General features: G+C 43.1%; 17 protein-coding genes across 17 annotated transcripts; 7 read left to right on the forward strand and 10 right to left on the reverse strand.

The window, feature by feature from the left end:
* Window positions 1-7,402: 7,402 nt before the first annotated feature.
* LOC128708471 (microfibril-associated glycoprotein 4-like) lies at window positions 7,403-8,485 on the reverse strand. The gene has a single exon (XM_053803449.1). It carries the CDS (start codon window positions 8,483-8,485, stop codon window positions 7,403-7,405), a length of 1,083 nt encoding a protein of 360 aa, XP_053659424.1.
* Window positions 8,486-20,001: 11,516 nt separating this feature from the next.
* On the reverse strand, window positions 20,002-22,868 carry LOC128718569 (SET and MYND domain-containing protein DDB_G0273589-like; the record flags this gene model as incomplete). Its single annotated transcript, XM_053812191.1, is given in 6 exon segments — window positions 20,002-20,125; window positions 21,361-21,615; window positions 21,683-22,031; window positions 22,034-22,156; window positions 22,159-22,681; window positions 22,683-22,868. Coding segments are annotated over 6 exon segments (1,560 nt in total), but the record flags the coding sequence as incomplete, so codon positions are not given.
* A 7,147-nt stretch (window positions 22,869-30,015) lies between these two features.
* On the forward strand, window positions 30,016-36,020 carry LOC128708302 (serine/arginine repetitive matrix protein 2-like). Its single transcript, XM_053803277.1, has 4 exons — window positions 30,016-30,319; window positions 30,570-34,602; window positions 34,680-34,878; window positions 35,349-36,020. Exons 1-4 carry the CDS (start codon window positions 30,016-30,018, stop codon window positions 36,018-36,020), a joined length of 5,208 nt encoding a protein of 1,735 aa, XP_053659252.1.
* Window positions 36,021-40,945: 4,925 nt separating this feature from the next.
* LOC128719433 (E3 ubiquitin-protein ligase Smurf1) lies at window positions 40,946-76,124 on the reverse strand. The gene is made up of 12 exons (XM_053813058.1): window positions 76,070-76,124; window positions 73,070-73,108; window positions 48,062-48,298; window positions 44,845-45,718; window positions 44,145-44,767; window positions 43,189-43,619; window positions 42,904-43,121; window positions 42,626-42,822; window positions 42,363-42,552; window positions 42,092-42,291; window positions 41,302-41,465; window positions 40,946-41,230 (listed from the first exon to the last, which is right to left on the reverse strand). Exons 1-12 carry the CDS (start codon window positions 76,122-76,124, stop codon window positions 40,946-40,948), a joined length of 3,513 nt encoding a protein of 1,170 aa, XP_053669033.1.
* Window positions 76,125-80,082: 3,958 nt separating this feature from the next.
* Window positions 80,083-80,601, forward strand: LOC128708183 (ribonuclease H2 subunit C). Its single transcript, XM_053803143.1, has 2 exons — window positions 80,083-80,236; window positions 80,300-80,601. Exons 1-2 carry the CDS (start codon window positions 80,083-80,085, stop codon window positions 80,599-80,601), a joined length of 456 nt encoding a protein of 151 aa, XP_053659118.1.
* Window positions 80,602-80,863: 262 nt separating this feature from the next.
* Window positions 80,864-82,308, reverse strand: LOC128710444 (rRNA 2'-O-methyltransferase fibrillarin). The gene is made up of 3 exons (XM_053805497.1): window positions 82,296-82,308; window positions 81,708-82,060; window positions 80,864-81,454 (listed from the first exon to the last, which is right to left on the reverse strand). The coding sequence occupies exons 1-3, from the start codon at window positions 82,306-82,308 to the stop codon at window positions 80,864-80,866; spliced, it is 957 nt and encodes a 318-aa protein (XP_053661472.1).
* Window positions 82,309-82,999: 691 nt separating this feature from the next.
* Window positions 83,000-83,711, forward strand: LOC128708080 (methylosome subunit pICln). The gene is made up of 3 exons (XM_053803038.1): window positions 83,000-83,121; window positions 83,197-83,606; window positions 83,680-83,711. The coding sequence occupies exons 1-3, from the start codon at window positions 83,000-83,002 to the stop codon at window positions 83,709-83,711; spliced, it is 564 nt and encodes a 187-aa protein (XP_053659013.1).
* Window positions 83,712-84,381: 670 nt separating this feature from the next.
* Window positions 84,382-85,209, forward strand: LOC128708134 (origin recognition complex subunit 6). Its single transcript, XM_053803093.1, has 2 exons — window positions 84,382-84,458; window positions 84,519-85,209. The coding sequence occupies exons 1-2, from the start codon at window positions 84,382-84,384 to the stop codon at window positions 85,207-85,209; spliced, it is 768 nt and encodes a 255-aa protein (XP_053659068.1).
* Window positions 85,210-88,671: 3,462 nt separating this feature from the next.
* Window positions 88,672-89,210, reverse strand: LOC128719437 (longitudinals lacking protein-like). Its single transcript, XM_053813062.1, has 3 exons — window positions 89,112-89,210; window positions 88,950-89,036; window positions 88,672-88,866 (listed from the first exon to the last, which is right to left on the reverse strand). The coding sequence occupies exons 1-3, from the start codon at window positions 89,208-89,210 to the stop codon at window positions 88,672-88,674; spliced, it is 381 nt and encodes a 126-aa protein (XP_053669037.1).
* Window positions 89,211-94,597: 5,387 nt separating this feature from the next.
* Window positions 94,598-95,221, forward strand: LOC128710214 (ATP synthase lipid-binding protein, mitochondrial-like). The gene is made up of 3 exons (XM_053805258.1): window positions 94,598-94,645; window positions 94,778-94,982; window positions 95,058-95,221. The coding sequence occupies exons 1-3, from the start codon at window positions 94,598-94,600 to the stop codon at window positions 95,219-95,221; spliced, it is 417 nt and encodes a 138-aa protein (XP_053661233.1).
* Window positions 95,222-95,986: 765 nt separating this feature from the next.
* Window positions 95,987-98,019, forward strand: LOC128719243 (protein FAM98B). Its single transcript, XM_053812865.1, has 4 exons — window positions 95,987-96,033; window positions 96,106-97,093; window positions 97,335-97,590; window positions 97,656-98,019. The coding sequence occupies exons 1-4, from the start codon at window positions 95,987-95,989 to the stop codon at window positions 97,970-97,972; spliced, it is 1,608 nt and encodes a 535-aa protein (XP_053668840.1). The 3' UTR covers window positions 97,973-98,019.
* A 641-nt stretch (window positions 98,020-98,660) lies between these two features.
* On the forward strand, window positions 98,661-100,827 carry LOC128719242 (BUD13 homolog). The gene is made up of 3 exons (XM_053812864.1): window positions 98,661-98,770; window positions 98,849-100,387; window positions 100,464-100,827. Exons 1-3 carry the CDS (start codon window positions 98,661-98,663, stop codon window positions 100,825-100,827), a joined length of 2,013 nt encoding a protein of 670 aa, XP_053668839.1.
* Window positions 100,828-102,436: 1,609 nt separating this feature from the next.
* On the reverse strand, window positions 102,437-167,292 carry LOC128719004 (neuromodulin). Its single transcript, XM_053812625.1, has 4 exons — window positions 167,187-167,292; window positions 122,064-122,237; window positions 102,666-102,784; window positions 102,437-102,559 (listed from the first exon to the last, which is right to left on the reverse strand). Exons 1-4 carry the CDS (start codon window positions 167,290-167,292, stop codon window positions 102,437-102,439), a joined length of 522 nt encoding a protein of 173 aa, XP_053668600.1.
* Window positions 162,322-162,543, reverse strand: LOC128719005 (ubiquitin-like protein 5). The gene has a single exon (XM_053812626.1). It carries the CDS (start codon window positions 162,541-162,543, stop codon window positions 162,322-162,324), a length of 222 nt encoding a protein of 73 aa, XP_053668601.1.
* Window positions 167,293-169,909: 2,617 nt separating the features above from the next.
* LOC128708031 (Golgi pH regulator) lies at window positions 169,910-171,556 on the reverse strand. The gene is made up of 5 exons (XM_053802988.1): window positions 171,509-171,556; window positions 171,163-171,433; window positions 170,689-171,090; window positions 170,440-170,621; window positions 169,910-170,365 (listed from the first exon to the last, which is right to left on the reverse strand). The coding sequence occupies exons 1-5, from the start codon at window positions 171,554-171,556 to the stop codon at window positions 169,910-169,912; spliced, it is 1,359 nt and encodes a 452-aa protein (XP_053658963.1).
* A 697-nt stretch (window positions 171,557-172,253) lies between these two features.
* On the reverse strand, window positions 172,254-179,864 carry LOC128718570 (homeobox protein vnd-like). The gene is made up of 3 exons (XM_053812192.1): window positions 179,722-179,864; window positions 173,137-173,672; window positions 172,254-173,071 (listed from the first exon to the last, which is right to left on the reverse strand). The coding sequence occupies exons 1-3, from the start codon at window positions 179,862-179,864 to the stop codon at window positions 172,254-172,256; spliced, it is 1,497 nt and encodes a 498-aa protein (XP_053668167.1).
* Window positions 179,865-185,877: 6,013 nt separating this feature from the next.
* Window positions 185,878-192,744, reverse strand: LOC128706745 (ADP-ribosylation factor-like protein 5B). Its single transcript, XM_053801688.1, has 6 exons — window positions 192,699-192,744; window positions 187,600-187,715; window positions 187,221-187,313; window positions 186,855-186,980; window positions 186,007-186,116; window positions 185,878-185,926 (listed from the first exon to the last, which is right to left on the reverse strand). The coding sequence occupies exons 1-6, from the start codon at window positions 192,742-192,744 to the stop codon at window positions 185,878-185,880; spliced, it is 540 nt and encodes a 179-aa protein (XP_053657663.1).
* Window positions 192,745-288,358: the final 95,614 nt, after the last annotated feature.

Here is a 288,358-nt window from a genome sequence, read left to right on the forward strand (position 1 = left end):
ATGACGACTTATGACGACCGAAAGCCAACATTTCGCCGTCAACGGATGGTCGACAATAATATCCACGGTCCACGGTGCCAGAAGCTCCCAATATCCTGTCAGCGACACCATCCATCCTTCCCGTGTATAGCCTCCTGCAACATCTTCCCACTGCGCTCGGATACATCACGACTCAACGCAACGATCATCCTGTCAACGGGACAGGACGGAGCGTTCCCGGATAAGCGTAAATAAATAAACAGGGTGAAAATGAGTAAATGAGTCAATGATGGGGCACGATACAGGAAGGTAAAAGCGAGCGAAAGACGGGCAGCAATAACAACTACGAAAGCAGTATAATAAAGAAAAAAAGACGAACCAGTTTATCCCAGAATCCTGCACAAGCTATTGTTATTTTTAATTTATGCTCCCGCACACGTGAACACGCGGTACGGTGGTGGTGCACGTTTTTCATGCACGATGCTGCTCCTATGATGCTCATGTTTGCTGTGTTCAGTTGTTTGTAGCAAATGCGACACCAAAAGCTTGGATTATTACTTCACGGAAAGGGAATAGCGGGACCGGGCAGGGGATGCAGCAGTGCATCAGCTCCATGCACCACTACGACCACTTCCGCCCGTTATCCTTATTGAGCATTTTCCAACCCCATAGAAAAAAAAAACGGGTGGAGAGAAAATTACTGTCAGGATCGCCGATGGCTCATTTCACTATATCATTTTTGCGAGAAAATTGTTTTATGGCTTTTTATTACCTGCTTACGTGCTGTCATTCCGGAATAATTAGCACCGCAATTGGTGCGGGCTTTCCTGCACCACACACACACTCACACTGCACTTCCGGCTTTTGCCGGTGGAAAAATCCGATTCCGGCCCGGTTTTTGTTCCATACCCATTCATTTTTCTTTTGCGACTCAGTTTTTTTTTTGTCTAGCTATTCGATTCCATTTCATGCGCTCGTCTAAAATCGGTACAGTGAAATAATTAGTAGCTTTAAAATGAACTCCCACGCGCTACTTCCTGTACGGGGGAGCGATAAATTATTCTTCCGCTTTTCCACATCTGCTGCACGTGAAAAACCATGCCGCACACGTCGTGTATGCGCGAACAAAATGAGGCTAACGGCACAAATTAATTGTCATTTTATTATAAAAAAGAGCATTGTTTTGAATGAATTGAAAAAGAAAAAGTTAAATGCTCACTCATAAAAAAGGAGCAATATTGCATGAATGGGATACCGCAATACCGGAATGTCGATATAATAATTTTAATGTAATGCACGTTCACAGCTTCTGTTTATTGTTGTAGCCTTTCATGATTAATGACACACAGGTAATGAGCTGTTACATTCATATTATTTAATGTATGCTTAATGTGGTACACAAGACCAATGGTCGGCAAACTTCCCAAGGCAAAGGGTTAAAAATTATATAACTTACTCTATGAATTTTCATCAAAGCGCAAAATTCAGGTAATATAACAATAAAATAGAAGATTATACGAGCTCAAGAACTTCAAATAGCAAATATCACTACCCAGCATTGAAAATGAAATGCTGTCTATAAAATAATCCATGGACTTCAACATTTTTACACAACTGACTTTTTAAACTCAGGTAGTCCAATATTAATTTTCAATAACCAATAATTTCTAACCAAGTTTTAGTATGCTCTTAGCATAATTTCTAAAGCTTGAAGTTAAATTCTACATCTTGTCATTAGCGTGAAGTAACCAAGACGATCGTAATTTAAATAGAAGACACACAAATTATTTGGCACTACGATCGAATCACGCGCTACTTTGATCGGATCGCGTGCAACGTGATTGAATTGACGTGACTTGCCAAGATCCAGTTCCAATAAAAGACACTTCAAAAAATAAAAAAAAGACATACTAACAAACGAGTCATACTCAATCTTGCATTACTGAGATGGGGTCCACGAGGTACTTGCATTCGCAGTACACACATCTTTTAAGTCTTTGCATTAAGTCTTTGCAATGCACACGCATTAAGAAATCTAGTAAACGAACCACTTTGTATAGCATTTGTTCGTAACTAGTAGGAGATCTTTGGTTCGTAATCGTAATTAAGGAGCAATCTCTAATGTTAAAATTCATATAGTTTCCATCATGCATAAGTTAAAGCGACACAAATAATTTTGGCAGTCTATGAGGTCGAAAATTAGTAGGAGCAGAGAACTTCTTCTTCTTCATCGGCACAACAACCTCAAGAGGCCTGCCATTTTTGGCATTATTTACCCGTAGCGGGATAGTCAGTCAGGGTTTGGTCTAGATGGGATTTCGGACCGGTCCTGACGTGTGAAGACTAGCGCCACTTTCATCATGCCACCGAGCCGCCCGGATAAGAGAGTCGGAAGCAGAGAACAATGTATGTATACATTTGCAATCAGACAGTTGTCTTCGGCGAAGATTAGACAGTTATCAGCAGTGAAAGGAGGTTGAACTCATTTGTGCGAATTAATTTAAAAAAAAAACGTAGTGTTAATATTTTGAATGGGTCACCTTACGAGAAAGGAGTATCCCACCAATTTTGCTGGTAGCATAGATCATAAAGACCCCAAGATAGTAGTAAATGTATTTTAACTGTAAGAAAACTTATCAGTTGTGTAAGAACGTGTCACTATCTCGTTATTAAAGGTAAAATTAGAACGAATAAAAACTCTATTCCCTCAATAATTCACCTTTCAAAGTCATGCGGGCCCCCGTAATCCCACACCTATTGGAACCGTTTGTCAATTCCGGTGCAATTTCTCCTTAAGTTAATCACTTTCCCACACTCAACCGTCAACCATTGCCCGGGAATCTGGCCGGTGTCACAAAACCGCAAACATTATACGCAATTGATAAACTGTGCGCTTGCGACAAACCAACCACCAACAGCCATGTGCACGACCCTAGAGTGCAACCGGCGCGGACAGTCATTTAGTCGAAACATTTAGCTTCACTACATAAATCATGAAATGACGAGAAAATTCAATTATCCCTTCCTGCCACCTTCAACACCTCAGCAGCAGCCATCCCGAATTTTCACGGCTTGGGTGGTGGGGCGGTAAGCGAACATTTCGCTCAAACGCCTTCAACGCACCCTACCACATACACACAACACCATGGGATGATAAGACAGCGAGTCGTCCGGCAGGCATTAAAGAGGGAGGCTGGTGTGGTCGAAAACAAAACAACTCAATTTATCGTAAATAATTGATGATATATTCGTTCGCTCTTTGTCGTCCGAGCTGTCCGAGTCCGTGGCGTGTATTGGTCGTTTTGGAAGGGAACTGTTGGGCCAGTGTCTTCCGGTTGTCTTACTGTGGTTCTCCAAAATGGGTACCGCGGCCTACGGAAGGTTGGTCGACCTCTGCACATTTCCGAACGGAATTGGGAGTTCCGATCGAAACCGGCACCATGTCGTGGATGATTTAACAATAAATTGAAATTAATCTATCTTAATAAAGCCTACCCTGCTGTCCTGGACGGCGAGTGATGTTCACCTCGATGTGCTTCAACCCCATTGAGGATCCCCTGCTGTAGCAACCGCGAAGTGCAGTGTGCAATATTTTACTCTGTTCCTTCCCGTTTAGCAAAGGGTGTGTTACGGTGCCATTTGTTGACAATTTCTCATCTCCACTGCACAGCTGTCCGTGTCTTTCGTGTTAAAACTTCCTTCCACACAAACGGCCGGGAACGTGATGGAACAAGGTAGGTTGAAATGAACATACCACCATCGCCGCTGCCACCATCATCATCATAATCCTTATCGTCATCATCATCGTCGTAAGCATTTGTGTTCTGTTCCCTTTTTTTCGCTCCGAATGCCTTGTTTCAGTTGCAAATATTTTATGCAAACGCACCGACAAACAACCTTCAGCTCGACTTCAGGGCCAAGATGAAGGTGGAGTCGCTTACCGTAACCTTCTGCCTTAATTTCCCAGCTATAGCACACATACAAAGAGCTTCCAGTTGTGTACGGAAGCTTTGAATTTCTACCGAGAAGCTGTTTTTCTACCGATGAGCATTGGATTCAGACCCGTTCACCATTCACCAACAGCTCGTGTTCTGCTTGTACTCTTAAAGAGTACAAAAAAAAGGTGAATAACAACAACGTTTAGGTAACGGCACGCCAAGCAAGACGGAACAATTTGCCGCGTGATGAGAAAATGGGTTCATACCGCGCGCAAAGAAATGGGTTTTGGTAATTTTTGCTACAGGTTTCCCGACATTGCCTGCTCCCGAGCAAATAATGAGTGCCGTCGGTTACCATCCAATCACGTCCGCACGAGTTAGCGTGCGCCACACGAAGCGCTCCACTGTACCGCTCGAAAGCGTACCGAAAAGAAATCTATATGTAAATTTACTAATAATCGTAAAAAATTATTTTGCACAACAACAAAAAATGCACAACAACATTGGCAGTTGGCAGCAGCAGCCTGTTAAACGTGGGTACGCTTCTTTTCGATCTCTAACATTTCTAACTGATTCCGGAATTTCAACTGCACGAAAAACGGGCTTACGGGGAAATAAATTCCACGTAAATTGGGCTCAATAATGCTCAATTGAAGAGCGAGCACGTGGCTTCATCTAGGCGGCAAACTGCTAGGCAAACGAATTAAGCGAAGCGGTTGCTACGATTAGGAGTTTGAAGGAAGAAACGAAAAAAAACCGTCGATTTCAATCCACGCCTGGCCAAAAAAGGGCCCTTGCATAATTTAGACGAAGTGTTTTATTATTAACGACGGACGATAGACACGATCGTTTTACGTTTACGTTGCTACTTGCCGATGGCCAGTGCTCGTAAAAGGTAGCTTGTTATTTTTCCAAACATGAACCACACTCACCATTGTTCGGTGGATAGCTTCTAAACGGGCTCGTAATCATTGCGTCACTGATCGTCGCTCTGCAATATCTATTACCGGTTGAGTATTACAAGGGTCATTATAGTTTTTACTGCAAACATTGCTTCTTTTTCAAGGGGATTTCCTGGAATGATAGAAGTAGCAACAGAAAATTGTTAAATTAGTTCGACCATAGTACAGGCAACATGTTTGACGTGATGACAGGATATTTTAAGCTGTTATTACATTACATGACCAGCAATTCCAAGAATGCAATAAACATCATTAACGCTAAACGGACCGGTGTTAGGGAGCGTGCAGCTCTACTAAAAAGAATGATAATTTGTATTCTTCAAATAAAACATTGTTGAAAATAAACTAAATAGTCAAATATGCCGGATAATGTCATCAGAATTGAGAGATTCTTAACGGAGACCGAGGCAAATCAATGGACTTTCATCCGTGCACTTCAATGCCCTGAAATCGTGGATGACTTTGATATCATTGGACGAACTCTGACAGTTTGCGAAACATAGACCGTAGACCATTAACACGCGAAGTTTCAAGAATTGGATTGATTATCAAGGTCGAAAAAGCATTATCTGCTTACCGCAGGTACCGCAAATCCGGTATGATACCCTATTGTTATGGGGAATCGTGCGTAACTCCATCAACACCTGAGCTCTAGAAGACTCCGGTAAGAAATGTATATTTCTCACTTTAGGGCACACAGTACTCCACATTGTCCTTGATTTTTGGACGAAGGACACCCACGCTGTCGGAGATTACTGGCAATTAAGCCATCTTCAAGCTCTAGCAGGTGAGGACTATCTCTGCCGGTATTTGTGTGCAGGGTGTATGAAGTAAGATAGAGAATCAGTAGCTATTTGTGCTATTTAGTCTAGCAGATAATGCTTATGATAGTTGGGACTAGTGTTGGGTAATTCCACGTCTGACTCTCCGGTTCGACCAATCCATCTAGTTTTTGAACGTCTAAATCTTAGGTCTGCATTCGGGTTGGGTGTGGAAAAGAAGAATCCGGATGTTCAGATGTTCACTCCAATGAGTCGTGAAGAAAATCATTAAATAGGTGTCATTATTCAATTCTTGATATCGTTTACAGTTACAAAAAAAAACACATAAAACGTACGTAAAAATAGATTTAATTTCAACGCTGTTTAAATCTTTCATACATGCTACCCTCCATTCGCGTCGTTTTATCTTCTCTGTTCCCATTGCTGTAAACCTAGCTGCAAATCCATTCTCTACCCTCGTTGCGAACTCTGTTATTATCACTTGTAATACCACTATTACTCAGGACTTCACTGCCAACCATACCCGTGTGCCAACGAATAAATTTGCTCCAAATGAACAAACGAACATTTTCCCCCACACTTTCCCATTCCAACCGACAACAACCGCAGAAGAACCTCCAAACCGTTGCACTGAATGCTGTTGGCACGGACACGCCGAGTGAAACGAAGAAAAATAAAACGCGCTGGTAACGAACGAATGAAAGTAGATAAATTAAAATTGTACAACTCCCTCGGTTCGTGCCTGGTTTGGAGCAAGGGGCCCGGCTCAAGACGCACCAGACCAGATCCAGTAGTGCCCTGCTGGGCGCTGGACGCAGGGAAAACTTTTCCCAGATTAGCATCTTGATGTTCGTGCAGAGGGACTCCGCGCGCGATTGGACCGCAGAGTTCCCGGGGTTCACACTTCGATCCCGATGGCCGGTGCCAGTTTCTCCCTTTCGTGGCGCGGCGTGTTAAAACACTTTCACAGCTAAAATGCTACTTTTTAACTTCCTCACTTAAAAGAGCCACGATTCTACGTTTATCATCCAGCGGAAAGCTGAATTGTTTCTGTACAGTGCGTTCCACCGCTAGACCCGAGGGGTGTAAAGTGCCTCCCGAAGGAACTTCCCAGCTTCGATTTCCGGCAAGCGGGTGGGGCCGTAAGTATGGCGCGTAAATTTTATCTTCAACTAGAATTTATTCGCATAATTTTTCTTCTTCTTTATCGGCCATGTTTCCACCAAGATGGATGGAGCGTGAGCCATGCGGCTGAGTCGCTGGAAACCCCGAAAGAGATTCATCGGTTGTAGGAGAAAGGGACCAGGACACAAACCAGGAGTGCGTCGAGAAGTGAGAAAAATGTCCGATTTTACAACTGATCTGACTGGTGTAATCCCATTGGACGGGTAGCGCTTGTTAAGCAGCAAGTGATGAAATTTATTGCAGTGAAACGAGATTAAATGTACGCACGGTCGGTCGGTTGCGGAGACCAGAACCGTTTGCATGCTGATAATGAGGATTTATGCTAAGTTTTGCAACCATGCAAATGTCGGGTTTTAATTGATCAGGCAAGCAGCAGACAGGCAGATCTTAAAGCTGCTGCCAACTTGAAATATTTCACAATTTCGCCATGATTGCTCTCAAACGTTCATTCATTAAAGGAAAAAAAAACCATGAGCTGTATTGCCACATCATTAAAATAGTTTTTATTAGCACACACACAATCGCACACACAAGGAATCGTTTAGACTTCGACACTTTAAACCTCTCGTATCATCATCCTCGAATAAGCCATACCAACAAAGTTGTTTTTGTAATGGTACCAACACATCGACTTTTGGTCGTTCTTGTTCATACGCCGCCCGTTAAGATTCGAATAGTGGCAATTATTATACCACCAGGCACCTTCACTCAAGACGGCACAATTTTCACCCGGTCTGTGATCATTGTCCCGATCGACAGTCGAAAACTTCATTCCCTGGTGGGAAGACAGTGAGTCACCCGCCGAACCGGAGTAATTGCCCACCTTCTTCAATGCATAGTGTTCCGTCTCATTACCGATCTGAAACTCCTTATATTGTGCGTACAAATAGCTTCCGCCAAAATCTTCCAGCTCCACCACAAGCTCGTACATACGTGCCGTGGTCAACTGATGCAAACGTTCCAACCCGATCCAGAACTCTCGATCGATGTGTCCAAAACCATCACGATACTCGTCCCAGTTGCGATAGAAATTCAGTGAACCGTTCGTGTGACGCTGGATCACGAGCCAACCACCACCGAAACGAGTCTGCTCGCAATAGCCCATGAATGGTTCAGCATAGTCACTCGGCTGTAACAGATACTTTCCCGATTGCTGGCCAGGCACTTCCTTGCACGACCGGTAGCTTTGATACGGGCAACCTTTGCTTGGTACTTCAACAGTCGAACGACTTTTGGCTGGCAATTTGCCCTTTTTCAGTGTTATCATTTGGATCTCCTTTCTCATCTGGTCGTGATTGGCGCAAGCCACCTGCTGCGTGAGTATTTGGCTCGTTTGAGTCTGCAACACCGTAAGATTGTGGCCTAACGACTGGCTAAGTTGGTTTAATGCAAACAGCATTCCAGCGGAGAGGGTTGCCTGGTGTGCAATCTGCTGGCTGGTTGACTCTCGATCCTCCTTCATTGCGAACTCCAGCTCGATCAGCTTATACTGTAGATATTCCAACTTATCAGAGAGCGCATCGTAACCACAATCCGTTGTACACGATTCTGGAACGTTTTCTGTTACACCTTTAACCACCGATGCCGAAAGCAATACTAACGCAACTAATACGAAGCCTTTGCGAATTCGTTTAAACATGACTGAGCTGCTGGCTAATCTAAAACCAGACCTCAACCTGCCTTTCCCACACAGTGCTAGAACGATTCATCTTACCTCCCTTTTATAGCAAACCCGTGGTTGTCGTCTAAGCACAACAGCGACATAAGTTTTTAGAGCAACATACGTTTTGAGACAAAAAAATTGTACGAAAAAACTAATCAAATGTCAAGATTCTGCGGAACAGTACATCATTATGTGTTACACTTAATCGTTGCTGACCTCGTGACCTCTTAGACCACACATGTCGTCAAACAGGCTTGCTACCCTCGCGGTCTTTCAATCTGATAGGCGAAAGGAGCAGAATCCAGTTCAAATTGTGCGAAAATCTGGTTGTGATGCGGTCAGAAAGGCTTCTTCATACAAATCCAGACCAAAAAGCAATGGTTAATTAAACGCACACGACAAGAATCCTGGTCCGAAATACTAGTAACAAAATAGAGTTCCCTTACTTTACTCAATTTGGTGGATCTTCAGTCTTCAGACAATGTCGTTATTAGATGGGTGTCCTCCAAGATCTTGATATCCACGCGGCAATTCGATGAGTCCCTCTAACATTTAGTTTCTACTACTACTTATAATGCATTTATTCCACGACTTCCAGTTCAATCTAGCTTATCTAAAGTCTTCAGTTCTTCCAACAGGTAGATCATTTAAAGTCTCCATGACTCCTATACACTAACGATTACAATAAAATCCCTTGACAAGTTTAGTATACTTAAACCAAATCCCTGAGCTTTCAAGTTGTTAATACATCAGCTAACCAAAATATATCAATGATAGAGGCAAACAGATTGAATTTCTTCAAATTTAGCACGTAGAGCTCCCACATATATGTGCGTAGCTAGTCTATTTAGTATAGATTTCTTGTACATTAATTGGCCAGAGCACTCGCTTGTGTCTCACAATCCTAACTGCTAATTGTGAATTTAATTCTATTTTCATTTCTCGAACATCTAACGAATGAAGATTAGCAAACATGCGCATCAGCTACCGATGATAATCCAGCTGAATGTTTTGCACTAGCAGCAACCACAGGCACATCGGTAAGAAACTACGCTTACAAAAGCGTATCAATCTTGTGCATCACATGTTGGTTGACCGATTTGTCAACCAGGAAAAAAAATTCCCCCCGGAGACCATGTGGCCCCGTCGTAGACACCGGCCGGGCAGATTTGAGCAAGGATGCAATCTCTTTAAGCCGCCAACAGTCCGTGCCGAGTTTGTAAGCTTGTCAGCCGACTTGTTATCTCATATGCCCCGGAGCAACATGTTGTCGTGCTTCTTTTTTTTTGTTTTTGTTTGTGCCATCCATGAGCGCTCTATCGCATCAACAACGGAAGCGATCATCTCAGTTTGTCGCTTGGTGAAGGGTTCTTACGGTGTTCCCATTCACATTGCTCCACATGGTGGGCGCATCTTGATGCACCGAGCGAATGGTTACTTACACGCATCCGTGAAGGTGCCGTATTGGACTGGATGTATCGAATAGAAAGCGAACACAGAAACGCAAAGATACTCTTTCCGGGCATCAAAAGACAGCAATATGGTACGCACCTACGGGTAGCAACAACAATAACAGAAAAAAAGGACGTATCAACTGTTGTGAGGCTGGGCTTCCTGCTACGGAAAGCTACACAGGCGTGTGCAGAAAACGTGCTGCAAAACTTCAAAAGCTCAAGATAAGCGTCAGGCCGATATCGGACAGGCAGCATCAGTGTGCCCCACATCAACTCGATCTGGTTTGATGCGTGTGGGCCGCAATCGGTTCCACAACCAACTCGCTGTGTGTTTATGTTTCTGTGTGTGTGTGTGTGTGTGTGTGTGTGTGTGTGTGTGTGTGTGTGTGTGTGTGTGTGTGTGTGTGTACGGAAGAGACCAAAAAGAGAACATGGATTTTGTCTCTAATCCCGGCAGACAACCGTGCAACTTCAATATCGGCCATCAGCAAAAGGGTCTCCCATCCCAGGTTTGCCTTGTCACTGCCACTTGTCAACACATTTATCGGGCCCAAGCAATCTTTCGCTTCCCATTCATGGGAACTTCATGAAGAAATGCATCTTAATCCTTCCCCGTTTTTGTTTTCATTCTCCGTGTTGGATTGACAATCTTGGCATTGCTTATAACTGCAAGTATTGGATTTGGCTGTTACTTTTGTTTACGTAAGTCTTGGCGTATTATACCCCTTACAGATCTTCAAGCAACGTTTAAATTCTGGCTGAAAGTCTATTCGGAAGTTTTTATCAATTATGTTCCGAAATTTACTTAACGCAAGCCGCTTGTTTCATCATCTATCAATACACTAATTTTAGATCCCACAATATGCTTGCATTGCTGAACGAGATTTTGTGAAGAATAAATAGTCCTTTATTAGATTTCCCACTAAAGAAGATTTATGGTCCACCCTTCAAACCGCTCCTTAAAATTCTTTCAAGCCATTACATTCACAAGTTTGGCTTATCTCTCGCACGGCAAGGCTAATGCGTTTCTTTTGATGATGAAAAGGAAGATGATGCACATTTGCAAGACGAAACAAACAAACACACATGCATAACTTATTCATTCGTTGCCTGGCAAAAAGAGCATAATGTTGCGGATGCTGCGGAAGCTTGCTAATGCTACTTGGCCAACCGTACCAACACCGCTCCCCGCCGTAAAGGCTACACGAGCATCCGTTGTTGTGGTTTCGGTAGAAAATTAAATGATTGCTCCGTGCCCAACACCTTTGCAGACGCTCCTTTCGTGGCTTATGGTTGGCTTAAGACGCCACCTTTCTTGCAAGAACGGTTGGTCCGGAAAGGATTTCCCCTTTCCTTTCGGCATCACCTTCCAGCACACGTACGCCAAGCCGTCCGATTTTCGAGCGGCGAGAAGCAAACCCCTTTCATTAAGGATTTCCGTTTCCCATTTTCGGTGCTTGACTACTGATTACACCCTTCAGGTTGAGCCGAAAGGGTCAAGTGTGCCATTTGACGGTGCGAGAAAAACGGGCACGGGTTTTAATGCCAAAGCATGTATCCACTCTAAGTCAATCCCCGACCGGCCCGATCTCCCTGCAGCCGAAACCGTAATCCCACACAGCTACGATAGAATGTGCTAAAGAGTTCGGGATGAACTGGTGACCGGTAGGAAAGAAAACTCCCCCACCCGCAACCCTTATCCGTATCCCTTTCACTGCCATCCCGTGACCACAACGAAGACAACCATCCCCGGGTGGTTTCGACCGATTGGAAAAAGGGCTCTTAAAGGAAAGATAATTTTCTCTTAAGCATTTCTATTATTTTCCCCCAAAAACTCACTTAATCGACTCGGCAAGCCAAACACCGTAGCCGCTTCGCTCCCTCGTACATCGCCAAGCACGGGCCCCATTCAATGAAACCATATGGAGAGGATAGTGTAACAGCGTCATCAAACCCTCTCGGTTTTTGCGAACCGGGTTTTGGATACTGTGGACACGACAAGAATTTAATCCGATTTGCTCCGATTCCAATCGCACCAGCAGTATATACCGGGAAGGATGGGTGGGAATTTCCTCGGCACAGGACCATGAGTTCCCGGGCAACCGATGAAATGTGTACGATTTAATTTACTTCCTCTTCCATTGAACAGACTGGCAGCCACATTTGGTCTTCGGCACGACAGGGTGGCTGTGCTATACAAAACAAAAGATAATTATTTTGGTACTACAGTACACCCTCTACAAGATACATGGACAAATAGCTGAAATGCATTTGAGATTTTTGCTGAGGAAATGTAACAAAATAAGAAATTGACCTACTCGACAGAAAAATAAAATCACTGTAAGTATAATTGGCCTTGGTGAATCATGTACAATCCAAGCAAATATGCAAACCAACCCGAAAACCATAAGGTTTCTCTGATTGCAACTGATGCTTGACTGAAGTTGTTGCTTCTTTGCAAGTGAAAAATCGTTTACCGAATTTTAGAACAGAATGACGTCCATTATCGTTTGATATTCTAAAGGTTTGGCATAGGATTTGTGGATTCATCTACGCTTATCGGTAGAAAACTTTCAAAACTTCTTAATACTATGCTCATCAACTATATGAATAATCAACGGGCGATTGGTTCGGACGGGGTTTTGCATCGATCCTGTCGTATGGAGACCGGAGCCGTTACCAATACACCACCCGAACCAGCGCCAGCAGAAGAATCTTCTATGAATAAAGAGCATATCACATAATACGACAATAAATCTCAATGGAGTCGAAAGGCAAAATTTTACAAACATCTCATTAACTACAACCAACTCAAGAACAATATAAATCCCAAAGGAACCAATTAAATGTCTAGAATTTACAGAACTATTGCCAAATCTCATCTAACACAACAATTGACAGTCGATTGGCGAAGGAGTACTTTGAATGTACGCTAAAAATGAGCGAAATATGCTGCGTGGTATTATTTAAATTTTTTTTTTATTTGAAAACTGTAACTCATGAATCAGTTACCTAACATCTCACATAATTCGTAGTTCTACCAATCTTCTTTTGGTCAAATAATAGTACTCCAATTACTCATTTCTGAAACATGCAGTTAAATAAGTTATTTAAGAAATAGCATTTATACAAACACACATATTCAAAAACTCAAATTCAAATTCAAATTCAATTCAAAATATTTTCAGTTGTTCATTGATTCCGTCATCGTAAATGTTATGCGGTATGAGATAAACGGTCGCTCCGTAATGAAGTAACGCATGCAGTTTCGGCAAACAATACAAAAACAAAAACAAAACTCATCTTTTGGTTCATTTGGTATTCCTGGTGCATTGTCGTAACGGACCGCAATTATGGTTCCCTTGAGATTGAAAGAGATCGGGATATCCGGGATGGGACACAATTTTTCCCAATACTGTCACCATCGTTTGATACACTCCCAAGGGGTGCAAACGATGTGGATCGGACGCTGATCGTACTTAAAAATTCACTGCACACACAGTTCAATCAAACAATGCCGATTTTTGTTGGAAAGTGACCGTTCCTTTGATTGCGAAGGCTTTCGAAAGGTGACAATCTGTGTTTGCGAGGTACATTTTCATTTGACATTTGCATTACTGGACCAGATAGTGCCTGAAAACAATAGCATTAGTAGTGAGGGTATCTTAGCAAAGGAACTGTCCAAAATTTGACCAATGGCTGTATAGCCTAAGGTCAGGCAAGGTTTAACAAGCAAGAATGATGTCATGTCGCACCGGGGGACCGGTTTGTTTGCTTTGATTCTACTGCAACCAGTGAACCAAACGCATCAAACTCTCAATATATTGGCCAAAGCAAAACAAAGAAAAATAAAACCCATTTTCAGGAGGTGAGCGCAGACCAATCCCTCGGGTAGAAAGGCTGTGGGCAAATGTCCGAAGCCACCGAAAAGGAAAGATTTGGACAGCTTTTTCTAACTTCAGCCTGGTACAAACAGATAGTGGTGCGGTATCCAAAGAAGTGGTCAAGGAGGTTTACAAACAGCTGAATTCCACCACCCAGGGTAGTAGCGCAGGACACAGACACGTGGGGAAACTGCACGGAACGAGATGGTTTGGATCATTGCATACTCGCAGTTGGTAGAACGGCAACCCAAAAAAAAACGCAAGAAAATCTTTCAAATGGCTCAAGCAGTAGATTTGGACTGTACAAGAAAGAAGCTCGAATGTCAGATAGAAAGAAAAGAGTACAGAAGTGCAAACAGAACAATGCTAGAAACACCGGTAATGATCTAACGCCACCACCCACCACCATTTCGGAGGAGTTCTTGGAGCGGGACAATACTATTTGCACGGAAGGACACAAGCGGATTCCTTTTTCGCCAGTGCGACCTTTTGTGTGTTTGATACATCTTCACCGATGGGAGTATACACCACCTGTGTACCCCTTGGAGACATTTTTTTTTTTACTTTTTTTGACTTTTTTTGACATGTGCGAGAGCAGAAGCGCACGACAACCGCTGGATTGGGTTTGTATACCGTGCTTACGTTCCCGTACCCGTTTGATGGAGTACGTGTTTCCGTTAGATTGTTTGAGACTTTTAATATTTTTTTTTTGTATCCCCACCCCGCAGAAGGGAATCGTTTTATGTGACCCCGTTTCAGCATCTATTGACATTTATCGTCAATGTCACTGTTTGAGTTTACCGGTGGACCGACGGGTCAACGGGAGCTTATTTGTACATGCAGCATCCGATTTTGGATGGATTGATTCTAGCGCACTTGGAGAACAAAGAAACCTAGCGCATTTGTACGAGCAGTGAAACGACTCTAGTGACTTGTTTTAGACAATCTCTTTGAGCATAATGCATGAGTGTGTTTATCGCCTCGAGATGGATGATAAGCTTTAGCCGTGCAGTATACAATATAAAAATCCCAGTGGCTTGGTGAGAACGTACATTTAGTTCAGTTCCTCTCTCTCGTTCCCCATTACTCTGCGATTGTTATCTGTGACACTTTATCTCGTTTATGTTCTTTTTGTGTTTCTTTTCTGATTTGATGTAGACATCAAACATACGCTTCAGTTCTAGCGTGTGCTTGCACTATTCCTCAAGGAAAGTCTAATTTTTATGGCACTTTGAACTGCTGTTGTTGGGAAAAGTCCAATGCGATTCGCAAGTATGAGATGCATCTCTCAAATCTCTCGAATCTTCAATACTTGATGATTAGATATAGATTTACATCCTCCCAGCTTCGAATGCTTTCGATTGTAGTTTTGCAACTACTCTGATCAGCAAAACGCTTTAGAAGCTGTACGGCGAACTTCGTACAGCGAATTCGACTCACCAAACTCCTCTGGACTGGTCACGTCATGAGAATGACATCGGACAACCCAGCCCTTAGAGTCCTTTTAGGTCGTCCACATGGACAGCGGAGGCGTGGTAGCAACAACAATCCTAAGCAATTGAGCAATAAAGCTACCAGTAGTTGAGGTTTACTACCATGTGAGGCGTGTGAAATATCGGGAGATTCTGTAATATTAAGAATTTAATCAAAATGATTCCGAGTCATTCATTCGACTAAGGAATCCAATGTCTTGGCTCCTCCCTGGGCGTGTACATCAAATATTCAAACATCCTCTATTTACTAAAAGACCAGCTGATAGCAGCTAGTTGCCCAACACTACTTTTAACTTTCTTTAGCTCACCGACCACTATTGTTTGTATCCTATTACTATGTACCAGCATGTTATATGACTAAACTTTTCGCAAAGTCACACTCACACACAACATTGCCATAATTGAATCAGACCGCAGCACAGTTTGCGTTTGCAAAAGTTTGCAACAAATTTGATCTATCGTTGGCCGTGCTTTGCACGGTAACAAGACAATTGTTTGGTTTTGCCCGACACACGTATCACGTGACAACAACAGAAAACAAACCGGACCACACAGGCCCGATACTGACGAACATGTGTGCTCGCTTTGAGCTTCTTCTTCCTACTGGTACCATCAGCTTGATCGCACTTGGATGCACACTTAGATGAGATCACGATTCACCACCAGCAAGAAGTGGCTGAATAGCTAAGCAAGCCAGCATCTTTTCTTTACTGCGTCGGCAATGATTGCAATGGACGCAACGTGCTGGACGGTGCTGGAATTGCTAAAACTGCATAAGCTTTCCTTCAACCGTAAGCCACCGGCAACGACAAGGTTGATGGATGATGTCGTAGCAGTCTAGGACGCTCGGCGAAAAGGCGCTCCATCAAGGCTCCCCGTGTGGCAAGGTGAGTGTAATGCTGTTAGGATTCCTTTTTATTTCTACTTTTCGACCGATGGATGTTGCGGACGGTACAGGACGTGGTTGTGGCATCGGGAAGGGGTTTTTTGCGAAGTGCATTTGAAGCTGCAATGTTCGTTTGGATGAGCCGGATAGAAGCATCCCAACGATGCACCGAAAGTGCACAAGGATGGCGAAAGAAGGTGTGATGGAATCACTAAAAAGGAGAAGGCTGGAATAAAATCCGAGCTCCCCGTACGGAGGTGATCTTCCAGAGGCGCTTAGGATGTTGTGTGATACGTATGCGTCTTTCTTTGTTGGACGTGTGTGCCTTAGTACGCCGTTCAATGGGGTTATTGTTGGATAAGAAGATTGTAGACGGATGTGATGGTGTCTTTGTTCGGCTAAGCTGCTTTCTGCGATGCATTTCTTCATCGCAGTCATGTGCTGATACTTATCGATAAACTTGCTCCGCAATCAAACTTTACCGGACCCCTTTCGGTGAGGAAGCTGCAGGTTGGTGCCGCTTTAGAGCATGCTTTCAACTGTTTTGTTGAAGGATTATGTTAAGCACGAAATTGACACCAAACAGTTTAGTGTATCATCCAGATTGCTATTACAGTGGTGTACTATTATTAATTCCTTACTTACGATTGATGTTTTCCAAGCTGTTTGTTTTATTTATTGCACTGTTTTTCAATCAAGGTGGATCACAGCACCTCGTGTAAAAATAATGAGCAATTCAAATGTCTACTAAGATTAAAAAAACATAAAGGAAGAAAATGCTAAGAGTTACGTCTAAATCTGTGCAATTTTCTACAATTTTTGTCATAATATTTTAGCCATAAATATTACTATTAGCATACCTAACCAGAATGCACGTTGAATGTTGAAAAGTGTCTAAAAGAAGAGAATAAAACGCCAAAATTAGCTTCCAATCCAAAAATGAATACGATAGTGTTGAGAGTGATGCTGAGAGGCCTTTTGCGAGCTTTGGTAAATTGAACCAAGTCGTTTCTATTCCACCGAATTGGCTATACTGCACCAAAGCAACCATTTATCGTTTCGTCTGACTGTTGACTATCGTCGCATGGCGGTTGCATCGTAGCAGTCGCATAAACAATCCTAGAGAAATTCTTCCCGCCCTGCACAGCTTTCGCGACTGGTGAAACAATACAGAATGATGTACGCTTCCTTACGGACTTTTACGGTAGCGCTGTGCTCAAAGCATTGTAATGCCCCAACTTCAACGGCTACCGGTAGCACAACAAACGCCATGATTCGAATCGGATTTAGCTCCACGCCAAGAGCCACGCGACGCCGAATGATGTGAAGAAAATCACCTGGATCGAGTGATAGTTGTAAGTAGACAATAAGTACACGGGTGGGAAGCGTGTAATGATGGACCGCTTTGCATGGTACATTAGGTACATCACCAGTGTGCAAATATTTCCCCTTCAGTCAAACTTTTGCCAATGTTAATGTTCGGTACAGAAAAAAAACACTCCACTACAACGTACTCTGTGTGCGAGAATGGAAACAATTTCAGTCTGACATATGTTTTTATTCGAGGAATATAAGATATAAAGTGACATTTAGGATAGGTGAGCAACCAACCATTAACGAAATAAAGAGGAGTCGTTCTATCCACACACACGGCTGAACGAGCTTTAAACATCTTCATTGGATTACTTAAAACACAAACTACAACAAACGTCGAATAAGTTTAAAAAAAAGTTATAATAAAGATAGGACACAGCAAAATCACGACAAGAAGTTAAAATAGAAACGCAAACCCGAGAATATAAAGTTAAGACAAACATGCGGACAAACACAAACACTTGCAAACGAAACCAAACACTTGATAGAAGAGAAGTTAAATGATTTGCTTTTCCACGTAGGGTGACTTTCTTCCTTTGCTTAATTTGCATCTGTACAAACAGTCAGATACGACCCTTCTTCATCGTTCCATCAACGGCTATGGATAATGGGAACTTGAGGCAAGCAGTAGGTAGTGTTTGATGAGACAAATGTGTCCCTTCCATTGGGCCAAAACGATCCAACATTTACGCAAGATGAGTTACTTCTTTTTTGAGTACAAAATACAAAAAACGTGATCGTGTTTGAACAACGTTCTAGGCCAACTCCCAAACCTCCCCCAACAGTGTACTTAACGAGCGAAAGTAAAAGAAAATTTTGAACAAAACAAAAACGATTTCTTGATTGTTCTCAATTTTGAAAGTGAACCATTCGGAAGCGGAATATTGTTTCCGGCCCATTCCCACACCCATCATCGAACCGTGCACAGACTGCCAGGGCCTCGGGCCATCGAACGAAACACAGCTTCCATTTGCACTTCCCCGTTTCAGATACTCACGAATGAATTGCGGTTTTCCGTCCGCTGTCTGGAAAGTTTTGCGCTGCGTCAAATCAGCCTTATGACGTGAAATCAGTCGCTACAGCTGGAGTAATTATTCGGTGACTGGCATCCCAATCTTGTAGCCGCACTTTGTCGCACTCCTGCCGCGGAACATTTTGGGTAGCTTCGTACTGTACTGAATGTGTAAGGTAAGGTGACATTTGCTACCGCATCAGAATTTTACTAATTGTGCACGCTGTGTCGTCATTTCAATTAAAGCGTTATCCGAATGCTATTGAATTCTTGCGATTGAGTCGGGGCGAGATTTGCCAGACAAGACAACACAACGATGGCAAGCAGAGAATGTCACGTTACGTTGGTTGAAATGAACCCCCGAACCCCCTTTCTTTAACTTTGTTTACCCGAAGCTGAATAGTCACAATTCTGCGTACGAGGGATTGCGGTCCGAATGGGAGTTTGAACGCGTCATGCTGTATAAAGACTGGCGACGCTACCAACGCACCATCGGGCCGCCCCAAATAATTCACCAGCAGCAAGTGGTAAGATTTCACACTTCATCGAACGTTATAATCACCTTATACAGCTCCGGATGACACCGGGTGTTGTTTATCTCGGTTCAAAGTTGTTGCAAATCGATTTTACATTCTACTTCCGCAACAAAACACATGGACACGGGTGAAGATACTTCTACCTGGACACAATGATCACTTCACTGGATGCAACTCACAGCTAAAGTTTGCGGCCACATTGGACGAATTTTAACTACGATCACGGAGAGATCACTTGCGGAAACGATTGTCGAGGAAAGTGGGTGAGAAAGAAGTTGAAGAATCGGGCCTGGTAAGTATTCTTTAGGTTTTTGGTCTAATAGACAAACGGCACCATTGATGCGCCGGCCATACGGTAAAAAGAAACTTGATGTGACCTAGTAGATCGTCTCATTACGGAGAGTCCACGCTACGCACCAGTAGTTGTGCCGTCTATTCACTGCACCGTTTTGTGCGCATTCTTGTCAACCATTCATCAAAAACGGTGGCATAATTTACGATGCGGTTGAAAAATCCCTCCTCAAGGTAAACATAATTAGATGCGATGCGTTTTTTTTTTTAAGCGCTGTAAATTCTGTGTCCCGGTATCCCGGTATATAGCTACTTCCAGCCCGGGTAGTGGTCACACTGGCCGGTCAGTCAGGTCGGTGTCATCGTGGTTGGTGATAAGATTTTAATTTATGACCGTTCGACCCGTGCCCCGTGCGGAACCTTCTGTTGAGCGATTTGTGTGTGGGTGGGCCTTCCCTGTTGAATCTGCTGCTCGGTAGCCAAAGTCCAACAGACCGATGTGCCATGTACGTGTGAAAACAATGGCATGAACGATGACGGTTTGCCGGGGTCGGGATGGAGGCTAACAGGCGGTCCTAAGCTTCGAACGGAAACGGAAGAGATTTTGCACATTTGTCAAAAGGATGCAACGAATCGGAATGATGATGATGATGACGATGCAATGGCGCAAGAGAAGGCCGTGTATCGGTCACACAAATCGCAATCAGTAAGGTGGGCGAATGCGAATGGGCATGAGTGACGTAGGCGAGTTGATAAATTACTGCAGACCAAGTGAGACCGCAATTAATTATAGCCAACCGGCGTCAAGTTCCGTGGTCGAGGCGGGAACCCGAATGCTTCTTCCTTTCCCACTCGACAAAAAACGGCATGTGATATGAGCACGTTAAAGCATCCCGTTGAAAGGATACCAGCCTGAAACCCTCTTGGAGTGACTCCTAGAGACCAGTGATGGGTCAGAACCATACTTCCGGAGGCATTACTCATCGGAGGCGCTAAACGATAGCAACGTTTGAATGATCACAAAATGTGTTGTGGAAGGGTGTTGAAGAAGCTATGAAGTTTCTATTGAACCCATTCTGTATTGGGTTCGGATGTAAGCTTTCCCCTAGCTATCGTTTTTAAATGAACACCGTTTGCTGTGTGTTGTGCTTTCTGATGTCTTCTGCATTGAACAACGTAGATACTGGTAGTTATTAATTTAAACCTGCTTTTTTAATATGAACAAGAGTGTATATGCATTAAACATATGGTAAGACACTATTTTATTTCAGTTATTAATTTGATTGATATACTAATTGCTCAATATAAACGAGATACCTAGCTAGTAAAGTGGCTACTAAATACCTTGCTCAAACTAGTGGCTTTCATTGGTTAAGCGTGCTTTTCTGATCCAATCATAAATTAAATCCCTGGCCTCTGAATATTTTTGATGTCAAAAACAACCTTCTTAAGCGAATAAATGTTCGATTGTCACGGGAAAGAAGAAACCTGTTTGAACGCCTTGGCAAAATTCAAACCAGTTGGTTTGCCAGCCCTGTGCCGATCCTTATGGTTGGGCTGCGATACTTGTAACGTAGCGTTGCAAATTGCTTAGCCTGTTACATGACAACACCTAGCATTCTTTCCAATTGACAATATTCTGTCTATTTAAGAAAAAAAAAGAATGTGCAACTGTCGATTGAAGTTCATTATACAAATTCGTCCATTGATTGATTCAATAGACTAATGTCAAATTAATATAAATGAGATTAATGATCAAGTTGAAAATTGGCCCATATAGCTAACGTACGCTTCCTACTTATGTATGTATGTGCGTGCTACATATACTAATAAAGGTTTAATGAGTATTCAGTGTTTGTTTGTAAATGCTCAATAAGGTCGGAACGTTGATGGTCCGTGCAGAAATTGCAGATAAAAACCAAACGCAATCTGAGGTATGGATAATCGGTACGAAGGAAAATTTTGTCCAGCTGCATTAAAGTACAATTTCAGTAACCTTACTTTGATTGTGGTTCTTATATTCCTAGCAATAAATTACATCATTTGTATATCTTCATAGTCTTCATATTCACCATCATCCACTTCTAACTCACATGCGTCACATCGACAGGAAAATTGGCAGAATTTCTTCATCTGACAATGTCTATCAGCAGTACATAGATTGTATTCAAATATACTAGAAAAAAAAATAGAACATCAAATAGATGTCACGATATATCTATCTCTCTCATAAATAGACTTACCCGTAAGAATCAAAGAGCTGTTCTCCTGCAGTAATTAGTTTAAAAGCCACTATGGCACAGCTTCCATCACGAACAGTAACGCACGTCACATTTGGTACGCAAGAATGATTCAGCATACTAATCCACGAAAATATAGCTCTAGAAGGCTCTTGCCAGCGGTTCAAATTGTCCGTTTGTTTTCGTTCTGTATAGTGCATTGCAGTGCTATTCACTTGAGAAATTAGCCAATGGCGCAGAATTAAGTCGAGCAACAGATTGCTTTTCTCGGCGCTTGTTTCGCACATCGCTCCCAGCACGGACCGTTCCAGCATTAGCTGATGTATGATGGTGGCAAAGAAAATTTGCATAGTTCTTTACGTCTACGGAGTGCTTGGTTGGTCGACAGCACATGTACCGTGTTGTATATATCCTGTGGCGTAGCTGTTGTCCAGTCCATCTTAAATGCATTTACCTTCGATTCGTCCAGATCATTGCATCCAAATCGTGATCAAACAGGGCAATAGCCGTTGCAACAGTGCGTAATCCTGCTATTCCATAACGCAAATCACCCGAAGTTTGCCACAGATCACGAAGGATTGCACATTCGTACCGATGGTACTGTTGGTGCGCTTTACTCAAACATTCCTCCGAGCAGTACATGGCGACGGTACATCCCTCACACGGAATGAGAGTCAGTGGATTGCTATCGTGACAATTGGCACATCGCAAATAATGGAAATCATCATGCAGCAACGTTGCGAATGGTTTCTCGATGATCACGACATTTCCCGCCTTCAACTTCCGATTGATCACCACATGGCGTCCGAACTCTTCGTTACTACGCAGCTCCAAACATTCCACCATTTGGGGCACTTTCGCATGACAGTTGTAGCTTAGTTTAAGCTCTTCTACTTCATTCTGATCTTCATCCGATTCCGTGCCCGGTTTCAACAAACCTGCCTTCGCCATATCTTCGCGTCTGTTCAGCTTTTCCACAAGTCGCTTCGGGCAGTTGGACTCCCAATGCCATGCGAATATTCTCCAAACAATCCTTGTATCGTTGAAGCTGAAGACAGACCGCTGATCGATTAGCGTACGCTATCGCTCTCTCTGAACCTTTTTCGGCGTGACCAATGCTTTCGTTGTAATACGTAAGAGCTTCGCAGAGGAATTCCCTACGTGTCGGAATGAAGCATTCGTTTCCTTTCGTACGTTATTTTTCACATCGGGGCTCAAACACAGAATGGAGCGAAATGGCAATTTGTGCGAAAAGTTCTTAATTTTATCAATGATATACTCAACTAATTCATCGTTAGCTAACGGGAGTCCCGGTAATATACTTGGCTTTGTCTTAATCTCCCACAATTCATCGAACAGTTCAACCGCATTAGGCACGTTTGGGTTGTACATTCGAGACATTTCGATTGCTTATTTCCGCGTGAAAGGTCTAGAACAGAAGCTCATCATGTCAATTTGTTCTTGTTTATGATTTTTACGTAACTTACCGTCTTGGAAATGCTGTAAAATCGCAATACGCCACAAAGCCACATGCTGAACCTGAGATAGACAATAAGGCAATCGCCGTTCACTTCCAAGGAAATTGAACAAGAATGAACATGTACCCCGCCAATTCAAGATACATCAGGCTGGTACATGCTGATCGTTTTGACATCCAAATGTCACACAGAAAAGGCGGAAAAGTTTGACATTCGCATGGCGTTCTCGTTTCACTCACTTCGTTTGCTAAACAAATCGTTCGATTTTGTGTTAACATTTATTCGGTTTCGCAAAAGAAAAAGAAGAAGTGTTAACATTTAATGCACAGTTCATAGTAGTGCATGATATCATTCATTCATTATTCACCTGAATATAATTACAGATACGAACTGTTCCATAAGGCGAATCAAAACATTCCCAAGCAAAGTGCATGTGTCGTATGCAAACTTGAAAAGTATCGAACGTTCTCGTAAGTTGGGCATAATTTAAACACAATTTTACTAAAATTCACAAATGGCTTGCGACGAACCATGGTAAAAGCAGAGCGCTGGTAGACCGATAGTGCAATTCAACATCTTTATAAAGCGATTATCACGAATAGTGGGATGCTTTTTTGTGAACGTGTTCGTCCATAGACCCACCAACAAACTGTTGCAGTTAAGATATCGGTTCAACGGCCGAACTGCTCGGAAATCTCATGCCAAACCAGAAGGGACACTCGTTTGGCATTGCCCTGCGACTTGACTATGTGATAAAAGTAATGGTTGTAAGCGGAAGTAGCAATTTAGCGCATTCCAACTACGTTCTTTTCGGCGGAAGTTAAACTTTAGCCTTTGGTTACTAGATCAATAACGAATGATTAGTTAGCACATGCCCCTGGGATCCTTTATTGGGACAATCCCTTCATGTAACTGTTCCCATTGCTGTGGCAAGTAAATATTGGTGGACCGTAAGGACTAGTTCTACTGTTTGTTTTGTTAGAGAATTTTTTAATCTAACAAGAACGTGATCAAACGTTTATAAAATTAGAAAACCTGTTAACCACAGGCGCTAAACTAAAACAACGCTCTTTTATCACGATTGATTGAATTGCAATTGAATCCACAACATACTCGAACACCAACTTCTGTTACATCCCTCACATGTACCCACGGTGGCCCAAGAGCTACCGTAAGCATTACAGAACGATCCATTTTCATTTTCTCCTTCCAATCGATGACCGCGCAGCTTGTAAAAAAACTTTCCTTCCCGACCGAGACAAAACTATTCCAATCCGTCCGGAGTTCGGGGTTTTTAACGGAACCTTGATGAAAGGCTCGCTCGAACGAACGACGAACGGTTGACTATACACGGTATACAATATGTGTGTTGCTGCATATCTAATACAGACCCGTTCCGTGGTGTACCATGTTTCGCGTTTGCACTGTACACATAGAACCATTTTTCAATTTCAACCCAGATAAGTTCAATTTATCTTGGCATCGCAAGAATCTGAGAAGGAAGCAAGTAATGGTCACATGTGTTTCGACCAGTTCGTGCCATCAGGACAGGCATCTGAGGCGTCTAAGTTCGGTTTAAACTTAGCTTCATCTTCCAAGGTTCAACTGTCCCTAGTCATGGAAGGTGACGAGAGAGCAACTTGAACATGAACTTCGGGCTTAACAACAGAACATGGACAGTTGAGAATGTGGCACCCGGCGAATATCCCGCATGTATATTGGTGCATGGCTGCGGCACATTCTACAACGAAAGAATCTGAATAATCTCGTGTTACTTTCTCCTGTGCTTAATTATTCCCCACAGTGTATGTTTTCGATGCCTTGCAGCAGATGTCTTTTTACGTAAGACGAATATACATCTTGGCACACGCTGCTAGACGTAGCACCTTTCATCTGCATTAAGCTCATTGTAAGAGAGTTTCTGGTACAAACCATCTCGAAATGCCGAGTACGGTATTGGTTACGGGTGAATTAGGTACCTGCCGGTACCTCCAAGACTCAGTGGTGGTAAAGCTTGAAATATACTGATCAGCTCCGAAATACCCATGGTACTCACACATTGCCCACTGCTCTTTCATTTCCAGTTTTCTATATGGCCATTTAATTCACTTGCTGCACGTGGAAACGATGTCATTCACTAAACCCTACTCAGGTGAAGTCACAGCAAATCTCAAGATAGACCTCTGCAATCAATCGTTACGGCTCGACCCCTTTATACATTTCATAAGTGGATAGTTCTAGTGGTGAAGTTCTTCCCCAATATTCGGATAAGTTGTGACCTAACAATCCTGCTCCCAAGAGTAGTGATAGGTCTACTATTTCTATCTTTCAATGACTTTATTTGACAGTAGCAGTATAGTCCGTCCTGCATACTGTGGTGGATTGTTCCGTCTTGTCTTGTCTTGTCTTGTCCTCAATTGCCTATATTAGAGGTGATCAGTCACTTCTAAAACCATACTGCCCGTCCGAAAGATCTGTCCAGCCGACTTGAGGAATTCCATGCATTTTCATTGGATGGCTGCAAAAATATATTCTCTAAGTATCTGAGACAGAATCTAGGGCTTATAAGAAGGTTGCACCAATTTCATATCATGCGAACGACTCCATCATCTAAATCAGAATGGATCGAACTTGAAGTATTGCGAATATTGTGTTATGCAGACTTCACAAGTTTGTGGGTGTTTGCCGTTGGCTTGGTTAGCCTTAATTCCCTTGATGCGATAATTATTATCCGGGTTTGTGTTATGATAGAGTTTAATTTTCATAGTCTGAATTTGTTATTCAATGCAGAACGGCCTGCTCCTTCCTAATACAATGCATTTTTTCTACACGATAATTAATAATAAATCAATTGACCCCACATAATCGCAATATGATATAAAACAAAAAGAGTTTCTCCTTACTCTTTGGATGCCGATATGTTCCATTCACACAATTTCGAAGCTTTCACACTTTCCACCGGAAAACTTCTATATCCTGTGGTCCTGTAAACTTCTATATCTCTTCTTTTAAACTACTACTCCTTTGTATAGTTCCCCAAACGTGTTTCCTTATGTAGCCAGCGCAACGAACACCGAGCCCGAATTCGATTAGACGAACTCCAAGTATTGAAAAGTTAGATTTTCTTTCTGGTTTTTTAGTTCCCACCTGCTGTGGAATTGTCTTGGAGCGTCAGGACAAAAGAAATCCAGCAGGCGGATAGTAAGATCGTAAAGTCCCTGCATCCACCACGTCCCTGCAACCCACATAGCAACGCTTCCAAAATTGAGTGTCTAGCTTTTCCCACCTAATTTTCCAACCAATTTGCTCCACCCGTACACACCACAACAGAAACACCAAAACAACGGCAATGTCCACCTTTTTCCATCCTAAACAACCACATTTGTTTCTTCTGGACCGACCGCGTGACCGTGCACCCGATGAAGGCCGATTCAATTATCAAACCGCAATCGAAAATAAAGTATCTTAATTTACTGTTTCCAATCTTTTGTTTGTTGCCGTCATCGTCGGTCCTTCGTGACGGCCAGGATCGCAACTAGCTCACTGTGCAGCTTTCCTCAGATTCTTCAGATCCGTCCCACCGGAACAGCAATCGGAAATACTTCCAAATGGACTGCTGGAATAGCATTTCGAAGGGTTATTTTGTGTTCGTCTGCTTCCTAGGAAAGAATGGTCAACGGCACTGAATGGCCATTGCTGGCGTTCAAAATGAACAAACCAAATGAGCCGTCCACATGTCGTCGGGTGTTCTCATCTGTAGGTAATTGTGAGCAAAGCCCGCGTGGTTCGCCGAATGGTTCCACAAAAATTGGGAACACATTAGTTGCAAGCCACGGTATATCTTGTTTGCATCCAATAGGAAACCCTTTTGCGGTTTAAGGCTAAGTTACCATTAAGCTCTATTTGTAGAAACAAACAAACCATTGTAGGTAGGCAATCTTGATTGGGCCATTCTATCGGTGGAGTAATTCGTTGCACAGTTTGAAAAACCGTCATTTTACTAGAAAATTACTAGATAATAAATACAAAATCATGTAAAATATAACTTTTCCAGGCAAAAGATTCTTTCATATACGCCTATAAGTATGCAACCAGCTTACGAACGAGAGCTGTGCTTTTACGAGCTCAAGAAAATCTTCACTAAGCTAAATTAGATTCGGTTTGACTAATCAAACGAAAGCAGTAGGACACGACAGGACTTCGGAATTTGGGAATCGCAAAAAAATCTCAACTGGCAACAAGGCTTAAACGCAGTCTTACTTTACAAAGAGGAAGAAAACAAGTGGTAACATTACGAACAAAATCTCGTCTAATTGACTCCCTTCGTGGGCAACCCTCGCTCAACGGTGGCCATCCGTTCCGCTACCATTCACGGTCTAACTTTAACCGCCTCGGTGCAAAGTTATCATCGTCTTGCTGGCTTCCAAAACAAAAAAAAAGTCACATCACCATATTAATCATTGCAGGTAATTAGAGACTTTGCCACCGTCACCGCATTTCGCTACACCTTTCCGTTGGAAGGAAGACCCTTTCCCCGGGTTGTACCGGTATATAATTCCAATTTTTATTCCCTTTCTCGAAAGCTTACGCGTTTCTCCTTTCCGGCAATACGTTCGTACGTTTTAGCGCTATTGATGCCACCTGGTCCTCCTGGTGCACCGAATTCCTGTGTGCCCGAATTTCGAAAAACTCATTTCAATATTTTAATTAGTATTTCCACTCATCCAGTTGGGAAAAGCGAACACGACAGGGCCGACTAGTAAAAAAAAAAAACACACACTAAAAGATAAGATAATGAAGATTGTTTCCACTCTTTTTCGTTGTTTGAGGCCTGATTATTGAAGAGAGAAAAGTTACTCTGCTTTTCAATGAATACACATTCAATTTGTATGCATGAGTTGGATGGGTCGTAAAACTACGGATTATTATGTTCAATTATGAAATTAAACGCACCAGCAACACTGCGAGCTTTGTCTTGATAAATAAAACTAAGTCGTGATCATGTTCGATTCCACAACTTTTGCGTGATGCGCTAATGCAATCATTCAAGTTACGTACAGGGTTGTGATTCTATTCTTCTAGCCTTTTAGCCAGATACTCCGGACTAAGATCAGGATCCGTTAGCCAAGTGTACTGCAAAGTAAGTGCACATTATAACGTCTATGCTGATTGAACGCTATTGGTAATGATCCCCGAGAGAAACCCACTCTCAATTTACAGCAGGTGTTAGAAATTACCGAACCTAGTTCTACATAGAATCTTCTCTATGTAGAAAGTACCAAGGCAACCTATTACTTATGTCCATATCTCAGTGGTTCATGACGTGTAACACGAACGTTGACCGCACGTCTTAGGACAGACATCACCATAGAGGAACTGCATCACTCTATCGTGTGACTGCTTCTGGTGTATTTCACCTCCAAGATCTGTTTAGCTCTTTTCTTCCGATCGGATGGTCCAAGACTCGTGTCCATAGAGATATATCTCACATTTCATGCGGCCTCGAAGTCTTCTGGATCTAAGCAGAATATGAGGCCGCTTAGTATGAACGATTCCCCTGCACAGGACTTTTTTGCAAAACAGGATACAGGCAGTCCCGAGGTACGCTATTATAGCGGACCGCTATAACCAGGGGAAAATCCGCTTACAGGCAGTCCCCGAGCTACGCTATTATAGCGGACCGCTATAACCAGGGAAAAATCCGCGTATCTCGAATTACCACGTAAGACGAATCACGGAGTAAAATCGTTTATATTTCACAGTTAGATAGTTGACTTCCTTCTCTGCATTTAATGTATTCAGCAAAACAGGCTGTTTTTTGATAGAATACATTAAAATAAACTAAAAACAAATGTTTTATATGACAAAGAAAGCTATTTTAGACCAATTTGACACTTTTTTGCTTAGATATTGTGCTATAAACTACCTCAGCTGTCAAATTTCCAAAAACCGCGTATCTCCGAATCCGCGTATAAGAGGAACCGCGTATCTCGGGGACTGCCTGTATATCCTTCTATGTAGAGAACCCTTTGGTTTTCCCCACATAATCGAAGGATTACTGTTTCCTTTTTCCGGCTTTGAACTAGGTCTTGCGACTTCTCTTTCGTCATCTGCCTAATTCAAACGGTCAACACTCGAAAATGTCCCGAATTTAAAAAGAAAATCTGGTTTGGATCACGATGCTATCAATTTCAGTTGGGCGACGTTTTTGCGACGTTTTCGCAACTCTCCCAATTGACCCAAACGTCAACGGTGTTGTCAAATGGCATCTGACGTTTTGTTTTGTGTCGCGTGCGGGTGTATGTGTGCGCTGGTAGTCCATCTCGGTATTGTGTCAGTGTAGTTGCGATACAAAATTATAAACTTTTGGAAAAAGGCTAATCTTGTATGCCTTCAACCCGTTAAATTCGGCGGGTCTTCGCGACGTACGAAAGTTACACTCATCGGCAACAAGTTTGTGGCACGTTCTGTGTGAAAAAGAAGGTTATGTTACCTGTGATAAGTGCCAATCTTCTTCCTTAGCTGCACAGACTCCGCTGGATACCCTGCGACCGTCTTGCCGACCGATTGTTGAAAGCAGAAAAACGCGGTGTATCGAATCGCATCCTAACAAACCGATAACTTGACAGACTGTGGCCGTGTATCGATGAGATACAATTGCCTACCAGCAAGCGAACCGAGAAAGACTCTACCGACGCATACCGTATCCATGGAGTTGCAGCATTAATGACACGGGAGGTACAGCACTCGCTCTCCCCTGTGTGTGCCGCCTGCTAGATATTGGTTGCCCATTCGAGCGCCTGTATCGGACCCGTTTTAGATTGGTGTGTTTCAACCGGAGTGGACGAGTGTTTCGCTATGGACACGGATCGGGCAACATCTTGCACGCCACCATTACCGGCGATCGAACGTATACCAGTGCAATTGGCCAAATATCAGCAGAACTCACCGTCGATAAGCAGAAATGCGCACGATAGAAAGCAATCACCTCCAGCAGCCAAATCATCCGGCATCGATCGGCACGACGGTGACACAGAAACGCGCAGCAAAGAGACGACGGCAAGCGATTTCGCTGGAAGCAGCTTGCTAGATGAGAAGCATGTAATAAGCGCTAAGAAATCGAGTCGCGATTCAAGCGCATCGAAGGAGCCGCTGAAAGGCAGTGAGTATGCTTTGACAGGCCGCTCGGCCTGTTCCGGCGTAGCCATTTTACGCCATCTTAAAGATGACAAAATTTCGTGTAAAATTTTATATTTTTCGTAAGCAGCGTGTGTGATAACAAGAAGGGGGATGAAAATGGGTTTCACCATCCTGTACACTGTAATATGAAACAAAACTTACTCACCTTTTCTCTCCACCATGCGTAAAACGTTGAACTTATTGGAATATGTATGCTTATTTTCTTTTTACAGAGCACAGCACCGCTGATTCCGATTCTGCGATGCAAACGAAAAAGAAAATGAAAGAAAAACAAGACTCACACGAGCATGACAACGGTAAGGAACGTCACAGTCGCCATCATCATCGGCGGAAAACGGGCACCACCACCAACTACGGATCGGATGCACACAGCAGCGAAGAAACAAACGAGCTGCGTGACGATGAGCGAATGAAAAAGAAGCTCAAAAAGCGAAGGTCTCGCTCTGGGGATGAAAAAATTGCTCGCGAGCGCCAACAGAAACATTCCCGCTCGAGGTCACACAGCCGTCGCTCTAGCATGAGCCGCCAGCGGGAAGATGCTGGCAGCAAACGGGATCAGCGCAGTATTAGTCAACCGAGAGAGTCCGTACCGCGAAGGGATGAAACACGCGAACGGTTTAACCATCATGGACGTGATTTTGGATTTAACAATCGCCGAAACACGTTCCGCAAACGGCACTTCATGGATGGCAAGCGAAGAAATGGACCGTTCCGAGCCCGGATGACGGGTCCGGTACGAACGGGTGGGACACTGTCGGCCATTAAGTACACCAAGGTAAATCCGGTGATTAGCTGGCGGGAATGGTTAGTGCCGGTGGAAGAGCCAAAGGAAAAAAAGGTGAAATATTCACCCGTTACGAAGATACAACCGATAACGCCGGCGATAGCGGCCTTGCAGGAGTACGAAGAAAGTGAGGGCGAAGCATCGTCCTCCTCGCAAAGTGCACGAGGTCAGGGCAACGTGGACCGTGATAAGGATCGCAAAGCGATGGACATTGATACGCCAAAAAACATGAAAACGACCAATCGCGCTTCGTCCGAGACGGAAAAGGTAACACAAAATATCAAAAAGGAAAAGGTTTCAAATGACGAGCAGGAGGAAATGGGGCGAGACACGTTCAAGGTGGATTGCAGCATTGTGAAGCAAGAACCGCTGACGGAGGAAGACGATGAGCATGTTCCGGTTCGGAAGCCGACCGTGGAGCCTGAACCGGTCAACATCAAACCGAAGTTTAGCTGCTCTTTTCTGGACGATCTGTCCAGCGGGAATCTCATGCTGCTGCCGGACCTTTCTCCCGATATAGCCAAGGAGCAGGACACATTCACGCATGTCGATCGCAACCGTAGGGCGGAAAGTGAATCACCTGATACGGATGATTACGCATCGAACTGGGAAACAGAAGGGCTCGGCATGAGTCCACCGAGAAGAACACCCACTCCGCTACTGCGTCCGGCCGTGCCGTCTCCACGTACGCCAGAACGCATCGGTAAAGAATCCAAACCGACCGTCGAATCAGAGCTAGCGAATGGATCGCCTTCACTGGCTACCGAAGAAAAGCGTGCCCATCTTAAACCGCGCAGTATGCACGAGGAGATCATACCGTTGGACGATTTGCTAAACGTGCAAAATCAGCTGAAAACGTACCAATCGAAGCTGGAGGCAATGAATAAGTTAAAAGTAATGCGCAAGCGTACGGAAGATAAGCGGCGGAGCGATTCGCCGGATGTGAACGTACCGGGGCAAGCGAACGAAAAGCTGGCGGATGAGTACGACAGCTTCATGCAATCGCTCGGTCATACGGGGTCGGGTGGCGACGCGGGTAATGAAAAGGAAGGATCAAGCACGACCAGCTCGTCAAGCAGTTCGAGCAGTTCATCGTCTGATTCCAGCTCGGATTCTTCCAGTTCGTCCGATTCATCAAACTCATCAAGCTCCAGCTCGGAATCCGATACCGAGCATGATACCGACGATGAGAAGCGTTCGGGCCAAGAAACGGAATCGCAGAAACAAGCGATCGCAACGGGCAATGACGAACCGGACGAATCGAGCACACCTCCGCATCGACCGAACCTAATCATACCGGACTATCTGTTGCCGAATGTGACCGACCAGACGCAAGCATCCTGCACTAAAATTTACAGTATTCGGGATGATTCGGTGCCAACGGGTGCCAAACCGCTCGAGCTCGACCGCGACATGCCGATCAAATTGAAGCTGCCAGCAAAGAACAGGATTTTACCGTCGTCCGGTGCTTCGGCACTGCTCGGACACGAGGACGACGACGATGCGAATCAACCGAGTACGCCGGGGCCGGCAACAGAGCAACAATCAAGCAAACAAACAACTCCCAAGGAGCAACAGACGAGCAAGGAGCGGGACAAACGATCTTCGCGCGAACGTTCACACAACCGGAAGCGCAGTTCGTCTAGGAGGCGCTCGTCCCGTGATCGTGAGCCTAAGACGGAAACTGACAGCCCGCAGCGAAAATCACGCGACCTCGATAAACGTTCGTCGCGCAAGGACCGTTCGTTGCGACATTCGTCGCGTAGTCCGCACCGTCAGCGGACGCGCAGTCCACGCAACCGGAAGCGTTCGCCATCGCGCTCGCGGTCACGGTCGCGTTCGCGGTCACGGTATCGTAGCCTCAGCCCATCGCAACGTCGTCCACCGAGTCCGCGCGGTCGCAGTCCGCTAGAGTCACGAGCAGGCCGGAATATGGGCCGTTCACGGCGACGCTACTCCGTCGACCGGGAATGGCCGTCGTCGAGACGCTCCCGGTCGCCGTACAACGGCGGTCACCGGCGACCTCCATCACCCAAGGATGCTCCACCGATGATGGGACACGGTGAGAATCAGATCGACATCATCACCAGCACGGGCGTACCGTCGCCGAATGTTCATTCGCCGGTGACGGGTTACAAGAAGAGCCTAGCCGATTCGACCATTAGCGATGCGGAGTTGGAATGCCAAAAGCGAAAACATCTCATCACCGATCAGGCGTACGCTGGTGCAGCGTATTCAAAGTCAGGCTACGCTTATTACGCTGCTTCCGGTGAGATGCTACTAGACCCGGGAAATGGTGATCGATCTGTTGGTACTGGCTCTTCGTCCAAAACGGAGGGTGGCGATGAATCCTCGCCCAAGCGCATCTCACTGGATGACCGTATAAATAATATTGTTCTCGGAATGAACGGCACAATTGATGGGGCGCCGGGTGGAAAGCAACCTCCGCCCGGTAAGCACCACCCGCATCATCTTCCTCAGCATATGCACCATCAGCATCACCACGGCTATGGTGAATATCCTCCCACCCATGACATTTATCAACCGCCAGCATCCAGACATCATCTGCCACCGGCACACATGAACTACCCAGGTGGTTACGGAAATCAGGAGTACGGTGCGCCACCGTACGGCTATGGACCACCCCGTGGTCCACCCGCTTCAACGGTCGGCAGCCCGTACTATGCTGGAAGCCGTGGACCTCCACCGTCCTGGGCACCTCGGAGCCATCCATATCAGGGTTATCCGATGGCATTCGTTGGCCCACCGCTTAACGCCATCCGGCCGGGCATGATACCCGGTGACATGTATCGACCACCGTTCGGTACACCGACCATACCAACCGTCTCGGCAAGCGCAAGCTCCGATGCGAACAGTTCCAAATCTCAGGTGAAACAAGTGGGCAATGTGCTGGAAATAGTACCGTCCAGCACACCGCTTACATCCGCCTCAAAGTCATCCGATAGCAGCACCGTTCAGAGTGATCCATCCGCTACTACGGGTGCGCAGGGTGCACAGGAGGCGGCCCATCTAGCCCCGGTCGACAGCGAACAGCAGCAACAAACCGCCGCATCATCTGCGCTAGTAACACCGAAAATTTTTACTGCCGAAGAACTGCAACAGCGCAACGACCGTCGCCAGGAGCTGAAGAACAAAATACGCACCGAGCGGGAGAAGAAGCGCGTCGAGAAGAATCAACGAAAGGAACGGTTGCTGCAGGAAATTAAGCGTCTGCTCGGACCGAAGCTGAACGCTGGCACATCATCCTCGTCGACGGACGCATCCGCATCCGGTACGGGGGGTGATTCCGTTGGCGTGGGGGCGATTGCCGGTGGTACCGGTGGTAGCGCCTCGTCCGACGAAGAGTTCGAGACGATTCCGCAGGCCGATCTGATCGCATCGCTCAGTCGCTCGTACGATAAAAGTATTCTCAAAACGGCCAAACCGAACGTTACCGGAGGGTAAGTGTTTTCTGCTATTGCGATTGTTATTGCTGTGCGTTGCGGTGCATAATATTCTCCTACCTTTCCACAAACAGCGCTTCAATGTCGGCGAAAAAGACGGTTCTGTTTGCGGACGGTGTAGCGCCCGGTGACGAATCGTCCTCATCCGGCGAAGAAACGAAGGAACGGTCCCCGAACAAACTGTCGACCGCGAAGCAGCGGAAAAAGATGCGCCGTCTGCGTACGCTCAAGATCTCCGGCAAGAAGCGACTGATCGATAGACTGAAACAACCGGTAGGTGGATCGTTTGAGCGTTTAATCGAAAGATGTACACGTTATGTACAACTTATTTTTGTATTCCGAACGATTCTCAAGACTTTTGATAGCCAAATTAAATTACTGGGTTTAACAACAGATAGGATATTCCGAGCCCAACTTGCTGAATCGCGTAAGACAAAAAGCAATAGACAATAAACGGGATAGGGATGATAGTAAAACACAAAACACTTTACTGATTCGCGTGCATAATCTAGCGAATGTCAAATCGGACAACCAGTTTTCGCGATTCAAAAAAATGTTTTGTGTTTCACTATCAATCTCCCCGTTTAGCTTATCCGTTTTACGCGAATCAGTAAGTTGGGCTCGTCATAACCTATCTATTGAAAACCCTGGAATTTTAATGCCTGAAACTTAGAACTTGGATAAAGTATTGTAATCCTTTCCACAATTCGATCTTCCCTCACTGTGCTCTCATTTCGCTGCAGGAACTCGACGAGGAAGCGGAAGACATTGATCCCGAGCTGGAGAATCTGCCGATACCACCGGCACCGCCCGGTTCACCACCACCCGAGCTGCAGCAACCGCGCTGTCTCAATCCCCCGGTCGTACGTATGATCGATTTCCGCGAAGGTGGCTTTCACGGTATCGGTCTCACACTGCCGGGCATCGTTCCGCCGGCAATGCATCTGCCCGGTGCAAACGGTGCCGGGGGAATTGTGCCGGGAATGCCACCACTGCCAGTACCACCCGTTTCGATGCCAGTTTCGGGTCCTGTTCCGCCTCCCGCTATGTCCGCCGGCTATCGGCATACGAATCTACCGCCGCACCACCTGTTGCCTTCGCATCTGGGTGCGCAACGGCCGGCCTCACCGCACCTACACCATCACGCCCATCCACCGCCACCACCGCACCATCTCTATCATCATCCGCACGGACCGGTAATGGTGCCGCCACCGCACCTTGCCGTGTACCCACCGCAACCGCTGCCATCGTCCGCCCTCATCACGATCAACGCGAGCAAAAAGCGACCCACCAGCGGCACTGGTAATGGTGTGCATCCAATCGAATCGATCGTATCGACCACACCAACACCGATGGCGAGCGGCAGTACGTGCGGTGCTGGTAGTGCGATGTACGACGGAACACCGCCGGCGTGATCGTAACCACCACCCGCATAGTGTGCCGAAGTACGGTTGCTTTCGGTGCTGGCACGCATGTATTTTCTTTTACAACACACAAAATGCGTTTTTAACTTTAACTCCAACTCCACACACACACACACCCGTTTGTGGTTACACATCCCGTGTTTAGTCGTGTATGGGTTTCGTTTTAGATACGTTTTAATTATGTATATTGTACCCGTGTCACCTTTTAGTCAACCCCCATTGCGCGCCTAAAAACTGGGCGCGAATCGCTGAAACGGAAACCCCAGAACCCTGGAGTAAAAATATATAGTTTAATTAGTAGAATAATTTAGCGCAAGATGTTTACCGCGTAAGGAAGGGACGCTAGCAATGGGTAACGAACAACCGACAAGCCAGTAGTACACACCAGAAGGAAGCGTGAGTCTGGGAAGAAATGAAAACACATCATGAGTTGAGCGGGTTTTCTTTTCTTCTTTGCGTACTGCTAATACACGGCACCCGGTGGTTTGTCGTGTTTTTGCGTGTGCTGTAGGTGACGTCAAAGAATTAGTTAAACATCCGTTCGAATGTGGTAGATTCATTGCTAGCTCGATAAGAAATGCAGAATACTGTATATAAGTCAAAACGACTCTGGTGTAGACTTTCGGCGCATCCGAAAAAGCAAGAAGCGATTGAAATGTTCATTCATGTACAATTAGATAAGTCTGGGCGAGATGATACAGGTAAGTATTATTTTGCTATATTTATTCATCTAGTTCATTCAATTCACATCTCTAGTAAATGTCAACAGAAGTATAATATGTGAGTGTCGATAACACTGTGGGAATAATTCGAATATCATCAGCATCGGCTGAACCAAGGCCTCTGATAATTCCAACTTCAATGCTTTGCGGATTAAATAGACATTAAGTTCAACTAAAATGCTACTGTTCAATGATTTCAGCTTGAGTTAATGGGGCCACAACTATCATCATTGGTTCTCATAAGCTCTTTAGGCTTAATTAACGAGGATCTCAAGGCGTGAAGGATTTTAATATTTTGGCCCTAGCTTACGTACTATGGGTAATGATCTAGAAGAGTTCATCAATAGACGAAGTACAGTAGACCGCCATTAGTTACCCATGTCAACCGTTACTATGGATATAATCCATTGGATTGACAGGTTTTCTGATCGTTTTTAGGAGTCTATCTAACTATCACATCATTCTGATACAAAACAGGTGTACTTTCTTCTTGGTGTCCTTTCGTGGCGTTTGCATTGGGGATGGCTTAAAAGGCCTTTTCCTCCAACCGCCTGTCTCGTCGGAGGAACTGCTAAAGGCATTGAATTATTTGACCTGCGGCAGTGAGCAAAACTTACATCCGACTGAAGCGCAAGAACTTAAAGATTCGATTGGGGATCAATGCGATGAAGATAAAGAACATCTAGTTACTGGAGGCTCTAGGCGGAGCCTTCTTTCTTCGGTTGATGGCGAAGATCTCGAGTCAGTAGAGCAGTTCTGATATCTTGATATTATGATCTTATTAACACCAGACAACGGCTTAATCAACGAAATCGAGAGGAGCTTAAGTTAACATAACAGTTAGCACAACGATATTTCAGCATATTCCTACCGCACACGATCGCGTAATGCCTAGTCTTTTGTGGCCATGAACTTTGGACAATACGGGCAGTGGACGCTGTTTGGTGGAGCAGACATCCTGTGGGTGGTCAAGGCCGATTGGAATACGTGGTGAGGATGCCGGACTCATGTCCTACCAGGAAAGAGATTTGCAATCCATTCAAGCATAAGTCGCAAAAAACCTCAGTAATAACGTTGGATAGTCAGTCCTACGTACAAGCTACTAGGATTGTGAGGAATAAGACCCTGTCGACACGATGTTCTCAACTGTGAGGTAAAGATAAAATTCACATAACACATTATTTAACTAGTTTTCCCATGTTGTAAAAGAATTATTCCTTTATTATGTTTTCCATACATCACAAACGCAACTCTCGCAATTTTAACGGAAAATATCATATTTTCTTTATATTTTACAAAATAATACAAATTGCTCTCTAACTCTCTACTCACCGTACGCACACCCGAACTATTGTCATGCGTTGGAATTTAAAACGTATCCACGATTAGCTTTGCCATGCTGCCTCGCAGAGTACGCGGATAATCAATTAAAACAAACAAGTTTGGATCGGATTTGCACCAGTATTGACACATGAATTCCAAAAGTGATATGCTGTTTACACGGGGCCGAGTAATTCGTTTTCCCCTATGCGTGTAAAAGTCGATCCGAAAAAGAAAACACTTCTACATACGTTGACTTTTTCCCTTTCGATTCGATTTAAAAACCCCAAACAATTCGATGGTCGGTAACGCGCCATTTCCCTAGAACATCTTGTCCCTGAACGAACTGGAAAAACAAAAAAACCAAAACTGTCTATTTTAATCCTAGCTAACGATGTACGACGTAAAATGGCGGCTACTTTATTCCTCAAATCCCCCCCCCCCTCCTCCCAGCCCTCCCTTGAATTCGTACCCAATTAGTAGCTTATCTAAATTGGTTGTATCGTATTGTGTTTTTGTTAGTTTGTTTTTTTTTTACACATTTCATTAACTACACTTTTTCGTTACTGTTGCTCTATTTTTAAATCGATCGATCTTTTTGTTTTGTTTTACTTTCACTGCGCTAACTAAATGAGCTTCGGTTTGCTATAAGAAAATTATGTTTCTAATATTTGTTGGACATCGTTTTGCTTTTTGTTTCTCTAACTCTTACCAATAGTCTTTGCGCAATGTTTATAACGTTTTTTTTCATTAATTAGTGTTGCCTAGCGATACTGCGTACGAGATATTGTTCTTCTAAAGCCGATCATCTCCCCCTCCGTACTTTTGCAGTTTAATTTAATTTCCTATGTAAGTGTTACCGGGTTTTAAAATATTCTTCCCTTTATAGCTTTGTTTTTTTTTGTTTTGTTTCTCTAAAACGACGTATGAAAGTTGGAGGGTTCTAAACATGTTCTATACTATTTTTTGCTAAATTCTTTTGATTGTTGTTTTTTTATTAATTTCATTCGTTCATTTAGACATTAGTGTAAGTTTTGATTTGCGTTTTGCACATTTTTTTTTTTGGTACAAAGTTTTGAGCATGTTTTAACCATTGAAAGCCCATAACTTGCGAACTGGAAAATGGAATCTATTAGAGCAGAACTGTTTGATTGCTTTTAAAGTTGAAAAAGGAGTGAGAATAAAAACAGTGTGTGTCGATTAAATGCAAGCGCTTCTTCCAATAGGTGCAGTACTGTACGGAGTGCGTTAGTTTAACGAATTTTGATGGCTCTGTAGAGACGATAGCCTGCAAAAGGTTGTTTGCTGAGTGTGTCGTGGTGCAAAATTGTGGTAAAATAGGACTTGAATTACCACTTGCTGCTGGATAGATAAATAAGAAACTTCCTGTCGTATCCTGTGATGCGTGCTTAAAAGCTGTCCGTGTCTTGATCTACTGAATGCTGGCAAGAGTTAATTCCAAAACTGAACCTCAAAATTTAAACCCACCATTTACATATGACAACAATAAAGCACCTATCGTCCGTACAAAAACTATTTACAGTAAGGCAAAAAAAATAAACAAATTGCAATTTGGCAAGGAATTTTCTTTTCGCTAGGGAAGTGATGTATTGTTTTGCAGTTGTTCTATTGCAGTTGTCGAACGGGAAGAAGAAATGAAACAAGAATAAATAAACAATGTAATAAGCAACCCACGGTGGTGCTTACCATGACCCAAGGTGCGCACCCCGAACCGCTAGGGGCGATATGTGTATTCAAATCTTCCATGGCATACAATCATCATCATCATCATCATCGTCGTTGTGTTTTTCTGCTTACTAATCTCACGAAAATTCTGACATTAAAGCTTGCAGCACTTGCCAAAACAAGAGCTAATCCTATCGACCTACGATCGTTCGGACGTTCGGCTGCTTTTATTGATTCAAGAGCCAAACGTGAAGCTCTTGCTTTCTCGTGTCATCCATTCTGCGCCCTTTTCCATTCCCTCTCTCTTTTCTCTCTTTCACTCTCTTTCCCTCTTTTCTTACATACACACCTTCTATGGGGCGGTGTTTTGTGTTTTTGTTTATACCTGTTTTTTTTTTACAGATAACATCTATAGTTACATATTACATATACTATATATTTATATATATATTTACGTGTATAATTATATCACTCATTATTTGCTTCTCCGGACCCACATTCGAACTCCCTTCGGCACACTCTGTACACACTTTTCTGGCATTTGGACATGCCAACCCATCGTTCCTTCTCTACACAATTCCTTCTCTCGTGTCTCAAAAACATTTGCAACCTGCGCAATACGCACCGAAAGCTCTAACTGTTATTTGTTTCAATTTGTCAAACAGTCCTCTTCATTCTATCTAGCACGGTCTATCATTGTGTTACTAGGCTTGTTTTTTTTGTTATAGGTTTATTGTTTTTTTTTTTCTTTAATAACTCTCCAACAATTATAGCGATAGCTGTACGGCAACAGAAACGGTACGGTTAAAAGCATAAAAAGTTAAACACCAACGATTGTGTTTTCATCCACAAACCAACCGGCTCGTTCATTTGGGGGAGAGGTAACATCTTCCGACTGACTATCCCAACAGTTGTTCATGTGTGAACGCATGAATCGACACACGGATAAAGGTAAGCTTCCTACACCGGTATAATCAATTGACGGTAAATTAATTTTCCTTTCGTACGTACACCGTCCTCGATTACCCACATCGAAAGGAAAACAATTCATTCCGTTTCGTTTTGTTCCAGCAGCACGCTTTGCGTTCCGGTTTCTTTGTCGCTGTATGGGTCACTCACCGTCCCTCACTAGGCGCAACCATACCGCTTCGCTACCCCCGCTTACACGATACGATTCGAACACTTGCCCTACTCTACCGCGAATCCACACGTCTCTTCGACGGCCTGCGTCAATTTGTCGTACATTAGCTGGTACGAATCGTACATCGGTAGATCGAGCCGGTTAAAGCAGGTGTGCGCCTTCGGTAGGTTCTGGATCGGTACGTCTGCGGTCAGGTGGATGGTGAACAGCCGTGGACCGACGGCACCGGTCGAACCTTGCAGTGCGCGGAAACCTTGCAACGGTACACGGCACGAACCCGTCACGAACTGTAGCAGCTGGGCGCGCATCTCCGGTGAGTAAGATTCCACGATCTACAAATATGGATTATTTGCTTTGTAGTGTTTGTGGTGGATGCGAGGTTCGTGTCATTTTATACACATACCTGCCAGAACCACACGATCTGTGGTGTGTCGGTGGTGCATTGCTTTAGCCGCGTGTTGGCCTTCCAATCGTTCACATCGATCTGACTAATACCGCTGATCAGTAGCTCCAATTCCCTCTCGTCGAAGGGCCGAAGCAGATGGCTTAGAATCAGTTCACCGAATCCTGGAGTATTTGAAAGCAAACACACATTAATACATGTATAGTGCAAGACGATATCTTAACAAGTGTTGTGTCAATTCGCCGATCTGAGAGAGCGCAGCTCGCACACGAGCTATCGGCGGAATTCCACAAAAACTACTCGTTGTTTATCAAAGACTTTTCATTTTCCTCTCGTGAACTACCGCCTCTGTGGTACACGGCTTGCACGACAAAAAAATTGCGCGTGCTGTCTACTCAGTGGTACATAACTCGCACAAGTTACCTCTTCTGTGGTACATATAGCCAGCGCGCGCTACCTCGGTTATGGTACATAGAGCTAGCTCCACAATGGTAACTAGCTCGAGCTACCTCTTCTATGTCGCGCGAAACATAAGTCGCGCGAGTTACCTGCGAGCTAACTTTGCTATGGTATAGAGCTCGCGCAAGATTCTTATTCAATGATCGCGAGCTAACTGCTCCTTGCTACATAGCTCGTACGAGCTACCTCCTCTATAGTATAAAGCTGATGCGAGCATCCTAATTTGTGGTAAGTAGCTCTCGCGAGACTCCTCCTCTACGGTAATTTGTTCGTTCTCACTAGCTCAACAAGACATGACACAACACCCAACAACCCAACAAATACACAGTACCTTTTGAGAGAGCTAAAAATTGCTGTTCGATGCCACGCATAAACCGATAGTTCACGTACAGCTTCACGTACTCCCGCTTGTTGTCCTCGGTCACCGGGACGGAGGCCCCGTTCGGTTTCAGCTCGTGCACCTTCAGCACACCGAAGCTGTTGTTTTCCACGCTGAACGTCGAATCAATTACACCCGTCATATTGTTTTCACTGTAAATGCGAAAAGCGAAGGATTAATGCAATGGTCGAACCGACCGAACACAGTTCAATTTTCTGCTTACAGCATCCACGTTAAACTACGGTGCAGGTCCGGATCGACGTCCTCGATGTCGGAGAGTGTGATCGGTTTGTTGAGCAGCTGCTTGTAGAACGGCAGCGTAAAACCACCATCCAGCACGTGATTGTGAAACACGGCAATGCCCAGAATGCGCCCGACGAAGTGAAAGTAAGACAGATGCTCTGGATTAACGCCTAGAAGCAGTAAACAGTGTAAATTGAGCAATCTGGTCACGATGGATTTTTGAGGGGTTTCACACCACCATACCCGAGTCTGGATTGATTTGCAGTGAGTAGTGATCATCCCGGCTGTACTGGAACAATCCGTACTGTGGGTTGAGCATTTCACGCGACAGAAGGTGCAACCATTCACGGGCCACCCCGCCATAATCCAGCCCTTCCTCGCCCTTAAACTTCACCATCAACCGTTTGCGCATATCTTTGGGACGCATCTTCATGATCAGTCTTTAAGCGTACAGAAGCATAAGAAGAAACAATTAATTAATGTCCATCATGTCCACGGTCTGGCACGTTTTCCACTCTTACCTATAGCTCTCCTCAAAAATTTCATTTCGAGACACCTCTAACCGACAGTGACCAGATTGTGGCTGTAGCAGCTGCAACTCTTGCCGCAGTGCCCGTATCTTGCCGACCAGATCGCGCCGATACTTTGGCAGCAGGTCGGCACTGTCCATCAGGCCCTGCGGTAGGTCGGGAATGTTATTGCTTACGGTTGCACCCCTCGGCGAATGGTGATGCGCGTCCTATGAATAAGGGAGTTGAGTATGATAAAAAGATTCTAGCGACAGCTTCACACAAAATGGAACTTACTCCGTTGGTAATAGCGTTGACTGCTTCCGCCAGGGCTGCATGTCGGTTCGAACCGCCACTACCGTTCGGGACTTGTGGTCCCGCGCCGGACAGCGGTGATAGCGCAACCGACGAGCATCCGTTACTGCCGGTAGTAGTAGTGGTAGCCGGTGGTGGCGATGCTGTCGTACTGTTCTGCCGCCGTATCATCTGCAGGATGTGCATATTTATCCTTGGATCGGTGAACTGCGTCGTGCGGTTGTTGTGATCGACGAAATACACCCGCCCGGATGCCGTTTTCCGCTGTTCCCAGCCGTGCGGCAGTGGACCGAGCGTTTCCGTCGTTAGGTTTTGCGTGTCGAAATCGCGCGGTATTCGTGGATCGTGCCATGTAGACTGCTTCGTTGGTATGTGATAGAAGTACACCTGTCCCTGTTGGGTTGTTCGAATTTCTAAAACGATGGAAATACATGTGATTAGAACTGAACGATTGGATTTAACGTGAGAAATGCGTACACTCTAACCAAAATTAAATGATTTAACCTATTTATCAATTATTCAATAGTTTGTATTGACAGCTCCTCATCTGGGGGAAGATGTTAAAGACCTTGTAAAGGCGCTTTGAATCCGTCGAATAAATCCGAGATATCAATTGGATAGTTTCAAGTTCGAGTTTCCTATCAATTTAAAGTGGAATATGTATATGTAGAAGTAGAATCTTTCCATCTTTAAAAAGGTTTTGTACGATGAAATCAATTATATGTAAAGCTTTTTGATTTACCGCCGACTCGTAATATAACAGAACATCCGAAGACGCTTTTTACAGAATCGTTTTTATCTTACAAAAAAATCCAGTAAGTGGAAAGGATTCCAGTTGTAGCTTCGTATCTTCAAGTTCAACTTGGAAGTAATTCAAAGATGGCTCCAATTTTACCACATAAACTCGACAGTCCATTGTTTTTGTTAGCCATCCTTACCATAGCCATGGGGAAGATCTACTGCTGGTCGGATGAAGGGTGCGCCAGACCGGGCTTGGTGCCCACCCATAACACCCATCGATGGTCGGGGTGGCCTATCGCGTGAAGTACGCCGTCGATTAGGATCTTCCGCGTGCCTTCCGGAACGGGTCCGATTATATCGCGATGCCGACCCTTCCCGATGACAACTTTCCCCGGCAGGTGTTCCGTGATGGTGCTGATGTTGTGATCTTCCACCGCCACCACCACCCGTCCCACCACCACCGATGGTGTCGGGACCGGAAGAACTATTGCTATGATTGCTAACACCGTTGGATGTACTATTGTTGGTTCCTCCATTGGTGTTGTTGCTCGCATTCAGCGGCAAGTACGAAGGCACCGTGGGTTTTGCTGCTGGATGGGTTTGTCCACCTCCACCGGGTACACTCGAATCACCACCGCTGCGCGAATGTTGATGGTTGGGGCTGCTGAAGTTAGTAACACCACCACCACTACCGTTCACCACCACCACACACTGTCCACCGGTGGTTGCATTCGTGCCGGTAGGCGACCGAACCGCGCTCGGTGTGTCGATCGCAAGCGCTCCGATGGCGTTCGTTACTCCGGTGACTTGTTGCGGTTCCCTGGAGAAAAAGAGAGAGAAAAAAACGAAGAGAATGCGTTAAAATGCATTCAATAGGACGGAACATTCCGTTCTTACCTTCCACCGTTACCAGAACGGGGCGAAACGTCCTGCTGCTTCGGTGACGTTATCGGACTATTAATTTCACTCAGCGGGCTCGTATTGGAGGAGCTCGGCGTGATCAGAATCGACTCGTCCTGTATGCGAACCGGGCTTTTCGCATCATTTCGGTGCCTGTTGTGGGCGGGCGTACCACCACCGTTACCATTTACCAACCCCTCCCGCACACCGTTACCGTCCACATCTTTGCCTCCGTTGCGCTGCGAATGGTCCTTCCCATTATGCTGCTGCTGATGGTGTTGCTGGTTGATGCAGTTTTCCTTATTGTTCGAGCTGACCAGTATTTCGGCCGAATGCCGCCGGCTACCGGAATCGTTCGACTGAATACTATTGATGCTGTTGTTGGTGGCTGACTTGGACGGACCGGCCGGTATCGTGGGACAGCCCGGTTCCTCACCGACCCCATTAGCCGGCGTGTTGGTCGGACTGCCGAGAATGTGCTGCTGTTGCGCAGGTAGGCCGCCGCCCCCACCGTTCACGTTCCCATTGACGGCCAGGGGTGTGGCAGCATTGTTTGCCGTCTGACGGCCGAGCGGACCGGCCGGTTCGGTTGGCCGTGGCCATTGCGTGGTTTTGGTGTAATGGTTCACATAGTACGTGCGGCCATTCTGTGTCGAACGTTCTTCCCAGCCCTGGGGCAACTGCTGCTCGACGATGAGCGTGTCGTCCGTCGCATCATCATCGTCCGGCACCCGTACGTCCCCGGCCGGGCTAACGATTGCGAGCGGATTACCACCGGTGGCGCTGTCGCGCGACATTAGCGACACAATGATCTGCCCCTTGACCGGATCCGGATCATCCTGCGAACGTTTCACCAGCTCCAACCGTTGATCTACAATGAAACACGCGAAAAGACGAGAGATTAATTGGATGAACGTTAAAACCAGCGCAGCATCATTGTGGCTGCATAAATTCACGCTTCACGCTAAGGGAGACTCCCTGCTTTATTTCGACAGAAAGAGAAGACTGGATAAGAAAAAATGGGCAAATGTAAAAGCAAACATCTTCCGCCGTTGCTCTGGGTCCAATTAGTGATGTTTAAATGCTAGCCAGCCCGCTAATGAGTAGTAAATACAGTATTGTGCAAAATGTGCCCAAGGCAACTCTTGCGTACTGCGCACCTCATCAGCATCCTTCAGGTGCACAAAAGAGCTTTAAATTAGAAAACGCAGCTTCCAGCGTCTTGCACACCACTTTTTTGGGTAAAAATTCTTCAACTATTAAAGTTTACATCTTCCGTAATCTGGACTATTCAACTGTTCCTCATTAGCCCGTTGGCTTGGCAACATTCTTCTTGCCCTTTTAGTTTTATCGTGGAATCATTTCGACACCACTGTTGCTCCACCATTTAGCCTCGGTCTTTTATGACCGTGTGAGGGCGTCTATGGCCTGTTGGACAACAGCACTTTCACACCGAACCGCTAGAAGATTGTGCGCTGCTGATGCTGCTGCTGATGATGATGATGCTCATCATAATCTCAGCTGTCAGAAAAGCGGACCAGAATTAATTAATTTATAGCACCTTCTTTTTTTTTCCTTTTTGTTCACTACAACGCGACACACAAGGCATCGGGCCACTAGCTCGATTCGCCACTAGCAAATTGCTTCACAGGGTTATTGCGATCATTTCGTAGTAAATATATGCTGAACCTTCCCGGGGATTGCCCGTGGAGGTGATGGTGACGCTCCGTTCCGCCGTTGTGTGTACGTCGGCTTCGGCCAGCGGATGGGTTGACACATCGTCACGCTGGCGCTCAAAACACCCATTGGCAGTAGGATCGAATCCATTTTATCTGCTACTGGGAACATGAGCCATGGGAAATGCGGTGCAACCATTATTTGGGCATTGAATTTGGCCCACTTTCCCGGGGAACAAGACAGACAACAATCCCCTCCCCAACAGCTTCCACCATTCCAACTTCGTCGGTGTGATCGTTGCATTCAAGGCCGTTGGCAAACACGACACACAGCGCAGCCTGGAACGCACTGTTTCTAACAGTTTCCCATTCTTCTTGCAAAAAAAAAACCCTCCTTACGATGCACGACACATGCAAGACACCTTAACGATGTGCCTTCTTTCTCCTCAAGTGCACTTTGACTGAGCCCTGTTGGGCGCGTCTCTTTGCTTGCTCGCGCCACTGCACATTGCAATGTGGCAAGCGGGCAGGGTAAGGGGACACTTTACCGGCACTGGAGCAGCCCTCTCCTAAGTGCGCCACTTTCCATCGTAAGAGGATGCCCTTTTGTACGAATGGGAGAGCACCGAATCGCGCCCGGCGCGCATCGGTTTTGGTGGAATGTGCGATGCCTGGCGTCGTTGCTTTTACGTGCCCCGTATGCGTGGTTGCAATCATAATGCAACCGCGCGGGGTTTTGCGTTTTCACTCGATGCTTTTATCTGGCTGGGCCGTCTAAGCACCCATCAACGCCGCTAACCGGCACTTGCAAGTGCATCTAAATCGCGCTTTTCACTAACACATTTCAAGCGTTGCCATTTAATGCTATCTTGATGCAACAGAAGAAGAAAGAGGAAACGAAATGTTTAAGTAAACAAAAAGAAATTTAGAAAAGGATTTACAAAGGACAGAATGATAATATGCATTAAAGGAAATAAATTTAAAAGGAAATTTAATCCATAGGAAATTGTCGAAATATTGGAATCTGGTCTACTAATAAGAGATCAGCAGAAGATCCATCAAATAGCAGAAACGGTAAAGACAAAGCATCACGCCACTCCAGGGTTGGGTTCAAATCTCGACTGGAACAAAAGAAGCAACTTCCCTCATACAAGTGTGGAGCTTCAATTATTCATCGTGCTTGTAGAAGCAAATCCTTCAAGATTTTGGGGTCAAGTATAAAAATGTTACATTTCAGAAGTATATTCTTCTATCGGGGACGTCAGTCGTTTCACTACTAAACTGGTACTAATATAGAGAAAAAGGTCTGAAGAATCTTTCCACGCAAAACATATAGCTTTAGATAATTAAAGAATCTTGCAGAATGTTAATGATGCCTTTTTCATCGTCACATCACACTCCACCCCATCATTTTGATGACGATTATAGTTTACACCTTTGATCTTTGACATTGCCGTAAATTTCTTAACAACTTCCCTGACGCTGGTAAACTTTATATTCTTATCTACCATGACGATGTCAAGCATCGCAATACTTACATCCCGTATCACGCAGAAGCTGAATGCCGGAGGCCACAATCCGCACACAGCCGAGAAAGGCTTGCCGTTTGTGCAGCTTCCGATGGTTGTAGATCGAAATGATGATGTTATCGTTCTTCCCGAGGAACAGATCGTAGTGTGAGTTCCAGCGCGGATCAATCGATGCTTTGCAGATTTCTGTCGTGTACTCCTGGGTCGTACCTTCCACGAGAATTTTGGCGAACGGATCGGGCAGTCCTGTGTTTTGGGAAGAATACCAACAAAAAAAGTTAGTTAATTAATTCGTTCAGTTTGCGCTAAAGATACTAAAGCGGAGCTACGTTTGCATGAAAACAATAAATTTGCTGGAACCATTGGTAAACAAGTGCGAGCCTTGATGGTGCTCTTCCGTGTGGCGTGTAATAGCGGCGCCGGAATGCGTGACAGTTAGCAGCAATAAAACAATCAAAAACTGCCTCGTGTAGTTGCGCTCGGTTAATAGAATGCAATATGTTCCAACAAGATACGCCCATCAGACAACTGAGACTCGATAGCAGCCCCGTGCCGGGCCCAGCCATTCGCTTCCCGAAGCATCGCGCCCAAGAACAACCCAGGCAGAAAACACACCAACGGGTGAGGTGCGTTAGGCTACTTGAAGACGGTAACGGTTCGTTCGGCTCACTCGCACACACTCAGCCCGCAGCCCCCAGTCTGTATGACGATGGTTGGCGAGGCGCATCGTGTTGCTGTTGTGGCCCAAATTAACCGTGCAAGTCGATTGTCAATTGCCACTGTTAACTCGGCCGTCCAGAGCTGCCCCGTCCCGCCCGTGGAACGTGGGTCCGGAAGAGAAAACAAAACGGCAAATGTTGTCACTAAAGAGTGTCTCTACGCGCGACGTCACTAGCGTTCCGCTGGACAACTAAAGGCACGTACGCGGAAGCCGCACGAGCCGGGCACGATTCCCTCCGAACCGGGGCGGTCTGGTTGCTTCTGATGCGTCGTTTGATATGAGCCTAATTCGTTTCTATTAATGGACAATGATTGCTTCGGGCATTCAGTGGCTGCATCGAGGCATTACATTACATAATAATGCTTGTTACATTTCCTGCTGCACATGTTACAAAACAGGGACCGAATTGCCAGGGTACAAAAGGTTCGGGAGCGAAACGAATAGACGATCGGTCGTTTGATGGTGACACATTTTTTGTAACGTGTAACGAATTGTTTGAAGTTTTTGTTGTAGTGTTGGATGTATTTGACTCAAATTCATAAATCAGAATGAATTTGAATCTTAACTGAATTAATGACGCTAAATCTCTATTAGGAAGATTCATTAATCTCTTAATATTAATTAAATCAGGAACAATATTCCACTTGTTTGGCAACTTTTATTGATAAACGAATTATTAACTGGAAAGAAATAGAACGTTTCGGTCGATATAATCGTTACAAACGAATATAATTAAACAATATCAATCATGAGATGCATAACTCTTCAAAGATTAATGCATGATTAGTTTCATTAATCTACAAAGATAAATTTGTTTACTCATGTCTCAGTCGACTCACGATTTGAATTAACATTTGATTGAAGATTAATTTGAGTGATTCTTCTCAAAACATTCAATTGAGTACAGCACTACGATGCTGCATACTTCATCATGAGAGATGTGCCCACTGAATGAGAGTGAGTGAGTTGACACTTACGAGTGAGTCATTGAATATTACTCAGCACGAAGAATTTTGTATGCCCTCACTCACTCTCTGTGCCGACTAGTAACTCACTCATGAGTGAGTAAAAGTGTTTTATCACTTATTTTGAATATTACTCATCCTTATTCATTAAGCATTCAGTGCAGTGTAATATAATTTTAATGAAACTCAAAAGAGTGAGTCAAGGTTGCAAATCCTAAATCCATTTTTTTACTCAGATTCAAATCACAGAAAAGAGTGATTTCCCCATCCTTATCGGTACTTTATCGACAAATAGGTGGATAGCGCGGATAAAAGAAGCTTTTGCTTAAATTGTTACATATTATTGCATATTTTATGGTATATTTGATTAATCTTGTTCGTATCATTCATGGTTGAAGTCTTTGCTATTTGCCGTATTGATCAGTATTGAAGTTCGTACGTCAAATATGGAGTTTGATGCTGTCCTTTCGAACAACTTGGATACACCAACATCCAGTTCAGAGATAACGACGTTACGCTGTACAGTTGATTATTACATAAAGACTTAAGCATCTGATGCTCAACTTCGATACAATAATCATGCACATTATGGAAATATTGCGCTAAACATAATGCCTTGAGTGTAACATAAAACCAATGAACCCTATGAGGTAACAGCAGCATAAAGCATTATTCATTATCACTTTCATACATTCTTTCTCCCCCAAAACTTCCTTTCTCACGCGTTTTACGGCACATAGAACCACCCTACCGTGGGCGAAACAATTCAACGATAAAGAAACCACATAAAAATGAAGACCGAACCGGAATGTGATGGAAAATGTTGCAAGCAGCACTTGTAGGAATTCGGTTTTTCTCGCACAACTTCACACACGTACAAGTTCGCTCCACCGCTAGGGTGCAGAGACACCATGACAAAGGGCTATTAATTTGGCCAAAGCTCCCAAGTTTAGAGCAGCAAAAAGAAAGCGAAAGTTAATTAAGTGCCACCACACAAATCCCTCAAAGCTTCTCACCACCGGAGAGTGGAAAATGCCAAAAGTTCCCTCCCAAAGAAACGATCTTCTTTCAGTTCTGCTGAGCATACCCAGGGTGTGGATGAACAGCATCTCCTGCCACAATCGCTATTATAACCAGAGCATCGAAATTGAAAAGGAATCCCAAGAGGCACACACGTATGACAAACCGACTCTCACCCGGTCGGTTCTCCCAGAGACACTGCCCGCCATATATTATGCACCTTCCGTTTGCATTTGCTATGCGCTTTTGTGTGTACTTTTCTGTAAGGGAGCAGATAGAAAATGGGAGCAATGGTATCAATCGCCGAATGCTGCACAAAGAGTCGTCCGTGCAGAACGAGCGCGCACCCGAATGGCGGGATCCAGTCCTGTACGGAACGGTACAGTATCAGCCAACCGTTGCCGGCGCTGTGAAGCATAAGGGGACAATGTAAAGCCAGAAAGTCCTCCACCAACCGGCGCGTGTGTGTGTGTGTATGTGGACCATGAAGAGAGAGAGACATCTCTTCTGGAGGGTGCCACCATTCTTGGACAGTGCCGAAACCGATGTGCTGCAGTGCGTCAAGTGGGATGAGATGTCATGTTAAAGTGGTGTGCCCCCGGGATCCGCATTGAAGATGGTGGGGATGGGAGGTGTGTGCATACATTCATGCTCCACTACGGTTCGTTAAATATTCCTTCCCTTCGCGGTCTCTCCACCAGCTCTATCCCAGACATCCCAACAAAACTACCCCCCGAATAAAGCAGGGGTGTTTTTGCTGGAAAACTTTCAAACTCACCCATCTACTAAACGGCACGTCTGACCTACTGGCACCGGTGTCGGTGTGTATGTCTGGCGCTACCGAGCAGCAAGTGTAACGATTCCGAGCGATTTCAGGTGGATAATAATATATACATAAACCCATCCAAAGACCCGCACAAACACGCCCATCCCCTTCCATGCCCGGGGCACCTTTAAGCCCTCCACAGTGACCTAAAACAGATCCCCGGGATGGACTACTTATTTAGGGGCGATGTTTTTTTGCAAATTTAATCCGCCCCAACACCATATCTCGCTATCCGCACAATCGAATGCAGAATGCACGGTGGGTTGGGGGAGGGAAGGGGAGGGATCAGTTCAGTGCGAATTCGTTGTGGTTCTTCGGTGCGGTAAACCAATTTCACCCTTTGCGATGTACCAGAGGGTAGTGCGTTTGGCACTTTACTGCCTCTGGACGGGGATTTGTATATGAGTGGATGAGTGTACATACTGAACGTCTGTGTCCCGTCAATGCATGGAGTGTACGGTTTTGAACGATACGATATTTTGCAACATTTTATATTTTCCCAATACATTGTTATCAACTTTGGTTTGGTTTTCGTCAAGAAGTGTAAAACCTTCTTTCTCCTTTTGCTGACGATTTTAAGATTTATAACGGAGTATTTTGTACAAAGTGGGCAATTACATGTACTATAGCTAGGTTTTGGCAATAAAAGAAGTCAAAAAGATAGATAAAAATGCTGTCCTATGAAGTAATAAACGATAAGTTTCAACTCGCAATATTAAGATATCTCTTCTTCTTTTTGTTAGGATTCCTTCAAATATTTGCGAGCAACTCTAATTCTCCAAAATTGCAAAGTTTTGACTTTTTTTTGTGTTTCTAATTCAAAAAGTACCTAATTTGCTATTCAGATTACTATTTTGCATACTTGCTTTGAGACATGCTGGTATAAACTTTATGACAATCTTAACTATTGTATCATTTTTTTACAGTTGGTATTGATTTCCTAACATCGACTTCAATTTACATCATTTAAGAACAATTATTTGTTCTGAGATAAATTTGATCAATAATTTGTACCATGTACAATAAAATTTTACTTAATGAATCACCAAGATTTACCTGTTATAATTATAAAAAAGAAAAAAATGAATCACAAAGTTTCCAAATTTTTATACTTTTCTAAACATAAATTTCCATTACTACACTTAATCCTTTATCTTCATCCTTTTCTAACTAAACTAATCTGAATTTATGAAATATGTCAATCCGTATCAATCTTGTTTCAGATTTTAAAACCGATGTCGTTTTTACTTTTACCATCACTAGCCTCATCGTACTCTAAAAGGCTCAGTAGCATAAAGATAATGGCGGGGATTTTTCGCACGGCAAGTTCGGTATCAAATCCTATTTGAAGTGTTTCTGCATATACAGGATTATTTAGCCAGCTATTGGAAAATAAAGAAGAAAGTAAGTAAGAGTAGTAGCAGGAGAGACCCTACTATTTGGTCAATATACTTCACATCGGTCGGAACTCACTGCACCGGAGTGTTTTTCTTGAAGCAGAAGTTCTCATGTTAGCTGCATTCTTGGAGTTTCTACTTAAATTCACGGACTATTCACAGGGTTGATAACTAATGCTGTTAATTTTATTGCAATTTCCAGTCAAACATATGAAGAACTATCGACAAATAATGTCATCTCCAGTTCCTCAATGATATCTTTCACAATTTAATAAACAAAAACTCTTCTTTTTGGACAAAAAAAACAAATTTTGAACATTTCAACCACAGAGTCGAAAGCCTTCACGCGTGTCAAAAGGAAAGCGGGACCTGGTGTCAAAAACGAATGAACTTGCTGTTAAACGTTTGAGTGCGATGTAGATTTCCAAAATAATGATCTTTATTTTCATACCCATTCAACGATACGCTAACAATGAGAGTTCAACAATATTTACCGCATTCGCGCTAGATGATTACATGGCCGGACACAGCACCGGATAATCAAGAGCAAAGCCATCAAACCCGACAGTTACAGGCTGAATCGAGATTCTTTGGGGGTTGAACAAAAAAAAAACATAACGGTTCATGAAAAGGGTCAGGTATGTTTGCTAGCAAATGCTAATTCGAGGTGATGATGAATCTCGACAAACAACAAAACACGGCATTGAACTCGCCACATTAGGCGGAGCATTTTTACGTCACTACAGCCCTTAGGGAAGCCGCTATGTACGGCGCTGCCTTAATAGTCGAATCCATCGCCACATGCAATCCGCCAATTCATGTTGCGATTTTGATTTATTATGCGTGAATTGATGAGTGTACGGAATGGTCAGACATACGTTTGTGAGGCGGAAACTGGCAGCAAAGCAGATGCATTTAAATTAGCCACTAACCTGCGTAACAGTAATGGAACAGCACAGAGACAGAGACGCGGCAAACGTATCAATCATTCAGATAGATGAAAATCACATTCAATGCGTATGACCTTTTGTTGTTGTTTTAAAGCCTATTCGAGCACTCTTGCATCCCGTGCAACACCCACCGGGCAGTTCTGCATACTTATCAAATCGGAAAACCACTCGAGTGCATGCCCAATCAGACTTCCTCCTGATTTGCGTGGCCGATTCGATCAACGACCGCTTGGGGAGGAGGGGGTAGTTTGCCCAACCTTCACCCTGCATCTGCCTCCCTCTCGTTCCACAGCCAACAGCCGGCGCTAATGATAATTTTAATTTCATTTGGTGGCCCCCCGGTGTGCTTTCTCACGCGTACCCACCCAATGCTTGCCGTGTGGGTGGTGGTGGCCGGCGAGCGAGTGAAGGTTTTCGTTGTTTCATGGCTCCATTTCCGTACCGCTCGGCGATGCATCGGTGTACTAGGAAATGGCATGCCTATGAAAGTATTATCGGCCGCATATCAGATTTTAAAATGAAAATCAATTATAACAATCACTGCAAATTGTTTAGCATTGGCGTTACGATACGTCCCATCGTTATTTCCAATTAACTAAACAAAAGTATTGCCACATTGAATTTCATAATTTGATATTTAATTTTAATCAGTCGATCAACGGGTTGGGTGGTTTGAATTTGAATTGATTTGTAGTAATGCAATTGAGCATAAATGCCGCACTTCAGATGCTTCTTGTCCTTAAAAGAGCGTTGGGTGTGACTCAGTTCTCGTGGGTTATTCAACTGAGTTTTTTTTACATTTTTACGAATGGTGATTGGCAATTGGACCGTTTGAGCGAGATAAATATACAAACCATGAGCAAACCCCAGATATGAATGCCAAGTGGCTCTGCAGTTTATGTTAAATGGTCAACAAAACAAGTAAAAAGTGCGCGTAAATAAAGATTTTATCAATTAAAAAATATATTCTTAAGTAATGAAAATTAAACTTGTACTATTCTTATATCATTTGCTACCAATATTCAACAAAGTGCTCTTACTCTTTGCGGGTCATTTCCGTCTAACCATAGATTACTTCGAAACCCAATGTTACGTATAATCTGTTTCTCTTTTTTCCTGTCTTGTTGTTCAATATCCCACAAAACATTCGGGACAGAAGGGCTTCCTAAAATGGCCAGAAACAAAAAAAAATAAATACCGGCGCCGAGACATCCGTCCCAAAAGAAGACAAAAAAAAAACCACCTCGGCGGATGAAGTCGCAAAATGAACGAGACTGGTGTCGCGCCAATTCATTCGGCCGTCGTTGAAACACAGACACACGCTTGGGCCTTCACGTCCCGACCGGCATAAACGTTAAATAAACCACCGGTCAATAATGTGCCATTTATAAAGGGAGGGGGAGGAGGGGGGAGGGGGGGGCTTTATATTTACACCAAGAACCACATGGTACACACATCATGCGCTACGGGTAGCAGGAGAAGGTTTTGATAATCATGTGTCCATCCATAGCAGTGGTTCTAAAATGTCGGAACGATCGAGACAAAAAAAAATTGGGTGCATTGCAAAACAGTGCAACAATAAATCACGTTATCATGGAACAGATTCGCGACAACCATTTTTTACATGCAATATTTTTTTGTCTAACCTCAAAAGAAATCGTTGATAAAGGTCTATAAATCAATTTTCGCATAGCCAAACATTACAGGGTTTTATAGACATTTTTACCACAAAGCTATAGAAGTGTTGAAAGACATCCAAATGGTTAGAAGATGGCATGATCTGATGTTGTCTGATGAAATTTGTATATATTGTCAGACAACAGTGTGCATAACATTTAACTATCATGTCAACAATACCGTCGTATATATCAAGTATAAATTATGTACAAAATTATCGAATCATTTTTAATTTATGTGATTGCAAAGAGCGTATCAGTCGAATGGCTTTAAACTGAAGCGATTTCAACAAAAGTTGGCAGAGTTCCAGATAGTTCCGAGAAATTCCAGAATCTCCAAGGATCTCCAGACATATTCTAGTTGTCTCCAATAAAATCTTGATTTTCGAACTTTAAAAGCTTGTTATAACCTTTCTGAAAGAGTCGATTATAGGTAAATATCGGATCCATTTCATCTTCATCAACATCCATTTCGATATGGGCCTGTGTTTGACGGACAACTGAATTATCCGTTAACGAGTGGATTATCCCGTGGATTATAACGATAAGAAATTGAGCATAAGAAGTCGACTTGGACATCTTGGATATAACTTTATGAGAATACTTTTCTGTTTATAGCAATCGTCCCAGTACATTTCTTATCATGATGCTATATCGTAAGACTATAGTTTCGGGTATTTGTGCATGAGAACTAACCATCATTGGGCGGAATCATACTCAAAGCCAGTTTTTTTTATGTGCGTTTTGACGTTTCCATGCTTATCCGCCGTCGAATGACAAGCCAAATTAAGCCAAGAAAAAAGGATTAGACTGGTTTCGTAATGAAAGCAGCTAACCGATGCTCTACAAATGTACAAAAAAAAATAATTTTGCTAGCTGATCTGAATCAGATTTTCCATGTTTCCGGTGTGCGGAAAATGTAAACTAATTTTTTTTAATGAAAACAACTGAAAAAGGATTTTTTGATAATTTGATTAATACATTGTTTCAAATGAATCAAACTTTATTTTTTACACTTTAATCGATATTCCTCACATTTTAATTCCGCAAAAATGATTCACGGATCTTAACAATTATACAGCACGGTACCTCCATTATTGACAGGTACAGGGTAAAAGCTTAAGCTATGTAACTTTTAGTATGATCTGTCCCATTGTTACGGTCGTAGTTGCCTAAAAAATCAACGATCATGTCTAAAAGAATCGATGAAAACCCTGTAAAACCCGCCATTAAATGTGACATTAAGCGGGAGAGGTAGCGCCCCAATTCTGACACATGTCCTCAACCTCAAAAAAAAACACTGGAAATAACTCAAATTCTTTATAACAACATCAAACCAAAGCTTAAAATGTTGAAGCGCATTAATTCGTTTGATAGAAAAATAAACCCCAAAAACAATGATAATGACCAAGCCGTAAAGGGTCACACCCCGTCCCAAGCTGGGAACATGAGGGTAGCCAACAACAAAACAAAAAACAACAGCATGAAATCAAATGAATCAAATTGCTAATTGTATGTTTGCAATCATTTGACCAGAGTACCTCCCCCCCCCCCCCCCCCCCTCCACAGCACAAATGCATCTTTTTGGTGCCGTTTTTTTGCACCAATTTTCGCCTTTTTTTGTTGCTGCTTATGCATCGCTCTCGCGTCTCTAGGAGAGGAAGATGTAAAGGAACAAATAAAATCGAATCAAAAACAAAGCGGACCGAGATTATGCGCGTTGAGCTGGCCGCGGACAGTTAAGACATTATTTCGAACGGTCGTTTTTTTTTTTTTGGTGGCCATTGGACCATTTTCCTTTCGGGCTGTCTCGTTCCTTCCTCGCGGGACAATCTTACAAACGCGCACGGTGCACGGTGTGTGGTCTTGTGGAATAATTCATTTTTTTCTCATCTCTTCATCACATTTCTGTGTCACTCTTTTTTGTGTGGCTGAGAAACGTTCGTCAACTACTTCAAGGACTATCAGCGCTGTGGTTGACGTCTGCTATGAGATGGAACGGAACATCAAATTTGAAGGACAATGCAATTTGCCCTTTTCAATACGTTGCAGCTAGTCAGCCGGGGGGTGAAGGAATTTTTATGACGGGCAAACAATAGTGGCGCACTAATGAGAAATATTTTAGCAACTGTCTTCAAAGCTCAAAAGATAAAAACAACCACCAGTAGTGATGTTTCTAGCCTTAAAACGATATGGAAATTATCCCACAAGCTTCGAAAGCAAGATAAATAGAGCAATAAATCATATCGAGAATGACCGCGCTGTTACACTGGTGAAATGCCGATTATGCACACACTGCTGAAAGCTCCATTCTACGCATTCCAATACCGTTGCCTCAATAATGAATCATCTTCACCGTCAAAACCGAACCGAACCGAACACCAATGCGTCAAGACACACCGAATGCCGAAAAGCCCCTGGTGGTCATGGCGAGGGTAGTGGTGCAGGTGTAAAAGGTGTAAAAGGGATCTGGTACGGGAAATGAAGACAACCGAGACCTGACCGGCGTCCACAGTTGATCATGTGCGCCCTGCGCCATGCTGCCATATCTGAATCATGCCTCTCAAATGTTTCGCGCATAATCGAACGTTGGTTGTTTTTGGCTTCTTCCTTGAGGAACTTCGGTTTCGTTTTCCCACCCGAGGGAGTTGAAAGTTGGCATTCTACTTCCCAATGTGTATGTTTCACCCCCTCGCTCTTTGTATTTCTATATTTTTCACTTCACCTGCCCTTTCTCCGTCCATTTCTTCGGCGGGTGATTTATACATCGCATGGCTATCGCATGCCTCATTCGACCACACCACACACCGTTCGTTTGCTTTGCTGCGGACGATCGTTGCGGCCGCAAATCAAGATCGGATCGGCATTAGGCGGTGGCGCTGATTGGGCGATGGCCGTAAATTGTGCGAACGAGCGCAAAGGATCAAACCGAAACGGAAAACGGGGAAATAGAAACGAATCGCGCGCAAACAAAAATAATAATAACGCATGCAGCAAGCGTGCGGTACGGGGGCCCGATACTGGCGGTAACAACGGTGGAAAACGCGTTTAATCTCGCAAATCTCTTCACGCAACACAGCAGCAGCTTTACTAGTGCGAAGTGGATTTGTGTTTCGATCGTTAAAGAGAGGGTTTTTGTTTTTGTATCGTGTGCTTAGCCTTTTCTCACTAGGAATTCTTTCGCGAGAGTTGTTTTTTTTTTTATTTTTGCTTCGTTATGTTTATCTCTCAACGATCGCAAGTGGTCGAAACACATGTGCGACAGCGACACATCGCATGTGCGACAGCACATAATGGGATATAGGGTAATGGAGTAAATGAATGTTTTCAACGCGCTTATATGTCGCTCGTTTTATGATTTGATTTTCTAAGTAGATCATTAATGCAATCTACTGCTTAGCGCCACCACATTCCACCAAAAGGGAGATCAAATTTGTTTTTTGAAGGATCGGTGGCATTAATTAATATTTTTGTTAAGCATAATAAAACATACCCGGGTGCGTGATTGATTAAGCTGGTTGTATTGTTCAATCGTTCAAATAATTTGTATTAATTTTTAAGCAAAAACTTATAAACCCTTGAAAATACAGTGGTGGTCATTAAAATAAGTCCAGCTTTCAACTTAATACATTTTGACAAAAGCATTACATTATATTATTTTTTTGAACCTTTCTTTTACATATAAAAAAAAAGAAATCTAACATCCGCAATGTGAAAAAGTGTTGGTAAATATAGGGAAATAGTACTTCAGGTGAAAAGGTACTTCAGGTGGTTCAGGTACTTCAGGTTGAATATAAAAGGTAATAAGCAACTAAACATCACTGTTAACAATTAAGCGATATTTGAATTTTTATGTGTTTTTTTTAGTAAAATATTACTGATAAAGAGCAAATTAATAATTCAGAACAAAATGTTATTGTAGGTTAAGTTTTATCGATTATTTCAACAAGATCAACAGCATTTTATAAAAGACAAATTCATTCTACGAACAAAATAGAGCAAAAGTTATATCATGATCATTGAAGTCCATCATATATTTATAGTTACTTATATAAGATTAATAATTATCAATAAAATGTCAAATGTTAAAGCCCATACCACATAGCGTCTATTTATGGGGTAGATCATCCCAAAAGTTAGAAAGCTTAAGCTTTAAGCCTGTACCTGTCAAATAATCCAGATACCGGGCTGTATCATTCTGTACAGATTCGTAAAGGACATAGCATTTTGACATAAATAATGACACAAGGGATCATTTTTGTAAACTACAATTTGAGGAAAATCGATTTAAGTTTAGTAATTTAATTTTAATTTCAATGCAATGAAATAGTATACAAGTCTGATTATTAAAATAATCTTTTTTTAGTTGTTTTCGTTAAAAAAAAATTGTTTACCTTTTTTGCACACGGGAAACATGGCCTAACCTGGCTCAGACCAGCTAGCAACATTCTTTATTTTGACATTTGTCGAGTTTGGGTTTTGGGTACTTGGGTACTTTCATTGAGAAACCAATCTAATCCTTCTTTCCTAGGCTTAACTTGGCTTGCCATTTGTATGGCGAGCTGTAAGCGGATAAGCCTGGAAACGTCAAAACGCATACAAAAAAACTGGCTTAGACCGTGATCTACCCCTATATTAGGTGATCTTTAGTTTAACTCATTATGATCTTAAGTCCAGTTCATGGTAATTTGTATTCCTGTTCCAGCTTTAAGTTTGCGATAGGTTATAGTTTTAGTAATCATTGTTGAGCCAAGAAGGCAGACATTGGAATATGTGTTAGATGTAATAATAATGTTAATCAATAAATGTTAAACTGGCCACTGAGTACAAAACATAACCCAAAAAAAAAACCAAAAATATGGCGTATTATACGCTGACCATATTGCAGTGACCACCACTGTGTATTTTATTTGACTCATTAACATTAACCTACAATAAAATAACATTTTTTCGTTCAATTGCTATAACAGAACAACCTATTTTATTCCTGTCGATTATCAACAAAGCGAAACGGGCTCAATTAAATAAGCGAAACACTGCATTTCTTGTGAATGAAAATAAAATAATACTTAAAAAATAACCACCCACTTTAAGTGTAAATATAATACACTTATTGCCAAAACGGGCCTGACCCGAGACGTTAATTTTGTGCATCGTTGTAACGAAGCGATATGCATTAGTTTGCGCGGTTTCTAAGCGTATTGTTTCAACCATAGTGCTCCAACAACATCCCACTGCAAAGCTTGAGGAAGGAGTAAAAAGGCATGATGTTTAGCTTTCCTTCTGTGCTCACCCCGTCCACGGCCCCTCCCCCCAACCGGAGGTTTGAAGGAAACTATTTAACGGGTGTGCGTCTATTTTATTTTTTTTTTTGGCACGGCATTGCACACGCACATGTACCGGACAGCGGTCCAAGCATTTAGCAGACCGTCACACCGAAAGGGGGTTATTTTCCGTTAGCATTAACACCGAAACACACGCCGAAGAACGGGCCGATTTTGAGCGGTCGCCGAAAAAAAAATAATAAACCGTTCAACACAACTGATCACCCCAGCAATTCGCGGCCAACATACCGTCACGAACTTGGTCGCTCCGGAACGAACCTCCCCAACCGGTCACTGCTAACGATACTCACTCAACGAGAGGTAGTGGTAGTAGCAGAAAGGAGAAAAAAAAACATGTACGCAAAAATCCCAGCCGGACACACAGACAGGTTGAAGCGCTAGTGGCAGAGATCGGTGTGTGATACGCAAACAAAAAAGAAATATACGAAGACGCGGCCGGGTGGACGCAGACCCGGGAGCGGCACATATCATCATAATTCGGTAGAGCTGTGAGTGTCTGGCTGCCGTTCCATTCCAAGCCGGAAAGTGACTAGTGCTAGTGCGGAGGAAATTAAATAAACGAACCGAACCAGAGCGCGGGTAGAAGCACACCGGTGGTTCGGTGGGTGGTATGGGATAAACAAACCAAACCGTCTCCCATCCATTGAAGGATAAACCAAGGGTAGGAATTCCACACAAGCTCTAAAGGGAAAAAGGTGCAAAATTTACGAACAAAAAATAATTTCTAATGTTAGCCAGGTGAACGTGTGCAAGATCGTGGGGTGGAGATAGTATAAAGTTGTTTTATAGTCTTGCAGGAGATCCCTTTAACCCAATGGCAGTTTATTGGGTTTAAATTGCCTTTTACATAGTGAATTTTACCATCTAGTACAAGATTTAGATCTCATAAAAATATTTTTATTTTATGGCAAGTGTAAGTAACTCAATTATGGCTATAATATCATCAAATTGACGATTATACTTCAAGTGCTATTTTAGAAAGATGAAATTTATATATTTTAATAATAAAATGTACTTCTCGTGATACTATGCGTTCTGTAGAAGCTCTAAACTCATCTGATACTATCTGTAATTTCACCTCTGAAAAATATTCTCTGTTATTTTATCATTACAGCAGTGTATGGCGCATTTTTATAGCAAACATTTGATTCGAGGCGTAACGTTCACATGCATATGAATAAAGAAAATTCTGGTGTTTGATTATAAAAACCAAACCGAAAGTAAAAATAAATATCTTTTTAGAATGAATATAGATGAATTTTACTATGATCTCGTGAAATACAAAGTTATCTGCGTCCAAATGGTAGGTATCCGATAACATTATGACTTTTAGTATGAATATCACTAACAGGATGTATGTTAATAGTTGGTAAACGAATGACTAATTGGTATGGCATCAGATTTTACTACTTGAAATGCCAAAATAATCCCCGTTACAACCATAATTGACAGCCATACGGATGTAATACTGTTTATACTTTGCCGATAAAGAGCTCAGCCGCAACGCGTGTAACTACTCGAGTAATTGTAATTAGTATTTCGAGAGACATTTTGAAAGAAATAATTTATAAAAAATAATCAATACCAAATCCTAATTTGGTATGGGTTTCAAATATCTGGTTTAACCTTATGATAAGCTTATAAATATTTTTACCCATTTACTTAAATGATTAATACAACAGTGTATTCGCAATTGCGATAAACTGCAAAAAAAATAAATTGTGCCAAAACGCATCCAATCATTTAACGCTGCATTCGTGATTGCTTATAAACGTTTGTAACAATACTTTCCTTTCCACATTTCGTTCGTACTGCAAATTAATAATTAAACTCATACACTTATACACTTGAAACTACAAACCATGAGGCATGAAGAAATGAATTCTGTTTTCGGTAGTAAAATATTACATAAACGCACCCACCCACCCGATTTACTAATTAAACATCCATGCGTCAAATAAACAAAATGCCGGCCACGGGAAGATCACATTTCAAATTGCGGTATAAAACAAAAAAAAGAGAAAAAGCAAAAGAAAGCAACCCCCCGATCCGCTCATCTTATCCATAAACCGATCTGCAACGTGACGAACCGTTAAGATATTATTACCTCATCATACACAGAGTGATAGTGATGGAGAGCAGCAGAAACAACACCGCCGCCACGCCGACGATATTATATTCGTTCGGTTTTATTGCATTACTGTTGCTGCTGCTGCTGCCTCTTCCGTTTATCCTTTTCCGCTTGCGGTCTCAGTTTCATGCCCTCGTGATCCGGATCAGCGTAACGTACGAAAAACCCCATCACCATATCATCATCAACATCATCGAGTCTCGGGGCCGGTTGTACGATCGCCAATTTTCTACTAGCGAAATGTGTCTATAGCTAGGGTGACAAAACAAAAAGCAATCGAGAAAAAAAACAGAAGCATCCTTTAGCGCCAGCGGCATGATGCACGTTGGCGTTGAACGTGCCAAGGGTGGAACCGCCGTGCGGGGGTGGAAAATCTCGACTTTACCGAATTAACTAACAGCGAAAAAGAAAACAACACGTAACGAGAACGTCCTACCGTCGGGTTCGGTGTTGTGCATGCATACCACACACACTCACTCTACCCACCCCCGGTTTACAAGCATCGGACATCACTCAGAAGAATCTATGACGATGTTGGTGTCGAATACATTTGGTACCCTCGACAACGACGACGACGAACGAACGGCGGACAGCGATGGGGGGAGAGAGGGCGGCGACCAGTTTCGCAGGCACGACGTCGCGGCGACAAACGACCAGCCAGTGGCGCTTCACTGGCGCTTAGCAAAATTTATTTTTCATCCCCTTCGGCAACCCGCCACACATTACACCCGAATACCCCGGGGCGCGCCACTTCCGACACACCACCACACAAACTGGGGCGCGATCCGGGCGCGTCTTGACGTCGCCGCTACTACCGTCGCCTTGCAGCGTCACACCCGCGGCATAAGATCACTTTCTAACGCGCGCGAAAGGATGCCAAAAATACTAAGAAGCGAGCGGGAAAAAAAGGAACATCCAACAAATCCGGCCGCCCCTCGATGCACCCTCAATGTTCTTTTTCTAGTGGCTTACTCATCTGTCGGCAAACAAATGGCACGTACCGTACCGTAAGGTGGTATGCAGTGGTTTTAAGGCAGAAAGAACAGAATGATATTTATGAGAAAAGAAGAGAAATTTAAAAGCAATCTGACAATTTTTTTATAGTTGCTATAATTACGTTGTTAAATTGAAGAGGGATCAAATATTATAGCATGAAAATTATAGCACAGCTAAGAGTGCATACGAACCGCTGGAACGCACTGTATTCCAATTTAACATGGTGAAGTTAAGTGCATCCTCCTATTCTGACCACAGTACATCCGCAGCTCACCCGCAAACACTGGAAGACACTCGACATTCACGATCGTTTATGGAATGCTAACAATCCCAAAATTTATCCAAACCCAATCAATATTGTTATAGCACAATCTTATGTTATCCAGGCACTTGGCAAAAGGTTCTACTCGTATAGCGAATTTCTTGACGCCACCGAGTCGTCCTTCAAAGCCAAGGTCTTTCCTAGCTTTATCATAGTCCACCACAGCAATCTTACCCCAAAACTAAACAATCCCATCGGCGGTCCCATCGGCTGGACGAGGCATTTTAAATGAATTGGGGAGACAAAGATTGCCCACGCCCGGATTTGGTGTCCTTATTATTGTTATGGCCTGTTCCTCCCACACGCACCCACACACACGCTAGGACATTGACAATTTAACTCAGTGCGGCTGTGTTGTGTGCATTGTGTGCGACGACCCAAAACCCCACGATTGGTCGACACCCCCTCGGTCCCACATTCGTGTGACCCTTTTTCCCTTCCCACGTCCATCACACCATCCAGAATGTCTGCCCCCTAGCGTCAATGGGAGTTCTAATGTCTAGACGGCAGACACATATACGCGCACAGCTCGCACCAAAACGAGGACATTCAAAGGTTCCCCCTCGGGTTTCGCTTCCTTAATTTTGGAATGTTATTTTATTTTTTTAATTCCACTTTTCCGTGGATAAAGACATGCATATGCAACCCGAAAGCATCAAAGACGACGTAATTTGCCGAAAAGGGGGTGTCCGTATGAGTCAGTGCCCGTGCCGGGTGGGGTGCGAAACTCGTTCACTGTCCCGGACTTGAATTTGGAGCAGAGCGCACAAACCAAGCTGTGAATAGATTAATTTAGCGATGCTCCATCATCCCTCAGCGCAGGCTGCGGGACCACCGTTCCATTTGGCCATTTCATTTCAGAGAGCACCGGGTGGAACGGGTGGTGACTGAAAAGCAAAGCCAAAAAACCTTAAATATGCACACAGCGCACCGTGCAGCATCTTTTGCCACCAAACAACCACCGTTTTAGCTAAACAGAACTCGCAACAAAACACTCGCCTACTAAACATTTCCCCCGTTGTCGTGTCGACCTTGCGCGTTTATGTGTGTGTGTGTGTGTGTGTTTGGTTGCATACATCACCAGGCGCCCCACTCTTCTCGCGTGCCACCCCCCCCCCCCCCCCCCCCCCCCCCGATCCGTTTTGCGTAGCAATGAGAATTTATGGCAAGCGAATGGAATGCCATAACTCTAATTAATTGGACAGATCGGCATGGGATCCGTGCAACGGGCGAACAAATCGCAACCGTTTTGTGTGTGCTGCCTGGCTCGCCGGAGGACCTGATCGCACGATGAGTGGAGAAGCGCGGATGCACAATCAGCACAAAATGGGACCGAATAAAAAAAAAAGGATACCCCCGGGATAATGGATTCTTTTCTTCGGGAGGGGAGAGTTTTGAACCGATTGTGCGATGCGATGCAAAAATGATTTCCAACTAATTCTAACTGGGGATTTTTATGGAAAATGAAAAAGGGATGTGAACCCTTAACTGAAGACAAATTTTAGGAATTGATAGTTTCTGAGATATATTAGTGTAATGGAGCACGGAGATCCACGCATCTCCAATATCCGGATAAGTCAAATCTAGGAAAAGTTCGTTTATACTTAAAAGTTATAGAGTTATAGCAGAGCTATAAGAGCTATGCAAATTATAAAGCAAAGAGTGTTGAATTCAGTATTTTAGTCGGCATTGTGAGAAGAGGTTTTTAAAACGGAACAACATGGAAGATAACCTGCGATTTCGTGTACAGGAAGCCCCCGAAATGCACGGTTCCTTTTCTACGCGGATTAGGACATATGCGGTTTTCTTTGGAAATTTGGCAGTTAAGTTAGTTTATAGCGCACAATTTTAACAAAGAAGGTTAGGGTTCAAAATGTTTTTCATTTTGATGAAAAAATAAAACATTTGTTTTAAATCTGAATTAATGTTTTTTTTTTTCAAAGCGTTGCATAAATTGCAAAGTAACTAAAGAGCAAAGAAGGAAGTCAACTCTGTAACTATCAAGTATAAACGATATTGTTCCAGGTTTTGAAGTACACAGAAACGCGAGATGCGCGGATTATTCCCGGATTATAGCATTCTGCTATAATAATGTATCACGAGTCCTGTCTGTACACTATAATCTATGTCTGTACGACAACAAAGTAGCTATAATCCATCCCTTTTATAGCAAACAAATGTTCATACAAACTAAACACGTGCTAATGAATCATGGCGGTGGCTTCACTACTTAAAGCACACTCTCTACCTCTGTCACCGGCACTCTGCATTACGATGCACTGATGATGCATCAATTTCCAACCCACACACACACACGCAACACGAACAACAAAAATCAATGACACTTGGTGACGGTGACGGTGTCGGTAAAAAAAAAATGTTACGCAAAATTGCGTACTTTTAGTAACGGTGGTGCGGTCCTCGATAACCTTGGGGACGATAAGGGAAGAAGCGTGATACTCAACTATGAAACCCGACCGAAATAGAAGTAAAAAATCAATCATTACTGGAGCTACTGATAATACGCAAGCACACTAAAAAAAAAAGCACGAGATAAAGTAATAAACCGATAAAGACAGTACCGAAACCTCAGGTCGGATAATGGGCGAGACACTGGCAGTTTGATAAATACAGGGTCTCTTCTCTATCACCTTCAACAACAACAACAACAACAAAACCGCCACTCGCAACGTTCTTGTTGCCTGTTGCCAACAACACGATCGTGGCGTCTTTTAGCAAACAAACAAAACCCACCCCAGTTGCCAAACAATAATAATATCCTTTCGCTGCCACAGGTTTGCATCGTAATATGTGCATGGCGGCACACGGCATGTAACGGGCATGGTAATGGCAACGATGACGAATAACAACACCGGCGTATGTGCGCGAACTAAAATTAGCAAAGCACGGTTAAAAACAGCGGGCGAGAAAAAAATACAAGGTACGGGAACTGAATCCCACGAAACCGTGGCGCTCGGTTGGCGCCATGGGCGAAAGTTCATTTCCTCGTACCCAACCCACGTATCAACGCATCTCCCACAGCAGTTGGTTCTACCTAGCGCACGAGATATTCGAACAATTCGCGATCAAAGTCATTGATCTTACACACCGCAACGCCACCACAACGCGGCGACGATTGGGAATTGGGTTGGGTGGGACGATGTACTCATTTCAACCACCAAGCCCGCAAGTGCCACCGCTTTACGGCACCTCTGTCGCTCTGTCTCTCTCCTCCCCCGACACTGATCGACCTTCGTCCAACACGACAGGGCGCGAGGGACAGGAATAGTACGAAAGCAAAGAAATCTCACCCGATCAAAGGTGAGGTTGGTTTGAGGCAAAGATAAACCCATTCCGCTTGCCGCAGGACAGATGAATCATCCTTTGGGTGCGAATTAAACACAGGTACGTGAGAAGAATAATTTTATCGATGCTTTGTGGTACTTTGCAACTTAGTTCCATACTTAGTTAGTTACAGTGCTCCAAAAACCATGAATTCCTAATGGTTATAGACCGTCACAAGGAGTTCTAATCGAAAAAAAGATCTACGAGCTGAGTTGTTCGGTATCGTTCGCATTACGTGACCAACAGAACGGATGGCAAATTTAATGCACTGAAGACTTCTAATACTACTGATTTTGATCTGAAGATTGGATAAATCGTAGATATCACTTTCAAGTCACAAACAGGATCATTTCCTGATGGGCCTTATGATCCACATTGACTTCATCATTCATCTAGTCAGAAGTCGTAACTCCTCATTGCCGTGCGTTGTCGAGCTTTTGATTGTTTATCTCGGGAGTTCTGATGGAGAAATAAAAATGCCATTACAGGGTTATACAATAGATAGGATATGCCTGTACTCCATCTCAATTAGAGCCTTCCAGATCTTCTTTGGCCGTGTAGACTAGTGATATGCACAATGCTTCAGAAGGAATGATTGATTTAAATCTTCGTCAAGAGTGAGTTAACTCAAATCTCCAAGAAGAATAGTTATAACTCTCTGTGATTTAACTCATTCGCAAAGAATTAAATCATGCAAAATTATTAAGATTTAATTCTTCACGACAACCTTTGACTCACGATTTGAATCGTGAGTTGACTCTTGTTCAGACTCAGATTTGAATCCTCTCTCAGATTTAAATCCTTAAAAAGAATTAAAATTCCCATCTCTAGTGCAGTTCGCCAAAAACTATTTCACAATGCAAGTCGTCAGGTGTCGTTCTAGCGATAAGTTCATTAGAGGAAGGCGAGTTTGATCAAATCTACTATATTCAGGTTATCTTACAACCCATTTTGTAATTAAGTATCGCGAATTCAGCACGTGGTTTCGGAATTAACATATGATCCGACATAAGTTATGTTTTGGAAAACTTCAAACATATGATCACTTATCATCCCAGAGTCCCCCGAGATTATGTTGATCTCGTTTAGCTCCATTGTGATGATCTTCTTTGGCGAGTCCATCTCCCTGGACCAAACCCTTCGTAATGAAGGTCAAAAGTGTACGGCATGTAATGTTGATCAATGTCATTCTTACGAGAATAGGAGGTCCAAAAGGAGTATAAAGGAGCTCACTAACATCGTATAGTTTGACCATATATATTATGTTGTTCTTAAGATGGTACTACCTGGTGAGTGCCTTCCGCTATTCGTAACACCTATAGCTGGCTGATGTTGGTGTACAACAATCAAAACACTTTTATTATCCTCTATATTAAGGTCTATCTGCTTCTGGTAACACATCGAACAGGCTGTTACCATGTTGATCGATGGCTGTTCATTCACAAGCACAATCCTCGTTTATTTCCCCATGTTAAAACATTCCAAACTATTACAGCAACAGTGGAAAAAAACAACAACATACACATCAAACATTGCACCACCACACGCACCAACTCGGAAAAGCGAACCCACCTCTAACGCTTGTTCGGCCCCCGGTCGTTACACGGTTGGTTTGGCTTGAAACAGAAAATTTATCCGCAGATCGAAGCCGATAAACGTACATTCCTCCATTCAAAACCGCCACCGATGGTGTGTTTGGGTGCAGGCAATTAATCCGTCGCAAACGCTCGTGACCTTGGGTGGTTGCAAAAATTGCAAAAATTAAGCTCCCGCTTTAGCGTTGCAGCATAAAAAAAACCAGACGGTCTGATTGAAACGTTGCGGTTTTTTTTGCGCTTTTGTGCCGGCCACAGTAAAATGCACAAGGTGTGATCGATTGGTGTAACAACTGGAATGGATGGAAAGATATCATAAACGGTTCCCGCCCTTTAGGCCGCTTCGCTTAAAGCGTAAAACAATGACGAAATGGCCCCGAGATGGGGTTAGGTGAATATTAGATGATGGATACAGTTTGCCAAAAACCGCGTGCAGTCACAATTTGTTGTGGTTGCAAAAATTTTCCATTTGCATTCCCATTCACTCGAATTCGGTTTGGAAAGAGTTTACTGAAGCGTAAATTAAAAAGGCAATGAAATAGAAATATCTTTCCTCTAGGGATAGTTTGTGATTCAACAAAACTCTTAATGAATACCAACCCAAGAAGAAAGTTTTACCAAGGGATAGTAGATCACCGAAACAACTTAAGACCTAAGGTGGTCTGCTGTCGCAATAAGGATGGAGATCTGGTCAGTTACCAGCCAGAAATGCTCTCGCGATGGGTTCAGTATTTGGACGATTTACTAGTAGATAGTATAGTAAAGGGATAGTAGATCACCGAAACAACTTAAGACCTAAGGTGGTCTGCTGTCGCAATAAGGATGGAGATCTGGTCAGTTACCAGCCAGAAATCCTCTCGCGATGGGTTCAGTATTTTGACGAATTACTAACCGATCAGTTCGACGAGCAGCTAGAGGCTCCACTAGCAGATTCTATCATGCTACTGCCACCTAGCATTGAGGAAACCCGAAAGGCCATCCGTCGGTTCAAGAATAACAAGGCACCGACGGAACAGTAAGCCGAACTGATAAAAAATAGAGGAGATAGTGTTGGATAGTGAATCGATGCCTTGTGATTGGAATCTTGGTATCATCTACCCCATATGCAAAAAGAGAGATGAGGGATATTAAGATGTTGAATACCACCTACAAAATATTCTCCCTTATACTACGAGATCGGCTTGTCCCATTCGTGGAAAAGGTAGTTGGAAACTATCAGCGGGGATTCCGAAACGCAAAATCAACCACTGATCAGATCATCATCTTGCGGCAGATCTTGGAGAAGATGGCGGAGCAGCAGCTACACTCCTTCCATCTCTTCATCGATTTCAAGGCCGCATATCCAGGGTAAAACTTGACGACGCAATGAGCTCTTTTGGAATCCCGACCAAACTTACCAGACTAGTACGAATGACAATGACCAAACGTCATATGTCAGGTGATGGTGGATGGGTAAACTTTTAGGGCCAAAGTCTGTGCCAAGGAGATGGGTTAGCTTGTCTACTCTACAACCTAGCGCTAGAGAGGGCAACCTCCGACTCGGAGGTGGAAACTTCTGGGACCATCTTCTATAAGTCAATCAGACATCATTGGGTTACGGTTCTCTTACATAGTGGATGCTTATCAAAGTCAATCCTTTCAGGCTGTCAACTGGTCTTTCTACAGTCTGAGGAAACTTCACCACTCAAAACATCTGTAACGACGAACGAAGCTGAGACTATATACAACTTACATAGTTCCAGTACACACATACGCCTCTGAGACATGGACTTTGTCCAAAACTGACGATACTCTCTTAGCCGCGTTCGAGAGGGAGATGCTGAGAGGGATTTTTGCAAGCAACATCACGTCCGACGAATAAAGTCAAGAAATTGTCTAAAATAATAATGTCTTGTCTAGTCCACGTGAGTGATTTCATTCGACTTTGCTGCAACATCTTCAGGATGGAACCATTAATGGGGTAGATCACGCTCTACGCCAGTTTTTTGTATGCGTTTTGACGTTTCCAGGCTTATCCGCTTACAGCTCGCCATACAAATGGCAAGCCAAGTTAAGCCTAGGAAAGGAGGATTAGATTGGTTTCTCAATGAAAGTACCCAAGTACCTAAAACCCAAACTCGACAAATGTCAAAACAAAGAATTTTGCTAGCTGATCTGTGCCAGGTTAGGCCAAGTTTTCCGTGTGCGAAAAAGGTAAAAAATTTTTTTTTAACGAAAAGAACTGAAAAAGGATTATTTTTATAATCAGACTTGTATATTATTTCGTTGCATTGAAATTAAAATTAAATTACTAAACTTAAATCGATTTTCCTCAAATTGTAGTTTACAAAAATGATCCCTTGTGTCATTATTTATGTCAAAATGCTATGTCCTTTACGAATGTGTACAGAATGATACAGCCCGGTACCTGGATTATTTGGCAGATACAGGTTTAAAGCTTAAGCTTTCTAACTTTTGGGATGATCTACCCCAATCATGGATGGCAAGTTAAAACAGAACAACATGTTTCTCTTAGAGCATTTGAAGGGAAAAATTGGCCAATTTTGGACGCAGCCAAAACCAAAACTCTTTAAAATCCCACCCCCAAAAACGAAACCACCCCCAGGAGTTGACCACCAATTGGCGAATCGAACAGTTGCACGGCGTAACGGTTCGAAATAACATCCAAATCGCACCAAACCCCGGTTCGGTTCAGTGCAAATCGGGTTTTCCGTTCGCGCGCGACGCGGGTTGAATGATCGCTGCCTGCCGCTGGATGCACCGCTGCACCGGGTGCATTTGGTCATTCGGATTTTTTGCTCAGCGGACCGTTACGCTAACGGGGGGAAATTGAACGTAATGAATATGGATGCATCCGGTCATGTCCGATAATCAACGCCTGCGGATGGAAAAGCCCAATTTTTCGTTGCTTTGCCGGTGACAACTAATTTGCATCGGTGAAGCATTTTCCAAAACGATGGAAATCAGTCAAGGACTCTCACAAATCTCACAGCAATTTTTGATCCTTTCATCTTTAAAACGTTCCGGAACTGTGGAGAGTACAAACAACAATCTGCAGCGACATTCCTGCACCAGGAATTCTTACCTAGTACACCACTTCAAACTCCGAAAACGCAGGAAGGAAGAAAATGTTTGCCCGCTCAAGAATCCTGTGCGCCATTGTCATAACGCGGCAGGCGGCAAACGCTGCCGAAGATGAAGTTATCTTCATCTATGCGAAAAATGTCCCTATTTATCGTTTAACATAAAGGAAAACCACCTCAACCGTGGCGGCACGTGTTGGTGGCGCTTTCCCTTCCGAAATTGCGCAAACTGGAAGGATGGAAAGCTATTTCCCACCAGCTGCGCTCGATGGATACGGCGTTCTGCAGGAATGTTACCGTTGCGTGGTGGACAATGAAGATGAAAACGGAAGAAAATGAAAGCGGAAGCTGTATTCACACAGATAACATTCCATCGTGCGGCACCGGTTCGGTTCGGCACACCTTGTCACCTCCATAAGCTGACACAATTTCACGTACACACACACACACATTGCTTTGATGTGTGGTGGGGATGGTTGGGGGTGGTTTTTGAATTGGAAACTGGGAACAAAACCGAATACCACAGCACGACAATACACGACCACCCCACACACCATTGCGATGCTGGTTGAATGGTAATTTTTTCCCTGTTTATCACCAACGATAGCGAAACGTACGAAGAAACCATCTAAAACAACAACTTACGGAACAAGTCTTTCCGGGCCAGATTGCGGGCGCAGAGAACTGAAAGTAAAAGGCAGAAAAGGAGATGATATAAATAAGATGATGTAGAGAGAAAAAAAAAACATTTAAGCGTATACAAATGATTAGAATATTAGTATTTTGGACGAACATTTGAGGATTTTAACCGAGCATGCCCGTGATAAGGCCAAAGACAAGGAAGAAATACCTTGAGGAATTTGTACTCTCTGCAGTCATTATAGGAGTGATAATACGGCTTAAAGCCATTATAATTATATTAAATAAATAAACAAGATTTGAGGATTTTCTTTAAATAGCTCCAATAATTGAAATTCGTTTGATTTGGACGTCCAGGTGGTGTAAGAGGTGCACTATAATAGTGAACATCTTCTTCTTCTTCTTTCTCTTCTTCTTCTTTTTCTTTTTCTTCTTCTTCTTATAAGGCTTGATAGCTTTAGGCCTCCTCCTATACTCAAAGAGAACCTCAAAGAAATGCGAGTCTCCAATGTTTGCGTGTTTCAAAACCGAGTGCAATTTCGTTTATACTTGCAAGTTGTGGAGTTAAACTTCCTTATTTGCTCGTAACATTCATTCCACATTTTAGATCGTTACTCAGACTTCAGGTGATTTAAACAAAACTTCACCAGCAATTATACTATTGTATGTAAAATTACCGAAACACGCAAGCGAATAAGATAATCGATGTGATTGATAGTGAAACACAAAACACTTTAAGAAAATGCAAAAACTGGATGAGAATGCGAATGCCAATCCGATAACACTGTTTACGCACTTGCGGATTCAAGAGATATAATACACAAAACTCTACGAAGTTTTCAATAAATGATGTGCAGAATAGGAATTAAAAATTATGTTAAAGAATGATAAACATGTGTGTTTCTTTTTAATATAATTTAATCGTCAAACATTTCACTTTATAACTCAACTCTTGAATCCGCATGTACGTAAACAGCCTTTACGCGATTCAGTAACTTTGGCACGCCATATCCTATCTATTGTAAAACCATGGAAACTTTTGTCCCCTTTATTAGAGAAGGCATTTCAATCAAAATTAATGTTATTTGCTTGATATTTTGTGTAATAATCTCACTGAGTTGCGAATTTGTGTATATTATATGTATCTCGGGGACTGCCCTGAAGATTTTATTGAAATTAAGTCGAAATTAAGCTGACAGGTCGTTCAGTGGTATTGGTGCTGGATAAAAAAAAACATGACAGGACTAACTAAGCTTGTAGTACCCACAAGAACAAGCCGAAATGCTTTATTTTTAAACTGTTATAGCTTTTTCTACTTCTTACCGCAAAACCTCACACAAACAGACCCCTGACCTGATAAAAAAAATCCCCCAGACGATTTATACACCGGTGCATAAATATTAAAACTTCAAACGTAGCATATTTTCGACCAAAAACTCCACACGACAGCGAGGAATTCGAAAATTCCTTCCGTCTGGCAAACCCACAAATACCGTTCCCGGCAGGAGCCGGACACGGTCGAAAATAGGGACTGGGGAAACAAAAAAAAAGGCCTTCTACCCATCTCCGCTCGTTCGCTCCCGTTCGCACATGGCATCATGCCGACCGCTACGGAATTGGATGTGTGTTTTGTAAGTTAAAAGGACGAGATACATTTTTTTCCCTCGCTGCTGGCCCGACTGCCGATCGTTGTCCACAGTGTCTCGATACCTGACCGGCCGATATACCTGGAAACATGATCGCCTTCATCCGGCCCAATCGTCCGTAATTACAGCGTTCGACAGCATTTTGTCTTATGCTCGTGGCTGTATATGCGTGACCGGGTGTGTGTGTATGTGTGGTGCTGGTATCGTCCGATCCCCTGGCAATGCGAGGAACATGATCTTGTCTTGTCTTGAAGCGGTAAGTTGTCCTGTCCTAGACCGGTGGTCGACAGTCTGTTACACAATTAATGCACATGCTTCACGCTCATGCGGACTGTTTCCATGTGTTGTTTTGGTATATGAACACATGTTAAGTTTGTTTCATTAATTCTTGGGTTTTATCGAACAAAAGTTGCCATCCACTCCAAGGGTTGAGCTACAATTGAACTTAATGAGTAGAATAATCCTTAGAAGTTTGAAACTGTAGACCTCTGACCGGCCTCATTGCAGGTTCACTACCAAGACTAATCGATTATCCGTCTCTGGTCTCAAGCATTACTTCGCTATCAAACAGCGTCTAGACAACGACCAATTCTGAGATGATGAAGATCACACCAATACCTAATTAAAGCCTTTGTTCGACGATCCAATCACTATCGGTCGCAGTTTGATTTTACAACGTCACAATTTTAAAAATGTAACTTTGAAATTCGTTAAATATATTTACATTACAGTGGAGCGCCGTTTATCCGTGCTCATCGGGACTGGACGGTTCCCGGATAATCGGAAAACACGGATAATAGGCACATCCCCTTTCTATGATACTAGCGTATAATGTATTTTCTTGTGTATTTTATAGTTGAAAAAGAAGCTGTAGTTGTTTTACTTTAGAATTTGAGCTCATTTTATCTTATAATATAGTGTCTTTCATTTCTCCTGTCAACAAGGTTGCAAGGAATATTTCCTTTAAAACTGTCATTCCGGAACTGCACGGATAATCAGGCACCCGTTTAAATGGCACCCGGATAATCGGCACTTCACTGTAATTAATATTTTATATTCGCAAACATAGCTGTTCGTATAGTTTTGTTACGCACTGTAATAGCACAATGCATTATGCAGCACACGCACACAAGCGCGCGCACGTTGAATGCGTGTTTTATTGAATGAAACAGGTACGAACGGAGATGTGTGAATGCAAACATAAGTACGAATGTGACCTGATGACACAATGAAAGTGTGGTTTGTGTCATGTTTAAAATGCATTGCAAAATTGGAACTATTATCATAGCAAATATTACGACACTTTATACAATTGCACGTATATACGCAAAGCAACGTTTGCTATTATATTACTACTCACTTGTAATTCGGATCTTTTGCGTGCCATTGCGCCGCGAGTACTCCAGCTTGTTCATCGTGACGGTTCTGTCCGCGCAGACGACGGACTGATGTTTGGCCGTTCGTGCTCCGATCGTGATCGTGGAAAAGGATCCAAACCGGGATTTTCCGATTCCGGCTCTATACCGATCCTCCGTTCTTTCTCGTTCACTAAACAAACACGCACACTTACCGCGGTAGCGGTCTACGAAACGATCTCGCCCCAACGTCGTCGTCGGCGGCGAAACATTAGTGACACTGCCCGCTAAACTGTGGCCCGCAGCTTATCGATCGAATACGAAATATCACACTGGCGTCACAGGTTTACTTATCGAACTGAATGGATGCACTTTTTTTGTATTAATCACACGCACTTTGCTACGCACAAAAATCTCACTTTATCGCTGTTCTGTGTGTAGACGATCGAATTGCAAATTGCTAGAATCGCCCGGTTTCTGCTTCACTAGCTACACAATCATCTATTATTACTACTTTTCTTCCTTCTTCCCGTTGGAACGCTACGGCAAACAAAAACAACAACAACACAACATCAAAATCACGATCACAATTACACTGACTACAATGACTACAAACGAAACCAATTGTAGATGAGTCGACATGGGTCGGTTTCGACTCACCTCCAGTGGCAGATTTATTTCCCGTGGTTTGTGTGTATCTGGATGCCTCCCTCTTAGCAATGCACTTCCCGCATGCTGAAAGGTATATACATAATCATAATGATGATGATCGATGATGATCGTCATCATCAACACCGTTCGCGAATCGGCACAAAAACGTGTGCCTTTTCTCAACAAGCTCACCCGTCGTTTATAACCCTTGTTGTTTCTCCAGCAGAGGTGCAAACTACAACAACGCACCACCACTGTCTACCTTCACAGCGCGAACAGTTACCACTACACAGCAATGCAAGCACAGAGACTGTTTCGTGCTATGATTCCATGTCACCACTGTAGCTAGACATTCTTTTTTTTTTTTTGTTACGCCGTGTGCCTCACATTTGTTGTGCGCCGAACCAATAATGATGACGACGGTGATGGTGTACGATCATCAATGGAAGAAGAAATGGCGACGAGTTCTTCGCACATTCATTGATGTGTTCCCCCCCCCCTCCTTTGTCAATTCTGATGGTCGCGCCCCCTTTCTGAAGGTGATGCTACATGTTGTGCCCCGTTACCCAATTATCGCTTCAGATATTATCCTTTTTGCTGATCAGACTTTGAATGATCCAAACTAAATGGCCATCTCGAATAAAGCGGTAGAAATAGTTCCCTAGGAACACTGTTACCGCTCTGATTAGCGTGATCCTCGTATCTCAAATTTTCGCGGTTGCAATATCGTTTATACTTGAATGTTATAGAATCGTCTTTATTCTTTGCTCTTCAGGCGACTTTTAGAAGGAAAACATCCAGTGTTTTACTCGTTATACGAATAAATCTTTATGCGTCAGATGCTTTTTCCATACAATTTGTATGAAAAAAAGAATAATCCGTTCCACACCGAAGTAATGCTTATGGAAAGTGCATATAATTTGTTTTTGCATTTTATTAGGTTGTAAAGATATGGAAATTCTCCTTCATTAGTGGCATTACAACCTCAAGAGGTCTAGCTCAGACAAGTTTAACTTTCTTTGACTTCATTTAGCTGAATAGTCCTGTATGACAGTAGTAACTCCCCAAGATCTTCGGACTGTCCAAGGGATTCTTGTACATACTCCTTACGAAGCTTTTAGATGATACTGTTTCCAATAACTAAACATAACCCATTGGTTAGTTTCGCAATCTCGTTAATGACGGGTTCTCTGATGACATCGACCTGAGCTGCTTTTGATCATTCAATATCAGACCAAAACTGCTTCAATGTGGCCCCAGAAGCATTATGCGAGATTTTGTTAGCTAAAAGAGGTACTCGTTATGAGAGGGTTGACTGTATCTCGCATGTTGTTATAAACCAGCAATGTCCATTCTCTTCGCAGTACTTAGCAGCAGTGCACTGGTACCTTTGATCGCATAAGCATTGATGCGATAGCTTCAGCATCACCAGTGAAAACACAGGTAAACAAAAAATGCTCACCTATAGCTGTCAAAATGACATTAGGCAACAAATTACGCCTTGTCTGTGTTTTTTTTAATCGTTTGCCACTGTAAAATAAAAACCGGGGCAAAAATATTCTGCGATCGCCGCCACCGCCAGCTACCCATCGCAGGCGCGCCTTCTTCGTGGTTGCTTCGCTAATTTGCCTTGATCGTTGAGCGGCGCGGTCCGCTTTGTGTCGTATCCCTTTCTTCGCATTCTTCGTACCCGTCCGGGGCCTTTCGCCCCCAGGGCCCGTTGGTAGTGGTCGTCGTCGTCGTCGTGTGGTCGACGTCTTCATGCTGTTTGCGTGTAGGCGTGACGGCCGCCCAGCACACACAGCGTCGTCGTATCTCTTTCACGCCCTTTCACGCAGGGCACACAAAGGTACGTCTGCCTTTGGTCGCGCGACTGATCAAGCAAAAGAGCAAAGGCCCGTCTACTCGCGATCCCTGTTTCGGGTGTCCACTTTTATCTGTCCCACACACGCACACAGACATACCGCTGTTCCAGTCATCGATGATGATGAAGCGCATAACTTAAGGGTGTGGAAAAGGGTGGTGAGAGTGTCGGCAATCGGCGAGTGTATGCATGAAAGGAACGAAAAGACCCCCGACCTCCGGAGACCACGGGACTCGCTTCGATGTTGGTCCGCGAACTAGCGCACGCACACTCTGCCGATGCGTCGCCCTCGCCTGGTGTGCTGGTGCTATTGCTCTTGTTGTTCCCGTTTGCTGGCTTGTTGCTTCAGCGCTGCTACTTGCCCCGTGTGTCCGGTGGCAGTTGGCGGTTGTGTTTGTGTGTACCGTATTCGACGTGAAGAGTCCACTCGTTAAAAACAGGCGAAGAAACACAACGACAGCGACGATGAGTGGTCGGTTATGATTGAACAGACTACGTCAACGGCGACGGTACAGAATCGCAAGAATTGATCAAGATTGTTAAGAATCGAAGCAACGCATGCAATTGAAACTGCCCAACCCAACAACAACAACAACAACAACACCATCAAGCACCACGTAGACGATTCTTCCAAACAGCACACTGTTTGACGGCAACCACGTTAAAACTCTAGCACGGCGAGGAGAATATACTGCACCACTAGCCAAGTGAACGGATTCACACAATCGCACACACATCACGGCACTGAAACGCAACTATATCCCCTTTAGCGGGCGGATCTAAATGAGGTGGGCATTTTTGTTTCAAGTAACACACGCACTACCCCTGCATGGGGGGATGAAAGAACACATTCGTACGGGCCCATTTGCAAACATTCCCAAAGAAGAACTCACTCAAGAAGCGCACACGAATACGCTGCAGCACAATTAATGACCGACGGTGACCAACCTACTCTACGCACTTCTAACGATGGTATAAACACACACCTAACAAGTGCACTTCGAGGAAACGGTTTGGACTGCTGTTTTGCGATAATCTACAGCATGTGTTCTGCTCTCGTTCTCGCACGCGTTGCACGCTATATACGGTTATACGGTGGTTTCGGTGTTTACCTTCCGCTGTCACTGTCCAGCGCTGTGGTGCATTCTACTGTCAAACGATACGTTTTCATTCGGGAGTTGACTACCTGTGGGCATAGCTTTATCGTGAAAGTGTCTCGGAACAATAATTGCATTCTGTTTCCGGGTAAAACATTTCTTCAATAAGTTACTTATCTTTTATTTTATGCTCTTTTTTTTATTACAATAATGATTACTATTTCATTCACTGTATAATGTTACAAACCTTTTATGTTACAATTTAAAAAATCACATTCAGGCAGGAAGAAAGACACAACAGGAAAAAGAAGATCAACGCGCGAAACAAATCGCTTGTATTGTAACAATTTTGTTTTGGCTTACAAACACCTCTCTTATTAATCTAAACGTTTGCAAGGAGTAAAGTATGGCTATTAATTTGAAGTTGAGCTCGAAGGATGTTGCAAACAGTTTGAATAAACCGGCCAAGATACAGTACATCCCCGCTACGATCAACGGTGACGGACCGGCTAATCTGGAGCAGTTTTTTACACCATACACCGAAACACAACCTGATGGAAGTGTGTTTTATTTCCTGTATTGTTGTTGCTCACCTCCCTAATAAACGATTCGTTCCGTTTCAGCCCTGCACAACGCTCTTCGAGGATATCCGCTGCAGGGAAAAGTTACAACACTTCCGGAAGGTTACACGGGTGTAATGTTTCAAGAGACGAAGAAACCACTCTCGGCCGAAGATGATCGGACGCTTACATTTGCGGGAGCTTTTAGAGAATTCACCTACTGGAATTATGACCGTATTCCGTCGAGGAATGATCCATTAGCTAAAGCACTTGTCTGGCTGCAACTGTCGGAAGTTCTACATGGTGATGCGGATGAAGTTGAGGTAAAAAATGAACAGACAGGGAAAATTAAAAACGGCCACTGACGGACAGAGTTGTGTGTTGTAATATAGCTCTATTTATTTTCTTATCTGTCTTGCATCGGGTGTAAATCCAACAAAATAAAAGCTAAAATTAAACGACATTATTACCACCGATCGTTTCTGTATCTTTTATGTACTGATTATACATATAGCGACGTATTTGTTTGCTTTGTAATGTGGTATCATTTTGTAGTTGAAATGTAGAAGAAAATTAGTTCTTACAAGCTAAGAAAGAGTCCACTCAAATTGTGAAAACCGACCGTTACTACGCCGCATTCTTCGGAGGCGCTCGGTAAACACCCACAACCACAGCGTGGTCTCGCTCGTACGGTTCGAGTGTGATCTGTTCCTGGGGTTTAAGCTTTTCCGCCTGCAATTTCTTCACCTCGGCGGCAAACACCGCTTCTGGCACGGCGGTCGAATCGATGCATGATGCCTTAATTGATATGACGAAGTGTCCACCGTTTTTGAGGAAATTATGCGCATTCAGGGCTACGATACGGGCCTGATCCGGTTGGGCAACGTCCGCAAATACGGTATCGACCAATCCGACCAGCATGCGATACTTGTGTGGATGACGAGCGTCCTCGATAATTGGTATAATGTTGGTACGTTTCTTAGCCACGTTCAACAGATCACGACCAGATCGGTGAGAGAATTCGACCGCATAGACTAGCCCTTCCGGGCCGACCACATCTGACACGTGCGAGACCGTTGTGCCGGAAGCGGCACCAAGATACAGCACCTTGGAACCGGGTGGCATGTGAATTTTATCTACACCTCCCAGCACTGCGGCGGCCAACTTTGACCGGAATGGATTCCATACTCTGTACTCCTTCTTTTCCCCTACATCGGTCTGTGAAAAGAGGATAGCAAACAAGAATCAAGTTAATGATGGTAAACAAACAATCATAAAGGTATGTACAGCTAATGTGCATCAGTAAGCAGGTTCTACGAAGCGCGCACCAGCGGAAAGGTATGCCTCGGGCTCCACTTTCCACGAACGGTGCGACTCCGTTGGCTACATGCTGCCAATTCAATACCCCTGTGCGCGTCATCACACCAAAAGCTGTCACTATTCATCGAATAAATGCAGAACATTTACTTACATCGACCGAAATGCGCTTTTCACCGTAGACTTCGGATCCGGGTACCAGGTTCAGCGTAACCAGCGCGTCCTCCTTACCGCGAGCAATGAAAATACCCTCATGACGATGAGGCTCGATAACCACGGTTTTACCACCCTTGAAGCCACCCCTTCCGCCTCCACGTCCACCACCACGACCTCCGCGGCCTCCCGGTCCACCACGACCTCCACCACGACCGCCACCTCGTCCTCCGAAGCCACGGCCGCCACCGCCGCCACCTCCTCCACCTCCTCCACCACGGCCACCACCGAACCCACGACCCCCACCGAATCCGCCACGTCCGCCTCGTCCGCCACCTCCTCGGGGAGAGAATCCTATCAAACGCACAAGAAGAGAGGTTAGAAAAACGTTCCAGGACTCACTGCGTGCAAACACAAATCAAAACAAATGCTCATAAAGTTAAACATTTCCTCAATGAAATCTAATTTTCTATGGAAAATGCATGAACAAACAAGAAAAATGTACTTCTCTTCCTACGTTAATATTAAACAAATGTAGCTACAGACGCCGGCCACGAGAACTTTGAGGCACGCCGCTTGCATTACGTACCTGGCCTACCCATGTTGAAATGTAGCAGGAAACACTTTTTCCTAAACGTTAATACTTTCACTAGGAATTGGCTTCTATCTTTAGATCAAGATATAGCACAATCTAACGATTGGATTGGAAAAAAAAGGAATTTTAGCAAAGTATTCTGTGGTACAGCCGCACGCCGCACCAATCGAGAAAACACGTGCGTTCGCAGTTGGATGCCAATGCTACCCAAACGTCAAACTAGCCTATCAGCGAGAAACGATTTTGACAGACAAACGATCAGTACCCAAATAATTCGATCAAACGCTCGGATGACAAAAATGCACAACCACATTCAATGGAAAATAAGGTTTATTAGAAAGCTTTAGCTACTGTCTATCATTTTCTTCCATATTCCCTAAATAACCACCTTTGTAAAAAAGATTAAATGATTATAAAAAGCTCGCATCGCAAGAGTGACCAAACGACAAGTGTTTGTTTTCGGCATGCCGGTTGGGACAGAAAAACGAAATTGTTGATTTTGACAATCGGTGCATTTTGGTTTGGAACACCCTGTACCAACGCTGCTTCTGGCGTGTTGTTTTGAAAAACTGAGCAGCGAATACCCACTGTCGTGCACGGAACTCGATAACCAAAATTGGAAGGCCAATACCCGTATTACCAGTATTGTCAATAGTCTAAATCATCGTACACATTGTGAGCGCGATATCATAAAAAGTATGGTTACCATAGGAGAGGCATTCACGCCGACGGATGGGATAATTTACTCCGCGTCGGTTGTGAAGTTGAAGATGGGCGATAGTTTGATTCCATCCCCGGGATCGTTGCATTTGACGGAAAGGTAAATAGAATTTCGATTAACTATGAAAGTAATCCTGCACGGCTAAGGTGTAACGGTGCATTTCCTACCGATTAGTTCGTGCATTTGGAGCTGCGAGGAAAGGAATGCCAGTATCAGCATTCCATGGCCCCGTGTTGGAGTACATGCCATTTCGTCCGTACCGGGGGAAGGTCTGTTTATGATGCTGGACGTAAACATCGTCTGGCCCGGCTTTTACAGCGGACAGCCGGAGAACAATGGTGATGCGCATCCGGATGAACTGGGGGAAGATGACGAGGGGCACGATTCCGAAATATCCGAGGCGGCAATGACAGAGATATGGCTGCAACCGACTAGCCGAGAGATTTTGGATCAAATTTTCAGTGCCATGCGTGAGTGTCAGAGTTTAAACCCGGGCTCGGATGTTAGCGAGGACGAAGACTACATGGAGGCGGAAGAGGATGAGCTGGAGGAGGTTGGAGATATGCGAAACTTGCAGCTCGATGGTGAGTTCGAATGGTGTATGTCTTACCACCGGGGAAAACAGAAACTAACCTGCACCGAAACCGTTTGTTACAGATGAAGAAAAATTTGCCGACGCGGAAGAATAACCATGCACGATCGGAGGAGAAGATGCTACACATTAAATGAATCTTACTTGCGTTCGATGGATAGAGTGGGGATAGGCAGCGCCCGTTTTGCTGTGATGTACAACACTCTCATTTGGAGTCAGTCTAGGAAAGATGACCAAGACAGAAATCAGAAGCGGAAGGGAGGAAAAAAAAACAAAGAAAAACGCTCGCTTAACGCTGTTCGAGTTGCCATTTTGGATCATTGCGAGTCGTGTCTACATTATTATTACATTCAAATGCCAGAGATGCTCTGAGCGCACTAGAATACGGATTTGCTAAATCATGTTGGTCGTAAGTTGAATTAAAGATGGTAACTAAATCATATCCTTATTGGGTGGATAATTTCCAACGAACGCTTGGTTATGTTTTTCTCTTTGTGTTTGAACATCGTATTTATTGCGCTACTGTTGAGAGGTGAAGATTGCTATTTGATAACGAAAAGAAAACCTTCCTAAACAACGATCGATCACGTTTATACCGTGATATGGCAGCGCTGCTTTGTTTGTGTATTTTTTTTTTATTTCCGATCTGTCATTGTGCGTCTTCCGCAGAAATCGTTTGACATTTGAATTCGCGCCAAATAGGCGTGGAATGATCTTAAGCTTGTTGCCCAACGGTAAACAAAAAGTGAAACGATCCACCACAAACCATGGCCTCTGGTGATAACAAACTATTGGCTCAGCTTATTCAAAAATTTGGCCTAACGAACCATGAGTCCCTTGCACCGTAAGTTCAGTGATACCAACCGTATCCATGGTGTTGTTCTTAACAGTTTGTTTCTTGCAGCAAAGCAACCGAACTGCAGCGACTGTTGGCGATCCGTTCATCCAGCGGTGCGATGAGTAATCTCGGCGACTACGCAAAGGTTACGCTGTGCATCGATATCGCCTCCAGTTTGCTTGGTTTACCGTTCGACAACGACCTGGCACTGAAACTGTCCGGCATGAAGAAAACATCCTACGCCAACGGGCGCCGTACGTTGGAGAAAATTCTCGACATCAATAAAACGCTCGGTATAGGAGAGATCTGTGTGCAGGTGGGAATGAGCCAGGTGCAGAAGGTAGCGACCGCACTGCTGGAGGCGTACAAACGCTATGCCGGACAGGGTCAGGGTGAGAACGATTTCTCACATCCACAGTATGCGACAATGGCCGTGTATCAGGCCTGCAAGCGCGAAAAGGTGAAACCACCGAAGACGAAACTTGTCGCATTAAGCCATTTAAAGCCAGCGCAGTGGACTCTGCTGGAGAAAAACTGGGACAAGATTTTGGCCGCTGTGCCGGTTGGGAAACAATTGGGGAAAAATCAAAATCGAAGCGAAGAAGCCGTTGCAAAGGAAAAGGGGGAAGAATCGAGCGGTAGCGGTGTTGGACGGAAACACGCTAGCCCCGAAAAACTTGAACCGTATCATAACTGGAAGAAACGGATGCTTGAGAAGGCGTACCGGGAGTTGGAGCAGCTGCGTGGTAGTGGGTAAATACCATCGGTTTTTCTCGAACCACACATTCCGCGAGATCGAGCTAGACTTTAGTTAGTAGAACTGTTATTTCATATTATGTTTTAGTGTTACCGTGCCAATACACATACGGAAAGATATTATTTTTAAAGCCCTCTATTCAAGAGTGTGTGGTCGTGCCTGATCGCGCATTATTGAATTAATTATTAGAATAAAATAATTTGCGAATTTGAATTAAATTGTTATGAATTATTAAACGATCAGTTCGACGAGCCGCTAGAGGCTTCAGTAACCGATCGAGTAAGGCATAGTTGAAAAGTAACCAGATCTACCAACGACCAAGGAGATGAGCAAGCTTGTCTACCATACAACCTATCGCTAGAGAGGGCCATCCGCGACATGCAGGTAAAACTTTTGGGGACAATCTTCTATAAGTCAATCCAGATCTTGGCGTACACACTGATCACATAGACAATATTGGTTTATGACTCTCCTACGTAGCTGATGTTTGTCAGAGGATCGAGAAGGCGCGATAAACGTCATATTTGAGTATAACGAAGCTGGATTCTGCGGAATTAATGATGGCATATATATACATATATATAATGATGGTCCAACCTCGGTCATCAAAGGTCATCATCGCCAACAACTTTGTTGTTGAGATACGTTCATCATCTGCCAATCTGTCCTTTTACTTTGTGAGGAAACTACTCTACTCAAACCACCTGTTGCGATGGAGCTGGGTGTATATGCAACCTACCTAGTTCCGCTGCTTATGTCTGAGACATGTACAATGAAATTGACGATGCCTCTTGCGAGCTGAACCGAGTTCGAGAGAAAGCTGTTCATTCAGATGGATTTTTAGCCCTGTAAGTGTGGAATGGAGGCAACAACGGACAACCCAACCCATAAAATCCTCTCTTAGGTCATCCACATGGACAGGGCAGACGCAGTAGGTTCAAATTGAGATAGTGATGGCGTTGATGCGTTCGTTAAAATGGTCGGAATATCAGACTTTCTGAGGATGGCGATCGACTATAAGCGATTAAGAGGACTGCTGCATAAGGTCAAAACCAAGGATTCCAACAAGCACGTCTTGCTCGAATTTTCAAACTCTCGAAATCATTTCGGATCTACCACATTGCCACAATCGATACGAAATAACCGGAACAGAAAGATAAACGCGTGGGGCGTCGTCATGCGCGCAGTTATTTACTTCCTACAAAATGTATTCGCATCTCCACAGAATTAGTAATAGTGCTAACAACGAACGTAATAAGACCTTTGCAATATTATTTACCTCAATGTAACGGAAAGTGCGAGGAGCTAAACCTTTTCACATGTATCGAGAAGCTCGTCACGAAAATATCCCACCGTCGTCCAGTCAATTCAGTTCAATTTGTTTGCATAAACGGAAAATTCTAACGAAACTGTAACACGATAGGAAAACTGTGTTCTATTATCAAATGAACCGCAGTGAATCGCGTTTCCGCCTTCAGGTGCATTTTACTTACGCAACCCGAATGATGAGGGGCCTGATATTCCTGTGCGCACGCGGGAAGATTCCCTTCCACCTTTGCATCCCGTTGATCTTTCTTCTCTCATCGCCATTTTGGTGTATGTGAATTGATCGCTTTATCCTTCAACGTTTGTTTTTTTTTCGATTTGCTCCGTTTATCAAGCGACAAGCGAATGAATCTTTACTTCGCACTACCAACTCACGCTAATATGTACAGGTTTTTGTTACGCAAACGAAACGGAAACGGAGGAAAGAATGCACACAATGCTTCCTTTCCATCCCTGTTGTTGCGTTGCTGTGTGTTCATCTTCTGTGGCTTATAACGCGTAGCTCTTTATGCCTCGTTGTGGCAGAGTAATTAAAAATGGAACAATTGGGGGGAGTATAAATCATAAACCGAGCATTAACTCCACGGTTAGCAAGCAAAAAAGCAACAAACTATCAGTACAGAAAACAACTTTATATTGGAAAATGTAATTGATAGTTGGGAGATTTCAAACAATCCATCGCCGCACAATCGGTGCACAAGAAAACGAATTCAAAGCTGCATACGATACGAAATGTAAAAGAAGTTAAACGTTATTCTGAAACAATAGAAACGTTGATGGAACTACCAAAACGGCAACAGAGATACAAACTAAGATGAAATAAAAATCCTACGTTCGAGAGAAGTATTGTACAACTTTTCATTTGGAATAAATGGTAATTATGTGGTGCTCTTTTTATGCCTAAACCATATACACACACACCCATGCACATGCTCCTCGTCTATTCTGCTCTTGTTTGCATCCATCCCTCAATACGATCTATGCATTTTAAGGCCTTTAACCAGGGGATACACAAGCACGTGTGGCTTTTGTTGTATTTTGATGCAAATTTTTTGTCTGCGTGTATGGAAATATGATGAAATATGCGTTTGGCAATTACCAATTGTGTGAATTTCGAATTACTTATATTGGATAAACAAAACGGTTTTTGAACATGCCAACCGATAAGGTAAAAAAGATGTAAAAAGGCCTTTTGTAAGGTGTGTGGTTTCTGTGTGTACACAACGTGTCTACATAATTCTATCAGACATTTCCAATCCTCTTTCTAAACTGTCGATCTCACTTCCTGGTGTCCCTTCCTCACTTACTAACACATCCGTCCGTCTTCTTTGTTGTTGTTTTCGTTCCAGCCTATATAGTAGAATAGTTTGCATTACGTTTATCACTAATAATAATATGCGTCCGTCCGATCATTCGCTTGTTTTGCTGGTCAATTGTTGGTTCCTTCCGTTTTTTTTTCACTCACACTTCGCACTTAATCGTAGATCTAACAGTACCCCCCTTTTTCTCTCTAACAGTTTTGCTTGCCTCAACTTAACTTCCCGCGTTGCACCCTAACCAAATTCGAAGCCGCTGGCTGCGCGCCTTAAATGCCTTAAACCGGGCATCGGCATTTCCCACCTGGAACTGCTAAATTAGTTTTGTTTCGCTATCGTTCTAATAATTGCTCTCTTTCTTCCTTTTATCGTCCTCCTTATCAACTGACCATTACGCTTGCCTACACAGCTCTTCTTTGCTAGATTAATATGCTCCTGTATTGAGAGCGCTTTAGCAACATATGCACACGATTTAGTAACATCATTCTGCTCCTCGCAGTCCCCGCGTTTTACAACACTTGTGTGCATGTGTGTGTTTAGTAATAAAATGAGAAACAGAAAAAAGAAAACACATTGCCCTTCAACGTTTTTTTTTTGTTCTGCTTGTGTATCGTCCCACAAACACACACGCGCGGGTGTCAAACAATCTTCCGCCACTTGCTCCACTTGCTTTCGTTTCTTCACTACTAATAGCTATGTATCGGGTATCGGTGTAGGTGTATATATATATATGTGTGTTGTATATATAAAAGAGTTCTTTTTTGATAATAAAAAGGAAGAGACAAAAAAACTGAAGAAGGATGGCTTGCGGCCATCGAAATCAACCTTCCCGCTTGATATTTGTCGGCGTTTCCGCCAGGCCCTTCACTTTCAGTCGGTCGGCGGTTTTTAGAAACGTCGGTAGCTGCTCCTGCGACACATTTACCTCGCCGGCGTACATAAACTCGAGGATCGCCTGCAAATGGTTGTAGGATACGTCTTTTAAGATGATGATGGGATGTTTCGAGGGATTTTCCTGAGGAATATAGCAAAACAGAGCGATCAATATCGGTACATGATGAGGGAATGAAATCCGCAAACCACGAACTATGGCTTTACCTCCAGAAGGGATTTAAAATATGGACTACAAGCCGATAGGACCATCTTGTGCGCTTTGCATGTCTGTCCTTCGCAAGCGAGCGTTACCTACAAAAGGAGAAATGAAATGCAATTACTATATGTTGAAACGTTTGGACGCGAAATTTCGTTTGCTCTACTTACATCTGTAAAGCTTTTCTCGTTTCGTAGATGACGGAATGATGTCACCATGTTCGTCTGGAAGTCATTCCACTTTAGGAAGTACTGTTGTTGATCTGCCATTTTGGATGTTGTTGTTGTTGAAGATGAGTATTTTTGTTATTTCAATCAAAATAAAATTTCCGAACTAAAGTAAAACCGGGAACGGAAACCGAACGCAACGAACACAGCAGCGGATTTAATCTAAAAAAAGAAGAAATTTGAAACATTAAACATTTGAAATAACATTGCTGTTATCTTTTGCAAACACTAGAACTAGAATCAATCATTTTAACGAAAAGCTTCGCAACAAAGGAATGTCCATTTTTGAATGGGTCGTGTTAAATATTTATAACATAATAAACCAAGCTGGGAAAAATTACTCGCATTACTTTTACATATCTGTTCTACTGCTCGATCACAAAATACATATTAAAAAAAAAATTCAAACACTTCCGAAATGGTTTAATGAAGTAAACAACAATAAGAAAACGATTGATAGTTCTAGTGTAAACAAAAAAAAGTCTCTATAAGTATCAATATCAATGAAATATATGCAAAACTGTACTGTACAATTAAAATATCATTTATTCAGGTTCAGTTTCAGATTCCCACTCGACGAAACCTTCAAATCACAGAAAATAAACTCCCTCTCTACTTTGCTTAAGATTTTTGCACAACTTTATAATGTCGTTTCCATTCCAAAACAACACAGAGCCTGGGGGTTGGTTCTCCTCTTCCAATCGCTCTACGTGGTTTGTGACCTCATTTTTTGCACCCGATTTGGTGGAGGAGGGAGGACGCCAAATTAATGGAAGGGGTGCGCCACCACGAAAGAGCGCAAAAGGGTTGTATTTTTGCCATTTCCAGCAGCTAGCCGAAAGGGTGATGTGTATTGGTATGTTTGGGAGTATATTTCATATTAACTCGAACCCCACACTATTCCGAAACAGCAAAAACCCCATTTCCTTCAGAAAGATGTCTTGTAATGTGTGTAAATAAAGCCAATACTTATTGGTCACACATTGGTTTGTACTTCGACTAATCAGTTAGCCAAGAGTTCAGAGCACACCCTCATCCAAGAAAGAACCACCCGGATAGGCGACGTAATCAAATGTTGCATTTCATATCCAGTGGAGAAGAAAGAGGTGAAGAAGAATTAGAAAGGCTAGATTGCCGCTACCGCTTCCCACCTTTCCGGTTGTACCGAGTTTTGCGCCTTCTATAAACAAATTGGGCCACTATACGGGCCGGGCCAGTTACCATTATGGGCATCTCTCGCATCATATTGTCGTTTCTCCTCTCTACAGTAGATACTTTTTCCATTTTTGTTTTGCTTCGTTCCTTGCCGCACACGATAGCGCGTTGAGGAGTTTGTAGTTGGCCATTTTTTCTTCATTATTTTGCACCTTAAAATTAGAGAACCTGGTACATGGATACCGTTTTTTTTTTGTACAATCGGTTCCATGGCCCCATTTTCAGAAGATTAGATAAATCTGTTCACATCACGAAACACAGCCTGGAATTACCGGAATGTGAAAAATAAGACTAGTTTTAGCTGCGGAAATTAGTGCTGCCCACTGTTTTTAGGGTTTCTTGTCCACTTCAATACGCAATGTCGGTGTCTGGACATCAACCATTCATGTTTCTGCCACATCGGGTACCTCTCTAGTGCCAAAGGTGTTTTTTTACTTGCAGTTGCAATAACTTTTCTCTAGTTCGAAATACTAACCATTGGCTAAGATTGACCAAAATATTAAGTGTATTATTGTAATCACTCTCAATAAAAGAACCTTTGCTACCTACCCAGCAAAACAAAACTCAAAAATCTCTCCGCCAACTTCGATTCGCACAAAATCGATTTGCTTAGAAGACGACTGAAAACACCCCCCAAAACTAGGGAGGATTGCATTCGGTCGAAAATAATAAACCGCACAACAGCGTAAAGAAAAACATCCTCCTTCGTTCGGCTGCACGATAGTTGAAGAAGAAAAACCGGGCCCCCGCTGCACAAACAAAGCAAAAGGAGAAATGCTATTTCTCTCTAGCCACTGCTAACGAAGCCTTGGTTGTTCGTCTGCTGCAGTGCAAAATGTCTTCCATCTCTTACTTCAAATGTCTTCCTACTTCAAAGGAAAAACACACACACTCACACGGGCGGCGTGATATTTCGTGAAAGAGAGCTGTGTGTTTTTGTTCAAACGGCAACTACCCGTCTAGGCTGATTCGTTTTATTCCGGTGCTAATGCTAAACTAGATGCGTGTAATGGGAAGGGTATCCGCAATGTAGATCAAAGATTTCATTTCATATTTAAACTCTTGAACCCGCCGCCTGGCCACCGAATATGTAAAACGCCCGGCCGATTTGGCATTCAATAAACGGTACACGACACGCGATACCATATCCAGTTTTGCTTATTTAGTAAAGTTGTTTGTGTTTTACTATCAATCGCCTCGTTTATCTTATTCGTTTACGCGATTCAGTAAGCTGTGCACGGCCATATCCTATCTATTGCGGAACCCTGTAAATAGTGATGAAAGCAACAGCAGCAGCATAAAGAAGTGCAAGAGACAGTTGCACAAGCAGGCGGATGATGAAGACGAGACATCCGATGCACACATCATGACGGCGTGCTATGCTTGTTGTGTTTATGAACATGCGTGCGCGTGTGTGTTTGTTTCATGCGTTTGTACTTTTTTTCTGCATGAATGACATTGCCGAACGGATGCATCCACCGTTACGAACACCACGCGTTTTGTCTCTTTGTACCCCTCGTCGTACTTGTATGCGTATGCACCTACACAATGATGCAGAGGTCGGGAATGACTAGTATTGTGTAATTTCTTTGCATTCGTTTCCACAGGTTTTTTGCCGTTGGCTTGGTTGCAAGTTTTTTATGGTGGCTTTCGGTTCTACATTGGTTTCTTCGGGTCTAAAACTAACGCATAACCTCCAAGGAAAGAATGACGTAGAGGAAGAGAAAGGAAAGACCTCCGCTGTTGCTGACTTTAGGCCGCCCGCGTGTGTGTGGTGAATTGAAATCATCCATTCCAAGGTCCTTTTTTGTTTCGCTTTTCTTGTCTATTGCCGTGCCTTCAACGTGAAGGAGCACCTCCTGTCCGTTGTACACCGCGCGTACTACCACAATATTTTCACGCTTGCTGGATCTTCTCTTCTACTCGAACGTGCAGCATGGACAATGTTCGGGGAGGTGACTATGAATATCTCCGGTATGGTGAATTCGTGCGAAAAGGTCACAACATTGATACGAAACAATTGTCATTTTATCGCGCTTAGGCAAATGTGTCCACATAACTAATAAAAAAAACCCTCCAAGGTACATTTAGCATGTTGATACCTTTGTGTGGATACATTCACGCGTGTGATGGCGATAATTTAGCATTACTTGATTAGTGAGAAAACAGAGAAACACATATAGCATCGATGCACACTTTCTCTCTCTCGCATGCACACACACACACACACACACCGGCACAACATTGGACAGAGAAGCACTGTCAAGTGAGTGAGCGATGGCTGCCGTTGTTGCACAAAACCATAAAATAAACAGCGTTTTCGTCATTTCTGTTCATTTTGTTGCACATCTGCTGGAGAGTTTTCGAACAATTGAATAAAAGACCCTTCTACGACGTTTACAAAAGGGATGAACACATTTTTTTGTGATTTTTTTTTGCGGAAGGACAAATGACACAATAGCTAGGCGGTGTGATTAGAATAATACCGGCCGCCAAATAATGCTCCATGGGTCACATGAACAGGCGACTTTCCACTGTTTGTGAAACGTACCCTCAATTATTATTCTCACACAGTCCCAAACTGATTTGCTGGAATGATTTCTTACTTTCACGCGTTGCCGTTTTGACGCGTTGTACTTCACTGCACTTAAACAGGGTTGAATAGAAACTAACACCAATATCACCTGCGCTCGTTCGCTTCCCACCCGAATTTCACTAGAATCGCTTATCTTTCCGATGCGCTTCTCGCCTCTCTTTCTCTCTCTCTCTCTTTTGTCGTGTACGAATTATACAACCTAGACACACCACCAACACACGCAGCGAATTTCAAAAGCAGGCTCACAAAACTTCAAGGCTAATATGTGGGTAAATCAGGAAAACCCTTTTCTTCGACGCTACCAACAATCGAAGTAGTGAAGACATTCGCTCCACCACTCAACGCGTACACGTACAGTTTGACTCTACCACTATTTCGCTTCTCAATACGACGCGCTTTTTACCTTTCGTGTGTCTTTCTAATCCTTTTCTTGTCACACGACCTATGGGAATACAATGCCGCCGTCGTTACCGCAACTTCCCCCCCCTGCTAACTCTCTACAACCAAAACCAATGCGACGGAACTGATTTCTTTGCACTGCAAATGTTTACGCGCTGTCGGAACGTTCCATTAGCATTCAATGCGCCTTATTGGAAAACTAACCTTTGGGAAAGAATAATGAAACGATGCGTTGCTTTGCGCGGAACTACTTTTTGTCACACAGCGCTTTTTGTTTTGGCACAGAACCGAACAGGAACAGGAGAAGATCGAAAACACAGGGCTCGACGAAAGAGAAATGCAAAATGGAGTCGTTCCGCGGAGCGCATACTGTGCGCCGTTGTGGTCCTACGATTATGACTTTGAGAATACGTGAAAATAACCGAGCGATGCAATTTCGAACATTTTTATTTTTAAAATTCATAAAACTGATTCAGCTGTAGTTTATAAATTTTAATTGTGTTTTACTGGATGGTGTAAATAGTCCAAAACCACTATGCTCTGTCGGATACCACATGTCAAATGGTTCAGCAGCGTTCAGCAGTGCATTTAAAAAGCACGTTGCGATGAAACTAGTCACTTTTCAGGAAAAAACTTAACATTTTGTTTGTAGAGATAGGCTTCTGAAGCATCTGGAGCGAAACCGTGCATCTTTAAACGTTTTTCACACCTTACAAGTGTTATACAGTATTTAAAAAAAACTTTGTCACATAATTTGCAAGGCGATTCATTGGAATTCTTCGGCTGCTTTTATGCTGATTCGCGGTTGCTTCATTGCTAATGCGGAACAAATTCAGCACATTCAAGGAAATCAATTGTCATTCGAAGTGGAAGCTTGCCGGTTTGTGCACGCATAGATCTTTGCGAAGAAATTCATACGAACAGATTTTTCGACCACAGCAGGCAACGAAGCACTTGAAACAGGTACGATTTGTTTCATTGCTCGTACGTGGCACAACGAAGAAGCCGCTGATTTTATAAGCCAACAATCATAGTTAGCTCTGCTAATCAATTGTTGGGACTTGGTTTTGTACGGTAGAGTGTTAGTTTCCGCTTTGAAACAACAGTGTATACGCTGTTCCTTCCGCTGTTAGCTTCAGCTCAAGTAATCGGATCCTCTTTGTTGTCCATTTTGCAGATCTTTCTGGTACCAGCGGCAACAAACTTGAAAAGCGTCATCATGCTTGCATCATCAACAGCACGTATGGCCTTAACTTCTCGTAGCCTGGTAAGTAGCAACAAATGTTGACCAAAACGCAGTCAGGAAGTTGCCTTCTGCAGTTAAACTTAAAACAAAAGTCCTCGCAGTTTTATGGATTGTTAAAATACTGTTTCATGTACCATTGTTATCGTATTACAGATGCTCAATGCAGCCAGCGCACGTTTCCAGCCAATATGCAGCACCATTTACGCTCCGCACCAGCCACTTACTGACCGGAATATAGTTTCTGCGGTTATGGTGCCGCAGGTTCGCTCGTTCCAGTCCACAATGGCCCGGCGTGATATTGATTCTGCTGCCAAGTTCATCGGAGCAGGTGCTGCCACGGTAGGAGTTGCCGGATCGGGTAAGTTTGGACAAATAAAGTTACGTGACTCGATTACGGCATTAAATGACATTGTTTTTCTCACAAAACAATCAGGAGCTGGAATCGGAACCGTTTTCGGATCTCTGATTGTCGGATATGCTAGAAACCCATCGCTGAAGCAGCAACTGTTCTCCTACGCCATTCTTGGATTCGCCCTGTCCGAAGCCATGGGTCTGTTTTGTTTGATGATGGCTTTTCTTCTATTGTTTGCATTTTAAAACGCTTATCTATATGAAGTCAGAGAAAGTATAGCCGCAGCCATAGTAGAGATTTTCCCGTAGCAATGAAAATGGCTGCAAGGAGTTCTTCGTCTTTCCATATAGAGCGTGCTTTTTGATGGTATTATGCATAATAAATGATTCGCATGAAATGAAGGATTCAACAATTGTAAATGAAATTTGGAATAAAATGAGAAATCGGTTGCACATGAAACATCTTCAAAGGTTTGGTGATGTAAAAACAATAATCAAATGGAACCGGCTTCGTGCATTAGCGTCGCTTGCAGCTCCCAACCAGTGGCGTTTCAGTTTCTATAGAGAGTCTGAGAACTATTAGAACTCCACTTTTTTTAAGGTGGCAAGCTCTTGAAATAGTTTTTGGTGCTTGTTTCCAAGGCCAACATAATGATAATCGTAGTCGGATTTTAAATTTGCTTGAAATAGTATTGCTCACGATGTTTTTCTGTGAAATATAAACAAAAACAACAACACGTTTGACAACCATCATTTTCCCGTCCCAGCGGCAGCGAACGATAAAATATCCCCGAGAGATTTTCTTCTTCCGAGGTACAAGGAAAGCATCTGTTTATCCCCAAGGCTGGTGGATACTTTTACATCGACCACATTTCTCCTCAACAACGTACCATCTTTGCCACATTCTTTGAGTTCCAATCTTCACAGTTCGCGATAAAAGCATTCCCATCCGTACGGTTGCAAAAGCCGGCTTTTTGTTCCAGCTCTCTCAGTATCACGTCGGTGGTGGCCATGGAGGCGGATGAAGCACAACTAATCTACGAATTGCGAAATGTTGGGTGAGTATTTGAAGCATCGATGACTAATCCAGTGCATCGACAGTAATCCAATCATCCTATCCTTGTGGTTAGGTATGATGGGCCATTCCTCGATCAGAACTATGCGTCTACGGCAATTTTTGCGGGTCCCCAGAGTGGCGAGTTTCAGGACATTGTTATTTGGCTGACGGAGGAAATAAGAGTGCTTGGCAAGCTGGACGAAAGAGTCGGCAAAAGCGACGATGCGAATTCGTTTGTGTTGGAGCTGTCGGCGTTTTTGAAGGAGCTCACATGTCCGTACTCTAGTTTAACATCCGGCCATGTGTCCGATCGGTTGCAGACGCTGGAATCGAAGCTGCTGCTGTTGGATTATCTTATCAACGAGCTAATGGCATTTAAAATGCTAGAGTCACTGAAACCGAAGGAAAAATCCACTGTCATTACGCTTCACGAATCGCCTACCGCCGCAGCGCTGAAGGACATTTGCATAACGCTCGGTATGGGAAAACCGCCGAACAATGTACCACCGAAAGCACTGTTCGAACGGATCAATACCAGCTTGGATGAAACGATTCGTAAGGCCGGTGAGAATCGCCTCAGCAAACCACTGTTCTGTCCGAAGGAACGTTTGACCGCGGAGCAGTGGTCCAAGCTGGAGAAGCTTCAGAAAGATCTGGACAATGAGTATGATCTGCGAAGAAAGATGCTGCTCACACGGCTGGACGTAACGGTTCAAAGCTTCAAATGGTCGAACCGCGTAAAGGACAAGGAACAGATCATTGCTGAACGGTACGCTGAGAAACGAAAGGTGCTTGACACACTGGAGGCAGGTGGCCGAGATACAGACATTGCGGCGTTGCTAGCCGCTCGAGAAACCCTTGCCATCATCGAGAAGACGAGCAGTGCGTCCGTGCGGAAGAACACGAAAAGTAAAATCCAGCGTCACATTATTGGGCGTGTGCCGGATCGAGGTGGGCGTGCGTACGAACATAACCCACCACCGCTGGAAATGCCATCCTGGCAAACTCAACGCAATACGGGCGGTGGTGGAGGTGGCCGTGGTGGTTTCGGCGGAGGCAGGGTATGTAAAACAATCCATTGTGTTGAGAAACAATTGCATTTCTTTGCAGTATTGCCATGATCAAAATGAACTGTTAACCAATAACTTTTACGTAAGCTTATTGAAAGATAATTTCTTATTAAAATCGTTTACAATTTTGTTTTCAATCGTTTGTGCATCTATTAGGATATTGCTGTGAGTTGGAAAAGGTAAAAAATGCATAAGATACAAAATATTTCTAAACTTTTCCTTTTTTTCACAGGGTGGTGGCCGAGGTGGTGGTGGAGGATTTCAGCAACAGCAGGGAAACTATTCCAACAAGGGCTATAACCAGGGTGGTCAAAGCTATCATCAAGGCGGTCGAGGAGGTGGTGGCGGAGGAGGTTACAATCAGGGTGGTGGAAGTGTTGCCGGGAATGGTACTGGCAATGGTGGCGGTTTCCACCAGGGAGGTGGTGGAGGCCATAACCAGAATCGTGGAAGTCGGGTTCAAGGTGGCTGGTCACAACCTCAACAAGGTTTGTTGCATTGAAATCGAAAGTGTGTTGTTTGTGGTCTTATTCGATTGCATTAAATATTACAGATTACAATCATACCGGCTACGGATCGGGTTCGGGACGTAGTAGCTACAGTGGTAACAGCGATCAGTACAGTAACCATTCTGGGAGCAGTCGTACCAGTTACAATGACCATCGTGGCAGTTACAGCGATCGAGGTTTTGGAGGTGATCGTGGTTATGGTGGTGATCATCGTGGCGGAGGTTACGCTGGTGACCGGGGTGGTAGTGCTGGTGGCTATGGAGACAACCGCAACAACTACGACAATGAGTACAATAGCCGAGGTGGTGGCCGTGGTGGTGGTGGTCGTTCCAATTACAATCGAGGGGGTGGACGACGTTAAGCAGCTTTCATCACGTTCCACAAGCATTTTCAATTCGTTTCCTGGCCATATGTTGAAGCTTGGCGCATTATCCGCATGTTCCGATCATTACCATCAATAAATCAATCTTTTGTTGCCTGATCATCTAATACCTTTGCTTAATCAGGTATGTCTTACTGCTACCGTCATTACAATTATGATCTGTACTGAATTGTAAGTGATCCGTAGGTTTAAGTTCACAATATTAGATCTGTTCCGTGTTACTAGTAGGGTTCGTACAGAGAGAACGAATAAAATTACTGTTTAGAATGTAGGAACGATAGTTTCAAGGTTCGTATTTGGTTATTGAAGTATTTCTGTTACTTATCTTGGACCGTGCAACATGCAGGTCTTTTGCGTCACGACCGTATTATTGCAATATTGCATTTTTTGGTGAAATATATTTCTTAGCAGATTTTATAATAATCTGGATAGATTATTATAACCTAAAATAATTTTCTGCATTACAAATATTTATGAAAAAACACAGCAGGTATAGAGCAATAATTTGGTAGCGACTGTAATCAAGCGAAAATAACTCGCGAAGTTGTTGCTGAAGGGACGCTAAGCTGTCAACTGTCAAAGCAAAAAGCAAACGTAAACAAATATTGCGGCATTTTATTCTGTGCAGCGAATTTTTTAGTAGTAAATTAGCCTGTACTTCCTTGAAATGGCAACCAAAATCGACCAGAAAGAATACCTAAAACGTTACCTTTCCAATGATAAGGACAAGAAAAAGAAAAAGAAGAAAAAGGATAAAAAAGCTGGTAAACCGGGCAAGTAAGTATGGTATGTTTGGGTGGGTAAAGTGTGCCGGATCTTGTTAATGCTTATTTTTTATTGTTTGGGCTTCATCAGCGTCGTTATCGTCGATGATGATTTGGATTTAACGGAACTGCAAAGAAGGATGGATGCCGATGAAACGGATCTGTTCGGTCTCGATGAAGAGGCACCGTTGGTAGTTGGGATTATCGATGAACGACCGCCTGAATTGAGAGCGAAGGAGGATTTCAGCACCACCAAGTGGAAAGCTGTTGCTACAACGGATAGTTTTGATAGTATGTTACAGCAAACGAGCCGAGCGGACAAGTCGCATACGAAACGCAAAAGTGTAAGTCCACCGTCTAGAAGTGTGTCACGACGACAGAGAAAAGATTCGGATGAAAGTCCTCCTAGGAGAAGATCGAAGGAAAGGGAAAAAGGAAAATCAAGGAGAGCAGATTCGGATGAAAGTCCCCCGCGTAAGCTTTCCGTAAGTAAAAGCAATCGGCACAAACATGATTCGGATGAAAGTCCACCTCGGAAGCGAAGGTCTAAAGAAAGGCAAGCACGACGGGAAGATTCTGATACGAGCCCGCCACGCAAGCGTGGCCAAAGAGATGATTCTGACACTAGCCCACCTCGGAAACAGCGTCCAAACGATTCAGATGAGAGCCCTCCCAGGCGAAAAGAAGATAAAGCACCGGAGAGGCGCAAACATCGTCGCGTTTCCGATGAAAGCCCACCAAGACGGCACCGTCAAAAGGAACATTCTGGCAGAACTGAAAGAAGTGATGGGAAACGTGATCAACCATCTACATCCAAGTCACGGCATCGAGCGAATGGTTCTGATGAAAGCCCCCCGCGAAGAAAAGAGTCTTCAAATCGTCGGCGTAATTCCGACGAAAGTCCACCAAGGCGAAATCGTCCAAATGAATCGGAAGGCCGTTCACGAAGAGATGCGGAGAGAAGAGATCATTCAAGGAAAAGTCCCACTAATGGACGTCGTCGTAACGATTCAGATGAAAGTCCTCCCAGACGTAGAGGACATGATGCCAGAGAAAGCTCCTCGCATCGTAATTCTGGTGGCCGACCGCAATCCAAACCGAGTAGAACAACTTCACCTCCGGTGCGCATAAAACTAGAAAGGCACACTTCCGATTCCGACCTTTCCCCTCCGAGAAAGTCGGGAAAACCAACGCGCAAAGATTCGGATGAAAGTCCGCCGCGCAGAAAAGCATCCCAAAGACGCTTTTCAAGAAGCCCCGAGCGACACATAAAGCGGGAATCTTCACAAAGGAAAGATTATCGTGAAATGGAGCAAAGGATTAAGCAGGAACCACGGTCTCCTTCACCACGAAGAAATGAATCGACGAACCGGATGACTAAAACGCTCGATGGCAAGCGTGCCGGATTGCAGGATGCAGCATCACTCCGCGAAGAGAACGAAAAGCATCGAGCAAGAGAACGCGCAGCATTGATGCAAATGTCCGACGATGTTTCTGGTCGCTATGCGGACACGGTGGTACGGGACAAGTCCGGACGTCGACGTGACGTCGAGAAGGAATTACGTGAAGAGCTCACGAAGCGAAAGCACGAAGAAGAGAAAAAGAAAATTTATACCCGCTGGGGTAAAGGGTAATTATTGTAGAAGGGTTTTTTCCTGGATGGGTAATTTTTTATAGGTAATTTTCCTTTCCTTTTGTCATTGCAGCGTGAAACAGGAAGAAGATTATAATGCCAAACTTCAGGAAGCGGCCCGCGAAATGGAGAAACCATTGGCACGGTACGCGGACGATAAGGATCTGGACGAGTACCTTAAGCAGCAGGAACGGGACGGTGATCCAATGTTGGAGTATTTGCGTAACAAACAGAAGGAGGAAAACAGACGCGCCGGGATTCCGGAAAAGCCAATTTATCAGGGCACATTCCCAGACAATCGGTTCGGTTTGCGGCCTGGTTATCGATGGGATGGTGTGGATCGGTCGAACGGGTTTGAGAAGCGTTGGTTCGAGTCAACCAGCAAGAAGAAAGCGGTTGAGGAAGAGGCGTACAAGTACAGCGTGGAAGACATGTAGACGAGGACACGCTGCTGATAAATGGTTTCTCAACGAACGGAACATTTAGTGTAATTTTTTTATGATAGTAATGAAAAGCAAATAACGAACGCCCAATCACACAACGTTGTGGGATTTAAAGCTCAATGTAGTTATGCATTTATTTTGCCTATTGACAGTATTACATTCATGGCGGTGACATTTGTCCTCCACTAGCTTTCCTCACCACGTTTTCCCACGTGCGCGCGTACAAATCGGAGCAAATCGCCACCGTTTTTTTGGTCGCAGGTTTAGATTGGTTTAAAGAAGGGGAAACAACCGTTCAACGCTACGCTGTTTGGCTAGTATGTCCGGTAGCTATGCTTTGGTTTGCCGCCATTTTAACATACAAGCACAGGGCAGCAAGGATTGGAGCTTCGAATGATAAGCTAGCTCCGATGGTACGCTCGATGTACGCGGTAATTTCGTTTCGGTGCGATAATTATCATCTATCCAAACCGTCCGATGGAATGCCTACGAGGGGAGGGAGAAAAAACCGGCACGCTAAAAGTGGGATCCTTGCAAGTTTAAAACATGCTCGCCTTACCGTAGCGCTTTCTTTATTGCAGCTGATCCACTCTACTGGTCAGTGCGAACCATTACACAGCTTCCCAAATGTCCAATAGCCAATAGCTCGTGCCCTGCTTTGTTACGGTTTGCGGTTGTGTGGGGCTGTCTTCTATGAGACAAAATGAAACATCGGGCATTACCAACATGGTTTCGAGACTTGAGTTTTTTTTCGTAATTGTTTTTTTTTTGCTTTCTCTTTGTGTGGGTGTTTGTTTCTTTTTAAAGTGATTATTTAATAGAAATGTTTTTGCCGTGTTTTAGTAATCCATAGTTGTATTTATATCATCTTTCTAATGTTTTGCATTGTATTAGCTTAAAGAGTAAACTTTGTGTATTTTTGTAGTTTTTTTTGTTTGTTAAATGATCTTTCATACTCGTACGTTTCTCTATCGTGTGTGTAATTTATTTTGGGGTGTTTCTTTGCTTCGGTTTACCATTCTAATACGTTTTTCCTTTTCGTCTCTCTACCTGTGCTGTGCTAATCCCACTTTTTCGCCTTTTTGACCACTTTGATACCCTTTTCTGGACTTGTCTTGTTATACATTAGTTGCTAGAAATTCGCACAAACGTTCAGTAGAGGAGCTAGTGAATGTGTAGTGTTTTGTGTTTCTTTGTTTTTTTTACTGTTTGTTGGATCTATTCATTAGGATTGATTTTCTAGTTTTTAATATTCGATTCGATAAAATCGATAAAATTTATAAAATCATAACAAGTGCATTCATCCTCTTTATTTTAAGGTTTATCTGTTTTGTTTTCTTTCTTTTTTTTATTAGATTTATCATTAAATTTCCACAAATTGCGATATACTCGTGGTACGCTGTCTGCACACACATACACACACCAAATATATCCCCTCGCGATCGTTCCCTTCGCCCCGACCGACGTACAGGGAGGATGATAATGGGGGGAATGCCATCACCGCCGGCGATGGATGTGAGGGGACGATCTCGATTTACCAAAAGGGGTTCGTGGCCGACGCTTCGACGCGGGTAAAGTAAGATGTTTGGCGCGCGCCACCCGCTTAGTTTTCGTTCTCCTTCGGTACCTCCTTGCGCACCTTGTGCCCGCGGAAGGAGGCCTGAATTTTGCTGGCCGCTTTGTGCAGCTCCGGATCGTCCATGTCGATGTCCAGCTCTTCGGCGACCTGCGCGTTGGAGTTGTAAAGAGAAATTAATATTTGCAATGTACTACCAGTCAGAAGGTGACACAAGCGATTGCTTAAAGCAATTTACGCTTTGTCGCGTCCGTACCTTTTTGGTAATTTCATCAATGTCCACCTCCTTCTTCTCGTCCTCCTTCGTACCGGCCGTCTTTCTGGCCATGTGGCCACGGAAGCTGGCCTGTATACGTGTTGCGGCGTGGGTCAGCTCTGCGAATGAAACGTCAATCAAAAAAGTTAGCAAACGAAATGACAGCAAAAAAATTAAATTTACGATCAGTTTTTTTTTTTAAATGGATCAGCAATTCGGAATAACAAATGCAAAAGCACTGCTTGGGCACTTGCCCTGCGGTTGCTTCGGGCTGCTGAACAATTGGCCTACATTTTATGTACATGGCAAAGCGTGGGTGTACGTGCAGTGAAAAATCGTTAAATCAATTTCCATTTTCCATTTGATGGATCTCTCGGTCTCTGTTAAACGAAATTTTATTACACGCCACCCATTGCAGAGCCCTGCCCACCGTTAGAGGCTATTTTAAAAGCTTTGGGTGGCTTTGTTCCGCCTCGGTGGTCTGTTTCCTCTTTTCATAGTTTGTGTGGTAGTAAAAAGTGATTGAAAGTTTACTGCGGTAGACTTTTTTCCAGCGTACAAACTATTGTCATTCACTCAATCTTTTGTTTGATTTTTATGATACTTTCTGTGTGGTTTATGTGTTTTGTTACTTTTATGTGGTAATTTTGTTTATATCTTTAATTTTTTAGTTTTGAATCGTTTTTTTCATTTTTTAAGGGTTTTATTTGTGATTTTGCTTTGTTTAAGTTAATAGTTCAAAGTCTTGGTTGGTGTATTCAAATCGAATTATTGTTATCTTGGTTTATTTGTTTTCTTACGTATTTTGTATATATGTGTGTGTATGTGAAATATTTATATATATAGTATGTGTTTTTTACTTGTTTAATTACGTTTTATTAAAGCGTTCAAAGTTGCTTAACGTTGCGTCTTACTTTGTTTAATTTAATTTATCCCCTTCAACCCTTCGCTCTTGTTAATATGTTTGTTAATTAATATTTCTTAATTATTAACGAAACGAAATATTTTTGTAGTTGTTTATCCTTCTTTATTTATTTTTGAATATATTTTTGTTTGTTTCACTCAATAAATGCCCTCCAAAAAAAAAGGGCTTTTAGATTGCTCTGTTATGTTCCGCGAACAATTTATAGCCCAGTGCGTGTCAAAGGGAAAACATTTTGTTATTTTCTTCGTGTGTCGTCAAACGAGCAGCATCATTTTCGCTGCACACCGAAAACACTTGTTACATCACTTGGCCTCCCCTCCCCTCCCCCTTCCCGCATAACGATGGCTCGTTATTGCTGGGGTGGGGGTTTACCATCCGGTTCTCCAATTTCCACTTATCGATCACACAAAACAACCGTTTGCGAAAGCGCGATGAAAAACAACATCAAGAGCGTCCGGACTGGGGGATCTTAAGTGGAAGCAGCCATACTTAAAACCATCCTGGCTCCTTCCCGAACCTTCCAAATGCTCACTAATGCGTACGAGTTGTTTGTGTTTATGGGCGTGCATACGTCGGGATATGGTTGACTGTATTGTGTGTTGCGGCGACAGTTGCCTCGGTTCTTGCGAAGAAAAAGCAGGACGGTATTGGGAAGGTGAGCAGTTCCTTTGCACCATTAATATTACCAACCGAACGGTGGTATTGATTGGTGGGAAATAAATAAAATTCTAAATCCAGCATGCAATAAAAAGATTTACTAAATGGTTGGTCTTCCAAAGGAAACGCTCGTTAATGGTACATAATAGTTCGATAAATGGGTGAAAAATGGAAATAATAATTATTGATACGTTCTGATGGTGATGTTCAAGTATAAAAGAGAATGAAATGCTTATATTAAATGAGTAAGTAGACATTTAGCCCATACGGCTTTGTGCTCGTTTGCGGGACGTTTAGCGACACTCGTGCCATAAACTCAAAGCTGTTTCGTTATTCGAATACCCGCGGGCGACGAATAGGGTCTCGTATTGTGTGCTGCTCTGTTCCAGAAGGCTTCTTCTAACGCATTGCTGACAGACACCAGTCCACCGAAATTTTGTTCCCGTGTGTCCCTTTGCTTACGCGCTGGAACAACACTAAAAGGAACGTTTTGTGAGACGAAAAGCTTAAGGTTTTTTTTTTCACCTCACCTTTTCCCGTTGGTTGCATTAACGTCGAGCAACGATGAAAATGACATGGAAATTAGATTTCTCGGCGATTCTACCGAGACAAGAAAGGTACACCTTCTTATGGCAGTTCCAGAACAGATAAAACACAATCGCGTTGCTCGTTTTGGGCGGGGATGGCTGCATGGCCATTGCTGGCTTCGTTCCGCTTTAGAACTTATTTGTCGGCTAAATTGTGTTGGTACATTTTATTAAAAATTTAAAAATACATGCAAAGGAGTCCCTCCATCGACAATTGCTACGTTTTGCATCTGCCTGCCGGAATCAGACATAAATAAATAAATTTAAAGTTGTTATTTTTAACCAAAACGCCGTTAAGGAAACAACTTTACCCCCGTGAACGACAAGTTTAGCACTAATTTCACTTTAACTTTTGAAACTTTTCCTTTTTTTTCCAAACTTTTTCCTTTATAAACTCGGCGTGTTGATTAAAAGTTTACGTGGGCATGCGAAACGGAGCCAAATAGCTGATGGAGGTGAATTTTTCTTCTGCTAACTTTTGTAACATTGCCCTAATTGGTCCCATTGCGTTTATTTTTTGCTTCTTTCGTGCAAAAGATGATTCTTAATTTAGAGATGCAATTTATTTTTCTACCTCAATTAGAGAGGCAGAGTAAACGATTATTGCCGAGAAGAGGACAATATGTTGTAATTTTTATTTATTCCATTTGCAGGTGTTAAGCATTTTCTGCTAGATATATTGGTTTTTTAAACTTATATCAAATTGTTAGACTTATAATAATTAAACTTATATTAATTGAAGACCCACCACGTCGATGATAATTAAAGATTAGCATTTGGTTCAGCTTTTTGAACGAATTTGGCGATTGAATATCTCTCCATTTCTTCCTTCAAATAAATTGAAGAAGAGGTCCACCCCAAAGGACTGCTTTACGTTTATCGGACCCATCAGGACGTGATAAATGAAGGGCTTCCGGTGACAAACATCACCGTGAGCGATGCCATACTACTCATTCGGCGGAATGTTTCCCAATCATCGTGTCGTGAGTGTGATTTCCCCATTACCTTTTGCGCCGCGCATCGATGGAAATTGAACCACAGCAAATGATATTGTTTATGTCTGCACAATGCTATGGCGCTGCACGTGATGGATGAAATGATGTAAAAACGGTTCGAAAACATGACGGCACGCGAATGTACACGCGGGTGCAACGTAAAGGGGTTTTTTCCCCCCTATAAAGCAGCGCAAGGTACGTGGATCGAGAGATTGAACGTCATTTCCGCAGCTCTGCCTTGCTTTATGGGGATTAAATTTCCTTCATTCTTTAAAAAATGGTGAAACGAACGAGCTTTCATGTGCTGCAGTCGAACGTTGTAGCTGTGTGAGCTGGTGTGCGTGTGTCTGAACCTGCCAGCCAGTGTGGTTTGAGCGAACGAATCGAAATTAAATATTTACACAGAAGTGTAGCAGAAGACCGGTCCTACCAAAAAATATTCCGCCTATCGAACACCGACAGAAGGAACTGTTTTATTTACGAACCCGAAATGTTTACGCTGGGCGAGGAAGTCACCGTGAAGCGACGGAACGGAAGACCGTCGCAGGAATGATAGTTTGTTAAGGCAAAAGTCCTTACGATTCGTCGTGAGTGGCGCAACGGCACGGCCGTCGAGTGAATGTTTTAGTAAAATTACTCACTTCAAGCCGATGGCGGCTACCATATTATCAAGCTGATTGTGTTTGTTTTATCCCTCGCCAAGCAAGCGAAAGGGGTTTGCCATAAGCGATAAAGTCACGATTATGGGTAGAATGGAAATTTGGGTCAAGCAAAGTAGGATTGGCTGCTGGAATTGAGATATTAGGTAACGTACAGTGGAATGCCGTTTATTCGGGTGTCGGATTATCCGTGCTGCTCGACGAATGACAGTTCCAAAGACGATTTGACACGTAAACCGTAAAACTGGTGACGGCAAATAATAGAATCAGCAATAAGAATGATACAATTAGTATCATTCAAGTTAAAAAAATCAGCTTAAAGTTACTTTTGCAATCATAACTTACAAATTAAAGTAAAACTTTCAACAACAGCAACAAAATCTTATACGCGATACTAGCGTTGGGTGAATCTGATTCAGTTTCATGAATCTGAATTAATGTTTGAACTGAATCAATGAATCTGAATCTGTATTGCAAAGAATCATGAATCTTTTAAGATTGATGTTGATGATTGATGATAATGGTTGATTGATGAGTTTACAAAAAATGGGCCCAAAAACCATTTCTCTTTAGGGCTCCCAGGGACATGAACCGCTCTAAGGCTTCATGAATCTTTTGAGAGTCGATTCCTAATATAAAAGACTCCTCACTACTGATTCATATGAATGACTCTTCTCTAAAGATTCATACGAAAGATTTATCTCACAAGATTAATAAAACACAACACTACTCTATACACTAAAACGCGAATAAATATGACCAAAGACAGATGTGTGTATTATCCGTGCTTGTCCACTTATTCGGGGAAAGGTCAACTCCCGTTCAGCACGGATAAACGACAAACCCACTGTATATGTATCTGCACCTTGGTAATTTGTATTACGAATCAATAAAGCACGAAACATGTGCACGCGATAGCATAAAATTCCAAAACCACTGCCATGTGCAAAGCTTCCAGTACATTAACTTCCCTCGAAAGAATAGCGCAAATGCTCCATTATGGCGTATTTATTAGTAGGAGCTATTCTTTTTTAGCTCTCTTTACGCTTTACTCTATACTTCAATAAATGTCAATACTGCAAAACCAACATGGAAGCAACACTGTGCAGGCATCGAACCGGAATGGTTAGATAATGCAGCTCCAGGCTGGGTTGCTTTTTTTACAATCACAAAAGTAAAACAGTTAAGCCTTTTTTTCTTCTTCGCGCTGAACGTGCCTGGACAGGTTTTGCATTTTATGGCGGAAAGATAACAATACCGGTAACCGTTAGGGCCGGTTCATTCCGGGTGACGAAGGACCACCGGTAAAAGTGCGCGATGGAATATTACAAAATTCAAGGAACAGTGGAACCATTTCCAGGGCGGGTAAAAAGTTTTTTAATCTACCGGATCGGATGGGAGTGTTAGCTACGGTGAGATGGTCACAAACAAGTCGAGAAACATAGTACCGGTGATCGATTTTTCATCTTTATTTGCCAAGTTGTGCAGGACTGGTTGCTCACCGAGGTTGAATTATTTTTCGTTTTGTATACCGTAAGGCAAATAATCAAATAAATATTTGCACTCCGTATCAGGAATAATTGTAATATATTGATATTAAGCAGACTAAGCAGATTCACCGTCATCGTAAACCAATCATTCGGCCCACAGCGAATTAATCGATCCCCGGGGTTGATTTATTCCTTAAATCTACAAACCACCAGGCGCCTCCATCGATCAGCCGATCCGGAAGCAATTCGATGTCGAAGAAATCCGTACGGGTTTTGCGTATATAATTCACCATTCCAGCGTGGCCAGTAAGCCGCAAAATAACACCGAACCAGCCATGGTTTGTTTGCGATTGCGGAGAACATGGAATTGAATTACCGCTGAAGCAGAACATATCTTCCACCGGTTTTGTCAGCCCCCGGTTGTGCGACTAATGGTTGAAGGAAGTTTCGATTTCGGATTTCGGACGGTCGGAGCGCTCGCATCCCGGGTTCACTAGTGTAATTGTAAATTGAGGAAGAAATTGGACGACCATTTGTGGCCAGTGTGGATGTGAATTTTGTTTTTCCTCCGGCACTCTCCACAAGCGACGGAAATACCAGTACAAACCGACAATCCCAAATCCTTCCTGTCGAGCGATAGTCCTGGGCGGCCGGGATGTGGAATCAAGTGTGCCAAGGGTAAAACAAAACACAACCGAACAACAACAAACACAATCCAGAACGATGGGCTCGCGCACGAGGCTTAATTCCGGCTAAGCCTTCGGAAAAAAGTTCGGAAAATGCGTAGCGTGGTTTTATTTATTTATCGGTCTGTTATTCGTTTAGACGCAGCCTCCTCCGTGCACAGCAGGGGCCAGCTGGAAGAAAATTGAAAACACGCAGGAAAAAAATGGCCGTCCTGCCGGCGGAATGTGTTCGCACACCGGACGGAGTAGGGTAAATAAATAATTCTAAAATCCAAAATTTAATGATATCGTACTGTTCGACCGGAGATAAAACCGATCGTTCGAATGATAAAAGAAGGTAGTATCCCCTGTAGCAGGGCTTTCGGTTTCAGAACAAGCGGATTTTCCGGCTTCCGATCGTAAAGTTTGATTAGATGTATTTGGCATCGAACAGCTTTGCTGTGCACAACGCCCGAACTCCGATTCCATTAATGAGTTCGCGAACGGTTTCTGGCCTCCACGGTACGGCGGACGCTGCAGAATGGAAATTGATTTTCCAGCTTCCATGCTGATCGTATCGTTTTCTTTAAATTTTCATAATATCGCTTATTAATCCGTACCAGCGCGCCTCGCATCGGCGTGGCGTGTGCCTCGGGCGAGTGTTAATGAAAAGCCGCGCCCGCTCGGTTTCGGATTGGCGAAATTTGGCGGCATTATGCACCGGGAACGAACGGGCTGCTCTTCCGCTGAGAGTCACAAAAGATTATGCTCACGGTGGCGTGACGATGTAAACAGGCGTGGGGTAAATGTTTATCCGCGGCTGGGATTAGATATTGGGTAGTATCGAATGAAAACAACAAAATAAAATCGCTGCTCAACTCATCGTTATTGGGGATCGAAAGAAAAAAAAGATTCTGAACGGGGATTTGGGCTTTGTCATGCGATTAGAGCCCGTGGAAATGTCTTTGCGTGTTGTTTGCCGTTTCGAGAGCTAAACTTTAGCCATTATTAAATATTTGTTCTGAGTATTTTATTTTTGGTTTTTGTTCATCAGAAATCTATATAAAGGGTGCATTAGTAGGAATATTATTAAATTAACGGGTAATTTTCGCCATTTGTTTTTATTTACCTAGAATACCAAAACGAGTTCTTATTTTATAATTCTAAGTATTGTTCTCACTGCCCTACTAATATACGGATTCCATGCACAGACATTTGATGTGATTTGATCAAATTATCAAGCTAGGTTTTTTACCACTTCCGAAGAACGGAGGTATTTCAGGTTCTGATCCTAAATAAATAGCAAACCGAATGAACCAGTCCTAGGAAATATGACAGAAACGTGCGTCACAGCGATATTTGCGTTGTTGCATAAGCAGGAGCCATTTTTGTGACAACTTTTAATTTGTAATGCATCAACTGCGGTTCGGATTCTAGTATAGTTTCAACGATTTTAAAAAAACTTATGATAAATAAGCTCAAATTGCATTTCTTGGTGGGTGTCAACATCCCTTTTGCTTCAGGTTATCATAATGGATTAGTTCGTCATGCCCGGTGCCCAATGCAATCAAGAGACCAACATCTATTTGTATCGTTGGGTGTCCTTTTCGTTAGCAAATAATTTCCGCTTGTTGTCTCTTGGTCTCAGCACGCGCGAAACCCCTAAGTTATTATATTTGCGCTGAGTTCTAGGTAGGGCGATAGGTGGGCGAGACACAGAATGCTAAATGAGTAGGTATTTTTGACATTTGTCCACTTCTACGTCATGGTGCTATTTAAGTCAGTCGTTGATATATTTAACCAGACTTTAGCAATTATTTACATTTAGCCCACTGTCAGGGGTAGAAAATACTGTCCTAAATTCCTAGATTTTTATAAAAAATAGGGTATTAAATACATTGGACATAGAGAAAATGGGATCATTGGTTCTGAGAGATGTTTCACTAACTTATTCGCATATCATTGCAGTTTATTATTAGAACTATTGCAATACTATTCAATTGTAACAAGCTCTAAAATCAACTAACTGAAGGCTGAAGATGTTCTCCGTTTTAAGTTTTTAATGGTTCTGCCTTTATTTTCACGTCGTTCTTTGACAGTTCATATTGCTGTCAAAACTAACAGTTCTTAAGATATATACATATACACTTACACCTAAGGTTTCTAATTTTAAAACGTTTACACAATCTAAATTCTTGTAAAGCGCAGTTCATAGTATCATTTCAAAGCATAAAACATAATTAACGCTTGAACAATAATTCTACATTAATAATCTTTAGCTCCAATATTGGATTAGAGATCTTATCCCAATTGTTAAAATTGTGAAAATTGAAACTACATCCCAGGGTTTCAAAACCCTGCAGTTCCTTTATTTTAATTAGCGATCGCAAATCAACTCTGTAGTCAGAATTTCACAATGCGATTAAAATGAATTTGTTTGACTTGCCAACGATTACTGATCGAGTACACTAGCGCCCTCTATTGCAAAACGGAGAAAACATTTCGGCGGATTCGATATTTGTAGCCTTCATTGTAAATTATATAATGTGAAGTATTATTACGGGCGGTTCGGAGATGCATTAGCACTGGCGCCCGTCTTTTCACACGACAGGACCGGTCCAAAATCCCATCCGGACCATTCCTCCGTACGCAGGACTGACTATCCGGCTGCGGGTAGATAAAGTCAAAGAAAGCCAGAATTGACAGGCCCTAGACTTCATGAGGTTGTTGTGCCGTTAAAGAAAAAGAAAGTATTAGTAAGGTTAGGTTCAAAACTATAAACCATTGTCTATTCTCCAACAAAATCTTTCTTGAGAGAAGCCTCCTTAAAACACAATGACCCAAAGAGCAACTTTAATTGATAAGGCTTCTGCTGCGTTCGGATGGGAAACAATTTTAATGGCACACAAACCAAAAACTCTCAAGTTTTACGACCCCCGCTTGAAGCACTTCAAGCGGTACGAACAGTGGAAGCATCCGTCACGTGCAGCAAACGCACTGACCCATGCTGATAAATGGTCCCGTACAATACTTACTAAATCACTCACCGCAACGCTACAACTGTCATTCTTTTTCACCATTTCATAAACAGCACCGCGGGGACGGGGACACTTGGAGTTGAAATAAAAAACTCGGCAAAACTCAACCTCCTACCCCTCTTTGTCGGGTGATTACTGAGAAGTAAAGAAGCACCAGCCCATTGAACGGGAGGGAATTCACCCCGTGTACAACAAGGATTCTCTTGCGCCATGATTAAATGATTAAAATTTTAAGAACTCCCACCGCGGCCACCAGTGGTGGAGGAAAGACCGGGGAGAACTGCGGGTGAAACAAGATTTCATTTGATGCGACCCCGGTCGGGCCGGGTTCCACTTGAGTTCGCTCTGTTTGCGCACCGAAAGCACCGAAAGTTTCATGTTCCATGTCCATGGTTCGGATGGTCGGTTTACTGTTTGCTGTTGTAGTTACGATTACACATCACATTTAATTAAGCTCCAAAGCTCTCGTGAGACAACGCCGCCCTCCAAGGTGGTCATATTTCTTGCTCGTTTTTTTTTTGTTGTCGCTCTGTGCCCAACTTCTCCACTGTCGTTGTCGTGAGTTCAAATACTCGATCCACCCCTCCCCCAGATTTGGGTGCTTCTGGGAAGGATACGTCGGACAGATTATGGGCAGCAGTGTAAACATTTACCTGCTGATTTACCACGCTGTGTAGACCTCGCCTGGTAATGTGGGCTCTCGCTTTTCGAGCTTTATTTGCGTCTGTTTATCGTTTTTCTCGAGCCTATTCTGGTGAAGGTAGAATTGGCAGCATGGAACCGAATTTGGTGACATAAGCATACCATTGTGTCCTCGGGTTTTGGCATTGGTTGGAAAAGGTGCCCGGGCCCGGGTTGTGGGAAGTGTGCGGTACAAGTGTGTGCTTATGTATCGTTTCGAATGCGAAGAACATTTCCTTGAGTGGCGAAACGTGAAGATCGCGCACAACCGGTTTTTGTTTGATAACGAAAGTGCCATAAAATTAGAGTGGATCTGTTTTATGTTCGAAGAAAAAAAAACGACAGTGCTTAGCGGTGCAGGAAACCTTCCATCCACAACTAGACACGTTTCTTATTTAAATAGAATTTATCAAATCGCACTACGCATCCGGTGGCGTCGGATCTCATTTTTCATCTACTTTTTAATCAAAATCGTGATCGGTCGCATACAAAAGCGACGCTTTTGTTAGTTTTCTTCGTTCGCAGCTCAAACTTTTACGGTGCCGTACGTATTTCTTCGCTTCACAAAGCTTCAACGTGATAGGGAAAGGGGTTGGCCGAAAAACTTACCGCTCGGAAACAATCGCAGCCCGGGTAGTGTCAAACCCGAAGGACAAGTATCATATTTCATTTGGCGTTTGGCACGTTTGGCTGACACGGCCGGAAGGTAAAGGGGAAGAATTTTGCCGTACTGACACTGCCGCACTGTAAGGTAACCATCTTTGGAACTCTGATCGCTACACAGGAAAAAAAAACATGGACACCAAACACCCCCCATTGGTTTGGGGGCCCCTGCCCGGCCCTTCGATACTTCGAGCGATGGTAAAAGTTTTTAATTCACTTCATTCCAAAGGTTCCAAGCTGCGGACGCGAATAAGCAAGGCCGGGAGCGTTGGTGCTTGTGATGGTGATTATCTATTCTGCGCGCCGGGTTAGTCTGTTAATTGTTTTTCTTTTCGTTGGTACGATAATTTACTCCCCGGGGACGCCGATCCGATTGTTGTCCACCGGCGGAATGTTGAGGTTATTTTTTTATCGTTAGTTTTTCAACTCTTAATGCTGTATTTAATTCTTGGGCCCCAGCAATAACGAAGGAGAAGGATATTAATTGTTTGCGGATTGGTAGCTCATTTGCAAACTTTTCCACCTTATTAAAAAAAAATCCTTTTCGGACAAGGATATTCGCATTTGTTGATAATAAGTTTGTTAATGATAGTGAAGGGCTACGTTAATACACAGGAATGGGTAAGAGTTTTACTATCCCACTTAGCAGAGAATTAAATGATAAACATTTATACATTCGGGTGATAAAAAAAAGCGGAAGGGGCTGAATGGTAATGAATATTTTACGAGCAAATGTAGTACCACTCCGAAAAACCCCCCGAACGGATGTTGATATGATTAGCATGCATGGTCCCAAAAAACAGCTGTGTCGATATTTGATGGATCGGATTTTCGTTTCACAGACACACACACACTCGCATACACTCGAATAAGGATGTTTCGTGTGTGTGTGTGTGTGTGTGTGTGTGTGTGTGTGTGTGTGTGTATGTTGATTTAACCACCGGGTAGGTTGTGGGGTGGAAAATAAATTTGCTTAAATAAACGCTTCGCATTCGTGGTCCGTTCGCTGTCCTGGCGGTGTGTAGCCCATTAGCATGTTTTTGTCGCTTCCCGTCGGCAAGGAAAGGTACCGGAAGGTACGAAGGTCAAAGGTTGCAAAGGAGGCATAACATTACCGGAAGCATTACCTCGGCTGGTACTGTTCATCGCAAAGCAGGAAAAAAAGGTATGCGATTACGATGATTTAGTACGCATCACGTACACACAACAATCTGTGCGAATGGTACGACGTGCAGATACTTATGCCCCAGCAATATTAATAAGTGATCCTTTAACAATGTAAATTATTGAGGGGATGGTACACTCAGTGACGTTTAACACAATTACTTAATCATATTTAGGGAGCCTATCTTATCCTAAACTTCACCCGAGTTTCATGAGATATTCCGTTACAAAAGTTACAGGTCGACAAGCTTTTTTAATTATAATTTGGCGTCTGAAAATATGATATTTTCGTTTTTCACAGTAACCCTACGGACGATGACAGTTAAATAATCACAAAATACAAAATAGGTCTGTATAATGTCCGCCAATTTGGATGCTGCCTCCGGAGTTGGCACGATGCTCCTGATGTGGTTGCTTCAGGAGTTTCCCAATCAAATTGTAGCCGGAAAGTGGCATAATACACGTATGTATTTCATTTTTCGCCATAAATTTGAAGCTATCTTTAAAAAAATCTTAAAAAACCTCCTTTATTCCCCCCTTTACCTTAAAGTTTTCAACTGTTTTATGGATGGTAAGGCAGGGTATCTTCACAATTACCGACCCCCAAAGAAATTAAACCTTGAATCTGAGCACATAATTCACATGATGGGAAATGTACACACAATAAAGGTGATTTAGATTTGATCGCGTTTCAGTAACTTATCCATTTATCTCCGATATAAAACACCCACACTAAGCTATTCCATGCACGAAACCCAATCACGAATCGATTTGGTGATTTGGTGAGGTTGGTTTTTTCCGATACAAAAGTATAAAGCGTGAGCAACAGCTATCGTGTTTCGGTAAGGAATTGAATTAAAATTTAATTTAGAACGACTTAAGTTATGTTGAAAGTTCATGTACACGAATGTTCATGAAAATTGCAGATAATGAGATTGAATGTTTGGTTTATCCTCCGGGTGTTGCCGAAATTCGCTTGTGGTCGTTTTTCATCATTTAATCAAATGTGGAATCAAAATCACAAGCGTGGCTTTTTTTCCCCAGCAAGCATATATCAAAAAGCTTTCAAAAGACTGACACGCCCACATTGAACCGAGTGTCTGGGGGGAGATGTTTGTTTTTTTTTTGCTGCTGCTGCCACATTCAAATGCGGTACTCCACTGCCAGCTATTAATATCATTTACTAAGCTGCTTAGGATTATTTAAGAAGCTCAATCAAAACAATGGCCCATGCTACACAGAATGCCCTCCAGCAGACTGCGCTCTGCGCACGGGAAATGAGAAACGGAACAACTCATTCGCAGCAACCATACGTGTGTGGGCAGAAGGACATTGAGAAAATAAACATGAGCAGTCCACACTAGCAACGGCAACATAGCAACCGAGCGACGTGTGGAATGGATAAAAAAAAGTCGGGAAGTTTCGAGCCGCCGTATCCATATGTGTGTGGCCATATACAATTTTCTTATACCACCACCCCGAACGTGGGAGGAAGGAAAGTGCCACAAAAGTGCACAAATTCGTGGCGAATAATGAAATGAAAACATTGGCCGAAAATGTCTACCGGGTTGCGGTACCGGTGGTGGCTGTGCGGAGGTGAGCCGAAGGCAAGAATTCACTGGTCTGGTGGATTGCAGCGTGAGGAAAAGCGTGAGTGTGTGTTTTTTTTTGCCCCTTCGATGCGATGAAGGCAGAGTGCAGTTCTGACTTTTAAGTGGCTATTGTTGAAAGGAAAACAAAGAGCTCACAGTTGAAAGTTCCTTTAATACCAGCCCGGTACACTAGACGTTACTGTTTGTACTGCGTGCTGTTAGGCACGTTTGGTGGTACAATTTTCTCACTTGTACGTTCCAATTCTTACGGTTATATTGTATGCCAGTGGGAGCAAGTAAAAAAAAAACCGCAAACGAGACAAAATGTGTGCGACAATCAAATTTGTCTAATTTTTAAACAGGTAAGATAAACACACGCAGATGCAAAGTTGTCTCGAGGGGAAAGAGAAACAAATGAAACATTTGGCATATACAGTGGATCACACGTAAAGCCGGACAGTTGTTCGGACTTGTTTTTCTATTGAAACAAGTTTAAAATTCGTTTACCAAATGGTCACAGTAAGGTGCGGTGAAATATTTTTTCCGAATTACTGTGCTTTAATTGTGGATTCAAATTTCATCTTATGTGATTTTATGTGCTACAGGGTCGTCTTTTAATCATACACAAAAGTGTAAATTCGCATTTATTTCAGAGTTTTTATTTTAAAGATATACTTTTGGAACCTTTCCCATGTTCACCACACTTTCTTCTTTTGTTTGCTTCCCTGCCTTTTACATGTTACAAATCATTGCTCAATGGCGTCTATAGATCATATGTCATAACTGTACCCTGTCAGTCCCAATTCAATGTTCTTAGAAGTATTTTATTATTTGGTGGAATAAAATATAAGAATTCTGGGCAAAATCATTAACAGACGATGATAGTTTGACGCTATTTAAATATTAAAAGCAACGATATACGATAGAGTTCTGGATCTCTGTCACCGTTACAGCTAGTATCTTCCAAAGATGTGATTAATAACTAATCTAACAACAATTTAAGGCTTGAGGCTCACGAAAACCTTTGTAGACAAAGATGATGAATTATTGATTTTATTTCTAGAACTAGGTATCTTTATCGGAATATGGTTCAAAGCTGTTTAGGTGCGATAGACAGGTAGCAAGTTATTGAACCAGATATCATTATCCAGTCATTTGCAGCCATGTTGCTGAAGGTGGCATAGACAGAATATGTTAAAACAAGTCATGATAAGTGATGTAAAGGGTGAGATATATTCCAAGAATATCACAATTTTAAAGGGACGATACTTATTTGGTTGTTTCTATTTTATAACTGTCCTAAGATTACCGAACATTCTGCCGTATTCTCAACCCTCTGCAATAAATATATGGGGTCTGAGGTTAAAACAAAATACATTATTGGTAGTTGGTAGTGTATCGAAACAACAAATATTCGAATTTGCAAACGATAAGCAGAGAACAACATATTGAATTATTTATTTCGTATGGATGGGTAACGAAACTAATATCTGCCAAAAGGGCAATAAAGAGGTGTCCGAGTTCACGTTTGCAGATCTGTACATATGTTAACGTTAGATTATCTGTTTTACCGTGGTTATAAACTATTGATCATTTCGGGTTTACTGGACGTTAAGTAGTCATTTCATGATTGCAAGCCACAGCAAACATGCTCGGTGTTGTCGTGCCTATCCAGACCTGTGTATGCAAGACTTCACTACAAACAGGCAATTAAAGGCTCAAACAGTCAACCATTGTAAAGCCATACAAGAAAAATAAATTCAGGGATAAAAACCCTAACGAACGATTGCTCGGTTCGGTGTGATGAAGTACGTCAAATGTGTAGAAATCCTCGTTGGTTTAACCAAAGGATGCTCGACACCTGACACCCACATGTTGCCAAGCGACTGTTTTGCGGAAAATTAGAAGCATGTTATTCATTCATCCCTGTTATCTGTTTTGTTTCCCATCCGTATCACTCGGTGCATCGAGAAGTGCAGTGGCAGCCACATTCTGAGCGCACCATCGCATGCACAAACCGATCTCACGCATCGGTACGGTGTGTGTAGTTGGCGTGCGGTTATTTAGCCACTGAAACCGGCACTTTTCTTTGTTGCGAAAGCTCTTCCCGTCGTTTGCGCCTCGGTATCGGCACCGGTATCCCGCACACAATTGCTACAATTCGTTGCTAGTGCCGTTCGTTTTTGAAAGGCTACATGAGGGTATTGTGTTCCGATATTGCTACAGCGATATTGCCGTGCGAAGAAGAGCTTTCTTCACTGCTGACAATGAGCAGATAAGTATTGTGCGGCAGATAACGCCCAGTACTCGGGGAAGAAGTGTTTGCCCGAATGGCGCCCCCCCCGACAATACTTTTCACCTCGTTCGGTGCAGTTTGAGGTTCTGACGGGGTTTCTTGCTGTTCGGAAAGGATAAAGTTTCTTCCCTCGAGTCTCGAGCGAGAAAACGGTCCTGGAAGCTGATCTTATGGCAACCGGTACCATACCTTCACTCGCACTTCTTTCGTCTTGCCGCTGCTGCCAACCTGCGAACGAAAAGTGAGCTGCCGACAGTCGGAGAAACCAATTTATTAATGGTGGTTAGGGTTGCAATTTCGTGGACGTAGCGAATTGCTGCGTCGTGTTTTACGTTCGCAAGTGCATCTGTGACCGAGTGCAACGGGGGTTGTGAGGTGCGCGTCGTCTGCACTGCTTAAAGCGTCCAACGGCAACTTTGTGCAACAGCGAAACCACCGGCTGTGGACGGTTTGCGACTCGTTCCGGGTGAACATTTATCGTTATCCTGTTCTGGGTTTGTGTGGATTTTTCGGGGAGTTAGAGCTTACAGGTAGAAAGTTGGGTATGCTTTCTAAGACCAGCTCATTGAAATGGGAGGTGAATAAATTGTGCATTGTGAAAAGTATTATCAACGACTTGAAGCAACAATTGATTACGTTGTTGCACGGTAAGCAGAGTTCCATTGTGTACGCGATGCATCAGTTTAGCGTTAAACATTTGTAGAGCTTATAAATGTCAAATTGCCACATTTATAAGGTTCCGTTTTAAAATATTTTACTAATTTCGCTAAATTCAAAGGCATTTTAGAAGAATGGTAAATACATAAATCAAAACTACAGCACAGACAGGCTTCCACCATCAGATACTTCATTAAAAATTGATGTCTTCCATTTGGCAATTCGCTTTACGATGAAGTGGTTCTGTGTGAGCGGTTCAAGCAGCGGAATCAAAATTGCCAATTAGTGTGCAACTGATTGGCCATTTTAGGCTTCCGTTCTTTTATCTTCCCGGTCGGCGTTGGGAGCACGGATTATAAGCATGGTGGAGGGAAGAAAGTGCCTGCCAGAGTCTCAAATAACGCTGCATCGTTCCGTTTTCTTCGGGAAATTCGTGGGAGAGCATAACGAGGGCGCTATATTTAAGCTAACGATCTTCCCTTAAGTCATTATACTCATCGTGTATCTGTTATTGTGGATCGAATGTGAAGTCATGGTTTGGGATTTTTAGACATCTACCAACTACCCTGCGGTTGTGCTATGGCATTCAATACTTGGGTTTAGTTATGTGCGGATTAGGGAGGAATTCTTCATACCGACATTCAGCCCAAAATGGAGATCGTTTCGCTTGATACCTAAATAACATAAAAAACAGTACAAGAATAGTGAAAGGAAAAAGAAAGACTTCTTTTCGATACTTTTGACGCTTTTGCACCGCCGAAAGCATGAACGGTGGCACGCGTAATTGGTTGGGACAGGCACATTAAATCGTGTACCTTTCGGTTCATCCGCAAAAAAAGGGCAATTCCATCGGGTGAAAAAGTTGTGCCCGAAACGGGTTGAATAATCTTTCTTTTTTCACTTTTATTACTCCCTCCATCGAAGGGTTCCATGGCAAAAGAAGAAAAAAAAATCCTGCGGATCACCTGACCCATGGCGATCCGTTTGGGACGACGTACAAACACGAGAAAAAAAACCTCCCTCCCTGCTTTTGGTACTCCCATCATCACCGCCTACTCGGCCTGCCTTGCAATGTGTGCCCGCAGGCCAAAGGGAAACGTCGTTGGGCCATAGAATGTGGCGAAATATTGCGCTAAATTGGCATCGTGTGGGTGGAAAGAAACAATAAAACCCTCGCCATCCACCATCCACGGTGCAAGGCTCCATTCGACCGTGGCCGAAACTTCGCCACCATTCGGGTCAGTACAAACCCGTGAGCCCTTGGCTAGAAGGAGCGCCTTGTATTGTTGTTCTTCATTGCGTTCTTTGTTTCAAAACGACCGAAACGGGCATGCCGCTGGGGCCCCATTCGCAGCATCCCCAACAACTAATCCACCACCGGTACGGTCCGGCAAAGGTAGCAGATGCAGGTGGTTGTGCACAATCTCAGCACCAAACTTCGCGCAGGATGTGCGTCCGGATGTGCCGCGGGTGAAGTAAGTTTGAGCAGAAGTGATGCGCCCGATCGACCGGATGCCACAACACTTGGCAGTTTTCGTTCTTTTGCAACGCTGCAGAACGACCATTAGCGTTCATTTTTCGCAACGGCACGATGGCGGTTTGAGCTGGCTGTTTGGGTCGTTCTGGCCCGGCGATCTCGTCTTTCACCCAATTATCCTTAATGGAGGATATCAATTTTAATTAATATTCTACCGCGCGTGTGATACTGTGTACTCGCTGTCATAGCCGTATACAAACAGAGTTCCGGAGAAAACAAACACGGGTTTGGTCAATTTTTTCCGAGAGCCGTGGAGGACCGAGCGAGGGAAGAAGACACAGTGAGCAACCTCGTGCAAGTGAGCCGTACGGTGCTACATCGTAATTATGTGGTCAGGACAGTGGCAGGTTCTGCAATGGTTGCTGGGATGTGGTTGCATTTTTAATGCTGTAGAGGGCTGTATAATCACACGTACCAGGCGCGGGTGAATGACAAATTAACCTGTACAAATCGTGCTGGATGAATATGTTGTCCCTTTTTAATTGAACAGAGTACGTCTCACTATATACGGTGCGTCTCATAAGTATAAGAGTGTCTGTTTTTTTTTAAAGGAAATAAAAATCTTCAGAGTTAATTTAAAATGTTGTTCTAGTAAGTACAAAACAACGTATTTTTTATTCGTCTTTTCTTATTTTCATATGTATCTACAATATTTTATGATTGCACATACGGTCGCGAGCTCCTTTCTGTAATTTTATTATACGTACAGTTACAAAAAACCGTTTGCATATAGAAAAAAAAAAAACATATAGAATCATGATAGAATTTGTTCTAAATACAAGTGTTGAGGAATCTCGAGGTTTCTTAGATATTTTTTTAGATATCCTTGTATATGGCAACCTTCTTATAACATTCCTGTGAGGTTGATGTGGTTTTTTTTTCAATACAGGTATTTTACCAAGATAAACGTTCAAGGTAGACCGTGGAGATATCTCAAACTTATCCATTTTTATTATCAATTTTTCTGAATTACTAAATAAATACTTAACGTAAATCCGCAGATACGTGATTTTTGTAATCAACTCCTAGGTTTCTGAGCTTAATGTGCAAAATTTACACTATGAAAATGGAAGTTGCAATTTTTATGTAACTGTTCTTTTCTAATGTCTACCAAAACGAGTTAATAAGTGTGGCCGACTATTGCATTGAATCACCAGACTAGTTGATAGATTCGTCTATTTTGTGTCTTTATAAGTTACCGGAACATAATGTTTTTGTTGAATAAAAACCAGCTGTCAGCGTAAATTTATGGTACGCACTGTATAATTAATCATCATAATTCATTAATTGGTGTAAGCGAGTAATTAAAATCTCATTTTAAACACGACAAATTGAACGTTTCATATTTCACGAGCAGTTTTATGGGTTTCAAGCGAAGTTAATTTCCAACTTGAGGTGTATTTCTTGCTTTAAATAGCCTCGAATTTATCAATCCCCCCATTTTATTGATACTCCATTATTTCTATCACTCTGGCTAAAAATAAGCTGATTGTGTCGGAAATGCTTTGAGGTGATAAAATAGAATAAAATACTAGCGTTATCGTAATGAAATGGAAATGTAAGCAGTATCGATTCCTATCCCCAGCGATAAACGTTCGAGAGCGGTTGTTGCCCTTATAATTATTTAACCATTCAATTGAAGCTACCCGCCCGATCATTCCCCAGCTGGCCGTGCCCAAAAATAACGGACTGTGTATTTACGTGATAAAATTATCCACATTCTCTACCTTCCTTAACGATCGTAGGGAAGAACTACAGGGTCCCCCCTTCCCCCTCCCCATCCGTCCCTTACCTTGGTCGTTCGGGTCGAATTCGGCCTCCAGCTCTTCCTTGGTCGGTTCCCGTTCCGTCTGCTGGTCCTGCTTCTGCTGACCCTCGGCTCCAGTAACACCGTCTCCTTGCTTCATTTCTCTGCGCACTTGGTGACCACGGAACGCTGCCTGGATCTTTGTGGCTGCCGCCTCGACTGTAAAGATAGCGCGGGAAATCATGATTAAATATTGCATACACTCATCGTGCGTAGGCAGCCATTTTCGGTGGAAATGGGCAAGTAGGCGGGCAAGCAAAACAATTGAAACGTGGCGTTAAATAAAGTACGGACCGTTTAATGAGGCCCTGTTGTGCTAACAATGAGCGCTGGTACGCTTCTGCAGGGTTTATTGTTTGCTTTTACGCTTACTGCACAGAGAAAAAAGCACTTTGGCAACACTATTGTGTTAGGTATTTGCAATTTAAGCCAGATTTATTCCATACCATTGTAGATCATTCTTTTAAAACAATCATACCATTTGCTTTTATGTGAGGAATTTTTTATTATTGAATAGTTACAGGGTTTTCAAGTGGGAATGTTTGGGAACTGTGGAGTGAGTCACTCAGCTCATTTAAGTGAGCTATGAAAGTTTTTTTTTCACGTTGATGAGTTAAGTTATAAGTGTTCAGCGTGGTTGTGATCAGATTTTTGGTGAGTTAACTCGAGTTCCCAGGATGTCCGTCGCAAAGGTCTTGCTAGCTACGGTAATTTATCCTTTCTAGAGATTAGATCTTCTATTTCGAATTCGAATCGAATTCTATTCTCTAAAATTAGACTTCATTTATCTTAGAAAGCTTCTTGTAACTCTGACTGCATAAGAGAGCATGGAAGTAAGATTGGAAGAACAATACTGAGGAAGAATTGTGATAAGCCAATAAGTCAATTCGGATAAGCTTTATATCAAGAATTGGCAAAAGCTTGAAAAATAGCTACCTCACTGAGAACTCAACTACTTTCGCTCACTTAGGTGACTTGAACACTTGAATTTGCTCTGTAACTCATGGCATTACTCATGGCACTACCTATCAATAATCTCTAAATGTACTACTTAAACTGGAAAAGAATCCAAAAATGGTCTCAACTATCTTATTAGACCTCGAAATTCCTGCATGTAGTTTAAATTGATGTCAGTTGAGTGTCCCGCATGTATGGAATAAAGCGTTGTAAATTATTGAATAACCAACTGTAAATTTCTTAAGTAGCCCGATGGTGTATCGGTAGCGACGTCGGTCACACGACAGGACCGGTCCAAAATCCCATCCGTACCGTACGCAGGACTGACTACCCGTGTACGGGTAAATAAAGTCTAAGAAAGCCAGAATTGACAGGCCTCTAGACCTCTTGATGTTGTTGTGCCGATAAAGAAAAAAGAAGCTTCTTAAGCTTATTAATTTGCACAAAATGAACCTTTTTCCAATTTACTCCCTAGCTTCGAACACGCTCGTATTATTTCAGCAGTTGATGTGTGTTATCTTTAGCTTCACCTTTCGGCCTTTTGCCAATCGAACGTGGAAAGCTTTGCGGCAAACTTTTCAAATTAGAGCAAACTTCACTAAGGTTCGCAGGGGTATTGATATCGGCAAGGACTTTCACTCCCACAACTGGGGTGCGTATGGCATTTCGGTTTCGATAGCAATAAATCATGCAAGTTCCAAATTTTGCTTCCTACGGTTGTTGCGGTATCGGACCGATTTCTCGTACTGTTTGCTTTGCAAAGTCCCTTTTTCCAACGCATTGGACATGTAAACAAATAAATATTGAATGTGCATTCATGCTGCTCGGAGTTGGGTGCTGTGGGCTGTGTGCACCTACCTGACCTAACTCGGGGTTCGGGTGGACATTGCCGTGGTTTCGCTGTGTTTATGATAGCGCGTGGATTGATGACGCTTTTGCAGAAACCAGCAAACGAAAATGGCACCGTTTTGGAGGAGCTCAGCTTAAGGTGTATAAATTATGATTTGTGTATTGTACATCAACTGGCACCCTGGAACCATTCGTTTTAGGTCGTTACCAGTGTGCACCGTGCGTTTCGTTCTCCACACACGCAGAAGAGACACATTTAGGGTCGTTACTGTTCCGCCATTAGCGTCATCAACGCTCGACTGTTCATACGTGGGATGTGCCGGTGCCGAAACACGAACAATCACTTCCCGCCGGGAGCAACCGGTTTAAGGATAGCGCTTTGTTTTACTGCTCATCGTATGAGAAACATTTTTCAATAATGTTCGCACCGGTATTTTCAGTGTGTTAAAATAGCATTACAGGCACGTAAAATTTGCCAATAAAGTGAGCCGCGTGGCCGCATCCACCACCAACACCTGCAAAGAGTCGTCTTGCACCTTGGCAAAAGTGCCATTAGCTGCAAATGGTGTCTGATGCGTGAAGAGATGTGTCTCCCGGGAGCGGACACGCGGTACGGTGTGTGCAGAATTATTACGTGTTAGCACCCGAGCGTCTCGGATCGTGATCCCAGGTGAGCAAGTGACAAAAATTTCTGCTTGCTCTGCCGTGTCCCCACACGAGACGTAGACGGGGATGAGGATTTAGAATGTGTGATGAGTGTGTGTGTGCGTGTATGATTAAATTTTGAGCTGCAGAGAGAGCAGCAACTTTACTGCACAGGTTACCAATGCGACCGAAAGGGTGACAATTGGGCTGTTTGGTTGGCAGGAAATTTTCACATCACGTTGTCAAACCATAATGTTTTAATAGCTTTTAATATTGTAGGTACCCATAAAAATAATGACTTAATCTAAGCCGATTGAATCATAAGGTAAATTGTCGAAACAAAATTCATGGAAACCATTCTATCCAAACGGAAAGCATATCAGTTCTACGATTTTTTGTTAATGTGATCTCAGTTAAAAAGTAAAAAGATTTTTTTAAACTATTTTTGAAATATTATTTTACAAATACAGTCCTTTGATGTGTGCAAGTAATGCACATTTTTGACATTCGATTTTTATATCAAGCTTTCGAAGCGAATTGAAAGCTCTGCGGAGTGTCAAACGAAAAAACACCAACGGAACCATAATATAAAAGTACCAAACGTCTGATTTTTATAAGACGATTGGAAAACGTTTGACTAATGATAAGATCCCATGAAATTTCTGACAAGAATTTCAGACGGACCGAATATTCCTTGTTGTCTTTACGACCCATTTCAAACGTGAATTAAAACATCATATTCTGATTTCATCCCTCAACCAATTGGATGTAAAATTAAACACTTTTAGCGGGACTAAATAGTAAATTAGTGGTGTTTTTTTTAAGCTTGATACAAGTTCTTTTTGAGAGTTTTTTTCAGTCTAGTTAAAAAATGAATGACAATATCTAGCGCAGCATCACAGAGTTAGTGATAGGATTGCTCCCATGATTGGATCGATGAAAATAACAAAATTAAACGAAATGATTTTTTCAACTTTAATTTTTTTTGTTATATTTCATAGTTATCGCGCTTCAAATGTCTTAATAATTGTTAGACGCCTGAGAACTATAACAGGCCAGGTGATAGGGGGCTTATCACCAGAGATGCGAGTCTTCATAAGATCAGATCGATGAGAGTACCAAGATTAAACGAAATGCATTTCTCGAGTGGAAAGCTCTCACGCGCCTCAAACGTCTTTATATTTGTTAAACGCTAGAGAATCATAATAACCCGTAAAGAAAAATCAAAATCAGAAACAGCAGGTAAAGGGAAGTGAGTTGTCAATAATTTGAAGTTTATACGGTAATCACACGTCAAATCGAAAGCTCTCACGTTTATCAAAAACACAACGGCACTAGATTAAGCTTTTGTGAAACGTTTGACGCTCCATAATACCTCTGAATATTGATCTTGGTGAAAAAACGATGCAAATACTAGTCAGATGAATGAATATCCACAGATTTTCCCGCATTTTTTGCTCCATCGGCCTGTTGAGGTTAAGCTTTATGTGGACCTGTAGTTTTTAAATTATTTACTGCTACCTGCCAACAGTTCGCAACACTTTGTCGAAGTGATAATTTCCAGTCGATAATTAGTTTTGTACGGTGGCTTAATATGCTCCACATTCCCGATCCAATCATAACAAAAAAAAACTTCTCCAAAGTGTGCATTTAATGAATTCATCACTGATTCCAATTAAACTAGCTCCGTCCGCGTGCAGCTTTACTGTGCAGAGTGGAAACACACTAATTACATTCATGTATGCTAATGAACGAAAATGGTGCCTTGGTTATATATTTTTTTTTCGTTTTTGAGGAACTTTTTTTGTTCCTGTGATCCTTCATTTCGCTTTCACCAGCAGCTCGGGGTTGCAGCTACGGGAGCATCTGGCCTGGCACGGCATATTCCCCGATTAGGTTCCGGTGTGTTTTGCAATTTTGTACCGTGCCAGCAAAAGTGTTGCACTAAACACGTACTGCAACTACCCAGCACCGGAGGGCTTGATTTGCATTTCAAATACTTCCCTTCTCTGCCCCGCACCGTTGCTGATGCGCCCGTCTGTCGCCGTGGATGCGGGATAAAATCATCCGATCGAAATGCTAATCGACTGCCGTCTCCCATCGCCGCAATATATTAGCAACCGTGCAAGTTTGAATTGGTTGCAAAAATGTACCCACATTTCGTGGACACGTCGTCGGTAAAACGAACCTGATTTTTCGTTTCTTTTTCGGTTTCAATCGACAGATCACACATATACACACACCGGTACACAAACTTTTGTACCGAGTTTCATCAGGTTGTGACGCAACTGTGTGTTAATATTTTCACCAGGTTCGCCAGCCGGGCCCGGGTACCAGGCGGCGTAAAGAAACAAGTTTTGATGGAATGCAGAAGATTTGATCTTCCTGCTGTGACGATGCGGGGATGCGAAAACGGAGGGAAATTCAATAAAGAAAATTTCCGAATTTTGTTTACCCCAACCGGCAGGTACACGAGGATGATCGTTCCTGGTATGGCGCACAAATTCGTTGCTGTGTTGGGGTGTTTTTTTTTTGTTGCGGATTGAAGTTGTCTGCGTTACTTTGAAAATTTCGAAAATCATCCATGTTTCTTCGCGTTCCATTTTCGTTAAAGCGAAGGAAACATTTCGCTTCTTCGACCACTTTTGCAGCAGGGGGGGGATTTGGATGGTAAAAAAATTAGGGAACCAGCCTCAAAATATGTTTGACCGTACCTTACATACATCGGATAACACACACACACACACACACACACACACCACCCTTAAATGGATGTGGCAAAACTTGCGTACGAAACTTTGTCCCTTGTAGCTGTTGTTTTGTTACCTGTTTTCGTAGATTGTTATTTACTTTTTTGGTTTTGGTTGTGCTGCTACCGGTCGTTACGTTTCATGTACATGGTGGGTGGTGTCCCGCGTACATAAGGGGTCGCGCGAAAGAGCGCCCGGAAGCTGCACCGCTGTGGATGGATTTGTGAAAATTCATTCCACATGCGGGATTTTACGGTTCGTGTCTACTCTCCGGTGATCCATAAAATATGATGCGGATCGCCTGTTCCGTTGTTGATGTTGTTGTGGGTTTGTACGGGGCTTACACGGGCTCCTTTGTCCACCCCGCACGATACAGTCAATATCGTGGTCATTCGTTTCTTTTTTTTTCTCATCCTGTAACCTTTTTTTGCAGTTACAAGTTTCGGGCCTCAGTTTTCGGGTCACAGGTTGTTGATGGGTTTTTTTTCCGGGGATATTTTTAGCCACAGCATTATTTGACGAATTCGGGAGGGACTCGGGCGCGTTAAAGTGGAGGTTTCGTTCTGTTTGTGATATTTTCATGCTGTAATCCTGTAGGCTACCTTGATTTGAACCCTTTGTGTGCGCTAACGAGCGAGAGAGAGAGAGAAAGATGACCCAGATTGGGCCGTACTGAATCGATCGAAGCTTTGCCGCGGAAAGGATTTAATGGAAGGTTGGTTTTTTTTTCCTTCCTCCAGGAATCGATAATGGTTTATGGGTATCGCATACGTTTATAAATCCTATATTTTCCCGCGTGACACAAATCGTTCGCTCACGAAAATAATATAAATGATACTATTTTTTTTTCTTCCTTTCATAATGCTGCAATACTTCCGGTGAACAGATCGTGCACCAAAGCTTGCGTAATGTTTATTGTTTTTTTTTTCACCCTCTTTTTTTGCGGAGGTTAGGGAAAAATCAAGATTAATCACGGGGCTTTACCGGAATCAAGCAAATGTGCTACTCATCATGGTTGAAGGCCTCCATCAAGCATCATTTCGCTGACCCGTTTTTTTTTCTTGCTGGCGGCCGGAATCAGGAGTTTTCTTTCCATTCGCTTCACTCTGGCCACCTTTCCCATCGGAGAGGCATAATTTTTCATCTACAAATTTCCCACGCGCCACGTCATCGGTCTTTTCTTTTGCAACGCTCAGGAAAGATGAAAGCGTATCGTTGCGAATTGCGCCATGATGTATGTGTGTGTGTGTATGGATCTTCACGGTATGTGCATCTCGTCGAGATGTGAGCATAAATCATTTTTCCCCACGCATTAAAATGGATGGATTATGATGATTAAAATTATGCTTTTGATGGGAATTTTATCGAAGAGAATTTTCAAAAAGAGAATATTTAATTATTATTTTTATAAATAGTGTAAATACAAGCATAAATGATATAAAAATGATTCAATTATGTATAAATGGCAGCTTATTTAGTGTCATTTATATCGATGGTATCATCACGAATCCATACCGATCGGTTTGGCGCGATGGGAGAGAAAACACATACAAAAATAGCCTAATGGCGTCGGTTACGTGCACGCTTGTTATGCTGCCGGTTGGTATTAAATTATGTACCCTCCATTCACTACTCCCAGCCACCCAGATAGGCACACACCGAAGGACGCTGATTATGTGACGTTTGTTAACCAGGAAGCTTCACTACTTCCGACATTTGGCGGGCTGTATATTTAGGCCCAGCCATAACGCCCATTCGGTTCGGTTGGAGCAATGGTACGCGCTATGGCTGCCCGGTAGGTCGAAAGTTTCGTGCAGCTAACTACACGATCCCAGGGTCGCTTGATGGACGTAAATAATCGAAGCTGTCAAGTGAATCCCTGTCCATTTCTACAAACCCCGAAAGGTCACGGTTTACGGGTTCAGGTGTGTTTCGGAAAATTTGGGTTTCCCACACGTTTTTGGGAAGGTGGAGTGGGGGGGGGACATGTTTTGGTAGTCGATTGAGTTTGTTAAATTATTACATGTTTGATTGCTTCCAGCAGTCAATTGTAAAGGGGTAATTTTATAGCACAGTATTGTTCATTCAAAAATTTATTTGTTATCATTCTGATTTACTATTCATAAACTATCCAAAGTAAGTACAGGTAGTCCCAGAGATACGCGGTTTTGTAAAATTTGGTTAGTTTATAGCACAAAATCTAAGCAAAAAGGTGTAAAATTGGTCGAAAATATATTTTTTTCTCATATTAAAAACTTGATTTTAATTTATTTTAATGTATTCTTCAAAAAAGTCGCTTCCCGGATTCTACTTACGCGGATATTCGAGATACGCGCATTTGTTCCGGGTTATAGCAGTACGCTTTAATAGCGTATCACGAGTACTGCCTGTAATTTAATTATATTTTGGGTTTTTTTAATGTTGAGCTAAAGAATTCTTTATTTTAATTTAATAGGAAGCTTTATAGCGCTAAATTGATTCCTATGAATTGTTCATTCAAAATTTCATTTGCTTCGATTTTGTTCAGAAAAAGCAAGAAATTGAAATCAAATTTTCATTTCAAATCAAATTAATATTTAACGATTCTTTCATTTATTTATGGAGGTAGTTGAAGTGCTATAAAAGAGTTTGTATAAAAGAAGGGTGTATTTATAGCACAATAATGGTTCATTTGAATACAAATTCCATAAATTGCTAATTTTGATTCATTTGTACGTTCATTCAATAAATTATTTTTCTCTTATTTATAAATATTGTTTTCATAAAATAAGCTACGCTTATCGGTATTGTAAAGCAAGTAATTTAATTATATTTTATTATTTTCTTCTGCGCTACACTTAACGATGCTTTCGTTCCATAAAATCAATATCAGTGCCGACTGTCGTATCACCACGGGCACTAAATGGAATCGAAGGGCTTGGCCAGCAATAAACTTTGCGATCAACGATATAACGATGCATTGATTTTTCTGCCCAAGGTTACGCAGCAAAGGACCACTGCTGGGTAATGGGGAGCCGATGTTTTTTTTTTTTGACCAACCAAATGGGTTGTCGAATTCTTGTCAGATTATGTCGAGTGAAGCAAGAAACTGCGTTATACGTTGTATTGAACGCCGGATAGAAAATGATAGCAAACAGCTACACATTCATTTAAATTGAATTTAGATTTTAACAAAGTAAGCCTTGCCCAATCCATTGCATGACACCCGAGAGCCCGTTCGAACATATCCATCTGGGATCACTATCGTTATCGGTACGGATGGGTTTTTATTTTTGAAACATGTCTGTCTGCGGTGAAATGCTATCGTTCTCGCCAAAGCTGGCACAAGTGTCGGACGATAGCGAAATAAACAAAAAAAAAAATGGCGACAGATCCCAGCACCGATACGGGTCTTTAGCTTGGGATTTTTACCGTCGAGTTATAGTCGGTTTGCAGTTTTTGTTGGACTAGTGCTGCCAAGTAGCATTTTTTGGCCCACACCCAGCTGAACCTGCACGGAACGTGGGCCATCTGGGCGGGTTGCGAAGGTTCGACTCGTACAGATGGAACTTTTCGCAGCGAGTGCCTTGTTTGTGTGTGTGTGTGTGTGTGTGTTTGGCCTGTCTACGATTATCTTTCTTATTTACGATCGTATCGAAATCGTTCGCATTCGATCGAGCATTGCGGAACCGGTACGGTGAGTGGGGACAAGCAGATGAGCGACCGGGCGGAAATGCAGTGGAATTGAGAGGAAATAGTTTACTTTCTATTAGTGTTTTGTTCGCTTCTTTCTTTCGTTTTCTTCGAAACCGAGCGGTATGTACGCGTTTGCTTGGGTTGAGTTATGTGATTCGAAATGCTTCAGCTTCTTTTGGCCTCCCGTTCATTCGTTAGGTGCGCCGAGTTTATTTATTTTTTGTTTTTTTTTTTATTTTTATCAAACAAAACTCCCTATTGTTACCGAACTACCACCCCGTCGCTCTTTGCCGGGGTAACGAGCGAGGCAGCTTGTCCTTAAGTGCTATCTGTTTGAGGAACCAATAAACGAGTGTTTACTTTTGCGGAAGAAAACGACTGTGCCAAATAACCCTCGGCCGAGAGAGTTATGTGCTACCGTTGGTTTCGGGGTCCAAGGCTAACATAAATTCTGGACCGATTGTTGAGCGGATGAAAAGGATTTTACGAGCTGTTCCGAGTTGTTGCGAGGTTGTTAGATTGCCGATTGCGTACCAACGCGGACGAGGTTCATTTAATAGCTTATTCTGTGCGGATGTAAACTTTTGCTGCAAAGAATGCCAATTGCACGATGTTTTCCTGGATGGGAGAAGAATGCTTTTGGGAACGGCATTCTGAAAGTTTCGGCCGGACTAGCATTGGTTTACATTGTTTAGGGTGGAAAAAATATACAAATAATTGAGTGATGTTTTCGAACAAAGTTTGAAAGCTTCATTTTTTCTTCAGCTTGTTCATTTCCATGTCGTTTGTATTAATTCGCTTTTAGTATTTTGTTATTATTTTTCTTTACTTATTTTCTTAATTGCTTAATTTGTATGTGATAAAGCTATAATTGATTATTTTTTGGCAGTCCCTGAGATATGCTATTATATTATAGCACATCGCGGAGATTCGCGCATTTCGAAAATTTTCGCAAATGTTTAATTCGGATGCAATATCGTGTATACCTGATAGTTTAAGAATCAACATACTTATTTACTCATATTTTTTAGCATTTAAAGCGATATTTTCAAAACATTATCGAAAAACCAAAGTAATAGATCCAATATCCAATTATCAGACTATATGGACATTGCTGGTAAGATTTCATGGCGCCTAAATGGCTGCAATTATGTGTCGTAAGTGTAAGTTAGTAGTGTATTACTTAGCATAAAAATATTAGTATTCGGTGACATAACTCTCAGAAGATTTCCTCTTCTTCTTTGTTGTTTCTACAACTTCAAGGGGCTTACTTATTTACCCGTAACTGGATAGGCAATCCGTCGCACAGGACCACCGGGACGTTCATATGTCGATAAAATAAAAGGATTCGCAGCTACCAGACAGTCGTCCTGGCAACGTCTATTATAATCTTTTTCTTCTTATTCTTTGTATTTACAACGACCTCATTAGGTGTAGGGTCTACCAGTTTGGTATTTCTTTGACTTTATTTACCCGTAACCGGATAGACAGTCCTGCGTACGGAGGTTTGGTCCGGATGGGATTTTGGACTGGTCCTATCATGTGAAAACCCGGCGCTGCTAATTATAATCATAATATCATCAGCTATTCATGTGTTAGTGTTAGTATAATATGGTATAGTATCTATAAAATGTAGAAATGCATAAAACATTTAGAGAAAAATTGACCTATACGCGATGTGAAATGCATGTGAAAAAGTGCTGTGTATTTCGAAAACCAACTCTTACTTCAGCATTTTCATTTATCTCTCAAAAATAAATGGCCGTAAAGTGCTATGTGGCAAGTGGCCTGAAAGTTCGTAATATTCAATTCACACATGTTCATTCTGTTCCGTTCATATACGCTCCAGCATTCCATCACATGTATTCTACCAGCAACTTTCACTTGCATCTGTTGGAGAAAGTTACACGAAATCATTCGTCATGTGGTTTGAAATATTGTTGACCGGTGTGTTACCGGGACGAATAATGATACTTTGCCAAACAATTTACATCTCTGGCCCGGCGGTGGATTACGACACCCGGTAGGCACCCGTAGTATGGACATTCCGACAATGGTTTCCACCGTGTACGTGTCCCTAATTGAGAGCAATATTTTCACATTTACACAAGTTGCTCTTTTTCTGTTCGCTTATTCCCCATCGGTGTGGTACCCGATTTTGTGTGCGCGTCAGTGTGTGGTGAAGTTTTCTGAAGATATAACCTGACAAAAGTTTTCCAATTTTGTACGCCCTTGACCCCGAGCGATGGGAGTCCCCTTCATGGGGTGGATTGGACCCTAACCATCCCCGTGCAGTCTAACGTTACTGGAATAGAATTAGATTTTTATCTTTTCGTGAAAGCTCAACAGCCAGAGAGCACTCGTGTTCCGGGCTAATGAGAATGGGATAAGAAGGCCGAACATGACAATCCGGCACGGCTCGTTTGAACTTTTCGACATACTCAACACTAATCACGGTGCAAGTTAGAGGAAGGTGATGTCGTGAGCGCATAAATCAGACGGAGTAATGGAGTTGCCAAGGCACAGAGTGACAGAGTCACAGAGGGAGATGTGTTTTATCATGTCCTATCTGTCTCGGGAGGGTAGCACCAACCCGAGTGTGGTTAAGGCCGCTTTCCGTCAGCTGCACGTGTCGAAGGAACGTTGCCGGATTGATGAAACATCGTCATTCGTGGTCCGAGCGACATCGTTTGAACTGCTTGTGAATCAGGTCACAGGATAATACGATGCTACAATTTCCCAGGAGTTTTCCCAGCAGAACCAAAGCGTTCCCTCCCCCCTGCAATGGGGCGGTACGGCAACGATCAACGAGAGCATGTTATTTGTTCATGTGTATGCATCTAACCGACGGATAGCATCCTTCTAACCGGATGCGGAAAAATGGCACGTGCGTGCCACGAACGGTGGTTGTTGGTCATACACACCGAACGCCCTGTGTTTGCAATTCTGTTGGTTTTTCTTTGGCAGGAAACAGGTACACGGTTTGGCACGTGGTGTATTGAGTGAAATGCTGTTTGATATTTTCGATGTGTCAGTCGAATGCTGGTGCACTGTGCCATTTTTCCCGACAGTGGACGCTGGAGTTTTACCGAATAGAAATGTTCGTTTCGGTTCGATGCCGGCAAAGGTGCAGCGAGTGCGTCCGGTGCATGTGTTTACCCGGCGCAGTTCGCTTTGTTTTACGCATCACGAGATAAGGCAAACATTAACGTGCAGAAATGGACGTCACGTTTGAAAAAAAAACACACACACACTCACAAAAACATGATTCCATAAAGCAAAGAGACTTTTATTAAGACTTTAAAATGGGAGTAAAAGTATTACCTTTTTGTATGAAATTTCTGTAAATGTGTCACAGAAGTGAAAAATTTATTCAAAGGAAAAATTAAATTGATCATAAGAAAAATATAGTAATATAAAATACTTTTAGACGACAGCATTCATTTAGCCGTTCGTATCGCGTAAACATTTAATTGAAACTGAACTTAACAAGTTTTAGAAATGAAATTTAAAGTAATTTTTCCTAAGGCCTATGAAGACGAAGCTAAATGTCCTGAAAATTTCACCCAAAATTAGGTGAGGTAGAATATACAAGTGCTTCAGCAGAAGGGTTCTTGAAACTCTTGGAAAAACAATGGAAAATATCATGATTGTGAAGCGTCAGGTGCATATACACGATGTCCTGCTCGTGTATATGCACAGTACAGCATTCTTCAAAGAACATCTCACCAATACATAACCAAGAACACTTGATTGTTTTATTGGAATTCAAGGTATTCGTGCGAACCTTGGTTTTTACGAGATCGCATTACTCTATAGACGTTGGTCCACAAGCTGAAAGGTCAATTTTTTGTTGGAGAAATGAAACTTTAATTTACAAGACATTCTGTTCTTGATATGGGGGGAATCCTTGCTATGGCATGTTTAATAACTGATATCTGTGTTGCAGTTAGATACGCTATGTTCCTGGGATTTTTGTTGAAGTAACTAAAGCAAAAAAAGGGAACCCAACTAATACCCAACTTATCATCAAATTCTTACATTCTGTATTTGCGTAACAGCAGTTGATGTCAATTGCTTTCCACGATGTAAGGCGTCGTAAGTTTTGAGAACTGGATACAGTGAGTTCTGAATATCAACGATAGAAATTTGCTGTCGTTTGACGATGCCTTAAACACTTTAATGGGACAAGTTTCTTTTTTAATTCGAAATAATTATACATTTGTTATGAACAAACAAAACGTATATTTTATCATTTTCGTTCGCTCCTTTTTTCTTTCTCATGCTCCCTAGCATTATAGGGGTAGGTAATTGAAGATAAAGAAATAACCTCCAGCAAACTTTTTTGCCCGAATTTTTCGCCACTTTTTAGTCACTCCACTACCGTCATGAATTCATGCCCCGTAAATGAGATATTCATAAATAAAGACACAAAATGAAATATGCATCCCGTCGTACAATTCGCCATCCTGCCACTTAATTAACGGGAGCAATCGAATAATTCCCCATTCCCGGGGTAGTTATGCAGATCAAACAGATGTCCGCGTCCGGGGACATCGAGTGGACACTCGGTAAATGCTTGTGACTATCACCGTACACTGGGCCGGTCGCAACGGCGAGTAAATGGCAGGCATTTATTTCGTTTGTACAATCAATTGAGCGCAACGCCTGTTGGAGCAACGCAAATTAGGGATGGATCGTCCCTGTCGGCATTGAAATGGCAGCAATCGAGTGCACATGCATGCGTGCATGTCGATGCTTGTTCGTTGGGTTTAAATTATTTACATCCAATTAGCTTCCATACCGGAAGGTCGTCTCGAATAGGTTCAGGCCTAGGAATGGTGTGCAATCATTGGAACATGACGGAAGTATGGTTTTAGTAGTTGTTCGTTTACTTTTTTTTGTGTTTGATTTTATTGTCATTTCCTAAGGAAAAATGGGTAAGTCCTAATGTCCGCCACAAAATGGAGGTGGTGGAAGTTGTGGCCTAATTAATGCCATTATAGATTCGCTCGTCTGGTCAAAGGCACCGATGCTTGACTAGCTAAAAGGTTTTAACCACAGCGGCGGCCAACCACAAAATCAGTGAAAACCACAGAAAATCGGCTGTTCTTCGGCGGTTGGCACGAGTACATGAAGGGCTGTCGTGCAGCACACTATTCCGAAAGGGTAGCCCCAACTTCCCTTGCAGATAAAATTCTGTCCGCGAACGAAAAAAAAAAAAGGCGGACATTCATTTATTCTCATGGGCTTCACGTCCACTGCTGCACTAAAAATAGTAACCAAAGTGGCTGTGGCTGGGAACTAAAATTCCCGGTCCGCGCGGGATGTTGTCCAAGGGAGCGATAGAGAGAGAAAGAGAGAGACACATTAAAAGAATAGATGGAAAGCATATGCAAGTTGACGTAAACTGAATATGACGCGAAGGTTAAAAGAACAAGTTGTCAACGCGCTTTCATCGGAACGTTGCGACGTCCCAAGAAAGGCTCGCGTAGTGTCGCTGTACACAAACCACCGCATGGATGGGATTCGTCTTTCTTCCAACCCATTTATAGGCACCAGACAGCAGAAGGTCGTAAAAGGCGTGGAGTAAACAAAAGCAAAACAGACAACAACTGCCACGATAACGAAGTGCCGTCGAACAAAAAACACTGGACCCCACCTCCCCTCCTTCGGGTTTGGAACGGTTTTATGGCTTTTGTTGTTATCTTGCGCAAGGTAGCCAATGCAACCCTCGACCTTAACATTCTTGCATTCGGTTCGGTTCACAAAAGGTTGAACGCATTGAATAAAACATAAGCAAAAGCGAATAGGTGCCGACCATTAGCCGATGGCTGGTGATGAAGAAATCCATCCGATTCCGACTGGGCCGGGCCGGGGATAGGGGATGGTACGGATGACCGAAAACCCACCCCTGTACAACGCTTCTCACGGGGGTCATTTTAAACTTTTCCGGGGGTTCGGTTTTTGTACGAATGTGCCGGTTCGTGGTATATGTTTTTTTTCCCCCACAATTTCCACTTAACCGACTGTCTCCACGTTTCGCTGAGCCGCATTGTTTGTGCTCCGGTACACAATCCAGCCCCCTACCAATGACAAACCAGGGACCGGGCTTTTGTTTAAAAATGTCCTTTTGTGTGTGTGTTGCTTTTGTTTGCTGGCTGCGAGGCGAATTCCGGAGATCTGTGCCCGTGCCAAACAGCCACGGTACCACGGTTTGCCGGAAGGTAATAAATTTCGCTCCAACCAGCTTTAACGCGGGCTAGGAACGGTCAGGCGCCCCCTTTTCACGTTTGGGAAAGGATCAAAAAGATAGTGTTTCCCTGTCGACGGGTTTTCCGAGTGCTGCAGTGACGAGTTTGGAACCGGATTTTGGAGCTCAGCATGAGCTTGGTGCTTTAATTGGTTTGGCTGTTAGGCAGGATTGTGCAGGCTATTTTTTTTTACCAAAAAAGGAAATATTTTTACTATTCTGTGAGAAAATTGTTCAATTTGAATTTTACAATAATTTGACTATTTTTGGACGAATCCGATTCAGATGCGTTAATGGAAATGTATCTTTCAACACTGAACGAGTGACACTGAGTTACTATTTCAAGACTCTAGAATATTCTATTGGTTCTTTTGGGACTCAATTTATTCTATATTTTCTTTAAATTCCGTAATTTTGTCCATAAATCCATAATTAAAGTTAATTTTGTTTGTTTAAGATAAATTCAATATTTTCTTACATCTTCTTATATAAACTCTTGAAGCATTTTATTGTTACCAATATTTGTATTTACTTTCGTTAATAATTTAACAATTATGATCAGCCACATTAAAATCTTAGAAAAAATCCAATTTATTTGGAAAAAACTCCACTAGATGCGCTTAGATGATTCAAGCTCTGCTCTAATTTTTGTCATTTGCAACCTTTTTGTGAATGTATTGGTGTGCGTAAGGTTCGTCATCAAAGAATCATATCGTGTTATCAACCTGCTGAATAATAAATTTGTTAACGAGCATTACGAACGCTAAAACATTTTTGGAAAATCTTGGAAGATTTATAAATCTTTAGCGATTCATGAATTGTTCGACTGACTACGTCTTAGCATTTGACTCTTTATTGAGGATTCATTACTCACTTACCCAGACACATGAATCAATGGCACTGGGATGCCATGGGGCCACGTTTATTTATGGTAGACATAAAAAAATGATTAAAATATGCCACACCAGCTCAAGGACAGTGAGGTCGTACCCAGTTTCGAATGGAATTATAAAACATTTCACTCGCCCAAGTATGCACCAGGGTAGCATTTCGGTCGACCAGCACAACACTGTCCTCGGTTCGCTTGTAACGGACAGGCCACTCGTCAACTCATCCCCAAAAACTACTTGAAACAATGCGGCCTCTTACCGCTCAAGGTGAGTCCGGACCGTTTGGTGAAACCATCCCCAAACCGGCGCAAACCAGGGCCAATCTTCACTCGTTTACAATCCATAACTCTTCTCCACTGGTCCCATAAAAGCACGGGGCCGCACCGGTTGGATCAGGATGCAAAATCCGTGGCTCCGTGCTTTTGCGTGCCTAGTGTCGTACTCGGTAGAATAGTTTCATCAAAATCCTACTCCAACTCTTTATGCCGGTTTGTTCTTCTACCTTTTCTTCCATCCCTTTTGGAGAGGACAAGGCTGTCACCGTTTTCCCACGGCGCCCCGGTACAAATCGGTGGTCGGCACACAGTGTATCCTTATTGGTCGTTTTTTTCCCCCTACGGGTGGCATACTGAATTTGCATACTGTTCGGTTTGCTGACTATTAAGTGACGTTTTGGAGGTGGAATGCAGGAAACGAGAGAACAAAAAAACTAGATCCGCCTCCGGACAGTGTAGTTTAAGAGCAATAGAAGCGAAAGAGAGAGGGCAACAAGCAGCAAAATAGTGAAGACAATTTATCGCTGTCGAGTAGAACGATAAATCATTCAAAACCAAAGTCTGCGGCCGAACGTTTGAAACAAAAACGAGAATCCCTTTTTGGTTTAAAAATTCAATTGAAGCCAGATTTTCGAACTGGATTAAATGAAAAGCTCGGATAGATTTTCTAACTGGATACAAAAACTGGCTCAAAAAAAGAGAGAGTGGGTGTTGATTTACCGATAGGTGTTTTAGATCGTGAGACTGATTGACAATTGATAGAGAAGGATTCTTTTTGTTCTTAGACCAATTTTACGTTCACCTCAAAACGCCTTAATGTATGCAACCAACTAAAATGTATCGTTTTTTGCAAGACTAACTTGCCACTCGACGATGCTGAGCAAGAAGTTTATACATCAAACCGACTCATTATGGCACTCGTATGCACAGCCCCAGACCTACTCCACTCCAACCGGCAGGATCATCATGAAGGCCATCATCCACTTCAATCATATTTGTTGTTGCTAGCGGCAACTTTGTTTCCCTTTTTTCGTTTCTCCAGCCACCAACTCCCTGCCCATGCACACTTGATGCCGCACGAAATGGAAATTAAAACATATCCACAGCCCCAAAAACGAGCCGTTTACGTGCTGCAAATGATTGGTAGGCTTGTCGTCATTAATTTTCCTTGCAGCCTGTTGATCGAAAACAGAAGGCCCACGGTGATGGAGGCCTGTGAGGTGATAGGGAGAAGCGAGTGTGAGCCACTGTTCTGGCACTGTCACGCACAGGACGAGCGATTAATTTTTCAACCAGTTTTCCCTCACTCCCTCCGGCTCCAGCTCACCCTCCACGTGGCCTGGGCTGTGTGGCGCTCACTGTCTAATTCATCCCAAGCGGTTCGTGACATGATTTATTGGCGAAATTTGTTTGCAAATTAATCCTTCTAGTCAAGCGGACTAGTGTGTGCATGGAGCCACCTACAGCGATGGCAACAAAAAAAAAAACGCGAAAACAAAAACATCAACATTCATGCAGTACAATCAGTCCAATGACTACAGTAGTTAACAATTATAAACACAATTACCATTAATGTTTTTGCTCGTTAAGGAGGAGTCTATTGAATGGGTGCATTTGAATTCACCCCAGGCAAGGCATAAAATCAATAATTCCAACTGTCAAAACGGTTTCGCCATATATACGAGTGACACCGGAGTTAACCACCATGCGCCTCCATTGTGGTGTTGGAAACCATTTTAACAAAACGCTGCCAGGTTTCACTGGAAGCGGTTCGAGTAGAACGCTGAAAAGGCGGCTATTCGGGGGCCGGATGTGAATGAGACTATTGTTATCACACAAACAACCACCACCCCCCTACCAGGGGTTGTTTAGAATGGTTCAACCACACGGGGTACCAGGCGTCTCCATCGTGACACATTTCTTCGACTACTGCGTTTGAATGGACTAATTTTAATGTTTGAAAAGCTCTGCGTGTCTGTGTGCCTGTGCCCAACCGAGTGAAAGATGGACATGAAATTGAAATTGTTTCAAGTTCGTAATCGTTTGTTCGCTCGGCTTGGCTGTGAGTGCTGTGTGTTGCTATCTCTCGTAGGTCACAGGACTGATCATTTGGCCAAATCGTACGTATCATCGCTTCGCAGTGTGTTTGCATTTGCAAATTCCGCATAATGCTAATGGTGTATGGTCGTCCCTTTCATGGGCAAGGTCGCAGAAAGCATCCACACTCTGCCAGGGCACAAAGTTCAATCAGCAGAACCAAATCCTGCTGCGGCAAACGCTTGATCCTCAGCAGCGAAGTTTAATCAACATCTCACAAACGGCAAAGGATTCGTTTTGCATGCAAACGGTCTGTGTCTCGCCGATGCTACGGAATTTTGTGACACTTAAGACCCCGTCCTTCGCGCTTCCCCTTACCCGCACCCGGCCACTGTCGGGGCAGCTTTGAAGTAGAGCTCGTCTCGACCGATGTCACTACCATCCGTACAGTTCCCATCGGAAAAGTGTGTTCCACCAAACTGCCATGTCGTGACGCAGGTAATGGCACACCGGTTTCGTATCCGTCAACATTCCTGCGTGTGTCGAGAGTTAAATCTGGGCAACCTTCCCTTGACTGACGGTGACAGTTTTCGGTTGCCATTTTGTTCGAAAGCTTCGCAACCCCCGTTCGGCGACATGGCGCCGTACGTGGGTTTTGCTCTCGGGTGCAATAAAATAATGCTCTCACTCTTATCGCGGCCCGGTTACAAGGTGGAAAATGTTTCCCACCCCCGCCCCTTCCCCCTCGGTAACAATGTTGGCGAATAACGGTTTAGTTTGCTGACAGCAGTGTGCACCTTGGAGCGTGTATAAGGGTGTAAAATTGCATTGTGCTCCAAAGCATCAACACTCGGCACTCGATTTACTAAACACTGCCGCCCGGAAGTGGGTCCTTTCTTGGTGGCGATTTCACACCACAAAACCAAACCACTTAAGCTTGAAACGAGCAAATTTCACTACTGACGCAGTGGTTTTTACCTTTTAACCTTACCTGAAACCTTGTTTGAATGGGACTCGAGAAGATTGATCTAAACTGTAAGCTCTTTGGAGCGGGCATTGCGGGATGGAAGTTATGATAAGAAAAGAAAAAATCATAGTATCAAACTGTTGCTTGCTTGGCTACCCATTTTCGACCATCCCAATGGGTATGGTAATGGTAAAAAAGCGATAAAACAAGAAATGATGGCAGTGAGGTTTATGGGGCGAAACTTTTTTTGTTTTTTATTTCGACGACAAAACTTTGTCATATTATCGATCATTAATGACAGTTTTGAGAAGCGCTTTTTTGTATGATTTTTCTTTATGGTACAATCGATCAACATTCGGCTGGGGAGTGGCTTATGGTTGAACAAGTTACGTTTTTCTTCTACTTACACACTTGACATTTACGGTCGGTAACGACATAATCATTACACTCGTGTGCCCATCGTATGCTTTTCGGTGTTGCGAAAAGAGACACATCGTCTCAATTGCATAACTTCTCCTTGTCTTTTTCTCTCCTTCAGGCAAGGTAATTTCTTTGTAAGGTTTCGTCTTCGGAAGTCATGTGGCTTTTTTAGTTTAACGAAGTTCTAATAATGTCCTGTCTAACCTGAAAATCATGTTGGTATACTCAAACAATTTGTTAAAGGATATTACTAGTTCATCTGATATTCAAAGTTCATCTGATATGGTCCAATGTTTTCACCTTTGCTAAGGTGGATTCCTTTGTGACTATTTGTAATCTGTTGCCTTCCAATCTTCTCGAAGCTACTCCATCTTTAACGAATAGAGCAGCCTGAAAATAACCATCAGTGTCTATATCCGAAAAACCATATTATTTCTGCATCCATATAAGTAAGTAATAAACATCTCTTTTTGTTAGTACAATATAATATAATATTTGTTCAATATTACAGGGGTTTCGAGTTCACGAGAGAAAATTGGAAACAATTCTGGATTCTTTACAAGTTGAAGTGAAATATACATATGTAATGTGAAATTTACTCAATGTAAAACATTCTCCACTCACCAACTAGTAAAGCTTGCCACAAAGAAAATAGAATAACTTTCCTTTGGAACAAGAATCAGAAATTGAGTGAACTTTCATGATGATGCCTCCACACATTCCAGTTCAACTTGGAAAGATTAAAAAAAAATAACAGAACCATATGTCAAGTCGATAACTCTATATTAGTATTGGAAAAATTTGGATTAGCTTTATAAATTTGAATGATTCTTCAAACTTAATGAATTAATCTGAATCTTCATTTCAAAGATTCTTGAATCCTCAAAAATCCATGAATTATCCAAGATTTATCCATGATCAAGGTTTTAGGGGATTTAATGCATTACTGCTCTGAGGATTCGATTTCTGATTTGAATGACTCTTCTCAAAAAAAACATTAAGCACAACACTAGTCTGTATTCAGCTTGATTTGACCAAGGTTAGTTGGTTTTTTTATTTTCATATATTGCCTTGCGCTTTCATTTTTATCTAAACCTGTGTTTTGACGATCATTATTCATCAATGTTTTATATCATTAACTAGGTTCGTGTTTAATATCATCATTTCTTTAACGCCTTTTTTCTGGTATCTCTACAGCATATAGGTTCACTACTTCCCTTTCCGCCACTGCTTGCACAGTGATTTGACGAGTTTCCCCGCATTTCTACAGCTGTAACCAGTGTATTGCACTCCAGCACAGGAGAACCTAATGTGTCTGTCAATTACTCATCGTTTCATTTTGCTTCGTATCTAGAAGCAAAAATATATTAGTAACTAGTAAGACTTTAATAAACACACATACAGCTCTCATGTTTATCATAGCCACATTACACGTAATAGTGCTTCAAAATGTAAACAAGATAAAACAGCATGGATTGCGCAAAAGCACACAAAAAACCTCCAACCATGTCTTTAAACATGGCCCATTTGCTGCGTCACCGTACGAAAGTGTTAGGTGCAGCGTGGGCAGCAAAGTAGCTTATCATGCTGTCCGGCAGGATGACGTGCAAAAGCACCCAGCAGCAAACTCAAAGAGCTTTTCGTCCAACGGGCTCCTCTGGTCAGGCCGTACTTTTGATGTTGGGAAAAGGTTAATTTACTCTTCTTGCTGGCTTTTCGGGGGCGGCGTGTTTTTGGTTTTTGCCGTCCAAACCCCTTTACCGAACGGTGGGGCAGCACCAGTGTGCACTGTGTTGCGAACGACGTGCCGTAAAACTGGCACGAACCAAATTTCCGAGGAAAAGTGCCCCGAAAACATTTTCTCACGGTACGGAAAAAAGATGGAAGAATAATGTTATTTCTTACGGTAGATCAATTATTCAACAGTTTCTATCGGTTTTTCGGCCGGCTGTGACTGCCTGAAGGGAAGTTTTCCGTTACGCTCTAGCTTCCTTCGGTGGTGGTTTTGGCGAGTGTGCCTTAAAAATTTTACACCCCAGCACGAAACGATGGTAATTGTGTGGCGTAAGTGCCTATCGGGCTGCCTGGTACAGTCTGTCTATTGCGATGCCAGGTTCTGACAGCCTTGTTGTGCTGATGGTTCCCACCAAGCAAAACCAGTTGTCCAGTGTCCGAATAGTGTCCGAGACAACGGAATAGGATGGCTTTGACGTTTGCAGTGAATGAAAAAAATAAAAACAAGGAAAGGCAGTGAAGAAGAGGCCCAGTTTTTGTGCTGCTCATGGGGTTGACCTCCGGGACAGCAAAGCGGTTCGGAAATTAAATTCATCGACCAAATACGAGCTCACGCGATTCCTAGCATGCTTCGTACAGTTTGAGCATTTCTTTTTTTCTTCGCGAATTCGATTCCTTTCCACCAATAAACAGCGGGAGAAAAAAATCAATCGAACCAACCGTAAACGAAACCGTAAACGTATAATGAAGATGGGTTTTTGGGAAATTCGACAAGAAAATTTAGACACTAGAGTGTAGGAAGGCACAGTTCCGTTTATTTATTTTTTTTCTTTTGGTTGCTGTTGTTTTGCTTCGTCTATTTACTACCCAGAAAGAAGCACTTTGGCGTGTACATATCGGAAAGAAAACGCCCGGAACAGAATGAGCCAACACTTCCCGGAAACATTACAGCAGGCAAATAGGGTGGAAGGGGAGGGGGTGGGGGGTTATGAGAATCCAACTCGGACTTCCGGACCGTATCCATTTCATACGACGGGGGTCTGTAAACCCGTGTTTCAAACCTATTGCCACCGAATTAAAATGAGCTAGCCCACCGGTGGTGCTTGGGAAACGAAGCACCACGAGCGTAAGCAAACACAACGAAAAAACCCCCAAAAGTAGCCGCACATAATTGAGTTTGCTTTATTGAGAAACGGTACGGCAGCAGCAGTTCCAGCTTAATGGACTGTCACCCAATAAACGGATCGTTTGAGTCTGACATGATAAATTACCGATAGTGAAACCCGGTACCGTTGGCATGCAGCTGGGTTTCACTTTACTAGCGCCGGCACTGCACCGGATGTGAATTATTGAAACGTTGCGGATCAATGCCGTTCGATTATTCATCGCAACTGTGCCACTGCCCCCAGGAGCGCACGGTAAGCAGGGAGCGCAGTGAATAAAAAAAAAGAAGCTTTGAAGTTACCAGTGAAGGTAAATAAAAATGCATTCCGGTACGGTGTTCAAAATTGCGATGCACAATTGATCAAAGAAAAATTGAACTTAAAAGCATGAACGTAAATCGAAACAACACAAATTCAATAACGGAACCCACGCACCGGGGAATAATGGCCGGTGGTAGAACCAATAATCTAATTACCATCTTGGTCCTATGATATGGTCCGTTTTATTTGCTGGCGCGAGGTTTAAAATTAGTTTTCTCTTTATCAAATCAACCGATAAATTGGCTTTTTTTGCAAACAGGGAAATTAATTAGGTTTGGTGCCATTTAAAGTTTTTACCTCCACATTTTTAATTAAAACAAAAATGTCACACGAATGGAGGTGTTTTACCATCGCTTAACCAGAAACTGGGCACATTTTTAATTACAACATACTGCGGTTTGTTTTGTAATTTCTTTCTGGTTCAGCTTTTTTTTTCGCCCCGCATTTACAGGGTTTGTCGTTTTCATGGGGGTAAATTGAAGTCATTAAGGAATTCGTTTCATGTTGAAGTGGAATATATACAGGGAAATGAAGAAGTGATTTTTTTCCCTGAATCTGGAATTTGACCAACATTCTGTCAACAAGAATTTCTTCGACATGTCAGAAAGCTTCGTAAAAAAGCGTCAGTAAAGGAAGCTTTCTAGAGAATACTTTTTGTTTAGCCGGATCCATATTATGCGGTTTTATATTTACTATTTGCATTCCAGGTCAACTTGAACAGAATGGAAAACTTGTTAATACTAAACCAACTGAATTAAAAATGAACGGCACATTCCACAAGTGTCTACAAAACTCAATCGTGAATAAATGAATGGCGTTGATAGACTCTTTAGAGCAGGAAAAGGGGAAAAAAAGCTTTTAGTTTTTTCAGCCGAGCAAGCTTTTCGCAAATGCTAGTTTAAAACTAGAAGGATTAATTCAATACGAAACAATCCAGTTCAACCAGAATAGTATCCAAACTTGGCTATAACTTAACTACGTGAGCTTAAATACTTCGTACAATAAAAGTCAACAGTATCTTTTTAAGGTTAAGGTTTTTTATAAGAAATGATTTTTTTTCCATTTTTCTTTAGTTTTGGTAAGTTGATATCGATTTTCTGCAGATTATTCTGGATTCTCTTAATATTCCACTAAACTTTTAAAAAGAATCTGAAAATCTAGTCTGTACTTTTTCCACTTGAACTTGAAACCCCTGCAATACGAAACTTAATATGACACCACGCATGCAAACCACCACGGTTGGGCGATTTGTTTTTTTTTCTTATGTCTTAACGGTGTAAAGTTTCAAAATGCTTTTAATTAACATAATTTATTATCGTATGCTATAACACAAAACATTTCCCACCGTCGTCAGTAGGCGAGCGGAAAGCACACACACAAACACGTATGCATGCATGCAGGCTAAAAATATCTCACCGTCTAATGAGCACACAGGAAAAACTTTTCTCGTTAGTTATCATTAAATTTGTAAAACCATCTTTTTTGCACCGAGCCCCCTTTTTCGGTTTGGTTTCGTGCCGGAATGAAACGTGAGCGGGAACGTGTGCACACACTTCGAAACGGGCCGTACATTGTGGGGACTTTGGTGAAGTGAGCGATAGCGGGCAACCGGAATAAAAGCGGAACCATGTGTCCATCAACCGCACACTGTTCCACCGGTGACGGGGTTTCGAGTTGACAGTCTGGCTGGAATGAAGGAAACGGCTGTACCGCAAAGATGCTTCGGTACCGGTGAAAGTGTTGCTATCTTCAGTTGAGAACTTATTCTTTATTACATTCATTACTATCGTGTGCGGAAACGCCATTTTCCGTCACTCAAAGTGAAGGGCGAAATAAATTTGTACCATTACCAGTGACGACACACACCAACCGGATTGAGGAAGAAATATTAAAGCTCAACACATTGGCTCACTGGTGGAAGATAATTTGCGTATCATCTTTTTTACACACACATACACCCACATTAATTTACTTCTTCGGCGTATTACAAAGACATCCTTCCTTCGAGCGTTGGCCGTGTGGCTTGGGTCTGATCTAACCGAACTCTTTTCTTGGGGTCCCATTTCTTTCGCTTCTTAATTGTACGTTCTTGCAAACATTGACTCAAACTCAAACTTTGCGGCCAAGTGTCGGCATGTGTCGACACGGCCGGCCATCTCCAATAATCCGAGGCTGATTTATCTTCTTTGGAAAATAATTTATCTCCACTCACGACGACGGAGAGTCGACGATGACGGCGCCCACCACCATCGCCACTACCGAAAAGGCACGAAAGACTCTTGGCATAATCTTTCTCTTCGCTTCTTGGTGGAAACCGGTGCTTCTGCGATGAAGTCAACGCGAAGAACGTGTGTGTGTGTGTGCCACCGAAGGACGTGGACGCGTGACTGGTGACGTCCGGGGGACTTTGGAAGAAAAAGCTTCATAACCCATCTTTGGTATGCTTATGAAGTGGTGTACCATGTAGCGAGCTGTATTCGCTCTGCTCGAGGCACTCGTTCCGGGTGGAGGATGCGCCGGTAATGCGGTAGGTGGTAAACCCGTTAATTATGCACGAACTATGTGAAGGACACGGAAGTGGTCCTTGCCGTTCGGTTGATACAAGGTTGCCCGAAGTGGCCGAAGGCATGGGATGTTCGGGAAGTGAGAAATAGAGGGTGGGAGGAAATAAGGGCGGAGAGAGAGAGAGAGAGAGAGAGTATCTACAGCATTACAACGCGTGTGTCCGTACACCTCCGATGGTGACCCAGATACGGGCGTAGGAGGTTCGGTCCAACTTCGGCTGTGTAATCCACGTTCGACCAAACCAGCTCCCGTTGGATCACGTATGATGCCGTTCAGACCTTCGGGGCAAATTTTGACTACTTTCCAAGCTTTTCTCTCCTGTGAAGCTGGCGGTGTAATATTTAGGGACATGCCATTTACACAAAAAGAACCTCCCGGCCGGCTTGCTCCGTGTTCACTGCCCTTCTGATCCAACACCCGTGTGCAAATTGTTACAAAACATTTGTGACATTTTACCTCATTGAGTACCTCATCGTCATCACCATCGCCGCTGGCCACGTATGCAGCCCATGCACAAAGCTCCGCAACACAGGAAGGAATGAAAATCATTTTCAACAACCATCGTAACCGTCGGACCATATAAAAAATAGGGGGAAAAAAACACGTTTCCATCAAGTGCAGGAGGGCCACCATTCAAGTACGCCTTTTGCACTGTGCATCGTTGTCGATAAATATTTTCTCCTGCAATATGCGATATGTATCGATGCTATTTCCAGCATCCGAGCGCCCACCGACGGACGGTACATTCTTCGATGCAGGCGCTCCGCTCGTATGTGTGAGTGCGCGCGTTATTAAAATGTTCCGTTTGCCTAGCAACGGCAGTATCGAACACATTGATCGGTTCGATAACACCAAAAAAAAAAACGTGCATTGCGAGTACACCCATTTTGACATACAGCCCGGCTAGGATGGTGTGCATACGTACGAGTTAGTCAACAGTTATTTCCACCCAACCGCCTCTTTAATGAAGGATAAAAGCAGCAATATCAATTTCCATGAATAGTTTCTATGACACTAGGGTTGTTCAATAAATATTCAATAGTGCGTTTAACACTATTAGGATGTAGTTTCATACTCATGGTTCCTTTGCAACTTTTTTATTACTTTAGTTACAGTTGTGCTAACGCAGTTCCGGACATCTTGAAGATGAACAAATATTCGACTTTGTGGATGACTTTAGTGGTTCAAGATTTGACTTTTGTGATTTATACATACAATTTTGATTTATACGTCTTTTAACAATCAGCCCATAAGAACACTCATTTTTTTCAAAACATAACATTTGAATATTCATAAGAAAAACGAATACCTAAACAGTTTAATTTACAGTTTTCAGTTTTCAAATATCAGTTGGGCGATTCGATTTCGATGCGATATTGTATGGTTTATCGAATAAATTGAAGCAAAATTTCCCTATGGAGCATAAACATTTACAATTTTTATTTACTGAAAAGTAGCAAGTCTATAGTACAGTACGACATTGCTTCAGTGTTAAAGAACTTAACCATTTTTCGTTAGTGGAATGATTGGACAAAAAGGTTAACAAACATCGAAACTTGGTTAAATAAGCATAATAATTCAATTTCTAAGGGCATAAAGTGAGATAGACAAGTGAGTAAAGTGAGAAAAAAGGTTGCACCTTCGTAACACACAATTAAACTTTCAGACAAGTGTGATTCTCCATATGTTATTTCAAGACTCATACTGTTGCCATTAACCCTCAAAACCAAATCTTGATAACAGAAAGTCTTACACGCTTAAATTCGGTAAGAATTCATTTAGCACAGAATAAAATTTATAACTAATTATAGCGACAGAATAGATCAAAAAGCATCATTTTCCTGAAGAGTATGACGAATATGTACTATTACTACAAGAAGATGAATTAAACATTTCAAGATAAGTGAGATATTTGAGGATATCCTTAGACTTTACATTTTATTGAGGTACAGCTGCAGAGTAAATTGCTTGACTGAGCTAGTTCATGCTATTGAAGCTCTTGGTATAACAAACAAAAGTTCTTGGAACAATAAACAGCCGACAGTTTGAAGAGATAGTTTAACAGAGATGGGCTGCGCTTGTCTCTTGCATGTGGAATAGACCTGGCGAATATTTGGTAAACATATTTGAGCAATGAAAATTAAAGTTATCAGAAGGAGAACATATTTTTTGTATAAAAAGTTGTTCAATATCCCGATTGTCCATTGGTTTTATGAAAATCTGACTGATTGACCATTTCTCAAATTATTCCTCGGTAAGTTTTATCTAAGTATATTTTAGGAAGGTATAAATGTGTATAAGAAGTAAAAAATGCCAAATATTAAATGATATCTCTTAAAATCGCGCTGAAATTCGAAAAATCCTTCAATTTCTAGGAGCTCGGATTTGCCTTTGCTCCACTGTACCTATTTGAACGGATAAGAAAAATCATAATTCGAAAGGAAAATGCTTGGAAGAACATTAATCTTATAAATTCCGCTATTTATTTTTTTTTCGCTGTATCCAGAATCTGTACTCCGCATGGATCACTTTAATGTTTTTACTCTGCCTGTCAATCTGATTTTGGTTTAGCATTATAGACTATCTTGCCATCGTTAACGGCGCACAGTCGGCACACAGTAGAAGCCTCTGCATATTCCGCCGAGCAGATTTATCTTGCTATCAGAAAAATATGATTATTTTGGTAGTCCGGCTTACGATATTCGTACCGTTGCCGGAACGGTGTTAGATCCGTAACACACGAAAAGCTCTATTTTCCGACAAAACGCTGACCAATGTTGGTAGCTTTGCTAGGACTAAACCGAAAAAAAGCACGCCATTCTACAAGATAATCTCACATACGGTTCGGTTCCATTTTGTGCAAAGACTATCTGCAAAAGAACGGCAGGCCACCAGGCAGATACGAATGTCACACAAACACACCTGCCATAATGCCTTGCCCTGCCACAGGTACTGATGTCTGATTTCCGTCCGCTTATGACGCATGAAAGTCGAACCGGAATAGAAAGTGTCCGTAGCATTGAAATGGCATTTTGGGCGAAGAAGAAATATTATTTTCTTCTCGCGTTACCGACTTCGGTCTTCCGGCCCATTCGCCCATTCTCAAAAAGGTGCGCTCAATTTTCGAACCCACTTCCGGTGCCCCAACTTGCCCGTTCTACCTTTATGATTCGAATGGATATTATTTATGGCCACCGTGCTTCACGAGCTACGAGTAACTAGGAAGTGTGTTTTTTTTTAGCTTTTCGTTACTTGTTTTCATTGCTCGGCTGCTCTTTTCGCTCGGTCTGATTTGTCCACCCGCCTTACAAAAGCGAACCGCATTAGTGCTGCTCGTGATGGTGTTCTGTCGATTGGGCTTTTTTTTTTCGTCGATTCTGAGTCGTGGTGCAGAACCAGTGCGCGGTCGGGCAGTTTTTATGGGCAACATATTTTTTCATTCCACCGTTCATCGGTCGACGTGAACCGATTGGGAAATTCGTGGTTTTCGATAAATTGAGCGCCGAAGAAACGATTGTGGAAAATGATTAAACGTTCGCCACTGGCGGTGGTTCGGTGGTATAATGTACTTTATTTTTTGTCCCGAATGTAGACATTAATGTAAACCCGGCGCTATTGATACTCGGAGCACGGTTTCCAAGGGAACGAAAGCTTTTTGTCAACGAAATAGAAGCCTTGGAGTTGCTGAGGATTGGAAATGTGTGGGACATCGTTAAAAATATAATTTTTATAGCATGAGTATTGACACACAGATTGCAATTGATTTGAATATTTTCTACGGCTAGACATTACCGAACTTGTAAGTGGAATGGAAGAGTAGTAAATCTTCTTGTATCTGGATATAATACTTGCTCACATAGAGCGCATCATAAATGCCGGGTGCGAATACTTCGAACTGAAAGGATAATATCTTCAACTGTAACTTCAAGAATTTCTTTAAAAAAATCATAAGTGTCATAAGTGACAGAAGTGTTGCTGGTATGAAAATCATTAGTTTTTTGGTAACACTGTTAAACAAAAGCAAACGATTTTAATATTTAATGTGCTTCAATCCACTATATATATATTAAAAGATTGAACAAATATTAACGTTTCCATTTCCGGTATTAGCATCATAAAGTATAGCACACCATTTTTCTTCGAATAACCAAATTAAAAAGGAAACATTATTTATTTATATTTTAAAAACACAGGCACGTCGACATGTCGACGCTTACCGTACAGCAAACTGCAATTTGCTACTACCTTTTGTTCGGTGCTACCAAACAACCAATAAAAATGATTGACCATTCGTGGGCCTGGGGCAAGTACGCTATCACGTCGCTGTTGCACACAACTGTTCGACAATCTGTTTAAAAATACTAGACCCTAGACCTTCCACGAAGTACTTCCTCATTGAATGATCCTTCCTGGAATTCGGTTGGAAAAATAGCACGAATGTTGAAGAAATATTGAGAGTGTGCGATGGAGTGTTAGGCAGAATCTTTCTCTGTACTTTAAATTCCCAGAGACACCACAATATCTACAGCTGGCGCAATATTTAAATACAATTAATCTAAATAATGATAGAAAAGTGTAGAAAAGTGGAGAAATACGAAGTCAGCAGATTTATAAGCACACTAAGCCCTCCTGGATGTTAGCAGGAAATGCTATAAGCCTTCATTCCGCATCCGACGTCAACGTTACTTTAATTATTCAACCACACCCATTTAACGCCCATAATGCTCGGTAGGATCAAGCCGTTTTCCGAGGCTAATTGCCATGCACGGAATTAGGCGCATGCTGCAAAACGTGCCCCCGACACCACACGATACATCTATTCAAATCCCTCTTCGATTCCAGGTTTCCGGTGCCCTTCCGGGTTCCGACCGTTCGTGCGTGATGGCACACAGCAAAACACACTGTCGACGCGCTAAACTGCTCATCTGAAGAAGCGTCGGAATGGCATGTGCCATTTGGGTGAGCGCTATTCGATAATTGTCTCCCTTAATGTGGCTGCTGCTGCTGCTGCTGCCGATTCGCACGCAGAAAGCGATGACTTCCAGATGGTTTCACAAATCGATAAAATCATCATTATTGGGGTATGATGGCTGATTAGGACCCCCGGGCCAAAAGGCTCAACCCTCCTCGATCGTGACTGTGTTTGGTGACACCTGACACTTCTATTGCCGGTGTAATTTTTTGTTTGCATCGTACTTCCGTAATCACCATCCTTTCACAGCAGTGAGAAACGTACGACCAGGTTAAATGATAACACCGCAATGCCTTGTGATACGGAGTTCCTGTGAGTGCAAATTTGTTTTCGTTTCAAGTTGGGACGTTCAGTTTAAGAAGAGTGTTATCCGTACATCATCATCAGGGCCATGAGCTGCCTGGGGATTATCGAACTCGAGCGTGCAAATAATGGGGAAAAACGGCATATATAAAACATTTAACCTGTCTGCTCGCTCAGTGCCCATAACCTCAAGTGCTCTTAATCCAATTTGCACCAGATCCACTCATCGTGCGGTAAACTGCCAGTTTTGCTTGCAACGTGGCGAGGGTAGGGACCGAACCGGATTCAACTGGCAGCGACCATTGTGCAACGTGCGAAGAAAAATAAATGCATTCCAGATATGCAACAGCTGGTTTTTGCGATGCTATCGCCTGTTGGGGCGATTCCCCTCCCCCCGGTGGGAATAGAGCCATCGTCGTACGACCGGAGTGCCAGTGCTCTAGGGAAGTTGGGAGCCTAACGGGCCTAAAGATCCATCTCAATTATCACGTATCCCACAGAACCCGGTGGCCGACCGCTCGGGTAGGCTTTAGCTTGATAACAATTTCACGACTCGCAATCAATACTAATTACATTCGCTAGCTTTGGCCAAGCGGGTGGGAAGGAACCGTCCAACGTACAGGTGAAACAGGTGTTTCGTGTCGGATGACCTTTCGCACCAGTCGCTTTTTCCGATTAGCCAAAGCAAAGGAAGGCAACACTGACTTGAGGCTTTCCGCACAGGCACGACGCCAAAGAATCGGTGTCCGACCGTCCACGGGTGTGTTTTGGGCAACAGTTCCAACGGTGACCGGCTTTGCGCTGACCCCAAAACGTCCCGGTGCGCCTTGTATACATTTTAATTAAGAGCTTTCTGCTGTTGTTCCTGCAGTGTTTCAATTATTTACGACAAACACCGGCCGAACGCACACGGGGCGGGGCCACAGCAACCGGTCCAATCGAACCCGGAAAGCAGAAATACGGAAACCGGGAATGGCGTTGAGAAATGAGTTTTTCCCCATAATCGATTTCCAGCGGATGTGTGTGTGGGAGGGGTGGGAGGGTTAATGTATGTTGGTACCAGCTTCCCAGGAACGGTACAGTACTACACCATTCTGACCTTAGCCTTAGCCATTATTGACATTCACCTCGCAATAGGATGCCCCGCACAGTGTTTAGCTTGCCATAGCAGGCAAACAACGGTACGGAACGTTGGAATGTGACACAGAATAAACAGAAATTCATTCCAACTAATGTACGGCAAAGGCCATCCTACGAGGGAGAGAGAGAGTGAGTGAGTGCGAGACCTCCTCTAATGACATCCTGGTGATGGTAGAATGGTGCAGGGTTGCTGTAAAAAAAAAAAAAAAACCGTACAATAATGGAACCGTTGATCGAAATCTCCGTTCCGGAAGTGATGACGGGGTTTCGCCTGCCTGCTCTGCTCACCGTGCATGATTGCACATCGATTTAGCAAGGGTTTATCCGACAGTACACACCTGACGGGACAATGGGAAAGCCACATTATAAGAAAAAGGTCAATACGAGCTGGACGCCATTCGGTTTTGTGCGCCACATTGCATACCCCCGGGCCCCATTCCGGCGTGACCAATCGGTTGGAACAACTAATGGTGCAGTGGGTCGTGGCTCTTTATGGTTAAGAACCCGTGTTTCCCCCCCCTCCCTCCTTTATAAGGTAATGAGTCTGTTTGTTAACTTTATATGTGCTGATTGTTGGGGTTTTTTTCCTTTCTTTTTTAGGGTTTACAACTGTTTGCGCACTTGTCTCCTTCACTCCAATGGAGCTTTTGTGATGCGCGGGTCGATATGACGATGCAGAGGGAAGTGAACTAGTCGATGTGGTGCTAGCGTGCCCTGACTGGACGGAGATTAATGATGTGTACAGGGATAAATAGCACTTTTGCTGCGCGTCCTTTTCTGGTGAGACCATATGTAGCGTGAGTGGAATTACATGTTTTAGTGTCGGATAAAGAGCGGGTTTCTAAGACGTTTCCTTTCATTTGCATTACTTGATGAATTGAGTGTAAAAGAACAATTGGGGTGGGTTAGTGGGGGAAAAATAGCACTAGTTGCCTATTGGTGGCGAAATGGCCATTAAGTTTTTTTTTCTGAAAGTTTCTTCATTGCTTTCACGGATTACGCCACATCAATGGTTATCACTTTCATCGGAGCTCTTCGTGGAAAAGGTTTCATCCCATGCTAATCTTGCCGAAATTTTAACATAAATTCGATAATTATTGCTGGTTCATGAAAATAATTTAGTAAATTTAACACATTTTTCAAATATTCCTTAAGAATATTGTGAACTTTGAATGATTTTTTATCCGTAGCGTTTATTTATCTCAATTCTTATAGGTTTGTACCATACCTAAAGTTTCATAGAATGCTACAAAAACTAAAAAATCTTCTAAATATCTATTATTTGGTACCATTTAGCTATACTAAGCTTCAAGCAATTCAAGACATCTGCAGTCTGTTATCAATATTGCGCCAATAGAAACAAACATTTGCAGATCGTAATCAAGTGCATATTTAAAGTCTCTCCTCATATCTCATCATCAATTTAAGTACTAAATTGCATATTTTCCCTCTTTAAAAAACTAATTCCATGGGTATTGTTTAAGATAACGATCTGATTGCTCCGAGAAGTTTGCCGAGTGCTGGTCTAGCGGTCGTAATGGATAAATAATATTGTTTTAGCATCAGTAGAACGTCGATAATTAACCGGATTTCGGATTACCCGCCAGGTGGATATTATGTGCGAGCCGAAATATAACAACACACTGCGAAACCCGCGCGTTGAACTTCTCTAAACTCAACATTGTATTGTTAAACCTAAAGACATGTGCATAATTAAATAGTCGCAAGTCTCTGTTCCCTGTTATCCATTGGAACTCATTAAACTGTCAAATTCGCGCGTGATTCGGAAGTGTTCCTCGGGCAATTCTCACTGGAATTAGAACAGATAAAGGTTTTGTCGCGTATAAAAAGGTTTCTTCTGGAAACAGAGAAGAGGGATTCGAACTGAGGCCGCCGGTGTACAAGCCCTTAAGTTAAACCTCACCACCAGGAGGTCTATCTGTTACATTAAAACAAAAACGCTAATATAAGCCTACCAACACTTACGATTTCCATAGAATAAGCATATTTCAAGCTCAAAGTGCACAAAAAAAACTAATTTTATGCACCCTGAATGAATTATGAATTGTCGCATTACTTTTTTACATCGCAACAGTGCATTTATATGCTAAGGTGCACCAGTACCTTGCAGTGCCAAACCGCAAGATTGCATTCCAGGAAAACGTACAGCAACCAACTTTTTTGCCCGCCCTCCCAATCGTCTTGGAAAACCAACCATCTTCTGCATACGGAACCATAGTTTTCCATACATATTTTCACTTGAGATTCAAATTGAATTCCGTGACTCGATGTTTCTGTGCCTTATCGTACCAGCAGCTGTACGCAGGCCCCCGGGTGTCACATTCTAAAAGAACCCCTTTTTTGCATTCGCTCCGCAAACACCCACCAGCACACCGGGATGGCGTGATGTGAAAAGTGTCGCCTTGCTGGATTCCTTTCATTTTCGTTCTTTTGTTTTGTTGGTTTGCTTCCACGGTGACTGTGTCCACCCTCACGAAACGACCCGATTAAGGGGTTGGGTTCCCCATTTGGGAATTTCAATCCCGTTCGGTAGATTCAAACGCAATCGAACTGAACGAAGGACATTCCGACGTAGATTGAAAATAAACACCGATCTGATGAACCGATGAAAATTTGAATCTAATTTTAATTAAAACAATCTCCCCGGGCCGATCGGTCGAACATACCCGGTCCGGGCACGGAACCATCTTAACTATCGATGAACAGCACGGCAGGACTTCATGAGAAGGAGGGCTTGTGGGCTGTCTGTTTTGTGTGTGTTTTTTTGGTTTGTTCATCCTACTATTAACTCGAATCATTCTCGTCTGTTTCGAATCCGATTACGGCACCATAAAGAATACGGGCGACACTGGACATTGGGAGGTTTCGCAATGGGACCCTTTACAAAGTGCGCTAGTAACGAAAATCGATTTATTGATTTTAGGTGGTGCCCAAGTATTTTCCGTGCGTTTGTTTATTTAATGGATATACAACAAGTACCATAATTTTGCTTTTTCATCAGCAGAGCTTGGGGGGCTACAATAGCGGATGCTGGTACGGGATTCATTTAAAAGTGGACAAAAGACCAACACACTGAACCTTCAGAGTTATGTGGGGCAATGTAATATTTTGTCTTTCATCCATTTTGATGCTTGACATTGTAAGTAGCGATGGGAAACGTTGAAACGAAACAAAATTGATTCAGTTTTTTTTTAGTCAACTGATTAAACAAGTTCGATTTTATTTAGCTTTTTTGCATGTTCTTTTTGTTCATTTTATTTCTTTAGTATCTTTTTTTCCATTCGTCGCGTTATATTTCCGTTCTTTTAACATGTCTTTTGATTCTTTACTTTTTCTTTTCGTGCTTTTTATTCATTTCAATATTTTCCGTTCTTTTGTATTTTTTCATATCATTTCGTTTCTTTTCGGCTCTCTTTTCTTCTTTTAATACTTTTTAGTTACACTCAATTTCTTTCCTATTATTTCAGTTATCTTTATGCTTTATCCGTTCCTGTTCCATTATTTGCCACAATTTTTTATTGTATTTCCTTTTAGTTTCTGTTTTTTTCTAGTTCCAGTTCTTTTATCCAGTCCTCTTGTACTCCTTTTCATCGTTTTCATTTCTTTTCATCATTTTTCAAACTTCAAGCCTTGTTCCAACCGTTCTGTTTAAAATAAAAGGAACAAACCAACCGACATTATTCCGATTAGCCCATCGCTAGTGGTGAGCTTTCCCCATCGTTCTAGCACTCATACGCACGATGATAAATAAATAAATGCAAATTTCCCTTTCATGTTCCGTTTTAGATAAATTCAATAAAACACCCGCTTTGTACTGTTAGTTTCGGCTTTAAAATGCTCACCCGATCTTGCTCGGTGGCACGTATCGTTTAAAGTACCAAGCGTCTCCATTACACGAAGTGCGAAGTTAACCCAAAACACGAACCCAGCGGGTTGAATTTCACCTTTAACGGAGCATTAAAAACAAGATCCCATTGCTGCGACACGCGCCGGCCCAATATGGCGCAAAGTTCTGCCGAAAGTAATCTCCCGCTTTTTCCCAAGCGTACCGTTGGGTCGCCGAATTAGATCCTGGGAATCGTTTCACCCGTCTTATCTTTGCCGGGTGTACACAACTCCGCACATGAAATAGTATCATAAAGAGCAATGGCATAACATGTACGTGATGGTGCAGATGGTGCAAATAGCACGGACGGGATAAACATTATGCGAATTCCCGGGTCGGAATAGTTTGCCCGTTTACGTAACGTTCGGGTTGTTGCTGTAATGGAAAGTTGCTTTGTTAGCTGCATCTCCACAAAATGTTCATCGAAACGTTGGAAGCGGGTTTTTTTTGTTTTGCAAAAACAAAAATTCAGAAATTAAATATTATTAACGCAATTCGTGCTGCTTGGTTTGGTTTCCCAATAACAATCTGCCACAATCTAATTACCGTCCTTAACGATCCGTCGAAACGGTACATGGCCAGCTGCCACTCATCCCAAATGCCACTCGCTGGGAATGTAGGTCAAGGGTAGCAGTGTACGGGACGATTAAAGGAAACCTCCATTCCCGTTCGCTAGCTCTCCCCGGGGGGCCAATCAAGCCACCTACGGTCGGTCCATTCAACCGTAACCGGATTTTACATCCTATCGATATTAGTTTCATCTTGGTGCTCAGCCGAACATGACTGATTGAAGCGTCCGGCAGGCGAATCGTCATCGATCGATTCACTAACGGCACTAATCAGTGTTGGTTGCGTCATACCTCGCCACGTCGGTAAATCGTCGGTGTAAATTCGCTCAATCACTTGTACGACTTCCAGCCCGACAAACCTGATGAGGCCGATTCCGGGGGCTTAGCCCATATCCCGGGAGAGATTGCAGAGAAGTCCTAAAGCCGGCTAAGCAGAGAAAAAAGGGAATAAAAAAGTTCTACTCCTCAGTACCACAGACCGTTGTTGAAGGTGGGGTGAGTGAACCAGCACATAAGCCAGGTGGGGTCGACACATCGATCGACACACTGCTACTAGCAGGTGGTAAGGTAACCGTACCGTGCTTAAAAACCCTGGGTGATAAAGAGCAAGGACAGTGACAGCGATAAAGAACCGTATGAACCGCTCACACAGCACTTCCGTTAACCTTCCACTCCGCGGACAAATCCGTTCCACAGGCCTGGCAAGTCCACCGGGAGGATTCTCGCTTATTCGCGTCCCAGGTACCCGTAGACCCTTTTTTTTGTGCTAAGCTACCACAAATTGCAATTACAGGCTGCCATTATGTTTGTCAAGCCTCCAGGATGTGGATGAAAAATGTTCACAACACAACGTGAAGGGGGAGGTATGGCCGTCTATTGACGCTAGACGGGTGACATATTGGCAAATGGTGAATCCTTAAGCCCGGCTATGTCCCCCAATATCATTTCACCGCCCATTGGAATCGATTCCCCATACACTCGGTCGGAAAACAGAAGGAAACTCCCATTGTAATGCCACTGCCACAGTGTCGCTACGTTGATTTATCGATTTCAATAAAAAGGATTACTACGTGGGATCACTGTTCGGCACAAACAAAAAAAACTCGCTGCTGTGGGATTGTAAATTACTGTGCCATTTTGTCACGACGAATCCGCAAAACCGATACGTACGGAACACGCAAACGGTAATGGAGTGCGGCTGTGGTAGAAAAGTAGACGGGCTAATTGGACAGAAGGATGCATAAACCACATGCTTACAACAGTCTTCAAACGATGCGAGGCCAATCGTCTTCCGGTAACGGTTGCATTCTGGAAGGTGATGCCACAGTGCTGTCCAACCACCTGGCACTGCCTATTAGTGGATACAACAGAAGACCAGTTCTTTGACCCACATACTCCATCATGCAACAATATGTTGCATTCCCGTGTATGTGTGTGTGAATGTGCCATGTGGTCAACGTATCGCTCACGTGGATGATTGGTTGCCAAGACCAAGGGGAAATAATTTGCTCAAGTGCAGCGTCCAGCCATGGCACGTGGCCAACGGATATTGCTGAACAGAAGGCAGCATGTTGTTTTCAATTACCGTTTTTTTTCTCCTTGAAGTCCGTAAAGAAACATGAATAATTTTGCACTAGTTTAGTGCTTGGTTTACCTTCGACGCACCTCAACGACAACGGAATGCTGTGTGGGAGTATGTCTGCAAGTCATAGGAAAGCACATGGAGCGATCCGAATTCCCTCAGTCATCTGTCAAATAATGAATGACTACCAATACACGAAAGACCCTCAACAGTTATTAGTCATCAGCGGTTACTTTTGGGAGATACCGTTGTGAATGTCCTTATGGTATATCAGCACGATATTGTGTTTCTTCACATGACGAACTTAGCTAGAAGCCACATGGAACTTCACTCACCATGGAAATGTGTGGACGTGGTTTTTACGCTCTGTTTCTCTTGCTCTAGCTTGAGACTATCTGAAGTGCGTTTAACACGAAGTTGGATAGAATTCATTATCTCTTGAGGGTAGTTCAAGAACGATAGAGTGAGTTCGATATTTTGAGGCAAACACTAGTAGAATACCCTAGAAACATCCACAAAAAGGGCCACTAACGACACTAGTAGGCATGAACAAAGGACATCTTTGGGATATCCTTTTGGAAATTAGTAGGAACCACGAAGTCTAGAAAACGAATGTTCGTCACGAGCGATGCAGACCGTACGTAGATGTCATGATTAGAGTTAGGTTCGACAAAGGTTCTCCCCATCTGTCAGTCAACCCTTTCCGGAGTTCTTCCAATTTGTCCAGTCTTTGCATTTGGTCAACATGAGACAATGCGGCAGCGGACATTTCGCGAGACTCGATTACAGAACATATCACTCCTAGATCACATTTAACACGGGAAGGAAACTTCGTCCGTAGTTCGCGACTTCTCTAAAACAAGACTTCCTTGGTGAAACGCAAACTGAAGAAATCATTTGCGAGAGAGTAAACTAAGGGATGGGACTCACTATAAACTAACTCACAGAGAATGAGTTGGTAATGGAAGTAAAGAGTTATAAAATATCTTAGCCAAGAGTCAAATAACTCATTCATAAAGGGTAACTTTAAGGACAACAGAACTAGGCGAAAGTAAAAAAAATTGCAAAAGATGGATAAACAACTTTCTAACTTCTAACCAACTTTCTCTAAAATGGATTCAATAAAAAAAATTCTATAGAAGTTAAAATATTCCCTTCGCAAAAAATGTAATAAATAAATCTTTTGCTGCGCTGCAATTGAATTACAAAACCAATTAGTTTATCCATTTTATGACCGTTTCGGCCAACAGACAATAGTTTCATGTCCTTTTGTTGGTGCCGTTTTATGCCGTTATTCACCAATGTCACGACGTCCTGGCACTCCGGACTACGGTGACACCGAGCACCAAGCAAACTTCTTCGTGGCGAATTGAATTGAAATTTGCATTGACAACGTTTACGCAACAATTCATAAGCCCGTCACGTTCTGTGGCCACCGTCATTTACAACTTCACAACCCGATGCGTCACCCCACCCGGTGGAAGGAGTTTCACAGATTTGCTTCGAGTGCGATGGAAAACGATCCGCAGGAAATGGGAAGTTTTTGGGGTGTGTCTCGGTGGGAGATTGTTGTGTATTGTATACCGTTTGGGACAGATTGACGGGCAACGCTATAGCATGAATATGTTACTTCTAAAACTGACACGGAATGGGTGGTAACACACGCCTGCAAACATTACCATAACCGATAAATCATTGCATGCGAGGCATGGAATCGTTCACACCACCGGTTCGTGGTACTACAAGTGGTGCACAATCTGATCTTCATGCGATTGGTTGCTGTATAGTTTATAGCGATAACTAAAGGAACCAGCGAGCTGGAAGAAGCGCTGGTCGAAGAAGGATGGGGAGAAACATTAAAGGTTCACAGTGCAAACGAGACAATACGAGCCTGGTGTGTGTGTGCGGCTAGTTGGCTTTTAGTACATTTTTATTTCCACCCAACAGTTACAATCTCTCAAACTTATCATTAAAATCTTGCCTTTTGCGGTTTCGTTGCCCTGATCATTTTGTTCTCGCATTCCACCGAATGAAGCTATTGACCGTCCGTTATTCAGCATTCGTATGTTTGTGTGCCATTTGTGCACTTGGTTGTTAAAATTTTGCTTCAGGTTTCGCTTCTGCAAAGCACGGTATAGCTCGGTCACGAAGAAGCTACGCCAAAAATCGATACGACGACAACAACCAACCAGCACCAGAACGCCGCCTCGGAAGCACGTCGCATCAATCGCGTCCCTTTTGTGTTTTGTATTCTGTTCGGACCGCAAGCTCACTGATAGTAAAGCTCGATGTTCATACCGTCGTGAATTTCGTAGTCCGCCAACTTGATATTGTCCTTATATATAGTGTACCACTTTTTCAGCACTATCTTGTCGTAGCGCGTACCGGTCTGGGCAGCGATCAACTTTTTCAAGTCGCCAATGGTATCGTCCGGGTTGCACTTCACGCGCACCTTCTTACCCAACCGATCGTTGCACGTGATTTCCAGCATCGTGGCTTTATTTATCGGGCTGGCAAAGAAAAGGTAAGAGAAAATAGGCGCCGGCAAATTAGAAAAAACTGCACCACGGACGCGTTTTTATTCGTTTGTTTCGGTGCGTTTTCTGCGTTTGGCGATTGAACTTTGCTGGGGCGAACGCGGTATGTAAACAAAACCGTACGGTGCGCAAACGTCAAAACTGACGTTGAATACGGGGCGCACCGTGCGGACATGCGGTTGACGTTTGATGAAATGAATTTTATCAAACGATCCGACTTTTGGCAATGCTATTTTTTACATGATTACATGGCTGTTTGTGTGTGGTTTATAAATTCAACAGGTAAGTGATTGCCTTATAAAAAATATTTTAGCAATTTCTTAATACTGCGGTACAGGAATACGTACCGCAGGTAAATACTGCGGATTTCAATGAAAGTTTGCAAATCTGCAATGGCGTCAGTCATGTTCCGCTCGTATTAAGTTAATCTATTCCATACATTTCATCTTAGCTTTTCTAGGTAGAATGAAGATAATCGGAAAATAACTTAATTTAGATAGCGAGCTGGGTGCTGTGTAATAACCGAGAGAGGTTGAGTGGAATCCTTTCAAACGCTCCACATACAACCGGGTACAAATCGAAGAGATATTTACATTTCTTCCTGAAAGTTTAAAACAACCGACAACGCACACCTTCCAAGAGCGTTATGTGAGCGTCGCAGATGTTTTTGCTTTGCAAGGGGTTTTTGCGATTTGCCGAAATTATTCATGAGCGAATGAGATTTTCATCGCATTAGGGGTTGGGATAATTTGATAACCGATGAAATGGTTTCCAAAGTAAATAAAGGATACACATGTGCTCCGAGTACAGCTTTTCAATAAACCCTTCCCATGCAAGACGTACACAATGTAGAGATATTTGTTATTGTACACTAAAAATGCATTACTCTCCTTGGACAACACTATCATGGAGCTCCGCGTCTGTGGTCACAAGCTTCAACGAAATTTAAATTCCATTCACCATGAACGCCAGCTCGTCCTAGGTGTGGAGCTACAGCAATACAGCCCGCCAGGAAGAGCAACAAACAAACAAATAGCCAGAAGAAAAACAGGACAATCTGTTTATCGTCGAAGGAAAAGGTACCGAACTCGGGGTCGGAGGGTTTTCGCACGGGAAGAAAGACAAAATATGATGCCCCAGATAATGCCCGGACGGAGAAAACAAAAACAAAAACACACCACTCTGTTTGTGGGAATAAAATGCTGCTCCGTTATATGTACAATCCATCTTGGGGACCATTTTGTGCGAAAGGAACTGGCACCAGATAATTTTATTCATAAGCGCCCGTCTCTATGCAAATGGCCACATTTAAGGGTGGTGGGGTCCTCCATGAAACGGACGATTTGGTGCCTTACAAGATGAAGGCCCGCGAGGACTTGAGGCTGGGACGTTCCAGTAGTGCAAGGAAAGATTTATTGTCCAATTGCTTTGCAAGGGTTATTAGAGATGCGTTTGTATTTGGGCAGACGGTGTGGGAGGGAACTTTTTTTAAGTGTTCAGGCGGAAAACATTACTATTTAAATTGGTCACATTGAAGCTAATTTGATTGTGTCATTTGGCTAAAGGATGTAAAGAGGGTACTCTAGGCACAATTACGGTGTGTAAATTCTTACATGATTATTTTCATTAATACAATAAAATCGTTTGTTGTAGCTGTTCTTTTGAAGCTAATAGAGGTTAATGTGTTTAGCTTAATGAATCATTTAAGAGAAGTCATCCATATGAATCGTAAGTGAAGGATCATTCAGATAAGGAATGGACTCTCAAAAGATTCAAAGCAGTGGTTGATCAAACCCGTTCGAGGCCTTGTAAGGATAGTTAGAGGAACTTTGGACGGTGCGGGAGGAAGAATGGCGATAAAGCACCAGGGCAAGTCACTCAACTGTGAGGATTCATGAATCTTCGAATCTTCGGAGATACATGCATCTTTGAGGATCCAGGACTCTGCTGAAAAGAGTCAAATTAATTAAATTAACAAATTCAAATTAATGATTCTTTTAAACAGAGATTCAGATTTATGACTCTTTTGAAAGGAGAATCAGATTCATTCAAACAGATTCATGACTCTGAATCAGATACACCCAACCTCAATGTCAAGTTTTTCCTGGTGAGATCAATAAACGGAATAATTCTTTGCCTTGCGGCACACCACTCGGTGTACTCGGGCTCAGGAACATTCCCAAACATGCCTCCGTAATGCTGTAATGCTACTGAATCGTTTAGTGTTTCGCCTTCCCTCCTATAGAACATCGTAAAGTCATTTCAAGTAGACGTGGCTCGCTCGCACCCTTCGTGCATTTCTCAAGAACAAAAAAACAAGCCCCACTTTGCCACGATAAGTAAGTTCCCCAATAAAAAGACAGCCCAAAGAAATGAAGTGTCTTTATTTTGTGTGAGTTTTTGAGGATGTAAAAAAAACGCTGTCACTACACAGCAAGAATGGTTTCACTATTCCATTCGAATTCGATTCACTTCGACCAAAAAAAAAAAGAGACAGCACAAGATGGAAGCAAACGGCTACCGATGGTGAACATTAAACGACCGCAGCGAAACCGAACCGAAGTGAAGTAAAGCAGAAACACTCGAGAATGGCAGGCAGGAGCCAATATGGCCCCCCGCACGGTTTGGGTTCTTATGCAACGGTGGGCGCCCTGCTTTACAAAACGACGGTGAAGAATGTCGTGGAGGCACCGGTGAGCCGTACGGACGGCATTCGTTACATTGTGTTGTTGAAGGTACTTGCTGCAGGTAGCTAACTGAATCAAAGTCTTCGTTGCCAGTGGAGGGCCTCTTTCGGTTCGATCGATCCATCCGTCCAATCAGGGACCCAGGTCGGTGTTGTGCAAGCCGACGCAGTAAAAGCCCACCGGGAAGTGCATCAAAAATTGAAGCATGAAATCAATAAGCATTCACCCCCGAAAGATCCCCCCATCAACCCCCAAAATCCGTTCCCCCTTTGTTCCTCCAGCAGCGGTCGGACGGAGGAAATCGGAATCTGGCCCACAAACTGGCAGATCGATTCGGAGGATCCTGCCGGACATTACTTGGAAAGCAGCAACGAACGGCGCATTAGCAAAATCCGTTCCGATTTGGAGGCCAACGGCACAGAACCGCCCGCGTACATAATTCAACGCGCAAAACGGAACGGTTCAAAGTAGCGAAGCACGGTTTTGTAAAGTTAGATTGATGATAACGCGGCAATAGGCGGAGAAGTTTTCGCTTTTCCGTTGCCGTTTTCGAGGTGGCTTGCATGTGGTGGGCGCACACAAAATCTTCGGCGCTCGGGATCCCGCACGAAGCAACCGGATTCCGGGGGTTGTTGGAAAAACAATTATATTAATAATTTACCACACCTCGTTGGAAGGAGGCCACCCGGTAACGGTTTGAACCCGGGTCCGGGTTGAACCGAAACCCGATGAACAATCGTGATAAAACGTTACCTTGCTGTTTTCCCGGTAGCTTCTTGCCGGATGCTTCCTGGGCGGCTGGTGAAGTGGTCTGTGTCACTTCGCACGGGTGGATGTAACACGCACGCAAAACGGGCAAACACCGGTAACCGGACGCTGGTGTGCGCGAATCTGCCACAGAGCTGCCGCGCGTTCGGAACACGGAACTTCACACGCGATTATGCAACCGGGTCGTACCAACTTTAAGCACCGTCGGCGGCCTCGAACGAACTGACCGAACCAACCGGAACACGGTTATACCAGCTAGCTTTGCTTTGTCGAAACAGGCAGCCCGACTCAAGACGGGAAGAAACGGTACGCTCGCGCTACAGGGTTACGACCGGGAGCCCGTGGTTTCACGTGTGCACGGCAGCGCGTATCACTTCAGAGTGAAAAGCCTTGAAAGCGTCGGGCGAACCGTTCCGAACCCGGCTGCACACACACACACACACGCACACCCATACGCGCTCGCCGCGGTGACCACAGATACCCAGTGGTGAACGTACCAGTGGCAGCAACAAATAACAGCCTTTGAAAAAAACCCCGAATCGGGATCGCTGCCACTGCTCGGAAAGCCCGAACCGATGGCGAAACCGAACACGAATCGTGTACGCGTGAGCGTGATGTAATAGTATTGCGATGTGCGAGTAGCTTTTCGTGGAATGGAAACCGGAGAGAGTGAGAGCACGCGTGGTGAGAGAGAAAGTGAAAGAGCTTTCGAAAGCATCACCCATAAAAAAGCACAATTCGGGCAGAATCGAGCAGGTCGAGTGGAGCGTTAAAACAACCTGTAAGTGCAGGTGTGTACATGGTTTTATTCTTATAGCTTTTTTTTTTTGTTATTTAAAACAATGTATAGTAATTTTTCGTATTGTTAATTTGTATAACATACAAATCTTTTTGTTAAATATTAGAGTTTTCTTCAATAAAATTTTATAAATTCAAGCTACATAAAAAGCTCACTAGTTTAAAAATAAACTCCAAGGATTATAATGGCTTGTAAACCAGTTTTTAAATATAATTTTCACCCATATAAAGTAATAAAATGTGGTGAAATCTACAAACCACCATGCGCCTCCATCGCACCCGTGATGAGCAACCGGGCGTCTCCATCAACCGCTTTGGGGGGAGTTTTCGTTCGCTAAACTTACCCTCTTCAATATCACCTTCCAGCAGCTCACCAAGGGCGGCGGCCGAATCGGTCGCCTTCTGTCCACCGCCGTAGCTCGGTATCTCCTGGCTAGTGTTGCAACCCATTATGGTCCACGGCACGCAACCGACGCGCTACATGGAAGCATCCGCCGTCGGTGGGGGGGGAATTATTACTTCACGCTTGCCAAACTCACCTCCCCCCACCCCCTTGGTCCGTTGCGCCCACCGTACACTAATTGCTTATAAATTATTGTACACTTTTCTCACTCCTCATTGCACTTGTTATGACGCGCAAACTGCAACACAAAGCGGGGTAACTGTATCGGTGACAAAAGAACCAAAGCTGGACACACTCGGTTTGTCGAAGCGTCCTACACTGCAACCTGTTGTTGCTGTTGCATGTCAAACCGCCTGCAGGCACACACGGTAGTCTCTCCGTGTGCCGAATGCGCCACCCGTTTCGATCAAACAACGATCGATTGATTTCACGCTCCACTATTTACAACGTGGTTGCGGTACGCGCGAAGATACGATCACGGGGGCCGTGTGCGAGACGAAGGGACACTGGTTTGTGTACTGTATTATTAATTGCCCATCGCAACTGTTGCGGCTTTGCGCTTAAAAACGAATATAAACTCTTACGGAACACAGTGGCAATTTGTACGGCGCACGGAGCCGTAAATGATCACACCCTGGCCGACCGTCTGCCAAGCAAGGAGTGAACTTTAATGAACCTGCTATCGATTAACAATGTCCAAATGCCCGTGAAACCGAGGGAACTTTCGCACCCCCGATCGGGACGGTTGCGATTAACGATGTGCGCTGGAGCTCCACAAGCCTTCTTGGCACCTCGGGACACTCTGGCTGGGGACACCCGATCTACGGGACGCACGGCACAAAACATTCGCAGTAACCTTCGTACGCGAGCTCACCGTGAACCGCAATCATATGTTGTAGTTCCCGTGTACCGGATGACGTGTGAACCGACGGTCGACTGACAGCGGGCGATCGGAACAGAGCCGAACGAGAACGGTTGGCCCTGGCCCATGGCTACGGCTCCCTACACCACTGGGGCGACTGGTGAGTGTGTGTGTTTGTTCGAGGGGTTGTTTATTCATAAAATGGACCATCGGCATGACAACGGTTTCGGTGGGTTAAAGGTGGAACAAGAAAAAAATGCACAAAAAGCCTTCGGTCGTTCCATTCGTACGGGCACTGGATTGATGCTCGAAAAAGGGCACGCTCTGTTTTGTTCGATGACTCTTAGACACACGTTAGTACCCCCGTTGCGAGCAGGCAAAAAACAACAGGACGACGGTGCGATTGATCCGGCTAACCGTACGCCGACGATTTGATTTGAGTTCCATTTGATTAAGTGACTGTAAGGCGGGCATGGTGGCGGAAGCATTAACTATTGATGGTGGGTCCCCATTACTGGTGCTAGTGTGAGGCCATGTTTTTTTTTGGCCCCGAACTCGATTTTGTTAATCATTATTTATTACTAGGAATTGTGCTGGAAGAAGCGTGGTATTTGTTGGTATTATTACAGGGTAACTCAAGGGGAATTGCTTCTTAAAACAATTCATAAATATATACATAAGCAGTATCCTTTGTAACCCCTTTTGGTCCACTGAGCAAATCGTGCTGGCATCGTCAAATCATCAATCTGATTCCAGGAACTCCCGGCTACTTCCAATATCTTAGGAAGGTTTTGCTCCTGTCAGTAGTTAGTAGCTGCAGTTAGTATTCTGTCAGCGAATTCGCCGTGTTTTTCTACGCATACGGATGAGTGCCTTTTACTGGTAGAAAATGTGTCCGACATCCTCATCACGCTGTATTCTTTCGGTTTTAGCCACGGCCAGGATATCTTTTTACGCCGAAAAGTATCCTCTGCCCATGTCGTTCAAGATTGATGACCATAGAAGACTGCCGAAAGTATCATAGTAGTCCAATTGCAATGCCCCTCAGGACTTCTTCGCTTAAGTTGTTGTCCGAAGTTATCAGAACACCTCTACTACCTTCAGATAGTCGCTGTCAAATGTTACTCAGGTGACTGTCAACTGCTATGACGATTAGAGCGAAAAGCAGATATTTTATCTTCTTCGCATTAAATCTAAGTAAAATCTGCAAGACCTAGCGTTTTAGTTGAATTTACACTTCTCACGCCGCCTCAGATGTACCTCTGATGATGCCGATGCCATGCCCGGATCTAAGAAATTGAAGGGAACAGGTGAACATTATGCCCTGTATTGGCGCAAACCAAGGACCTTTTTTCCATTTCAATACAACCCTTTATTTGTTGCTATTGATTGTTTTCTTCTCGATTATTTACATCAACAGTTTATCATGTCCTCAGCGTTAGCTGTCGTGAATGTCGGAATGGATTAAAAACAAATAAACGAAACAGCAAGCAGAAGTATGTGTATATGTGAACGCATGAGAAATCGCGTGGCGCATATTTGGGATATTGGGTGTGAGACCACTAAGCCACCGGAACGTTATGTGGCGTACGTTCTTGGTTTGGCAACGAAAAACATTAACAGCAATAATTAATACGATCACTTGATGTTACGTTACAGTAGTGAAGAAGCTTGTCCACTGGTTTGGTCCGCCATCGCATGGCATTGAGGTTCCACGGTAAAACAATCGTACCGCCATCATTCTCACCGTGTTGCGTGGCAAAGATGAATAGGCAGTAATTAACTGTGGTCCCCCTTCCTTGTTACATGCTAGAGTCAACGTTGGGCGGCTTATGAAGCAAATACAGCACGACAATGGTCGCGAGTGCGCTCACCAAAAAGATCACATCGAACCACCGGTGGTAAAAGTTAAAGTGTAAACCGCCCAGCACCTCCGTTATGATGACCCGATACTCGGCGGGCATGTTCATGCGCATTAGCAGCACGGACGAGCAAAAGTACATGCCCATTATCTGGGCGAGCACCAGCACGATAATGTTGGACGATTTGCTAGAGGAAATTTTGTAGAAAAACTTCGTCAGTGTTAGCAAAAGGCCACGGATGGAGGTGACGACGATGCAGCCTACGAGCAGGAAGGAAACATGCTGGCTCCAAAACGCAATGTCCATCTCGAAGCCACACCAGTGCACCGCAATTTCGATACCGCGCGTTACCGGATCCTTTTTGCCGACCCGGTCGAAGATTATATTAATTGTGCACTGTAAGTAAACAATAATAATTACACGCGACAGGCACATGGCTAATAACAGCGAGGGATGTGTGTGTGACTTACGATGAAAATTTTCCACAAACAGTACAGGCTAAAAAAATGCCCCAGCACGTTAAAGTATTTGCCCTGCAGTGTAGCTGCCCATCGTTGCCGTTCCTGCATGTTTTTCATCGAGTGCGCTTCGAGGAAGAGTTGCCGGGAAAGTTCTTCTAGGGCGGAAATTTCTAACCGTAGCTGACCAATGTCTGGGATTAAAAAGGAGGTGATAATTTTAATTATGCTAAGCTTGAATGATATTCGGTTCGTTCTTACTTTCTGCACCGGCAGGTCTTTGCGTGACACTGCTTATCATGCCCCAGATGCTTTGCTTCTGGTTCGGTTTGTTCCTCCTACGGTCAAGTGCGATGCGCTTCTTCTTCACCAGTATCATATCCATCGTCTGAAGCAACCGTCGCTCCAAATTTACCACATCGCTTTGTAAGACCGGGCGGATGAAGTAAGACATGCTGGTGTACGGATAGTTCACCGCACCGAATCCGGAGAGTATTGCCATCACGGTGACACCGACCACACCGATGCGTGATACTGCCTGCTCGATCGTGAAGATACCTCGGCTAACGCTTAACAGTGGAAACGGATCGCCTATGCGCCAGAACCCGTACAGATAGCAAAGCCAGATGAGGGTCGTCAACGGTTGAACCCACCTGGCGGGCACTGGAATAAAAGGAAAATATCTTTCAGATATGCCGGGCTGTCACATAAACACAGACACACAACGGTACTTACCTATTCGCACATTACTGATGCAGGAATATGCGATCAAGTACGGTATCACGGCGATCACCATGATGAGCAGCAGCGTTAGTCCCAACCGCCAGTGGAAGTAGCGTGACGTCGAATCCAAGAAGCCGATGATTTCGAAAATAATCAGCTCGAACATAGTCAGCGAAAGGGCCAACGTGGATGAGAAGATGAGCTGTACGAACACATGCCGTATTTCGTAGTTGCGGAACAACTGTTTCACGAAAAACACCCATCCTCCGATGAAGAAAATGAGCTAAAAGAAACCCGAAACAGCACACTGAGTACGTGTTGCATATTTCGATCGATCGGATCGAACACCCGCACATACCTGGGACACAAGCACGATCAGCGTATCGCCGAGTAAAGGCAGCTCCATTAGGCTGCTGGCTTGAGATTGTGTATTAAGTCCGGTAAGAAATGGTTTAATTACCAGGAGTTCGCATCGTTTCGTTTTGTTCGTGTAGTTTGGCACCCTTAACTAGCAAAGATTTCTGTTAACGAATTTGTTTTACCGTGGCAAAAATGTTTGTTTATTTCGGCATTTTCAACGACTGTCAAACTGCAGCCACCCAGGTAACAAAAACCGTTGACAGCGTGGGAAAGGAGATGATTTGCGAAACAGCAGTAAGCTTTTGGGGGATGCTTTTTTATATTTCACGATTGTTTTAAAGTAAAAATAAGCGCTCTTTTATGTGCAAAGGCTTCAGAAGCTTGAAGTGTGAATGTTTAAAATTATTTTACTCTTTGGGTATTTTGTTTGGGACTGAAGTTGAATGTCGGAGCGTCGGAAACCGTTTCGAACGTGTCGGATAATTTGTCGCACATTTCGACATCCAACAATGAAACTGTTTGAAATCGATTTAAAATGTTCGTTATGATAAAGTATCGTAAATTGGTCCGTTAGAATTTGCATTTTGCTAAAGTTTTTTATTCTCGCTAATACTTTTCATTTCGACATATTGCTTTAGCAAATAACAGCCTGCAAAAAAGTCGTCATTTAAATTCATTCACTTAGATTGCACTCTTTATTCGAAGAATCGATCAAATTGTCCCGACCAATAATCGCGCGTGCGTCACCACATGCGTGGAGAAGAACCGTGCCCACCGGTGAGCATTCCACTTCCCGGCGGTTGTAATCCAGGCGCGTGAACTGCTCCAAACGATGAATGATGGAAGTGAGCGGACGGTGCGTGTTGATGTGCATGAGCAAGTCCTTGCTGCTGTTGTTGCTGCTGCTGTGCCTGTGCCTGTTGCTGATGGTGATGCTGATGCTGCAACACATCCTGACACGGTTTACCATCGCGCACCAGCACCGGAGGATTGATCTTCTTCGGTGGACTCGCACCGAGCACGGTCGGTGCACCATAGCCAGAGCTTTTCTCCGTCTGTGCACGCTTCGTTTTGTAGCGATGGTTCTGGAACCATATCTTAACCTGTGTCGGGGTCAGGTTAATCATGCTCGCTAGATGTTCCCGCTCCGGGGCGGATAAGTAGCGGGCCTGCTTGAACCGTCGCTCCAACTCAAAGGTTTGTGATTTGGAGAAAAGAATGCGACGCTTCCGTTTCTTGTGGCCACTTCCACCGGTGCCCGGCTCGCTACGATGTCCTCCGGAACGGGTGGCACGTGGATCCGGCGAGTCCAGCCCATCCGGCGTGTCGTTCGGACTGTGCCGGTTGTTGTTCGTGTCGACGGAACACTCCGGATCGAGCGATGGCCCGTCGGACTCGAGTGCGACCAACCGGTCGGATGCTTCGTTTACCACACGGGGAATGTTGCTGTAGCTGGCCAGCGAGTAGAGTTCCGGACCGGGCGAGGTACTATCTGGACTGAGCTGCTGAGCATTCGCACTGCTCGTCTCATTTGCGGTGCTGTGTTGAATTACCGAAGGAACTGGAAGGAGTTTGTACGGAGAGTAAGTAATGCGTAATGCTACATCCGGACACGTGTCGTCTTACCATAGTCCAAATTAACTGCCCCGTAGGAATAGGACGAACGAGTCGGTTCTGACGGTACACCGGATGAGCCCAAAGCAGCACTTGGTCCGCCGAATAGATGGTGTGCATGGTGCGAATACGGATAGTACGGTGGTGGATCGTACGGTATGCCGGCGCCAATAGTGGAAGGATTAAGCACGGGTTGCAATGGCAAACAGGAGCCGCTCTGTGCGGACATTGCACCATACGAAAGGGGTGATTGATCGTCCACGGACGGTCCAGGGTAGCTACCCGCACTGGACACATCCAACGTTTGTTGTGTGGCAGCATTTTGTTGCGATTCCAGCTCGGATATAGTGAACGGGTAGGTCGTGGGATGAGGTACGTGTGGCTGTAGCACGGCAGCCGCAGCGAGGCTGGGAACGGCCGGTTGATCTTTGCTGGAAGATTCCTGCTGTTGCTGCTGTTGATGTTGCTGACTGTTTAGCTCCAAGATGTTGCTAATGTGAAATCGTTGCGAGCGCTGTGATGGAGCCATTCGCATGCTGTCGAGGATGCTGCGAGAGGGTAAGACAAGGCCATAGGACAAGGACAAAAAACATATAAAAAATGTTAAATTTTATGTTTTTTAATTGAGGATTAATGGAGGATTCATTGGAGATTCATTCGAAAGATTCGATTTATGACAAGGATGCGTAAAGAAAGCCGTTTTGTGAATTCGAATTTTTGGGGCTAGTGGAACCGGTTTTCCCATAACTAGCTATCATCACTAGAATCTTTCATTTTAGTGAAGATTGTATTGAAAATTACTTAATCTCATGATACAGTGCGTAGCATAACTATAAGGGCATTGCCTTACTGGGGGAGGAGATAAATAGAAATTGTGCACAACAAACCTTTACTTTTAATGAATTAACATAAATAAAATATTAAGTGTATAAAGAATAAGTGAAAGTTTAAGAAAATTCAAGTATATTAAATTTTTTTAAATAATTGTTGCCAACTTTTATCTGTTCCACTACATCTTTTCACTTTGTAGAACCACTTTACGGTCGCTTTGGAAAAATCGCGTTAAAACACGTAAAATCATTTTAAAATTCGCTCCAAAATATTGTCAGATTATTAGTAACATTAAACATAAAATTGTTGCTTAATGGTCGTACACGGTTTTTTTTGTTATACCCGCAGAACAATTTCGAGCCGGTGCCCTACATTTTTCGAGGATTAGCAAACCCATTGACTTGAAAGATATTTTTCACGCAATTTACTTACTTTTATAGGCATAACATTATAAAAATTTAAGGCAAAAATCATATTTCCAACTAAAAACTAGTGTCACTTTATCATACACTAATTTATTTTAAAATTTAATGCAGTATGGTAGTATGGTAAAATGTTTAAATACAGATGCACGAGATTAAGCGACTGTTCCCACGATTTTCATTATTTCCCATCATATTATATTACATCAAATGGATAAAAAACATAGTTGTATCGTCGTATGCATGAATTACATCAAAAGCATCGAATGTAGAAGCATCCTGTACAACTTCACTTTTGCACAACTCGCCAATGAGAAAAATCACTTCAAACAGTCCAACATATTAGGAACGCTATCGCAGATAGCACCACAATAAAATCGTCTCTTTCGACACACTTCCCATCCGTGCGACTCTGGTTAATCAACTCTTATCAGCTCCGGTTGTAAGCCACGGTTGGCACGTTTCGTTGCGCACTAATCCTAATCACCAATCCCTTGTCAATTAGCCTCCAAAAAAAAAAAAAATACAGCGACAACAACAAGCAATCACCCTCACCGTGGAATGGAGGAGTTGAGCACGATCGGATACAGGGCTGCCCGCAGCAGGCTGTGATTGAGCGTGGCTGCGGGCATGAAAATGGGTGCCCACGACAGAAAGGGTGCACATTTTGTGAGCAGCTTTTCCAGCCGCGGATCGGTCACTGTTTCCTTTGCCAGGTTTGCTGCGTTTCCGTATGAATTGTTCACTGCCACCACGCCCGGTTGATCGTCGAAGGATCTAAACGTTACTGAATGTTCCGATGGTGCTGATGGTGAGTTGAACGTGGGTCACATTGGCGGGAACCATCCTCGCCAGGACACTGGTGTGCTTGTGTCTGATCATGCGCAGTAGTATCTTGCGACGCAAGCAACGAACCCTCTGGACTTTGGGCATACATTCCACCTATTGCTTTAGTAATTAAGCGTTTTCGTCGAAAGTGGGAAGAATCTTAGATTGTTTTATAATTCGTAAATAAGTTTGTTTAATTATTGTTTGGTTTATATATTTTATTCACTTAATAAAACGCGTTTTTCCTTTCAAAAAAAGCAATTAAAATGAAGAAAAACAACTAAAATAAACAAGTTTTGTAAAGAAACCTAAAGAACTGAAGCATTTTACAGTACTGAGCAAAATTGTATGTCTAGTGTGGGTTAATGTTTGCTCGCACGCACACTTAAACATATTTTTTCCACTGTTAGGACACGCCCATTTCATAGAAAAAGAAGGCGTACCGTGCGGTTTTTTCAAATCGCGATTGAGATTAGAATTAAACTTTGTTTTAAATTTCTTTTCTCTTGTTGAGTTGGTTTGTATAATTTGGAGTGATTTAACCACAAGTTTTAATTATTTAGTTGAAAACTGTTTTTTTCTTTAAAAAATTACATTATACTATCGAAAATGCTGATGTAAATCAATCAAAAATAGTTTAAATTTTATTTATTATTTTCAAATTATTTTTAAGTGCTAGAAAATAATTAATTAAAATTACTTCTTTACTGATAGTCTACTAATTAATGTAGTAAAGTTGAATTTTATTATTTTCAGAAGTAAAACAACAACTAAATCGTGCCGAGTGGTTTGAAATTCATTTAAGTAGTTACCCTTAGTAATACCTTAAAACGTTCATTAAACACACTCGAGCAGGGAACATGCCAGATTGATTTAAACAGCATACTAATAAGCATAGAGAGTCTTCAAATTCCACTCAATCAACGGTTTGTGTGCATGCACTCAGCCATACTCTGTACGCTGAGTGCATCCAAACAGCTTTCCATTAAACTCCCATGAAACTCAACAGCAACCGATACAAAAAAGTAGCAGCAGCAAGAGGTTAACATAATGTAAAGTAAAAAAAAGGGCGCGATAAATCTTCCAACATATGGAGAGTGAAGCTTCACGTATGTTTTGTTTGCACGAAGTTCCGTTCGAGTTGGGTTGCAAGTGTTTTCTGCCTCACTTATGATTCACGGACCGATGCGATGCTTCTCTGCCATGTCCATATGAAGGGTTGTGTAATGAAGAAGACATAAGGAACTTTTCAAAAGTTGGACTGGCGGCAAGCAAAAAAAAAAATGGCAAATAGCATTACAGCAACGCAGTGTCCCCGCGTACCCCGGTTGGATCGCGTGCCACCGATGATCGGCCTTTTTAGGATCACGTCCCACGTGCCTCGTGCCAAAGGGCCATTTCGGTGTAACGATTTTGGATTACGATGGAAATGGAATGCTTTTCAACTGCGGATCCACACACTTGACTCGGCAGCCCGGTGCCCTGGTGGGGAGGGTCCCGTAATGTCCTGGGTGCTGCAGCTGAATCCTTGCTGAAGCATATCCCTGCGCCCTATCGTTACGAGCTCATCAAACAGTGTGTTCGCATAAACAATCATAAATATTTCATAATTACGGGCGAGCATGTAAGCGATCGTAAAAGCCATCGAGCTGGGACGCAAATGCGCCATATAAACGGGACACGAACAAAAAAAAAAAAAATGCGGACCATTTCGGTGGTGTAACAAACCCAAACTGCTGGGGTTGTTGAAATTAGTTTGTTAGCAAAGCAATGCGCGTCACTTCCCACGGCCATCACACGAGGAGGTTATGGTATAATGGTTTTTTTTTACCGCGAGTCCTGCCGTCCTGGCAAAAGCGAAACCCATTAAGACACAAGTAGAGCACTCACGACGGGACAGGCGAATGGACAGAAGTTAATTCGCCGCTACCTTCCGCGGCATAATGCCACAAATCAACGGTATTGTTGCGGTACTTCGGGCGTTGTTGTTTTTGTTTTTGCAATTGCACTTACACGAAATGCACTTTATCGATGGCGTATTGGAGGTTAAATTGTTGAAGACTTTCATTGCCTCAATTACTGCTAGACGAGCCGCTCTGAGCCGCTCGTCTGGAAGGCGAAACAGTGGTTAACCATTCGTACATCAACAATCCCCTGGCGTTGGAGGGACCTAGCGCCGTGGGAACTTTGTAATTGGTTTTTTTAAACAAAACGATATTCCCCCCTACTGAATGCCCTTTTGGCAGCTTGTTTGTAAATGGTTGACGGCGTGCTTTGGGGTATAGTTTCCACCCTTATGCTACAGAGTACCAATCAATCAGGTTGATCAAGAGTTAGGATCGAAAAGACTGTTTGAAGATCATCACATTTAATATATTTATTTAATAATAAATCGTCATAGCTTAAACAAGTAAAGAAACAATTTAAATAAACTAATTTTAAATAAAATAATACCATAATTTCTTTTACTAACATCAAAAGCTTACACTGTACGCCTAAATGTAGGCAAAAGCAATGCATAATGCTACAATTTATTTTATTTTGCTATAAATGTCACATTTGTTCGAAATGTTTGCTAAAAAATTGCTTTCCCATCATCTACTTAAGGTGCTTCTAGTGCATACGGCAACGGTCTATAAATTAAATGAGCACGAAATTGGATCGGTTTCGTCATGCTAAATGCAGACACAAAATGCTTTCCACGGGGGGCTCTGCCCCTAAAGTCAAACGTCTCGTAAAGCAAACGGGAAGGAAAAAAAAGCAGAAATCGGGATCAATTTGAATGAAGAGCCATTGTGTTTTGGTTGGTTTTTGGATACATTGTAAGGGTGTGAGTGAAGTTGGAACCGTAGCCGGAAGGTCGTTTGTTTATTTTTATCCAACCACCCAGTCGAATGGATACCGTTCCGGTGCAAAACCACAATTATTGATAAAGGGCTAATTTGATTTGGGCTTTGAACGTGAACCGGTACTAATTTTATTTGGCAGACAGTGAGGAGAAATTTGATTGACAATTTCAAATTAGGTGTAGCGTGCGGTAAAGCCGCTAAGGCTAACAATGTAAGATGATGAAAATCATTCAGATGGTAATTTGGCGGTGATAGATTAGTTACATTGTAATACAAAAACTAATGTTTAGTAGTGACAGTGATATTATATAGCGAAAGAAATATTAGGGCAAATTTTATAGCACAGCGCCTAAAGGTATGCTAAGATTGCATGATCACTGATGTTAGGCCACTAATGGTGGCTTGGCGGAGTATTTGCTACGACATCTCACATTTTTCAATAGAAAGCAGCTAAAGAGGTAGATCCTCTTCAGAACCGTGGTTCCCCTAAGCTAGGTAAACTTATTGCATAAATGTAGGCGCAAGCACCCAAACTAAATACTTTTAAAGATGTGAAGGGTTCTTAAATCATTTTCACGGATCAGAGATCTTGATCTGCACCAAAAATCCTTCAGACTGCATGCCGACGGCAACCAATATGCAACTGATGACGATTCTTGTGGATGCATAAACACTGCCATTTCATTATGAAGAGTTTTTGAAGCGAAATAGAGAATGTTGGAACCATCGTAGAGCTGTTTTCAAATTTTAAGCGGAATATTAAAGGTAGATGTAGTATCTTTCTTTTGCTATTAAGTATTTGCAGCCTAAAATTGATCAATCAATCACCGATCAAAGCCAAGGCATGCCGTCGCTAGTCAGTCTCGTATTTCGACGTTTCTGGCGGATGCCCAAATGCAACTACCTCATCTTCGATTATTTTCCAAGAGAGTTTGTAATCAAATGCAGAGTTCTTTTCTTCGGAACGAATATTCGATAGAATGTTCAGGAAAATTAAGGTCTTCTTGGAGGGTGATGTTGACTATTCCAATACTTCTTGAACATTTGAAGAGTAAAATTGATTCGATGGGCAGCTTTAACTACTTCCTACTTCCGAAGTTTTCCTTTTTTTTACATTTTAACATGTCACACCTTCTCTGCTAACTTAGACGACCATAAAACAGACTTTTCAGACGACAAATGCAATGTCTTTCTGTGTCATTCTAATGACATGACCAGTCCACCAGCGTCCAATTCGTCTTAGATTGAGAAAACTCGAAAGGAAACCTCAACAGCCGTCAAAAACTGCCCTCATAAAACAACAATTTATGATCAATGCCACCTGGAACGCGGGAACCACTTGAGAAGATAGCAACCGATTCAGTAAAACACACCAAAATCAAACCCAAAATTCAAGTGGCCAACAACAATCTGTTACCTTTACCGGCCTCCCAAAAACGTCTTTTTATGACATATTCCTCACTTAAAGGCAATGGTGATGATTGCCAATCGGGGTAGATTAGATTGTTCACGGCTAACTCGATTTATTAAGCTGCGTAAAACCAAATCTCTAGCTGCCGTTCAAAGCAACTTCTCACCGTCGCCAGATCATAAATAACCTTTGCAGCGCATGGCGATAGTCTTCCCGCATGATATGATATCAAAGAATCGCCCTTAGGGATACTTACTCCGTCCGATAATCACACTCCGGCGCATAGTAGTCCGGGGGAAAGATATGAAAGTTCGCATCATAACCTTCGTCCGGTGCGTGTAGGCCGGTGTAGGGATAAAATGGTGCCGTTGGTGGCTGACCGGTGGGTAATTGACTCATGGTTGAAAAGCTCGAACCGCACTTAATAAACACCTACTTTGCGTGAAATGTACGAAACAATGTGATCTGGCTGTGTTAATACTATCTCGTACCACCAATTTCCACACGTTATAAGGCACATTTATGGAAGACACTCTTTGACACAACATGAAATATATTTTTATCAACACATTTTTCCCTCACAAAGCAGCAAGAAAATTAATTCTTCATTTGACACTTGAAACATTCATCCCTTTCGCAAACGGGAAAACAATTACACGCGGTTAAAACAATGATCCTCTCGCCGATATCTAACGCCCGTGGCATCTGACCATCGACTGCACTGCACTATCGATCCCGAACGGTGGACCATCGGTGGACACATCGGCGGAATTGACCAATAACGTCCGATTTACTCGGTCCCCCGGCCGCGCTATCACTGCGGTCGAGTGTTGTCGAGCCTTAACGGTGCTGCATGCACTGGCACCGGTGCACCACAGTGCAGCAATCATCCTTCGGCAAGGTGTCTCTCCACACCTGCATTCCCCCTGCCTCCTCCACCTTACGGCACAAAACGCACCTTATTAATACGGCAGTATTATTCTCTAATGTTTAATTTCACATTATCACCGATTGATAAAAGAAAACGGGTGGCCGACGGGTGGCCGCGTTGTGCATTTGCACATGCCTGTCACATATGCACGCACGACCAGGAACGGTTTCCCCTCCCGTTTGCTGCTATCTTCTTTATCAGTTAGCTGAAAGCTTTGATGGGGGACACGCAACGTGGAGCGGAATGGAACGAGATTGCCGATGGGTTATATATGGAAAATTTCAGCCACTATCAGTAGCGGGAAAGTTTTGCTAAAACTATTTAATAGTTTACCTGTAAGTATGCGAAACACTTCAATTAATTCTCTAAAAATGTAAAAATTGTTCTCTAAGTATCTTTTGTACCGAAATTGCATACTTTCGGGCGTAATGAACCCAAAACACTGCTGAACTATTCCAGAGGAATAATTTACACGAATATGTATAGTTGAAAACAGTTCCAAACCGTTGATTTGTATGATTTTTAAAAGTATTTGTTTAAATTTAACGGCACATAATGTAAAATGATGATATCAGAGGATGATAATTTAGTCTAGGTAAATCTAAACGAATCAATTTATTTTCATGATTACGTCTCAATTTAAAGGACCGAAACTAATTTCAGATTTTTTTTGAAATCTTGGAAATTTATTTTCATGATCTTTTCAGCTCAGCAAAGCAATAAGAAATAACTTAACACTTAATTGCTGGAAATGGGTTATCAGAAGAAATAAGCAATCATCAGTAGGAGGAAGGTTTTGCCTTGAATATTTTATTTTTACTTAAAGGTATTCCAAATGTATCATTGAACTCACCAAACAATATTGATACACTAGCACACTAGTAATTTGTGAATAGTGCACCTTTGCACATCCATTGCATACTTTAGGGCGCTATGAGCCATAAAATCTTAGCCTTGTTAAACTATTCTAGGGGAGTGGTAAATACATACTAATATATTTATTTTCATACTAACGTTGACATTAGAAATACAATAAAGGGATTTAATTTTCTGCATTAACACAATAAAATAACAATACAACTATTTTAGACAATAGCTTAATATTTTAATGCAATGTTATAAATTTTATGACGTTTCGTATAATTTTGTTGGTGAATTTATACATTTTACTAAATTCGTAAAACATTACCATAGCGGACCTTTAGAAGTATGTTAGCAATACTTAATATTCTACTAAAACAGAACCGTTTCTTTATCAACTGCATACTTTTGGGCGCTGATAGCCAAAAACAATTCTGAAAGTCAACGTATATTTCAAAGAAAATAAATAATTTGTATCGTAATAGTTTTAAAAACCTTCAAGCCGCGTTGTTTGATATGTTTTTGTTATGTAAAAATCAATTTGTTGCATAAAGCAGCGATCGCTATAAGTATATGATCGTTCAAACTTGCAGCCAAATCCATTCTGGACACTCGAAATGGACATTATGGATTCGATTCAATCCTTTAGAACACAACATAAAACCACATAATATTTCAATTTATGAACCTTAAAACAGTTTTATGACGTCTCGAAACAGTGTTGCAAGCGAATTTATTACCGCAAAAGATACCGTCGCAGCGAATGCGCTCGGCTGCGGGTCAACCTATTGCTCCATCACGGATCAACACCGAGGCACACACAGTTTACCCATCCTTGTCCTTGCAAATCGATACACGCAGCCAAGCCCTGCTGTTTCCATCCGATGCACATGGTGCACGGTGCAATATGCAACCTGCATTAGTGATAGTCTGCTCTTATCATCGGCCAGTCGGGCGGATGCAAACAGTGACAATTGAGACGAGGTAAAGCAAAAAAAAAAGGAGAGTTTTTAAACTTTACCACCTTTTTTATATGGGCTACATGCGGCGCAGAGATATGACGAACCCCGTCCGACCTGGACGGATGCGCAAACATTGGTGTCCCTCTTGCCTTTTCCTCCACAACGTTCATCATGGCCCCCCTCATGCAGTGTGATCCAATAAGTGAAAAACCTGCCACATTATTGCCTCCCGTTGATGGTTGGCCGATTGCAAACTATCGTTTTGCGATAACGCAACTATCGGCTGATAAGGCCGGGTGGGTGAAGACGGTCCGCACAGTGCAAGAAAACCCCTGACTCACATACACCTGTCGGAGAATTGCAACGAACGGTTAAAAAAAATGTTTCACTGTTGTTGCACCGAAAGTGTACCGAAGTGAAGGAAGCACTAAATCCATCTCGTTGCGTTCCACTTCCGGCTGTTCGATTGGTCCGGCATCCACCGCGTTGAAGTGACTGTTTGAACTGCTGAAGTATTTTCGGTAGCAATGCAAACGGCACTCGAGCCGAAGGTGCGAAACGAAATGCTAATTAATGATATTTACCGTCCGGAAGTGCCCAACCAATTGAGCGAAAGGCTTTTGAGCACGGTTGTTGTTGGTTTTGTTTACCAAATGAAGCCACTTTATGGTTTTGCTGACGCGCTCCGGGCGTTGGACATTTGTGCGCCAAGTGTGCCGGCTGTGTCGATCGCACCGGATTTCGAGCGTTCCGTCAATGGGTGCCGCTCGCTAGTGGCGATGAGTAGAAGAACATGACCCCCTTCTGACAGCATAAGTGCGATGCAATTTCACTATCGTCCAACACTCCATTCCGTATGGACCAACCGTAGAGTGGAAGTTTCTGAAAATGCTACTGTAAGTGTTATTATTCCGATTTTAAATATATTTGTCCTTTTGAGAGACGTTATTAATTAACCGCCCTCGAACATGCGTTAAGGAGTACGTACCGAGTGGATGTGCCCACGGGAAGTGTAGTAATTTGATTGCCCGTTTGTCCGCGTTAAGAGCACTTCTCGCGTTGAGCTGGTGTAGTTAATTTTAATACAAACAGCACATGGTCCCACGGTGCCTCTTCTCGATTGGAGTGTTGCAGGTTAACGTTTTATTTGCTAATATCTTTCTCGGCGGGTGCTCTTTTACGATAGGATTGAAATGTGGACTCTAGCGGGTGAAAGATTTGTGTGTTCGTTTACGATAAATGACACTGCAATTGAAAATGTTTAGAGATATTTAGATGAACCGCATTGTACATGTCATATGGTCATGTTAAGAAGATTAAATAAACAATATGCCACAGCTGGATGTTATAAGCAATGAGTTCAATGCTTGTGTTGTGTTTTAAAAATCTTCTGAATACCTTATGATGGTACTAATATAAAGACTTTTAATTACAACAATATGAATGGTGATAACTTACGGAAAGAAAATCGAACTTTCATGTGAATAGAAATATTTTTAACGAAAGATGGTTATTTCGCCTCGATTTAGGCAATCCGCAGCACACTTGTCGGTGGTAGTGTTTAGAACGAGACATATGATAAAGTGATCATGACTAAAAATTACTTCTCACAGGTATTATCACTTTTAAACTTCTTTATCAACATGATCACATATTTTAATGTCAAAATCGGTTCTTTTCGAAGCAATCCAAAAATTACACTTTTTCGTAAATCTTTACAGGAATGCCCTGAAGCAATTTTTTGTTTCAGCGCATCAATAGACTCATGGTGTATTTCCCGAAGTGAATATATTAGTTTGGGAAGGTTCAAAAATCCACAGAGCTTCGAAGCTAACTTCGTGTTCAAATTGATTTTCCTGTAGTTGAAATACACAACAAAATGTATCACTCAATAATTAAACTGTTGTCAAACGAACATAAAATAATCGATGGCTCTCAAGCTTGCCATCAATGTCACAAAAGAGGTCGTACAAATCTAAGTGGCAAAAAGTCATGACCAATTACCTGTCGCTGCGTGTGGTTCACTTTTACCAATCCGAGTGAAAATTGATTAAACGTTTATATTCGGAAAATGAAATGTAAATTTTAAACACCATATTTAATATGTTTTAATAAACGAGGTGCTTTCGATACGTACATGTATGTATATATTTTGTTACTTTGTTTCCACTTGCTTTAACTATATAATGTAAGTATTTCTCATTCATTCGATTCGGTAGCAGTGCTTACACCATATGCATACCCACATACTTAACCTACGTCGAGCAACAAGTTGTAACACTGCACAGGATTTGATTTTCTCCTCAATACACTCATAGTTTGTCTCCCCTACACCCCAAAACATCCGGCTTCCCGATCCGGCTACCTAAACGCGTACATAATGTACAGATTAAACATTTCCTTCCTTTTTTGAGGGTGCACGCTCGTGATCAGATTGATTGATACGGTAAGAAACAAAGATAAAAAACTATACACCTTAAACACACACAAACACTGCACATTGGTGTCGTGTGTGTGTTTTTGTCATATAAAACATAAAATGCAAACCTTGCGATTTGCTGCTTCTTCGTACCTCTGTTCTGCTCCGGTGTCTTTTCATCTATCACTCTACCGCGTTACATCGAGCTTATCGGCTTGTTTCTAACGGCGTGCACCGTGTGTGGTAGTGATTTGGCTACTGAGTTCGGAATTTGCTCGTAAACCGCACCGCTTGACATATTCCCAAAGGTAGCAATCGCCAATTCAATTGTCCCCTATTGTAAAGTACCTGCTCTTATTAACATTGTGTATACAATTTGCATGAAATTTGCTATCGCTCCAAGAGTCGCTCTACATCCCATCCGGCACGCACATCATGCCAGTTACAAGCAAAAACTCTTTCTTCCACGATCGTACGACATTTGGCTATTTTTATACAACTTTTTTTAATCTCTATTATCAGGTGTTAATTGAGGGTGTCTCTTTCGCTTTCGCACTGTCACTGTTGCACATTCGTTTTGCTGTTTACGGTCAACAGAAAAGATGCATCCGCTGAGTGTGGATGCGGTGTTTATCTCGTGTTTATATGTTTACATTTTAAGCTAGTATATACTACTATTAAATCTTATCTCACAGTCGTATTCACCCGGCACAAGTGCGCGTTTATCAAGGTGCGCCCGTAAGGAAATCATTTCCACGTGTAACACCCTTTGCTTTTCCTTCCTAGCCTAAAGTTATGCTGTGAGTACTCCGCTATCTTACATCCTTTGACCAGCGTTAGTGTGTTTGACCGACGAACACAAGCTATGTTCGGCCAGGTCCAGCATGCTAACCTATGCATATATTAATCAATTCACGTTCACCGTTGAACGCGCTCTGTTCTAAACATTGGATGAATTCTTTTCTTTTTTAAATTTCTTGCTAGCGGTGCTTGTTTAACAGTCTCGAAAGGATTAAAGAAGACAACACGAGTTGGGCAAGGGATACCTTTGCGGCTCTCTGTTGAACTATGGAGTCAACGGTGCTCATGGTTATGATTTCTTTACCCCCTCAACACACGCGACAAGCTACCGCCTTACTGTTCGCTGCCTTGCATCCACGGACAGTGCAGTAGAAGGAATTGTGACCGGCGTTTGGTCCGGGTTGTAACAGAGCTACGGAAGTTTTACACAGGTGGGTGTCATTTCTTCTTAATCCTTTGTGCTATCCATTCTAATCCCTGGTACAAACTGAAATGGAAATAGAAATGTGCCGAGGTTGGATTAATGTTAATCTATGCGGAGGGCTTTGCACCGGCCAATCATTTTACCCTTCGCCCGTCAGTGCGCAACAGGACTGTATGTGCCACTGGTGATTTTTAATTGAGGTTAGGTCTAATTGTTTCGATATTTCAGCTGCACTCATCGAGTCTTTTAGATCCTGCAAAAGAACAGAAGGGAAGAAAGAAAGTTAGAGATATATTAAATCGGATCGCTTTTTTGGAAGCTTTTGAGCATCACTCCTTTAGAAGAAATAATCTTTCTGATATGCATCCCCATGGCGCATGGGGCCCCATTTCAAATAAGAATTTTCTTCTTTTGTATCTCGAGGTAGCTTGTACTCTCTAATGTTCCTATAGCTATGTTCTCAATATTACTACATCTAGTATACATGTAGTTTTACTTGATAAGTTGGCATTGACTAATGTTGATCGGTAAACATTGAATTCGCTCTGGTGAAACACTATAGTCAAAGGTTCTGGTACCAGCCAAATAGAAGAAACGTTCAAAGCAAGGCAAGGATGGCAGAAAGCAAGGAGACAGCATCCAAAGCAAGGATGGATCATTCCCAACAGGAAAATAATAGTTTCAACCATCCGAATGAGATAGATGTCGAAGAAGATGACGACTGCATACTAATCGAACCGGATATTAGCATCATCACTATATCAGACGCGGATGACGAACAGGAAAAACAAGGTACATCACCTAAGACTCTTTCCACCCGTGAACACAACATAACGATGGAAATGAGTACAGAAACGCCATGAATCCAACAAGAGAAAAAGGAGCAGCGGTTACTTGAAACTTTTACATTAAAAAAACCCTACACTATTGTGAATCTTAAAACTGGACCAAGTATATAAAATATTGAATCGGAAACTGCTCCGAAACTCACCTGCTTATTTGCGTACACTAGTAAACTAGCTTTCGTTAAGTCTTCATGCTGCAACATTTTGTACAATTCTTCGCGCGTCACCGCTAACCGTTCGCGATCGGTTGAGTCTATTACCATGATGATGAACTGAAAAATGGCAAAAGAAACGTGTTTGAATGTTACTACCATCCAGGCGCCTGCAAATCGCGTGAGAAGTTCTGCGGCTTGCAATAAATGGTTTACATATGCTTTGAGTCACATGGTGAAACCCCGAATAAGGTTGTCCCGTTGTGTGGTGTTACTATTTTTACACGAAAGGATGACGATGGTAATGGACAAACGTACGCCACGTGCAGCACATGGCCGGAACGCATTGATCCTGCTTACCTCTGTGTTTGTGTAGTACGTGCTCCATGCCGCCCGTAAACTCTGCTGTCCACCGAGATCCCACACGAGAAAGTGAATGTTTTTCCATACAATCTGCAGCACGTGTGAACCAGTGCCCACCCGTTGATAGTTTGGTGTTTGCATACGCAAAAGAAGCAAAAGAAACAAAGCAAACAAATGAGGTTAGTATAAGAATGTGCTCGTTAGATAAGCAGCTTATTTCGATTCGGTGTGGTGGCGGAAGCATATTCCACGCGGAAGAAAAATCTTTTCCACCATTCGCTACGTTCGTTGCTACGAAGAGAGCACGACACAAATTATGGAGCTTTTGTATCGCTTGAACGACTGTTTCTTTTCATCCTTCACGATGGCAAATTACCTCCTCCACGTTCGATCCGATCGTAGGGCTTGTGTGGACGACTTCGTTCATTAGAAACTGGTACAGGATGGTGGTTTTGCCGGCATTGTCCAAACCCACCATGACGAGTTTGTGTTCTGAAAGGGGGTAAAAATAAAGAAATAAAATATTGAATATTAGTTTTTTTTGCAGAACAAGGTGATAAAACAGAAGCTAAACATATAATACATAAACACGACGGATGTCAATGAACAAACAACCGTGCAAAACTCTTTCCCACTCTCTCTAAAGTTGTAAAACACACCTAATAAAATTAAATCATTTTGCAGACTGTTGTGACACCATACATGTTTTGCCCAATAGCGTCCAGAACGGGAGCAGAGAGCAATAAACATATGGGAAACATTAAAACCTTAACCGACTATCTACACGACGCGCTTTTACGCACATTTACGCGAGCGCGCTTTTATTTTGACAGTTGCAGCACAATGGTAAAGGATCATGACAGTTAATGGACATAATTTATTTCGATGTTTTAACTACAATATTGTTCAAATTCCATGACAAAAAGCAATGAATATCACATGCGGGTAGGAGAAACCCTTGACTAAATTAGTCAGTATCGTTTAATTAACGTATACATGTGTTTAAATTAGATGCACAATCTGGCTAGGGGTGCCTCAGTTCCAACCATGCCCATGTGTGTAAAACAAATCGTTTCCTCGCTCGACTGAAATGTCGGACAGTTGCAGAATATTTACCCGCAGGCATGTACGTATGCTGATCGAATGACTGCCACAATTTCTGTACGGTCACACGTACCCTGGAGTGTTTCGTTTAACTTCATCTCTACTGCTGCACCTACACATGATGCAGGGTTAAAGACCTCCCGATTAACCCCGGTTTAGGATAGCAATGTAATTGTCAATTAAAGCTGTATCACGATTTCGGTGTTCCAGCACCATGAGGTTGTTCCAGCTTCAACACGCAACGGCAACCAACAAGCAAGCCGAGCGAACTCACCCTATTATACATTACAACATCAACGTTAACCCGAACGGGTTACGCGTTAAACGCTCGATCGACCGTGACATTATCAGATTATACTCTCGTACACTTCCCTTCTATTACGCGGGAACGCATTAGACGGGACGGTTGATGTACATTATCCCACACATGATCTTCTGGTGCGAAGATCGTGGAGCAAAGTGCTGCTACTCTCCGCAAAAAATGGAGGGGTTTGCTAGCACCAACCACCGTTAAAAGTGGAGCAGTGGACATTTAAAACAACCCCACAGGGTCACAAGAATTAAGGCACACAAACACGCATGATCCGATCTTGACGATTGCGATGGATATCTGCTTTACCCCGAGTAAGGGTTGGTCAGGGTCCACTACTACCACACGCATTAACTCTCATTACGGCCACGGTAATATTAGCCGCAAACTTAAGCCAGTTGACCGATTAAGACCAACTTTACTTGGAACTTTTGATTGGCTGTGGCGGTGGGAGTCAGAAGTGATGTTTGTCAAGTTCGGTTCCAGTGCAGCAAACATCTGTAGCGTCTGGCGGCCACGTATGGAGTCGAGCAAACAAGCGAAAGTATGGTTAGGTAGTGATTTTCCACTGTGATCCACTGTAATGGGTATGGCAGACGTAGTTTATTATAATTTCTATAATCACTACCGCAGCTAATGGTCAGAGTTCCTCACATATTTGGGTTGAAATGTATGGCTTTATGGAACTACCAGTGAAAGTTAGACTTCGGTGGGGATGTACATAGAGGAATATATTGAATGTTGTACGCTTCAGTAAAGTATGCAATGTAACACTCATAATACGTCTAACCATTCGTTAAATTAACTCGAAATAAAACATATTTCTTGAAGTGTGGCTAGAACATAGTGACTTTCAAGAGACGATCTTTCTTGCCGATCAAATAGTGGAGTTGGGTAATGTGGCACTAAACAACAGTACCGGTCTGGGTTCAAATCTCGACAGTAAATGTTTTAAACTCAACATTTTTATTGAGCTAGTCACGTAGCACATGCAAGATAAATGAGGTAATATAAAATATATTATACAGTTTACAAAAATATGATCAATGAAATGCTGTTGCTACCGAAATCGCAATTCCGGGATTATTGGAACAAACACATTTCCTAATGTCAACGCAAGCGCCGCCGCCGCCGCCTACCTTAAAATCATGCTTTTTATGTAACATTTAATTGATTTATCACGCCAAATGACACCGCCGGGACACTGTCGGGGTGTTTTGTTGTCGGTCGTGATGAAATGTTTAAAATAAAACACACCCGATATGCCGCTATATATGCCACCGGGGGTCGTTCCAGTGAGTGAAACCGGACCAGTTTCGTACGCTTCACCAAACGCAACCTCATTCATTTTTTGTTGCCGTAGTTGTGGGTTGGTGGATCGATTTTTGCTGGCCCTTTTTTTTACTAGGAGCCTGCTGATAAATGCTTGTCTGTCGTATGTTGTTTCATCAGAGCACGTTGTACTGATAGGCTTGTTCAGTGTAGATTAAATTATTTTTTCCATGAAAAATGTCATGAATTGGGTAAAAAATGTCCAATACATCCAGTAATTTTGGCGAATAGTTTAAAAAAAAAAAAAAAGCGTCAAAGTCAATACACTTTAGCACCCCCCGGGCAAAAACAGTTCCCCATTCGAGCAGTGTGATGGAAAGCAATCGAGCTAATCGTTTCCCTCTAAATTGATGGTTTCACTTTTCAACGTGACCTTCGGAATTTAAAGTTCGACAGACGGTCTCTCGTTCGAAAAGAAGAGAGAAACAAACAACACCCTCAACGGAAGTCTGCAATCTGCGCGGAATTTGAAGGAAGGAGAGAAAATGATAGAAATGGTTTTAGTCACAGTCGTTTTATTTTGTTTATTTTTTGGGAGTTTTTGGCCCACTCTACTGTCCACAAGAGGAGGTAACAGCAAGCAAAGCTTTTGCGACAGAATCCATAAACTAGCGCTTTGCGAAACCTGTTGAAGTTGTGGAGTTTCGGTGCGGAACACGTTTTTGGTCTTTTGTTTGGCAAACAATCAACGAATTATTAAATGAATCCTTTTGATTCTGGGAAGAGTTATAACACCAGCAAGTGTCCCTAGAACCTTCCCGGAAATAATACAACTTTGAAGTGTGTGCAGCTTATTTGGTAAGTTTTTTTTTCGGTTTTGCATTGTGACCTCGTCTTGATCTGCCGATTTCCCGCAGTGCAATACTTTTAATTATTTATTTCAGTTTCGGAAAACGATCCGCATGCGATATGGAACTGATCTTGCTTGAGGGTACTTTGCCCCATCACTGTACTTAATTGTACCATATTTATGCAAATAATTATAAACACCAGATCATTATTTGTATTACTTTATTTTCCTTTTTCAAAGTGTCTGATTTGGTAAAAAGAGTTAAAAGAAACCCAATTTTAGGACGATTGGACGACTGTCGTGGCCTACAACACCGTGCAATTCGAATTTAATACATCATAAACCGAAATAATTAGATTACGACCAGTTTTTAAATCAATACCGAATAGCACGTTAACGATTAGACAATCCAGACAAGATAAACTTGTGTTGGGAAAATAGAATTCGAAATAATGATGTAAATTGTAGTCCTATATTTGAATATAACTAATGAACATTTTGGACAGTCCAAAATCAAGATTGTGAAACCAATTATTTAGCATGTTTACTTGCAATTTTCGTTAAGTATAACATAATTGAAGTTGAGGATACGCTCTAGTGTGCTGGCGGTCGAATGAATGGTCTTTCTAATGGTCTGAGGATCTTCGTAAGTGGCATTACAACCTCTGGAGGTCTAGGCTTGCCATTTCTGACTTTTTTTTTATTAACCCTGCTCGAGATAATCAGTTCTTTGTTCGCGAGATTAGTCAAATTTACATCTTTTGGGATTACCCATTTATCCGAACTTATTTAGTTACCCGGTACCCACAAACGCATCTGAGACATGGACTTTGTTCAAGACTGACGAATAGGCGAAAGTCATAAGTCTTGGATGACTCATGAATCTTTTAAATAGAGCTTCAGATTCTAAATCTGAATTAGATTCACCCAAAACTACTCACAATGGTTTTTTGTCCCGAATGTGTGGAAGGGCCCTTGTGTGAAACCGCTCCAATGATGAACTCCACGAGCTGTACGTTCAACTAATTAATACGTACAGCGAAATAGACTCATCAGGCTTCGGTGGGCTGGTCACATTATTAGAATGACACCGAACGACCCACCCTGTACAGTACTTTTAGGTCCTCCATATAGACAGAGGAGCCGTGATAGGTTCGAATTGAGATGGAGTTGTTACATCCATCAGAATGGTCAATGCCACAGAGAGGTAGTAGTGCCGGATAAGTAAGCAAGTAAGTAACTCTTTACAGCATAGGCCACACTTTCGTACACATTTTCCTATCAACTATCTAACATTTTAGCGATTGAATGTGTATTTAATGATCACCCTAGGAGACTAATTATCTATCATCTGCCTTTCCTTTCCAGGCGCTTGTTTAATGGTTGAGAAAATCTTTCCACCCGCGGAACACCGTTCACTAAACGAAACATACTTTCAATAATCCGTTTCTTTCGTTACAATCGGTGAAACATTGTTTACATTTCCCCGATCCCGGTGTGAAGCGACTGACAGCAGTAGATGCATTGTACGTTCAGTAACAACATGATAAGCAGAAAGCCCCACAAGCAGTAGGCGCTTCATATTTCGTTGATAAGCGCCCTGCGTACGGGTGAGCATGGTTGAACATCGGTTGGGTGTGGAAGGAGACATAACGCAATGGGTGAACAAAGAAAAGGGAGCAAAAATAGAGAGAAAAAAAAGACTCAAGCAAATAGTAGCGATGTTTTCGATGATGATGTTGCTGTGATCACGACCGTGATCGAGAGCAAAGACCTTTCACTACCGATGAAGAAAACGATACCCCGCGAACTGGGTTGGCGTGACGTCGTGGGTAGGGGTGGTTAGTGGGCTTCCATTCAAAATGTAGGCCAACGTACAATTTCATTGCCGTTGCGATACCGTTGCGGGTGACGTATGTCAATCCGCTTATTTGCTTACCTTCATTGCCGAATAAACTCCAGATTTTGGCAAACAGTAGCCCCATGTTGACGATGATGATGTGAACCTTGCTTGATGTGCTGCTAAAATCCACACACAGTAGGCTTTCCCTTGCAGATGGATGCAGCTTTTGACAGATGCAACAATCACGCACGATGGAACCAACAATACAGAACGCGCTAACACCACGCCATGAATGTCACAATGCAAAAGGAATTGGTCGGTTTACTTTGATTGCACTTTCGAAACATTTGTAATGAGAAACAGGCAAATAACGATGGAACACACACACACGCACACGTTGATTGAAACACACGCGAGTAAGGACAATATCCTGCCGCCGTCTCGAGGGACCTTTTTAGCACTGACAATCTGCACGACACCTGAAGCGAATCCTTACAATGGATTCCATCAGCACACGGCCATTACGATGGGGCTTCGGGCACGAACACGAGACAAACTGTTGGGGTTGATGTCTGCTGCGTTGCACTTGCTATTGTTGTTTTCAAAACACACACATGCACACGTGTACGTTCGCTTTTTTTTGTTGCGCTTCTTTCACTTGTTTCTTCTCCTCATCGCTTCGCACACTTCTCTTTCATTCAAGAAGCATTCATTACAGCTGAAAACATACGCACACACACAGGACAGCCACGGTGCGAGCGAAAGTGTTTTTGCTGATTTCTTTCTTTCGGTTCGTTTTCACTCTAATTGTTGTTTACTTGCCGTTTCTCCTGCGTGGAACGGATACGTGCGTGTGGGTATGAGGGGTTTCCTGTCCCACTCCACCATCATTCCTTTTTCCACGAATAAAGACAACCCCAATGTCGATAGCGGAACTAACTTATCCGAGAACCTTTCCTGGAGTTTCGCGCACTAGTCAGGATGTGTCTTGTGTCGGTCGTGTTTTCCAAGTATTTGAAGACAGTGTCGACACTCCTTGCAGATGAATAATAAACAAAAGAAAAAATCCACACCACCCTGACCTTTACTCAGCTGCTCTGAGTAGGTTTCGGTGTTTCGTTGTGGAGCAACGAAGAAATCTGCCGCCCTTGGTGATGTTGTGCGTACAGCTGGCAATTGTCTCGTTGCCTGTCGCTATGCGGACGAAACTGGTGACACGTTGAATATTGCTAAAAGTGAACAAAGATCACGGGAGTGTGCTGTGACGATTATCAGAGTACCTGATGATAAACACAGTAACCGAGGTCCAAGCTTAACAGTTTTTTTGTAACATTCACGCACACTTTACAAACAACAAACTTTCTTCACACACAGCGTACGACGCACGAAGGAAGCGAACGGAAATACATTACAGAAGTGTTTCATTCAAAATATTCATTACTTTTAACAAAATACAGCTAATGTACGGCCTACGCTGGTACGGGTGACATTTACTGCAGTGTCCGCTACACGAATGACATCCAAGGTGTATAAGCAGCGGTAATACACCACAATGCGAGAACGAGTGGTGAAAATGGTGAATTGCATTCATTGAACTGGAATTACATTTGAAAATTGGACTTATCTTGCTGGAAGCTGACCTATCATGCTGTAAAAATTAAGGCTAGTTTGTCAGAAAATATGTATTGAAATGATCCACCAAACAAAACTATTTTAAAACGTTATAAACCCAATTTTTATTTCAAACACTCAAATGAGTATGCATGCAGAAACAACCACCAACGACCGTTATCAACAGAAATTTCCTCACTTTTATTCACAAAGCTGAAATTCTGCATGCATAGTTCTGCTTTTTGTAATGTAAAAATTTTCAAATGGATTTGCAACGTGTAGACGGTGCTTTAAATTTATTGTGTTTGATAAGAAAAGCGATGCAAAAACTTTCTTGCAAAAGAACATTTTCATGCATTGCAGTTATCGACAAATGTTTTAATTAAGTCATGAACAAATATACCTGCAAGATTATAGTACGACAAAATAGAAGTCGCCTACTAGGGAAAATTTCATCATAAATGTGAAAAAACTAATTTGAAACAGAATGAAAATTTGTCACACCTCACCTTGCAGCAATCGTTATGTGGCACGTGCACTGACAGTTGAGTCGCGCAGCTATGCTGTCTGCTCGATTTTTTTTTATGTTTGTTGTTTTTTTCCCCACAAACGTAGATGCGTACACCATAAACTAAAATCGAACGATAGTTTGTGTGATGGTATGGTCGGTGTTTTTCATGCGAGTAAAGTAAGTTTTCGCGTATTCTTAACGCATTTTAAAAGTGTTTCCCTAAAACTGTTTCTATCGGTGATCCCATAAACATTGGCGGTGTGTTAGTGTGGTGCAAATGAAGCATAAAATGAAAACAATTCAAGTTTGTGCATGTTTGCGAATGGCGAAGGAAGTTGTTGATTGAAGGTAGAACAAAAAACGGAAAAAAAAAGTGTAAAGAGATAATCCCATCCAATGCAGTAATGTATTAAATAACGCGCCACGGTGTGTTTGGTGAGCAGGAAAGAAACTGTTCAAGGGGGAGGGAAGGGAGGATAAAATAAACAAAACTTGTTTAGCGTGCGTTTCGGCGATATGCTGTGCTATCGGTGGAGATATGCGATTACAAAGCTTATGCGGCACGAGGGATTATACTGCCAATCAGTGCGCTCAGTGATGTAGTGGGTAATGATTTTTTTTTTGGTTGTTGTTGGTGGCTTTGGTGTCAAAATAGTGTGTTACATGAACAAATAAAAAAAAACCATCAAAAATCAACGAGAACCATCGAAGAGACAGTTGCAGCCTGTGTTGCCAGCATGATTGACGGTAGGTTCACTTAATTTTATGTACGAATTGATTGTTCCGACTGCATTCTATAGACAGCTGCATAACGCCCGTGCACCGTGCCTTGTTGGTGGTAATAAACAAAAACGAGCGATAGCATAAATTTCACCCATAAAAGAGCATTATGTTATGAAGGGGTGGCACACTACCCAGGCGCACATACAACCCATTAAAAAAACAGAATTTCTTTGCCTCGTGCCCGTGACGCGCGGGGCTGCAATTAAACGTGCAACTCTCCAAGGGCCTCCTCCCCTCTACCTATTTTCCCCAAAAAATGGGAAGCGCAAGCGGATGCATCCTACGATTGCACTTTGTTTAAAATGGTTAAATAAATACACCGACACCACATTTCCATACCAACAGACACAGTTGGCGGTTTTTTGAGGGTTTCGTGTTCCCTCCTCGGTGGTTGCCCCGGTTCCGAGTAACACCAAGAAACGCAGCAAGCCAAGAACAGCAGCAGATGTAAACTTGTTAATCACAGAAATAACACTTTCCTTTGCGTAAACAGTACACCCGAGGCAAGTGCCAACCGTGGGACCAACTTTAGAGTTTGACGCAAGCCGGGTGGGTCATTTTTCGGAAGCGAAACTGTTTGCACCATACACACACACGTGGACGTGTGGTAAGTGACTAGAATAGTACGCGTTTGGTAGGTCCGGAAAATTGCATGGCAATCGGTTTTGTTGTTTTTCTTTACCCATTCCTACAAGCTTTCTGACGTGATTTTGCACCGTTTTTTTTTCTTTCTTTTAGGGTGGTTTAGTTGGTTCTGTCAACTGCAGCACGTACACTGCGGGTAATTTCCTTCCCATGCATGAGATTGTTTTTCTTGCCGTCTCATTTGCGTTTCACGGAATGGAACCATGAACCGCCACCAAAACAGCACACGTCCCACGAAACGATGATGAGTCTCTTGTTGTATGGTGCTGTACAAAGAGCCAACAAAAAAAAGGGAAACAGTTCCTGTCATCCGTTCAATCATGTTTAATCACCAGGTTAAAGAATTGCTGGACCGTGAAACGTCTATAACTGCATGCATGACGGTGTAGTTTTGATTGCTGCACACCCGAAAAAAAGACAGCACAGACGTGTGGACATGATGCAGAGAGTCATGGTGTGGATTTAACACGAGAAAAATGCTTCAAAAACACACAATATTGTGTAGCATTGCGTTTGCATTAAACAGCAATATAACGCCGTGAAATTCTGAATTCGATTCTTGGTTAAGTCCGTATTTTAATTGACCCGGAGGTTGGGTTAGGTGTTTTTTTGCTCCAAATTTCTCATTTTTAGAAATTCGACATTTTTTGACATTGATCCTTACGTAACCCTCGGGCAGGACAAAGAGATCATCTTGCCCAATATCGACGGATCTGACGGTCTTTAGAAGATACTATTTTTCATTCTGTCATCTTACGTGCTCGAGTCGTGCCGTTCGCAAAGTGATATTCATGGGTCGTGATCGTTCTAGTGATGGCCACGTGAGGATGAGGGTGAGACGTGACGTGAGGGTCGTTTAGCAATGGCGGCTCTAAGGTTGTTTTATAAAAGCTTGAAAATGATTCAAAAATCTTACATTCATTCTCGAAAACGCAGGAAAATGTAAGGAACTCTAGAAACAAACCTGTGGAAAATCCTGAAAAAACTCACTTGAGAAACCAGTAGAAAACTGAGGCAAAACCTGTGCCTACTACTGTTTCACCTCTGGTTCTACCTATAACCTACCTATACCTGGAGTAATTAAATTAGTCTGGATCAGTTTATGGTAGTGTTTGCTTAATGAATCTTTCTGTCATCTGAATCTTTAGTGAGGAATCATTCGGATCCGGAATCAACTCTCACAACGTTAATGAATCCTCCGAATATCCGGAGGATATTCCGGAGTCTAAAATATTCGAAGTAGCCAGAAGTAGACTGGAGTCGACTACGAAACTTCCAAGGAATTGAGGTAACTCTAGTGGTAGTGAAATCATACGGTAAGGGGTGGTATGGCACGTTGTAAGGGTAAAAACTGTTCAAAACTCCGAGAAAAACTTCATAACAATTCACTGGGAACATCAGACTGAAAACTCCGATGAAAACTTGTTGATAACTACCTTCAATTCCGGTAGAATATTCATTGAAAATTCCATGAAAATCTCACTGGACAAACCTTGTCTAGTTGTAGGAAATTCCATAGAAAAATACATCAATCCATAGTAATCCGAGTAGTTTTTGAGAAGTCCGGAACGGGCCGAATTACTTGAAGTGGTCCGCGGCAGTATTGGATATTCGCATCATTCGTATTATTCGTGCTGGAATTCCAAGTTATCGGAGTTATTCCTTGAGGAGCCTAAAGCAGACCTGAGTAATCAGAGTAGTCCTGGTCAGTCCGGATGTTTGTAATTACTACGAGTAGCACAACTGTGGAAATCCCTATAAAGAAAGGCTACAATCTAGAGTAACCTAAGTATTCGGAATAGTCTAGAGTAGTCTCGATTGTGTTGAGTAATATTCCAGAGCATTGGAGTTAATTCCACGCAAGTCGGGTTTTCATTAAAAAACTCTTGATTTCACTGTGGATTTCCCGTCACTTATTTTTTATTTAAAGCATCTCAAAAATATCCGTGAATTTTAATTTTTTCCAGGCACAAAGCACAATTAATGTTAGTGTCAGTTGCAATCCTGTTTTTTTCCAAACGTGCCCGAACGTACGTGAAATAATTAATTCATCATTTAGCACATTTAATTGTGTGACTAACGGTGTACCAAAAGTGCAAAAAGGTGCGTTCAGCTCGGTTAACGCCCGTAGGGCAACGTGTACATCGAAATTCAATTATTAGTTACACAAGAAATTGTGCAAATTATCAAACACGCACAACTGTGCACAAACGGTTTGTGTGGTTTATTTTACGCTTTACGGAAACGATGGAGTGACTGGTGCGAAGGCATGTTGATTGATGAGTTTGAGTTTGTGCATTGATTGAAGGATACCCGGAAGTGTGTATAATTCCTGCCGATAGCCATCAATTTCATATTTTTACGTTGAACGTTCACAGGAACAAAAAAAAACACACACAAGCGTTCGATGTAACGCATAGAACCGTGTCGAAAATTAAATTACATTTAAATGAATTTCGGTTTCCTGAAGCACCTGTCATTGATTCAAATTCCAACCACTCCTGAATTTGTTTGTCATTGCAGTTTGCGTATCGGTTTCGATTCAAATCGCTGAAGGATTGTTCGCTGGCTGACACTTGTGCCATACTGCTGGCACACTTGATTTATGCATTCCATTGGTTGCGATTAGTTTTTGCCTGCACGGGACAAACAGAACCACACAAGTTCCGTGTTCGAGCGCGGGGAGGAACACAGCATCCATCGCATGCACACTCATTACACCATCGAAAGCACACCCTGGCGCTGGATGCCAGGTGCTCATGCACCGGTGGGGGCCCCACACTAATCGAAGCCACTAATCGAAAAGGTCACCCGGCACACGGTAACTTGCCGCCATACATGTCCGTTTAGCATACGCAAACAAATCAACAGATGATGATTACATGTGCGCAGCAACCCTCGCACCGATTCGCCCAATGCGACAGGAGCAGCAGCCGCCGCAGCAGCAGACAGGCTTGGCCAGTTTTGCACGAAGATAATGCATCTTTATGGCCTAATCCTTGTGGACGGTTTCGTTGCGAGACGACCCTGACTGGGCCCGCGCGATGCATCTAAACCTCCACGTACGCCACGGAGAGCCTGCGCTTAGGTCTTAACGTCGTACTGTGCCATTAAAAAAACCCTCGTACCGAGGACTTTGATCGATAAAATGTGCTCGCTCGATCGAGTGATTGCGCGCGGTACCGGTTTTTTTTATCCCTCTACTGTGTGATCATCAAACACACACTCACTCCAGCGACCAGCGACAGGAAATAGCTGGCAGATCTTCGTCGATCTTCATCTCCCCCCCCTTTTAGTGGGTGAAGGCGCACAGCACCAGTTGACTCATGACAGAGCCGCGTACTTTATGGGCGTACAGGCCTTGCGATATTTTACCGTGCCGTTTTTCCTTCTTTTTGTATCAATATTGTGCCAACACAGCCCGTGCAGACATTCCGTGGCGCATTATCATCATCATCATCTTCATTGGCACATTATTGATTCGTGTGGTACAAAATGTTTCACCTCGGCAGCGTCTCCAAAACCCGTCGGAAATGCCTTTAGCGAGGTGGAAAAAAAAAACTTCGTTTCACAGCATTTGTGAGTGTGTTTTGCTGGACGTACGGACAAAAAAGCCCTTGGTCAACCGGATCGGTCCAACTGCGGCCCGGACGGACGGTCTCGTTGCGTGGCGAATGATTAATGCATTAATCATCGGCTGTTCGGTATCGGTTTTGTTTGCCGGGGCCAATGGTTTTGTCGGGGTACTGCCGTTTATGCTGCCAGAACGAACGCGGGATTAAATGTACTTTCGTGCGCGGTGCGGGAATTGCTTCGTGCCGATCGTAGCCTCGGTCGGGATGGACGGACTCAATTGTGGGGCCACCGCTGCATTCGGCTCAGGTGAGATGCCTCCCCCGATCGGTTGCATCACTCCAAACCCGCGGTCGACCCGGCATGGTTGTACGGCATTGGGCGCCATTTCGTCGAGGGAAGGGCAGTTTTTGCTAGGGTGCTTGTATCGTGATTAATTTTTTATTCGCCGGACATCTGACTCGCGGCACCAATCAAGAAACGGTGGTGCTGGAAAATTGTGCTTTTTTTCTGTGCATTAAAGCACCCTTTGTTTTTTGCAATCAAATTTGAAGGAAAATTATGCATATCGGATCACCCCGAATCTTGCAATGCATTTTTGTCACCCGGTTGAGCTGGCTGGCGGTCATAATGATTGCCTGATGTAGGAAATCACGACTCGTGATGGGGTTTTGCATTGTTCACTTGCGCAAAGTTTGACTGTTCGATGAAGATGTTGATGTTGTATAAGAATGTTGTTTCGCAGTGTATTAGGGTTAATGGTTGGTGCTTCGTTTCCTAATGGCTGAAAGAGTCTCAGTGTACTAAAGATTGCAGTAGTTTAGTATTAGCCCTTACGACATTTTTTATTGCAGCGCCCTTGGTGGCCATTTTGTTGAAACCTTTTGACGGCGACTGTACTGTAAATTTCTGTGGGGAAAGAATTAGTAGTCTTTAGATTAAAAATGAATAAGTTATGGGCTCAAAAGAGTGAGTTCTTAGGGCAATAGCGATAAAGCTCAACTTTGCAGAGCTGAGCTAATCATGGATCAAGGATTTCTATGATGAAGTTGGTTTAAGACTTGGTTAAGAATTGAGACAAATACAATACTAGAACTGATTTGAACATGTTCACGAAAAGGCTTAGGTTGATGATAGGCTACCAAGCACCCAAATAGGTTCTTTGAAACCTTGGAAAGGGATGTTTACGTGCTAGTGAATGACAAATTCTACATGAACCTCAGGAAACGTCCAGGACACTTAATAAAGTTTAGGTGGCCACTCCACTGGGAAAGGTAGCTTCTAACGCTCGTGTTCGTTAGTAATAAATGTAACTTTTCAGATTTTTATCAAAAAAAGTACTTTGAAAATCGTTTGCTACCTTCGAAATGCCAGACAAATTATGTTAGATTCGTCGATATTAGAAAAACGTCAGTGTTACTTCAGTAGTGCGATATCAACCAAGCGGCAGAATATTTGCCACAAAACAATGAATCTTTCAAAGTGTCGACAGTGCCATCCAGTAGAAGACATATTGAATTGCAATGGAAAGAAACTTTAAATTATGCAATATGATACATGAATCTCAGATCACAGATGGTAGTTGGTAGGTAGAATAGAATCATCTAGAGAGTGGAGTGGAATGGAGAGTGAAAACGCTTGTGCAGACATTCTTGAGACACATGAATGTTTGAAGAATTCATACGAAGTATGAGGAAGAATTGATTGATTTTTTAAAAGATGAAATATTCACTTGAGCACAAACAGTCATTGCTAAGTCAAACCAATCTCTTAAAAAGTAGTTGATTTTCTGTGGTCAGAATTGATGTGTATTGTTAATACAGACATAAAACCTCATCACTTGCAGTTGGACATACCTAAGGCATGGTTAAAGTTAGCCTAAGTCTCTGCTAACCTCCGGAGTGATGAACTACTAGTTGGCAAATGAAATAAATCCAAGGGAAAAAGGACAACTCAGAACAAACCCCAACGCTCAAAGATTTATAATCTCATGCAGAATTAAGTTGGATCGCTAATGGCCGACTACCTTATCTTAACCATAAAATTATCCTGGGAAAAGAGCAGATGGAGCCAAACTGTTTCAAAATGAAATCTCCTAGCAAATGAAGGGTTAATTTACAGTAGATCACTGCTTACTTATTAAATATCACCGATCCCAAGGCATTCTTCCCTTTTGGAGTCATTCGAGTACGGTGTAACAAATAAAAGCAATCTGGATTTTGTTTCATTCATTCAACCAATCAATCTAAATCCGTAGTCCATTATATGCCCGCAAGACACGGCGATACGGTGCAAAACCTTTTGAACCTCCGTGCGTTTGATTCATCCGTTCCCGGACTGTTCCGGGGGGATCCCGGTAAGAAACACCTAACCCATCCATTCGCAAATGAAACCCATGGCTGTAGCAGCAGTGCACGCGGGTTTCATCACCCGCTTTGGACCGAGTAACCCAACACCCCATCCAGTGCTCAGCTCCGTTCAGGTCTCAATCCTATCAAAACCCGGGGAATGCACCCGTACGGAACAATTAGCCCCCCATCCGGGGTACGCAACGGGGGAGATTTATTTACTAAGCGCACCATCGTTGTCGGTGTCGTCGTCTTCTTGTCATCCGATACAGATGCTGTAACGCGATGCAGTGACAGCTTCGCACCGTAGAATATTCACTCCTTGCCGGTGTGTTTTGTGATAAATTTCCCGCACAGTTTACAAGACGCTCGGTTTTGGCTTTTGAAGTGAAATTGAAAGGGAGTCCCCCGGAATGGGCTTTTGCAAATCTCGCCTTACCAGCAAACAGCCCAAAAGGGTGGCTGCCCTACCGTGTGCCCATTTGCAAACAAAAGCGGCAAGTAATTTTCTTGCTCTCCACCCTTGCTGCGCTTGCTTGTTGCATCGTCTTCCGCATTTTCCTAACCTTGGAACAGTGGAACTAGCCCATGCTCCGGGCGCAGGTCACGTATCGTGTAACACACGTACGTGCGAAATAAAACCGGAACCAGGCCACTGCACAAGCACACAAGCCCGGTTGAAGGCGAGTAGATTGCCGTGTGCAACACACACCCCCCGATCGGTGGCATAGAATTGGAGGAAAAATCCTTGCTCGTCAAGCGGCGGTTTCCATTCCGTTTATCCACCATTTGCTGGTGGGATTAAAGGCACACCGGGGGTGACGACACCGGTGGTCCCGCTGACTTGCACCTCCACACCATCTTCAGGCTTTACTTTCGGATCCCTCACCGCGTGATCGTCTTTAGAATGTTACGCAAAGCATCTAGAAGCCAGAAGTGTGATACTCAGGCGACTATAAAAGCTCGCCCCAGAATTGGGGATGTATGTGTTTGCCGTGCCATAGAAAACCCGTGCGCGCTAGATTCAGCCTACAGGCGCCGATATCAATAGCTGGCAGCGGTGTTGGCACATACCACGTCACCTTCACACACACACTTCGCGGTTCTCTGGTGCTCTTTGTCTGCTTCGCTGCCGGATGGAACGTTCACTGGCACTGGCGAATTGCGATTGGCCATCCCGCGATGCATTTTCTCGTCGCCCGTGTGCATGTGTTTCTTTTATTTCATCTCCACAATCAGAAACTCTTGAAGGGAGCAAAGCGAGAAGCCGAGAAGGGAGTGAATCGTGCATCAGCATCGTTCCACCAACGGTTGCACCGAAGCACATAAGACAAAGTAAACGAAATGCAATCGATTCATAATCCGCGAAAAGTTGCCACTTCCGTGATACAGTGCTGGCGTGTATGCTACCCCAGGCTGGCGATGAAAATTGTTTTATTTCGTTGTGCGGTTGGTCCTTGGGGACTTTCCTCCCCGGGACTTTCCGGCATACATATTGGAAGGTTGGAATGTAATCGACCTTTCGCGATAAAGAATATGTGAATTACTGTTGATTTTCTTTCCAAGCTCAGAAGATGAGAAGCTTCTAGCGTGTGTATATGAGTTTGCAATTTTTATGGCGGATCGGAAACAAAAAAAAAAGACGAACAGGAAGAATAGAACCAGTTGAAATTAGAGCACAAAACTACTATTGTAAAATACAATCGAATTATATGATTGCATAACATTTCGTGGTTTAATGTAATAAATCAATGTAAAACATAATTAAGAAAGATAGTGGACAACTCTATAAGCCGATACTATAGAGCAATTCATTTACTTGTATTTGCTATAAATTATGGCGAGAGAGCTTAGAATGAATTACTGTCAGTTCTTAGTCAAAAGGGCAAATGAACAGTAGGTTAAAAAGCGGTAACAGGCGCGTAGGTATGTTGAAGTGATTTCTCCTTTCGCATTTAGTGAAACTCTCAACAAAAAATTAGAGGAAGAAGTATTAGAGTATTTAAACTAATATTTTTTTACTACAATAGTGAGTTATAGAACATTACTGGTCTTGTGTAATACGTTGAGTCATTCATGTGAATCTTCAGTGAGAAATCATTCAAATCACAAATCTATTCTTAACTTCTTCATCAAATCTCAAGGATTCATGTCTTCCCATCATTCCCTTAATCTTCTAAGATTCTTTTCTGAGATAGAATAACGCATCCTCATCGAATTATCAATAGAATTGTGCAATCGAATGGGGACTGTACTTGGGTTATGATTCCTTGGAGTTTAATGAATCATTGAAAATCCTTGAGGATTTATATATCTACGAGAAGTCATAAATTTATGACGATTCATCAATCTTCAGGGATTCATTAAAGCAAAAGAATCCTCAAAGATTCATGAATCTTCAGAAATTCAAAGTCATTCATTTAGATACATGATCTTGAAGCTCCAGTGTTTCCCAAGAAATCAAAAGAATCTCATCGCACGGGTTGGTATCTTCTGAATAACCCGTGTACAATTCCTGTAATAGCCAATAATTGATCCAACATGTAACTGCAGCAACTATTGTGAGGCTCGTGCAAAGTGGATCATAGAACAGCCAACTTTTAAAGCGCTGTAACAAGGTCTTTCCGAAAACGACAACCTCTCCCAACCGCCCCCTCCGCGGGGAGTGCGGTTCGAACTCTCGTTATTTATTTATTCGTCCCACTTCACCACTATTTCATGCCCCGCCGGCAAATCCGTTTTGAAAAACGTGCACAAATCCTTTACAGCATATTACGATTCCATCGACTTACGCTCTGCCGTCTAACGTTCGCGGACCCACCCTAGCGCACGGTGGATGCCCGCAGGTTCAGGCACCTTACAGCGTTACAGATGCGCCCAGCGGGATAAAACCGACAAAATGGAACCGCGCGTTGGGTGGATGCAAACCCACCACCGATCGGTACCGACCGGTGGTTCGGTGTTGTGGAGCGCAAAACTGCACAGATTGAACATTGAAACTCATAAGCTCCAATCAAACGTTGTTTTGCGTTTCCTTCCGTTGTTGTTCCGTTGCGAAATCCCCCTCCCCTTTCCACCGCAGAGGAACTTCCATTGGTTTCACAGTTCCCACTCCCGACCCAGGCTCACCCCTTTTGGTATCGTCGTTGGCAGATGGTTTCGCAATTTCTTCGCACTCAGCTGACGGGGGTGCGTGTTATATTTCTTATTTTGTCAGCCTTTTCCATCGCCGTGGGTACAACAAAAAAATGGTGAACAAAATCCCCACGGATCGGTGTCCTCTCCTAGCCGTTCGGCTGGGATTTTTAGTAAATATTGCGACAAGACAACCCGAGCGCACTCGGCAATCACAAGCGATGCGGGCAAGAACTTATTGGTCATGGCAGTGTTGGGGGGAGTTTTTTTTTTTGTTACCTTCCTTTTCTTTGCGCGTGCCCATGTTGCCCGCGAATGCGGCGCGTTTCGGTTGCGGCTCATCGAGCGAACGGCTTAAAGGCGCAATAAGTGAAGCTTTGGTCTGTCTCCGCCAGCTTTGTTCCAGTGCCGTTTTGTTCGCGAACCATCGTCGGTCGGAACAAAAGACTACGGCGACTACGGGTGTGTGTGTGTGTGTGTGGCAAAACGGGCTGTCTTGCCCATGTATTACTCATATATCACACAATTTATGGGGATTTGCTTTGGCTTTTTTAGACAACCGCAACGCAGCGCATCGGCGTTGGTTTTGTGTTGGTTGTTGTTGAAATGTTTCCACGCGACACCGCCACGGGAGAAGTGCCCGTATCCGCTAGAATTCACTTGCAAGCTTTCAAACACCGTACCGAGTCTATTCCGCGATGCAGTGGTACACTAGAAGATGTGTGAAGTGAGAACAATATCATGACACTTTTTTGTTCTGTTTGGTCGGCATGTCTACACCAGTAGAACGCAAAACTTGACCACAGACTACACACTTCGGTACGGCATACCGAGCGGCTAGAGTTTCATGGATCCTTGGCTCGGGATCGGGAGCTTAGAATGGTTGGAATTTTTGCTTCCGTCCGTTTTTTTTTATCTGGGGGGCTGGACGTAAACGGGGAGCACCGGGAGTTGCCGGTGGTGACAATTTGTGCACAGCTGGCGTTTGGGATTTTTCCCTCGTTTAAAGCGTGTTGCATCTTGCGTTACGCGACTGATGGTCCATGATGCATGGCCCGTGATGTTTAGATTGTCAGCTTTCCTGGTATCGAAAGCGATTTTTCATGTTGGAACATTAGAAGGTTGTTTGTTTGTTTGTTTGTTTTTTTTAATATGTCAGTCTCTCAGCCTTAGTATGATGAATACACTGGTGGCAATAAATTTAATAACATAACCATTTTTGACCACGTCATGGAATTATTTGAATAACTCTTTTGGATGTTGGAATTTTTATATTTTGTTTACATCGTCAGGAATTCTGAGACATGTTCGATGGTAACACCTGCGTAGTGCAAAGTAGATAGACCAGAGTAGTCCAAAGATATAGATTAATAGACAGAGACACCGTCACAATTTTCTCGTCTAATATGTATAGTCTGTGATTTAACATTAGAACGAGAGGCGTTTTAAACATTTGATTTTATTGTAAGGCGCCCTTCCATTGTTTGGAGAAGGAAATATCTGCAAACTAATGTGAATTGCAGCGTATTAAATGGCATGCTCATTATAAAAGAATCCAGCAAGCATCCCGGACTGAACTTGATAAGAGTAGTCTGAAAAAGTCCTTCTGCTAAGGTTAATGCCGGTTATAATTAATACACAAACAAGCGTTTAATACAAAATTTTTATTTATTTAGCAATTGCGCTACACGATTTTGGTAACATCGATCGGACATTGCAAAAGTCGTTCTTTTATGCATATTTACACCAGTGTAAGAGTGACTTGTGACAAATGATGATTGTCTACAGTAAAAATTACATCAAAACTGTGCTATAAAAATCTGTATGCTATAAAAAGAGTACTTATAGCATGTAGTTGACATGTAGCCCCGACCATCCACTACTATTGTGGATCTTGAATCTAATCCGAGAGCAAAATCTTTTATACCAGAAAAATGTAAAGTCAACCTTAATTGTTTGCTCACAATACATTTTCGGTGACATTTTCATTTGTAACAAAGTTATTGGGCAGAATAACACGACATTATCAACATATTGTTCTACTGTGTTTGACATTGGTGTAAATTTATAACCTAGACATTAAATTTCAAACTTGGACCATATCGGAGACTACTTTAAGTTTAAAAATAATTTATACTTCGTTATTCCTTACGCCATACTTGCATGGCATAAGTTACGAAACTCAAAACAATCAACATTTGTTAACGTTCTTGCCTGGATTTATCGCATCGCAGTATCGCATTACCGTCACACAGCCATGTATTTGTTAACCTTTACAGCAACGAATTACCCTTTTGCACATAAATAAGATGGAACATTGTACGACAATTGGGTTTAGTTGTGTCATTTTACCATCCCCAATCCGTCGGTTGTTTTCGACATACATTAATCAATAGCACGTAAAAGGCTTAAATTGGCTTTAGCTTGTAATCCGGTGGAAGAAATTGTTTATGGTTTCACTTCGTGTTTTTTTTTTTTGTTCTGTGTGTTCAAACACGCCCTGCTCTTTTTGTAAGTCTATCTATTTTTAAACCCCCCACCCGTGTCAAGCCCGTGGGCACTCTCGTGCGCCATGAACGGTCGCTTGCCAAACGGTCTTCCCTTTTGCGTCGGGTTCCAGTCTGTATGGGAAGACTTCCAAAAAAGGACGCACCGTGCGGTTAGGTTCTTCATTTGCACTTCGATCGATCGATTGATCATGGTGATCGGGAGGGCGAACCGTTCGCCGGTTCATTTCCCTTCCATTTAGCCCGGCCAGTTTCGTCATCGTGTCGCCACGATCCTTACCCGGTTTTCGGGTTGGGAGGGAACTTCTTTCGCTCCCAGCGCCTATGATGTAAGCCAACGGACAAGGGAGTTTCGGAGGCATTCGTTATATTTACCGGTACGGTTCGCCAATCGCCAAATCGTGGCTCGATTACGTTGGCTCGTTAGCGTGTTTTTTTTTTTATGAAGAATGGACCGCGATGCTATTTTACGGCGCTGACCTTTGCACCGAGTGTGCCGAAGGTCCGAAACGGCCAGACACTGGCCCCTGGTGGAGACTCACTGGGAGCCCCTGCTTCGACAGGTATGCTTCGAATGCGTTTCCAGTGAGTGTTGTGTCCGTTCGGGTTTTATGCAATAGGGAAACGTGGCCAATCTTTACGATGGTTCGTTAGGGTAGTCGTGCCGACTCGTCACCGGTACAAACCAGCTGTTCGGCAGTGCTGGTTGTCGCCTTTCGCTGCCCCAAAAAAAAAAGGTCGCGTCTTCATGCTGGACTGCATCCTGGATGCATGGCGGACCTTCATGCTAATCACATGCCCCTTTAGGTGGAATACCCCCGGGGGCAGGGATGGTGTGAACTATGGCCATCCGCAGTACAACCCGTTGGGATAAACGTCGCCCGTTCGTGCTCTGTTCCATCTCAATCGTAACTCTTTCGAGTCCGTCCGTCGCTTGGCGATTCTCCCGAGACATATTTCAGTCAGTTTCACAACCCGAACCAGCATGTGCATACGTTCCTTTTCGCGCACGATTCGAACCAGAAGGCGGCCGGACTGAGGTGTCAGGTTTCGACCGTTTGTCGTTACACGAAATGGGCATACGTCGGGGTGTCTCTCCCGGTGGGTTTCCGCCCTTTCCACCCCCTTAGCCCTTGGGTAACTGGGTGGGTAGATTACGCAAACGAGCGTTGTTTATTGTAGTCCATCTAGCACCGGGACGTACAAGGGACGCACTTTCACGTCCGATCGGACCCTTTCGGGAACGACTGGGCTTGCTAGATTTTCATTAGCTAATTTAGACACCGGGCGAGTGTTCACTAATCATGCGGTGCTGCTCGTGCTGTGTTGCACCCTAGGTAGGTCCGTCGTACGGTAGGTAAAATCTTCCCTTGGTTGGGAATTGTGTAGGACTCGGTGCGCTTAGGACACGTCAACATGAAAAATGGAACATAACATTATGTTGGGTGAAAGTGCAAAGAAATTCTCCTACGAGTAATTTAAGTTAATTTCTGGTAAATATTGAGCTGATACGAAGAAACATTGCTAAAGCATTTTGTTTTTTTCAATTTTTATTTCAATTTTACCATAGGTGTACTCCATCAAATCAATTTCAGCACGACTTTCAGGTTGCAGTGACGATCAGTTTTTATAGTTTAAAATTTTTAAAACGATTGTAAGATAACTAGAAACATGTCTATTGAAATAGAAATGCTTCGAAAACATATCGGGAATGCCCAGTGAAACACATCTTCAAATTAGTCTTCAAACGCAAGTGGAAGATTTGATATATTAAGATCAACTTATTTGTTTTAATCACTTCAAGGTTACCTCAAGATTAACTGAAGAATGGTGCTTAGGCACGCCTCAACTCTCTCAAATGTTGGATGGTTTTGTATGTCATTCGTTTTGCAAGAGATACAACTGATTTCAATGATGAGAAGTACTGCAAAATATTGAACGAACGAACATGATTATTGTTAACTGTCAACTTCTTGACTGGTATATAAATGTGTTGCCAATTAGTTTACTTGCTATTTTGTGTTGTGTTTTAACATATTCAACATCGTATCACCTAAATTATGATGCTATAATTCAAGTCACGACCCTACGATAACTCTCTCGATTTTGATACGGAGTTGAAAATGTTAAAGTTAAATATACTTATCACAATTTTCGTACAAATTCATATAGCTTTTACATTGTTAATAGGAGTTATAATCCTATCCACACTCGATAAACCCTAGTTGATCTGAATGTATCCATTTCTGGATACTTTACAGGTTGAATATGTTGAGGAATTCTTTCCAATTTTTAAGCCTTGGTTTGAATATTAAGCTCTTGTGTCCGAAATTCATGTCCTTGATGTATCAGATTACAGTATTTTACTTTTCTTTCCATTTTTAATAAACAACCCTGTAATGTGTGCTAAATTCGTAGAAGGATATTTTTCCATAATCTGGAGCAAACTTTCTCCGTTTTATTTATGTCGCATCATTGCACGGTATTCGTATATACCACTAGCAGTAAAGCGCCATTACACGAATGGATTGCTTCAACTTTATTTATCTTTGAAAGTATTATACGCTTTACGGTGTGCGCTTGTACGCAGATTTTCACGATCGAAAGTTCGGGATTTTTCGCTTTCCCAGATTTTTCCTCCCCATGCTGTTGTTTGCTGTCATATGTGGCGCAGTTCTTCGTATTTTCGGGCGATGAGAGGGAAAAGTTTATGACAGCCAATGTGTGTCCCGGTGCGAGATTCGCCCCCGGGTCCGGGTAGTATAGCCTGTCCATGAAAAAGTTCCGTTGTGTTCCCGGGCATACCCCGGTAATTGCAGCGCTATTTGCACATCCAGCTAATTACTTTCCGCCCGGTCGAATGGGTGGAGTGGGTCTCCGTCCCGTTGGTGTCATCGGGAGAGGAAATTGTTTTTCTCCCGCTTTCCTAGCAAAAGGATTTCCCTCCCGGGTGGCGGTCTGCCTTGATCTTTTGCACGAAGAGAGTTATTTCCATTTCCATATCTCCACTCGGCGGTAACCTTTCTTCTTGCGAAATGGTGGTGCCCTCTAGACATGGGGAAAGCTGGACGAAAAATGGGAGGGAAAAAAACAGTAGCAAATGCCAGTGACAAGACAAACAAAATCTCGACAAAAGATGAATCCATCGCCTGGGCGGGTCTTACCGCTTGCCAAAGCATTAAAGGATTTCGGAGGTTTGTGCAAAAGGAAGACACACAAGGCGCATCGTTTAGTGAAAACTTTGCAGCTTCATTACCATAACATCCGGAACGGGTGTTTCGTGATTTGGTTGGCGACGCGTTTTTTTTTTTCGTGAGGTATTTTGATGCTTTCCGCTATTACGAAGTCGATCGGACGAGAGTCTCCTTATTAGATGATACAGGGCATCCTCCTCCGTAGTCAGGCTAGTCCAGGCCCAAAGCAGAGAATTGAAACGGACGACTTAAAAGCTGGTGGTACGGTTTCATAAATAACCCGCAACGAGCAAACCATCACGTTTCACCATTCAAACACGCTTCTGTTCGTCCTTTTTGGGCTGACCTTCACGATGATGGCTGGCTGTTATCGCAGTCCTCGCCTACGCGATAGCAATCCCCGTTCTGTACCGCCGTGGTGTGGCGCAATAACGGGCGCTAAAATTAACCGCCATAAACCAGTTGGTGCAGTTGGAGAAATGCATTTAAGCGAAACGATTCGTCCGAGCGTGTGGCCGCTGGTGTGCAAGCATTCGGTCAACATTCCGTCTGGTTGTTTTTCTTTCCCGCTTATGGCTATCAAACGGAGAAGCAAACTCTAACCTAGCAGAAGCTAGTAGCTGCAGCAGCAGCAGCAAGCAGCATCACACAGCCAGCCGTCGTCCCAACCGGAAGCAGTCAAAAACGCAAATACTTTTGCACTAACCAACGTTTTTGCACCGGCCGTGTGACGTACCGGGACCGATACCGGTGGCAAAAAGGAAGTGAACCGGCAAAGGTCAGATGGGTGAATTTTCCTATTTCGAAATGTTTCTCTTTTTTGTTTTGTTTCGGTACAACAAGCAAAAAAAACAACATCCCTTCTGGGAACTTTCTCCCCAAAATGTGGGGACCGTCGATGGAAAGCGCTACGGAAAAGTACAACCATCGCGTAATCCTTTCCGGAGTTCTTGTAAGAGGTGTCCAACCGTGGTGGAGCTTTTTTTGTGGAGAGCAGGTGGGCGAAGAGAAAACTTGCTTTCCGTGGTAGACAAAACGGAAAAAGCCCAACACAACCACGACGGTGGCTTTCCGTGATGACCGTGATGCAGAGGAAATATCCCGCATTCGGTGAGGCGAATTGGAATGTTATGTGTGTGTGTGTGTGTGTGGGAGCAGGCAAGTAGGAACACAGAAGCATTAGTCAGCATGTCGAATCCTCGAGAAGTCTTGGGTGGCGTTCGGAAGGGCATACGAGAGAGCGGGGCACCAAAGGAGCACGAGAGAGATCCTGACCCATAAATCCGTCAGTTTTGTCTTATATCTCATTTGCAAATGGGTTTTCCCAGTGCCCAGATCCTCCAGCGCTTTTAGCGCTTCACGAGATATCCTTCAACTTCCCCGATCACATCACCGAGCTCCGATAGTTGTGTGTTTTCAGGGCACCGGCTCTCCAGGCCAGGGGAAAAGTGTTTCTTCGCAAAAATGCTTTCGGGTCTTGGGGTTTTGGGTGATGGGTTTTTGGAGCGCTTTTAAGGGTGGTGTGCCGAGGTAAGCATTTCGCTTCACTATTTACGACACGGCGGCTATATGGTGGTGCAGCTTTCGCAAACTCGCTGCGGATGGGTCTCGCGAGGCTGGTGTTGGGACCGGCCGGTGGTTACAACTTTTCGGTGCAGATTTCGGTGCCAGCGAGTTTTACGATTTATACTTGCAGAACAGGCATGGACAAGAAAGGAATGTGGCGGGGGTCGAATAAGCGGAGATGGGGCCAGCAGCGAGAGCTTAATTTGATGTGCCTCTGCAAATTGTGCCTTAAATGCATAAATGTGTGCTGCTTGGGGCTGGTCGGGTCGAGCAACTTAACCTACGGCGAGGTCGTGTTGGTTTTTTTTCTGCCGTTTGGCCAAGGGTGAAATGATAAGGTTTGGAGCTGCCTTTTAATGTAGATTCCTTTTTTAAGATAGGCTTTTTACTAGACGGAGGGTAATTGTTTCGGTTTGATCATTTTCAGTTGATGGTTTAGTTGTTTTGCCTGACTTATGGTTGGTCGGTTATGAGGTATTTAGGGGTTCATTTAAGCAATAGATCTATTTGGAAGGTCTACAAATATGTGTTGGATACATATTTATAGTTGCACTTAGAAATCTTTTGAGGATGCATTTTCAGCAATGCATTTTTACAATTGCCAGTAAGCTATATCGAGCTAGGACTTCGTCCAGTTCGCGGGGTCTGAAGGGTCCCAATCCATAATAAGAACTGAGAAATAGTTGGTTCTTCAGCAAAACAGAAGAAGTATTAGTAGATAGTTAAGTTAGCTGTAAAAATAGTTTTGAAAGGAGATGTATGCTTAGGAATTCGAAAGAAATACCATTTTCAAGTCATTTTCAGGAGTGTTTTCATGAGATGGTACTATTGACTAATATAGTTCTATTTCATTTTCAGATTCTTCTTAGGGATAGTATATTTAACTTTATTATAGTATGTTAGAAGCTACAATAATAATCCTTAATTTAACATTTGCAAATATGTAACGAGAAGGCCTAAATACAATTTTTAGTAATTCAGTTCAATCTCAGGTTTTTTAAAAATTCTGATTATTGATGTCCAAAACGATTATGTGGGAAGATCTCGTTTGAAGGTTAAACTAATGTGAGTTATGAGTTAATGTGTAGAAGCACTTATTATGTTGACTGGCACTTCGATATATGCTGTTGTAGTCGTCTGAAGTTTCTGTCATTTATAATATGGACGATCTTAATATGAATAAGGGTTAAATACATAGCATGAGAATTGCATAAGACACAGCATAATTTTGCTTAAAAGAAGATTTGAAAACGATCTTTACGACATTCCATCTATCGGTTTAAGAATTTTTAGTCTGATATAGTTTAAGTACTCTACCGTCAGATCATTTTTATGTGTTGTAGAACTTAGATCTATACTTAAAATCTATACTTAGAACTTAGAACAATAAAACATTCTCTTCAACATCTATAAACCTTGACCGAGCTGGCAACACTTGCGTAATGAACCTGAGTGGTTTGGATTTAACTGTGAACGAAAATCTAATATTCATTACTGCAAATAAAGCTAACACCAAGTCACACATTGCTGACTACGAAAACCATACATTCTTGCACACGTTTCTCCAAACTCCTCACGTAACACGAAATTTTCAATCCCGAACAAAACGTCTATCGTGCAAAACCGGACGAAAACTTACCACTCACACCCCCAGGTCCCGGGGACTTCTTTTTTTTGCAATCAAAGTTTTACTTCAATTTAAGGTCTTGCTACCCGTTGAACCATGCCCCCAAAAATGGGCCCCATCAACAAAAAAAAATCGCATCATGTAGACGAGAAATGGCGAGAGATGTGGTGTGTGTCTGTTTTTTTTTGCCTTTCTTCTGCTTCTACTAGGCAAAAAGGACACACTGAAGTACACGCGTTGCGGTTCAACTCCTCGGTCATGAACCGTTGCATGGGATAAGACAAAAAAAGCCTGAACAGCGTTTTGCTGCCTCGGGAAGGTTTTTTTTTATTGAATTTTTGTACGTTTTATTCAATTTATCCTGGGTGAAGCTACATTTTTCATGGCGATATCCCGTGAGTGGAAGAGGGTGCCACTCGACGACTTGCCCCAAAATCCTCGGCTATCTCTGGTACCGAAGTGGAAAGCATCCGTCGCACACGGCGGCTCACATTATGGGGCAAGGTCAGCCGTAACCGTAACGTTATATTTCACGGATTCTCCAATCATGCCTTCGGGCGACTTCTGGTCACAATTTAAGCTGCGCCATAAGTACCTAGCGCGAATGAACTCGACTTGGTAAATCTTGCCCGTCTTTTGCCTCTCTTGTGACTTGGTTCGCTGGGTGAAATTCACCGAATGTGTGCTTGGACCACACAGCGCGCGAGTGCTGGGAAGATAAATTTCTGGCTGCATTGGTCGGGCGCAAAGTGGCGAAACACGGTGCACGAGGAAAACGGAATGCCCGTGCACGGTGAGCCAGCAGTAACACCAGCGAAGGCGAGAACTCAACCCTGGGCAGCTGATTCATCGCATTCTCCAGCCCCTGGACCGAAGCGGAAGGAGATTACCGTACCGCGGCAAAACCGCGCGCGTCGAGGGCGAGTTGAACAACATTTTGACACAAATCCTGACCATCCATAAAGTACAATATAATCTGTCTCGGGTCGGTTGTCGCTCCGGCTGTCCGAGCGTGGTGTGTTGTGTGCGTCAGTTCTGCCTGTGAAGCAACGCTGCTGCTGCTGCACACAGCCCTCGGCTGAGTGATGAACCGTTCGCTTTAACGCCGGTGTTAATGGCATTCGCGACGGTTGACGGCCGTCCCCCAGTCGGTTCGCTGCGGAACGAGACGTTCCGTACGGTGAATATAAGCTCGACCCTCATACACGGACATGCGAATCAAGTGCACCGAGCAAAATCCGGAGCGGATCCATCGAATCGATCCGACCGCGAGAATGGCCATCGTGGAGGGCTACAGCTTTTTAAGAGGGACAGCGGAATATATTTATTTGCACAATCGCTACACAGAACCGTTTCCTGTTGCTGTTTTCCTTTTTTGTTTTTGTTTTTTTTTTTTCGTGTGTGAACTAATCCGACGGTTTTTGGACCAGAAGCGTGGTGGTGGGTAAAACATGTGTTTTGTGCGATAGCTTGCCGTTGAGTCGTGAGAGAAGCAAATCGGTTCCCCGTTGTAAAGGTAAACTTCGGTAAGCACACCGCGGAAGCCCACCAACGGTGACGCGAAATGGGCGGCTCTGGCACATATGGGCACGACCGAGTTGATCTGTTCGGGAAGCCGCATTAAAGTCTTTATCGTCTGTTGCGACAGTTGATTGTAAATCCGTATCGTTTGAGGTTTTTATTTACTTCTTTAATTACCTTTGGTTTTTACTGTGCTGCTCGCTCTCTCTCTCTCTCTGTCTCGATGGCTACTGACGATCGTTACAGGCAGGAATTACACATTTCTTAACCGACATTAAGAGTAATTCGTCTGATGAACCATTAAACGTCGAAAACGATTTCGAACGTACCCGTACGCCGGATACGCTACGAGCCTGAAACATAATCACCAGGCCGGCCACAAGATTTGTGGCAGCTTCTGGGACCACACCTGGGGTTTTGCAAACCGGACCTCTCAGCTGGAAGATGGTGAGAAACGCATGAGTTATCATTTCGCAGTGATAAACCGTTCGGCATAATCGTTTTGTGATAAATCCTGGCCAGAAAATTAGCTACCAAGGTTCTCCCTCTTTCTCTCTCTCTCGCTTTCGTTATATCAGCGGTGTCCTAATGGAAAACCGGAGCTCTAGGTTCTAGCTATCAATGAAGCACAAGAAATTGCATTGCTAAACAGAGCGCACTGAAATCGCATTAAGTTGATAAATGGTCTTTGTATCGCGCAGCATTACGGAGTGAAGTGTAATCGCTGTTCGCTTCACCGAACCCATTTCGTGCTCGTTTGAGTGGTGCTCGGTTCTTAAGATGCAGCACGAATCTTCTAGCACCGGTCCCAAGTCCCGAGGAAAGTGCATTGGATTGTAATAGAGTTTTGGAGATGGAAGTTAAGTAGGGTTTTTGGATTGGGAAAAAGGAGAGATATAAAGGTAGACTGACTGTCTGCCTGTGCGAGTGGTCAATAAGATTCCAGAACCGAGTTGCTGTTGATTTCCAGATTACAAGATCAAATAGATTTGAAAATGACTTAAAACGAGCAAAACGACTGCAGGATGACAGGATGGTAATAGGAATAGAGGTCGCTCTCTGGATTTTCTTCGATTAATGTTCTGCGAACAGTGTGTTTCTGTGTTGGGTGAATTACAATCGGATTGAATTGAAGCGAATGAATGAATCTGATTCTTTAATCCAAAGATCCTTGAATCCTGAGAATCTTGAAGATTTTGGAGATTTCATTAATCATTAGAATGATGATGGTAATGACTTCGATGCTAAAGATTTTTTTTTTGTGATTCATATGACTTTTCTCAACTGATTTATAAGTCCACATCTAGGGTGATTACTGGCCAAATCTCAAGGTGAGAAACTTAAGATGTCTAATACAACTTGTTTCAGGAATTCACCGTGTGGTAATGGAAAATTATTGATGCAACAATCCCATAGTCGTTCCCCCCGAAGGCACACCATAATCTTAATCTCATTGTCACTTTAAGAGCGGCATGTACACGATTGCGAAACGTCGTCATTGGAGGCAGATTCCGAAGCGATTCGAATCGAACAGCGCCGCAACACATGATGTCTTTCCTTGTGTCTATGTCCACGTCTTCGCGTGCGTGAATATATCTCTGCTGCACACGACACACGGTGCTGCTTACGCAATGCTACAAAAAAAAAAACAGCTACTAGTGAAGCATTTAGACGTTATTAGGTTTAGGTGCACGGTGTGGTTCAGTGGTACCGCCAAAGGAGCCTCACCTTCGCCACGACGACATGCTGCCACCGGTGTTTAGCCGACGGTAAGGTAGCTTTTAGCCTTCTTCAGCATCTCTAGCATGAGCGACGGATTAAATCGAAAAATGCACACACACACACACACACACACCTTGCTCCAACAAATCCTAGATCTCTTCATCTTCATCGCGATAGATTGCGGTGCGCCTTCCATCGAAGAAGACATCGAAGAAAACAAATCACCATCTTCCAAAGCCACAGACATGGCCTCAAACATTCAAACCCCATGTCTCGAGTCTCCCTATTTGTGTGTGTGTGTGTGTGTGTGTGATGTCGAATATGCTCATTTTCTAATTGAGGTTAGCCAAAATAATATAAACCTCAGCTTTTGGGGGCGAGGTTGTGGTGGGTTGCGGTTTTCGGGAGATGTAATTACGGATTGGCCACGGAGGTTTTATGGTGAGATTATCTTCACCGTGATGGTGTTGAAATAGTAAAAAGGAAAAAAAAATCATACTCACAAACTGTGAGCAAAGTGCGAGATCTCGAGGGTGACCCTTTTCTCTCACCTGATGTCTACAAACCATAGGCGACCTGATCCGCTGGGAAAAGATGCAGGTGAGATTAAGCCGAATGATGTGACAAGCGCTTTCGTTCACTAGTAAGGCTCACCGCTCGTGGTGAGTTACGAGTTCGCCTCGGTGAGATGGAAAGATTTGTACCACAAGGTGAGATCCTAATTGGAAGCCTCCTCCCGTGCTAGTACACCCTTTTCCCATCCACTTGGAGCACCACTTTGGCCACTCGAAATGCTACAAATTGCGGTGGAGAGCGTCGTGTGTTTTCTCACGACATCAAATTATAGGGCTGATGTTATGGCAAACTCACCTACCAGGCACCAGTTTCAACCATCGACCGTGCTAGGGAGCGTTTTACTCCATCGTCCTTCAGACGGGGGGGTTGGCTTCTAGTGCATGGGGCGTACTCCAGTGTAGACACACAACCAAAAAAAAGGCTCTAATTTATGCACGATTCCATTCGCGCACTGCCAGTTTGCGACGATACCGTCCGGAATGGTTTTGGTGTTGTTTTATTTTCAAATTGCAGCCTGAACCGTGAACATTCGTGCATCCTCAAAAAGTGGTAAGGAACGGGCCGGTTGGGAGACACGGTGGCGACCACTACAGTGCTCGCAGCGCCAGAAGAAACCCACCGACGCCGAAAAGCGATCCATTAGTGGGTGACCTAAGAGGACCCTAATTTTCGCTGCTAGCAAGAATAAACTAGAAAGAGCTGCAGACGCTGTTGCAAATTAATCATTTTCGTTTGCCTGTGCATTTTTCTTCCTTTCGTTTTGCTTCATGTCTCTCTCGATGCCTTTGTTGTGGTTGGAATGGAAGTAGTTGCGTTTTTTCGATGCAATTTCGTTTCATTCCTTCTCCTGCGTCTCCAAAAAACCCGAAATGGAAAAGGAGCGTACGATTTGTACTGTTTTTGGGGGGGATAGTGGTAGAAACCCCATTCTTATATTGCTGTAATTACCCGTAATTAATGCGCCCCGGGTTCGGTGACGGTTATTTAATTACTAAGTGCTGCTAACTAAAAGGAACAAACAAATCGTGGAACACCACACCTTGAACTATATTTATTCGGTTGTTTGCCATTGTCTTTACCCTCCCCTCCCCCTAAAGTTCAAGGAAACAATAGACCAATTGGTTAGAAAAAGGTGACCGGATAAAGTAAATAATTCACAGGAATATCGAACGAATGGTGAGTTATGGTGCGAGCTGGCATGTTCGAAAGCTGACCGATGTAGAACGCTGCTTTTGTGGCTCTGTGCAAATGAGGTGCGCACACACAAAGAAGGTCAGCTTTAGCACCCTGGGCATAATGCTAGAGCAAACAAATTGCGAACCAGTGGTTGTGTGGCTGCACAATGCATAATGCACATGCATTTGAGCTATTTGTTTCTTATAACCATTCTACCGTAACATAAGGTGTGTTGTTTTTTCGTGGTGAATTCCAAAGCAAAGATTAATACCTTCCTGGAAGAAGCATACAGCCGGATCGATTGGTTGGTTTTCGTGAACAATGTGTGATCTTGTTCCTTACCGCTTCAGTGTTTGTGGTGCTGGAAGTGTGAAAAAGGAGTGCAAACGTCTAATGCTCGGTCCGCTTATTTTCTCAGGGCTTATTTGATTATTCGCGTCCCACTGCATGCCCACGTCCTCACCCGATTTCCTGAGGATTTCGAAGAATTAGCAAAACTATGCGCCGGATAATAATTATATTTTCATTTAGATGTCAATCCGTTTTCCGCTTCCCGGGGTACACCACACCTCACGCCGAAGTGTCTCCCGCATGCCACAAAACCGTTCCGTCTCAATCGAGCGTTTTACGTCTGACTTTCGAAAACGCAAAACGGTTTGTGCCGGTGGCGCGGCTGTGGACCGGCAGAGCATAATAAATTTGGATCCAATCTACGAAAATTTGCTGGCAGATTGATTTGGCTCTTACGATGATAATCACATTAAAATGCTAATAACTCTCGGCGCGCCGTGGAATGCTGTGTGATGCTTCGGTCACGGCACGCAAAACTCTCGCACACGTTGAGACACGACCCGTTCAGTTTTGCGGGCACGTACCTTTTCCGGGCATGATGACGATTCACGGGTTGGACGAATTTTGCTTCCGATATGATATGGCATCCCCGGTGTATGCCCGGTGGTTTTGTTCGCAGTCCCGTGTCCGTTTTCGTTCGATGGCCACCGGTATGGGAAGGACCGGTTGGTGGTGAGCAAAAAGCTGTTGGAAATCCTGCCCGAGGATCGCCTTTCTGGATTGGGGAGACTAAATTTAGACAGCTTTCGGACGGGCGTGACGTGACAGGATTCCGAGATTGGCTAGGCTTCACGTCAGTCAGCAATTATAGCGCGCTGATACTCGTCGAAGACACAGAAGCGTTTGAGCGTATGCAGGCGTAATAATTGTAGCTTGGGTGTTTTTTTTCTCGCTCTTGTACAGTTCTTCTGGTCTTTTGGATAGTATTTTTATTTATATCTGTGTTTTTTTTCTCGATTCTCTCGCTCGGTTTTCGTTGCAGATGATTTGATGCGCACCTAGGAAACTCGTTCGTGCGGATCGGATTTCAGCGTGAGCTTTTTTGCGGACGTCGATTCAAGGTACGTTTAGCTGGTGTTTTATATTTTGATTACTTTCAGCTATTAAATGTTTGTAGTGTAGATTTTAAGCCATTGCTATGTAGATGTGTTTGATTTATTAAGAATTCATGAAATGATCTCTAAATTTCATATGGGAAATATCCAGGGTCTTGAACAATAGTTGGAATAAGTTGTTAGTTCGCGGAATTAAGTCAGGTACGTTCTGTATTTATAGGATGATTCCTATATTTATAGGTTATCCTGTATCCTGTACGAATAGGTTTTTGTATTCAGTATTATATTTGATCAGCATTAAATATCCTACGGCGTTGTTTTTACATTTCGGTCGGTGTATAAGCTTTATCAAAACAACAGTCTATAAGGCAAGCTCCGATGATGTAGTGGTAAAAGTGCAGAATTTCATTGGATTGATATAAAATCTTACACCGATCGTTACTAACAAGGCTAACTAACCTGCTACGACAAGCCAATACCTCCTGCTGACCAACCAAGACTTCCAGAAATACTTGTGCCTGCTGCAGAACCAACGCCAACGTCCTAAAATCGTAAATCCCGACTCTTCTTACGATCGAAACAATTAAATCATTCTCGTTCGTAGACTTGCCACGACTGTGGTTTTATCCTCGTTGCTTGCCTCAGAAATCCGGACTTTGTCGTCCGGTGTCCTTTTCACCGGAATATCCTCAAAAGTTAACAAACGTTATTCTCACAGAACTAGTCTGGGCAGTTTCGGTAGTGTTTGAGGGCCTTCTTATGTCCTTATGAATTTTTTTTTGAAGTTGTCCAAGAGGTTTTTATTAGTTTTGGACATGTTTAATGTCTGAGAATCATTCGGTTGGAGCTTTAAAGTCTTGATATTGTTGGGTCGGTCATTTTTCGAGCAAATCCAACAGCAAGCAGCCGATACTGCAAGACTCAACAAAAAGCTCAGCATGTTTTCAAAATCTTGACATGACCTTGCCATTCACAAACAATCCCCAAAAATGGTACAGTCGATGTGATCTATGTAGATCATTTAAACCTTTTGGCAAAGATGGCATTCCTGTGTGGATTGATTATTACTATTTATTCGTGTTGTTGATGACATGGTGACTTTGTATGGTCTATAGGATCTCATACATTAGTTTAATGGTACTCTCATGTTTCCACCAATTTGTATGTCAACTTTATCTCCTTGAATTAATGTTCCCAAGAAGTGGCCGACTTGTAAATTATAAATGTAAACTTTCCACTGCCAGTGTGAAGCACATTAAACAAAGTAATAATAATTTCTATTACGTCAACGAATCGACAGCACAATACAACGTCCACAGTGCAATAACGTTACACGTCCATTGGTTATGATAATGGATTGCATCATGTGCATTTGATCGTGCGAGAATTGAATTTCGTCGTTTATCTTAACGCCAACGTGGCCCGTCACATTCCACCCGGCAAATAATTGTCTCCGTAAGAGACAGTTACACACACTGACGCTTCACAGCAAGCTGCCCCAGACCGGGCATTCGGAATGGGTGTTTGCACGTTCGATTCCGAACCTTTCTGCGTCAGCCAACCACCAGCAGTAACGGACAAAAAGAAAGGAAACTTCGATTCCTCCTTAATCCACCAGAGGCAGCTGGGGATGGACGGTTTTCCGGCAAGTGGAACGATACAACGGAGAACCAGACAGTGGGGGACGCAACAATGAAAAAAGAACCATAAATCACTCCCATCTCGTGAGCGTCGTAGGGTCGCAGCTGAGCTGCATAATCATTTAAACGTCTCGCGATCGGGTCGCGCACGGTTTGGTTTGGCAGTGGTGTTATTCTTGCAACCGCACACTTATGAGCGCGCTAAATGTTATTTTAATTTGAGCAAATCCGTCAGTTTGTTTTGTACGGTGAGATTTGAAACCGGGGGGGTTTGCGTTCGCGTTTTGTCACTCCCTGTTTTGTCAGCAGGCAGCGTTAACCGTTTTCCTTACGTTGGGAGTGCAGACGTTTTGTCTTTGCCATCGCCGTCGGATCGTGGTCACAGGAAGTCTCGTACGAAGGCAATAATAAAATAGACATTACAACCGCGCGAGTTTCGTACTCCCGTGCATTGTGTGATCGCACATGCACCAGTCGGAATTATGTGTTTGGTGTAGAATCGAGCGAGCGAAGACCAAGCGAACGCAACACAATATGCGCTCGGAAATAAATATCGGAGGTGTATTGTACACCGAGAACCGCCCGAGAACCTCAGCGGGTTGCAGCTTGGTGCTGTGCCGTGCATTCCCCATTGAGCAATAATAACGGTTGCCATTTGTTTTGTTGCGGCTCGTTGTTGATGATATAAAATGATTAACCATTTGCCAGCCACCACCGCAGAAGCCATGATAAATAGTAGCAGGAATGCTGCACACGTCTCCCTGCCACGGACTACTCCCTTGGATCCTGCCGAAACGGATAACGACGTTGACCTGCTTTTTTTTCTCTCTTCGGTGGTTTCGGTTGTTTTTGTGCATTGTGCTGTGTGTGATTATTTTATATTATTTTTTTTTCTTGCAATCATAGAGGAAGGACAACCTGGCACGGAGTAACCTGGCGAACTAACCGAGAGCCACCATTGCGCTGACCTTTCCGTTTCGAAATATGTGTTACGTTCGCCCCCTTGCGTTGGCCAACCCTTTGCTCACACTAATGCAATCTTCCTAGAGGACTGTGTTTGCCCTTAAGGTGTGGCAGATTCTGTTTGCCATTGCGCTGACGTTGGTACTACCGCAACTACGAACAGGGAGGGTGGGTTATCCGGTTGGTTTCCGTTTTGGGGAAGAATACAGACGGTTTGGGTTTGGGGGTAGCGTACAATGGAGTTGTTTTTTGTTGCTATGATCTTGACATCCAACCGAGGAAGAGGTCGGTATTTTGTTTTCGGCTCGCTTTTTCGCATCGTGGAAAAACTGGTGATGGTGAGGGGTTTCCACCAACAAACTCACCCCCCCCCCCATGAATAGCTCGAACGGGCTGTTGCTGATGGTGGATTTGAAGATGAAATAAATATTAGAGTAACGATATAAAATGTATTTAAGATGGAGTGGGTTGTTGGAAAAGTTGCTGTATAATTGCTCCTGATGTGGTTTAGACGAAATGTTTTTGTAGTCTAAAAAGAGGTTATGAAGTTTTTAATCTATCCCTGAGGACTGTGATGGCTTCAACTAGGTATTGTTGTTATAAAGATCTTTGACTATTCGAAGAATCCCTTTTATGAAGATCTTTGACGAATTCGAATGCTAGCTATATTTTTGATATTTCATAGACTCATAATATACAGGTCGACTAGAATTTGAATTTTCTATATTTTTTAATGGAATTTCCACAAAGCAAAACGTTTGATGAGCTCTAATAGCTAGTAGACGTATATCAAACATTTCGTAGGTTTTAAGAATTCTTACTTACTTATCCGGCGCTATATCCGCTTCGCGGTCTTGGCCTACTGCAAGAGTCCTTTAAACCGATCACAGCCGATTTGAAGAATAGCTTGAGATTAATTCATCCTAATTTCGGTATCTACTTGATTGTTGACAGAGTTCCGACATTGCCTGAGGTCCTAAGGTAACTTCGAACGCGATTATGAAACCCTTTGGATCTCAAACATCGACATCTCATTTGTGGTCTCATTTTTATATTCTAATTATACAACTACATACAGAGCTCAGAAATATTCAGTTCTTGTTGCAAAATTAATAAAAATCAACCTTTAGCCGCTCTTTTTCACGGAACAGACCAAAAACCACTCAGACGTATTAGGCTATATGTTTAGTACAATTGAACCCTGTTTCAATACTCCGGATGATGCTTTCACTAATAACGAAAAGGACCTTGTTCCGTATTTAGACCAATGATTCTCACGCTGTACTCAAATTCTACGAACCTCAGGACATATGAGATTTTAGTCCTTATGCATCCTCAATATTTCGGAGAACATTCAATTATGCAGAGTAGCATCGCAAAGAACTACGGTATTAAATTTTATTTTTCAATCTAACGAGCCCCCCAACTCAAATCATTTTTATACTTTCCCCCTGAATCGTTCGGATCCGATTTATCGCACGGTAAGGTGTGATTCTTAAGCAGAACTCCTTAAACAACCCAATAAAACATCACTTTTGCGAACCAACCAAACGGAACGAATAGTCTTCATTTGGCAAAACTTGGGGACGGAAAAATTGGCAGACCACATACGGTAGAGTCGACAAACAGCAAACTGCTACAACAACGAAAAAATATCGCTCTATGCCCTCGTTGACTTCACTTGGAGCGTGAAAGGCACAGCTACTGGAATACCTAGCGGATGGCAAACGGAGCGTAAAAGGTAGAAGCATGAAAAAAAAACGCACATACACACACGAAAAAAAAAACATAGCCAACGAGAAAACGTACTGGTGACAAACGATATTTAGGTCTGAAACTAATTTTATTGCATACCCAACAGGCAAGGAAAATCCAATAATTCACCATCTCATCGTGTCACACAACAACCGGCAAACACACCGGGGCCCCCAAGACCCCGAGGCTCGACGAGCACACGTTCGGCGTATCGGTGGGAAAGGTGGGAAAAACTCCCGAGGTGTTAAGTCGCGGACCAGCCGCCCTGTCGGTGGCACCAGGGAAGGGAGTTGGGGGGCGGTATGCAGATGTGCAACGAAGTGTGGAATGCAATTGCGATGTGTCTGCGAATAACGTCGGGCCACTGTGTGGGGCTAAACTTCGTGCGAAATAGGGAGTAGACGGAGTCCACGGTTCTGGTTGAACCATAGCGTACGAGGCGCGGTTTCACTGTGACGGCTCCCGGTCGCGGAAGGTTGGTGGCCGTCTTCTGTGGCGAGACGAAATTCATTCTCATCTGCTGCAGCACCACCATCAGCAGCGTCTCCGTCGAGGGATAATGAATTTGGCATCGGAACACCGACAAAATGCTCGGCGATGGATAGTGATGATGATGGCGACGACGACGAAGGGCTCTCTGGAGTCTGTGCTGCTGTCGCCATGCGCTTCAACGTTGCGTTTTATGCTCGTTCGCAGCGTTCTTTCATCCGAGCCCACGGCCACTCTCGGGGTAGTCGGGTTTCTGACGCGTTTATTTGCACGCTGCGAAGGCGATTTGCGTCTGGCAAGACGATATTTACCTTTATTTTGATGTTACCTGTGTTTTTGTTGTTATTTTCTCTTAGTTGTTGCTGCACTTCGCATCTGGTTTGTTGCGCGTTTACGGCGTCGAGTGCGCCTCCGAAACTAATCTTTAATTGTGTGCACCAACAGGGAAATGATTACTGCACCGAGTGCGCATCATCGTACCTTGATTGTTGTCTTCATCGTTCATTATTGTAGATTTGATTTTTTTTTACCACCGCCAGATTGATTCGGACGCTATGGCGTTTTTGTTGTTGTATACAACCATGTCCGTCCGAGACGGTGCCGGATTAAAAACGTTTTACCTCGTTTTGAAGTATGCGAAACAAAGCTTAAAGTGTTGCTCTCCCTCCCCAAAAAAGCAGAGGTTGGGTTGGGCCAAGTCGGCTACGAGATCGGCCGACGGTTCGTTGATGGATCTCCGGTGCTGGTGGCATATTTGTGTGTGCCTGGGAACGTGGACGCAGACGCCGGACATTTGGATGATTGAAAGTGTCCGACCAATCGGGCCTAGTGCTGTGGCCCTGCGTTCTCCGCGGGGCTAATGAACGTCTAATGTTCATAATTATGATCTGTCATTCGACTCGCGCACGATTCGGTGTGGCCTCGCAACGGAATGGCAAATGGAATGGTAAAGGGGAGGGGGAAAAAAGAGACAAAATAGGAAAAAATAATACTTATATATCCCATAATCATTCCATTCGGGATGGCTTTCTTTTCGACCCGGCCAGTTTAGCGTTCCCATGGCTTTTGTCGGGGCTGGTGCAGAAGTGTGTGGTTTGCCCAGGTTTGCAAAACCCGGAGTGTAAGTGCGAACGGATGGCGTATTATGATGTCACCTAATCCGTTCGTGATTTTACGTTGCGTGCTCGTTCTATTTGGGTGGGCAACGCAGGCGTGTCGGAACGTTGGGTACTTTCAATTTGACCATAATCGGTTTGTTGAAGTAATTGGGGCTTTAAATTTGCCGTCCAGCGAAACAGGATTTTGTAGTGGATGGTACGTAAAGTGTTTTTATGTGTTTAGTTGTCAACTAGATTTAGCGAAAGTTAATTGTAGACGTATGTTTTTATTTAAATCAAAAGTAAATATCACCTGTTTCGTTTTTTTTTTCCTGGTGAATATTTGTTTGTGAGAGACTAAACTACTCAATTATAATGATTCATTATGCTTTAACTAATTTCCGATAGTGTTTTTTTATTGAGCTCATCAATTTTTCATGCCATAAATAAATTCATGATACATATTGCTATTAAAATGTTTTAAAATGCCAAACAACTCTTGGAACGAGACTGACCACCAGATTAGAGTTGTGACTGCCAAAGACACAGAGTCATTTTGAGAGGAGTCATTGAGGTAAACCTTCAATTAAGAGTCAATCGAATCAAAAGTAGACCTTCAAAATACTCATGAAACCTAATAGAGCCATTAGTTCTGAAAGATTCATATATCTCCTAATTTTCATGAGTCTTCAAAGATTAAAATTAAAATTTAAAAATAATTAAAATAATTATTTTAAGCTTCTTTAAAAATGTGTTTACTGTGTTTCTGTACTGATGAAGTAGCCCAAGTACTGATGCCAGTGCTTCAGTTTCGTTGACCAATTGAACAGAATTTGTGTTATAAGCTACCGTTCTAATTTATAATCCGCAGCTTAACATGAGTTTTGAGAGAGAGAGAGATTCGTGAATCTCTGGGAATTAATCTTTTTTTAAATAATTTAAAAGAATCATGATATTTTGAGGAATCATTGATCTTCAGAATGGAGATTCAGAGCCATTCACGCAGTTAAAATATCCGTTTAGAATCATGTATTTGAATTGGTTCACCCAACACTGCAACTGACAGTAACGAACTAAAAGACAAATCAATTCGCGAGAAATATTAAAGACTCGACTTATCTAAAATGGTACGAAAGTCCCAATAATAGCCTAATAATAAAGCGAAAGTAATTATTCTTTAAATTTTCAATTATTTTTACTGTTCAAACTATGTAGCGTCTGAATGTTCCCGATTAATTTATGGACTGTTGGTGCGATTAGATCAGATCGGAAAAAGACAGAACTCAGTTAGACCTAGAGTGTTGGAAAGCTTCTCTTATCAAAATTTTGTCTCAGTGGGAGAAATATTGAACTGCAGCGTTTGGTCCGTGTTTGAAGTCAGCAAACGGCAAGAGTATTACCACGCGACAAATTAACAGCTTGAACAGGATGATCTGGGCAAATTATGTACACAAAATTGCAAATAACTTGTCTGAAAATGATATATATTACTATATTTTTAGTAATTATATGAAAAACTTTAAGGGTGTTTAGTTTTATTTGCAAATCTGAAAGATCCCAAAAGTATTGAAGAGAGCTGTAATCTATTGTAAGAATTGCACCCAAATCTGTAAGAGCGATCAAAGAATGTGGCCTGAATGTAATTTTGCACTTTTTATGCAAATTTCCGATCAACGGTAATTGGGTGGAATTCACACACACGTCTTGGTACTTATATTTTAATCCCTTAAATAATATCAAAGACACACCAATCTTTTCCCTAGACAAACCTAAAACCATATGCCCCACAGACTGTCCTTATTGATTGCCTTATTGGGGGTAAGATAACAAATTGCAAACCATGAAAACAATACAAATCATTCTGCACGGAAACACAGAACGTATCGATTAGTGTGGTATCCCCTCCCCGGAAAGTGCTACGGGTGTGCTCGAGCTCCAAATCGAACAACACCATAAAGACACCGCCAGGTTCGCCTCAAGGATTAATGCTCATAATGTTTGTTTTCGGAGCAGGGGGGACGATCCCACGAGGGAATAAAAATCAAACCATAAATTTACAACTCAAATCCACCGTTGGCCGACACCTTCTTTTTTTCACACAGCCTCTCTCTCGCCATCGCACTAACCAAACCGCCGGGGATGCCGATAAACACTACCCCTTTGCCCGCACAATCTGACCCTGACCATAATCACCCTCCCCCGTGTGTGTGTGTGTGTGCGTGCGCACACCTTAGCCGTCCGACCGGCGGTGACTTACGGAGTTCACTCTTTGATGGTAACCGGTGACGAATGCAGTTTTGCTGCTGACGCACCACCTTGGTATGGGACCCCGGGGCCGGGCCAACGGTGAACGTAACCAACTGGCAAGGTGCGAATAGTTTCACGGGATCAGTGTACGGGTGCCGTTTCGGTTGAGAAGCGGCTTATAGGCTTGATTGCACCGCACGGCTGCAATGCTCGGTGCCAAAGTACCACGGAAGGAAGTCGGTGTTGGGTGATCTGATGGTACTTAGGGTAAAACCGGACTTGGTCACCATTAGAAGCGCTTCCAAACCATACCACGGGAAGCTGCTTAGGTGCGCGGTGGTGCATAATTGCCCGCCCGCTTCGAAGCTCCGAAGACTGGTACACGGTTTCCATTAGGTTCGCGAGGAGGCCACCCCATTCCAGCCACCATGACATTGTGGTAAGAAGGATGCAGTGTGTGTGTGTGTGTGGCTATGAAAAATACCATAGAAACGACACGGTATTAGACAGTCGGCGAAGGCCTACGGCCTCGATTCGGAAATAAGCGAGCGCAAACCTCTTCCCTTTCGCCTAGTAGAAGAAGGGGGTGGGTGGATGTTTTTGGAGCGCAGGGGGTGGCAAGCGGCTTAAAAGCTTAAATATATGCGCTAGCTTTGTGTCGGGGTCGCTCGCTTTGTTTGTGTCTTTAAAACATCGCATCAGGCGGCGTTCGCAATTGCCAGCCGGCAGGTTGGATGGATGGAGCGAGGCCGACCGATATCCAAATACTGCACCACCGTAACCACCGCTAGTTGAAGACTTCCATCCGCTCGGGACGGGAAATGGTATCACACGATCAACGATTGTTCGCCTTTCGCCGCGTTGCTGCATCATCGAACGTCAATCGACGCCATTGATCGGGGTGTATAGGATCATCATGGAGCGATCTCTCTCGGCACAGTGAAGGGCTTTGCCACACTGTTACGAATACAAGCAACAAGCTGCTCACGGTCTGTGATTCACTATCGGTTTCCACCATTTGTTCAAGCCACTTCTCGGCTTCCTTCCTTCGAGGCGTCGATTGCAGATTGAGTGGTGGATGAATTAGTGCGCCCGCGAGAGTGAAGTGATGCAAATAGGCGGTTCCGGTGCCAGGGGTTTTTTTTGTTGTTGCTGCTGCTATTATACCGATGAATCTGCTCACAACGCAGATCGCACACCGGCCATGATACTTAATCGGTATTTGATGATTGTTATTATTTCCTCCGTTTTTTTTTGCACCTTTCGGCGTTGGAACGGTTAGTGAATGTGGTTTCAATGGTCTCGTCTACATTTTTTTTTGCTTCTTTGTGTGTCTGCTTTTCGATACCTGTCTGAGAGCAGGGCACTGGCTGTGGGCAAATTTCGCGTTTTCGCCACACGTACCGCCACCATTAAACACACGGACCTCAACAACGCAACCCTTCACGAGCATGTGAGAGGGATTTTTTTTTTCCTTCAACAACCCATCACTCATGCTCGTACGTACATCCCAGCTAGAAGCCGGAACATGGCGTGTGATTTTCGAACCCCGTCAGCAATCAAACACACGGACACTAAAAAAAAAGTCGCGTTCCAATAGGTACAATAATCCGCTCGCTTTCGTCGATCTCCACTGAAAAAAAAGGGGGTCAAACGGGAACCGTTTTGTGCTGACCCCTTCTACTGGCAGAGTGGTGGTGACCTTAGTGAAAGCGAAATTTAAATTATTCATTGACCGTCCAAAGGCGGCCTCGATCGGTTCGCGGAGAGCCTGGGGTCTTTTGCACCGTATGGGGTAAAACGTCTTGCATGTTCGGCAGCAAACAGGAAATAATTACTTTCTGGTCGGACCTAAATTTGTTTCCATTCACAGCAAACTTACCTTTACGGGTAATCCGACGTTTGGTCGAAATCCTGTTTTGGATTAGACTAATTACAGGACATAATTTCTCGATCCAAGTTAACAATGGAGAGGACAACATCGATTGATGGTAGTTCAGTGTGTACTGAAATGATCGTCCTACATAGTTGTTATTCTTTCACGTGTTTATGCTAACGATCGTAACAATAATGAAAACTCAAATTTGTGTAGTTGGTTAAAATTTGAAAGTCGAATGTCTAATTTGAATGACTCCTGACTAAATGACTAGAGTTTCATATGATTGACTCTTCTCAAAAGATTAGTAAAGCACAACACTACAAATTACAAAACAAAGTCAGTCTGGCTTCCAGTCATGAAAAATGCTCAACCTTAATAAGCCGTATAGTAACACTAACTACTGGCGAAATTTTAGTCGTCAGTCCTGATTTTTCTAGTACAAACTACGAAGATTGTTCTGTCATGTCAAAGCGTTCAGCTGTCATAGTAACAGTGATTGTTGGGTAATTGGCGATTGTTTCGACATGCATGAAACTGATATGATCACATATGACAGCTAGGTAAACCATTTGCAGCATTGTCTTGAACTTCGCAACCTTAAGTAGTTTATATTCTAGAAAGGTAACGCTTTAATATAGGATATCAAAGTAACAAAAGGCCACTTTGCGCCATTGGGGAACAACCCGTTGACCTGATACGAAACATAAATCCGATGGCGAATATTTGTGGAATACTACTTCAAGAGCTTAATGAGGACGGTCAACCGTATGAAACTGCATATGAGCTTAAAGCTTTCATCAAATATTCTTGATGCTCTAAGCCTCTTGACACTTTGAAAAAAAAATCATGAAGTATACCGAAACATGAAGTCGTTACACAGTTATTATACAGTAAAGTATGAGCTAGTAGCAATAAATAATAGTTACATTTTTTTAAATTCCTGAAAAATAAAATTATTTAAGGCAACATGATATGTTTGGTCTAGAGACCTTTAAATGTTTAAGCTTTTTTTGGAATATAGAGTAAAGCGGTACTTATTTTGTTAGTAAATTGTGCATTAGTGCATTAGTGCACAGATCACTTTTAATGCGTACAATTTAGCTTACTTAGAGTTAGAATATTGATCACTTATAGCTTAATTCAACAAAAAGCTGCATTGTAGGCCTGTCAAATTGTCCTGAATAATGGTTTGTTTTAATTCTTCCATTTATGTTTCCTTTGCTGGAAACATTGATTACCACATTTCGGAGGTTTCTGGGTGCGTTGTTACAGACCACAACCCCCGGTAGTAGATTTACTGATATGGATTCATTTTATATTGAACATCGTACGCATTATCGAAAACAAAAATTGATCTGTTTGATTTGGGTTTGTTTTTCGACTTTGGGTTGCGGGTTTTGTGTACTGATCCCACACGGCCCTCCATAGTAACCGTGTTCGGCTTTTCCACCCAAGGAAAAATACACCCCTAGTCGGTTTAACTGCCCGGAGGCGAGGATGGGGCAATCTTCCCAATGATGATATTGACGGGTTCGCTTCGGATGATGTTATTGATTTGCTCTAACTCGGTGTTGTTCGGTGACCGGGCGTATTCCTTCGCTCTGCGAGCCGCCATACATATTGCCCCGGGGACATCCGCTATCTGGTGGGATGTATCGGGTAGCTTCGACTCCCGTGACAGCGCTGCTTGTGCCCCCGCTATAATGCGGTGATGCGTGATTTTTCTAAGATTTTACAACGACTAAAAGGAACGGAGCTTTGGCTTTTTTTTTGTTCTGTGCTCTGCGCTGGCTCGACAGTATCCTTAACCACACTGCCGACGAACGTGCTAATGTTTATCGGAGTCAATTTATCAAATCAATCGAACGCGGCCCGCTGCGGCATGAGCTTTTCTCGAGCCTCGGTGCCACATGACTGCGTTTTTTGTCTGTGTGTGTTTGAATGTACGTTGTTGTTCCTGTCAGCTTCCCCAGAAAGTGCCTCCACCATTTTTTCCCACAAATCATCCATTACGTTCGATTACGGTGCACAATTTTTGCTTGGTGGCCGCCACCAACACCGCAAGCAGATTGTTTAAAAGCAAAAAAAAAGAAACCATAACACAACGAAACGTGGTTTTTCGTTCTTTCATCGCGCGTTTAGTTTGCCACTTTTGTCTACGCTTTTGTGTAAAACTCAATCGTTTTGTGCTACTTTATATTTTTATCCTTCCATCGGCACAACGGTGGTGCGGTTTGCTGCGTCAGTGCGAAGCGCATCGGAATCACTGACGTCATCGAAGATCGAACTGCTCGAACGCTCTCAATCAATTCCGGTGTCTTTTCATGCCCTAGAAAAAGAGAATTGGGGGGGGCTGTGCAGGGTGATAATAGTGGCTTCGATTTAGGAGGTTGGGACAAAACCTGGGGCCGACTTTTACGGGTGGTGAATAAGTTTATTCCTTTGTCAGTGACGTCAGGGTCTCTATAAAAAAGGCCCTGGTGATACAATGCTTGATAGGATATGTGTTTAGCATTACTGCCCATTTTTCTGTTTGGTTACCAGCAAAACTGTACTCTGTTTACCAGGAATACTGGCATGAATTTATAAATACATACTAAGCAAATAGCATTTGGAGCATTTGAACATTGCCTCGTTTATCACCTTTGACTAACTGGACATCTAAACGAAATACTGGTTTTAGTATAGTGTGTATATCATTTTATCAGTCTTAACTAGATTTTGAATATTAATTTGCAGAAATTTTGCCGATATTTGTGTCGGATGCATCAACGGCAACACTCCATCTTAATTTTGATCTACCCCGTCTTATCTGCCCATGAGCATGGCATGGCAGAAGACTTTAAGAATTGACGATGTCATTTTATTGTCGTATATACTCTTGATACTGTTTGTATGAATCTGCATGTCTGTTAATATCTTACGTCATTCTGGTGCATCTTCTTGCCTGGATCAGTTCTGCCACGTTTGCAATAAAGCTATGAACTTCTAGAATTTCAAGTTCCAAGAAATGATAGGCTACGAAGAAATTCTAGTAAGCTCGAATTCATATACCTTTTGAGCCTATTCAATAATTCAAAACAATCATTAGAAATGACTTTTTTTATTGTGTTTATTCTGAGATATTTCCATGTGTTGCTCAGAATACAACAACTTTGTTGCTGTTGTTGAGAATACTTTTTAAAAGACGTAAAAAAACGTATAAAGAGATCAGGTCTTCCAGTATCCTGCTGGGTTTATACTCTATTGTCTGCGGTTTCATCCCTTCATGACGAGTCCTGCTGAGATGGTTCTCCGTTCACGGTTCAAAGGACATTTAAGAAACCCGCAGAAGTTGTCGGCATTGTGGTTTGGTTGTGATTGTTTTAGAAGCATTTCTTTGTTTTAAATGTTTTGAACCTTTCAAAAGTCTTGTACGGTTGACCAATGTCTGGTGGGTGAATTTGGCAAAGGTCCTTCCGACGACGCTTCCCAAGGAGCAAACAACATCTTCGTTTTGGTTGGGGAAACACTACTAGCTTTAGTAGCTGGAATTGAACACTGTAAGTACAAAATGGCTGTCTGACAGCCCATTTCCCATTTGCAAAGGCTTCAGCTAGGAGAAGTAATTTTAAATACACGTTCATTTCAGTTACCTCATGTGGACACGGGGGTGATACAAACGAGGCACGGATGCCATAATTAATTTTTGTAATGACCTGCATGAAAATGTGAAACGTACTTGTGCTCCTGTGTGTGTTTGTTTTTTTTTGCCGTCTCGACTTCACTTGTTCACTTGTTACACCGAAACAAATGAAGAACCTTAAGCTCATTTCAGAATGGGAATGGGAAAACAGGATCATCGCACAACGGTACCGTCAGCAGCAACACTATGTCAGTAGCTTCATGAAATACCTGTACATACATTCATCACAAGCACACACACAAGCCCACATACACAGATGCCGGTATGAAGGTCGGTGCTGCGGAAAAAAGGATCCTTTCGAAACCGAAAGCCAGCCCGGGGCGAATTAATTTTCCAAGAATGCAAAAGACTGGGGCTTAATTGGAAAACAATTTCGGTTAGGTAATTTTTGGGCAACTTTCCCGTCTACGCTGTGCTGGTGTATGTGTGTACGGGTGGAGGAAACCAGGGAATTACCGGAAAATGCTGCCGGAATGTTGTGCACGGTGACGTACTTAAAGAACGAAAGGGCGTTGTTTTGGGAGGATAAAAAACGTTACGTGTCGACGTTCCGGGATGGATGGTTTGGCTGGCTATCCCGGAGATGGACGATATGTGTTGGATGGCTTTCGATTCTCTTTGTTCCAGCAAAATGTTCTCTACCGCTTTGTGTGTGTGTGTTTGTGTGGAAGTGTTTTTATTGTTGTTAGTAGTTGCTATTCGGTCGATCCATTCTCATTTCCAACTATAATTAACTTCACTGTTCCACTTTCCATCACATGTGCGTCGGGAGTACACATGCTGGGCCACATGTTGAGTGCTGGAGTGACTGCACACACTCACACTATTATGCTTGCCCCGGTATAGGGCTGGAATGGGTGCCCGCCTCCCCAACTGCAACACGCATCAGCGTCCCCAAAAAAACACACATACGCCCAAAGGTTAAAACCTGGGAGAACATTCGTTTGACAACCATAAAGAAAAACCGTACAACGCACAAGGAAAATTATTCATCCGTTAGCGAAGGCATCTTAATCAGGTTTTACGTTTCCGTTGCCCTTTTTCTTGCCCGGTGTTCCAAATCGCATTAAACTGCTCCGGGTGTCCCCAAAAACAGCCCGGGTTGGTGGCGCAGGTATAATTCTTGTTAATTTCCCCTCGAGGGGACTGTTTTAAAGTAGCATTAACCCTTGGGTGCCCTGTTTGATTTGGGGTGTGGTATTGATTATTTCGAGAAATGATCAGAAAATTACAAGATGCACGCTTCAATCAATGAAGCAATTCCGCGTTGATATTACATTCTTTTGTAATCAATCTGTTGTGGTGTTTTAACGGTTTGATGGGTGATTGTTTAGAAAAGCTGTCTAAAAATTCGGAGAACATTGCACGATTTATTACTCATTGGATATCCTGGAAATACGGGCACGAATATTTATGAAATTCGGGAGGGGTTTGGCAATTGCTTTAAATGGTTTGTTATTATTATTGCGGGTTTGCCTTCGAAAAAGCTAATTAGGGAAACAGTTTCTATGAAATTTTAATATCAATTATTTTGTTATTATTATTTTGTAAAATAAGATCGAATGCTACTGTAACTCGTCATTTCTTTTTTCTTTTTCGTTTTGTTGAACTTTAAATAACTACTCCTATTAAGTGGTTTGCTAATTTTTGTAAATAATGTGCATGTAAATTATGATCTTTTGAGCATTTAACTCTTATTTATACTGTTTTATTTTATAATGTGACTAATATGCATTTAATTTTTTTATTAAATAAAATCTCTGGAATACTCTAGTTCCCAAAAGGACTGTAGGGGTCCAAAAGATTTTATAATACTAATGTTCTTACTTAATTCATCATAGATTTCAATGCTATTTTTATTACCAAACATTAGGATTATAACATTAGGATTGTGCCTTCTCCAAATTTTTATTTATCAGCGCTACTGAGTGAATGTGTCACGCTACATCTCAGCATTATTTCTATTTATTTTTAGGTGAGGCTCCTGTCATGTTAAAGTGCCATAAAAAAAATACTCCGTAATACTTCGATTCGTCATCCATTTGCCGCAACGGAAATCCACCTCACAGTTAAGGGTTAAACCTATCAAACATCAAACCGTAGTCAGTAAAAACGGTAGTCATTTGTCGGTGTTGCTCTACAGTACTTGAATGTTTCCACTGGCTGTTTTACGATGCGATCAGCTTTATTATGTAAAGCCACGTTTACATACTAAGAAACCGTACCCCTGGCCGGCCAAACGGGGGTTTGGGATACACGGGAGACAGCGAAAGGAAGCTGGCATAAATTCGACCAAATTGCGGCGCAACAGCGGACCCGCCGTGCAAACGTTCGGCTTTCACAACACCCCCTTTACCGAAACAGAACACAAAACTATTTTCAGCTCATCATTATGTCACGATGGCCCTTTTGCGTTCTGCTACCGCGGAGTAGGGGGTGCGCTTGGTTGGCTGAGCGGCCACATCGCCACAGATTAGGCCTAATAAAAATGAAAACAACGGATTCCCCGAGGAGCTAAAAGTCGGCCTAGAGTCGTTTCGTTTGAAATTCTATCCTCTCAACAGGTTAGACTTCAATTTTACTGCGGCCCGGGTGGGGTTCCTTCTGTACTGCAAAAACAGACCGCGGAAAAGATCCGATTGCAGGCTGGTCCGTCGGCTGGCATAAAAACACAATCCACCATTAACGCAGAACCGGGTCACCCGCGGGCCGGAAGACCCTGGGAGACGGGAAAGTTATCCTACGGGGTGGATGAACAGTCGAACATGGTCTCACAGGAAAACTCGCAACACAGAGTGCGCAAAACACAGCGAAAGCCTCCTGGGGGCGGTTTTTTTTTTCGAGTGAAATCCATTTCCATTCCCGCGTGGAAATGCGTTTCGTGGTTCGGTTCGCTTTTGCCAGCCCACTTTTCCTGTGGGGCCGAATGTCATTCGATTCCGATACGAAAATAGAGCGAATTGAGTGAACGAACATGCGTTCGTTGTTCGGCACATCGTTTCTTATCCTCATGCATAAATGTGTGTATGACTGTACACGTAAACACGCACGTATCCTCCGTCCAGCGGTTGGCAGCGAGTTCCAAGTAATGCCCAGGAAAAATGGGAAAACCCATAGGTATATGGTGTGCAAAACGGTGGAACCGGGAGTGGCGAGATCGTTTGTCTGTTCATTATTCATATATCCAGTTTCCGGTTTCGCTTGGCTATTAAGTTATGTATGAACCGACGGACCTGGGAGGTACAGCAAAATTAAACTAAAAAAATATGTTTTTTTTTCTATCTTACCTATCCGCCTCCTGCTAGAGAATGAGAGAAAAAAATATGAATCTATCCATCATGCAGGGTTGGACAAGTGAAATTAAACGGCGGATGATTTTTTCTTTTATACTTGGAGATATTTCATCATTCAATGAGTTAGATTTCATAACCATCTACATGACATTCTACATTTTTGCGTTGTATCAGTAAAATAGAGGTCGAAAAGGAACAGTGGTACGAAAATTTCATCCATATGCCATGGCACATTGTATTCCTTCTAGGAAAATTGGAAAATAGAGGACTATAGTTTGATAACTACACCTTTATTTTTATCGAGTATTTGGCCCTTTCAGTATGCAATTTTATACGCTGGGATGTTTACAATGAAACAATTTGCAATCAAATTTGAAATGTCAACAACATTTTCCATAAATCGAATACATGTTTATTGGAAATGAAAAAAAATCCTTCATTGCACTGGGCCTGAATTTGAATTTTGTCCACATGATTTTCAACATTTTTACAATGCAACTGTCATATGGTGCAACTGTTTGGGTTTTGGGGGAAAAATTGTTATTGCAACTGAAAACCAGATCTAAGCCTCTCGATTATTGTATTGTAGCTTTTAAAAAAACGAACATAATAAATAGAGGTGTGTAGAATGAAAATGAAAAGTACCTTAATTTTTTTAAACTAAAATTTGCAAACCGATTCTCGTGGTAAATTTAATGCTGTTGACATTTAATATAAGCTTGTAAAACCCTGTAACACCCCACAACTGAGCACAGCTGAGTGACACAGTAAAAAGCTCATTTTGCTACAAACTAAACCATTCGGATGAGTTGCGGACTGCCAATGCTTCAAATCGGTGCTGTGTCTGCCAAACCAAACCAGAAAAAAAAATCGAATAACGATGGGAAAAGCCATCAAACAGCGGCTTGATTTGGAAAATGAATATAACTACGGGTATATATATACCATTGCTACTACCTGGCTGCTTAAAAATTCATCTCCGGTTGGTGAAAAATTCATCTTACAAAGCTGAATAAATGATTTTTCGGGTCTGACACTACGGAAGGATGTTCCGGTGTGGTTGCGTTTATTATAAATTTTTGTTTTCCACCCTTCTTTTTCTTCAGTGTGATGTCGGTTTTGGCACTCGCCACTTGGGGGGTGCGTGTGTGTGTGTGCACAGTTTCCGTCAGTTTTCCCCCGATGCGGTAATTATGCATTCCAGTGTCAGTATATTGTTCTGCGCACGAATTAAGATATGGTGCAATGTGAAGCAGCACCACAGAGAGAAAAAAAGGCAATAATAAAATACCAGAAGGCCACTCGAAGCAGACGAGTGTATGGGAGGGGTTTGGAAACGTTTTACCACCTCGGTGGTCACCCTTGGTGGACACTAGCAAGGAACGGAATGTAACGGTAGGAAAAAAAACTCAAATAAGGCACCGAAATTTTCCTTTTTCAAACAATGCTGGCTGGAATCCGCTGTTATCATTCCTGAAACCAGTTATGAGTCACACTTTCGGAAGGGTTTTAATCGTGTTGAATACAGGAAAAAAATTAAAATACCTTTAATGCAATTAAATCTAATGAAAATCCTTCTCTCTCTCGCTTTTGCTACACATGTCTCGACCGCATACCCTACGGATAATGCATTAATCGTTTCGGAAATTATGAATGCTGTCAAAGTTTTGCGTACACATTTACATAAAGCGCCATTGTTTGTACATTCATGGTAGCACTAGTGTTTGCAACAATGCTGTAACTAATTCGTGCACGTCCGTAACGAATGCCACACTTTTGTTTCGTTCAGGTCAGGACGCTCCCCGCCCATCTTAGCCCTTTCCGGCACGTAATGAGCCATTAGATGGGGCCTCTGGGGAGAGCGAAGAAGGCCAAAAAAAAAAAACGAACAAACCCACACCAGCAAATAGTGCATACAACCAGCGCAAGATCTTGCCCACCCGTAAAACGCGTGTGTAACTTCCGTTGCAAAGTTACAAGTGTCACACACGTACCGGACGGTGGCCACCAACACACCGGAACGGACTGGACGGGGGAATGAAATTATGTTGTAAAAATAAAACTCGCTGTCGAGGGGACGACAAAGGCGCAACGTCATATACGATGGCCTCCGGCTAAGGGCAGCCCAAGACAAGACAATCGAACATGGCAAAGGTCGAGGGCAGTTCGCGATCTCTCTGGGGCAACCGGCCTGTCGACGAATTAGAGCGACGACGACGCACCTCATGGCAAACATTGGGAAGCAGCAGCGAAACGGGAAAATGATTATCGAACGTTCTTGGGTCGTTTTGTAGCGATGGGGACTTTCCCTCGGGACATGTTTCCTGTCAAGCGACAAACACCGCAGCGCTCCGGGCCCGGTTTTGTCGACCTGTGTGGCACACGGCGAAGAAAGTGTATCACATTCCTTTTGCCGAGAGGTGGGAATGACGTGAGGCAACTGCAATAAATTATAATTACTTTTGGTTGCATGTGATAAACAGCGACAAAGATAGATTATTATTGTTTCTAGATGGGGCACTGATTTATGAATTGCTGGTGGTGAAGTTGAACCTCTTATTGTTGTTTTTAATGTGGCCCTTTTGTTGCTATTTAAAATTCCAGTTTTTCAATTCAATAATACTGATAATATTTGAGTGAGGAGTAGCTTTTTCCCGGGGAAGTTATTCGCATGCTATAAACCCACTTTATTGGCTCCTCATTATGTGTGGAAAATTTTCGGCTCGATATGATATAGTTTCTTGGCATTTGTTTTTGTAAGATGGAGACATTCTTGTGTAGATTATTCGACTAAATCAAATATCTGATCGTTTGAACACATCGGTGGTGATTATTATACTTGAAACACGTTCCGTATCCCGTCACCCAAATAGTGGGTGACGATCTTGTGCACTTACACTAAACGCTCGGTTTGCATTTTCGGTGACCATAGTGCATCTCCTACATTGCGCCGTAAATGGGTATTATATATAATTTTATTATCTTAAATGTGTAGCTACCATATCTTATGAACCATACATAATGCTAGGTAGTATAGAACCTGGAGACATTATTATAGAATCGGATTAAAATGTGTTATGCATGTTATTTTGATAAAATGTCCATTAGAAATCATTGTTGATTGGCATTTGGGAAAGGACACAGCTGTTTTGTCACCGCGTGAGAAATGTCCATATCGAACCTTTCCTATCTTATCCGGGTCATACGCGAGGTTCAATTTAAATAATAATCAAAATAACAACATTGTTGCTGGTCGAGGTAACAAAATTACACCCAGCACTGCTACCATATCTCGTGCGCATTCTACGGTGCATGTAAAACGGGCGTCCAACTTTCGCTGTCACGCGAAATAAGCACCGACTGGTCCTGATTTTCTCACCCATCGCCGCACGGTCACAACAGAACCCACTACAGTATTGCAATTTAAATAGCCTCCCACACCTGGAATGAAGCCTGCATCTTGTTAAGCCCTTACGCCAACGTCCGGGGAAAGATGCTCTGACAGCCGTTTCGAGTGGGTGCGCTTCGGTCGCCGAATCCAGGCGTCACGAAGCAACGCCACCATTGTCGCAGCCTCCGACAAAGGAGGCTACACAAAGCGGAGTCTCCACTGTATCGTTTGCGTTTTGCGCTGCGCTATACATTGCGCTCCGCCGATGCCCGGACTGACGGCTGGTAATGCAGTAGTACACCCTCTCAATGACTGGCATTTTATTTACATCGTCAGCCGGCGCAGCACAATAAGGCATCAGGTAGTCCCGGTGCGTTAGGATATTCTGGCAGTGAAGGGTCTTGCCTGTCGTCGCTCTTAGGCGAACTAATTAATTCTACAAACATACCGCTTGGCGTAAACATCCACTTTTGTCTCGGTGCCTTTTCACGTGCCAACACCGTTTCTTTTTAGGTGCTCATGCAGTGCACAGCAGTGTAGTTAGTGGCGTTAAGAGCTAGCACTGAAGCTGTTTTGCAACCTGGTACCGCGTCGGTACGGTACGGTGCGGCTGCTTTTAGCCTGCGCTCCAGCCAGCCGACGGTCTAATTCTTGTAAAAAGCCGAAACGATGACGTCTGCTTCTGGGCTCCGGGTGTGGGCACATCGTGGCGGTTCAAAAACATTACTTCTTGGGTAGGCGGTAGAAGATCTAATAAAAGGTAGGACGTTGCCCTTTGCGCGCTGCTCCGGAAGGGCTGCTAGGTGGATCCTCTTGAAGCACCTACCTGCCCGAAAGTATTATTATTAATCACCAGAATAACAACCCCCCCTCCACAAATGGACGACGCATCATTCGTCCGGATCCCGGGGATGAAACACTTCGGCCATCGAATTAACATCCACAATTAATTACTCTCTCGCTAAGGATTTTGCTGGAGATCAGCGCACCAAGCTGGAAGTCCTTCTTAGAAACCTGCGATGTTAGCACACCTTTTTCCGCTTCCACCTTCGACTAATGTGCTGTGAAAGGTTTGCATAACATAACCCTAAAAATCGCCTACAAACATTAGAGAATATCGCCTCGCTGTAATTAACATGCCGAGTTTAAAGCTCCACAGTTCCGGATACGGAACGCTGCTCCGCTCTGCTGCCTGCGAGTGCACGGAGGAAATTGGTTTCTCTAGGAAGCAATCCACCGTGTAACGAGCCCACTCATGAGTTGATGAAATTAAATGATCTATTTCATTGACTCACCAGACATGATGGATTGGGTATGGCGAAAGAATGAATTTTTTGTTCGTTTTGTGTGCGATGCGTCATAAACTAACTTACGCCTGCGATGAAATTCCTTCACGTGACATCCTCGCCAAGCCGATAGTGGGCTGAATAGCGAATTGTGATTGCATTTGCGTACCATCACCATCAATCGATTGATTTTTTGTTGTTGTTCATGAAAGTCTGAAAGACAGCAGCATTAAATGAAGCACCCAATTATTGATAGCACCGATAAGGCACACAGCGCCATGCAGTAGTGTCGTTCGAGGGGTTCGTCTCGACCATAAGATAACGTCTGGCCGGGTTTGCTGTGGAAGTGCTTGCAATCAAGTATAACTCCACCGAATCATGTGCCATCATCAGAAAGGGGGGTGCGTTCGACATACACTCGTAAAATGGGGAGCAAAAATCCGCCGCTATCGGTGGGGTGTTAAGGAAGGCAAAAAAGGGAAGAGTTTTGCAATCACTGCGTGGCGCTATCTTAGTCAAATATTGCACACAATCTCGTCCCGGCATAACAAGCAATAGGGGTCCGAATATGGTCAGATTTTCCCTATTAAATATCACACAATCCTCCCGGTGACGGTAAATGGCTCGTGCAATCAATCATCGCCAGTTGACGGACGCGAGATTGAGTCAATAGGCACGGTTGTCTAATAACGCAAAGCCCAAAGCTGGCATAGATGTATGCAATTATTGGAAGTGGGCCATACAGATCGAGGACCTGCAACTGCCAAGAGAAAGCATATGGGTTTGTGTGTGGCTTTTGAGTTTGACCTTCCACGATTCGATTCGTTAGTTATTGGTTTATGGCATGCGAAATCGTTTATGGCACTAAAGATAAAGAAGGTGTGAACAAAACGTCCAATGAGTGTCATGATTTGCTCTGGGAGAGGGTATTTTTTCTTCTTATTGCTACAGTGAAAAGTACGCTACGGGCGATACGTTTAAAACAGTATTAGCTATCGTCAGGTAATTATAGACATTATTTAGCATTTAAGGTGAAATGTGTTCTCATTTTAGCTACGGAATTGATGTATCCTTTATAGGGTACATTTTGGACATCTTCTTAGTTTAACGATCTTTTGGGTCTGGCTTACTTTACTTATTGTGTCAGATAGTAGGTTGCTATAGGGAAAAGGTTCGGATGGGTTCTGTCTTGTGAAGATTGGCCGCCGTTTAGTCATGAAGTTCATCATGCTCTCACGAAGACAAAATCAACTCCTGGAGCACAATTTAAGATCATTTTGTTGAGACTTTGAGCAATAATTCCGAATATGAATTAATACTGTTCAAATGTCTAATAGTAAGTTGTTATATTAGTAATTTTATCCAAATCATAATAATTCTTGTATTACTACCATTATGATACCAGGACAAAACGTTTAGTATTTTAGTCATGAAGTTCTTGAAGCATCTTGTGTATTTAAAGGATGATTTTAATAATTTTTTGAAGTATTTTATTACATGTACGATAATATATATACATAAATATGTGAAAAGACGAGAGCTATAAACAATTATTTTGATATTTTTAGACCTTTAAAGGATTTAGATAGGAATTCTTATTTACTTATCTGCTACATCCGCTTCGCGGCCTTGGTCTGCTGCAGGAGTCCTCTGAACCGCTCACGGTCGAAATTTAGATTGGAATATTCCTGGAAATTAGTACTATATCTTAAAATTCCTTCTTAGATCTAACATTTAAAGCTAATATCATCTAAGACTAGATATCTCGCAGTACTTGTCCTTTGACTAAAATATTGTACTAGTCACGCTTTTGTGAGTTGTTTCGATTGACTTACCAAGAACCGGAGGAATGTTTTTTCTGTGTGTAAGCTATATTATTTGTACAACCGATTGGGCCTGCTAAAGTAAACAAACTTCATTTTAGAGACTATTTTCAAAAGGAAGCGTAAGGGAGAAAAAAAATCCACTCCTCAATACCAGTTCGACATCAATCACAAATTGTTCCCCGAATGTCTCGGATCGTTTTACAGCACGCACAATGTAGCAACGGCCCTTACCCGAGAGCAAACTTCTTCAGCACTACAGGCCTCTCGGGCACCACCGTGGGCTAACATGGCTGGAAGTGGTTTTCGGGTCACTTGAAATTGATTACGAGAGATCACTTCGTGCTGCGGCAGCAAACGATCTTGAAAACCGCCCTCCCCGGATTCGTTTCGAACAAAAGTCTCTTTCTTTGGCCATTAGAAAATTAAACACAATTTATCCAACTAAACACCGGGGGTATTGCGCTGGCGAGACGGCCCCGACAAAACGCGCCACGTTACATTGTTCACTTTTTCTCTACCATTTCTTTTGTAACTAGTCGAGAGTTTCTTGGATTCGCTTCACCAACGCCCGGGCTTGGGTTCGGAAGCAGCAGCATCCTTCATAAACTCAGCTGCGGCTAGGGTGATAAGGGGGAAGGTGATGGTTCCGTATCGGTGGTGACGGGTGTAGCTAAAGTTCCGCTCGTCATATTGGGCGCTCACTTTAAAATTAGACTCCATTCAATCAATCAACCAATTCAAACACACGCACACAACCACACCGCACCCGAGTTACGGGGGTTGGAGGGGGGTGCAAGTTCTTCGCCTATGTTTCAAATCACCCGCGACATCATCGGGAAAGTTTCAAAGTTTTGTCGTTCGTTTGTGCCGACACAACGGACCCGTGGACGGTTCTGATTGATGGGCACAAACGGGGGAAAAGTGTGTGGCCGAACGGGATTGTTTTTATTATTTTTTTGCCCAACCCCCCTCCCCCTTCCGTTTTCCCGCATTTTCCGTGCGTGTCACGTGCGGGAGCGGAATGTGCCGGGGGAGATTCGAGCCGGCGTGCTCACTGTGGGATTGGGATGGACTTTGAAGTAGGCACACCATTCGGCAATCGTCAAAGTGGAAGCGTACGCATTCCCCGTCATGACAATTGGGTGGCTTTGGCTCGTCGGTAACGTTGAAGTGACGTGATGCAGTAGAGGGATGTCGGGAGGGTGGACTGGAGACTGGGGATGCTTTGGAAAACACTCAAACGCGTCTCGAAGTTAAACGTCACATTTTGGACGTGTTTTTCCTACGCCAACCGACTGCCCACTCTGGATTGGTGGATGAGTTTTTGGAGTTGTGTGTGTTTTAAAGTATTTCAAATATTTTATAACACCGAAAAGGGTTCCAAACAAGAGCGAGTTGCTGTTAGCACGTTCAGCACCGGTGACCGTTTTTAAAATACTATAATAATTTAAATAGAAAACTTCCATTAAGCGACTACCATGTTTTGGTTATCGCAAATGTAAATATATGCTCTATTTTTTACGTTTTAAATATGTAATCGAAAATTTTAGTCTAAGTGTACAAGAGCGTCACCCATATTGTGGGTGACATTACATTGATGACGTGCGATAGAACTTTAACTCCCTAATAAATATAAATTTCCAAGTTTTAACCATTTTCAGATTTCAAGCATCGTAACAACTTCCATTACCATGCATTAAAATAATTCTAGCGCAAGTGAGACAAAACAAACATTTGTTTATCGTTCGTGTACCGAGCAGATTGCATATACAATGGGGCAATTAAATACGATTATGAAAACTATGTTTATACGCAGGCAATATATTTTACTTTACGACGTGACTATTTTACGATTCCACAAGTGCTCACTTCCTGCTATTCTTCAAACCTTTCAATCCATCCAATCGCACCACGATCACGCAACGCGTCTTTTGTCGGTCCAGCTGTGCGCACTCCCGATCTAGCCGGAAAATCGTTACACACAAATCAATCCGGCAACCAACCACCACGGCTTGGCGTTTGGAACCATGGCTGGAGGTTGGACAGAACACGCATGCAGCGGTTCGCTTTCGATTTTGTCGAGTACGAGTTTTCGGTACGAGTGCCCGTAGCATGGCGGAATGTGATGTTTATTTCGTTTGAAAAATTTTACTACCGCAACCTAAACATGACATGAACAAATAATGTCCCACGAAGCCGTGTCACAGCCCGAGCAAATGATAATGGCGCTGGCCCAATAATGTTTTGACGTGTACGGGGTGTTCAAGAACAGCCTCAAAGAAATACTTTGTAAAGCGAAATAGTACCGAGAGGGAGAGAGAGAGATGGTATTTGTTAGGAAACCTCTTTGCTCGTGAAAATAGACTAAAGATGTGTCTTCCTACTACAATGATGACCTACATTTTCCGATGCTCAAATCGTCCTGCACCAGTCAATCGGATAAGATTGTATAAAAGCAGGGAAAAAGGAGAATAATTAGCACAAAATAAGTTCCCACTCGGACAGTGTCCGGCGATTGCATTGATATAGGTGTGTGTGTGTGTGTGTGTGTGTGTGGGTGGTACGTTTTGACGCATCGATCTGCAGCGTTTTGGGTCTGTTTCACTGATTGTATTCCGGTTGCCGGCGGACAAAAGCCCATCTCTGCGTACGCTTTTATGCCACTTGTGTCTTGTGTCACATGCGTGTGTGTGTGTGAGCTCATCACGCTCCAGATGCCAACCACCGTTGACAGATAATTAATTTGTCCCGCATATGCAAATGCAGCAAACGCGTTTTTGCCATCCAGAGTGTCCACTGTTCCATGGCAGAATGCTCCACTGTCATCGTCTTTGCGTGTGGCTGCTGTAGCGTACGGAGGAGAGTAGAAACAAAAAAAAAAAGAAAAACAACGAAATATCTATCACTGGCAGCACTGCATTGCAATGGGAAGTACGGTTTGGAATTCACTTTTTCACTGTACTGAACCGGGAAATGTGTGTGTCTGTGTGTGGAAAATGCAGTTGCCATCCTGTGGCAGGACATGCCGGATGACACAATATGTTATCCTTCGCTTCTGTGTCACCGTTTTCCGATCGTACGAGTTGGGGATTTTTCCCCTGTCCGTACTTCCCTCCAAACGGTGGAAAGCCTGGTTCGGTACTTGCTTCTAGGTTCGGGACGTTCTGCCGGCTGGGAATGCATCATAAGCATCAACACCGCAAACCGGACGACGCTGCGATTGACTTCATTAGTATGCGCAACTCATGTCCGGGACTCGCCAAAACCTCGTGTGTCCCTTTTAACTATCCTCCCACGGATGCCGATATCCGTTTTCGCTCTCAAAAGTCCGGTGCATACAACTTTTTTTCCCCTTGTGCTGTTGGTTGTGAAGCCAATGCTAGGGAAACGGTTATTAAACCGTTCTGAAAGCTTCCCCGATTCTTGAGAGTACATTGGAGCCGGGAAAACGAAGGCTTTTCATGGGAGTGAAAGGATTTGTCCATAGCATTGATTGTTCTTCTGGAATGGTTCCGTGTGGTGGCGACATGCACTTACTGTTTAATACCACTTGGCGGTGCAACTTTTGCGCTTTGGTCACGAATTAAAAGTCCTTAACATTTAGCCAAACCTCTGCCAACAAAACCCATGCCTCCGTGTTGTGCCGGTGTGTTTTACCAACCGAATGCTGTCACTCTTATATTGGATCCTTGCACATGCGTAAGTGTTTGCTTGCGTGAAGCAACGATTTGCCCCGTGTATCGATGGGAAAGTTTTAATGAACATACTAGAGACAAACAAATCGCGCGTATGGTTTCACACAAGTGCAGCACAGCGTACCGTGCCAGTGGAATGTAAGATTTATTATTGCACTTGGCCAAAGTTTTGTGGAGAGGTTATAGAGAACTATTTCAAAGACTACTCCGGCAGTCGAGCACAAACAACACACTACACATCCTCGTGAGTTTAATGGGGACCGACGGAGCAAATGAGTTTGTTTGTTGGGGGTTTAATTCCTCTGTCGAGATGCAGTGCCTATCTTCTGCAAGCATTTGGTTGTTTGCTTACAATACAGGGTAGGTAAGTTATTACCTCGGGAACGCACCAAAAGAAGTTTCTGTTTCGGGTTGTCGAACAGGGCCCTCGAAACGGAAAGTTGATTGTGAATTAGCTTGGACTGCGCCTGATATGCTACCGTGATTATGCTTACTGCCCGTAATGTGCTTCCTTTTCAAATTCAAATTCATCGCTGCTCAGCCCCTTCCGGGCGATCCAACGAGGAATCGGAGCTACAAACGAGCCAGCTACCGGGACAGGATTTGGAAGGGAAAAATAATAACAATAATGTCGTCATTACTATGGTTTCACGGTGTTCCGTTCCATAGTTGTGATCCGGTCGTGAAAGGGCCCAGAGCCTCTCTCCCCCAAGAGGATGACAGCGCGGGTGACGTTGAATATCTTGTCCAAATTTGTCACCCTATGGTATGATCATTAACCATTCCGGTAAGTGTGTGGTAGAACATGGTTGGTGCTGTACTTTTGGGGGTGGGATAGTTTTATTTTTTTATGGGCCATTGTTAACGGACGCACGCTGCTACGGGGCGTAGTGCGTAGCAAATTACTTTCTTGCAGTGGTGTCTTTTGTTCGGACTTGTTCTAAAATTCGTCATGATATCAACAACAACAGCCTTTGTGTGTGTGTGGGGATGATGTAGCGAGGAGCTGTTTGTGGAAAGATTTATTTCGTTATGCAATGTTAGCGATGTAATGTATCATATTGTATATAAGTTGTGCATTTTATGTTGTAGTTTTAGTTTAAAGATGTTCTCCTTGTACTCAATTTTATTTAATTTAGAATATATTTCTAACAGTTGTTGTTGAGTTCATCTGAGTCTCTTGGATCAGAGTGAATCATTGAATCGATTTTATGAATTTACATATTAAATATGAAGGTGCATGATGCTCTGTATCTTCATGAAGAATTATTATATGAATCTTCAAATATTTAAGAAAATAAGAAGGATTCCACATCTAGCTCTACATGTTCTACTTCAACTTAAAAAGCTTCCAGACATTCTCAAGATTTGATATCTTCAATTTGAAAATCCTGAAAATCTGTAGAAGTCGATTCAGCTTCGGAGAGTTATCTTTCTACATTGAGGAGGTTCTCTCTCTTTTGAGATCTCTAGAAATTGATCAATCATCAGAGAGTCGACTCGTAATGTGAATGACTTTTCGAAGAAGTTTCTTATGTTTTACGCTTCCCAGAAAGAAATCTCAAACTCCACAGTACAAACAATCGAATCGAAAATTGGAAACATTTGCAAAAAACACAGACAGAGTTTTTTTTTTTCCTAATTCACTTTTTCTAAACTACCAACATCTTTAATGTCCCCAATGGCGTTCAAGCAAAGCTATTAACATGTGTAATATTTATATCGAACCCAATATTGGAACGGAATTTTCCATTCGATTTGAATAAAAAATCAGTTCCAGTTAAAGAAATCTTTACCACCGCAATTTGTTCGAAGCATTCAGATGAAGATGGCCCTCAATCGGGGCCAATCGTTGAGTGGCGGCACAGCGCTATCAAAATCGTTACCGAACCGATCGTTCGCATTTGAAAACCTTCAAATCCTGAAATGTGTTTATTTATACGAAACGGTGGAGAAAATGGCCGGTTACCAGCCTGTGCGTGTGTGTGTGTCGGTGTGCAAGGCTGAATGGTAGCGATAAGCGTTTCATTCGCTGCTCGATAGCGCAACGCCACTGCTCGCGCGCTATATCAGAACAATTCAGCGCATTAAAAGGCTTCTTCACGCGAGAAGCCACGCTATCACCATGCATAACATCGTAAAGGCTCGTCGCACACACCCGAGGGGTTGTGTAGGCCGCATTATAGATCGCGGGAGCAACGAAATCGGAAGTTTCGGAAGGTCAAACGTCCTCCAACACGGGTGATCGGTGACTAGAATTTCAATGAAATTTTGTCATCGATTTTTTTTTTCGTCTTCCCGCCCCAATCACGGTCACGTTTGTGTGCCGAAATCGGCTCCTACCGAACGATTCCTAAGCCCACGGTGAAGCATTAGTTGCGCCCCGGTGCGCCCCGGGAACAAAAGTTTCTACGGTACGTGCGTTGCAATCCTGCCAAGGCGACCACCAGATCTACGGGTTTATTTGGCGAACGATTCACCGGTCGTAACCTGCACGATTCGCAGCTAAATAAAATAATACCACCATCCGTTGGGGGGGCCCTTCCTGGATGCACGCGGTTGTTGGGGAAGAGCTTAAATTAGGTGAGTTTTGGTATCCAATTATTTGCCATTGGCCCGGGAAGAGTTCTTTTTTTTCCATTCTGATGGGGGCCTTAAGGGAATTTACATACAATTGTGCCAAGTAGGGCACCGTGGTATTGCATCGGGGGAGATTGCTTTCCGCTTTGCCGAATGTCTGAAGTAGATCACACTGCTCGTGTAGGAGCTGGAAAAGAGCTGTAATACCTTTAATTTTGTGCTCAAACGCTTCGCTGCCAGGACCGGATCGGAGTTTTAGATAAAATAAAATTCCCTTAAAAAGATCCCACGGCTGGCGCTTAAATAAACGTAGGCAACCCGAAAGCGCAGATCCAATAACGAGTCAGCTCAGGTAGGTTCACACTCGAAAAAAAGGATTCATATTCCTGGCCGGACCCTGCTTTTCGTATCGATAGTATTGGAATGTTGACAACACCATATGGTGAGCATTGGTCTGTTTTTTTTACCTCGCTTTTGTTTAGCTCATCTTCCAATTTTTCCTATGACACGGATTTGGGTTCCAGTTTCCAGGTAGTTCCAGTGAAGGTTCCCACTCCTGTGCCATGCCATATCGGCCCTTCAGCATGTGGCATGTGGCGTAAAGCACACCCTCAGAACGACTCCCTCTGTCGACCTACCTCTGCAACTCTGTCTCTCCTTTGGTGTATTCGTTTTCCCTGGTGCATCGCAGCATAATTGTTTCAGGTTTCTGAATTCATGGAATTGAAAAGCTGCGGTTCTGGGATTTTATAGCGTTTCGAATCGAACCATTGGATGGAGGAGGAGCACCTGAAAGGACGAGCCCGCTATTTCTAACTCCCCGTTCGCACCAACATTAAACACGGCCACTTATCGACGTATTGATTGCAGTTGGTTCAGGTTTTTATTTTCTCACTCTCTTTCTCTTTTGTAGTTCTTTAAATATTCATCCGCCTGCTTGGGCGTTTTGGTTGCAGCTGTGCCAGTGCACCATACCCACATTACGATGGCCTAGTTTCCTTGGCCTTTTTTTCCAATTTCCCTATCACACTCCGCAGCAGGAAAATAAAGACCAGAGTACAGCGGCGATTGGAAGAAAAAGGCGACAGAATGCATTTTCCACTGCAGCCGTACAATTTGCTTCATGACAAATCAGGGCCCATAATAAAGCATCCCCAGTACTGTCGAGTGGCAAACGGGGTAATCAAAGGATCGATAATAATTCGAAATCTGAATATTGTGTTCTGTTTTGAAACGGGATGGAAACATGGCCATAGGGTAGAGGGTTGTGTTACGGAGCTCCCGAGCCGAAGAATGTTACCAAAGAAACACCGGGACGGACGAGAACTTCTGTCGCCACAAACTTCCTGACCCGAGAATTCTTCAACCCTCCGGTGGTTAGGAATGTGGTGGAACCTCGGGGTGGGATGGTGGGACGGGAATAGGACAAGATATGCAGCACCGGAAGACAGCTGACACAATTCATTACTTACGGCTGACCGGTGGTGGGCTATCGGTGTATTGAAAGCCTGTACCCGATAAATGAGTGGCCATAGTGGTGCGCCGGAGCGATGTGATTCATATTTGTTCTGGGTGGCAAGTGGTAGAGGAGGGTACGGCATTATCATATCGTGCCCATACATATGTTGGTGTTTGTACGTTTCTTGGACGGGGATTGCTGGTGGTTGTCTCTGTATCTTGCCCCGCTTACGCTTTATTGGCGGTGAATCGATCACACTGTACGCCGTTGACTCACCCGAGAACATGTATCTTGTCCGCTGTCCGGAACAGCGCGGGCCCTGCTGTCTGTGCGCACACACAGGAAAGAGGTGATAAAACGCACCGGGCCTACCCGAAATCGACCAAAGCAGCGGTACACCCGTGCCCGATCGCGAAATGACACATAATCAAAAATGATTGATTTTGTCCATCCTTCCTGCTCGGTTTCGATCCCCCCGCGCACGGTGCCTTACTATTGCAGTCGGGGTTCAACAGTGCTATGATGTAGCTATGATCCGACACTGCCCCAATGGCACTCCACACGTACACCAGGGCGGACGGTGAGTGCCGGAGCGGTTCGATTATTAGTATGCAATTTTAGTTTGACTTTTTGTGGCCGGCTTCTTTTATTATTTTCCCATCTGCAAATGCTTCCTGTGTACTTTTCCGTTGCGCGTTTTTCCTCGCATGCTTAATTGCGTAGCAGGAGCCGGAAGGTGTGTGTGTATGAGTGTGGTTGGTGGAAATAAATTGAAACTCACTGGGAAAATAAATTGAAATCCGACGACTGTTGAACATGGGTGAAAAACAAATGCATTAGCTCTCTCGACACATGGGGCACCCCCGGGTACGGGTGGGGTGGAACGTGCGGGAGCGCTGGGAAAATTATACTGTCTGCCGTCTCCGATACAGTGGGCGTACCATCATCGGGTGGGTCGGCAGTGTAGCGCTTTTTGTCTTGGCACTCTTTTGTCCGGCACTTGTAAATAATTCATTCGCTCCATTTTGGCGTTTGAAGTGCTTTTATGACATCGCGAGCTAGTTTTTAGTCCTTGCGTCGCGGATGTAACATGGGCTCGGCTATTCGACATTGAACATGCATGTTAAATGTGTTTTTTTTAATGGTCGATACCAGGTGGTCTAGCTATTTGTGATTTTGCACACTGTTTAGGGGGATAATTAGTGCATTATGCATTTGAGTAGACGTTTTGCCGGGCAAAGAAAATCATAAACTCTTGGGATGGATAGTTTCATCAGGCATTAAAATTTGTTCAATAAGAAAAGTTTTCAATTTATTTGCCTCGGATATTGTGGTTTATCATTAATGTCAGAAAGCTTGTATCTTAAGACGGCATCGACAACCTACAGCATATAAGTAGTGCGCGCTTAATGAATCTTTTGAGCAGAGTCTTTCATATGAAGCTTTAGTGAGGAATCATTCAAATCAGAGATCAACTCTCAAATACTCTTAGATTCACGAATCTTCAAGATTGCATAATTTGGAACAGATGCGTCTTTTTGAGTTGAAATAGTCCTAAAGACAATAGCTTCAACGCGTTTATAGTTACAAATAAACCGGATTAGGGAATGAACTCCTTGATCAACTAATGAACCGCATAAGATGCTACAAGGAACACTATGTGTGACAAAGGACAAGTTGCACACAGTATAAATTTGGACATGTTTCGTTAACTAAAAAAACTTGTACATCAAGAAAGAAAAGTAAAATAAAGTTGGGTTTAGTTTAAGAGTGGAACAAATAAGTAATAGCGTGCAGCTTCCAATGCTAATGCTAAATGCTAAAGTTTTTATTATGTAATACAGACCATAAAGACCCGGAGCTAAGTCTAAATAGTATGAGGCAGTATAAGTATACTTTCTAATTTACCAAAGGAAAGAAAGGAAATATATTAAAAACAGTTTCTAATTTACTAAATATCTTTTTATATTCTCTTCTCTTCCCTTAAGAATAATTATCTTCTTAAATATCCTCTAAATCTCTTCTAAATATCTTATTTTTTTTATATCTTCTCACAAGCCGTGTATTAAGAGTGAAAGTATTGGAAAAGTAAGAAAAATTATTTTAAAACATTCTCCCGTTCCGTTCAATGACGCACTGCACTTACATTCCCATCATAACCGAACGAAATGTGGGTGCCTGTTTGCGCGAATGCCATTTTTATCACGATCGAAGTTTTACAATTTTAATCAGTTTCTTATGAGTTATTACCCTGCTTCTTTATGGGCAATCCTTTTATAGTTTTCGCAAACGAGCGATGCGTTTTTTCGCACCAAATGACCGATGTCGAGATCTCACTTCGCATTTTTTTTATTATCACCCTGTCCAGAACGGCTCCATTTCACCACCATCATTGGCTGAGTGGTGATATTTTACGCAATATTCCACACCAATCCTTTGGTGATTGCTCATCACTTCGGCGTGCTAGCCCGCGTGCGTTTGGTGGCCGCACACCAATCTTCGCGCCGTAGCAGACGACCGTCTATGACCGTCAAAACCATCTATTCTCGGTGTTAGGTAGTACGCGGGCACTTCGAGAGCGAACGCCGATATTATTGCTTTGCGCCTTTTTCTGGCCATCCAACCCACGGGCGCATCTGACACGGGATGACTGACCTTCCCGCCCCGTTAGTCTACCCTGCCATCTCGCCCTCCCCACCAAAGCGCACCTTTATTTGCGATCGTTCTGCCCTGTTGAGACACAGGGTTGGAGTTGATGGGTTGTTCATAAAATCGCTAATGATTTCCGTTTTGAGTAGGGCGAGCAATCAATTTCTTTCGTATATTGGTGTCTTTTTTTTCTCTCCAAGCCTGTTGTTATCGTCTTCTTCTTCTGGCTGCCATCCACTGTCACGAACATCTAACACGCGGGTTTCAACGATGGAGACGTGCGCGCGCGCGCGCTCGCTTGGTCGCTCGCCCTCGAACCCGTGTCCACGCCAGAAGTGACATAGTTGGAGTTTTATTAGGTTGTTAGCTTGATCGATGGTTTATTGATGTTCTCTGCCCCGATCGTATAGCGTAAGTGTGCTAACTCGGATTTCGGTTTTAATTGCATCGGCGGTAGTGATGTTCCGTTCGCTTCTGATGTCACCTTTGTTCGGTGAAGGGCTACTGCTTTCGTTTTTGGGAAGGGTTTTGGAACGCAAAAACAGTACACGCGTTTAGAAGAGGTTTTTTGAAGATGATACTACATCTGTATGAATATCTTGTAAGTACAGTCAAGTCTCTCTAAGGTAGTATCTCTCAAAGAAAGTGTTCTTAAGATGAACATTTTTGACAGTCCCTTCATTTTCAATACATTTTTTGTCTCTCAAAGCTGCAAAGTCTCTCTAACATGGCATTCTCTAGGCTGCACATAATGTACACCAATGTCTCTCTAAGGTAGCCGTGTCTAAGCTGCAAGTCTTTCTAAGTTAGCGGATTCTTCAGCTTGCAGGTCAAAGAAACTTGACTGTAGTTCAATGTCTGATGCATCTCTCTGAGAAAAAAAATTCCAACACATCCAATCTTAGCAAAACATTCAGAAGAATGAAAAATGGCGAAGTAGAAAGATGTAATAAATTGGGGATGTTTGTCCGGCAGCGTTTGCACAAACCACTTTAATCTACATTAAATTCTTAATCCAAGCCGTCCTGAAGCCACGAGTCTTCGTGCACATTTTAAGATTGGTTTGTCAACCTAAATGATCCAATTATATTTATTGTCCCCCAGTTTTCGTTTCCAACACCACAGACAACCCGTCCCGTGACCGTTAACCCGTTCATCCTCCTACGAAACCCTTAACCTACGTGTGAATTCCACACATGGGATGCAATAATCTTCCCATTACATTTCACTGCATGCAGCCGATCCGTTGCCACCCGGCTGTGACGATAATAAATGCGAGAAATTTGTTAACTTCAACAAGCTGCTCTCGGTACCGTTCTGTCCTGGCTCGTCCTGCGTGAACGAATGACACAAAATTCACGTTGCAAAATAAGCAAACCTGCCAGCGGAGGGGGTAGAAAATAAGCGTTAGGATATCCGACTTGAGCGGATGCGAACCAGTCGTACCAGTTGTAACCGTTTTTAAGGAAAAGCCATTTACCATTTGTTTGCTGCATCATGGAACAAGATAATCCCCTGCTCGTCCGAGCGGTCCTGATCCACAAAACTCTCCGGTAACGTGGAATCTACACGTGGGGGTTTCTTGGGTTTCGGGAGGACTCGGGATCCTATTAGTCGAGCGGCATCGTCGTAATAACTGGAGCGCACGATGAACTTTGACGACCTCCGGTCCCCGGTAGCGAATGGGCCGGATATGAGTGAGTGACATGGTCGAGATTGATTTCGCTGCAAGAGGTGGATCGCTTACCGGGTATTGCGGCGCAGGTGCTATCACGTACCTTCAGCAAAGGACGATTTCTCTATTTAGCAATTCTACCGGTGAAGTACTCCTGGCCACCGTGAAGAACCGTGGCTGGTCGTGCAGAAACTACCCGTTGGGCTCATCTCGTTTATACCGATTATCCTTACCGATTGACCATCGGTAATCCTATCCTCGTATCAATCAAATTAATTCAATTTACGTTCACTGTCGCAGACACGCTGCCGAGTCTGGCTGGCGCTTTGGCTCCGTGCTCCGTGGTGGATGGATGGGTTCGAGTGCGCTGGTCTCGAGAGCAGAGAATTTATTCTGACCGACTGCAGCCATTAACCCAGGGCACACACGAGCATCAGCACCACCGGCAGGGAAAGGCACACACAAGAAAGCGCATTATAAAACGAAGGGGTTCGCGCGTGTGTTGCCGGCGAGACTAATTCCGTACTTCATGAGCAGCATACGGTTATCGTCTCCCGGGGTGTTCTGTCATTCCCTGCGAAATCGCAAGCGCACAAGTACGCGCGCGATGGTCGATGTCGAATCTCGTAATTACAAAGCAGCTCCGAAAGCCACACAGCCACACATTATCACCGCCCGGGTCAGATTCACTTTGCGGTGCGTGACACATCGCTCCAGTCGGCGACCACCCTGACTCACCGTGGAGCGTCTTTCGGTCGGTCAACTGTCTTGCTTCGCCGGGGGAAGTACAAAAACCCGTTCCCTTCTCCCATTCTGGTGGGGGCCACCATGTTCACAATTGGGCACTCCGAACTAACCGGAGCGGATGCATTGATCCGCCTGCGGGTGAATTCCACAGCTCTGGGTATTAGAGGCACCTCGATCGCTGCGAGCATCGCTTCGGAATTCATTAATTTTATCACACTTCCAGAACTCGCCATCTTCCGGGCGCGCACATAAGTGTGCGGGGGTTTTGCGGGATGAGCTTTTCGGCCGACAAACCCAGGTCGACATGTATGTGTGGCCGATGGCCAAATATTTATTTGTTTGCCCTTTTGCCGATGGGCCGGTTGCGTTTCTATGTCTCGCATGACCATTCGCACGCATACCGTTTCCTGTTTTTATTTGCCTCCGGGGCCCGGTTTCTAGATCAATGCCAATATTGTTGTCCCCCCGGTGCGGTGCGGTTTTTGTTATGATTTTTGCCGCCCGGTGTTACGCGCCCCGGATATAGTGGCGGCCACCCGCATTGCTGCGGTCGGGCGATTTGCTGTGGTGTGCAATACTTTCCGTAAAGCTTTTTTTAGGCGGGGAACCATTTTTGGTTTTTGGTTGAATCAGTAAGTTTTATTTAGCTTGGGGAACATTTGTAGCCTGCGGAGGGGGAACTAAATCGGTCATTTTTTTTGTCAATGTGTTACTTTGTACGTCACATTTTGAAGTTGAGGAGCTTTAACTCTGGAAGGTTGAATTTCATTTAGTGGGAATGTCCATGTGCTTGGGCCTCTTTTGGTCTAAGATCAACGAGACTCGTCAACATGATTGCCGAATAAAACTAAAATAACTAAAACATTTAATGTTTTGCAGTACAAAATTATTATGGCTGCCTTAAATAGGCAATAATTTAACACCTTTCGTAGCACGTCACCCATGTATGGGTTTCGGAATGTTTCCAGAGGCGTCCCGCGTCACCCAAAATATGGGTGACGCTCTTGAACATTTGGAATGCAGGTTTGATTTAAATTTTTGAAGCGGAATCAATAGAACTAGCACCTTGGTGTAAATTTGAAATGTTAAACATAATAATCATTTGAAACTTGTAGAAACAAATATTACATTATGTAATAAAGAAAAAAATATTTGTAACGTTTTCCTCGCATGATGTGGAAGCAAACTGTCCACATTATTTGTGGATTTGTTTCCTTTATTCAACAATTTTCTCTCTTGTTTATTGAATAATATTCTCTAATTTTTGTGAATCCGAAAAGAGCAAAACATAAGTTTCCTTCACTGTCTACAAATGTTTACAATGTTCACTGTGTTTACAATCAACAAATGCATAACAGCCAATGTGAAAATATTGTTGACACTTTTCTGTATTTTTTGCGAATAGTGGCATTTTAGAACTGCAGAAAACATCACTGATTCATGCTGGGCGCCGAACGTGTTAAATTCAAAGTAAAAATCAGGAATTAAATCAATTACTTGTTAGCCCACTCTCTCATAGAATCATTTTCATAAAATTTATATTTAAAAATGGCTTATGAAGAAGATATAAATTTATGCTGAATGATCCAAAATGCATAACTCTTCCCTCACTAATCATCATTTTGCAATGCTAATTTTGACATAGATTCATGTGGTAGAAAGGTATAGAATAAAAATAAAAAAAAACCTAAAACATTACCCAAATGTAGCTAAACTCTAACACATACATGAGAATGCTTCCCGTACAGTTGCCCATAAATAATTGGCCATTTTGTGGTGATGCCTACCACCGGGAAATTACCCACCTTAAACCGCACTGAATTTCAACCCCGCTCCGGTCCCAATCGGTGTGTGGCGCTCTGGGTTGTGAGCATAAAGGTGATCCAACGGCGGTTTGCAACATAGTGCAATACCGAAGTTTAATTAGTTTATTAAATTCCTGTTTTCGTTTGTGCGAGAGAAAATAAGCGCTCGTTATCAGTGGAATGTTAAACCACGCCAGCACATACGCGCAAACCGTGTTACACACAGCACCACTCACACGTACAACATTCTCGTATTATGAATAGTTGTTACCGTGCCAACGGGAACCAATGCCCGTTGGGTAGCTCGGTGGCTCCCAAAGGGAATGCAGAGGGGTATTTTTGTGTGCGTGTGTGTGTGTGTGGTTGGTTCGTTGGCGGTAAAGCATAGGTAGAAGCATAGTTCTGTTCTTCCCCTATTATCACCAGCCCGTCCTCGTCCCCATCGGGTACCGCATGTTGCAACGCCTCGAGCCAGAATCAACAACTTCTGACAGCTCTCTTCTGCTTCTGGTGGCCTACATCTGATAACTATAATATGTGCTACCTTGCCCTCTCCCTTCCCGTTGCCCCTTGTCTCTCCCGTTGCCCTTCTGCAAAGCTCCCAGCAGCGGGAAAGTTCGTAATACATTTTTGGAGCCCAGCATAGCAATTACGGGGCATCGCGTTCCGGTGTTTCTAGGCTTATGCAATAGCAGCGGGGGAAAAAAATATAACGCTACCTTCATGTACTTGTGCGATAATTACAGATCCGGTACGGATTTGTTGTTGGGGTATTTATTTTTCGGTTCGATCCGCCCGAGCCTGGGAAGGAAATGAATTTGCGCGCACACACAACACAAAGCGAGAGAGAGAGAGAGAGAGAGAGAGAGAGAGAGAGAGAGAGAGAGAGAGAGAGGCTAATATCGCACCCGCGAAAAAGTCTATTACGCGATTGCGTGACAGTGAAGTGCGCCCCGGATATGGATGGAAATCTAAATTAATTTATTGCTACTTTGGTGGTTCACTTTCCCCGTATTGGTTGAGCCGTGACTGCGCTCGTCGGTCCCTGAGTGCTCCTCATCTCTTGTGTACACTGGTAACGCATTTTCCCTTTTTTCCATATTGCAGGTGAGCAGCTTCAGCGTACGGCATTTCTGCCCAATGCCTGATGTAATTCGCATTGCCCGAATTGCGAGGGGATGGATACGTGGAAGAAACGAGACCGATGGGCTGCAACGGCGATGCTCGGTATGGTATGAAATATTTTCCACATACGAACTGCAAATTCTGGGATGGAATGTCTGGAAGGTACATTACCCCAAAATTGTCGGCGCGTGAGTAACAAAGCGTTTCCTCTGTGTTTGGCTTCTGGAGAGGAAACGTTGGAGACAGATCAATAATGTGCATTAATAGGTTGTGCTTTGTAATTTGCTCTTCTGGGCAGGGTACTACTTCTACAAAATTCAGGTAGATTGTTCTGTTTGTAATCTTAAAATATTGAAGAATTCTAGATGCGTTATTACTTAAATTTGAAATATGAAGTTTAGATCAATAAACTCCTTTATCCACAGATCACTCCATAACCTATAAATGCACTTTTAAATCTGTTAAGTATCTCACACTTACCTTGTGGACATCCTGATGATCCCACCTTCGCACACCGTCATAAAGTCAGTTAATGATAAACTCGTACGCTCTCACCGTAAATTGAGTAACGACTAATCAGGCGGGAGTTATTGAAAATAGTTGCTTTCAACTCTCAAATTCAAATCAAATTGTGCCCCAACACGGAAAACCTCACGTCACCGGACGACCTGCAGAGGGGTCCGGGGCACCGGGAGACGATCGATCACCATTTCGCACCATGCTGTCGTGGTGCTCTTTTGCCATTCCATTTGCAACAGTTCGTTCCGGTTGACCAGTTTGCGAACCTTCCGCGCACCGTGCTTTGATTTGATGCATGGAGCATAAAATGATAAGCTCCGTGTTGCAGCTATCTCGTTTTTCTGGGTTAGTGCCGGGCCCGAACGTTGGCCTGTGCCGTATCTCCGGCACGGTAGGGCCCGACCACCATCCATCCATCTGATAAAAGCAATCAATCTGGGGTTTTGTGAAAAGTTTGTTAATTGAAATGACATCGCCGGAGTCGGAGTCGTCGAATGACTTCATCTGGTGCGTATTTGCGTACATATTTGCCTTCCATTGTGTGAACCGTTGCAGGGACAGTACGTTTATGTTCCGGGCGTTCATATTGCGCAGGCTTTTTCGAAAGATTGGGGCCTCACAGTGATATATTGTGGCACACAAAATGGTGTGCTTTTGTGCGTATCGCTGTGAGAGTTCGGTGTCGATTGATTGTGTCCTACACTTTGGGGGTTTTTTAATTGAATTGCGAACATTATTTATAGCCCCTAATGAGATGGACCCTAATGAGGACCTTCTTAATTAAAGAGAATTACTTACAGCATAGCGGATCTGCAGTGAGTTACGAGCTTTTGGAAGGGTTATTGAAAATTGGCAGTTGTATTGCTTAATTCTAGCGATCGTAAATTCCAAGCCGATGCATGACGAATCCGCCAGATGCTGCATAATTGAACTTCGTAGTGTTTGGGTTTTAAATACTTCAGAATTCTCCAGACTACTCCAAATTATTTCGGGCTAATTTGGCAATGCTCTGGACTATTCCGAACATTATCAAACATCTACGAACATCCATTTGCCGCAGGATCATTCATTTGTCAAAGATATTCGTGTAAGGAGGCCACGCTCTAATCGTGGTTTCCATTACGTTGTTGTTAGAAGTTTTTCACGAGAATTGGTCAGAAGGACTTCATTTAGTTTTCTTGGTGTTTCCACGAATTTATTCCAATATCCCAATTTTTCGTGGAAATACTAGTGACGTTCACTTTATTCATAAATTTTAATTCCACTGTTTTGAATTAAGTTTGAATTTAGGGTACGAAAGTGTTGCGTTTGTTCTTTCATTAGTTTTAATCGAACGACCATGTAACAAAGCTCTGTGCTTTGATTGAGCTTTTTGAATAAACAACAAAGAGCAAATATTTTTTCCCAGCTTCCTAATGACTTTCGATTTCCATTTTTTCCACTACCTTACCTCTATCTAAAGGAATCTTAAAATGTAAAATACAAAAAAGGTAAAACGGGATTGGCTATTCACCATTAAAATCCCGTTCCAATGCAAAGGAAGTAGCTTAATCACCTTTCGACGCCGCGCGTTGGCGGGTGGCTTTGAAGGTATAGAATTAGAAAGCTTGTACTACTTTTCATCGTACCGCGTACTTGCGCGAGCGTGACATGTTGAAACAATAACCGTAGGAGATGAGTGCACATATCGGAAGAAATTGCGTCTTTTTGTGTGCTCTTTTTTTGTTAGCTGCATACTTTGGAAGCCTTCACCTTCCATGCAAAACTCCTTCTGCACTCCTTCTGTTTTTTTTCCATCCCTTGTTGTTTTATTTTGACGTGCCGCTCATCGATAGCAGTGTGCGCTCCGTCCGCGCCAGTGTACACCACATCGATAGCATTAAATGGCGATGAATTGATGATTATACCGATTGGCCTGATTATTTGACTGAAATGGATTTTCCTAACGGTAATCGGGCGGTTGAAGTGTGCGCGTGGCCAACAGCAGGGAAAAAGGGTTTTCGGACATGATTTTTCATCCACCGCTGTCTTGGACCGGACGATTTGCCATCCTTTCAATGGTTGCGCTGCCAGTCGGCAATGGGTCGAAAAGCGCTTTGCGCACAAATTGCGTGCCTCGAAATGTACAGGCATAGTGTGTTGGGATGGAGGAAAAAAAAATGGGAACAAACACAAAAAATGGAAGAACCAAAATCGAATGGTTCTATAGAGAGACAAAGGCCCGATTGAATGGGAAAAGTGGCAGCGAGGGGTTAAAATCGGTTCAGCTTCCTTTTTTTTTTTGCTGGCAGCCGGCGATGTCTAGGCCACGATGATCACGCAATTCAATCGCGGTACAGCTTAATTTCAATAAATTGTCTATGATGATTATCGAAACGTTGTTCGCACATGCCGTTGTATCTGCGTGGTGCGATGAACTGCCGCAGAACGAAGTACGGTGGGACAGGGCGGAAAAATGAGCCGATGTTTATTTTCTTTTTGCGTGAAATATTTTTCAACTATATTTGCATTACTATCGATAAAAAATATCATAGAATATAGTTAAACAGTTGACTTTCCATGCGTAAATGACCTGTGCGATACACGATTTCACAGGATAAATTAAATCTTAATGATTGCTGCCCATTAGGAGATCAAATTTATTAACACAAAAACCATCGGAACTAGTCTAGTGGTGGGTGCATCATGAATCTGTAGGAATCCATGCACCGAAATAATGAATCTGAATCTCTGTTCCAAAGATACAAAAGAATTCTCAAATATTCATGATTCCTCAGGTTCCGCTCTTCAAACTATGACAAAAAAATCAAAGTAGCTTTCCTTTTTTTTTATCTCATTCGGTCAATTTTGATTAATTAATATTAAATTCCGAACTTTTTTCATTAACTAAAGAATCTTTATCCAATAAAACTAACTTTACCATAACAAGATCTTACGAAATGTCCGAAATTTAAGCTTGTTCTCATTTTTAATAATGCTTGTATCCTGAAAGTTCTAAATATATTTATTGTCACTTTTCCTTTTCCAAACCCTGAAGATATGCCGCTCGCACCGGGCCTATTCGTTTGTTCAATAAGTTGTATGTGTGGCCTAACACGACCGGTATAAGTAAAGTATGCTCTTTATGACAAACATCGTAAAATACCGAGCAACATTCCAACCGCGCGCCGCACGGCTCCGGTTGGGTTGGCTGCAAAATTTTGACACTTTATCGACAGGTTTCACACACACACACCGCACCGCACCGTTCCGTGGCTCCGCGCAAAACCCGCCACAAAATTTATTTCGAATGTGTATCGCATCGTGGTAAAATTTAAAGGAACACGCGCGCGCGTTTTGTGGTGCTGATGGGCTTTCCGTTCGTTCGCGGTTCACCCGGCAAAACAAACAAGCCCGTCGTCGACCCACAGCCGAAAGTGTTTCCTCTTTGTGAGAAAGCAAGCAACCGAAATAGAGGGGAAAAAAATAAACTCGCCTCGCATTAAAGAAAGCATCATTCGCGTAGAATATATATTTGAACGCGCGTGTGAGCAAGCGAACTGAAAAGGGAAGCAAACAGAAATTGTTCAAAACGACCAAGCAACAATCCGTAGCAAAATGCGTTAGAGTGAACAAGACGGTTCGATGTTTGATGGGAGCGCGCTCGGTGGGGACCGACAAAAAAAGGCTAAAGGTAGGTCCTGCAAACGGAGGCTGGGTGGAAAAATCCTCCAACATCAAACTCCCTTTGCTCCGTTGCACAGGTTTAACAAACAACAAAGGCAAACCAATTTGGCGCAAGGAGAATCTGGGCAGGAGACGGCGGTAAAGCATTCTCTTGGCATATCCGATCCGATTCTGCCGTTGATCGAACCCGGCGTACAGCATAATAAAGTTTTCGTCGGGAGGCCCTGTGAGTAGCAGGCAAGAAGCCAGAAAATGGGCAGAGGCTGCCATCATCCCTGCGTCTCCCCCACCACCAGACGTTGCTTGCCGCTTGCACGCTTTTCATTATGTTGCCCTCATAAAGATCGATCGGTCTGGATCGATGGAAGGACGGGGGAGCAAGAGAAGTGGCGGAACAAGGCAAGAACACATCAATGCGCCAACAACACAAACGCCAACGATTTGGTCACGCTTTCACAATCGATATTATGAAAATCAGATAGAAATCATCATTAAGCAAAAATAATGGGCTTTTCCGTGGCGCGCGGAGGCTTCCGTGTCGGGAGCAGTTGTGCGAAAGGGACAGCAGCGATGGCGAGCATGGAAAACGGAATGGAGGACGCACTCTGGGGGTGCGATAGACGATGGAAAACTATGCCCGATTGGAGGAAACTAACGCAAAAACCGACAACAACATGCGGCAAAACATCCGATTTCGGAGTAGATGGAGACCTTTCCTTGAGGACGAAGGGACCCACCCCAATAGGGACCGATGGGTCTGTGGAAGAAAAAGGTTGGAAAGGAATTGCAGCACAGAAAAAAAAACACAGCAACATGAATGAGTCTTGGAATGGACAAAAACGGAACGGAAAGATATTTGCACAGCTCCCGGGACGGGTTCGGGTTTGATAGGAATGGAAGTACCGCTGTGTGTTTCCATGCTGCCTCAGTTGGAATTGGGAAGAACGCCGAAGCGAAGAAGGAAGAAGTGAACAGAGTTCAGAGCATAATTGTGAACTATTGACAATATAGCGGCCTTGCAAACATCTGACGGGGGAGCGTCGGTACGAATTCAAATTGAAGAAGTGAAGGGAAATAGCTTCACTGCACTGGGAGATTGGCAAACGCGCTAGACGGTGGGCAATGCGAAAAAAAAGGGGAAAAGCTAAACAAAAATGCACCTCAGCACGACTCTCCGGGCAGCCGGAGTGTGTTTTGTGGGCTTGTTGTTGTGCGAGCCAAGAACAAGCGCAGGTAGCAAGCGAACGGAATCAGACCAAAGACCAAAAGGTGCGCTCCGAAAAGGCCTCCAGAAATGCAACACCCGCCGAGGGGTAAGGCACGGCCGCCACCCGAAATGCAACAAGAATGCAACGGCGCGCGAACAACGAGCCGGCTCGAATGCACCACAACGACGCATAAACCACCATCGACCAGCAACGAGACGACGGTTCCTTTTGGCTCGGAAATGTTGTTCTCGTTTGTCGGTTCACCAGGTTCTCGTTGTTATTTCTGTGTGTCGTTTTTGTTTTTTGTTCGTTCCTCAATTTTATCATCACCGTTTCGCTGCACTTCAACATCAAACGTCTCTCGTCTCTGGTAATGCAGCAGGAACCATGTTTGTGTGTGTGTGTGTGTGCTTATTTTTTCCATCCGTCCTTCCACAACCTTCCTGTCATCCCCCCCCGATACTACTGCTCGGTGTCTGTACATATTTTGAATTAAAAGCGATTAGAATGGTGAATTATGGCTTAACAGGCGGACGGGTGAGGGTAGCGATTCGGGACGACAAGGACATTTTGTCAAGCGTTGTCGAACCCCCCCAAACCAAATAGCTCGGAAAGGTTCGGAGCAACAGCACAAAGTGTTTTCCATGCCACCTCCCCCGGACACACAATGTGTGGCGGACGGGGATGGACGTTTGAAGCGATGTTGAGCTTTCGAATGGCATTTAAAGACATGCGGGGCCGGTATGCTATGAACTTGGGCGATCATAATTTTATGCTTCGCGAATGGTCATGCCTGAAACACGGGGCCTAACATTCTATTAGGTTCATTTGGGATGCCAATTTCATGGCGTTTAAGGCGTGAAACAGGAGCTAATAGAATAATATGCGAAACTTGTTTGGAATACATTAATTTCAGCTGCAAATAGTGCGTGTAATCGGAGTAACAATTTGAAGGGCGCTCGAGAGACATAAGGCCAAGGGTTAGGCAAAGGTTCCGATTTCATTCCGGTAAAGTATTGAGCGAGTTGATGTTGCTCCGTATCACGAAAGTTGAACGGAAGGTAATCCATTCACTAAATGATAGGGTTTCTTGAAATGAGATGATTTTAAATGATACAATATTCACAAGCGGAACTTGTGATATAGTACAAATGCACCGTACTTTAATAATTACTGAAATATCCCCAGTTACTACTACGTTTATAATGATGTCTAAGTGCATTAGACACGATATCTTATATCTTATATTCGACGTCCATTTGGACTTCAGCAATAGCGTTAGGAGGATTGGTGACCTACTGCTTGCAGCTATTGCACACTCCTGCAGAACAGTACAAGTGATCGCTGCGATCTACTGGATCAGTCTTAGTACTTCTTATTGTGATACAAATACGGCACTGCTCCAGGTGGTACATTACAGTCTTATTCGATAGTAGGAACCTGCGCACAATACCCTTGGACTAGAGTGGAGCTATTCATGCATGCTCTTGAAGAACACTATTGAAGATCGCTGTAGCTTACTGGACCATTCGGAACCGAGAAACAAGTAGTGATACTGCTGAAGATAGTACATTAGTCTTATTCGCTAGGAAGATACTGCGCCGATTGGCTGGACTGGTGAAGTCTGCGGTGTCTCCCTTACCTAAATGTCTCCAGGTTACTGAGACTCCGAAGGAGATTATCACGTCCGTATGACAATACTGCATGAAGTAGTGTCCTCTTATCAGAGTGATAAAAAATTGAACATATTCTGATATGGTGTAACACCTCACGGATACTTCTTGAATTCGAGTGGAATTGGTCATGGAGTTGGAATTAATCATGGAGTCCATGCATCATGCTTGGAATTGGTCATGGAGTTCAAGCATACAACAAAGACACAAATACTATACCCTGTACTTCGTTATTGATCATGACTGCTAAGGAATTCTAAAGAAGGAAAATGTACCTAAATTCCTTCATTTGCTTCTTTTTATCCAGAAAGTGTACGAAGATGACTTCACCAAAAAACGTCCTTGATGGCTACTACTGCTTTGCGTTTGAGTATGATAACTTGACAGCAGCATTTGTAAAAGTCTTGTAGGATATTGCACATTTATTAAACACTCGTCAAAGCAAACTCCCAACTACCGATTTCTTCGAGTGGAATACCAAGGTATACCAAGTGGATTTAAAGTTTGGGATAATACAATTGCCTACATAGGTCATCGTCTTCAAGAAGAACTTAAATATATAAAAATAGCTTAAAAGTGGCTTTAGACGCAGAACTCTGAGATGAAAAATCGACACCAACCATTATATAACAGACCGTAAAGAATGCATCGTTCTCTTGTTTCGAAAAAAAAACCAAGCCAGACAAATGTTGTACGCTTCCTCACACCCACGTTCTTTAACGCAATTCCACTCAAATCCTTGCCGAGAGTGAGTCTATCCTCCAACTGTGCTGCCACTTCTTGTTGCAGTGTGTCATGGTGCTTGAACCCGGGTATTGCCGTCATTCGTTTCCAGATTTCGACCTCCTACACCGAATCCTCGTACGACGAACGCAGAGAACAACGGAGAAAAAAGGTCCTCGTTTGCTTTAACAGTTTTTCTGTTAATTTTACGGCAATATTATTACCGTGTCGATGAAGATAATTCCTTCTGCTTTTTCCGAGCCTCTATGTGCAACTGATCCGGTGGGTTGGTGAGCGAGCGACCGAGGACGCAAGCGCGCGGGGAAGGCCAGGTTCGAAAGAATGAAGGATACTGTTTGAATGGGACAGGAATGCAACACTGGAACGAAACCATAATGTATCCTCGAAGGTCGTTTCGAGCAAAACCAGTACCAGCAATAGATAAAAAGGAAAGAATGACAGAAACGGAGATTAACCGAAATCGGTATACCCCTAAAGCCCCTTTGCAGGAGGAGGTCACCGATGAAGATCTTCGCGCAGAGTCGTAGGAGGTCGATGACGATGGGCTCTCACACGGCCGCAACGATGAACAGGACTTTCGAAAGCATTCTGTCGTCACTTCCAGCACGCTAACGTTAGCTGCTCGAGGGCTATATTGGGTTGTAAAGTAAAGGAAAAGCATACCAAATCCACACGGTCGCCTCCGTGTCCTCGGCGTACAACCGGGCAGGCAGTTTCCGTTTTATTGCCGTTTAACGATGTTAATGCACCCCCAAACCCTGCCCAGAATACTTTCCCGGTGGGACAACTTTTATGGTGTGTGCTGTGCCGTTTTACAGCAAAAACCTCGCTGAAGGGAAATTGATATTGTGTTCGTTTCTCGCCCGTCTCCCGGTGCAGTCCCCCGGCTTTGGAGCTGCGGTGCTTCTGCAAACGTGTTAAGTAATTACCGGGTATTTGAAGGATTATTTTCCCGTTTTTTTTTTATTCTGTGCTTCACACCCAACACACGTGTGCGGCAGTTGGGAAGGGCCAAAAACCGAACCAAAACGGTGTACAGACCCTGGTACGATGTTGTGCAGCTGTGGCTCGGGGATTTGCTTTTCTCCCTGGTTTTCCACACCGCACACACACACACACACACATTCAGCGAAGAAAACCCGTGCGACGTCTTAGGCAATTGTTCAAATTAAAATTGCTTTCGTCGTCCGTTTGGCCGTTCGGGTCGTCCATTTGCACAGGTGGTTCATTTAACTAATAGGGCACGCGATTTGTTATTGGAGTTCTTTTTTCTTCTCCCTTCCCAACGCCCTCCCGTCCCGTGAAGTCCTCCCGGTTCCCGGTTGGTACGCTATAATCCTCCGACCGGACCGGGATAAAATGGTGAAAGCGCAAGAAACTGCACCTTTTCCTCGGTGGTGGCCGTTTTTTTAGAGAATGCAAATACCGGAAGAGAAATGGAAACACTCACCAAAAAAAAAAAAGCAACAAGCTCACACTAACGGACTAAACAATCGTCATCTTTCTTGCGTTCATCTAGCTAACGCTCCGTTCCCCTGCCTGTGGTGTCGTGTGGTTGCCGGCCGTTCCATATGAGCTGGAAAAATGGCCACATAAATAAACAATCAACTAATTGCTTTCATGGCTCCGTCCGCTCAATGGTACCACTCTTGAACTTTTAAGTGAAGTTTTTGCCTTGCCTCCACCAGCGCAGGGATGGAACCGGTTCGGCTCTTGATTCTCATTCATAATTAGCGCGGAGGTTATAATTGTGTTGCATAAATAATCTATAATAACTTCAAATCAAATTGCATTCATTGGAAAATCAACGGCTGCGTGCTTCAGCTACAGGGGTCGCAACCAACCGAACATCATCAGCCCCCCCCACCCAGTTGCTTTGTCCTTTCATCTCTTGAGCAGCAATTCCTGAAAGGAGCTGGCCTTCGTCGGATGAGAATTATATCGTTTTCTTAGCAACGGCTTTGATTTTACCTTCCTTCTTTATGCTGCGTTTTTGCTTTGTTTAGCAATTTCGAAACCTTTCTTGCCATACTTTCACTAACCTGTAATTGCGAATCAAACCTATTTCTGTATGCCATTCCGTTTTTCCCATTTTCCGCTCCCCTAATTCATTCACCAGATACTCCCACCCACCCCCTCCAGTGTCACGGGGTTTTGGTTGGCTTGTTTTCTTTCCTTCATCCCAAAGCATCCCCACCGGATTGTGCCGGCCGGGATTGGGCTAGAATATGAAATATCACCGGCTTCTCGGGTTTTGCACGGGCTTCGGGAATGGTTGGGGTGTTGTATTTTCCTGCTCGTTTGCTCGGAAAAATGTGCTGCTGGCATCGTGAGCATCACGTGCACGGGGTGAAGTTGGGCCGTGCTACACCCTGTCGCATTGCACACGCTTCGCTGGCTTCGATCGAACGATTGGGCTGGGGAAAATGGAGCACATACACAGTGGGAAAAATCGTGTGATCATGTGTGCGTGTGTGTGTGGGTTGAATAGTCAGGAAAACCGAATCGAAAATCTAGGTTAGATGCTACACACGGCGCACGGTTTGGCATGTTTGTTTGTTTGTTTATGGTGCTTTTGCTGGTGGTGGTATTGTGCGGGCGGCCTCCTGCATTCGGAAGGCGGATGGCCGCGGCACGGTTTTATACTTATTTCAATCCAACCTTACTCCAATTTCCGCCACCGGTTCGGATGCCATTTCAAACATCTCTACGATCTCGCTGTATGGGACCCCGCCACTTGTACGGAAAGGAACTTGTATTTTATCTTAAAGTCTCTCCATGGGACTCTATGGACTTTATAGGGATAAACCCGGGGATAAGCATACCAAGGGCGAAACAACATTAACAAAAAGAAAAACCTCCATAGAAGGAAAGCAACCGCACGAAGAAACACAAAAGAAGCAACATAACTCAAGTGCGCTTTGTTTTTCAGTTGTTTTTTTCTTCTCTCTCGTCGCTTTTTTTTCCTTTCTTTCCCAAATGCTTGACGGTCGTTTGTTTGAAGCTAAGATGAAAATATTGTCATAGTTTTGTTTTGCTTGTGTGCCGCTCCGTATGTTTGCGTTTCCTTCTTCCGTCCGTGGTGGTTTTTCATTTTTACGAACACGACTATCTCCTTTGAACTCTCTCCTTCTCTCTGTTGTGTTGCTGTTGTTGTGCAGTAGTGGGTGTTTATGTTTGCAGCCGAATTGTATGTTTTCACTGCTTTAATGCTTTTGCTAAAGCTTAAACTTTATGTGACATTTTTTGGTTTTGTTTACGGGCGTAATGCAAGTAACTGGCTTAATTTATGTGCAAGATATTCACTGATCGTGAAAGTAGACTAGGAGGTTTGTGAAATGTTGTTCCTTTTGTGGAAATGATGTATTTCGCATGAATTTCTGTATGTGCTATGGAAGCAGTAGATGCATCGCAGTTCATTCTTGTTGTTTTTGTTTATTCATTCACAAAATTTAAGTCAAACAAATCCGTTTATTCTACCTGTTTAACAACTTATCCATTATTTTTTTAATATAACGCTGTTAAAAGGGAAGCCTTATATACCCATCGACAGCTAATTAATGAACGTTCAAAAATGAACTCTTGATGTGATCTGGGCCACTTCACACTTAACACCGTACAATTATCATTATTTATTAAATCTCCTGCGCCTGCGTAACATATATACTTAAATTAATTTCCAAATACTAAATTGCATTGGAATATTGTTATATGTGTATTTGTTAGCTGCGCCAGTCCCAGGACGACTGGATCGGAAAATTCTGTCTAAACTGACCATCCGGGAACGTAGTAAAGTAATTTTAGTAAGCCAGAAACGGCAGGCTTCATTCGTGGTCTCACATCCTCAAGTTCCGGCCTGAAAAAGTTTTTTTTCCGAGTCCCATCACAACCTTCACCTCTAACAATTCTCCCAAAAGATTCGACTATTGAAATATACAACTACGACAGGGTGTCAAAGCCCAATCAAGCCAAAACAAATTTCCCAAATTCGTAATTTTAGTGAATGAATTGATATTTCCGTTTTTCCCTTTCATTAGATTGTGCAATAAATTTAATTATCAGCCAAATCCATGTTAACATTCATCCTTAATTAACACTCTCTAATTTCAACACTATGATTTCAACACTAAATTTTAAAGTGAAAGCAATTATTTGAATTCTTTTATTGATGTTTTCATATCAATAGCTTTCGCTGTGCCGTCTTGTTCATTAGCTCCAGCGTGTGTATTGCATTAGCTCTCTGATTGTATTAATTACCAGTAATGTAAGTAAGTTTAATTACAGCCAAACTATGTGCAAGCAACCAAACTACGGGCCACCCTTTCGGTAAATTAAAAATGTAACAATTTCCTGCTAATTATCAGCACACACTACTGCTGCTGCCGGGTTCGATTCAGCTTTATGCATTTCCTCATTACGCCGCATCGGGCCCGAGACCTTAACTGCATAATGATGATGCAATAAGCTGCAGCCTTTAGGAATTATCCAATTTTGATTCTGCAATCGAACGTGTCCTTGCGAGGTGATGATGATTTAATTACTTCCTGTGCTCTCTCAGGCGCGCAATCGCTGCGCCACTACGGTGCCCGCACGGCAGCACTCTTTTCATCCTCATTACATCGTTAGCACCAATATCCTCACTTGGTGGTGATGGTGGTGTGGTGTGAAAAAAAAATAAACATAAAACCCGCATGCACGCACACGAAATGTAGCATCGAAACGCACCGGCCGCCACCATTTCTACTTTATTTTACGGAAAAGGTCAACCGGCTCATCTCGCCCCGGAGAGTGTGTACGCGCGGGCGCGCTCGCATCTTTGGCGCGGCTGTAGCGCAGGGTATTCCTTTCACCCAGCGACTGTGCTGAATTTGAATCTGAAGGAACACACACCACACTCGAGCACCAAGCGCTTCAGCTCCGGGGTGCCCATTCGCGGCAGTAAATTAGACACTTATGTAAACGAAACACCACCAACCGTGCCTGAGATGGCATTTTCGATACTGCAACGGTGGAGATGACCTATCGCACCTTCGGCTTCGCCATCCGTCGAAACCTATCGCTCTTGCCGCTCAATTGGTTAGCTGCCGCCAGGTGTAGAGGTTTGCGGTAGACCTTTTTGGCGGTTTAATTGTGCATCGCCGAATCGCGAGAAGGGAGAATCCGTTGCCTTACCATCCCATAATTTACTCGCGAATGCCTCTTGTTGCACCCGTTTTCGGATGTGGAGGACTGCTCATTTCGTTTTTTTTTTCATTCTCAATTCAATTGTAATTATTAATTACAAACTTCAGCATCAAATGCACTTGAAGCACGGTGACCACAAAGCATTGCCACTTTACGCTTTGCGTACAAGTCGGTAGGTATTATTAGACGATTTCCTCATGTTTGCCAGCATGCGCATAAAACTCATGGCCCTATTTTTTGGTCGATATTATGCCGACAAGCTTCAGCCGGTGGTGTCCTTCTTGCTTTGTGATGCAAAATGCGATTGGTTTGATGTGTTATTCTCCCTGTCGTGCCGTTTATGGGAATGGTTGAATCGTGGGTTTGCGTTTCCAATCCGTTTGATATTCTTTTGTCGCATCAAAAATGCTGATAGGTTGAACAATTTTTGCCAAAATTTAAATTATTGTTATGACATTGAAACGTTTTTTTTTTATGAAGAATAGACGATTGGAATTTCGTATCTATGGGGGAAAAGTTTTGTGCTACACGTTTAGCAACACAACCTCATTTACACAAATACACGAGCGCTTAACGCTTGCGCTTTGACAAAATGCTTGATAAATAAATAAAGTATAAATATAAATAAATAAGTGATAAATGAAAATAAAGTTTTAGTACCAAATAAAGCATAATAATTGCGAAAAACAGCCCCCAGTAGGACTAGGGAAACCAGCTTCCGGGACTTTTCTTAGTAACTCCGCAGGTTTGAACGCCAAGTGCTAAACTACCTCTATTTGCTATAGGAGTTATCATATGTCCTCTTACCACTCTTTCGAAGTCGTCCAAAATTTCACCTATTTTGGATCAAAAGTCCTGCACCGACAATAACATTGATGTTGAAATACGCGCTATGGTGCTGGCTGTCAACCGGTCTTTCTACAGTCTGAGGAAACGTCTCCACTCAAAACACCTATCGAGACGAACTTTGTCCAAAACTGACGAAACCCTCTTAGCCGCGTTCGAGAGGATCATGCTCAGAAGGATTTTTGGCCCCGTGTGTGTAGAAGGACAATGGAGGAGCCGCGACAATGACGAGCTCTATGAGTTGTACGGCAAACTTACTGTCGTAAGGCGGATTAGACTCGCCAGGCTCCGGTGAGCTGTTCACGTCATGAGAATGACACCGGACGACCCAGCCCGTAAACTCCTTTTCGATCGTCCACATGGACAGAGGCGATGTGGTAGGTCCAAACTGAGATGGAACGATGGCGTTGATGCGTCCGCCAGAAAGGCCGGGATAATGAAGTGGCAGTCGAAGGCGCTCGACCGTAAGCGGTTTAGAGGACTCCTGTAGCGCCAGATAAGTAAGTAAGTAAGTGTTGTATATTAAATCAGTAATCAGTTGTGCAAGGATTTTTTTTTAAGTTAAGCTTCAAGTCTTAAATTGGATTCTTAATATTTGATTAAACACATAAAACAACATAAATTTTCGCAATGCGCATTACGCATAGCATATCTACAACCACTGAAAACCAAGAATGGAGAAGCTTCCAACTAGCGAAGATAAATGTACCGATACTGAGTACCTGTCGCATGATAGTCGGCGCGTGTAAATCTGCTTTGGACAAAGTTTCTTTTGGTGTTATGTTTCTAGAACAAAGTGTATGGTGTAACCACGTTTTTAGGACCTTAGCAGGTGCGTTACTTTTATGTAACGATTCTCGATAAACCAGGTCCAGCAGTACTGTGGCGCACTTTACCCAACTCCACAGGTAAATTCAAAGGTACAACCACTCTCGGGTGGTTTTCGACTCCGAACGTCAAACAATCAAGATCACTGCCATTAACATCTGAAGCAATTTACCCCACCGGCGACGTCTTCGACGAACTCTTCCGAGATGGTAATAAGTCTCGCCTAGATGGCTAAAGCATAGTCATCATATGATAGTTTTGCTCACCGACCAGAACCGACCGGACCACACCATATCGGGGCGCGGAACTATACGAGAGCAAATTTCCGTTGATTGTTCTGATGCCTTTTCTGTCTCATTTTGTTGTACCATTTTTTTTTTACTACTACTGCGCACTCATAACGTATTTGGGCATTTTTTTGGTGAGTGTGTTTGCCGCCACTTTGTTTGCTGTTGGCCGCATCCCGCTCGTTATGGAATCGATGAAGCTTTTTTCTCGGGGATACTTTCTTCGGTTTTTTTCTCCGGTTGTGTAAAGGGGAACGACAGAGCGAAAAACGGAAAGAGAAAATGAAAGCTGGCAGTAAATGCTATTACTGTAATTATTTCATAATCTGTAATTTGTGCGATCAACTATCGGGAACGGGTCGCGGTTTTGTGTGTGTGGTTAAGTTTGTTCCGTCTTTTTTTTTTTTTGGTGATCTGGAATTATCACACTGTTCTCGGTGGTTGAGAGAACATTTCGGTCAGAGTGCGTGTGGTGTTCGATGGTCGAATCGAAATGATCCACACAAGCGTCGCACGGTGTACCGCCAACGATGATGCTACGTTCTGTGGCAAATGGATGCGAACCAACACCAGCATCAACGGACAACTTGCAACTTGCTCGTGGGACTCGCGTTAAGAAGGGCAAAATGAAGGCGTCGCTCGATCGACCGGGTGATGGGGACGGGGAGGGGTGTGTTGCGGTGATCAAACAAATGACAACGATGGACACGCCATCGACGAGATTCGCCTTTCGTCCCTCAACGCCTTCGTCCCGCAGACGCAACCAAACGTGGTGTCGCGGCCGATGCTGTTCGGAGTTTGTGAACGTTCTCGTTCGCCCGCTTTTTTTCTTCCATTCCGTTCGCATATTTATTTATTCATCGTTGTCATCCTGAAGGTTTTAATTTAGTTTGGTTATTTAGTTATTTCTCCTTCCTTTTCGCACTCGAGAGTGCTAGCCCGAGGAGTGCGCTTTCTCAATCGATCGCTTTTAGATCTTTCGGGAGGTTTTTTTTACCTTATTTTGCGCCACTTTGGACATTTCTCGAAGGTGGACAGGGAACGCTGTGCGACTCATCGATGCGATATGCACGATTTGGCTTCGTTTCTTTACGTTTACGGGGATTTTTATTTCTTTCTCTGCCGCTTTTTTTCCGTCCGTCCTCCGTGGATGCTGTTTTGGTGTTGTTTTAGTTTTGCTTTGGTTATTTGTAGGTTTTTATTCGACGTTTAGTGCGGCATAACTTGGCCGATCTTGGCCGGCACATTTGGCTTACCCCACCTCGTCGTATCCATTCCCTTCGCGTGCCTTGTATCGCGTCGTCTGCTTTATGGGCTGACTTTCCTTGCATCTTAAGTTGCGATCGGTCGCGGTTTTTGGTCGTGCCCTGCCGGGAGTTTATGTACCGTTTAACTGCCGCAAATCCGAACGCGCCCCGCTGGTGTTGTCATCCTGGCCGGTTATCTCGGTCCGTTTCACTTACTCTACCAGCCATCCCCGCGCCGTCGGTTTTGTGATCTGTCTCCAAACATTCCGAAGAGGTGTTCGATTCAAGCGAACGGATGTCTTCTGGTGGCCGATCGTGGTCGCAATAATGCGCTTCGGCCGGTGTGCTCCACGAGGCAGAGGGAAAGGAACGGTGTTCGACATTCCGTGCACTTGCACGTATCGTTCGAAATGGCGCGTTTTCGGATTTGGGATGCAAATGCAAAGGCAAAACCGTGTGTATGTGCAGATCGTATCGTGTGGCTCTGTCTTCCTTTTTCTGTGCCCGCAAAACCACTGCGCAGCGCTTTGGTGGATGTGTGTAAGTGGCAGTAATTCTTACCCACCCTGCTGCGAGATGGTGGTGGCTTTTCTCGCATGTGTGCTGGACGATCGTAAACCGATGCGGAACTGGAATAAACCGTTCACGGCGGGAAACGTCATTTGAGGTGTTACAGAAGTAAAAGAAGCAAAAAATAGCAACGAAAATAAAGAAAATAAAACGATTCCGAAGCAGAGGACAAGCAAAATAAATGCTTAAATTTTATGAGTTAGTTAAACAGGACAGTATAGAATGGCGGTAAAACATGCAACGCCTGGTGTAAAGAAGGAGAGTTAGGGCTGTTTGCTTTGTTGCTATTTTTGCAGTTTTAATTTAAAATAGTCGATACTGTTTGCATTTTATTGAACATGACGCCTGCTCGTCTGTTTGTTCTTTTTTTGTGTGGTTTTATTTACAAATTACATACAACGTGTTACTCGTTCAACTTTGTACGTTGAATGTATTTGAAACTAAAGTAAAACTTACAGGAAACTATAATAACTATTAACAAAACACAGCTCATATTTTCCGTTTTTCATTTGATTTGTATGTTTCTTACTTTATTTGTAAGTCTTCCAGGACATCATTTGTTTAATTAATATTCATCTTTCTATTTCATATTTGGATCACGGTTTACACCATTGTTTATAGTATTTTTACATTTTCAAACATTTTGCTCGTTTTGTTTTTCTTATGTTTTCTTATATTTGCGCATGTTTCAAATAGTTTTACATTAATTTATTGCATCAAAATTGCGAGGTCTTCTAGTTTCTGTGTTTCAGAAAGTTTATAATTTTTTATAATATAATTTTAATCTTCCACTCTCGTCCGTTCTTTTGTTTTCGTTTTAGCAAAACAGATTTGCACAGACTATTTCAAATCAAAAACTTCCTTTCGTAAAACAAATATATCGTACCAACTCTATTTCGTTTTGTTTACTGTTTGCGCTACTTGTATACAATAATAAATATTATAATGTTACTAACATTCTGATTTTAATTTTACAACTGTACAGCTTAAAGGTCTAAAAAGACACAACAAATGTAAAACTAATCGAAATTAACAAACTTTTTTTCTCTTTTGTACATACCATTGTCCATAGTATAGTTCCATAGTAACGTAGGGACGAAATGTTTCTATTTTCTCACTTTTTTCCCATTTCGTACCAACTCTTTAGTACTTTTAAGTTGTCAATTATGTTTTCGCTTTGTTTTCCCTACACTTCTACAACATTAGAGTACAATATTTGCCACTAGTTACGGTGTGTGTGTGTTTTCTTCTTTCTTATCTTTTCAATTGGTCCTCTTGGTGGCTTTGGCTTTTGGCTTTCGCTGTGCGTGTGCTTAGGCTTTTGGCAGTCGAGTGCTGCCCATTTTTATTGTTGGCCTTCCCTTTGACGGCGTCAATCATTCAATTTTAACGTCGAAACGTTTGTGTTTGAGCGCCCGTGCCTTTTTTTTTGGCTATTGTGTACCTCTTGTCCGTAGAATTGTTTATTTTTTGTTTCAATTTAACTTCACATGTTTCGTACCACCGACGCATTAAAACGCGTTTTGCCCTCCGGGAGGGAAGCACTCCTCGTAGAAGGGGTGATGAAGTAGCGATTTTTTTTTTCCAATTCTCTGGTTCGCTTTTCGGAGGTTTTGTTACTTTCTCAGCGGTTTATGTTGTGACGAATGTTGCCGTACGCATATATAGACACACACACAAACGCACCTACGTTGCCTAATTTGGGCAGCACAAGCATAATGTAGGTTACGGGGGTCCATAAGTCGTCAACGATGTTTTACCCGTCGTGACCTTATCATTTACATACATCTCTTTACAGCAGTGGGCTCTAATTTTTGTCGCTTTTTTCCAGCGGGTCGATGTTCTTGCCACGCTGGTTGGATTTGTGTTTTGATTGGTTTGTCTTTTGCTTCGTGTTTTTTTATTCTTCTTCTACGCACTACTAGCCATTTCGCGTTTGCATGCAACGGTATAAAAGCGGTACAAATTGCTGGCACCCTTTTTCAACCACTCTCCCACCGGTCCTTTCGGTCTGGGACGTTTATCATGATCGTGTGTTTGCGCATTTCAACCGCTGAAAGGTGCAAATGTTAAAACACATCTTTCACGGCATGACATAATGATTTTGAAGCTGAGGGTGAGAGTATGCAAAATATCATCGCACACGCTGTGTGTACCTGTTCGTTTTGTGCGAATGTTTTTTTTTTTTGTGTTGCAAAACGATAAAGATCTGAAACAAAATAGAAAAAAAGCAACATCCACCCACCGTCATCATTCAGTCAAGTATGGAACGTGACAGTCGAACAACTTCTTGACGTTTCATGTGCCGTCATCAACGTCCACCGCGCACGATTTCCCATGCTATATTTGGGTACACGCCTCTTGATGAAAATAGTCATAAAATTAGAGCTGTCGATTTTTAATGATACACCATACTGGCCACCGGAACGGGAGCGTGATTGCCATTGTTTTGTCGCACAATTGATAGCTTTCAATACAACACACCAAACATCGGGGCCGTCGTTGTATTCTTTGTTGTTTCTTCTGGTTGTGTGTGCGTGTATATGTATATTGCACTAGGAGGGAAACTGTTTTCTTTCTGCCCAACAAATGTGGCACGGAAAATTGTAGTGCTTTTCCTTCATCAGACGAACATCTTAACCCTTGCAGGAAAAGCTGTGAAGGGAACAATGTAATTAAAAGAGTAATATCCACTCAGAGAATGGCTTAGTTTCTAGATTCAAAAGACAAGACCGTCATCCATTTATTGGGTGACGCAGTATGGAACGTGTTAAATAATATGTGGCTACAACGCTGGCTGCACATTTTCGAACAAATAATCCCACAAGACTCGCAAAATGTTTAACCAAATGTTTGATAGTTAAATGCTGTGCAATATGAACAAAGGGGGCAATAAAGAGATAAACAGACAATCGAGAAAAATGATTCAAAAATCGTCTTTTTTTTATTCAAAATCGAGTGGAATAAAATACCATCCCCACGACAAACGAAACACAGTAACGATTTTTATACTAGTACGAAATGTGCTGTGGTCTTCTACAAATCATTTAAAACACAAACGGCCTAATTTTGTGTTAAAATGGCTTAAATATTCAACTTTTGCAAACAGGCTGCAACACTATGCGGGATTTCTAAAAAATGCATAAAGAAAATCATCCTTTTCTGAGGGTTGTAATTGGTAGGAAAATCCTTAAAATCATATTAAGTTGTCACAAATATACTAAAAATCGTTGATTTTTGCAAATGTTCGATCTTTGAGTATAATTTCGTTATTTTTTTGTAGGTTTTGGCGATAGTGCCACTACTGGAACCTAAAGACAGACTTGTTCCTATAGTGGTCGTAGTAGCAATTGCTTTGAAAACTCCTGTCAAACATAATGAAGCGACAATAGTAGGCTACTAGGATTGAACGTAATATAAAAATCACTGGACGAGAGAAGATTTACGGAATGAAATAGTCTCGCGTTTCTTGCCGCTTGAAGGACAAATTGTCCTCCAGAGTTAGGAAAAAAGTAAAAAATAGCTCCACTATTGGTACACGATACCACCACAATAGGAACCATTTCACCATTACAGGTACAATTGAACATGTACAAAAAAGGATTTTTTTTTGTTAAATTCGGTATGTTTAATGGTGGATATCGTTATTTTTTAAGAGAAAAACGTATTATCTATCTTCTATCTATCGTTGCTTCTTGCAAACAGCTTCAACAAGTTCCAATCGTGCGTTTGCTAACTAATTGCACCACTATTGGTACACTTACCCTATTTTTTATTTACTTGTTCAGTTATGGTTTTCTAATTTTCGAACTATATTTCATAATCTAACATTATCTACTTCCTTTAAACAATCCACATTAAACGAAACACATACTCCTTTAAGGGTTATCAGGAACAATAGCTAGTGTAGGGCGCGGAGAAATAAAAGGAACCTTACACTACAACGACGCACGTTTCGTACTTTAGGAGCTCGGCGATGATGATGCCATCGCGTGTCAACTTCAATTAGATGGCGCATGAAAACCTTAAGTAACTCCCATCCCTCCCCAGCTGGCCCATACCCGCTCCCAAGTAGAGCAAAAAAGAAATCCACCCAGAATGTTGAGCGTTTCGCTTTGATGAAAGATTTAAATTCATTCAATTCATTAAAGCTACCAGCACCACCGCGGCGGTACACATGATTCGGTGAAGTAATGGGCTTTTTCCCACACGGAACGACCGGGGCCGATTCAACAAGGAGACTTTGTGCTGTTGCCGATGCCTGGTTTGCCGTATTGTGCTGTGCTTGATACACATTGCATTAGATATTTTCTACAAAACTCTCCGTCAACAGTGGCGATTTTTTTTTTGTTTTGCTTTATTTTCATATGCAAAATAACGATAAAACGCAACGGTAGGAGAAAAGCGATGGGCCGATGATGCCATTCAATGCCGGATTGCATAATACATGATGCTAAAATGGAAGGGTTTTATGTTCGAACGCGCTGGAAAGCGGATCAAAAATATAAAACCCGCTTTGTGTGTTGCGCTGGTGTGGTTGGATGATTAGATGAGCATAATTATTATTAGGTTCCAGAACACAAAACAAAAATTCCCTGACTAAAAGGTATGTAATGGTTCGGTTCGAAGCGCTGGTGATTATTAAATTTCAGTGCATAAGACTATCGTCCAGAAATTCCATAATTGAGCTTCAATTTCACCGTACGCTCTAGAGATGTGCACGCTGAGTAAGAGTGAGTGAGTGATTTGAAACCTTCGAGAGAGTGAATGAATATAAATCAGCACGAAGAGTTTTTATGACTCCTTTAACCACTCTTTTGCGTTTATACTCACTCTTACTCTCTGTGCCGACTAGAAACTCACTCAGGAGTGAGTAAAACTGTTTTATCACTCTTTGGATTATAATCACACTGTAAGAGTGAGTAAAAGAGTATTATCACTCTTTGGATTATAATCACTCTGTAAGAGTGAGTAAAAGAGTATCATCACTCTTACAGAGTGATTATAATCCAAAGAGTGATAATACTCTTTTACTCACTCTTACAGTGTGATTATAATCCAAAGAGTGATAAAACAGTTTTACTCACTCCTGAGTGAGTTTCTAGTCGGCACAAAGAGTAAGAGTGAGTATAAACGCAAAAGAGTGGTAAAAACATAAATGCAGGTTGATATTTTTTAATGAATCTCAAAAGAGTGAGTAAAGGTTTCAAATCTTTAAACCCACTCTTTGACTCCGATTCAAATCATTGAAAAGAGTGATTATTCTCATCTCTAGTACGCTCCGAAACCGATCGATCGGTAAATGGAAATGGCTGCATGTTTATTCCAGGATTCGGTGCCAAAAAATGGCCGCTATGCTTGCCGGTTGGTAAAGATAACTCCAGCAACCAGCAGTTGACGTACATGGAATCTATTTTTTTTTTTGCTGGCACAATGTTTCGGATGAAACGGATCCTCCAGCGGCTACGATACATCCACTTTTAGACGAACGGAATATTTTCCGAAAAACCGCCTACGGTTCTCCGTCATGCTTCGGCTTCTGCGCCGGCCTTTGATGGTTGCGTAGCCGGTGGAGTGTACCGCATGTAACGATCTTCAACGTTGCGGCACGTGTGCGTGCCAAAATCGGCAGGCGGCCAACTACCAAACTATTTTGCCTCCCCCCACCCCCCGAAGGCTTTTCAAGCCGTGACGCTTCCGGGGCGACTATTGTTTTCGTCCGGAGGCGAGAGCGCTGTCGCGGAAAATGTTTGTCATAATAGTTGTTAATACTTCCCTCTTCAATAGGAACGCTCCATTGCGCGTGTTCCTCCCGCTGCTTTCTATCCCGACCTCACTATTCCCGAGCTAAACTTGTTCTTTGTGCTTAAGATCTGAAGCCCCCGAAACTATGCCACACTAAGGAACGGTTCGATCCGGGGAAAATCGCTAGTGATGCCAACTCGTGTGTCGCTACTAACCCCGAGGAAACTTTCATCTTCCATGCTCGCCAGCACCGGGTTTTCCGGCTTTAAGTGCTTTCGACACAGGCACTCGGTACGGATCGATGAGTGAATTTGGCATCTACACATTTTGCCGAAACCAGCATGCTTGTTGCCTTGAGGCTACCGCACCGCACACTATTCCCCGGGAGGCTCTTTAACTGCCACCGGTAAGGAAAACAGTTTACCTAACCTCACCGTGGAGAAGATTATCCTTCCCACTACCTCTAGAGCCTATTCTTCGTGCGCTTTGGAGAGTGAAAGGATAATTTTAACCCAAAACCCTGGCTGGATGTTTTCCCACTTGAGCATAATTTGCTTCAATTGATCCCGGAACTGGTACGCCATTGTTCGTGGATCGAGAACGAACTGAATGAAGGGAAACCCACCCTTTTTGCTGTTAGCGTCGTTGATAGTGAGGGTCACACGCCAGACGGTCGATTAGAAGTGGACCACATTAGGTGGACCCGTAGGTGAGCGTAATGCAATTTCCGGGAAGGTGTTCCAGTGGCATGCCCGGGGAGCAAAACAAAAAATTCCGACAAATGTCACGCACGTGTAGCTCGGCAATCATCATCATTGTGGTCGACGAGTCGGGTCGAACCACACCACTCAAAAGCTGCCAGCCGAATCGATAAAGCGATTGCGATTTCGAATTTGGAATGTGAACCCATTGGAGACATTGGGACGCTTTGTGTGTGTGACTGGCCTTTGGGGAGTTCTGGGGAGTCCGCCAGCACAAGAGGGATGATATCTCGCGTATTATCATTATAATTTTCCACCGGGACATCATTGAGCGTGTGTTTGCCCTACATTCGTTGACATGTCGCGTTGGTAAAATATTCGAATTCTTCCTACATTGTGGTAAAATATGTTGACATTTACTGAGCTAATGGAAAGTTGGTGCAAAAGGATGTCCCGGGAAAGGTGCAATTTCACCATCGCACACACACACACTGACAGCTAGATTGGCCTGCCCGAAAGAGCGGCACATTAATACCCGGTGAATCAATCGTAAAACATGCATTATAACCTCCACGAGATTATCTTTCCTGTCTCGCCATGGACGATACACTTCGGACCTCCGGAGCGTGAAAGATGTACCGGACCGGGAGCAATAAAATCTTTACAACTTCCGAATTCATCTCCATCTTCACCGGGGTGCGCGTTCGAATAGTGTTGCCGCATGTTCGCGTAATTGATGTTAAGCTCGCTCGCGCTCTGTTAAGCCCTCTAATTAACATGCGGCCGACGTATTATGGCAGCGGCCAAAAAGTGGGCGGCACACAATTGACGTATGGAGCGGCGTTTTACAAAAGCAAGGAAAATCTGGAAACGGAATGATGGAACAACATAAATGCATGTTGTTGGCACATTTGGTAAGTGTCCATTGGCGAAAAAAAAAGTGGCAGATTGCCAAAAAGGAAGCAGGAAGTGTTTCTTAACACCTTGCATTTTTTTTGTTCCACTCTCCATCTCCTGGGTGTGTTGGTATTTTATGGTCTATTTTGAAGTTGACGTTACTGCCGTACCAAAAGTCAGTTCCCGAGGGTTTCAAAGAGGTCGCAATTAGAAGGTGTGCAACCTTTCAATAAATTCTCGGTCACTCACGTCCCTTTCCTGCCGGCAGACGCATCTAATCGTCGGCTTGACTTTGGGCTAACGATGGGCTCTCGGAGAGTCCGCTCCAAAGGGACAGCCTGGAAACAACAAAAACAAACCTGAACCAATCCCGGACCCATGATCCTTGAAGCGCTTGAACTATTTTGATCCTAAGAAAACAGTTTCCTTTTGAGTTCATGCCCGTTGTGCGCTTCCTGGCTCGCCTTAATCCACCTCTGCCCTGGACGAGTTCTTCAGTGAACGAAGGGACGCCCAAACGGTGGACTGGCTGCTCATCATCAGGTGCGTCTGTATGTGTGATTTTGTTGGTCGGTTTATGCTTCCCAAAATTCTTGGTGTCCTGCATTTTTACGATACACGTTCCCTGCAAGCGGAACATTTCCGGAGCGGCCCCTGGAGATGGGAGCAACGCAGCAGCAGAAGAAGTCCTTATTCCCGGAAATGCCTCCAGGCTGCGTCGGTCCGCACAAGGTACACCTTAGGACGTTTTTTTTTCTTACTGTTCCCGCCGTGTGGCTCTCTATGCTGTCTTAACGGTTGTGTTGGGCAATAAGGAAGAATGCAGAAGGAACGAAAAGGGACCAACAGGCAAAGAAACGGTCTAGGAACGTCATCCAGTGAAACGCTTTGCCCGTTTGTTCTGGCACAGCAAAAAAAAAGAGCTTCTTTTCGTTACGGGGACATGCACAAACACACACATGTGAGACGATGATGTAGGGATAGTTTAAACTGTCTTTCCGATCCGATGTCTTATGCCCTTCTAAACGGCCTGCTTCCAATACGTTCCTTCACCGCAGACGGCCGTTTTTTGTTCAACAGGACCGCGCACTTCATGGAGCCATTTTTGGGCTTTTGCTCGGTCCGGTGATTCGTGTGTCGAGTGGTTGTGGAACACCGAAACTGATGGAATTCTTCGCTTCATCCTCCATTCCATTAGCGATTGCTTGCCGGTTTGCGCCTATCGGTGCCGGTTTCCATTTTTATCGGAGCACTTCTGGTAGTTTCTTCCCAGACGCGCCAGCAGTTCTTTGCTGCTATCAACCAACCAACCAACCAACAAACAAAAAAAAAAACAGAAAACCCTCCAAAAATCATTGGAGATGTACATTTTTCCGTACCACTCGGCGTCGGAACGCATAAACATCTCGAAAGCACAACTCACCGGTATCGTCGCATGTGTACGCGATGCGTTGTTGCTCTTTCGCCTTGCGGGCATTTCTTGGAGAAGAACAAAAACTCTTGGCCAGTCGATGTCCCATCCCATCCTTCCCCCAGGCAGTGGTTGAGATGCGACCAGTTTCGCTACTCGACAGACAACACAACACATGAAAATACTACAGAACTTCTCGCCGGTTCCAGCTCACTGCCTACGATTCCCCAGCTTGGTGCAATATTGTCCACCGGACGCAACTCTGCCAGGTGACGCTGTTGTCGAGCATCCGTTGCGATGGTATTGCTGACAAGGGTAGCAACATTTTTCGTCTGCAAAAGGTCGAGACATTGGCGGACAGGGTTCCAATGTTCTCACCAAACACCGCCCGAAGCTCATCACCCTGGGCGTCCTGGGAGAGGATGTCCTGGATGTCCCGAACGGTAAGCTGTTACCACACAGCCCACAAAGCGGAGGGGGGGGGGATCTGTACTTCGCTAACGTTTACTTCTCCATCCAGCCCACAACCGTTGTTTATTGTTGTGTGGATCTTATACACCGATCGGGTCGCATTAGTTGCAGGCTTTGACCGTACACTTTAAGGACCAAAGCGTTCCCTTGGGCGGTTTCTGAAAGTCCTTTTCCGATCCACTTGGCCCCAAAAGGGACGGAGTGGAGCACAAGCTTCGGGCGGGGTGGATAAAACAAGTGCCACCACCTTTTGGCAACGGTGGACTGGCGGTATAAAAACCACTTGTTTATCGCATGCTACCTTTTTCCCATAGTCTCGCACCTTTTCGGTAGCAGTCGCTGTCGGTCTTAATCCGCTTGGATCTGTTACCATCGAAACGCGCTAGGATCGGTACGGGATGGAACAGTAAACAAAAAAAAAAAAGAAAACAGAAGCAACAAACCCAACGTGCACACCGTGGCGCTGTGTTCACCCGGCCGGCACCTTCGTCGAGATTAAGTAAAGATTTAAGAAGCGTGACGATAAGCACTTTTTCCATTGATCCGATTCGATTGAGCTCCATTCCCAAGAATCCGGGACCCATCGACACACCCGAAAGTGGAAAGGAAAGGTGTTGATAGAATAAAAAAGGGAGGTTTGGGGGATGAAAGTACTGGGGCGATCCGGACACGGGGATTCGATATTGTTATTTTTCGCTTCCTACGACGATATCGTCTGATATCGGCGGGCTCAATCGATTGGGAGATTGTTTTTTAAATACAGCAAAGCTCGCAGAAAAGGTTTGTTGTTTCTTTTTCTTTCACCTCGGATGCTTTGAATTGATATTGTGCGGCAAACGTCTCTCCAGGAACCATGTTTTGGCATTTAATGCCTGCCACCCAGAACGAACGCCCATTTCAATCGTACGGATTATCTAAGACTTTCTCCAATTGTATCGTGAAGATTAAGCGGTTATGTGTTTGTATTGCTTTGCTATTGTTTGGGTCGTTATAGTTTGTGGTTTTGTTTGGATATCCCAAATGAATGGGCGGCAATTGAGGATCTGTTTTTACGTAAGTTCAAAGCGTAAAGGGTTTTTCATTACGCATTGTCGCATTGGCGATTTATTTTTCTTTCCAAAATCTTATTACTATTAAGGTTGATTAATGCGCGTGTGGTGGCCATTGGCTCTCGGATTAGAATAAATGTCTTTCATCTACGTAGCTTTTCCACGCAACATTGTCTTTCTTGGGATGCAATGATGCTTGGTGGTCTTTAAGTATCCAAATTCTAAAATCTGCAATTCTGCTTGCTCCCAATCTTACTAATCCCGAAATGAGCCACATTACCGACGAGATACCATGATACCAGATACCAACCATGGATGACGCGAAATGTTTCCAAAAGTTCGCGTCACCCAAAATATGGGTGACGGTCTCGTGCAATTAGCATATACGAGTTGTGTTGCAGTATTTTCTGCGGAATTAACAGCACAACTTTCGAAGTGCAAATTAGGAATGAACAACAAAAAAGCAGTTATTTTATAATTCTATACATCAGTGTATTATTTCGTGATAAAAAATAATTATTTTTTACGTATTTTGTCGCTCGATGGCATAACAATCTCTACATGTATAGAGGTGCTTTGCTCTAATTTTAATAAATTTGTTTTTTTTTTTGTTCAGTTTTTTTGTAAATTAGTGACTAAATTCTGAATTATTAAAATTAGTGACTACATAAAATAATAATTAGTGACTGATTCGCGCTAGGCATCGAACGTCCAAAATTTTAGCTACTGGGAGAGCTAGACCTTAAATGACCTAAATCTTGTTTTCAATTTCCTAGCGGATCGCCTGTATGTACATATATAAAGACTCAAGTTCATCTCAATTCAAGAGCTAAAAGACCCATTTTTTCAAATAGTGTTTATCATAAGTTCATAAAAAGCACGTATTGTTGAGTCCTATAATTCGTCAAGGTAATTTGGTAAGGCGCATTGAATAAATGATAGCTATGAATGACACATGCAACTTCACTATGACCCTAATAAACTGTCACAGTTTGGGATTCACTTTTGGTAAACCCTTTAGTTTGTGGTTTTGCTTGGAAGATGAACTCTGTATGGAATTTGTTTTTTTTTTTACTCAACTAAAAGGGATAATATTGTATAATATTTCTTTCCCAAAAAAGCAAATCCTTCTTTCAAGCGTATAATCCTATTACTTGTTTGCATACAATGAAAAATGAGCTTGTAATGAATGCCCTCTCGCGCGTTCATTAACATAAACTGCGTACGGTTTCAACTCACCCCATCCTCCAATGTGTTTATTAATATCGAAACTATGAATCACAAAGATCATATGGTCTCTTTCATATTCTAATGAATCTACAAACTAGTAGCAGGGCCGTGTTAACGTACGGTCCTGTCGGGGAAACTGTCACCACTTGGGCCAGTCAGGCGCACACTGACAAGTTGTTACTCATTTCCACCGATACGTTCGCGCAACAGCCGACGAATGATACGCCGAGACAGGAAAATAATCCTAAGGGTTAGCCCTTAATAGTCGCCACGGTGGAACTAATGAATTTAAT

This window comes from Anopheles marshallii, chromosome 2 (assembly GCF_943734725.1).
Source record: "Anopheles marshallii chromosome 2, idAnoMarsDA_429_01, whole genome shotgun sequence".
NCBI classification, from domain to species: Eukaryota; Metazoa; Arthropoda; class Insecta; order Diptera; family Culicidae; genus Anopheles; species Anopheles marshallii.

Excerpts from the sequence above, each read along its gene's own strand:
- LOC128708471 (XM_053803449.1), bottom strand. The coding sequence starts at position 8,485 with ATGTTTAAACGAATTCGCAAAGGCTTCGTATTAGTTGCGTTAGTATTG.
- LOC128708302 (XM_053803277.1), top strand. The coding sequence starts at position 30,016 with ATGGACACGGATCGGGCAACATCTTGCACGCCACCATTACCGGCGATC. Across the intron at positions 30,320-30,569 it reads GAAGGAGCCGCTGAAAGGCA|AGCACAGCACCGCTGATTCC; the intron begins GTGAGTATGCTT and ends TTCTTTTTACAG. Across the intron at positions 34,879-35,348 it reads TCGATAGACTGAAACAACCG|GAACTCGACGAGGAAGCGGA; the intron begins GTAGGTGGATCG and ends ATTTCGCTGCAG.
- LOC128719433 (XM_053813058.1), bottom strand. The coding sequence starts at position 76,124 with ATGAACAAGCTGGAGTACTCGCGGCGCAATGGCACGCAAAAGATCCGA. Across the intron at positions 44,768-44,844 it reads CGTTCTGGTAACGGTGGAAG|GGAACCGCAACAAGTCACCG; the intron begins GTAAGAACGGAA and ends CTTTTTCTCCAG. Across the intron at positions 43,122-43,188 it reads TCAACGCTATTACCAACGGA|GACGCGCATCACCATTCGCC; the intron begins GTAAGTTCCATT and ends CCTTATTCATAG.
- LOC128708183 (XM_053803143.1), top strand. The coding sequence starts at position 80,083 with ATGGCTATTAATTTGAAGTTGAGCTCGAAGGATGTTGCAAACAGTTTG. Across the intron at positions 80,237-80,299 it reads CGAAACACAACCTGATGGAA|CCCTGCACAACGCTCTTCGA; the intron begins GTGTGTTTTATT and ends GTTCCGTTTCAG.
- LOC128710444 (XM_053805497.1), bottom strand. Across the intron at positions 81,455-81,707 it reads AAAAGCGCATTTCGGTCGAT|ACCGATGTAGGGGAAAAGAA; the intron begins GTAAGTAAATGT and ends CTCTTTTCACAG.
- LOC128708080 (XM_053803038.1), top strand. The coding sequence starts at position 83,000 with ATGGTTACCATAGGAGAGGCATTCACGCCGACGGATGGGATAATTTAC. Across the intron at positions 83,122-83,196 it reads TCGTTGCATTTGACGGAAAG|TTCGTGCATTTGGAGCTGCG; the intron begins GTAAATAGAATT and ends CCTACCGATTAG. Across the intron at positions 83,607-83,679 it reads GCGAAACTTGCAGCTCGATG|ATGAAGAAAAATTTGCCGAC; the intron begins GTGAGTTCGAAT and ends CGTTTGTTACAG.
- LOC128708134 (XM_053803093.1), top strand. The coding sequence starts at position 84,382 with ATGGCCTCTGGTGATAACAAACTATTGGCTCAGCTTATTCAAAAATTT. Across the intron at positions 84,459-84,518 it reads AACCATGAGTCCCTTGCACC|CAAAGCAACCGAACTGCAGC; the intron begins GTAAGTTCAGTG and ends TGTTTCTTGCAG.
- LOC128719437 (XM_053813062.1), bottom strand. The coding sequence starts at position 89,210 with ATGGCAGATCAACAACAGTACTTCCTAAAGTGGAATGACTTCCAGACG. Across the intron at positions 89,037-89,111 it reads ACGAGAAAAGCTTTACAGAT|GTAACGCTCGCTTGCGAAGG; the intron begins GTAAGTAGAGCA and ends CTCCTTTTGTAG. Across the intron at positions 88,867-88,949 it reads ATTTTAAATCCCTTCTGGAG|GAAAATCCCTCGAAACATCC; the intron begins GTAAAGCCATAG and ends TATATTCCTCAG.
- LOC128710214 (XM_053805258.1), top strand. The coding sequence starts at position 94,598 with ATGCTTGCATCATCAACAGCACGTATGGCCTTAACTTCTCGTAGCCTG. Across the intron at positions 94,646-94,777 it reads CCTTAACTTCTCGTAGCCTG|ATGCTCAATGCAGCCAGCGC; the intron begins GTAAGTAGCAAC and ends ATCGTATTACAG. Across the intron at positions 94,983-95,057 it reads GGTAGGAGTTGCCGGATCGG|GAGCTGGAATCGGAACCGTT; the intron begins GTAAGTTTGGAC and ends CAAAACAATCAG.
- LOC128719243 (XM_053812865.1), top strand. The coding sequence starts at position 95,987 with ATGGAGGCGGATGAAGCACAACTAATCTACGAATTGCGAAATGTTGG. Across the intron at positions 96,034-96,105 it reads TACGAATTGCGAAATGTTGG|GTATGATGGGCCATTCCTCG; the intron begins GTGAGTATTTGA and ends CCTTGTGGTTAG. Across the intron at positions 97,094-97,334 it reads GTGGTTTCGGCGGAGGCAGG|GGTGGTGGCCGAGGTGGTGG; the intron begins GTATGTAAAACA and ends TTTTTTTCACAG.
- LOC128719242 (XM_053812864.1), top strand. The coding sequence starts at position 98,661 with ATGGCAACCAAAATCGACCAGAAAGAATACCTAAAACGTTACCTTTCC. Across the intron at positions 98,771-98,848 it reads AAAGCTGGTAAACCGGGCAA|CGTCGTTATCGTCGATGATG; the intron begins GTAAGTATGGTA and ends GGGCTTCATCAG. Across the intron at positions 100,388-100,463 it reads TATACCCGCTGGGGTAAAGG|CGTGAAACAGGAAGAAGATT; the intron begins GTAATTATTGTA and ends TTGTCATTGCAG.
- LOC128719005 (XM_053812626.1), bottom strand. The coding sequence starts at position 162,543 with ATGCTGGAAATCACGTGCAACGATCGGTTGGGTAAGAAGGTGCGCGTG.
- LOC128719004 (XM_053812625.1), bottom strand. The coding sequence starts at position 167,292 with ATGGGTTGCAACACTAGCCAGGAGATACCGAGCTACGGCGGTGGACAG. Across the intron at positions 122,238-167,186 it reads GGAAGGTGATATTGAAGAGG|TCGAGGCGGCAGCCACAAAG; the intron begins GTAAGTTTAGCG and ends CTATCTTTACAG. Across the intron at positions 102,785-122,063 it reads ATTCGACCCGAACGACCAAG|AGCTGACCCACGCCGCAACA; the intron begins GTAAGGGACGGA and ends TTTCATTCGCAG.
- LOC128708031 (XM_053802988.1), bottom strand. The coding sequence starts at position 171,556 with ATGGAGCTGCCTTTACTCGGCGATACGCTGATCGTGCTTGTGTCCCAG. Across the intron at positions 171,091-171,162 it reads CATCAGTAATGTGCGAATAG|TGCCCGCCAGGTGGGTTCAA; the intron begins GTAAGTACCGTT and ends CTTTTATTCCAG. Across the intron at positions 170,622-170,688 it reads AAGACCTGCCGGTGCAGAAA|ACATTGGTCAGCTACGGTTA; the intron begins GTAAGAACGAAC and ends TTTTAATCCCAG.
- LOC128718570 (XM_053812192.1), bottom strand. The coding sequence starts at position 179,864 with ATGAGTCAATTACCCACCGGTCAGCCACCAACGGCACCATTTTATCCC. Across the intron at positions 173,673-179,721 it reads GAGTGTGATTATCGGACGGA|CATCCTCGACAGCATGCGAA; the intron begins GTAAGTATCCCT and ends ACCCTCTCGCAG. Across the intron at positions 173,072-173,136 it reads GGCAGTTAATTTGGACTATG|TTCCTTCGGTAATTCAACAC; the intron begins GTAAGACGACAC and ends AACTCCTTCCAG.
- LOC128706745 (XM_053801688.1), bottom strand. The coding sequence starts at position 192,744 with ATGGGGCTACTGTTTGCCAAAATCTGGAGTTTATTCGGCAATGAAG. Across the intron at positions 186,117-186,854 it reads TAGTGTACGCAAATAAGCAG|GATCTAAAAGACTCGATGAG; the intron begins GTGAGTTTCGGA and ends GTTCTTTTGCAG. Across the intron at positions 185,927-186,006 it reads TGCGCACTGACGGGCGAAGG|TTTGTACCAGGGATTAGAAT; the intron begins GTAAAATGATTG and ends TTTCCATTTCAG.